The sequence below is a fragment of the Martes martes genome (assembly GCF_963455335.1).
Source record: "Martes martes genome assembly, chromosome: 14".
NCBI lineage: Eukaryota > Metazoa > Chordata > Mammalia > Carnivora > Mustelidae > Martes > Martes martes.
The window spans coordinates 40814139-41102496 of record NC_137902.1 but is presented as its reverse complement, the minus strand read 5'-3'; the positions used below and the strand labels follow the sequence as shown (position 1 = coordinate 41102496).

At 43.2% G+C, this 288358-nt stretch overlaps 3 protein-coding genes across 4 annotated transcripts; 1 reads left to right on the top strand and 2 right to left on the bottom strand.

Moving 5' to 3' along the window:
- Positions 1 to 16925: 16925 nt before the first annotated feature.
- Positions 16926 to 102954, bottom strand: FRMPD2 (FERM and PDZ domain containing 2; the record flags this gene model as incomplete). The annotated part of the gene is made up of 28 exons (XM_080822929.1): positions 16926 to 17232; positions 23120 to 23463; positions 29270 to 29368; positions 31747 to 31961; positions 33712 to 33859; positions 35892 to 35977; positions 36859 to 36952; positions 38032 to 38136; positions 41827 to 42032; positions 45167 to 45283; positions 45373 to 45480; positions 46821 to 46913; positions 48230 to 48330; positions 52170 to 52386; positions 57703 to 57850; positions 66689 to 66874; positions 78506 to 78661; positions 85545 to 85683; positions 86337 to 86487; positions 88562 to 88736; positions 90596 to 90667; positions 91974 to 92109; positions 93662 to 93749; positions 94501 to 94633; positions 96386 to 96577; positions 98699 to 98764; positions 101298 to 101455; positions 102831 to 102954. 28 exons carry the CDS (start codon positions 102952 to 102954, stop codon positions 16926 to 16928), a joined length of 4164 nt encoding a protein of 1387 aa, XP_080679055.1.
- A 33679-nt stretch (positions 102955 to 136633) lies between these two features.
- On the top strand, positions 136634 to 237518 carry MAPK8 (mitogen-activated protein kinase 8). Of its 2 annotated transcripts, none has more exons than XM_080822885.1 (12): positions 136634 to 136784; positions 200554 to 200724; positions 204627 to 204756; positions 210223 to 210281; positions 210371 to 210509; positions 221679 to 221844; positions 225485 to 225556; positions 226861 to 227043; positions 227371 to 227495; positions 228021 to 228084; positions 231458 to 231535; positions 235658 to 237518. In XM_080822885.1, exons 2-12 carry the CDS (start codon positions 200603 to 200605, stop codon positions 235672 to 235674), a joined length of 1155 nt encoding a protein of 384 aa, XP_080679011.1. In that variant the 5' UTR covers positions 136634 to 136784; positions 200554 to 200602; the 3' UTR covers positions 235675 to 237518. The 2 variants fall into 2 exon arrangements, with proteins under 2 accessions (XP_080679011.1, XP_080679010.1); XM_080822884.1 differs by having other exon boundaries at positions 136645 to 136784; positions 235663 to 237097.
- An 11700-nt stretch (positions 237519 to 249218) lies between these two features.
- Positions 249219 to 277031, bottom strand: ARHGAP22 (Rho GTPase activating protein 22; the record flags this gene model as incomplete). The annotated part of the gene is made up of 8 exons (XM_080822928.1): positions 249219 to 249791; positions 253541 to 254456; positions 256324 to 256445; positions 257079 to 257152; positions 258041 to 258173; positions 261021 to 261228; positions 275079 to 275207; positions 277019 to 277031. The coding sequence occupies 8 exons, from the start codon at positions 277029 to 277031 to the stop codon at positions 249563 to 249565; spliced, it is 1824 nt and encodes a 607-aa protein (XP_080679054.1). The 3' UTR covers positions 249219 to 249562.
- Between the last annotated feature and the right edge of the window lie 11327 nt (positions 277032 to 288358).

The window sequence follows — 288358 nt, the reverse complement described above, 5'->3', positions numbered from 1 at the left end:
ACAACAGCACATGTGTCTCCTCCAAGTTCTAACACCTCTTCTCTCCTCCCTGTGCCCTTTCAGCCAATGACCACCTCACAAACACATGGTGCCACTACCCCGTCTGCATCCACACCCGTTGTCTTGGCTTCCCCCCAAGTTATAATATGTGTTCCTGTCAATTCAAAGCCACTACCTATGTGCCCTGGGGTCTCCTCCCTTCTCAGATATTCAGGGACTTCCTCCTGCAATGTTCCCCTATCTCATATGCATTTCTCCCTATGAGTTCAATCCCACAACTTATAAACATATTCTAGTTTCTTCTATCATGCAAAAAAAAAAAAAAAATCCACTTGTTTTTAAGACCCCTCTACTCCACTAAAGTCTTTCTTGTTAAAATGATTAAAATCCTAACCCCACCTTCATCTTAGTCGCCACAGTTAACCACCACCTTCTCCCTTTTATGGCCTCCCCTCCTCCTCTTTGTGTACACTCTCAACCTAGGTGTACAACCAATCCCTTCGTTTAAATGCCATCTATATGGTAGTGATTCCAAAGCTCTGACATCACCCAGGACTTCAGACTCAAATTTCCAAAGGCCAATCTAAAAACTCAACTTAAAAGCTACCACATTTATGTTATGTACATTTTACCATAATAAAAATAAATAAATCTGCAAGGTGACAGATGGAGAGCGACAGAGAAATAATATGTGAAAAAAAAACCAAGGGTGGCTAGATGTTCGTGGTAGGACCCAGAAGGCAGATATACAGAGTTCCCTGGAAAATTCTTTCCAGCTATGTTGTTTGTATGTTACACGTTGGGGAAAAACCTAGCAGGCATCTCAAACCTAACATATTCAAAACCTAATTCTTGGTTCCACCCCTTCCAAAAATGAAACCTACCCCCACCTACAGTTTTCCCCTTCTCATTAAACAGAGAGGCAAAAGTAGGCAAGGCGAAAACCCAGGACTCGGTCTTGACTGGCCATCTCCCACCTGAAGCATAAGTCCTTCATGGCAGGGACCCTGACTATCTTGTTCATGTATATTCCTGTGTGCCTGGCACATAGGAGGTGTTCAAAACTGACTGATGAATTAATGCTGCTTAGTCCTCAGCCCTCACTGGCCCTTCAGTGGGAATGGAGTTCTTGGCCTCTGAACTTCCCCAGCTCTGGCCAGCGAAGGCCATGCCTTAGTACCTGATTATGGCTTCTTACCAATCATATCAGCTCCATGCTCCTCAACGAGACTTCAAGGCCTTTCTTTACCACAGAGCCAAAGTGTTTCCTGCCGCAAACCTGCCACACACAGGAACCACAACACATGTCACAGTACAGCTGGGCATCACACTGCCCAGGCTGAGGGTCCTCACCGCCCCCCCGGCTGCAGTGGACTTGGGCCTCACTCTGCCCAGGGCCTGCCCCAAAACCAGCACAGGCAAGCCTCCTGGTGTCTGAGGCCACAGCCGACTCCTTCGGCCCCTGGGCATCAGTGGCATCTCCCTCTGGGACCACAGGGTGAGCCCAAGTCCGCCCTCTCACGCTGCTGCGCAGCGGGGCCTCCTGCATCCTTCCCGGTCCCACCCGGCCCCCCCACCACCCTTCCTCACCTGGCCCTGCCCCGCCCTGCCCCACCTGGCCCAACCGCCCCCGGCCCGCCCCCTAGCCTACCTCGCCAGTTGGGTTCTCGCGGGAGCCCGCCAGCCCTGCGGGGTCAGTGCCGTCCAATCCCATAGGCTCCTGCGAGCCAGCACACTGGAGCGTGGCTGCTGCTGTCACCGGGGCCGACACTGCGCCCCTGCTGGCCGTCCGAGGCACTGCAACGCTAACTGCAGACACTGCCGGAGCTTCCCTGTGGTCATTGGTCCACCACCCTGTTGTATATACCCCTTTCCTAAGCTAAGTTCCTGATGCCAGCAGCATTCTGAGCCATGCCCGCATCTCAAACCACTGACAACTGTGTTCTCTAGGGGCGGTCACTTGGTTCATACCTACCCCTGACCACCTTCCTCGCCCCCACCCTACCCTTGACTGCCAACACTGAGTCGCAGAGGCACGGGGTTGGGGGTGGGTTTGCATTATCAGAGGAATAAAAGAGGAATCAGGAATCAGAGGAATTATCAGAGGAATAACAGATGGAGTGTTTGGGCCCTTTGTACAGGACAGACTATTGCAGAAGTCACTAACCTGTGCTAGACTGTGAAGTCAGTTGGCTACAGGTCAGTTGAGAGTTTCAGTTAGTGTTGTCAGTGTAGAGGGAATTCAGGATGTAAATGTTGCCTCAGTACATGAAGCTAGAATTTTTTATCTTTGTGAGTACATCTTTCTCCAGACCCACTCTGGTAGATCCAGTTCCCTGAAGTCATGACAAGACCTGCCTCTCTTAGCCCACAGCCTTCAATGTTGGTGTAAGGAGACAGCCATATCCTTGGGGGCAGGGGGGAGGGGAGGGGCGGGGGTGTCACTGAGCAAAAACAGCCACCCTCTGTCCAGGCATGGAGGGGTCAGCTTCCTGCTCTGTGTGTCATTGACAATAGGTAGATACCTTCTCTCCATCTGAGCCCTGGTTTTTCCTCGGCAGCCAAGGTGACCTATGCCATTGCCTGGGTAAGATTCCTCTTAAAGATGGTACCCATGGCTGATGTATCTTTTGTTTTTCATAGTCTCTAATATCAGAACCCTGCACATGGTCACCATTTCAAAAGTAGGAGCAGTATGAATGAACTGAGATGTAATGAATATTGTAATGTCCCTGCATAGATGGCTGTCCCGGGGTCACACAGAAGGAAGAATTCCCACCCATGACATCAGGAAATCCCTGAATGGAGACTAAACAAACATTTGATCAAAGTCACCCTGAGGTCTCTATCCCCCAACTTTCTTCTAAACCACACAATCATCTCAGAGGCCACTGACCCAGAAGGCTTTTCTTGGCTTCTGTGAAAAATTCAGAGAACTATGTAGTGTGTTATCGAACTTTCTGCCAGTCTTTGGAGGCCTGTTCAAAAACCCTGTGTCTGACCAGTTGTCAGGAGTGCAAGAGTCTCTTAGGCCTGGACCTCAGTCCATGCTCTGCTACTGAATAGCTGGTGACCTCAGCAGATTACTTCCCAACTTCTGCCTTGGTTTCTTTTCTGTTTTGCTTTTAAGAGGCTATAGGGTTGTAAGTGCTTAATGAGACAAAGTACAAAAGCATCCAGCACTGGGTCTGGCACGAAATGCCGCTTCCCTTTCCCAGGAGGATGGTTTCCCACATTTTGGTAGGGCTATGGCTCTTTGGGGTTGCTGTGCTCACTGTTTCCATCTATTGCTGTCAGCTTCTCTCTAAGCAAAGGACTCACTGCAGGGGGGGCCTCTGTCCTGTTATAGGTAAGGCTGGAGAGCCTTCACAAATTAGACCAGACATATTTGCGCACCCCAGACACTCAAAAGGCAGGTCTAGAAGACCAGGTTGCTAATATTCCCTTTCTTCTGGGCCCCAGGACTCAACCCCACAAGACTCTCCACTACACAACCCCAGGCCCTTGCTCCTTATTGCAGGCCGGTCCTTCAGTCCAGGCTCAGTTCTGTCTCTCCTAGTCCACCCCTCCAGGTCCCCTTTCTAGCCTAGCTGAGGAGTGTCTTGGCTATCCCCGCTCTCCACCGTTGCCCCGCAGACACCACCTTCTCATGTTCTCCTTTGCCCTGGGCTCACTGCAGATCTCTGGGAAAGCTCACACAGGGGGTAGCTGGGGGTAGGGGGGTGGCGGGAGCAGCAGTGACCCGCCCAGAGAGGTAACACTGATTCTGATTCTGCAGTCTCAGTCTGCCTCCCTGCCCCTGGTCTGGGCCACCCTGCTCAGTCTTGGATGGACCTGAGGGCCAGGCAAATGCCTGATCTCTGCTGAGGTGGGGCCCATCTGCTTCTTTCAAATGAAGAATTTACTGTCAAAATGTCCCATAGCCCAAACCATGGGTCTCTGGACACCATCAGAGAGGATCCATGAGGGCCCTCCAGACCCCAGTGGACAGCTTGCACCCAGGACCTTACAACCCAAAGTCATTTTTTCACAGTCCACAAGGTCTGTGCTCAAGTTCGGAGTTTTCTAAACCTGGCTTGAACCAGGGAAGGACACATAACAAAGAATAAGAAACAATGATATTAAAAAAAAGAATCATTTCAGCAACCCTTCCCTTCCCTAAGATCCATCACGTTACAGGCCTCTGCTTTGCAGCCTGATTTATTTTTAGATGATGTTCTTCGCACCCAGCACCACCAAGTGTGAGTCGATGGGGATCGTGAGCTTAGAAGAAGCCGTGGGGCCTTCCTGTGTATTTCTTTCTCTCTGCTTAGCTTTGAGACACTTCACATAAAAGGCTCTATAAAAATAAATTGTGGAAAGTACAATGCCAATAAAAATCCTAGTGGAAAGCCAAAAACTATTTTATTTAAAGAGCAAAAGGACATGCACTTACCTCATTGTGAATTCCCAGCTGCCTAGTCCCTGAGCCTGGCACATGATATATGCCCAATAAATATTAATTGATTGATCTATTAGTCGGCTGCTCATCTGTTTGCAGAGCTCCAACAAGCCCATCACTCTGTGCATACCCCACAAAGAAACAGAATCCTTAGGCTTTGACAGGAGAGCTGCTAAGTTGGCAGGCAAGCCTGCTGCAAACTCTTGTACATAAATGCCCTGCCTTCCTCTTCCAACTCTACTTATTCATGGTAAAAATAATGATGTGGCAGAAAGTGAACTGCAAACACTGCCAGATTCTAACAGAGGAGCTGGATCTGTGCCTTTCAAACCTCACATATTACCCCTTGGTCTGTGCCAAGCCCTGGGTTCTCCAGCAAGAATACAGATGTCATCATCTTATTGCATCCTATTAACTAGACAGAAGAGGGGTGCAAACAGAAGGCAACTTTGTTTCTCTCCAATGCCATTCAAGCTCAAGGTCCGGATGCACTGTTTTCTTGGGCCCTTGCATATCAAATCTTGGGCATGTCCCTAACTTTGAGCACCCAGAACAGTCCCATTTCAGTGTAAGATTCCTTTTACCTTCCTACCTGTTAGGCTCTCTGCCCTTGAGGCCAGGACCACTTTGGGCTGCAAACAGGAATGGGCAAATGGGTGCATCCGTTTCTCCTTCCTCACCAGGCTGCACACCCACTTCCTCCTCTCCAGACCCAGCGCCTGCGACCTCTGCAGCTGGAATCCAGCCCCAGGCCCTCCCGGCTCTGCAGGTACTTTGAGCCGGCTGTTTGTCCTGAGAGGGAATCTTGTGGTTTCCCTATGAATTCCCCTGCGGGGTGTCTCCTCCACTGCCTGGATGATGTTCTCTCTGGCCAGCTGTGGACAATGTCCTCCCTTTGCTCCTGCCTGCTACAGAGTACCGGTGAGTTTATGCAGTCTGTGCTGTGAGCCAAGGTGCCAGACATATGGGTAAGTGGAGGCCAAAATGCAGACTTGGCTTTGTGTCCCAATGAAAGACTTCTCAAAGGGAGAAAAGGCCATTTTTGTATCACTTATCAGCCTTTTTATGATTCTCGCTAATACACCCTCTGTGTGAGCTGAGGTTCTGACTTTCTAGTTGGGGCCATGTCATGCCCACGTATTTTACAAGGGCTTTAAGCTGTTCCCCACCTGTAGGGCAGTGTGGCCTTAAGCAGGGCTACTGCCTTTTTACCCTACCTAGTGTATAACAATTTATTCCTGGGCAGTCCTTTTTCTCTTTGCTCTCCCACCAGGCTTATTGTTTCTGCCATCACCTCTCACCTTTAGATTCCTCAGGCATGGATGAGACACGAGCCCCTTTGTCTGGTATGTGCTGGGTAGGTAGCTAGCTTGTGCAAGCACACCCTGGACAGCCCTGGTAATCACTATCTTGAGAATGTGGAGATCCCATCCTCCTTCCATAGTCTCATCAGGCAGAATATGTAGAAGAACGTGTTGTTCTGCACTCAAGGTCAGGGGCTCTGGGGATAGCCAACCCAGAGCTTCTCCTGTGTAATGAAGAATGTCCAGATAGCAGGCCTTCACCTCCTTGGAATGCTGGCCATGCAAGGAGGGAGAGGCTACAGATAGTTGCAAGGCTAGTTGCTGCATTTTAAAGGCTTGCTACATGTAGATCCCAGCAGCAGTGGCTTTGTCCAATCATTTCTGGACTACCCATGTCTTGACCTCTGTGCCTAACTCTTTTCTTTGACCTCACCAGACCATCACCTACACTTAGAGTCTGCTGGGGTCCAGCTACACACCCTTGTGTCCCTCTCCCCATCATTACCACCAATTGCAGGAAACCCATATCAAGCCTTATAAATTATTCTCCTATGCCAGGTGAAGCACCACTCTCCCTCACAGATATGGAAGTGGAAATATCATAGCATTCCAACATCAGTTTTCAGAGGAATTGTCCATTCCTGGTCTCCTTACTCTTTAAACCCTTACAGGCTATGGGTAGGCGATCACCCAGGATGCCGGCTTCCCAAAGTGACTCTTGCATTGTTAACTGAATGAAGAAGGGAGCATGTACTACATGAGGGTGTCCCTCCTTCTGTTCCCTTTATATGTTAGAGTTTCATAGTGTGGTTATCTTTGGGGTCTGTTCTAGAGACTATCTTGCAGATCAAACCATGTCATAGCATTGCCTTGAGCCCCTCAGTACCTCTTGCAATGAAATTCATGTTGATCCCATCTTAGTGAAACTATCCCTCTGGGGTATCTCAGATCCAGAGATATCTCAAACTCAGAATGTATAAAACCAAACTGATAAAACCAAACTAACTATGATATTCTTTGACCATCCCCCATTTCGGTTGATGGGCCCACCATTCCTTCTGCTCTGGAATCGGCAGTGGTTTTGCAAGTGATTGGGTTACTGTTTGTCTCTCCCACCCAACCCTTCCTCCATCCCACAAACCAGACTATTGTTTCTGATTAGAGTTCTGATTATAACAAACACTGCTGAAAAGCCAACCTTAGTTCACAATCTGTCCACACCCCACCCTCCTGGCTCCTCTCCTACCTCTCAGGCCCCTGTTCACTCTCTGTATGCTGTGTCTCCATGCACTTCAAGGCTTATACCTCTCCTCTTAGAGGAACATCTTGCTACCCCATCCCAGGCCCTCCCCTCAGTCAGGACTGATACTCCCTTCTGGGAAAAATCTCTTTTCTCTATACAACATTCTTTCCCTATACCCTCATTCTAGCATTGTTCCCATTGATTATAGTAATGTGTTTGTATGCTATCTCCTTCACAGGGCACAAGCTCCCAGGGAGTAATCAGCAGCCATGGTCATCTCTATCCCCAACCTCGCCCAGAGCCTTCTATGTAGTAGGTGCTCAGTGACTGTCAACTGAAGATGCGGCAGAAACACAGAGAGCTGTCCCAGTGTTCTTCCTGTTTCTTTTTCTCTAGGATTGCTTGACTCTGAAGCTGAGCCCCTTACTCTGCCGCAGAGATTTCTGTAACTGAAGAATGGGACTATAATTGGTGGGAAAAAAAAAGTATAGTGCAATCGCCACAATGACAGCAGTATATAGATGGGCCGTGGGAGAGTCGCGTGCCCTTTGGACCCAGCTGGCCGCAGAGGCTGAGAGCCCTCACTCTTGCTCAGTGGATCTGTAACTTTCTGTGGAACCCGCCCTGCCGGTATGCAGAGCAGCCATGCCATGGCTAAAGCAGAGTGGGGAAGACCATTTTTTAAAAATTAAACTTGTTTCATTTTGAGGTAATTATAGATTCACATGAAGTTATAAGATATAATACAGATGCTGGGGCGCCTGGGTGGCTCAGTGGGTTAAAGCCTCTGCCTTCGGCTCAGGTCATGATCCCAGGGTCCTGGGATCGAGCCCCGCATCAGGCTCTCTGCTCAGCAGGGAGCCTGCTTCCTCCTCTCTCTCTCTGCCTGCCTCTCTGACTACTTGTGATCTCTCTCTCTGTCAAATAAATAAATAAATAAAAATATAAAAATATATATATATAATATAGATGACCCCTGCACCCTTTACTCAGGTTGCCCTAAGGGTAACATGTTATGAAACTAGTGTAATATCACAGCCAAGATATGGACGTTCATCTCCGTTGTTTTGATTTCTTTCCTTTTACTTGTACTGTGTGTCTGTGTGTCTGTCTGTCTGTCTGTGTTAAATTCTATACAATTTTATCATATGGGTAGGTTCACGTATCCAACACCACAGTCAAGACATAGAACAGACCCATTATCATCGGGGTCCCTCCTGCTGCCCTTCTGTGCTCACACTCACAGACCTGCCCCCTGTTCCCCTCCTCCCTCCTTAACCTAAGGTTAACCACGAATCTGTTCTCCATTTCTAGAACTTTTTCCCTTCAAGAATAGTTATATAGGGGCGCCTGGGTGGCTCAGTGGGTTAAGCCTCTGCCTTCAGCTCAGGTCATGATCTCAGGGTCCTGGGATCGAGCCCCACATCAGGCTCTCTGCTCAGCAGGGAGCCTGCTTCCACCTACCCCACCTCTCTGCCTACTTGTGATCTCTGTCAAATAGATAAATAAAATCTTAAAAAAAAAAAGAGTGATTATATAAATGGAATCATACTGCACACCCTTTTGTCACTGGCTTCTTCTTGGCATAATTCCCCAGAGATCCATCCAAACATGCAGAATTCACTCTTTTTGGCATTCACGTGTCCTGGTCTGTGTAACTCTTCATGTGGTTGGAGGGCATCTGATTGTTTCCAGCTTGGAGCTCTTACAAATAAAGCTGCTGTGAAGATTCATGTACAGATTTGTGTGTGAATATGTTTCCATTTCTCTGAGATAAATGCTTAATATGCAACTGCCAAGTTACGATAACTGTATATTTACTTTTTCATAACAAACTGCCACACTGTTTTCCAGAGTGACTACAGCATTTTACAGGCCCACTGGCAGTGTGTGAGTGACCCAGTTTATCCACATCTTCGCCAGCATGCGGTATTCTCACTGTCTTATTTACCATTCTGATATGTGTACGGAGGTATCTTATTGTGGCTTGATTTTTGCATCTTCCTAATAGCTAATGAGGTTGAACACCTTTTCATGTGCTTACTTGTCATCTGGATATAATCTTCAGGGAAATACCTGTTTGTGTCTTTTGTGTATTTCCTAATTTGATTTTGGGCTTTTTATTGTTGAGTTTTGAGAGTTCTTTATATATTCTACATACTAGTCTTTGTTGAATATGTGGTTGGCAAATACTTCCTCCCACTTTGCAGTTTGTCTTTTTATCCTCGTAATAGAATTTTTCACAGAGCAAAAAGCCAATTTATCCATTTTCCCTTTGATGTGTCATGCTTTTGATGAAAAATCTAAGAATGCTTCACCTAGCTAGCCCTGGATCCCAGTGCTCTCCTGGATTGTTGGGTTTTTTTCCTTTTTTTCCCCCTAAGAGTCCCATAGTTTTACATTTACAGTTAAGTCTGTGATGTTGAGTTCATTTTTGTATGAGGTGTATAGGTTAGGGTCAGTTCTGTCTCTGTGTCTTTCTCTTACCGTCTGTGGACAGCCAATTGTTTCAGCACCATTTATTGAAAGGCTATTATTTTCTCCATTAAATTTCTTCCGCGCCTTTGTCAAAAATCAGTTGGAACTCTCGGTGTGGGTTTATTTCTGGGTTCTTTATTCTATCCCATTGATCTGTATGTCTACCGCTCTGCCATACCACACTCTCTCAATTACGGCAGCTGCATAGTAAGCCTTAATGTTGGACACAGTGATTCCTTCTACTTCATTCTACTTTTTCAAGATGATTTTAGTTATTCTAGGGCCTGTGCCTTTTCAGAACATATTTTTTATTTATATAATACAAATTATATTTAAAACATAAAACAAAATTTACAAAGTAAAGTTTAGAATAAGCATGTCTGTGTCTACAAAATACCTTGGCGGGCGTTTGATAGGAATCACACTACATCTCTAAATTAAACTTTGTGGAGGAACATTCACATCTTCACAACGTTGAAGCCCACGGTAGCTCTACAATTGAGTGGTGAGCGCGTATATTTGAGCTAACCTTACACAAATGGTGTGCTAGCACATACTAGAAGCCTAATAAATATTTACTGAAGACTTTGCATCAGTAGTTTCCAAATCTGGCCACACATACAACCCTCTGCTGAACTTGAAAGAAGGACAGATTTCTGGGTTTTACCCCAGCCTTGTTGATTCAGAGTCTCCAGGGATGAAGCCCATGAAGCTGAATTTTTAACACCTTCTCTAGTTGATTCTTAAGTACAGCCAGGTTTGAGGATGTATAATGCAGAAGCCAGACTCGGAAGCAGTTTGCGGGCAATGGGCTGAGTCCCTTAGGGCTGCACTGCCCTTTCTGACTTTTGCCCTGCAACTGAGCAAGCAACAGCTACAGTCAAGCCCGCCTAAGGCAAATGACCAGGTTCTTCATGAGATAATGGCTCCAAATGAGTAAATAAGTCTGTGGGTGGGGGGGGAAGGGAGGAGTTCCTTTCCTATAGGAAGGAGGACAAGATTTATTGTGAACCTGTAGGCATCCATTTCTTTTCCAAAGAGAATATAAGCACCCAGGGTTCAGCAGAGTGTGAGCAGTTCCAAAATTGTAAATACTGTTATTTATTCACTTTGTTGCATATGTAATTAATTCCCTGAACTTGAGAGCTATGAAACTGTAATAGTGCACCAAGGGAGCTGGCTCCAGTCCTGAGTGCATTTGAAACAAGACTGTTCAGATGCCTGGATATTTCTTTTTCATTAATAGCAAAACAAGCCCAATGACCTATAAAACTTCTCTCATAAAGAGAACAAGAAATTAGAAATAAAAGCACATAGAGAAGAATTCATAAATTAAATTTTAGAGCGTGGGCTTTTTTAAACCTCTGACTTTGTTTCTTCTGTTGTCTCTCTTTTTTTTTTTTTTCTGTTTTGGTCTCTTTATTTTCAACTTAAAATTCATGATACAGTTAATAAATATAGAAGAGCAAAGGGATTTTTAACAAAATATATTCTCTTAATCTATCATCCAAACTCTGGGTGATTTTTCTTCCATCACTCTACTTGTCTGTGTGTACTCATAGACGCTCCTCTTTTTTATTATTATTATTTTTTTATTGTGTTAGTCACCATACATCATTAGTTTTTGATGTAGTGTTCCAAGATTCATTGTTTACATATAACACCCAGTGCTCCATGCAATACATCCCCTCCCTTAATACCCATCACCAAGGCAATCCATCCCCCCACCCCCTTCCCTTCTAAAACCCTCAGTTTGTTTCTCAGAGTCCACAGACTCTGATGATTTGTCTCCCCTCTGATTTCCCCCCTTCATTCTTCCCTTCCTTCTAACGTCCTCCATGCTATTCCTTATGTTCCACAAGTAAGTGAAACCATACGATAATTGACTTTCTCTGCTTCACTTATTTCACTCAGCATAATCTCCTCCAGTCCTGTCCATGTTGATGCAAAAGTTGGGTATTCATCCTTTCTGATAGCTGAGTAATATTTCACTGTATATGTGGATCACATCTTTATCCATTCATTTGTTGAAGGGCATCTTGTCTCTTTCCACAGTTTGGCTATTGTGGCCATTGCTGCTATGAACATTGGGGTACAGATGGCTCTTCTTTTCACTACATCTGTATCTTTGGGGAAATACCCAGTAGTGCAATTGCTGGGTAGCTCTCTTCTATGGATATCACCAGTGAGACATTCCAATGCCATTTGGAGTTATTATACCAAACAGGTTTTTAAAATATTTATTTATTTATTTATTTGAAAGCGAGTGTGAGTGGGGTGGGGGGGCGGCAGAGGGAGAGAGAGATTCTCCAACAGACTCTCTGCTGAGCACACAGCCCAACACATGGCTCGATCTCAGCACCCATTAGATCATGACCTGAGCCAAAGTCAAAAGTCAGATGCAGAAACCACTAAGCCACCCAGGCGCTCCCTATATCACTTTTCTAAGTTGTGACCTTTTGTATTTGTTTTATTGTCTTCTTGGCTACATAATATCCCATGATGTTACTATACCATAATTATCCTTTTTATTTTACCATCTGTCTTTAATATTACCATATTTCATTCTGTTGCCATTTCTATGGTATTCTTTTTTTCAGCAGGCTGACATAATTGTCTTCAATATTACCAAATTCTAAGGCATTTTCACCATTTTTAAGTCATTTTTATCGAGAACACTGCAATAAACCTCTTAAAATAACGCATTTTTTTCTTATGCTGAATTATTCCTTTGGGATAAATTCTCAGGACTGGCATTGTTAGGTACTGGGCATTTGTACTTTTATGGCCTTTGATACTTCTGAGTGTATCAATTTCACTCAAATTTTGCCAAAATTGGATAGTATTTTTTTAATTTTGCAAATGTAGTGAACCCAAATTAATCCATTGACATTATTTTGATTAGAATATGTATTTTTCCATCATTTGCATTTTTATTATGTACATCGTCTACTGAAATTAATCTACTATAAACCACCCTGGGCTTTCTAAATATTATAGATATTCATCTTTACTCACAATTAGGTAAATGATTCCCAATCCATTGCTCATATTTTTACGTTAATTTTGGCATTTTTGCTGTATAGAAGTTTTAACTCTTTCAATATTTAATTTTTTATTTCTTTTCAGCGTAACAGTATTCATTGTTTTTGCACCACACCCAGTGCTCCATGCAATCCGTGCCCTCCCTAATACCCACCACCTGGTTCCCCCAACCTCCCACCCCCCGCCCCTTCAAAGCCCTCAGGTTGTTTTTCAGAGTCCATAGTCTCTCATGGTTCACCTCCCCTTCCAATTTCCCTCAACTCCCTTCTCCTCTCCATCTACCCTTGTCCTCCCTGTTATTTGTTATGCTCCACAAATAAGTGAAACCATATGATACTTGACTCTCTCTGCTTGACTTATTTCACTCGGCATAATCTCTTCCAGTCCTGTCCATGTTGCTACAAAAGATGGGTATTCGTCCTTTCTGATGGAGGCACAATACTCCATAGTGTATATGGACCACATCTTCCTTATCCATTCGTCCGTTGAAGGGCATCTTGGTTCTTTCCACAGTTTGGCGACTGTGGCCATGGCTGCTATAAACATTGGGGTACAGATGGCCCTTCTTTTTACTACATCTGTATCTTTGGGGTAAATACCCAGTAGTGCAATTGCAGGGTCATAGGGAAGCTCTATTTTTAATTTCTTGAGGAATCTCCACACTGTTCTCCAAAGTGGCTGCACCAACTTGCATTCCCACCAAGAGTGTAAGAGGGTTCCCCTTTCTCTAACTCTTTCAATATTGTCAACTCTGTAGTTCCTCTTTGTTATGCCTTATTATTGCTATAAGCCAGAAGTGTATTATTCCTCTGTAGATCTGATAAAACTAGAGTCTGTTTTCTACAGCTTTTCTCTGTTTGTTTTTTTCTAAATCAACCCATCTGTAATTTTCATAGAGGAGGTGAGCTTTGAATCTAAACTCTCTTTTCCAGCTACCCCAGTTCTCTCTATGAAGGTGGCTTCCTTCCCCCATGTTGAAATGCTGCCATGTATCCCTCCTCATGTCTTGCCAGGTGTGTTCCTTGGCACAAACTGTGGTCCACCAGCTCTGTTTCTTAGCATTTGCTGAGTCCACATGGTTTTAGTTTCTTGTTATGACCAAGGTTATATATCATAACTTCTGGTAATGCTCAATCTACCAATTCTCTTTTTCTTCTGTATTAGACGTTCCCATCTTATTTTTTCTTCATATCGTCTTTAGGATCAGGTTGCTGAGTTCAAAAAGGAAAATGCTTTTAAAAGAATTCACAACCATATGGAGTTGCATAGAAGAACACAGAAAGATGTCAAAACACATTACTCCCATGGCCTTGAGCCAAGTCTCTCAGCAGATTCCCTCAAGGGAACTGACAGCACTTTGAAATCCATGGAAACTCCTTCAACCAATGGAGAACTAAAAAGTGCAAACTGGAACTTTGCATCTGTCCCAGAAAGTGTGTGCCGGTGCAGCAGCGCGACCTCACCCTGGGCTGGCTTATCTTGATGTAGGTGGTTGGTTCTCAAATCCTTTCACAAAGGGGAAGTCCCCTGCGAGCCACACACACGCACGCACACACGCACGCACGCACACATGCACGCATGCACGCACAGCTTTATTCAACATAAACCCCAGAATGGGAGAGAGGTCATGATTGCTATTCAAAATGAGTCTCAGAAGTGACAGACATGGTCGTTTTAAAGTTAGTTCTTAACTAGGCCAGATCCTCCATTCCCTGCCGCCCCCTCAGGGACCCACAGGTTTCTTTCCTGGTTGTAGAGCTCATATGTACATTCTCTGGACTGAGGACATCTGAGAGTTCTTCCGTGTGATCACTGTCAAAAGGATGTCCATGCAGAAACCTCTGGGTTCTTCCTCGGGTGACTCTCAGACTTTCTCTGTTCACCTAAAACGACAGGCAGCTTTCACTGGCTGTTTGCCATTTGGCCAGCAGCAGCCTTCACCAAAGAGAACAGTTCAATTGCCTTCCTAATCCCAACAGACAACAGGGATTGTTTTAGCCTCCTAAGAGAGAAATATTTTGTGAGAGAAATAGTAGGACTCTTGACATGTGATGGAAAGACATATGGACATATGTGTTACACCAGTCCATATTGAAAACACATTCTAGGGGAAACGCAAAAACGCACCAAAAGTTGAATCAGACAGATGCCCTGTGACTCTGCCCCTCCTAACTTTATGATCTTGGACAATTAAATAAACCTAAGTCCCATTTATAAGAGAGGAACAAAAATACCATTCAAAGTTGATGTGAGGACTAAATGAAATTATTTATGGGAAATGCCTATGTACCATTATTATTGCAATGTCTAAAAGGACCAAAGAAAATAATTTGTTATATAGGTTTAAAGGATGCATGACTCCATCCTTAAGTAAAGTCCTCTTTATACCCCTCAAAATTTCTCCCCATTTCCGGGATAAAAGAGAGAATATATACAACAGGTATCCTTAATCTTTTGGGGATTATAGACCACGTAGAGAATTTAAAGTATGTTAAGAGTTTCTTTTAAAAGGGGGAGGGTTGCTTTTTCCAAAAGAAGCATGGAAGTCAATGTTCTAACCTTAGAAGTGCTTGGATGCCTTGAAGTCCATCTGTGGGTTGCTGCATGGAGCCGAGGCTATGAACTCATGCCTTATGCACTAACCTGCAGGCCTGCGTTCTATCAACCCCACAGAAGAAGTGACTACGGCAGGCCTAGACCTAATTACATTTCAGAGCACTGTCCATAGCTGAGGGCTATTCAGTCCACCCACATCCGGACACCCTTGCCATGAACCAGCATTTCTCCCCACCCCCACTCTACCCCTCACATTATTGCACAGGTCTGACAAAGTTACCTAGATCTTTTGTCTACATGGAAAAAAACTCAACAGGATTGAATGCATTCATAAGCTTGCATCATTTCATGATTTTTTACTAAAATGCGCTAAGTCCTTACTACTCACCAGGCAGTGTGCTAAACCCTTGACATGCATTGTCCTCTCTTCCAGGAACAGTATGAGGCGGCTTCCGCTATCCCCATTTGGTAGTCAACTGAGTCTTCAATGGTTTAAAAGTCATCTGCTGCAGGTCACCCAGTGAGGGGCAGAGGCAGGCTTGGAGCCTGAGCCTCTCCAACTGAAAAGCCCTGTTGTCATTACTCTGCTCTCTGTTCCCATCCCGGGGTAGGGGTGGGGGGAAGGGGGCGGGCACTGCAGATCCCCTGGGACATTTCATGAAACTTGAGGGTCCTTAGTTGCTTCCCTATGGGTCCACAAATTGTTGCTTAGCCCATCTTCTTTTAGCCCCCCAGCCCTGAGGAGCCCACTCTAGAAAGATTGCTCTCCGCACAGAAGCCACTCTCTGCTGGCCCCACACGTCTGTGAATCCATCAGGCATCATTCCCAAAGCCGCCAGGGTCCAACTGCCCCATGCATGGTGGGCATAGTCTTCAAAGCCTCCGCGTCCTGCCCTCTGTGAACCTGTTGCTTCCTATTTCAGATCAGAACCAGTCCTCTTGTCATATTTGAATTTCAAATGTCCACCCACCTTCTCAGCTTGTCTGCCACTGTCCTCTAAGAATCCAGGTCAATCAATTGTGAGGAAAATGTAGCTAGGACACAGTGGGATGAAAGTGAACAAGACTGTTTCACTTACACCCAAAACTTCATGAGCCAAGGCCTCAGTAAATTTCAATGTGCCTTGAAAATGTGTTTGTGTGAAAGTTTCTTGAACATTTACCATTTTAAAAAATACTAGAACAACATATGTTCCAGGCACTTTAACAGAATGTTGGGGGGTTTACCAACCTGTCAAGAGTTTAATCCGCTCTGCTTCCAGTCTGACACATTTTGTTACACTGACTCTTTCCCTATCTCCATCAGTGCCATCTGACCCCAGCTCTCTGACCCAGTCCTGACTTCTGGTGGCATCTTCTGTTAACAGACTGACTTTCTTGATCAAGAAAAAGCTCACTGTGTTGAGACACAGTAGCTGTTGAGAAGGACCACCTTACACGACACCCAGGCTCTTCTCTGAAATATATTGAGCCCGAGGGCCAGCAGGAGCACACAAAATAGGAGTCAGCACTGCACCAGCAGCCCGTCAGGAGAGATGGTTCACTCAGCCACATGCTGGTGGCAGCAGAGGAGAGCACTGAACACGTGGTCTGAGGAGTGGGAGAGCTGGGATGAATTCTGACTCCGTCACTTACCCACTGTTTGACTCGGGGAAAGTCCCAAATGTGTCATCTATAAGATGGAAATGACAATAACCCTATCTTATAGGGTTGTCGTCATGGAACGGGCCATGGGAAGTGCCATGATGAGGTGTTACCCCCCAGAGGGGATGTAAAGGGAATGAGGTGACACCCATGAGCCATTACCCAGCCAAAGGAGACTGAAAGCTGAGCTCCACAAAAAGAACTCGGCCCAGCCTCAGTCTACCCAGAGTGATACCCACCTGAGGGTGCCATCATCTGGGTCCACAGCCTCCTCTAGGTCTTCCCATTCATTCTCACTATCACACGACTCTTCTACAGGCAAAGACTCTGTGATAGCGTGCCAAGAGCAGAACTGTGGCAAGGGAATGGTTCCCGAATCTGCCTCCAGACATTCTTCACAGAGTAGCTGGCTTTCCAATGTAGAGCTGAAGGTAAGATAGGCTTCATTGTCCACAGTGGGAGAAGGGGCTTCTGGTAGATGACCTATGACTCCTTCCTCTTCATCTGTGTCCAATTCAGGACTAGAAAACAAAAACCCATGTGTCTTCCAGCATTGGTAAGAAAGTCCTCTCCCCACCTTTCTTTCTTTCAGGATGTTCATCATGCCGCAGCATAGGACAGCAGCTCCTATCAGAGGCTGCTCTGAACAGTGAACAAGGTGAGGATCTCCCAATTTAACGGGAAGAGCAAGCAATGAACAAATGTTACAATCCAGGGAGAGCATGCTATGATAGAAGTAGCACAGAGCATTATGGGAGCCGGGGAGCTCCTGACTGAGCCCAGGAGGCCACGGAGGACTTGTCGGAGGACATGGCATTGAAAACAGAGATATGACTCTTCTAGAACTGATCCTTCATATGGGGAGTCAGGGAGACCCCAGGCAAGCTTATTAACTTCTCCAGGACCTCAGTTTGCTCAAATGAAAAAGGGAAGATCGAGAAATTTATAAGATTGCTGGGATGTTTAGATTACATAACTCTGATATGTCCAACCACGGCTCTTGGTACAGGGCGAGTCTCAGTAAACAGGAGGGGCTATCATCAAGAGGATTCGGATTAGGATTTCAACAGAGGGATTAGAGGCAAAGGACCAAAGCAGGAGGCTGGAAGCAACTCAAGCAGGTGACCTTCAAAGCACTTCGTGCAAGTGTGGAGTCCTTTTTGGAGTGCTGAGAAAGAGCCTATGTGGAGAGGCAGCCCGCTGGAGTGACATTTAGTCCCCATGTGACACAGGAGGCAGATGAGCGGGGAGGGAGGTGCATTGTCTGCTGGTGAAGATGCAGAGACAACGGTGGTAGAACACTTTTTCCAGGGGCTGCCCCAAAGTCGCCCCACATGCTTTCTGATTAGAAAAAGCAGTGCAGACAGATGGCAGAGCACTTGGTACAGCATCTCAAGCGTGCAGAGAACGTGCTAAGGAAATATCTGTCGAGAGCCCAGTTAGGGAAGACGAGGAGGAAAATCTAAAAGAAATGCACACAGATTTAGCTTTTCATCAAACACACAAATCCCCATTTATCAGCCTCCTTCCCCACACCCGAAGCAATGGCTTGGCTTTGTCACAGGCCGCCTGCTCTCCCCTCTCTTCCCTTTCTCAAAATGTTCCCTCTAAACCCAGCTCTGGTGCCTCCCAAGAGCTCCACCCCCCTAAGCACCCAGAGAGTCCGTCCTCCGCCCCCACAGAACTGTACTGTCTGTCCCCACCTGAGTCTCACTGTCAAAAAGACGTTATTTCTGCTCATGAGACCTACAGGGTGTACATAAATGTGTGTTTCATGTAAATAGATGCACACTCATAGGCATAAAAAGGAGACTGTGTGCTACCAGAACTGAAAAGAACACTCACTTTAAGAAAGTAATATTTTAAAATCACCAAGCACTTTGAGGGAAAATAAGTTTAAAACCTTAAAGTACTTGACCAAAGTGTGTAGAAAATGCATTTTCCTATAAACATGGAAGGGAACACTTTGGAAGATGTGTCAAAGAACAGGAAACCCAGCCTCTTGCACAGGCACTCCACGCCCCGCCCCACCCCATCCCGCCCCCAGCAGCAGCCCACTACCTCCCTCCTTCCCTCCCTCCCTCCGGATGGAGGAGAATCACATGCTGTGGGCCACTACAGTGTCTGACTGTTCACACCTGGCCTCCCACCACCAGACTCCTCCAACCTCTCTAATACGCTCCCTATAGAGGCAAGTGTCAGACTGCCTGGGAGGAAGCTTGGGGGCCCCAAGGGTGAGCTTGCAATGTGTCTAAGACATCAAGGAGGGAAGTCCGGTGGACTGCTGAGTTTGAAGTCCACATGACAATCCTGAGCTGAAGGTCAGTGTTTAGGAGTTACTGGAGACGAGTACCCAGCCATGTGTGGTCGGGCAGTGGGGGTGGGGTGCATCCCTTGGGAACCTGTGAGTGTGCAGAGAGAGCCAGCTGAAGCAGCCCTTGCCCCAGTCCTGCCCCAGTTCTGCTCTTAGACTATTGCAATTTCCGGCCAGGCACCTGCCTCACTCGCTCCCCCCAGGCATGCCTCCGACCTCACAGGGGTTCCCTGTGCCTTCTCTCAGACCGACAGCCCACTTGCCCGGCAGCCTCTGGCCTCAGCCAGCTATGGTGATGTTACAGCGGGCATGGCAGCCACTGCTAAGTTAGACCTGTAGCCTCCTACTCATCCTTCGTTATTCCAAGAACAGTGCCCGTCCCAGAAGGTATACAATAACTTCGGGTTCATCTCAAGGACTCTGGCTTCATTTTGCATTCTTAATTGCCATGAACACTTAACAACCTCACTTTCACTAAATGATGCTTGCTGAAACTACATTCATTTTAATTACATGAATGTAATTACACATGGTAGGCAAGAGAGAGAGGAAGGGAAATAAGCTGATACTGTCCTGCTATGACCAACTTTTCACTCAACAAGCATAAGACCGGGAATGAACATGCATGGAAAACTTGAATCTGCCATTCCCCATTCATTCCTCTGAGTCCAGCACGGAAAGTAAGCGTTTGGCAGACAGCAAGGCCCTTCCCCTGAGGCTCAACCAAAGAAAAAGTGATCTGCTTCCACACCATGGGAGCGAAGAACATTACGCCTTCCAAAGGGATGTTCAAGGGTAATGGGACTTGATGGAATTTTCACTTTAGGCCCTAACTTTAGAACCGAACCTTGCATAAGATACGACCCCAGCCAAGCGCCAAGCCCTCAATCTGGGAGGCATGCAAATCTAACCCTCCCCCAAGAAAATGTACTGGACTGCTTTATGAGCCTGCTTTATAAGCATTTGACATGGTGGAGTCTCCAAATATACAGTTTTAAAAGAGAAGAACAAGGAAGGAAAGTAAAAACTCATCTTCTCTGCGAACACTCTGGGTTTACCAGGATGGCTGGCAGCCAGCTGGCTTTGGGAAGCAGACACCTGGCAGCTGGTAAATTCTGGCAATCTGCTGGGCATTTTAGCTGATGGGACCTGTTTTTTAGCTGGCAAGAAAGCGCCAGACACCCTGTGAGCACTCAGCAGGGGTGTGCTTTCTTTTGACCTGCGCAGTGTCCTGTGGAACTGTTCTGCTCTTTGTTGACATTCGAAAAGCCTCAAGCTCAGAGGAATCAACACTCCAGGCACACTTACTTAGGACAGGTAAAGCTGAAACCAGGGCTATATGCTCAAGAAGTACGTGCTCTTTTGGTTCCAAAATGCAGAAAGAGAGCTTGACTCACAGATGCTAGAAACAAAGAGGTAATTGCCTGGGACAGCCTCAGAACTGGGGTGCAGATACTTCTAGGAGGAGTCTGCAAAGAGCCCCAATCCCAGCAGGAGCTGGGGGAACATGTTCAGGAACTGCTGGGCATGTGCCATGCTTTTCTTCCTATAGGTGACAGTCACTCTGTATGTAGCTAGAGCAAGCTAATGTCTTATTAGAGGAGAAGCTAATATGGTCTGAGTCGTTCCTTCAGAGAGACAGACAAGTTCCTGAGGGGAGGGGGGTGGAAACACAGCAAAAATGAAGCCAGGAAGTGTGAGGAGGCAGAACACTGCCATTACCAGGACCACTACACAGAGGTCAAGTGCAAGGGGGAGGTGTTGGCCGTGGAGGAAGCCAGGACAGGGAAACAAGTCTGCCCGCCTATGGCTCCATGGACCACACCAGCTTGGGTAACAAGCATGGGGCAGCAACCATAACCAACTGAATATCAGAAGCCCCACTGTGATGTTCTGGGAAAGCCCTCAGGATTCTTGTGTAACTCTAGGAGAAGCAATCCCCTCCAAAAATGGCATATTTTGGACATCGGGTATACCCTTTCCAGTAGGAACACTAAGCCAACTTTAATTTGATTCAGAAAAATAATGTGATGTTTCTTGCAAATGTCATGATAAAAAGATAAAAAGAAATAGGCGTTAAAGCAGATTTCACCTTAATGTAAGGAAGCACTTTCTGATCAACAACGCTATGGTGATAAAATGGGCCACTTTGAGATGTAGCAAGTTCTGCATCCCTGGAGGTACTCAGTCAAAAGCAAGCCCTCTGCTTTGGGGATGTTACAAAACAGATGTCAGCATGGGGTATGATTGGATTAGATCATTTTTATATTGAACAACCCTGAGATTCTGTTATTCCAAGAAAAACAGCAACTAAACTAATAATTAGTAAAAGCAAAACAAAACAAAAACTATTGTTTATAACTGATAACTATGTTAGATTGAAGGCACATGGCAAATAAACCTCCAGGCTTGTACCTAAACCCAGAGTCACTTTATAATCCAATAATCCAACGCTCAGGGTTTCTGTCCATCATCCTGAACTGTCTGGCAGTAAAACCTTTAAAAACCCCAAAACCTTTAAAAATCTATAAGCACAGTTCCTTTTATATCTCCTATAAGATCACACTAACAGTTGTCCTTGGGTAAACCCCGGGAGGCTCTTTCCTTTCCCACGTGACCAAATATATCATTTACTGCCTAGAACACAATTGTAAGAAACTAGAAATACACATTTAATTATGCATTTTCAGACAATGAAGCTGAATACCACTGATGAATGTGCTTGCCCACTGTGTTCTACTTTGCATACTAGTTCGTTTTTGTTTGGCGGGTATGGTATTTTTATAAAAGTTGTATCTGAATGCTTTGATTGATTGATTTTGAGAGAGAGAGAGTACGTACAGGAGAAGGGGCAGGGAGAGGGAGAGAGAGAATCTCAAGCAGACTCTCAGCTCAGCACAGAGCTGGACATGGGGTTCCATCTCACGACCCTGACATCATGAGCTGAGCGGAAATCAAGAGTCAAATACTTAAATGACTGAGCCCCACCCCCTCAGGCTTTTAGGGAGCATACACTTGGCTCTTGTTAGTTACAGATCTCACCTGGCCTAATCGCATTACACACGAGGCTTCATCTTTCATGTCACCTACCAGGCCCTATAGATCTCCCCTGCTCAGCCTTCTAGGATGAGCAACAGTGAAGAGCCATTTCATAGCAGTGAGTTTATCCAGCATCACACACAAACCGTCCTTCCTCATTATTTGCCTGCTTGCGTAGGCATCTAGCTAGCACGTGCCCTTTCTCAGTGTTTCCATCCTTCTCTCTGCTCCTAACAGGTTCCCATGCACATCGAGTCTATGTGATAAGTACCGTCCAACTGAATTAAAGAGAACGTTTTCCATCAGAACAGGATGGAAGACAGGAAATACTTGTGGGGGATGGGCACAAAATGAAGGCTAAGTTAAAAATGGCTATTAAAATGAACATCTCAGCCGGGTGTTTAAAGACATAGTTGTTTTTTAAGCTGGTGTTGACTGTCAAGTATTACATTAGCAATAAAAATGGTGATGCATACAAGGGAAATTCTTTCTTACCACAGTGTTTTAAAAGGCCATGGGGAGGGTGTGGGGGGCACCTGGGTGACTCAGTAGATTAAGCTTCCAACTCTTGATTTGGGCTCAGGTCACGGTGTCAGAGTCATGGGATTGAGACACATGTGGGGCTCTGTGCTCAGCGGGGAGTCTGCTCGAGGATTCTCTCTCTCCCTCTCCCTCTGCCCCTCTCTCCCCTGTTCCCTCTCTGACAAATAAATAAATAAATCTTTAAAAAAAAAAAAAAAGTCACGCAGTATGTAGCACAAAGGCTTGTATGCTGGGAGGAACACCTGAAGACTGCCATCTGTAGGTGTCAAGGGTACTGGAGGACCACTGGGTGGGGTTAGCTTCCCCAAAAGCTCACGGACTATGGTTGCAGCGCTCCAGACCTTATGCTTCTCTTTTTTCCTGCCACACCCACCCCCCACATCCCTACTGAATGCCTAGAATAGTGCTGAGCCCAGTAAGCATCTGAACACAGTTATGAACTGCTTGATTGTAATTTCTAGCAATGAAAAGCATACCATTTACAAAGTATCCGCCAACGTGATGATTCTTACCTTTCAAGCCTCCTGATATCACAAACTGAATAGCAGTTTTGCCTCATATCCTTTTCCAAAGAGGTGGCCAATGTTGATGCATCCATTTCTTGCTGAAGTCTGCATAAATGAGGGTGGGAATCCTGAGGATGCATCAAGCAAGTGGTCCAGGGTCTCGCTAGGTCTTGGTCCCCTTGTGCTTCCCCGGGGGCTTTTTGGAAAGACTCTGGCCTAAGACCCAGGCTTTCCCCTGCATCTGGGGAGGCACTGTCCCTCCTGCTGTCCTCTTGATCCAGACTGGGGCTCTGCTCTGAGTCAGTACAAGATGCCTTGGTGAATTCTTTGTCTGATGAGAGCACAGGTGTCTATTAAAAGAAATGCTAAATGTTATTGGATTCATGTTGCACACCGAGCAAAATCTAAAAGTGCTTCTTTAAAAAAAATAATCCTTTTTGTTGTTGTTGTTTTTATTGTTTCTGGTTTTGTGTGTGTGTGTTTGTGATTGTGGGGCAAAGCAGTTAAGAGATGGGCTCTGGGGTCAGTCTCCCTTTGTCAGGACCTTAATTCCCGCTGGGCCCTAGGTGACACAAGTAATCATCTCTGAATCCCGTAGTTCGGGGCATTAGAAAAATAATGTTATATTTTTTAATATTTTCAAAACTTGAGAAAATCAAACTCGACACCCAAAAAAACAAATAATCCAGTCAAGAAATGGACAGAAGACATGAATAGTCACTTTTCCAGAAAAGACATCCAGATGGCTAACAGACATGTGAAAAGATGCTCAACATCACTCATCATCAGGGGAACAGAAATCAAAACTACAATGAGATATCACCTCACAGCTGTCAGAATGGCTAAAATTAACAACACAGGAAACAGCTGGTGTTGGCAAGGATGCAGAGAAAGGGAAAACTTGCACTGCTGGTGGGAATGCAAGCTGGTGCAGCCACTCTGGAGAACAGTATGGAGGTTCCTCAAAATGTTAAAAATAGAGCTACCCTATGACCCAGCAATGGCACCACTTGGTATTTATCCAAAGGATACAAAAATACAGATTCAAGGGGATCATGCACCCCAATGTTTATAGTAACATCAACAATAGTCAAATTATGGAGAAAGCCCAAATAAATGGATAAAGAAGATGTGGTGTATATATATACAATGGAATATTACTCAGCCATTAAGAAGAATGGAATCTTGCCATTTGCCATGACATGGATGGAGCTAGAGAGTATTATGCTAAGTGAAAAAAGTCATCAGAGAAAGACAAATGCCATATGATCTCACTCATATGTGGAATTTAAGGAAGAAAATAGATGAACATATGTGAAGAGGGGAAAAAAATAAAAGAAAAGAGGGAAACAAGCCATAAGAGATTCTTAATGATAGAGAACTGAGGAGGGAGGTGAGTGAGGGAAGGGCTAAATGAGTGATAAGTATTAAGGAAGGCACTTGGGATGAGAATGGGGTGCTGTATGTAAGTGATGAATCACTGAATTCTACTCCAGAAACCAAAATTGTGGTGTATGTTAACTACCTAAAATTTAAATTAAAAAATAATAATAATAAAATAAATAAATGAAATTTTAAAAATTTAAAATTTAAAAATTTTTAAATTTCTTTTAAAAAATTTAAAAATATGGAAACAAAAGTAACAATGAGTCTTTGTCCCACTTTCTGATAAGAAATGAGTTTTGTAAACTCTTGTCTTCATCTGTCCTCATCTGTGCTGGCTCATTCTCACAGCCCCATCCCCCTCCCCATCCTGATTCCCTGCCCTGGGTCTCCTTCTCACTTCTCCAAATATTACTTGATTCCCCACAACTGCTTACATCCCTGTTGGGCCTTTTAGGTTGTGATTTTGATGACACACTGTGGCACACTAACACTGCTCAACTTTCCATAGGGGGAAAAAAAATCTGTACTTCAGTAGAAACTATGCTTTGTTTATAGCACAACCTTCTGGGTTATAAATTTGTGTATTATTTGCTTTGAGGTACATCATCTCTATAAACAAATATGTTGTTCTTTGAAATCTCTTTTGAACCAATTTTAACATCTGCCTGGTTCCCTCATTGAATGGATTAGATAAAATCTTTAACATATATTCACTTCTACAACAATGTGAGAGTCATGCGTTTACTTTTTCCTGAAAATTATCTTTTAGCACTTCCATCCCATGACCTACACGCCTGACATCATAGGAGCACATGGACTTGAGAGCCAGAAAGGGCTGCTCCTCCACCCCGTCAGAAAAGAAGTTGCTACTCTGCCACTCACCCCCGTGGGCTCCTCACCTTGCTGACCGCCCACTCCCCAAAATGAGCAGGGATATGCTTCCAAATATGTACTTTCATTTAGTTATAAATCATAAACTCTTATGACCTTACTGATATACAATGTAAATTACAAAGGACATAACAAAAATTAAAATTTGAAATGGAGTATTATAAAAATAAATAGTCGTATTTTCTCTCATATTCCTAGGGAGACCTCCAAAATCTCATTTTCAACCATTCCTCTCCCTCCACCTCATCACCCCTGGTACTCACTCTACAGTGATCCCTCACCCTCTCCAAGGCTTCGGGTCAACAGTGCCTTGTCACCAACCATGCCCCCCTCCCCCACCCTCTTCCTCTGCTGATTCCATACTCCTGCCCCATAAACATGCCCTTAAAGATAAAGAACACTCTGAGCTCCCATTCTGCATTACATTCCTCCATTCTGTGTGACCTGCCATCTGTGAACTCCAATCCCTAGTGACCCTCTATGTGGACTTCGTGCCTGCTTCTGAGCCACAGACTGATGCCAAGTGTATGAACGCAGGTGTCAAATGGGCACTCAAGTCTTCCAGATAATCTTTCCTTACTTCCTCAGTGAAGTCAATTTCCCATTCTCTCTACCCTCTATATTATCTCTCATCTCTCTCCTCAACCAATCCCCTGACCTTGCCTCTTACTTCACAGTGAAAATGGGTGCATTCGGATGAGAATCCTTCATCTCCCCACAGCACAGTCTACCAACTAGCCTGCATCCCTCCCCAACCTCCTCCAACTACCAGCCACTCATTTCTCAGCTCCTCAAATGCGTGCCTATCCTCACTATTTCTGTCTGTGTCTCCCCACTTCTCCCTGTACCCACTCTACCCAGGCTTCCGTCTCCATCATTCAACTGAAGGAGTTCTGCTCAGTCTCCTACATCTTTCTAAGGCCAAAGGACAATTCCCTGTCCTCATCTCTTTCTACCTCTCAGGAGCATGCAACATGATTGATTTCTTCCTCCTTCTTGAGAGCATCCTTTACTCACTTACTCTCCTTGAATGTGTTCCCTCTGAACTCTGCCCTTCCCTGGTTTTCCCACAACCTCCCAGGCCCCTACTGCTATCTCATTTCTTTGAACTGGACCTTTTGATATCAGGGGCCGCGTGGCTTACGTCTCTACACTCTTTCCCGAGGTTATCTCATCCATTTCATAACTTTAGGTAATGTTATTTGCTGACAATTCCCAAATCCACCTTTTCCAGCCCTGATATCATGCCAATCCTCCACAAACACCTGCTGAATTGACATCTCCACTGGCTGTTCCACAGACATTCCAGTTTTGCATGCTACCAAGAACTATCGCTTCTCTTCCATGTACTTTACACTGCACTCTCCAAGCACTCCCTATCTTGGCAGGTGGTATCACCATTCAACCAGGTGTTCAAGTCAAACTTTGATTTCTCTTCATGTGATCATATCTAAGGCAAAAGTAATCCTTAGGGCTCTATCTCCTACATCTGACGACTTCTTACCAACTATTCAGCTACAACCTGTGTCCAAGCCACAGTGGCTTATTTGAATGACTGCTGGCTTATCTGCTCCAGTCCATCTCCAGCTCACTGGTCTTTCTAAAGTATAGACCAGAGGAGGGTATGCTCTTGTTTAACCCTTAACCCTCCCACCACTTCCAGCCCAGTAGCTTCCCACGGCTGCCAAGATGGAATCAGCACATTGTCAAGACCTACAAGGCCCTACATGATGCGGCCCCTGCCTCCCTCTACAGCTTCTCCCCTTCCACACCTGTTATGTTCTTGTCCCTCAAACATCCAGATTCATTCCTATCTCAGAGCATTCACACTTGCTATTGCTTCTACCTGGAATGACCTTACTCCAGATGTTTGTATGGCTGTCTCCTTTCCATGACTACTTTATTCTAGCTGGGAATTAAAGGCTCCTTTCCTGGGTCCTCTATCTAACCTCTGAAGCCACATGAATGAATGAAAATTCTTCTTCCATGTGGCCCTCAAGTATAAGGAGAGAGAAAGCATGCCCACCATGCCTCACTCCAAGCCCTCCCACTGGACTTTTCTGTGCCCTCCTAAGTGTAGCTATTCTCCAGAACAGAAGGACAGCTTTTTCCTGGCATTTCCTAGAGATCTCAACAAAAGCACAGGGCACAAGCCCTGCAGCCTGATCTGTGCCCTTGTGAAGCTCGACCTTCTCACACCCCAGTCAGTTGCTCAGGTCATGTGATACAGACTTTGGTGAGAAAATTGCCGGGGAAAGGAAATCAGAAAGCTGCCATGTCTACCTTCTTTTCCAAACTGGCAGATTTCTGATTTCCTTTCCCTGGCAATTTTCTCACCAAAGTCTGTATCACATGACCTCTCAGAGTCCAAGCATCAGAAGAACCTGGGTTCCCAAGTCCCCCGTGATGTCTCTAGTGACTGTCACCCTCAGAGATGAGTAATTGGTTCTATCCACATCTTATAAATGAGGAATCACAAGGCCTAGAGAAGTCAAGCCCAAGGTCCATGCAGCCAGCACGTGGCAGAGCAGGTGCAGGTGACTGAAGGGTACCTACACAGACGCCTCCCCAGGATGAAGGCCCTCATCCCCCAGCTGCCGGTAGTGCTGGTTACTGACAGCTCACACCCAGCTCCTCCCCAAGAATCGTGCTCAGCTCAGCTCAAGGGAGCCATCTCAGGCAAAGTCCGGTCCCCTCCCTTGCGGCAGCCCACACCACAGTGCTGGTTGATACAAAGTGTGAAGGTACAGCTCTCTTGTCCCAATTCAGGCCAGCTCTGAGGGGCCATCCCAGCTCCAAAGCTCCCTGTGCCATAAGCAGAGGCCCCTGTTGCAGCTGCACAACGTTAACGTCTCCTTCCACCCAGCCTGGCCTCCCTCGTCCTCCCAGGGGTTGCTCCCAAGAGCAGGGTCCATAAATCTCAGGCACTCAAATCTCTGCTGCAGTGTCTGTGTCCTGGGCCCCCACCGGCAGCATTATGATAGTTAATTTTATCTGTCAACTTGGCTAGGCCACAGTACCCAGATGTGTTGTCAAACACTGGTCTAGATGTTTCTGTGAAGACATTTTCTAGATGAGATTTGCATTGAAATCAGCAGACACTGAGTAAAACAGATGACCCTCCATGATATGCGTGGGTCACGTTCAATCAGTTGAGGGCCTTAAGAGAAAAAGACTGAAATCCCCAAGGAAGAAGGAATTCTGCCTCCAGTCTGCCTTGGGACACACGCTGCAACATGGACCCCTCCTTAGGTTTCCAGCCTGCCTGCCTACTCTGCAGAATTTAGACTGGCCAACCCCCACAACCACATGAGCCCATTCCCTAACCTCCCCTCCCACCCACATCCCTCTACACACATCCACCCTCTTGATTTTATTTCTCTGGACATCCTAAGAGAAATATCAAAGCAAAAATTCTGAATTCTCCCAATCTCATTGCCTCTTCTTTGCACTAGACCATACATGTCTAACTCATGCTTTAAGAAAGTGGACATAAATCCTGTTCTCCATTTCATTCCGCAGAATGGAAATTCTTACCTTTCCTCAGTCTGGTTTTATGTATTATTCTTGCTCCTGGTTTCCCCTCTTGGATGCTTGGGCCACCAGAAGACCTGAGTCTAGAAGTTTCACAGACAAGATCTAAACATATGACTGCTTACAGGAAGACGCAAACATTGGAGATGCAGAGGAAGGAGGGCAAGAAGAAGACAGACAAGACATAGGAGCCCATGAACTTGTCACAGACTAATTGAGGTTTGGAACCTAGCTATCTCCCTGCCCCGTGGAAGAAGATGGCATTGAACCCTACCTGAAACAAAGCAGGGTTTCTCAGGACAAAAAAAGGGGTGCTTGAAGGCACCAGAGGGCACCGTCGCTTACCTGCCATCCCTGGTCTACCTCAGGCAGGACACCTGGAGGGGGTCGGCAAAGTAGGAGCGTGACTTCCTGGGAGGCCCCTCGCAGTAAATGGAGCACCTCCTATGAGAAACCAGAATCTGTGGTTGGACGTGGGGGTGACATGGCTGTGGCATTTCCTCCTATGTGCTCCCCACTAGCTCTCTGGCAGTGTCCCCTTGATCTGTTTCTCGGCTCCAGAGAACTTTGGAAAACACAGGGGCCTGACTTCCTAAAGTGAGAGACACTGAAGTCACCGACCTGGAGCTCCCATGCAGGCAAAGCATCCACGCTGGGCTAGAAGTGGCCAAGGTCTGCCCAGGGCCTTTCCATGGTGGCACTTGCCCAACCTGATGCCTTTTCTTCACTGAGAAAATGACTCAAACAAATAGCTATTCATCATCTCCACCTCTTTCTCCTCTCAGCAGCCCCCCATCTCAGAGGCCAGCACCCCAATCTCTAAAGCTTGACCCCTGGCCCTGAGCTTTCCTCCACTGCTCAGCTCGGGCACACAGAACCTCTCACCTATGAAATTGCAGTGCTCCCTGCTCCCTGCCTCCTCCAGAGTCACCCACCTGCCCTCCTTCATGGCATTCAAGAGCACGCTTTCCACAGTGTGGATATAACCAGGGCCTTCTCCCACGGAACTGCCTCTCTCAGGACCTGTCCTTACCTGCCACTGCCTCTCGGCTCACTCTCTCTCTCTCTCTCCCACCTGCTTCCCCATCCTAAGCTCGGGCTATGCTGAGCCTCTTCCACCAACCGACTCTCTGCTTCCAGGGCTTCAGGGTGCCTTGATAGTTCCCGTTTCCTGTCTGGGCCAGGATGTCTCATCCTCTCCTTCCTACTGCCATTTTAGGCTGGAAGTGGGGGTGGGGACTGTCCTGTTCACGGTAGAAGGTCGAGCAGTATCTCTGGTCTTTGCCCACTTGATGCCTGTGGCATCTGCCAGTTGTGACAACCACAAATGTATCTGAACCTTGCCAAATGTCCCCTGAAAGGCAGCATCATTCCAACTTGAGAACCGCTAATCTGGATGTCATTTAATAACCCCCTTTAGCGGCAATGGAACGTGCTTCCTTCTCGAGTTCCCTGGGGAGAGCACTTTTTTCTCCCCAGTTCCCTGGGGCAGGCATTTTTGTTTCTCACGGCACTTATTTTCCACAGTCGGTTCTGTTTTCTTGCTTGTCCTACTCCACCACAAGCTCTGAGAACATATGAACTGCCTGCTTCTGTGTCGTTATTTCCTCATGGAGCTGCTGACCCAGCACTAGGTCTCAGAAAACAGGTCTTCGCTCACAAACCAGAAAAATGAAGGTACTGCCACCAAGCATATGCTGTCAGGGGACTCTCCGCCCTTCATCACTCAGTCCAGAGCCACTCTCCACCTTGCTCTGTGTTCTGGAGGTGGGCCTGTGTAGACTGCAGAGAGGGTTCCTGCTGGGCTCAGCCAATGGGAGCACAGGTGGGATCAGAGACAGGAGAGGGAGTTGCTTCCTGTTGGGCTCAGCCAATGGGAGCATGGGTAGGGATCAGAGCCGGGAAGACAGGTGGGTATTTGTTTTCCTGCCTTCCTTCCCATGGCATTGCGCAGAATGGCGTGGTCCCTCAGCTGCTATCACTGTTCATGTCATCAGGTCCACTTCACCGGCTCTCTCAGTTTCCCGGATTATATAACTGTTCCTTCCCATGCGCCTTTGGACTTGGGAGGTGTAGATGGATAATTGCACCCACTGTTCCCAGCCCTGGGGCTCTACACTCTCCCTTGAGCTTCCCAACAACCAGCTCGCACCTGTATTAAACTCTACTCAAATGACTCAATTTCCAGCCAGGACCCTGACTGATATTCACAATATCCCATTGAGATATTGTGCTATAAGAAGTGAGAAGTGTCCACTCTTTTATTTTTAAGTAGGCTCCATGCCCAGGGTGGAGCCCCATGCAGGGCTTCAACTCAGGACCCCAAGATCAAGACCTGAGCTGAGATCAAGAGTCAGATGCTTAACCGACTGAGCCACCCAGGCGCCAGGAGAAGTGTCCACTTTTTACTCTCTTTTTTAAATTACATTTTTTAATATACACAGGACAACGGATGCAACACTGCTCATCAACTTCTGTAAATTTCATAGAGAAATGGGAAGAAGAGCAGGAAAGGACCCACTGTAGTCTCTTCAGCCCACACATCCATGCCCTAGAATGTTAAGAGAGCTTCAGCCAGCCCAGAGCCAGGCTTTTATCTTCAGTTTCATTATAAACCTAGTTAGAAACAAGGCTTACTCAAGGTCAGATATTCAAGAACTGAGACAGAAAATTAAATGTAAGAACATTCCACCAATTGCTTTCTTTTTATGATCCAGGTTCCAGGTGTGAATTTCAAGAGCCCAGAATATTCCTTATGGTGGGTGGGCCTAAAAGAAGCATGGTTGGTGTCAGTGTACACACGGGGCTGCATGGTCTCCTACCTGGAACACAAGGCCTTCGATGGGCCTTCCATTTACGGCCAGGATAATGTCACCAGCGGCGATGGCCCCGTTCTCCTCAGCCGGCTGCCCTGGGAAGAGTCTCTTAATTCTCACAAGATCATTCTTGAGATGGCTGCAGCTCTCTCTCTCCATCTGCACGAAGCTGAATCCCAACCCACTGGCATTTTTTTTCAGGGTGACTTCAAACTTAGGACCTGTGTTGTGGGATATGGACAAGATAAATCCCTTAGTAGATTCCCATTGAAGCTGACTAGGTTGTATAATGATGTGAACTGTGAAGTGAATGAGTTATTTCTGTTTTACACAAAAATATTTCATTTTGCTAATTTTTATGATAGAGTCCATTATACTTACATACATTATCTATATAATTACACTATCTATATACATTATCTATAGATCAGTGCTGCCCGATGGAAATATAAGGTGAGCTGCAAATGTGAGCCACATGTGTAATTTCAGTTCTCAAATAGCTGCATTTTAAAAACTAAGAGGAAACGGGTAAAATCAACTTGCTCATATAGTGTCCGTAACCCAATATATTGCAGTAGGACCATTTCAACATGTAATCAATATTAAAAAGTGTTAATGAGATATTTTGCATCCTTCTTAGGAACTAAGTCCTCAAAAGTCAAGTATATATTTTATCAATTTGGATTGGCTATATATCAAGTATTCAATAGCCACATGTGGCAGATAATCACCATATTGAACAAAGCAATTATAGATAATCAACAGGGTTTATATGTAAAGACATAGCTGATAGACATATACAACATACTTATATGATTTAATAAAACTTACATCATATATATTCCTATTTCTCCTTTAGAACCTCAATCATTTTTAGTTTATTTGAACAAAATTTTGCATAATTAGACTCTGAAGAAAATTCTGTAAATTCTAAGGAAATGTGTTAGCCACTGTTTTCTTTAGCCATGTAGACGGACCATAAGACAAAACAGCTGTCTCTGGGCAGCAAAGATGGACACAGCTCCAGGAACCTCACTAGTCTAACAGCCAAAGAAGCCTTTGGGTCTCTCCTAGTCTGCCTCCCACTCACTTGGCAATGAATTAATAGGACAGAGCACTGACTCATAAACCTTAATATAGAATGAGAATGAAAACATCCAAAGATTTGTTTCTGGTGTATCACATGACCGATTTCACCATCACTGCCATGAGACCCCTCACCTCATTTGATAGTGAGTCTGTCAAAGGGCCTCACTGGAATGAGCAGAGGAGCAATGAAAGAGGAAACAGATTCATCGTATGCATGCATGTCCCCCTCCACCCGACCCCATTGCTCGCTAGGGTTACCAAGCTTCCAACCTGACTCACACCTTCAGAAAAGTCTCTGAAAAGGGATTGAAAAGTGGCTAAGCTCCAAATCATGAAATACTAAGGGAGTGCATGTTTTCCTAGCAGGAAACAAAGTCACAGGGCTGTGCAGAGAGGCAGCCCTTTGGTAGATATGCCATGATGTCCCTGCAAACTGATGGACATTTACCATCATGCATGATGCTAATAATGAGGCTAGATTTCTGAGCACCTTCCCCTCCCAGCCTGCCTCATCACACTCCACATCTTTTATTATGAGTGTCTTGGCTGGAAGGTGGAGATCTGGTCAGAAAATGCCTGACCCTTTCATTCCAATTTCATTCCTAAAGATTTATACACAAGCATTCAGGCAACCTGACTGAGAAACCTCAGAAGGCAGAGGGGAGAATTACGCCTGGCCATCATTTTGGAAGAGTGCACTTTTTTTTTCTAGAATCACATTCCATTAGATTGGCTTCCACTGCCTCCGAACACCAGCTGTATCATGTTCACTATCTTTTGAGAACCCAGAGGAAGCCTTCCTACCTTCCCTTTTGAGTTGAGAATTCAAAAGCAGCACGGGCTGACATGACAATAGTAACACTCAATTCTCTCTCCTCTCACCATCTGTCGCGGAGACACAGCCCTCGGGCCTGCCGGGCAAGGCTGTTGCCAAGGAAACAGCCGTGCATTCATCTCCCGTCCTGTCCTTACCAGAAGGACACTGCTGGGCAGTCCTGGGGCCTCTTCTCTCTAAGACCAGTCTTGCAACCTAGAAGACGGTTGGACAAACTCCATTTGCACTTCATATGACAACCAGGAGCCTCTGCCTTCACCCGGCAAATGCTTCTTAATTTTCTCATACTTCCAATAGCTGCTTCATTTGAATTGCAGATTAAAATCTCCAATCTAGCCCACTTATTGGGATCCAGAGCCATATTTTTAACTGCCCGTCGGACAAATGTTTCCGGAGGTAACACATGTACCTCCATTTCAGCACTTTCAAGGCCAAGTTCGCCTTCTTCCTCTCTCTCACCTTCACTACCCTCTCCTCGTTCTGTCTAAAACACTCCTCCCCTTGCGTCTGCTCTCTCAGAACATGGAACCTTCCCTCAACTAACCTCCTAGGGGCCACACCTGCAGGGATCCAGCTTATCCCCTTCTGCCCTCCAAATGCCCATCTGGTTGCTAAGATTTGCCTGTTCACCATCAGAAACATTTCCCCCAGGGCTCCCAATCCTCCATTCCTTCTCCTGCTACGAGTGCCCAGCTGGACTGTGGCAAACTCCAGTGAACTTGGCTTCCTGGACCCTATCTTATCCTCCCCAGGCCACACCCCCCATGGCTACCCATGGGTTGATCTAAGACATAAACTAAGCATGCAACACTCTTGATCAAAAGTCTCTAACATCGGGGCCCCTGGGTGGCTCAGTTGTTAAGCATCTGCTTCGGCTCAGGTCGTGATCCCAGGGTCCTGAGATCAAGCCCCACATCAGACTCCCTGTTCAGCAGGAAGCCTGCTTCTCCCTCTCCCACTCCCCCTGCTTGTGTTCCCTCTCCCACTGTCTCTCTCTGTGAAATAATAAAATATTTTTTTAAGTCTCTATTGTTTCCCATCACCTAGCAGGGTATCCCAGATCTATCCCAATCTGGCCTAGATTTTGGTTTGATTTTCCATCCTTCTTCCCAAAACACTCTATACTCTCATTACACAAAGCATGGTTCAGGAACCAGTGACTAGACATCACCTGGAAGCTTTTTAGAAATGTTGAGCTTCCATTCAGGGGACTTGGGCCAGCTGACATCCTTCTGCTGCCATTGTCATTCAGCAGCACACCCATGATCCCAGTGTGACGATTCCCATCTGTCATCACGGCTAGCAAGCTGCCAGCACCAAGCAAGAAGTACCTTCTCTAACCAGGTTCATTAACAAAAGTCTAAAGAGCAGAGAGTACTAATAAATTATGCCTCTGTTCTCAAGACAGGTCAACCAAGGTGGCCAGCATAAGTCAATTTCACTGCAAACCAGAAGATTGCTTTGGGAAAGGAAGCAAACAGGGGCCTTCCGCTTCCTCTGTTTGGCAGAAGGGCCCACAGGAGTCCCTTCTGTCTCTGCCAACTCCCCAGTTACCTAGAGAGCAATGCCAGCTCTGAGGCTGAGGACATTGAGACACCAAAGGGCTCCCACCCTCAGGCAGAGGACTGGACACAGCATGGTAACATCCAGATGCTGCGTGGGACCATAGAGAATAAAGAGTCCATATGGGTCAGTGCCTTCTGCTCTGGGTGTCTGGAATTTCTACTTCACTGTGATCAGAATCCCAGGATAGTGTGGCCTGAATTTACCCAGGGTGATGGGAATAGCATGAACAGGGGAGAGGGTGTGAGCAGGTGCAAAGGCCAGCTGGTGACAGGGCTGGAGGGCAGATGGAAGCATCTCCCAGTGTGGGCTGGAGCACAGAGTGTAAGGCAGCAGCCAGAGCCAGAGCCAGACTGGAGAAGTCCCTCCACCACATCAGCCCTGTTCAGCTGTCTGATTCCAGAACCGAGGCAACTGAAATGCTAACTTTGCAAGGGTCTTTGCAGGGGTTGAGGTATGCTGCTTAAGAAATCTGTCTGCTTCCTCCTGACTTTCGCATCACCATAGGAAAGTGAAAAAGGGAAGGAGAAAAGAAGACAAAGGAGAAAGACTTGTTTTGTTTCCTGCTGGTCTGCCTCCCACCCAGAGGCCACCGCAGCATCTGATGTTGCCCAGGAAAGCTCTGGAAGACAGAAGGACAGCTCCCCGCTAAAGGAGCACTCACCTGCCCAGAACCCTTGAGGCAACACACAGCCTGTTTGTGGGTGAGGCCGCACAGACTCACTCCATCCACCTGCAGGAGCCGGTCACCTGGGAGGGGGACAGAGGTCATGTCTCTCAGCTCCTGAGGCTGCAGGAGTGACTCTTGCTGGAGGCCCCTGCCCAGCACCCTTCACGCAGCCTCAAGGAGGGTCAGGAAGCTGAGCCGTGAGAAGCCCCAATGGGGCCTGGCTGCCAGCCACCTCTCTGAGCACCTTTATAGATCAATGATACAGAAACCTTTCTATTACTGGCTCCCAGACGGGTTGAGCCAGTTCTGTATAACTGTATAAACTGTTCTTCTGTGAAACCATTTTGAAAGTACATTCAAGTCAATTAGGGGTAATATTTATATCTCCAGGATGTGCTTTTTTTTTTTTTTTTTTTTTTTTTTTTTAAATTTCAAAACAGGGCAGAAAGACCTAGTTGATGCTAGGGACAGACAGGGGAATTCTCAGGAAAATAGAGACAACTAAGATCCTGGGTGCCCTTTCTAGCTCAACTTGCCATTTTGGAGGGCAATAAAAATCCTCCCCCCTCCCCCATTTCAGAGCAGTGGATGTGAGGAAGGGCAGGGAGGAGACCTGTCACTGTCCTCTCTGGATACTAAAGTGGGAGTCAGTGACGCATGCTCTGTCCTCAATGGGAAGTGCTACTTTCTTCCATGTAGGCCAAACAGCAACGAGCTTATTTAAAACCTCCTATTTTAAAATCACCTTGTGCTTCCCAGTGCACCACCACAGACATTTCATCCCCTTGTTAACTTATCATGGAGATAGGCCTGGTTGAATCGGCCCCTTTCCCAGGTGAGGAAACTAGGACCTGGAGAGGGAACCATCTACACGATGTCTAGGGTGAGAACGGGGCAAGGTCTAGAGGTCAGGGCTTATCACAGCCAGGAAGGCAATTCCCCACATGACTCCATCCCTCACCCCGCAGGATCTGCCCTTCCTTGGCAGCTGGCCCTCCAGGAACAATGGCTTTCACGTAGATACCTCCATAGGGCACGCTTGTGTTAATGCCACCCTAGTAAACACAATGAGAAACACAGTGAAAGACTCACCACCTGTCTGCCCCCTCCAACCAGGGCCTCCCTGGCCTCCCGAAGAGATCCCCCATCCCAGATGCCATGCGATCCCCTTACCTCATCTCCATGTGACAACATCTTAGACATTTACTTGTTTGTTCAGACCATACTGTCTACTTTGCGGCAAAGTTAGATGCCCCATAAGGAGTATAACATCACAGCTGGCAGGAGGGAGCCCAGCACTGGCCTGTGGCAGGTGCTCCGAAATTCAAGTCACATCAATGCCCCACATCATCTCCCCAAACACAACAGACAGCATAGGCAGATGCTGCCATGGGCCCAGAGGCTGGCCTGGCACATCCTGTCTGCTTGAGTCTTGGTTTGGAGGTACAAACCGAGAATTCACTACACAGTGCTCTACAACTGACTTTTTCCCTGTAACTTAACACTAGATCATGAGCATCCTTGGGTTCCCAGATAAAGATCTAACTCTCTTTTTACCTCTAATTTCTCCAGGCACATATCTGCATACATGTACAGATTTTACATCAGTGGGGTTATATCATTCTTGTATAGTTTTTTGTCCCCTCCCTCCTCCAGGGTCTACAGCAAGAGCTCAGAAACCAATGCAAAAGGGCCATCCTAAACTCTAGCCTGGCCAAGGTGACTCTGTTCTACCCTTCGAAGTGGGGACACCAGTCTCAACTGTGACCCTCCTCTGGATGGCCATGGATCACCTCATTCCCTTTGGCTCATGTCCCTGCAGCCCCTCTCCGCTGCCCTTCCTTTCTTGTGCGGCATAGCCACAGAGGCAGGACCCATCACCCAATCCTACCCACACTGTCTGGAGAGTCTCATCCTCCCAAGTGTGCCTTGCATCTCCCAGGTGGTGTTTGAGTCCTCCCACCTCCCACCCCGCAGAGGTCCCACTGACTTTCTTAGCTCGCCATTTCCCATGAGCTGCTTGCACACAAGGGGAACATTATCAGAGGTTGCCATCTGAATGGAATTCCCACCAAGGCTCCAGATGGATGTCTTTTCAACCATGTACTTCCCAAGCTTGCCTAATAATTCTTACAGTCACACTGAATCCAAGCGTCCCATCTTCTTTAACCAGTTTCACAAAGTAGATTTCACTGACATTGATTTCTGAAGGTGGTGGAGGACAAGAAGAACCAGCACCCTGTCCCCAAAAAAAACAAATGAAAATAAATAAGGCATGAAGACAGTTGCCTACAGGAGCAGATAGCGCGTCTTAGCTCTTGCCAGCATTGCACACCAAAAGGGGCATGAATTTCAAGGCTCAACAGGGGTCATTCCCAGCTTTATCAGATCCTTCCTCTATGACCTTGGGCCAGTTCCTTGGTCTCTCCAACCTTCCCAATCCACAAAACTGGAATGAGGGATTCCCTTTTCAATGTGACTGTGAATATACACGGCCCATAGCAGGGCTCAATACATGTAGGTTCCCTCCTATTTCCACTCAGGATGCAAATATCATGTGAGAACTAAAGCCATCCAGGCACTTCCTGGTAGCTTCACACATGACACTAGCTAAGTGATGTTGAATTCCAGATACATGGCAGCTTCTTAAGCAGAAGACAACCTCAGGAGGAACTTCAATCATCCCTAGCAAGAGTAGCTGCATGGGGTCTTACTTAACAGTGGGAAGGACAGAAGGCAAGAATTATCTACCACGTGGCAGGAATTTGGCTCAATGCTATGACAAGAACCATGGGTGGTTTGTTTATTCATTCGTCCAACCATACAACATTAATTGAGCACCTGTTACATGTCAAGCATTGTGTAAGTTGAGGGGACAGCACTGATAGGACAGACCTGCCCCTACTGAACTACTAGTTAGTTGGGAAGAAGCTTTTAATGAACTGTGCCCAGAAGATGGAGCCACGGGTACTCCCAGCCTTTGGTCTTATCTGTCTCCTCTGCTTAGCTGCTTCCTGGTTCGCAATATTGGAAAATACCATTAACACAATAGGAAAATAAACAGGCTGAATGAACAGAAAAGTTTCCAAAGTGATGGGTATAGACCAGATAAAACTCTAGTTTTTCCTGAGACACTCCAGACTGTGTGGTCTGGCAAAGAGTTTTGTCCAAACTTTAAAATTCAAAGAATAGGGTGCCTGGGTGGCTCAGTTGGTTAAGTGACTGCCTGCAGCTCAGATCATGATCCTGGAGTCCCAGGATCGAGTCCCACATCGGGCTCCCTGCTCAGCAGGGAGTCTGTTTCTCCCTCTGACTCTCCCTTCTCTTGCACTCTCTCTCTTTCTCATTCTCTCTCTCTCAAATAAATAAATAAAATCTTTAATAAATTTTTCAAAGAGTAAAGGAACAGTGAGGTTGAAGTCCAAAACAAGAGTGTGAACTTAACTATGTCACAGAAAGTTACCTGCCCACAGAGCCAGCCCTGTGACCCAGAAGAACCTGGCTTGTACAGTGTCTACCGACTGTACCACATCATCTGCAGCCTTGGAACACCACTGTTCCCTTCAACCACTCGCCAAAACCAGCCCACAGGTTTGCAGCCTCAGAGGCCCCAACTTGAATCCCTCTTGGCCCTGCTTCCTGTCAAGAGGGGCCTTCTGCAGTGCAGCCCCTCGGTGAAGGCATCTGCTCTGGAGTCCCACTTCTTGGATTCAAATCCCAGCTCTGCCTCTTACTCCCTGAGAGACCTTGGGTACCTTTCTTTCCCCTTTGTGTCTCAGGCACCCCAACTACAAAAAGGGTCAATAATGATCACTATCTCATAGGCCTGTAATGAAGCTTATGTGATACAACACACGTAGGTGCTTGGGGTGCTGCCTGACACATGCTTACTCACTCAATAAATGTCCCCAGGATTCTCTTGCTGACCCCTTAGCCTGCTCTTCGCAGGGTGCAGCATCTAGCTGAGAACCATGGCCAATTAGGAAGGAGATAACATTTCTGGAGCCCTACTGTGAGGCACCTCTGTCTCTATGGCTCTGTGAACCAACATTACCTCTCCTCATAGAGGATAAAAATGAGATGGAGAGAGGTTGAGGTGGACTCGAGCCGAGTCCCAGCAAGCTCAGCTGGGCCACGGAGAAGAGTTCAGACGAGGAGGCCTACTTTGCAGAGATGTTGGCATTTAAAGAAACCAATAAGGAGGGCCAGACACCCTGGGTCTAGAAATGGCAGGTGCTCTTCCCTTCTCGGAGCCTGAGGAGCAAGAGGAGGGAGTGGGCAATGGGACCTACAGAGTGTTTTATGGCAAGGAGCATGTGATAGGACCTGTGCTTTCAGAAGAGGGACATAGCCCACCTGAGCACAGGCAGAGAGTGACAATAGTGTCCTTACTCCCACCCAAATGCTGGCTGCCACCGCAGTGTGAAATAATAGCAAATATATATATGGGCCTCTCCTCGCTTCCTGGCACACAACTCCCTCTACCCTTGTGATTTCCTAAGTCTTAAGAGGCTAGGAGCATCTCTTATTCTAATATCTGGTCTTTGGCTCTAGTTTCCAGTACGGAGCTCTCAAAGCCCTTGAAATCTCTTGGGTGATAGTCTTCAGTTTGAAAGAGGCAGCTCTTGGTGGGTTTCTGGATAGCTTCAGGATGGGGGCTAGTTACCAGAAAGACAAAGTCATGATTCAAAGCTTGGAACTTGCCACCTTACCCCACACCCCATCCACTGGGGAGGAGAATGGAACTGGAGATTGAGTTCATGATCCATCAAGCCTAAGTGATAAAGTCACCATAAAAATACCAAAAGCATGGGGTGCAGAGAGTTTCTGGGCTGGTAAACACATGTATGTGCTGGGAGGATGGCACACGTCAACTCCACAGGAACAGAAGTTCCTGTACTTGGGACCCTTCCAGACCTTGCCCTATGGATCACTCCACTGGCTGTTCACCTGTACCCCTTAAAACATCCTTTCTAATAAATTGGCAGTAACAAGAAAACTGTTTTCCTGAGTTCTATGAGCTGCTCTAGGAAATTATCAAACCCAAGGAGGAGACACGGGAACCTCCAATTTGTAACCAACTTCAGACAAATGTGGGGAACTTGGGGACCTACTACTTGTGATTGTCATGTCAGATGGGGGCAGTCTTGTGGGACTGAGCCCAGTCCTACAAAAACTATGGGGTCTGGTGTTAACTCCACTCAGTTACAGTGAGAATTGCTTCTGGGGTAAAAAAAAAAACAAAAAAAAAAAAAAACAAAAAAAAAAAAACCCTACAACAGTGTCAAAAGTGCTGTGAGTGGGGCCCTAGTGTGAGCGTAAGGAAAGTGGAGAGTTTTTCCTAGACACACCCTCTCAGAAGGCTGACAGGGTCTCTTAACATCAACTTCACAGGGCCTAGAGCAGAAAGGAGAAAGTTCTAGAGGGCAAAAGGAGACCTTTCCACCCAATATCCAAGGAGACACAGCTTGAGGTGGTGGGACTGAAGTACACGGCCCTCTGTATCCCAAAGTTAGCCTTGTCCTCTTCCTCCCTGGCCCTGACAAAAAGCAAAGCCATTGAGTTGCAGTTCGAGGACTAGAGGCCAATATATGGGATGTCTGTCCGTACATTGCCCTCAGTGGCAGCCAACGTTATTACCAGTAACAAATATATTCAGTGACCAAGGACACTGGAGGACCCAACACTGGACCCCATGACCCAGGCACTGCACCTGGAGCTTCGCCTTTCCCCCTTTACCTTCTACGCAATAATCATGCAATGCAGGTACTTATTTTGGAAAGGCTGAGGGTCAGAGAGATTAAGTAAATTTTATCTAGCTGATATGGCAGAAAGAGAGCAAAGAGGGACTTTGGAGCTATGACTGTTGGGCTCCACAGCCTGTTCTTTTTCTTCCAAATTCTAGAGAGGGAACCAAGGGGATGATTACCTTTAATGGCGAAGGGGAAAGCCGAGGCCTCACCCTGGGCAGTAAGCTCTGAGTCTGAGCCACTTCGAGGTCTTCAATATTTTTCTCCTGGTCTTTCTTGTGTGATGAAAAGCTTCCCTGATGCCAGTTGCTTGGGCTGTCTGTAGAGAAGACCCCAGATTTGGCCATGCTATTCTTTTCCTCACTTGGGGTACTTCCACAAAAACCTACAAAAACAAGTCAAGGAGCCAACAGCTTGGAAAGACTGGCATTTCAGTGGAATCATGCTACATGGGGTACAAGATTTTCCTCCAATGACAGAGACCTTTTATAGCTGCTGAGAACGATGTGAGTTTAGCACCTCGGGAAGGAGGATGAATTTAGAATAGAGAAAGGGAGGATTCTGGGTGTGACTTAAAAACCTAAGTAGAGGTTTGTGACTCAACTATGAAAATATAGGAGCAACTGGAGAGTTAATAATTCCAGCTCCGTCTTACTAATTTCTCGCCATGTGATGGCAAATACACACACACATACATGTGTGTGCAAACACACACACAAACACACATATTTGATATGTATATATCTTTCCATATTTTCAACACATCTACCAGGAAGGGGTTATCCCACTTCAAAAATGAGAAAGCAGAGTCAAAAGGATTAAGTAGCTTGCCCAGAATCCCACAGCCAGCATATGGTGATGCCCTTAAACTTGACTTCTTCCGGAATTTCCACTGAGCACACCTGTAATCAACATGTGACCCAAAGACTAGTGTGTTGGGTTTTCTGGGGAGGACTTGGTCACAACAAGATGGTGGACTCCTTGTGGACAAAAGCTGGGACACTTAATCCTACTTACCCCATGTCTGACCCTTAACCTGGCACATAACAGGGAAAAGATTGTGAGGTCAGGAATCAATAAGTAAAACCCTGGGCAAGGTACTTAACATTTCTGGACCTCAACTTCCTTCTAATTAAAGTAGAGATAATGTCAACTACCTTTTAGGGTTGGTGGGGTTTAGAAATTATATACACAGAGAGATTTTACCTATGTAGAGAGAAAGATGAAGAGAAATTAGTTTAGCACATTGTAGGGCCTCAATAAAGGCATTTATTATTATTATGTTAATATTAGCTATTCAACAAATATATGCAGGAGGAAGGCAGAATAGTCTAATTTTCTTTAGATGTGGATATAGAAACATACAAGTAGGTTTACTTTTGATACAGACTCATTGGCACTCAAGGAAGTTCCCAAACTCACACACTGAATGAACTGTAATTTAATGAGTTAGATTGGAAGTTATTCAAACCCAGAGGTATTCAGGAGGGAATGGTGGAGCGACTGTTCTGTAATGCCTTATTCCTCACAACCTCATTCACAGATTCTACTCTCATTGTCCTTCTGGCAATGTTGGGAGCATCTGTTCATTTTCTTCCACGCCCTCCATGAGAGATGAGGATAGAACTTATTACTGAATTAAAAAGTCAAGCTGTACAACATGAGCCTTCCTCATGGAAATACAAGCCAGGAGACTTTCTGTGGGGAATGAAAACTCAGTCTATTCTCGAGAGTGATGGCTATCCATGATGGGAATGTTATCTGTCTTGTCCCTGACCTCAAGTCTAGAGCACCTGCCCCAACAGCAAGCTAATGAGATAGAAATTCACAGCAGTCAAGCCCCTACAGCTGTGTAAAGACCCCCAACTCTGGTAGGCAGAGCTACCAACAGGGGACTGGGGCCCTAGAATGGAAAGACATGTCATCACAGGCATTATGGGAAACCCACTGTCCAAAATTCTAGCATGAAACTGGTTTGAGCCTCACAGACCTTGGGTGCCCAGTTTTGACAGCTCGCATTGCCACAACCAGCCTTGAATGACACTGAATCATTCCCAACTCGGCTACATTGTTTCCTAACAAAAAAGGATAGTTTGATTCCTTCCTTTTCTCCTAGTCCTGTGCAAAATGTGGAGGGAAATGCAAGGAAAGTTAAAATATTGTGGGAAGAACAGTGACAATGTTGGGAAATCCAAAAGAGACTGTGAATTGGGGCTGGTGTTTCTCAGGAGTTGGGGCAAAGTCCCTGGTTCAGCTACAGCCACAGGATGGAAGGCATGTGCTGAGGCTCTTGCTTTGCCACCTCCCATCCCTTGTGGCTTCTGTCCAGGGACAGCTTCAGACACCTGGAAAACCCTCTGGCTGTCGTGTAAACCTGTGCAAGTGTGAGAGAATGCACGTGGTTTACAGAGGGCAAGGCAAACAGGGTACCTACATTTAAGACCTAGAAAATGTTGGCTGGTGTGATGCGAAGCATTTCTGTATGTAAGGGGCAATTGTCCACACACCCCAGAGTGTGAGAAAGAAATCCAGGAGCCCGGATTCACAGGCAGTCTCTGGTTAAATTACAGGCTCATTCAACCAAAACTCAGTGGTGATTCCAGGTCACCAGGAGGGAAGGGAATATTAACATCCCCCATTACTTTATATATATATATATATATATATATATATATATATATATATAATATATTATATATTATAAATATATATATATATTTAAAGATTTATTTATTTGAGAAAAAGAGTGGGGAGGGGGGAGTGCAGAGGGAGATGGAGAGAGAATCCCAAGCAGACTCCATCCTGAGGATGGAGCCCCACGGGGGCTCAATCTCATGACCCTGAGATCACAACCTAAGCAGAAACAAAGAGTCAGACACTCAACTGACCGCGTCATCCAGGTGCCCCGCATCCCCCATTACTTTCACCCTCCTCCCCCAACCCACTCCAAGTAAACATATTAATATTATTCTTTGATATGGGCAATTGTTGCTCTCTCATACTTAAGGATAAATAAAAGCATCTTTTAAAAAACTTTGCTCTTTTGGATAATCTCCAACAGGCCAAGTCTTAACCAGGTAACACAAGCATGCCCACTCTGTGAGATCACTTTCCAGTACAGCTCTCCAGTCTCCTCCCCAGCTGATTGCCACATCCAAGCCCCAACTGTGGAAACTCTGGAGCAGCCACTTTCCTTAAGGACTTGGCTGACAAAGTGACTATCCTCCCTGTCATGCAAGAAAAGTGGGCAGAAAACCACGCAATGGCTGGATGGGCCATATCTGATAAAGAATTGGAGTAGGCCACACCCCTCAGGCAGAACAGGCAACAGCAGAGCCCAGTCTGCCCATAGGTCTGCCAAGCTTATGGATTATGTCACAACAGTGGTACTTTGCAAACAACACTCTGAGAAAAGCAATGTAAGCTTACATAAACTTAAGGACCTAGTACCTCATGGTAATAACTACCTGCTGAAGATAGAGGAGGTTCGCCAGCTTCTGAACACAGGTGAAGACATACCTTTTGACTGAGAAATGATTAATTCTATGCTGTCAGGAGAATTCTGAATCATTCTAACAGCCATGTCAAATGTGAAGCCCTCCAGACTGATGTGATTCAAGGCCAGTATCCGCCCTCCTGGAAAAATAAAACATCTTAATCATACCATCAAGGAAAGAAAGAGAAGTTCCGGAAGGCACCATCCTTGGCAATTTAAAAAGACGTACCTGGCTTGATCTTTTTAGCTTTGTCAGCTGGTCCCCCAGGTATAATAGAAGATATAAAGATGCCAGGGTCAGCTTTGCCAACACCGTCTCCCTCATTAATGACAAAGCCTGTAATGCAATGATATTTAATAAGATGATACTTAATGATTTGGCAGCCCAGAGAGGTTAGGTTATTTACTTGAGATCGCCCAGCTGCCAAGTGGAGCTGCTGATATTTCTAGCTAAGTCTTCGGATTCTCAAACAGCTCTTTCCACTCTGTGAGACACATGGAAAAAAACTGATTGCCCCCTATTAGTAAGCACAGCAAAAGCTAGGAATATGACCCATCCATGTGCACTGGATTTTGCCCCAGTAGATAATCAGAAATAAGAAAGGGATTTTTTTTCCTTGCATATAGCTGACACACGATTTTACATTATTTTCATGTGGACAACAGTGATTCAACAAGTTCATACATTATACTGTGCTCACCACAAGAGTAGCTCCCATCTGTCCTCATACATCTCTGTTACAATACCGTTAACTGTATTCCTTATGCTGTGCTTCTCGTTCCCACGACTTATTCATGCTATAACTAGAAGCCTGTATCTCCCACTCCTCTTCACCCATTTTGCCCAACTCCCCACCTCCCACCACTCTGGAACCATCCGTTTGTTCTCCATCTTTATGGGTCTGATTCTGCTTTCTTTAAATCTTTTTTTTTTTTTTAGAGTCCACATATTAGTGAGATCACATGGTATTTGTTTCTCTGTCTGACTTATTTCACTTAGCATAATACCCTCTAGGTCCATCCACATTGTCTCAAATGGCATGATCTTATCCAGCGAGAGGTGATTTTTAATTGAGTAACTTGTCTCAGTGTTTTGTTTCTTGTGTGGTTTTTCAGGGCCTTTAAAAGTAATAAACAATAAAGACGTGGAAAAGATTGACTATTCCTTCCCATCATTAAGAATCTAAGTATACTGGAGAAGGGTTGCTACATGGTATTAGGATAAAAAATCACTTTCATTTTTTGGGAGAGAGTGTGGGGGAGGGGCAGAGGGAGCGAGAAAGAAAAAATCCTAAGCAGGCTTCACGCCCAGCACAGAGCCCAACGTAGGGCTTGATCTCATGACCTCAAGGTCATCAACTCAACTGGAATCAAGAGTTAGACGCTTAAATGACTGAGCCACCCAGGCACCCCTAAAAAGTCTCTTTTTATCTTGTACTTAAATTCTGAAGATATGAACCCCCAAATCTTATCAGCCTTAAAAGGAAGACTTTGTTCCAAGAGTCCTATTAGTTGTTAGGGACACTTAAAGGGAATAAAAAGAAGTGATCGCTGTAAAAGGCAAGCTGGGAGAGAGGGAGGAGAGGGGAGTAGAAAAGTCAAAAGGAAAAAAATGGCACATGCATCCCTTCTGCCCCAAGGGAGAGACTGGGTCTCACTTGCCAGGAGCCCTCTTACCAAAGCCACGATGCGGATCCCGGGTCAGTGTCACGTGCGAGATTTCTCCTTCTGGTTCAGCTATAAAGCCCTTTCTCTTGTCATTTTGTGGCCCTAGTGGTAGAAACAAAGCCCCACATTGTGCTTTTCCCCAAAATTATCTGAGCCTTGATACAAAAGTGGTAAACAGTGTTTTACACACATGTGTGCTCACACACACACAATACCAGGAATGGATCACAGAACACGCACTTCCGATACCCCTCCCTGGGTCAGTGTGCATCTTCGGAAGCATATATACCCTCACTGGGTCAGCATTGGCTCATTAGGGGCAGAGGCGAGAGCGGGGGCAGGGGACATGGGGCTTATCTTCTACACAACTTACTATAGTTACTTTTTCCTGCATTGGTCTTGGGACCAGACAGAATTGGAGCAGAGATGTACTTGCAGGCAGTGAAGAGTAAAACTAAGGTTACAGCACAGAGATGGGATAGCAAAGCCTTCCCCTCCTGGGTCTCTAATAATCAAGAGGCAACATGGCCCCACCGATCAGTGAGGGCACCCTGCAGCATTTCCCCCAGAGCTTAGGTCTTGGAGAAGACCCAAAGCTGGCCCCGACGTCGTTCTCGGCAAGCTGGAATCCTGGGGTGGAGCACTCCAATGCTGACCACAGAGCATGTGGGCACATCCCCCATTGTGACCCACCACTCCATGCTCTCCACATCCCTCCTCCCGCCTTCCATCCTGGGGACCACAGTAGAGCCTGGTGACAGTTCATGGTAAAGAGTGGCCCAGTGGAGTTCCAGGGTCCATCCCCAGGCTTAAGGCCAGTCAGGTCTAAATATTTTCTCCAGGTCTGGAATCTTTCTGTTTTTCCTTTCCCTAGGGTCTTCCCCAGAGGGTGTATGACAGAGGAGAACGCTGCCTCCCCTGGTTACATTTTCAGGTGAAGGGGCAGAAGTGATATTCCGGGTCCGTGAAGAGTGGAACGGAAGTGGCTGGTGAGTTTGTGACCACACCATTCCACAGCAGGTACTCCTCATGCTGGACCAGGGCGCCGAGGACCTTCACCAGCGCTAACACATTCCAGATCCACCTGCCCAGCCCAAGCCACAGGTGGACTGCAAGGGCTCTTTCTGACCATAAGTAGTTTTAAAATTAATTTTAAAAACAGAAAGATTGTGACATTGGGGAGGGTATGTGCTATGATGAGTGCTGTGAAATGTGTAAACCTGGCGATTCACAGACCTGTACCCCTGGGGATAAAAATACATTATATGTTTATTAAAATAAATAAATAAATAAAAATAAAAACAGAAAGATTGTGACTATAACAGGGAAGGCAACATGAAGTAGCCGCAAAAGTTTTCAAGCAAGCGTCGCATGGAAGGTTTCCTTTCTCCCAAACCTGGCCCAAACCTGGTCCATACCCATGTGCATGCTCTCCACAGGCAGCCCGGAGACAGGGTCACAAGTTGTTGACTTCTGGATCAAAGAGATGGTTTCCAGCTGTTCCCGACGCATGCAAGGGCTGCAGGGAAAGGGCACAAGATGAGAAAAGGTGACTCTAAGGGGCACTTTCCTGCCATATCTGAGTCTGGATGGTGGCCTGGGAAAGGCAGCCACATGCCCCATCAGGCAGGAGACCCATAGACCCCATCACGGGCTGACCTCGTTGTCAGGAGTGCACTGGGAAGAATAGATTTGGGGTCTTTCTGTCTCAGAGGGGACCCTAGAGTCCCCAGGGCCTCCTATGAGCCTCCTTCTGTCTCTCCTTTGAGTTGGATACGTGCCCCTCAAAACCTCCTTTTCCTTAACCAGAAAATTAGAAATATTACTTCCCACGCTTGTGAAATGATAATACACATTTGGCTCCAAAACAAGGTAGTAAGTATGGAGTTAGTGGGTCCCAAGCTGTTGTTGTTTGGTTCTGTTTTGAGTCGGGCAGGGCACGTCCTGCACCACCATAATGATGGGCCCTGAGGCCTCCCCCCTCATCATACCAAGCTAGGAACAAGACCCTTTCATGCAGGCATGCAGCTGGCCTTGGCTTAGCCAGTATTCTAGTAAACAAAGAGTATTCTATGCCCGAGGAGAATAATGAAATCAGGGGTGACACTGCCCCGCCCCCGGGTCACAAGATAAGCTACACGGAAGGATAAGCAAAGTAGAGAGGGAGAAAGAGAAGAGGCACAGCCACCGGGGCTCAGAGCCCTAGAAAAAGCCAGAAGGGAGCCTCCTCTAAAGAGAGAAGGGCAGGAAAGCCACCACCTGACAGATTTGACCTTTCATCGCCCAGACTGACCCCAGGCTCAGTGAGCCCACGCCCGCCCCCCTGCTTCCTGCAGCCAGACGGAGGTGGGGATGCAGGTTTGGGCAGCTTCCCACTGAGCTTCTCCCTCTCCCCTTGGATCTGTGATGCCCCATGTTCTTCGCCGGCAGCCTGGCATGGTTCAGAGGGGACAGAGCTTGAAAGGGAAGAACAATGGCAAAGGTGGGGAGAAGGCGGGTACAGGGGCGATGGGCAAGCACAGAGCCCTTCTTCAGAGATCAGAAATGAGGCCTCAGTTTGCCTCGGCTCCTGTCCATACTGTGCATTTCAGCAAGTTCAACCCTAGCTCACGGAGCACCTACTAGGTGTCAGGCCCTGGCGTGACAGGGCACTGAGGCTGAAGGTGGATCCGACGTGGGCTCTGCCTTCTGGGAGTCCCCGGCCCACCACAGGTTGTGGGGCGGGGCCTTTCCGGCCAGATGGAGCCCGCCAGCATGCCCAGGGAGGGGCACGGCCTTCAGAGAAAGTCCTGAAGAGGCCGAGAGAGGCTATGAGGACAAGGTGGCATTTGGGAGGGCCTTTGGAGAAAGGGAAGGACAGTTATGCCCTATGTTTTCATGGCCTACCTGATCTGGCCACAGGTACCCCCTCTGCTTAAAAAGTCCTGGGACTGGCACTTAGTGCCAGCCACAGAAGGACTAGCTGTGTCATTCCACTCACATGTGGCAGTGGGAGGAGTCAATGTCATGGGGGCAGCAGGTAGAATGGTGGTCCCAGGGACTCAGGGGGGAGGATGGGGATTGTTGTTTAGCACATATAGTTGCAAGATGAAAAGAGTTCTGGTGGTCTCCTCCCCCACTGTCCCCACCTTGCCTTAAAGGGTGAGAGCGTGAATGCCTTCCCCCAGACAACACGCCAGCAGAGGTGGAAGGAGTGACCACCTACCTGTCCATGTGCCTGTCCCTCAGACAGACAGTTCTGGGAGGACTTCTGTACCCTTGTCATCAGAACGAGGCCTGGTTGCCCACACCAGCTACTTTGATGACACTGCCCTCAGTGTCAGAGCGGGAGGGAGAGGGACAAACAGATTCCAGGCTGAGCACGGAGCCCAACGCAGGGATGGATCCCACAACCCTGAGACCACAACCTGAGCTGAAATGGAGGCAGAGACCTAACCAACTGAGACCTATCCTGCCCTCCTTTTTTGGATTTTCCCTCCCTGTCCCTCTCTCCCCGCTTACTCCTGCTTCCTATCACTACCTCCATGAAACCAGCTGCACCCAGTCATCATCTCACGGGGGGGCTTCTAGGGACCTGCCACCTGGCCAAGGACCCAGTTTCCCTTTTCACAGAAAATCCTTCCTTTTCACAGAAGAGCTACCGGTCCCCTCTGAGGTGAGTCACCAAGGGTCCTGAAAATGTGGCCTTTGTGAACTAAATAGCGCAGTGGCAGGGCTTACTGCGGCCTCAGATTCAGCTTTCTCTTGAGAAGGCTGACAGCCGCACAGCGCTGTGAGGGCCCTCCTGGGCAAGCTGGCCGGCCGATCCTCAGGAGCCCACCATCCTGGGGAAGGTTCCTTTGCGGTGAGCACAATCTCAAGGTGGCCGTGAGTCAGTCACAGCCTCTTCAGGCTTTTCGTCTAGAACGCGTGGTCAAGTAAAATCAGTCCGAGGGACAGATTAAAAATGGTCACACACTCTTTGCCACTCACACATCAAGAGGTGGCGTCTCTCTCTGCTACTCTCGAATTTGTCCTGACCTGGCAGTCCTTTGACGGAAGGAGACTGGCAGAAGTGACACTGCGTCAGCTCCAGGCCTACCCAGCCTGTAAAGAAGACAGGCAGCCTCGCCTTGGGCCCGTGGAGCCCTAAGCTGCCCAATTGGATCCTGGTTACCTGGCTGGAGGCACCACGTGGGGAGGGCCGGAGGCCACACAGGGAGTGACAGGTGCGTAGCGGAACTCACTCTCCCTGCCATCCCTACCAAGGGCCCACATGTGTAAGGAAAGCCATCTCAGAGCCTCCAGACCAGTCCTACTGAGCACAGTCAGTGACCCCAGGCCATGCCACATGAAGAAGAAGAGTCACCCAGCTACGGCCTGCCAGAACTTCTTTCCCACAAAACTGTGAAACAGAATAACAGAATGGTTGGTGTTCTAATTAAGCCCCTGCGCTTTTGAGTCCTCTGTGACACAACATTTTGTACACCAACAGTTTGACTCCATCATTACTGATTCCGTTTGCCCTGCACGGTGACACATATTTGCACCAATAGAATCTGGGGCAATGCTCTTCTAAGAATTACTTTGGAGTATATAATATTTATACACAGAAAAGCATTCTAGATAGGAGGCTACAGACAGACATCACAGTTCAGACCGATCACCCGTACCCTCTTGCTGAAGCTAATGTATAACTCATTCCAAAAACCAGCTCCTCCAGCAACCTTCATGGGTCACGTGTTGCCTGCGAGTCTCTGCTATTTCTAGAACTTGCCATGTAAGTGTAATCCAACTTCTAGGCTATTTTTAAGTTTACAGATCCATGTGTTATATTGTAAATTTATGTTTCGAAGCTCATTATTTTCACTTACAAATTAAATGACAAGCCATCCATCCGTAGAGAGAGCAGCATAGCATAGAGGTTAGGAGTCTGCCCTCCAGGGCCAGCTGCATGCGCTCGAATCCTAGACTCTCCATTTCTTCCCTGGCACAACTGGTAGAATGATAGAAACTACTTCCCAGGGAGGTGAGGGCAAAATCAGTTGATGTGTTTGTGAGTGCTTGAACACTCCCTGGTTCATGATAAGACCAAACAGGTTTATTTATTTTGTCCTCCTTGGTTTTGTCTCATCACCTAGTTTTTTCTCCACCAAAACATAGGAACCCCAGGGGGGATGGGATGTCTCCCCTGCAGACATTAGCAGAGACTTTGCCCATAGCCCGCCTTCAGGAAATTTCTATGGAATCAGTTGGCAGTTGAATGGATACTTCCCTTAGACATCTAACATCCTTTAAACAATTTCTTCAGGGAGAGAATGCTCTAGAGTGTCAAGTACAAGATGGTCTGGGCTCAGAGAACAAGAGTGTCAAACCCACCTGCCTTGGTTTCCCCATGCCGCAGTCTCCTTATTGGTTTCCACAGCGAAGTTATCCATCGACGTGGCCAGCAGGCCCCCTGCGGCAGCCTCCAGCCTGGGCGCGGGTGCGAACAGTGTATTTTCTGAGCTTGACAATCTCTGAATCCAAGTGAGAGGCTTGGACTGGGCCAGGTGTGCAAGACTCATACTGGGCATTTGCACACATTTATCACGGTCTGAAATTTGGGAGAAAGACATGAGCAGCATAAACCCACACAGGCGTGGTTCTGGATCTATCACCCTTGGGGCAACACCACATCACAGACCCCGGGGTCCACTATCGCTTTTCTTTCCGCTCAGTCTGTCCATGGGCTGACTCAGGAAGTTCTTGTGGTTAGTCCCGAGGATGCCAAGCCTTCCTAAGTAGCACTCGCTGATGAAAGCAACCTCAGAAACACAGGGAGGGAAAGGAGAGGCTCTCCCTCCCCCTGTAGCTGACGGGCCCCCCACCAAGGTTCTGATGGGTGTTAACATTCACGACAATGTCACAACAAAACTTGTAGAAAGAGCCTGGTATAAAATTTACTGCCACCATCCATTCTGCATGCTGCCTTTACGAAACTGTCCTCACAAACATTGTGACAACTGGGTCTTCAAATCACCTGGCCTCCAAGATTAGACTCTGGCCTGTGGAATATAATCTTTAACCTCTACACAGTTGAGTTTCCCTGGTATTTAAATTTAAGATCCAACATTCTGAAATAGGAATGCATATCAGATGTAGCACATCTCCCAGCCTTGAATTTCCCTTTCTCCTTCATGCAGAAGGATGTAATAAATGACTGTAATGAAGCCCCTAACTCGAGACCATGCATGTAAGTGACTCTCACCGCTATTCATGTCATTTAGGAGAAACTGAGATTTGATTGATAGAGTCCTTAAATTAACTAGGCTTTATAAAGCCCAGTTTGTATTGTGAAAAAGGAAAATGATGACTAAATTCTGGCCATCTGCTCCCTGCTAAAACAGAAGGAAAAAACGCTCAGGCACATGGCGCCTCTGAGGCTCTGGTTTTGTGTGTGTGCGTGTGTGTGTGCATGCGCATGTGCTTGTGCAAAGCATGGTGAAGTGCTTCCACAACCAGGGGGTCTGTGAGCATGTATTTCCTCAAGCAGAACTGCCCCCCTGCTCTATAATGGTGTCTGGTCCATGATCAGGGGTGTGCCCCTGTAAAAAGTTTGCCTTTCTGAAATGCTTTTTGAGAACTTTCTGTGTCTCTGAAACATTTGATACTATCACTCACACACAGCGGGCAAGAGAGAACAAAGACTGTAAGCGATTTGAATATGACCTGCAGCTTTTGCCCGAGTTGTATAGTATCTTACACCAGAGCCTGGGCCCGTTCAGACACAAAGCAACAACAGTAACATCAACACCTACGACACATGTCTGCTGCACGCTTAGTACATGCTCAGCACAGTGGTAAGCACACCGTCTATAAGCCTCACAATGACCCTGTAGGGGTAGATATTGTTATACCCATTTTATAGAGGAGAAACTGGAGGCTAAAAGAGCTAACAATTTGCTTAAGGTCCCAGGGCTTGTAAGTGGTAGAGTAGAACCCACACTCAAGTCGGCAGTCCACAGTCCACACTAGAAAAGGAAGAGCCCAGAACACAGAGACAAAAACAGCAGCACCGGAGATTCATCCGAGACATGCCTACAAGACAGCACGCAGTGTAGCTGGAGCTCAAAATGGAGGACTCAGGGCAAGACATAACTTAAGGTTCAGGCCAGATTGGGGAGAGTCTGACATGCCTCTCACAAGGACAATGGGATTATCCCTACAGACAGCAGAAATCCCCTGCAAATTTTTAGTGTGGAAGAGCATGATCATATCAGTGTTTTTGAAAGGTTGCTTTGAAGCCTGCGAGCAAAACAATTTGAGGGACATGACTGAGTAGCAGGTCAGTCTGAGGGCACTCAGTGAGAGGCGGGAGATGAAAAAGGGATGCAGGTTGGGAACCGCCCCCCGCCCCCGCTCCCCACCCAGTTTCTTACAGAGTGGGTGGGAGGGTGGTCTCACTTGAACAAGACAAAGATCATAGTGGAAAGCGTTGTATGGAAGGATGAGATCACTTGTAGCCTTACTGAGTTTGAGGACCACACGGGGTCATCCGATGACTCAGCCAGTTCTTAGCTGAATGTAATCACTGAAAATGGGGTCTGCTGAAAGAGTTTCTCATACGAAGACATTTTTTTAAAGGCAAAGAAAAATTGTCTAATTTTGCCGAAGAAGACATACAAACAGCCAACAGGCCAATGAAAAGCTGCTCAATATCACTAATCATCAGAGAAATGCAAATCAAAACCACAATAAGTTGTCACACCTGTCCAAAGGTTTACTATCAAGAAGACGAGAGACAACGACTGTTGGTGAGGATGTGCGCTGTTAGCCAGAATGTAAACTGGTGCAACCACTATGGAAAACAGTAGAGAGGTTTCTCAAAAAATTAAAAATAGAACTACCGTATGATCCAGGAATCCTACTTCTGGGTATAGATCTGAAGGAAAGCAAAACACTACATTGAAGAGATCTCTGCACTCCCATAAGCAACTGAAGCACTATTTATGATAGCCACGACACGGAAACAACCTAAGTGTCCATCAGCACAGGAGCGGAAGAAGAAATGCGTGGATGTATACAACAAACACATGATATTTTTGGGCCATAAAAAAGAAGGAAATCCTGCCATTTGAGACAACATGGATGGACTCCGAGGGTATTCTTCTAAGTGAAATAAGTCAGGCAAACAAATATTGCATATTCTCACTATAGGCAGAATCTAAAAAGGTGAACTCATAAAAGCAGAGGGGAGAATGGTAGTTGTCACAAGCTGGGGGTGAGGGAAATGGGGTCAGAGTACAAACTCCAAGCTGTAGGATGAATAAGTTCTGGAGATCTGATAGGCAGCATGGTGAGTATAGTTAACAATATTGTGCTATATCCTTGCAAGTTGTCAAGGGAGTAGTTCTTGAATGTTATTACCACAAAAAAAAAAATTGTAATTTTGGAAGGGAATGGAGGTGATAACTGTCTTACTGTGGTAATCATTTTGCAATAGATAGGCACATCAAACCATCACCTTGTATACCTTAAGCTTACATATTTACATCACTAATAATTCAATAAATCTAGAAAAAAAAAACAGAAGAAAGTAACATCACATTGACCCAGCCCGAAAAAAGAAAAATTGTCTGAAATAATCCTTTTAGTGCAAAGGTTAAATTCCAGAAAACTCTTATGATGGTAGAATTTGGAGTTAAGAGAACAATATATTATGAGCAAGCAGGCTTAGAAGGACTAGTGTCACAAGTCAGCATTTATAAATATTTTACATTCACTGGTATCAGGCAATAAAATCAATATTGATTATGTTTCAAGTTGTCTCTCAGCAAAAGCAGATAATATACAGTTAATTTACATTCATTATTTCCACATCCTTGCAAATACCCTAAAACTGCCACTCCGCGATTTCAATGAAATATTTATAATTTATTTGGGTTTGCTGCTAATCATATGTCCCCTTTATTTTCTGTGTTTGGTTCTGCATCCAAATGCTCAGGAATTTTGCTTCCCGATTGATCCTATTCCCAGGCCCCCAGAGCCCAGTGCTCACCATCCCCCTGTGCACGAGCTGTCATGGAACCAAACCCCCGCAAGCTGAAGCTGCTGTAACTACTCACACGGAGAAATGAACGCGGGACATCGAGCTAGAAACGTCACACATACTGTCCCTCTAAAGCCTACCAGACACCAGTGTGCTCATCTGAGGACACTGAGGCTCAGAGAAGGGAAGTGAATTGCCCCAAGTCACACCGCTAGTAAGTGCCCCTACCCTGAGTCCAACGGGCTCCAGGGGCCACATTCCAAGCTGGGGGTTCTCAAACTTTTATGTGCATCCAAGTCCCCTGGGCTTCTTTTCAAACGCAGACATGTTCAGCGGGTCTGTATGGAGTCTGAGATTTTCCCATCCCTAGAAAGCTCTGGGATGATTGGCTCAAAGAGACCCCTGTATGAATACGAAGGCTGAAACCACTCTACCAGATGGTCCTCTTTTCTAACTAAGGAAGAAATAATGCTTAGAGATCAACAGCAAATGAGATCCATCCAATGTTCCACTCCAAACCTCTCTAGTCCTAAAGTCCCTATTCTGGGAGGCTATGGAAGGCTGTACTGGCCAAGTGAAGTGCCTGGGCACGAGGCTTCAAGGAGCCACAGGTTCAAACCTCAGCCCCAGCACCACCCAGCTGGCCCATTCCTTCCCTTCTCTGAGCTTCGGTCTGCTCCTGTCAGTAACCCTAGTGCCGGCCTCCTTAGGCTGTCTGACAATTACAATTTAAGGTAACAGTGTATTATGAGCATAAATGAGATAATTCATGGAAGGGCTTAGCATACTTCCTGGAAAAGTACTCATAACAATAATAAATAGTTCTTCAGCACTTCCTAAATATTCGATAAGAATTAACTAGCCTTCTGTGATGTGTGGCCTCATTTCACCTAATAGTCTCTTCCCTAATTAAAGCCATTCTACATGTACATTGTTGAAAGCTTGGAAACAATCACGGAAACAATCATGCCTGCGTGCTGTGTGCCTGGGCCACAAAGGCAATAATATAACCCATGAAGGTACTCTGGTGCAGTTCATTTCCATATTCTTCCTTCCTTGTGTCAGAACATGTTAAAACCAACAGAGATACTATCCTGGTGTTGAGGCCGGTGCTTTCCAGGGCAGGAGGCACAGGTGGCCATTTACATTTAAATATATCAGTTAAAATTAAATAAAATTAAATAAAGTAAAAAATGTAGTTCCTCAATTCTATCTCTCACCTACCGAGTGCTCAATAGGTACACACTGGTAGTGACCTCGTACCCACTGGTAGTGACCCCAGAACGAACAGTGTGCATATTTCTATCATGGCAGAAAGTTCTATCGGCGCAAGACACGACTTCATATTTCACGTTTCCTCACTTAGCACCATATCACGTGTATTTTCACATGTCATCATCCTCCAAAAACTGACTTTAATGTCTAAATTATAGAGCTGCCTTGTGATTTACTTCACTAGTCTTCTGTCTTTGGAAACTTAGGTTGGGTTGCTTCCAAATGGTCACTGTTACAGATAACATTCTAGTGAACACCCATGAGCATAAACTTCTGTGTAAGTTTATGCTTTGGATAAGTATCTGTCTACAAGTGAAATTTCAGTGCTAATGGACATGGGCTTTTTAAAGGCTTTTGATATATACTCCCCATTCCACTTCAGAATGATGGTATCCATTTACCCCCTCTCCCCATGTCATTTATTTTACCATTTACCAGTCAAAGAAAAAAAAATGTATTTCTCCTTGATGGTACTTCTTGAGTCATTAGAGAGATCTAAAACTTTTTAGGTTTCTGGGTCAACTGTTTATATTTATACAAATTGTTTTATGAAATAACAATCTTTCCAAACTGGAGGTTGATAGATATAATATAATGTCTACTCACCAACTGCAACGGGCAAGGAGCTCATCTGAGCATTAAACCCATGCTGGGCAGAGCAGAGTCTTAGTAAATATTTACAGGTCTTGGCTGAATCAGTGACAAACGTGTGCTTTTTCCCAGTGATGCTGTTCGTGATGGTGAACTTCTTCCGCTGGAGGAAGCAAACACAGGTTTTCATATGTTGGTTGTGTTTACTGTCCATTGAAGCATGACAGTCCAGTTATCAAATGCTGGAGCCCCCAGTTTGGGATCAGTATACTAGGCATCCAGAAGTGTATGACAGATGTATGACTGTGGCCCAATATTGTTTCTTAGATTTAAAAAAATTCTTTTTTTTTTTAAAGATTTTTATTTTATTTGACAGACAGAGATCACAAGCAGGCAGAGAGGCAGGCAGAGAGAGAGGAAGGGAAGCAGGCTTCCCGCTGAGCAGAGAGCCCCATGCGGGGCTCGATCCCAGGACCCCGAGACCATGACCCGAGCTGAAGGCAGAGGCCCCAACCCACTGAGCCACTCAGGTGCCCCCCCAAAATTCTTCATTTTATTTTTTTTCTTCATTTACAAAGCCAATGTTTATTAATTGGGTAATGGCTAACTGCTGAGAAATATGCAAGGTGAAAAGCATTGGAAATGACCCAGGCACACACTTGACCCTCAGCAAGGAGTGAACATAATCCTCAGTGTGCATTTTGAAAGGCCATAAAATATACCTATAGTTTTCATTGCACAAACTCCCAGAAGTTGCAGACAAAATTTCAGCTAGCGGGGTTATAGAAAAGATAAGATCACTGTATGCACTTTCATATTTCTTGCTGTTATGGGCAAGGCTCTGTTCTAAATGCTTTCTGGATATTAATTCATTTCATCCTCAAAGCTACAGAATGAGGGAGGTCATACAATTGTCTTTATCCTACAGAGATGGAAATATACCAAGAATTCTCAGACTACAGCAGAATTCAGGTCACATCACCAAGAAATGCTTCCCCACATTTATATGTTAACTTCAGGGCCCACATACAAAATGATAATACTGTACAGCTCAGTGGGATAAACTGGAGAGGATTATCTATATGGAATTGTCTATAAGGAGCTTTGGAGGAAAAAAAATCTGTGACATTTTCAATACAAAATGTTAATAAGAACAATAAAATGCAAAATAATAGAGATGATAGTAAATACAAATTTATATATAACTTCTAAATAAAATCTCTAGTCTAGATATTCTAGATATTTCAATAAGAACCTTGAACTTACTCTTAGAAAGATAATTTTTATAAATACAGGGCTTATGCTTGAAAGGATTCCTCTCCTGAGCCTTGTTAATGCTAATCCCTTTTAATTCATAATAGTCACCATTTTCAGAAGGTCCATCTACGGGGTCAAATATTAACAAAAGACAAATAATTATTCATTACTTTTCCTCTGAGAAAATTTTTCTACCCATAACCTAATTTTACTTTTTTTTAAAAGATTTTACTTATTCATTTGAGAGAGAGAGCATGCAAGCTGGGAGAGAGGCCGAGGGAGAAGGAGAAGGAGAAGCAGACTCCCCGCTGAGCCAGGAAGCCAATCCGATCCGGGACTCAATCCCAGGACCCAGGGGTCATGATCTGAACCAAAGGCAGACACTTAACCATCTGAGCCACCCAGGTGCCCCTGCCTATAACCCAGTTTAAATAACTTGAGCATTTTCTAAATATTCATTCACTTTATTGACAAATGTAACGTTGAACCTCCTTCTACTAATGTGAGTGGATTTGGAGTCCAATTGAACTATACTGTATCTAGCATTTTTTTTTTAGTAATGTATTTTCTCAAACACTCATAGATGTTGCCCTGCTGGCCTTAGTAATTTTTTCTTAATATTCTAATTATAATGATGTCTGAACTCCACCAACTGAGTATTTGATTTTCCAAACTTGAATATTTGCTTGGAAGCCAACCCCTTTGTCAGTGCACTTTGATATGCTCTCATATAGTCTTGACAATTTTATATTAAGTGCACCCAGGTACTAAAAAATTTTAGATGAGCATGTCATTTTTAATATATCTAATAACTATTCTTTAACAAGTCTGAGAAGAGAGAATCACTCACACATACACGCGCGCACACACACACACACCAATCTTTCTTTCAACTCATAAACTCTAGGCAAGACTCTCCTTTATAGACACCAATGTTTTACGGTACTAAGCACCACAATAAGTGGAATTTCCAGACATAAAGCAGAAAACAGTCTCGACTGTGGTCATGCGGATTTCTTCTCCATTTTGATAACATCATTTAATGAGAAATGCATATCTGCCAGCAAACTTTCACAGAGATGAGCTGCTCTGTGAACAAGATGATGTCAAACTTGAATCTCAGAGTTTTCAGTACACACACAAAAATCTTATTTATGCCTCTGTTGCTGCAGTACAAACACACTTGGTGCTTCCATAACCGCACTTAGTTTCAAAGCATTGTTTTACCATTTTGAATATTTCATCCCCTCAAGTAATATTGTTATTGCTGTTTGTTTGCTTGCTAGTTGGTGTGTCTGGTCTGATATCTCTTTGCAGAATGATGATGCTCTTCCAGACGGAGGCAGATCTTCTGTGGAGCTAATGAAGTTGAGGGGGCCGGGAGGGGCTCTGGGCAAGTCTTCCTTTGTTCCTGTAATGTGTGCAAAGCGAGCTCGGAAATGTTCAGAGCTAGAGGCCAGTCTGGCAGAAATCTCTTTCAGTTGTCAGAAATGAAAAACCGACTTAATTCTCAAAAACACCCTGATCAAGAGGCACTTCTGTCCTATCGGGGATACAATTTAGAAACGTAGATACCGCATTCTCAACACATCACACCATGTTTTTCCTTTCTTGATGGAGAATCACGCAGAATAGAATATTTGATTCCCTGCACTCGTAGCCCAGAAACCTTTGGCGGCACAACAAACAGCAGGTGTGTCTCTGGGCAAAACTGCAGGCTTTGTGCTGCTTCTCAATAAGAAAAACAACTTTCAGTCAGCCATGCTGGAAGAAAGTCTAAATTATACTTCTATTGCCTCTGGAGAAAATATTACAAAAGTTCCATAATATGGAAACATTATCAGAGTGTACGCCACCAACATTTGAAAGAAAAAAGGAATCACAGTTTATCAGGGAGTGACTTAATGACAATAATTGTTTTTGACTTGATGGTTTTGCAGTAGTTGTTCCCATTTTTAAATTCACAAGTTGTGGCAATTTCTTTTCTCATTCTAAAGGAATATCCATTTTTATTTCATGGCTTGCATTCAGAACTTTGTATTCTTTTTCTTAAAGGGAACCCTACCAAGCCCATCTCCTCCCCTGCCCTCTGCATTTCCCTTCAGGCTTCCAAACATCTGCAAATAACCAGGATTGGCTACCAACACGAGTAGGTTCACCATGCCATAACGAACCCTTCCTCAATTGGATAATCTTTGGAATGAACCTTGTCTCTGCTACAGACAGGCTACTAACGCACCAAGTCAGTCTTTCAAAATGGCATTTTTCTCAAACTCTATTGATATTTCCCTGCAGGCTGGCGAGATGAATGGTCTCCAATTGTCTGAAACATCTTGGCATCTGCTATTAATTAGGCAAGTTTCAAATCAACTTCCTGAGCTCATTCTTGTGTTGAGTTCTGCATTTTGTGCTTGTAGAAGCATGAAAAGTGACAGTCATTTTCAGTGCAAGATGCCTGATTTGTGGCAAGCAATTGGTGACATCATTTCATGGGATGACTTTTCCATAAAAAAGATATTCAACCTGAGGAAATAGTCATCAACGCATAGGAATCCTTAATTGGTAGCAGAGTTGTTTTTGTTTTTGTTTTTAAGCTACTAAGTTTGTCTTGTGAACCTGATGACTTCCAGTTTTAGTTAAGGAATTGTCCCTGGTCATGGGAAAATAAATATCTATAAACATTAAACCAACTTAAATACGAAGGATTTACTTAAGGGGATTGTTAAATTTTATATCTTCAAAAACTCTATTTTTCAAAATTACATTTTAGGTTATCTGCATTTTTACAAATGTCCTAAAACAAATTAGATTGAAAAATTTAAACAGTTAACCATGACATAAAGAAAATAGGAAGCAACGCAACAGTATTGAATTAATTCAGTAATTTAAATTCCTCAAATAATCTCTCAATTGAATTAAAATCGAGTCATTAAAATTATAAAAATCTTATAAATATAAATATTGTTTACTTTCAGAGTTAGTCAAAAATATTTGGGAAAAATTTTCCGATAGTGTATTATAAGCCATTTTAATGAACTCAATTAAATTCTGTTCAGTTATTTACTTTTACATATAAGCTTTTTTTTCCAAAGACAAACAATAATTTATAATGAAACACTATCAAGGAGGTCCTGGGTGGCTCAGTTGGTAAAGTCTCTGCCTTTGGCTCAGATCACGATCTTGGGGTCCTTGGATGGAATTCCACATTGGGCTCTGCTTCTCCTTCTCCCTCTGCCCTTCCCCCCTTTGTCTTCTCATGCTCTCTCTCTCTCTCTCTCTCTCAAATAAATAAATAAAGTCTTTAAAAAACAGAAAAAGAAACACTATTAAGAACATGCTGGAGGGACTCTTTTTATGAAGCCAGCATTACCCTGATCCCCAAACCAGGCAAAGACCCCACCAAAAAGGAGAATTTCAGACTAATATCCCTGATGAATATGGATGCTAAGATTCTCAACAAGATCCTAGCAAACAGGATCCAAGAACACATTAAAAAGATTATCCACCATGACCAGGTGGGATTCATCCCTGGGTTACAAGGATGGTTCAACATTTGCAAATCAATCAATGTGATAGAACAAATCAATAAGAGAAGAGAGAAGAACCGCACGGTCCTCTCAATTGATGCAGAAAAAGCATTTGACAAAATCCAGCATCCATTCCTGATTAAAACGCTTCAAAGTATAGGGATAGAGGGAACATTCCTGAATTTCATAAAATCTATCTATGAAAGACCCACAGCAAATATCATCCTCAATGGGAATAAGCTTGCAGCCTTCCTGCTGAGATCAGGAACACGACAAGGATAGCCACTCTCACCACTCTTGTTCAACATAGTACTAGAAGTCCTAGCAACAGCAATCAGACAACAAAGAGAAATAAAAGGTGTTCAAATTGGCAATGAAGAAGTCAAACTCTCTCTCTTCGCAGATGACATGATTCTTTATATGGAAAACCCAAAAGACTCCACCCCCAAACTACTAGAACTCATACAGCAATTCAGTAATGTGACAGAATACAAAGTCAATGTACAGAAATCAGTGGCTTTCTTATACACTAACAATGAAAATACAGAAAGGGAAATTGGAAAATCGATTCCATTTACTATAGCACCAAGAACCATAAGATACCTGGGAATAAACCTAACCAAAGAGGTAAAGGGTCTGTACTCAAGGAACTACAGAACACTCATGAAAGAAATTGAAGAAGACACAAAAAAATGGAAGACCATTCCATGCTCTTGGATCAGAAGAATAAACAATGTCTATACTGCCTAGAGCAATCTTATACTTTTAATGCCATTCCGATCAAAATTCCACCGGTATTTTTCAAAGAGCTGGAGCAAATAATCCTAAAATTTGTGTGGAATCAGAAGGGACCCCGAATTGCTAAGGAAATGTTGAAAAACAAAAATAAAACTGGTGGCATCACGTTACCTGATTTCAAGCTTTACTACAAAGCTGTGATCACCAAGACAGCATAGTACTGGCACAAAAACAGACACATAGACCAGTGGAACAGAGTAGAGAGTCCAGATATGGACCCTCAACTCTACAGTCAAATAATCTTCGACAAAGCAGGAAAAAATATACAGTGGAAAAAAGACAGTCTCTTCAATAAATGGTGCTGGGAAAATTGGACAGCTATATGTAGAAGAATGAAACTCGACCATTCTCTGACACCGTACACAAAGATAAACTCAAAATGGATAAAAGACCTCAACATGAGATAGGAATCCATCAGAATCCTAGAGGAGAACATAGGCAGTAACCTCTCTGATATCAGCCACAACAATTTCTTTCAAGATATGTCTCCAAAAGCAAAGGAAACAAAAGAGAAAATGAACTCTTGGGACTTCATCAAGATCAAAACCTTCTGCACAGCAAAGGAAACAGTCAACAAAACAGAGAGACAACCCACGGAATGGGAGAAGATATTTGCAAATGACAGTACAGACAAAAGGTTGATATCCAGGATCTATAAAGAACTCCTCAAACTCAACACACACAAAACAGACAATCATATTAAAAAATGGGCAGAAGACATGAATAGACACTTCTCCAATGAAGACATACAAATGGCTATCAGACACATGAAAAAATGTTCATCATCACTAGCCATCAGGGAGATTCAAATTAAAACCACATTGAGATACCACCTTACACCAGTTAGAATGGCCAAAATTAGCAAGACAGGAAACATGTTGGAGAGAATGTGGAGAAAGGGGAACCCTCTTACACTGTTGGTGGGAATGCAAGTTGGTGCAGCCACTTTGGAGAACAGTGTGGAGATTCCTCAAGAAATTAAAAATAGAGCTTCCCTATGACCCTGCAATTGCACTACTGGGTATTTACCCCAAAGATACAGATGTAGTGAAAAGAAGGGCCATCTGTACCCCAATGTTTATAGCAGCCATGGCCACGGTCGCCAAACTGTGGAAAGAACCAAGATGCCCTTCAACAGACGAATGGATAAGGAAGATATGGTCCATATACACTATGGAGTATTATGCCTCCATCAGAAAGGACGAATACCCAACTTTTGTAGCAACATGGACGGGACTGGAAGAGATTATGCTGAGTGAAATAAGTCAAGCAGAGAGAGTCAATTATCATATGGTTTCACTTATTTGTGGAGCATAACAAATAACATGGAGGACAAGGGTAGATGGAGAGGAGAAGGGAGTTGAGGGAAATTGGAAGGGGAGGTGAACCATGAGAGACTATGGACTCTGTAAAACAACCTGAGGGTTTTGAAGGGGCGGGGGGGGGGTGGGAGGTCGGAGGAACCAGGTGGTGGGTATTAGGGAGGGCACGGATTGCATGGAGCACTGGGTGTGGCGAAAAAACAATGAATACTGTTACGCTGAAAAGAAATAAAAATTTAAAAAAAAAGATTATCAAATTGGGCATGAAAACATACTTTATTATACAAAATGATTAAATAAACTCCCACTATCATCTAACTAAAAAAAAAAAAAGAAACAAATTAAAAATAGAGCTTCCCTATGATCCTGCAATTGCACTACTGGGTATTTACCCCAAAGATACAGATGTAGTGAAAAGAAGGGCCATCTGTACCCCAATGTTTATAGCAGCCATGGCCACGGTCGCCAAACTGTGGAAAGAACCAAGATGCCCTTCAACAGATGAATGGATAAGGGAGATGTGGTCCATATACACTATGGAGTATTATGCCTCCATCAGAAAGGACGAATACCCAACTTTTGTAGCAACATGGACGGGACTGGAAGAGATTATGCTGAGTGAAATAAGTCAAGCAGAGAGAGTCAATTATCATATGGTTTCACTTATTTGTGGAGCATAACAAATAACATGGAGGACAAGGGTAGATGGAGAGAAGGAAGTTGAGGGAAATTGGAAGGGGAGGTGAACCATGAGAGACTATGGACTCTGAAAAACAACCTGAGGGTTTTGAAGGGGCGGGGGGTGGGAGGGTGGGGGAACCAGGTGGTGGGTATTGGGGAGAGCATGTATTGCATGGAGCACTGGGTGTGGTGCAAAAACAATGAATACCGTTACGCTGAAATGAAATTAAAAAAAAAAAAAAAAAAAAGAACATGCTGGAGGGGTTCCTGGGTGGCTCAGTGGGTTAAGCCTCTGCCTTCGGCTCAGGTCATGATCTCAGGGTCCTGGGCTCGAGACCCGCATCGGACTTTCCGCTCAGCGGGGAGCCTGCTTCCCCCTCTCTCTCTGCCTGCCTTTCTGCCTACTTGTGATCTCTCTCTGTGTCAAATAAATAAATAAAATCTTTTTAAAAAATCATGCTGAAACAATATGTTAACCTCAACAACCAAGATGGAAAAAATAAAGGAAACATTAAGAAAATGAATTAAACCATTTACACTCTACTTAGGAAACTCTAACATCAGATAATGATTGTAAAAACAACAATGTAGCCACGAGGAAAACTTTTAAAACCCTAAGAGAAAATTAAATAGAAAAAGCTGATTTTTTCCCCATGGGCCAAAAGACAAAGACCTTCATGATTGATGAGGAAATCATCACTAAAGGAAATGGCACACTAGCTGGGGTGGCCCATGGGACAAGAAGGAAGATTATGTACTGGAGCAATCTGCTGTGGGGACAGGCGTAATGCTTTTGGTGGCAAATGTATTGTAACTAAATTCAGGAAGTATAGAAATTTGCTCATGCAAATGGCATTGAAATACAATTTCAAATGCAATACGTTTAATAGGGTTTTTTGTTTCTAAAAAATGTCTTCTAAATTTTCAATGGGCATCAAATGTGTGTAGTCCCCAGCATCCTGTAGCACACCTCTAGTTCATGGGAGACAAGCGGGATGCCTCAGGACACTGTGTACACACTGAAAATTGAAAACACAAGGGAAATGTTTCAAAACCGAGCAGATTCCACCCCACCTACAGTGGGTTCTCCTCTCCCATCTCCCAAAACCAACCTTGATCTCAGCATCGGTGGCTTCCCTGAATTAAGAGAACTCTATCCAGAGGGAAGGTGTAGCCAGCTGATGGGCTGGCTATCCATGGGGGTGCAGAGGATCCAGGCAAGAGATGGTGGGGAGGAAACAGCCACCTGGGGACTTTCCAGTCTCCAGGTAGGCTTCTTCCAAATACATCACAGTGCCCCAGAGTAACAGGTGTGAACTTATCTGGTCAGGGAAAGATCACACGACCCCCCCTGCTCCTTTAAGGGGGCATCAGAACAAAGGGAAATGAAGCAGTTATCCACTGAGGTGCACTCACACAAGTCGAAATCTTCCTGATTTCTCTCCACTGAAACCGCAAAGTTGCAATTCTGCTGTTGTTTGTCACTTCGTATACAATGACACCCTTGGTACAGATCCCCAAGGCCATCTCCCCTTCCCCTCTGGCCTTCTCTGGGAGAACTCGATGAACCAGCACACCATATTCTGGGAGCTGCTGAGTGACCTGGAGCAAGAAAAAGGCCAATTTAGAAGAGACACTCCCACTAATCTAAAATAATGGGCTTCATAGATGTCCATTGACAGATGAATGGATATAGAAGGTGTGGTATTTATATACACAATGGAATATTACGCAGCATCAGAAAAATGATATCTTGCCATTTGCAATGACGTAGATGGAACTAGAGGCTATTATGCTGAGCTAAATAAGTCAATCAGAGAAAGACAATTATCATATGATCTCACTGATATGAGGGATTTTAGAAACAAGACAGAGGATCATAGGGGAAGGAAGGGAAAAATGAAACAAGGTGAAACCAGAGAGGGAGACAAACCATGAGACTCTTAATCTCAGGAAACAAACTGAGGGTTGCCAGAAGGGAGGAGAGTGGGGGGAATACAGTGGCTGGGTGATGGACACTGGGGAAGGTATGTGCAATGGTGAGTGCTGTGAACTGTGTAAGACTGATGAATCACAGACCTGTACCCCTGAAACAAATAATACATTATATGTTAACAAAAAAATAAATTAAATAAATAAATAAATAATAAAATAATGGGCTTCAAACCAGTTCATAAGAAGCATTTCAACAGACATTCCAAAAACAAAAAGAGTAGGACTGCTGAATAAGCTTAGGAAAATCCTGAGCTAACCCAATCTCCTTGCTACGGGATTTCTCCTCATCTCTAACATGATAGCATTTCCTATTTTATTAACCCCAGGATTCCTTTTTCATGGAGTACCTAAAACAACACCTGGAAAGCAGATACTCTGAAAATGACAGAACAGAGTAAGAATATTCTGAACGGGGGAGGAGTCAAGATGGCGGAGAAGTAGCAGGCTGAGATGACATCGGGTAGCAGGAGATCAGCTAGATAGCTTATCTAACCATTGTGAACACCTATAAATCCAACGGGAAATCGAAGAGAAGAAGAGCAACAATCCCAGAAACAGAAAATCGATCACTTTCTGAAAGGTAGGACCTGCGGAGAAGTGAATCCAAAGCGACGGGAAGATAGACCCCGGGGGGAGGGACCGGCACCCGGCAAGCGGCGGAGCGACGGAGCACAAAATCGGGACTTTTAAAAGTCGGCTCCACTGGGAGACATCGCTCCAGAGGCTAAACTGGGGGGAAACCCAGGCGGGGTCAGCATAATCCCAGGACCCGCAGGGTCACAGAAGGACTGGGGATGTCTGAGTGCCGCAGAGCTCGCAGGTATTAGAGCGGGGAAGCCGGCTATAGCGACAAAGCCGAGGAGTGAGCTCTAAGCCCGGGGTTACCTTGTGCCGGTCGCAGGCTGGGTGGGCTCGGAGCGCGGCCGGAGGCCACGGAGACAAAAGCGACCCGGCGCTTTTCTCCAGCTCCAACAATTGACTGCTTTCCTCGAGGCGCGACCGCAAGCCAGGGAGGCGGGGCTATTGGGCGCTTTGCTCTGAGAGTGCACTGAGGAGCGGAACCCCAAGCTCTCGGCTCCTCCGGGCCGAGAGATTGGGAGGCCGCCATCTTCATTCCCGTCCTCCGGAACTCTACGGAAAGCGCTCAGGGAACAAAAGCTCCCGAAAGCGAACCCGAGCGGATTACTTAGCCTGGCCCCTGGCAAGGGCGGTGCAATTCCGCCTGCGGCAAAGACACTTGAGAATCACTACAACAGGCCCCTCCCCCAGAAGATCAACAAGAAACCATCCAAAACCAACTTCAGTCACCAAGAACAGCGGAATTCCACAGCAGGAGAAAGCAAATCCTACCTGGACAAAATGACAAGGCGGAAAAACTCACCTCAAAAAAAAGAACAAGAGGCCGTACCGAAGGCTGGAGACCTAATCAATACAGACATAGGTAGCATGACAGATCTAGAGTTCAGAATGACAATTCTCAAGGTTCTAGCCGGGCTCGAAAAAGGCATAGAAGATATTAGAGAAACCCTCTCCGGAGAGATAAAAGCCCTTTCTGGAGAAATAAAAGAACTAAAATCTAACCAAGTTGAAATCAAAAAAGCTATTCATGAGGTGCAATCAAAAATGGAAGCTCTCACTGCCAGGATAAATGAGGCAGAAGAAAGAATTAGTGACATAGAAGACCAAATGACAGAGAATAAAGAAGCTGAGCAAAAGAGAGACAAACAACTACTGGAACACGAGGAGAGGATTCGAGAGATAAGTGACACCATAAGACGACACAACATTAGAATAATTGGGATTCCAGAAGAAGAAGAAAGAGAGAGGGGAGCAGAAGGTATATTGGAGACAATTATTGGAGAGAATTTCCCTAATATGGCAAAGGGAACAAACATCAAAATCCAGGAGATGCTAAGAACGCCCCTCAAAATCAATAAAAATAGGTCCACACCTCGTCACCTGATAGTAAAATTTACAAGTCTTAGCGACAAAGAGAAAATCCTGAAAGCAGCCCGGGAAAAGAAGTCTGTAACATACAAGGGTAAAAACATTAGATTGGCAGCGGACCTATCCACAGAGACCTGGCAGGCCAGAAAGAACTGGCATGATATATTCAGAGCACTAAACGAGAAAAACATGCAGCCAAGAATACTATATCCGGCTAGGCTATCATTGAAAATAGAAGGAGAGATAAAGAGCTTCCAGGACAAACAAAAGCTGAAAGAATTTGCAAACACCAAACCAGCTCTACAGGAAATATTGAAAGGGGTCCTCTAAGCAAAGAGAGACCCTAAAAGTAGTAGATCAGAAAGAAACAGAAACAATATACAGTAACAATCATCTTACAGGCAATACAATGGCACTAAATTCATATCTCTCAATAGTTACCCTGAATGTTAATGGGCTCAATGCCCCAATCAAAAGACACAGGGTATCAGAATGGATAAAAAAACAAAACCCATCCATATGCTGCCTACAAGAAACTCATTTTAGACCCGAAGACACCTCCAGATTTAAAGTGAGGGGGTGGAAAACAATGTACCATGCTAATGGACATCAGAAGAAAGCTGGGGTGGCAATCCTTATATCAGATCAATTAGATTTTAAGCCAAAGACTATAATAAGAGATGAGGAAGGACACTATATCATACTCAAAGGGTCTGTCCAACAAGAAGATCTAACAATCTTAAATATCTATGCCCCTAACATGGGAGCAGCCAACTATATAAACCAATTAATAACAAAATCAAAGAAATACATCAACAGTAATACAATAATAGCAGGGGACTTTAACACTCCCCTCACTGAAATGGACAGATCATCTAAGCAAAAGATCAACAAGGAAATAAAGGCCTTAAATGACACACTGGACCAGATGGACATCACAGATATATTCAGAACATTCCATCCCAAAGCAACAGAATATACATTCTTCTCTAGTGCACATGGAACATTCTCCAGAATAGACCACATCCTGGGTCATAACTCAGGTCTCAATCGGTACCAAAAGATCGAGATCATTCCCTGCATATTTTCAGACCACAATGCTCTGAAGCTCGAACTCAATCACAAGAGGAAATTTGGAAAGAACGCAAATACATGGAGACTAAACAGCATCCTTCTAAAAAATGAATGGGTCAACCAGGAAATTAAAGAAGAATTGAAAAAATTCATGGAAACAAATGATAATGAAAACACAACAGTTCAAAATCTGTGGGACACAACAAAGGCAGTCCTGAGAGGAAAATATATAGCAGTGCAAGCCTTTCTCAAGAAACAAGAAAGGTCTCAAATACACAACCTAACCCTACACCTAAAGGAGCTGGAGAGAGAACAACAAAGAAAGCCTAAACCCAGCAGGAGAAGAGAAATCATAAAGATCAGAGCAGAAATCAATGAAATAGAAACTAAAAAAACAATAGAACAAATCAACAAAACTAGGAGCTGGTTCTTTGAAAGAATTAATAAGATTGATAAGCCCCTGGCCAGACTTATCAAAAAGAAAAGAGAAAGGACGCAAATAAATAAAATCATGAATGAAAGAGGAGAGATCACAACCAACACCAAAGAAATACAAACAATTATAAGAACATACTACGAGCAACTCTATGGCAACAAATTTGACAACCTGGAAGAAATGGATACATTTCTAGAGATGTATAAACTACCACAACTGAACCAGGAAGAAATAGATAACCTGAACAGACCCATAACCAGTAAGGAGATTGAAACAGTCATCAAAAATCTCCAAACAAACAAAAGTCCAGGACCAGACGGCTTCCCAGGGGAATTCTACCAAACATTTAAAGAAGAATTAATTCCTATTCTCCTGAAACTGTTCCAAAAATTAGAAATGGAAGGAAAACTTCCAAACTCATTCTATGAGGCCAGCATCACCTTGATCCCAAAACCAGACAAGGATCCCACCAAAAAAGAGAATTACAGACCAATATCCTTGATGAACACAGATGCGAAAATTCTCACCAAAATACTGGCCAATAGGATCCAACAGTACATTAAAAGGATTATTCACCACGACCAAGTGGGATTTATTCCAGGGCTGCAAGGTTGGTTCAACATCCGCAAATCCATCAATGTGATACAATACATTAATAAAAGAAAGAGTAAGAACCATATGATACTCTCAATAGATGCTGAAAAAGCATTTGACAAAGTGCAGCATCCCTTCCTGATTAAAACTCTTCAAAGTGTAGGGATAGAAGGCACATACCTCAATATTATCAAAGCCATCTATGAAAAACCCACTGCAAATATCATTCTCAATGGAGAAAAACTGAAAGCTTTTCCGCTAAGGTCAGGAACACGGCAGGGATGTCCGTTATCACCACTGCTGTTCAACATAGTACTAGAAGTCCTAGCCTCAGCAATCAGACAACAAAAAGAAATTAAAGGCATCCAAATCGGCAAAGAAGAAGTCAAACTATCACTCTTTGCAGATGATATAATACTATATGTGGAAAACCCAAAAGGCTCCACTCCAAAACTGCTAGAACTTGTACAGGAATTCAGTAAAGTGTCAGGATATAAAGTCAATGCACAGAAATCAGTCGCATTTCTTTACACTAACAACAAGACAGAAGAAAGAGAAATTGAGGAGTCAGTCCCATTTACAATCGTACCCAAAACCATAAGATACCTAGGAATAAATCTAACCAAAGAGGCAAAGAATCTATACTCAGAAAACTATAAAGTACTCATGAAAGAAATTGAGGAAGACACAAAGAAATGGAAAAATATTCCATGCTCATGGATTGGAAGAACAAATATTGTGAAAATGTCTATTTTACCTAAAGCAATCTACACATTTAATGCAATCCCTATCAAAATCCCATCCATTTTTTTTTAAAGAAATAGAACAAATAATCCTAAAATTTATATGGAACCAGAAAAGACCTCGAATAGCCAAAGGAATATTGAAAAAGAAAGCCAAAGTCGGTGGTATCACAATTCCAGACTTCAAGCTCTATTACAAAGCTGTCATCATCAAGACAGTATGGTACTGGCACAAAAACAGACATATAGACCAATGGAACAGAATAGAGAGCCCAGAAATAGACCCTCAACTCTATGGTCAACTAATCTTCGACAAAGCAGGAAAGAATATCCAATGGAAAAAAGACAGCCTCTTCAACAAATGGTGCTGGGAAAATTGGACAGCCACATGCAGAAAAATGAAATTGGACTATTTCCTTACACCACACACGAAAATAGACTCAGAGTGGATGAAGGACCTCAATGTGCGAAAGGAATCTATCAAAATCCTTGAGGAGAATGCAGGCAGCAACCTCTTTGACCTCCACCGCAGCAATTTCTTCCTAGGAACATCGCCAAAGGCAACAGAAGCAAGGGCAAAAATGAACTATTGGGATTTCATCAAGATCAAAAGCTTTTGCACAGCAAAGGAAACAGTTAACAAAACCAAAAGACAACTGACAGAATGGGAGAAGATATTTGCAAACGACATATCAGATAAAGGGCTCGTATCCAAAATCTATAAAGAGCTTATCAAACTCAATACCCAAAGAACAAATAATCCAGTCAAGAAATGGGCAGAGGACATGAACAGACATTTCTGCAAGGAAGACATCCAGATGGCCAACAGACACATGAAAAAATGCTCCACATCACTCGGCATCAGGGAAATACAAATCAAAACCACAATGAGATACCACCTCACACCAGTCAGAATGGCTAAAATTAACAAGTCAAGAAATGACAGATGCTGGCGAGGATGCGGAGAGAGGGGAACCCTCCTACACTGCTGGTGGGAATGCAAGCTGGTGCAACCACTCTGGAAAACAGTGTGGAGGTTCCTCAAAAAACTGAAAATAGAGCTACCCTACGACCCAGCAATTGCACTCCTGGGTATATATCCTAAAGATACAAACGTGGTGCTCCGAAGGGGCACGTGCACCCGAATGTTTATAGCAGCAATGTCCACAATAGCCAAACTGTGGAAAGCGCCTAGATGTCCATCAACAGATGAATGGATAAAGAAGATGTGGTATATATACACAATGGAATACTATGCAGCCATCAAAAGACATGAAATCTTGCCATTTGCAACGACGTGGATGGAACTAGAGGGTATCATGCTTAGCGAAATAAGTCAATCGGAGAAATATAACTATCATATGATCTCTTTGATATGAGGAAGTGGAGATGCAAGGTGGGGGGGTTTGGGGGGAGGTAGGAAAAGAAAAAATGAAAAGATGGGATTGGGAGGGAGACAAACCATAAAAGACTCAATCTCAAGAAACAGACTGAGGGTTGCGGGGGGAAAGGGGGATGGGAGAGGGTGGTGGGGAAATGGACATTGGGGAGGGTATGTGCTATGATGAGTGCTGTGAAATGTGTAAACCAGACGATTCACAGACCTGTACCCCTGGGGATAAAAATACATTATATGTTTATTAAAATAAAAAAATTAAAAAAAAAATACATGGAAGGCAGAACATCTAGGAACCCCCCATAACTCTAATAAGCTGAAGTATAATAACACTTCTATTATGTGATGTCTTGCTATAAACTGAAGAAATCTGACTCCTGAAAAAAAAAAAAAAAAAGAATATTCTGAACGAGTTTTTAGAATTCAGACTGTTCTGAGTCATTTCAAGGTAAGGGATTCCTTTTCCCAGTTGTGTCTAACAAGGTCTATTGAAATATTATCTGCTATAACCCCTTCATTTTATGAAAAACTGAGGCCCAGGCATAGAAAGCAATCTTCCAGATGGTTAGCATTACTACAAAAGCAAGATAAGCCATAAACATCCTGCAGAGCAAAGGAGCCGACCACTGGCATCACTTCCCATGTCACAGGGCATTGGTCAGGTCCCTACAGCCCAGGGGAGGTCCTCAGTTTACCAGGTCAGGAGACTGAATTTTTTCAGAGCCCTGAGGGTCCATCAGGTATGGGGACTGCATCAGGCTCATCAAATTCTTAAGAGATTGGGGTATAAGCCTGGGGCGAATGGTTTTCCATCCGAATGGTAATCAGGACTCTATCCTGGTGTGTCTACCAGCTGCCCCTTCCCCTGCAAGATCCCAGGCCGCATCAGGAGGCTGATGCACTTGGACTCATAGCGGCAACTTCCTGCTCCAGAAACTGGAAACCCTCTCAGAAGGGTTCCGTTGGTGAGATCTGGTTTCCCATCTCCACCCATCAACAGAGAGCACTCTGTCCAGGCCTATTTCTCCCATGCCCCGACAAGGGAATAACAATACGGACAAATTATGACTTTCGAGGGCTGCTCTCTCAAGATCCTTGCTGTACTTTTTTTTTCTGTTAAAATCTGTGCAGAGAGGTTATGCTGCCTGCAGAGCCTACAATGCTTCCCACGATGTTGATGAAGTTTCTGGGCCTCGAGCCTGCTTGTTTTAACTCTGCAGACTGTTCGTCACCATCGTTGTCATCAGCAGTAGCATCCAAAACACTATTTATGGAGCACTCGGTGCTGAAATATGTAATGGCCAGATTTGGCGTGTGCTTACGGTATTAATTAGGGCCATCGCAAAACAGTAAGGTCAATCCTTGTAAATAATTGGATATGATTATTCCCTCCCCCCGAATTTAAAGCCTTATAATGTCTTCAGTACTAAAGATGACTTTGCTAGACTTGTCTACATGTTTTAATCATTTAGTATTTAATTTTAGTCTTTATTTTTTAAGTCTTTAGAGAAGCATGTGATCCTGGAAGTACTTGGAGTGATGAAATTTTTAAATGGAAAAGCGCCAGAATGCCTGGGGGGCTCAGTCAGTCAAGTGCCTGACTCTTGATTTCTACTCAGGTCATGATCTCAGGATCCTGAAATTGAGCCCCACATTGGGCTCTGCCCTGGGCGTGGAGCCTACTTAAGAATCTCTGCCCCTCCCCCACCTCTCTCTTAAAAAAAATTTTAAAAATAAAATGGCAAAGCACCATTGTAAACATTCCGCATGCATCATGCTATTTAATCTTCACAGCCATCCCAACAGAGAGGTGTAGTTATCTCTTTTCAAATGAGAAAGCAGAGGTACACTTAAAAGCTGGAAACGGAAGTGTAAGTTTGTCTGTTTCTGAGTCCTCACTCTTAGCAAAATACAGAGTTCCTATAACATTTGGAAACATGGGTGAATATACATAAGATCCTCAGGGGCATTTGCGATCTGTAAAAAAATAAATAATATTACTCTCTCTCTGTGCTCTACTAGGGAATCTTCGGAGCACCTCTCCTGGTCATTCTGTGTTGCAGTTGCTAATTGTCCTCTTAGAGGGGCACTTTATCTCTATGTGTTTAGGGGCATCTCACTATTTTCTCCTTCTCCCTACAGTGGCAGCCAGGTTTAGACTGGACCCAGGCTCTCCAGGCTCCCAGCCTACGTAGCATCCTTGCTGTATTGAAAACTGTTGGAACAAACGGATAGTTTCATCGAGAGTCATAACAACTCATATCCTTTGACCCCATAATTTCATTCCTGGGAATCTGTCCTAAGAAAATGTGCAGAATAATCCAGACAAAGCCTTCTCATAGTGAGGTTTGGTGGAGACTAGCAGGCTTGGGTTGGGGAACCAGCTCCCAGAAATAAGTATTCCCTAAAGTACTGCCTTAAAAGGGATCACTGAGTAGCCTTTAGGAAGGATATTTACAAAGCATTTGTAACTATCTGAGGCATGCATATGCTGTATGCTAATTGGGGTAAGACACAGGATATGTTCAGTATGATTTCAACAGCTGGAAAAAAAAAGAAAATGTTTTAATAGTATATAAAAACCTTCATTTATGTAAAAAAAAATGGTTCCCTGGTTAAAGAAGTTTGGAAAACATTGAGTTAACCTTGAACAGGTTGTTCTGGGATTAATATGCTAATGTAGTTGTGAATCTTCCAGACAGAGTATGTTATTCAGCATGACCCACACTGGATTTCCGCCAAATCTTCTTCCAGTGTGGGATGATGAACTAGCAGAATTAGTCATTGGTGAACCGGAGGCCAAGAGGCACCATCTGATAATGAAAGAGAGGAGCCACAAGGAACTGTAATTAAATAATCCAGTGGCTGTTTATGGAGTGACTGAGCTCTGAGGATTCAGGGCCCTGACATTTACAACCTAGTAGGGAAGACAAGAAATCTTGCCTTCCCTACTAGGTTGTAAATGAAATGTATAGAAAGGACTGAAATGTAGAACGTCTTAGCAACATATATCAACAATGTTTCAAATGTTCATAACCTGAGACCCTGTAATTCAACTCATGAGATTCTATCCCCGAGGAATTAAGCACAAATGCAGCTAAAGACTTATGTAGCAGAAGTGCTAATCTCAGTATTGTTTAAAATAGTCCCATATTTAAAACAATGTATGTGCCAAACAACAGAGTATTGAGAAAAAATTTAGGGTATACCATGTGTTAATTTAAAATAAAGATTCAAAATGTTGGTGAGATAGGATTATAAAAATACACAAATCTGCATATATAATATAAACCCAATTTTAAATGTGTATGTGTATACACATGTGAATGTATAGAACAGAGAGAGAAAAATGAATACAACAAAATATAATTATGTTGTTTCCAGAGGGCAGAATCATGAGCAAATTGTTACTTTTATAATTATGGGAGGAAAGATTTGGCTTAACTAACACTCACCCTAACGAGAAGGGTTCCGATATGCAATGGGCGCCACAAAGACCCCTGGGGACTCACGCAGCAGGGGCAGTACACAGCCCTCGCATGCCCAACCAGCCAGCACGGGGACCTAAAACCCAGCATTCCTTGAAACTGATAAGATGGCATGCAAATCAAGTCAAATCTATTTGCTGTTTTCCATCAAAGACTGAAACAAAGTCTCCCTGTATTTCTGATTAGGAGAAGCTGGCTTCCTTCACAATCAGTGTTCATCATTCAACCAGGAGAGGGAGGGACACAGAGAGCAGGACAAACAAAGCTGGAGCCTGGGGAGGAGTGAGCACGTGGGCATTCTTGGTCCTACAGAGGTTTCCCCAGGCCCAAGTCCTCAGCCTGCCCACTGGTTCTGTGGTTCTTCCTCCATCTTCCGTCGGATGTGTGCTGATGGCTTTGAGGTGCCCACTTGTGCCTCATCAAAGGAAGGCTTGACAAGGTTCCTCTTGACAAGGAACGTGCAGGAAGGCTGGATGACAGAAAGCACTGAGCACCTTTCCATCAGGGCTTCTGACATGAAGTGCCAATGGGTCTGCACGTGTGAGGCCTTACATATGGGCTGCTCCATGACAGACCAAAAAGAAAGGGCCAGATCTCACCTGGGCAGTTCTGCTTTCAAATGCCCATCTCTATTAAAGGCAAACAACATGGACATGTTTCCTATCCATCTTGGGAGACTTTTGTACAGAGAAATGTACAAATCTGGAGTTTCTTTTGAAACTCCTCCTCAGTTCTAAATGCCAGCCAGTTATCCTCCCCTGGGGAAGCCAAGGTTGGGGGTGGGTGGTGTCCCTCTTACAAGTACCCCCCACCCAGCTCCATCTGCACAGGCAGAGTGGCCACTCTCTAACTTACCGTTATTTTTCTCATCACACAGCACCCTGTGCCTGTCTCTGGGTACCTGCCTATCCGCCCCATGAGACTTGGGATTCCCTGAGGGCAAAGATCATGTTCTTTCAGTCTCCATCCCACACAGTGCCCAGCCCAGAGCTGGTAAGTGATGGAGTGTGCAAAGGCTCTTCATCCTAGGCTCCGAGTATACCCACAGACATGGGGGACTCAAATGCCACTGTTTTTGCTTGAGGAGTGACAAGAGTGTGGACCAGGGCTGTGCCCATATGCGTGGACCACACCATCTGTGCAATGCTGAGGACTGTTGCCTGGAAGCCTGGAAACATAAGGTCTTCCAATGGCTTTGCTTTTGGCCCATACCCCAATTTTGCACTTGAGTTGTTCTATGTGTCTCTGTGAGAGATGTGGTCTCCTCACTCATAGAAAAGTGACTGTGAGCTCTATGGTTAAAGAAAGGTCTTGCCCTATCCACACAGCCCACTAACTTCTACCCACTTGGGGGGATCATTCCCAATGCCAGCTGTCTCCAGAAGCCTCTCCTTTTCCTGCAGCATGTTAGAACGTCATCCCTCCCAATGCCTCAAGTCCCTTGCTCATACCTCCATGTGGGTCTGAGCTCATCTGGCCCCCCAGAGAAAGCTCCAGAGGGAAAGGCTGGCTGCATGCCCTTGAACACCAGCACCCCCTCCAGAGGTACAGAGGCCTTACCCTCAAGAATTCTAGCTCAGCATCCTCTCCCCAGAGCACAGGACTGAGACGGTGCATCTCTGAGACTTCAGCTTGGACCCGGAGAGCAGTCATCCTCTCAAGCAGACTTGCTGGGATGTAATCTTCAACCCGAAAATAGGTTTTACTCTCCATCTGCTGGAAAGATGCAGAAGAAAAGGGGCATAACCAAGATGCCTTGTATGGGACTCTGAGCACAACAGAAGTCTGTCTGTGAGCCCAACCCCAGGTAGGGCTCCAAGCCAAGGATGCCCCCTTGAAGGGCCCACCTAAGGTAGAATTTTCTACTGTATTAGAAGTTGGCTTAGGGGCGCCTGGGTGGCTCAATCATTAAGCGTCATATACCTTCAGCTCAGGTCATGATCCCAGGGTTCTGGGATCGAGGCCCTCTTCGGGCTCCCTTCTCTGCGGGAAGCCTGCGTCTCCCTCTCACACTCCCCCTGCTTATGTTCCCTCTCTAGCTGTCTTTCTCTCTCTATGAGAGAAAGAAAGAAAGGAAGAAAGGAAGAAAGGAAGAAAGAAAGAAAGAAAGAAAGAAAGAAAGAAAGAAAGAGAAAGAAAGAAAGAAGAGGTTGGCCTAACTCATACAACATGTATAGAAGGGAAAGAAGAAAGGAGTCGCCTGTCTTTGAGACCCTTCTGTCTGCCAGGTGGTCCTCAGAACACAGAAGCTCCTTCGACCCCACAGTAATCCTATGAGGATTGTATTACTAGTGCCACTGGCAAGATGAACAAAATGAACAGGGAAGGAAGTCATTCAACAGGGCCGAGATCACATCAGTTAGTGACAGAAGCAAGATCCCATCACTCGAAGTCCTCACACATTCCATGATGACATGCCACTTCCTGAGAGGCACAGCAAAATCCTGGCCCTAAAACTTTGTTTCTTTTTTATCCATTTAGTGTTTCTGTCTGCTTGTGCTCCTAGTATACTGCCCCCTCTTGCAAGGGAGGTCTTGGCTGTGTCACCATCTCTCCACAGGAAGGGGATCAAGAAGCTGTCCTTTGAACAAGAGAAGACCTGACAACCCCACCTCACCCCCAGCGCGAACCTCTATCCAGTCTGCTCTTTAGGGAACCTGAGCCTGCCACCCTCTCCCCTCCGCCCCACCACCATGAGCATCTAGAAGATCAGCCTCACTCACCAGCTGATGCAGGGCTCCCTGATACAGACCCTGGGGCAGAAAGGTATGCAGAAGTTTTGGAGGGGTGGTCTTGGGTCCACTCTAAGGAATGAGGAATGCAGAACTTGGCAGAGGAAGCTGACCCTGTCCTTGTCTTCCTGAATTAGTTTGTCCTGGTTTCAGGCTACTCCTCCCAGCTTAAACTTTGCCAAGGCATTTCCCCATAGCTGTGGGCAGCTCCCCATGAGAAAGGCAGCTGTGAGCTGGGAGTTCTTGCCTTTTCAGGGATGGGGATGGGCAAGTCAGTCTGAGGAGGGGATCTGAAGGGAAGAGCATAGCATCCACTACATCCCCATCTCCTGGGGTGGCACAGACCTGTCCCCACAAGGCTATGGACTAAGAATCCTCAGCTGAGAGCTAGTCCATGCCAGTTCTGGGCTCAGCTCAGAGACACAAATGGAAAGAAATTGACCAGCAACCTGCTGCCTAAAAAAAGCCTTTGGAATGCTATTAACATGACCCAGATCCAGAACAGTGACAGCAGCATGGGCTGGTATAGACGTGGAACCACAGGAACTCTCCTGTGCAGCCTGTGGAATGCAAACTGAGATGGCCACTTTAGAAGACAATTTGTCTTGCAAACATAGTCTTACCATAGGATCCAGCAATCATGCTTCTCGGTGTTTACCCAAAGGAGTTGAAAACGTATGTCCACACAGAAGCCTTCACATGGATGTTTATAGCAACTGTATTCATAATTGCCAAAACTTGGAAGCAGAAGATATCTTTCAGTAGGTGAGTGGATAAAGACACTGTAGTTTATCCTGACAACAGAATATTATTCAGCACTAAAAGAAAATGAGCTATCAAGCCACGAAAAGACAAAAGACATGGGGGAAACTTAAGTACCTATTAAGTGAAAGAAGTCAATCTGAAAAGACCATGTACCGTATGACTCCAACCACATGACATTCTAGAAAATGTGAAACTACGGAGAAGGTAAAAAGAACAGTAATTACCAGCAGATGGTTGGGGGAATGGAGAAGGAGGGACACGTATATGGAACAGAGAGGAGTTTGAGGGCAGTGAAACTACTGTATGATACTCTACTAATGAATATATGTCATTATAAATTTGTTCAAACCCATAGAATATGCAACACCAAAAGGGAACATGAATGTCAATGATGGATTCTGGGGGACAGTGATGTGTCAATGTAGGTTTATCAGCTGGAACACAGGTACCATTTTGGTGGCTGGTGCTGATGATGGGGCAGGCCATGCACGTGTGGGGGCAAAGGAGTACATGAGATATTTCCCCATCTTACACTCAATTTCACTGCAAACCTAAAAGTACTGAGGATCTTTGACCCAGCTAGGACTATGTCCAAGAGAAGAAGTCAATATGGAACTAAGAAAAACCCTAATGCAAGCATTGGTTTCTATGTCATTCATTAAAAAGGAAGATCAGAAACAATGGGGACAAGAATGATGGTATTACCCCTTCCACGGCCCTTCCAGGTGCTGCCCAACAGTGAGAGGATGGAGAGATGAGCAAAGGTCCACCCCTGTGAGGTGTACCACGTAACCACCCAAGGGTCATTAGGTCATTAGGAAGGCCATGGGAAGACATCTGCCATCAAGTGGAGAAGCAGAATGCAACTCAGACGTGGCTCTGTTTGCACCTGTGTGAAGGTCCCCACAGGTCGTGGGGACTACACCCCGAGGAAAGCTGTTGTGCCATGATGATGTGATTAAGAAGATTTATTTTTATACCAAAATGTCTTTGTCTCCCTTTTTAAAATGCAAATGTAATCATGTCACTTCCCTGCTTAGAATTCTTCAGTGGCTCCCAGTCTTTCACTGCAGTGGTTTCCAAATTAATTTTTTTTTTCCCCAGCACTAGAACCATTTATCAGACAAAATATAAGTCTCTTCAGAGGGCACAGGAGGTTCATCCCTGATCTGGCTGGTGGTGCTGCCCAGCCTCCCAGCTGCATTAGCTAGCGCCACATGGCGGGAACCCTCCCCTCTAGCTCCCTCAACGACACAGACACAGGGACAGGCCCTCCTGTCTGAGTCTCCCTGACACCCTCTGATACACCCAGCCCAGTGCCTGACACACAGCAAAGCAAGCCCCCAGAAGTGAGTCCTGGCTGGGATCTCACTAGCTTCCCCAGACTCACGGGGGTGCGATCTTTCTCACCCAGGGGTGGAAATAACATGGGCTTTGCAGGGTTAGAGGGCTTAAATGATACCAAGCATGGAGCTGGCCCTCTGTACATGAGGACTGAGGGAGTGGGGGCCCAAATGAGTGGGTTTGGCTTATCTGCTGCCTTTACACATACACGTAAAAGGGAAAGGTCTGCCTTTGGGGGCCATATGAGGACAGCAGAGAGCACCTGGGAACCGCTCTGGTCCACAGCAGTGAAAGAGGTTGAGGCTCCCCAGGATCTGGGGAAGGAGCTGCAGTGGAGGATGGCTGATCAATGAGAACATATTCCATGGCAGACAGTGGTAAATGCTACGAAGAAAAATGCAGCAGAGTGTGGGCACAATGAGGGCCTTGGAAGATTCTGGACATGGCAGTACTTTCAGAAGATGTACTGGAGGAAAACAACATGGTTCTGGGATAGTCTAAAAGCTGCTTTTCAAACTGCAGCTTCTAACACACTAGTGGGGTAATGATTAATAGTTCAACCATTAATAGCCAGCATTTGTAAAATGAACTAGAAGAGAATAGCAAATCCCTGTGTGTATCGCATATAGAAAGGGTGCATCTTGTTTCTTAAACTTTTGCATCAATTCTGTTCTCTGTACGTGTGCGGGGGGTGTAACAGAACAAAACATAAGATAACATTGGGCTACAACATCTACCTTTTTTGTTGTTGTTTTATCATGGGTCATGGCACAGAACACTTGAAAGCCACTGTTCTCAAGAACCATTTTAACTTGTGAGCTTGTCCTTGCTCTTAAACCCAGTTACTGAGGCGAAGCAGGCAGGCTGAGACATCACGCACCCTTGCCCTCTGCACCCCACACTGTGTGAGGGCTAAGACCACAGATCTCTGCACGGTGTCCACACTCGGTGGTGGCTGCAGCTTTCCCTTCTCAGACTCCAGGTGTGTCCATTTGACAAATACCACAGGCTGGGTGTCTTAAATGACAGAAATTTATTCTCTCGCAGTTCCGGAAGCTAGAAACCCAAGATCCAGGTGTCGGCAGGTTGGTTCCTTCTGAAGCCTCTCCCCTTGGCTTGCAGATGGCCGCCGTCTCCCTGTTTCTCCACATGGCCCCTCCCCTGTGCTCCCGCAACGTGGTGTCTCTCTGTGTGTCGTAATCCCTTCTTACACGGACTCCAGGCAGATTGGACTAAGACCCAACCAGAAAGCCTCATTTTGACATAACCACCTCTTTAAAGACCCCATCTCCAAATACAGTCGAATTCTGAGTACTAGGGGCTACAGCATCAACAAAGAAATTTTGAAGGAACATACTTCAGCCCATAACATGAAGCCAGACCCGAGTGATACCAGCAGACTCAGAACTCCAGCCAAACACAGCTCTTTTGGTCACTAGGGATGTAGCATGGCTGACCACTAAGTGCTCACTGGTGGCAGACATATATTTTTAGCCATGTACCACCACTTCCTCTTTCCGGAAATGGAAGCCATCACTCCTCCCTCTCAGTACACACATTTGCATAGCGTGAACTCTACCCTGGTTCTCACAGTGACCATGTAACTCAGGTCTAACTAATCAGAGCATGGCGTCTCCCGCCACAGCGATTGGCTTCAGTAGACACATGACATCCTATCAGAAATAATGAGATAGAAATACAGGATTTCCATGAGAGAGGTAGAGAGAGGAAGAGAGAGGGAGGAAGAGAGGGAGAGAGAGGAAGTTCCTCCCTTTGTGCAAGGAGGGTAGAATCCAGAGGCCACTGAAGGCAAACAGTAGAGAAGAGCACAGCCCAGAGATGCAGGAAACCCAAGGCCTGCTGATGTCCTTTGAGTCCATACGCCCAGCAAGCCATACACATGGCTGGGACCCCAGCCCTGGAGGCTAAAAGGAGAGAGGAAGAAGCTACCAAGTAAGCAGTAAAAGGGCTAGAAGCCATCAGAAGGGTAGGGAGGACCTGGACACTTCATTCTTGCAAGACAATAAATTACATGTTGTATTCAAGCCAATCTGAGCTTGATTTTCTGTCACTTATTATCAAGACATCACTGAATCATCACTTCTCCTGGTCAAGAGGTGGGAAGGAGATGTCAAAAAGCACCAGAGGGTGGGGGTGGGGGTGGGGGGTTCCTTCTACTTGTAGAGAGACCAGGAAAGTTGTGGGGTTGGGATTGGCCTTGGAAGCTGGGTAGGGTGGGGATGGCTGTAGACACTGCTGGGAAATATGCAAAGGCCCAGGGGTATAAGGATTAGACCTTGTATGTTTTTCCTTTTGAGCAGTGGATTCCTCCTTCACACAGTCCTCAGGGCCTCTCTTGAGTATATCTTCTTCAAGTTAAGCTCTTCCTAGAGTCACACAGCTCTTGTCATGTGACAATGACAATATCCGCCAAGAGAAAGCCTGGTGGGCTGGTGGGGAGCCCACCTTCCTCACTTTTCCCTCTCCATTTTTACTGATGCAGATTCTATGTTTGGATGGCATGTTACATATCTGGCTCATATGACTTAGTCTCAGCTGAGGTCTGTTGCCAAGCCCCTTTCCCCTCAAGTGGAACATGCGTGGGGTGTTTGGGAACCCAGAGCAATGATGCCCAGCCCTCTGTCACAGCTCACCTGGCTGCTCCCTCTTTCCTGTCTGGTTCATCCCCCATTTTGAAATTTAAATAAGTAAGTGAATATATTAATATTATCCCTCCCAATTTTGATGTATCTGCAAATTAATAACCAGTAGACTCTACTAAGACCCTGAGGACAGTAACACAAGACCATCGCAGGCAAATTCTATAAAAGAAATGTATGTGTGATTTTGCTGCAAGGACAAGGGCTTGGCCAAGAAGATTAGAGACTTTGGTGGGAACTCAACAAATTAGTAAATTATTGTTTTAGGAGAATCCTTAGATTAGAACTATATTCCAATGTATACACTTGACTGTTCATCTTTGTATCCCCCAGAGCCTAGTGAAGAACACTCAATGAAAGATGGATGGAGGGGTGCCTGGGTGGCTCAGTGGGTTAAAGCCTCTGCCTTCGGCTCGGGTCATGATCCCAGGGTCCTGGGATCGAGCCCCGCATCGGGCTCTCTGCTTGGCGGGGATCCTGCTTCCTCCCCTCTCTGCCTGCCTCTCTGCCTACTTGTGATCTCTGTCTGTCAAATAAATAAATAAAATCTTTAAAAAAATTAAAAAATTAAAAAATTAAATCTTAAAAAAAAAAAAAAAAAGATGGCTGGAGAGGCTCCCGGGTGGCTCAGTGGGTTAAGCCTCTGCCTTCAGCTCAGGTCATGATCCCGGGGTCCTGGGATCGAGCCCCATATCAGGCTCTCAGCTCAGCAGGGATCCTGCTTCCTCTCTCTCTCTCTGCCTGCCTCTCCGCCTACTTGTGATCTCTGTCAAATAAATAAATAAAATCCTTAAAAAAAAAAAAAAAGAAAGATGGATCGATGGATGGATCGATGGATGGATGTGTATTTGGGTGGATGGATATACAGCTAGATAGGTGGTTAGATGGGTAGATGGGTGGGTGGATGGATAGGTGGGTGGATGGATGGGTGGATGGGTAGATAGATGGTAGGATACCATTTACCTCAATCTTAGTGGTAGATGCTAAAACACTTCTCAAAGTCCCAGTATCCGTGTTTCTAATAGTTCCCCCTTTTCCCATAATTGCTTCTTCAGTGACTCCACCACGGTTTCTACCCCATCAGGTTTCCACCCCTACCTCCTCAGGGTAATTGCCAAACTCAGCCTGCAAGGCAAGGACCGCCAGCTGCAGCAGGGTCTCATCATTGCTGTAGAGCTTCTCCTCCAGGATGTCTTTCCGAAGCTGCAGATAAAATTGATGTCTTGTCTGGCTGTGCCTGGGAAAGAGATGCAGGAATAAGGGCCACTGAAATGCTGAGGGGGGAAAGAGAACACTAAAACCAGAGGGTTTTCTCAGTCTGGGAAGCAGGGAAAGGACAAGAGATGGGATACAAGCCAACAGAACCTAGAGGGCAATGTCAGTAAGATAAGTGTGGTCTCCTTTATCCGCATCATGCCCCCTGCCACGAGTTGAGGACCACTATGTGACAGGCACTTGACACAATGCCCACAGAGACGTTAGTTGCTATGGTTCAAGTGAGAAAACTGATATTCAGGTGATATTTTTTGTAAGCAAAGGACCAAAGAGGCAATGACCCAACTCCATAGTCATACATTACCCTTTCCTCCAACCCTGATCCCTGGGCTGCTGAGGGAGGGTCATGTTGGGGACAAGGGAGAACTTTGACTTTGAGTGGACCATGTTTGAAACAAAGGGGCAAGTGCTCATTTTGACCAGGGCCCAAACACTGACTTCCCCCTCTTCTGTCATACTGGAATCTAATCAACAAGATCAATCACAATGACTCTTGTTATTTACATGCAATTTACAACTCTCCAAGCACTTGCTATCCATTATCTCTAACTCTGACATCAGCCAGCACAGACCCAGGTCCCTGAAGGAACAAATGAAGAATTTTGGAGCACTCACTGGAGTTGCACACAGCAACTGACAAAGAACTTTATCCTCAGAAAGAGAGTGAAGGTATTCGAGAAGGTTTTCTTCTGGGGCTGCTCACTCCAGCCTTCAGGGGCTATTTTGCACAACCTGGTTTCATTGTCCAAGAAAAAGAACTCTTTCCCTGAAATAAAGGTCAAGAGGTAAAAACAGTCAGGCAGGTACCACCCCTTTGGACCTTCAGCTTTGAGCTCTGCCCGGAAGGGTCAGACAGGAGACACCTGAGGGCAGGAGAGAGCAGGACACCTGTCCTGGTCACCTGTCACCACAGGACCCTTGCTGAGTCTATGAGGGGCCAGGAGTCAGAAACAAAAAGGAGAGAGTCAAGGAAGAGGAACTCAACTCCACGAGCAGAAATATGATTATTTATCTCAGAGAAGATATCACTTGAAAGCTGCCTTCCAGCTACCGCCTGTGCAGATAAAATAAAAAACAAAGGAATGAGTATTTATTCTATTCCTGCCATGGGCCAGGCCCTCTGTCTCAACTGGACCAACACCAAGCTCCCCCAGCCATGGACATGATTAGACTGAATGTATGTATCTCCCCAAAGTTCTTACCCCCAGTGTAACGGGGGTAAGGTAGAGCTTCTGGAAGGTAATTAGGTTTATCTTGGAATTAGTGTAGTAAAAGGAAGAGACCAGGGCTCACTCTCTTTTCCATGTAAAAGGACACCATGAGAAGGTGGGCCATCTGGAAGCCAGGAGCAGAACCCCAAATCTGGCCATGCTCCAACTCCAACCTTTGACTTTCCAGTCTCCAGAACTGTGAGATATAAAGACCTGTTGTTTAAGCCACCTAGTCTATGGTATTTCATTCAGCAGCCCCAGCAAACTAAGACAGGGCATGAGTGGAGTCATCTTTACCTTCTGACCTGAAAGTGGCCAGCTTGGAAACTCCAATCCATGTTCAGGCCTTGAGCTCCTACTGAGTCTGTCCTCCAGTGCCTCCCGAGCTCCTCCCATCGGGGATGGGAGAATAGAAGAACATGAAGATGAGGACTCCTAAGCAAGATAGGCTGGCAGAGCCAGAGTTGAACCTGAAAGCCCAAATGATCCCCACCCCGCCTCCTTCCCCTTATCCCACACAGTAGTTAAAGAGCTTCGACAACAGCAAATGTATATTTGCGTAGACGCAAATAGGAGCCCCTTAATGGAAGAGCAGCGATGGGAAGAAGGGAAGAAGGCTTTCCTTCAGGATCTTCATAATGGACTCTTAACTTGGGCTCCTGGGTGGGGTGGTGACTTCCCATCAGTCTTGTATGATTGTTTGGAAATTTAAAAAAATTTTTTTATTGTGGCCAAATACACACGATAACAAATTTACCATCTTAGCCCTAGTTAAATGTACAGCTCAGTACTATTAAGTATATCCACGGTTCTGGGAAGCCGTCACCACCTTCCAGCATGCTTCATCCTGTGGAATTGCAACTCTAAACCCATCAAACCATATCTCCCGGTCCCCACCGCTCAGCCCCTGGCAACCACCATTCTACTTTTTGTTCCTACGATTTTGACTATCCTTGGTACTCACACAGGTGGAGTCATGCAATATTTGTCTCTTTGCAACTGCTTTATTTCACTTAGCCCAACATCCTCCAGGTTCACCCATATTGTTGCATATGCCGGAATGTCCTTCCTTTTCAAGGTGAAATAGCATTCCATTATATGTAGAGACCACAGTTGGCTCGCACATTCATCTGTCAAAGGACACATGGGTGGCTCCCACATTTTAGCTGCTGTGAACAATGTTCCTACAAACATGGGTGTAAAAATCTCTCTTGAAGACCCTGCTTTCGACTATCCGGGGCATGTGTGCAAAAGTGGAATTGTCGGGTCACGTGGTAAATCGATTTTTAATTTTTTGAGGAACCACCATACAGTTTTGCACAGTGGCTGCACCACATCATATTCCCACCTACGTGGAAATGCTTTCAATGTTCACTTGTCTGACACCAGAGCTTTGGGACGGACCAGCCACACCCAGCCCCTCACGGAAACCTGCACTATCTTTCACACACAATTTCATTATCATCTTCTTTGCTTCCTTGACACTTTGCAATGAGTCCTTGAAGCCTTCCCCATGCTAACGGATGTCTAGATGTGCAAGGTGATGCGTCCCAGCCTCAAGCAATTTTTTTCAGTATCTGGGTCACCTGAGGCAGCAGGTCCACTGTGGGCTGCCCAGGAGCCACTCACCTTTCATGTAAGCCAAGCCAAAGTAGGTGAGCTCCCCAAGGTGGACAAAGGACATGACAGCGCTGAAGACGGCTCCCGCTGTTGACATAATGTCACATTTCACCTCCAGACGCTGCCCACTCAACAGCACCACGCAGAGGTCCCTGAGAGCCAAATAGGATTTCCCTTTTTTGGTCTGAAAACAATAGATAGTGTCAACTGTAGCAATAAGTACATGACACGGAGTCTTTGCTGTGGCTGGCTACTGTGCTAAGCACTTGGCATGCATTGTCTCACATCGTGACAAATAGCCCTAAGAAATAAGAAGTTAGGGTTCCTACCCAGCAGAGGAGAGATGAGTTTCAGAGACAGTAAGGGACCTGCTTAGTAGGAAGGGATGGTAAGAACAGCAAGGGATGGTGCCAGAGTTAGTAAGAGCCAAAACTGGACTCAAATCCACACTCTGCCAGGCTCCTCAGGGGCCATGAAGGCTGGGAGGCCAGTCTACATGCCTCTGCTTGCCTGAAATCCCAGCCGCCCCCTGGGCTCCACTTCCTGGGAGGACTTAGGCTGCTCAGGGCCCTCCTGCATGGATCAGATGTTGCAGGGGTGTTGATCACCCTGAATCTGTTCCTCCAAGGATAGCCCAGAAGGAAGAAGAGGGGTGGGCACAGATTGCTGAAGAGGTTAAAGACTAAGAGGATTGCTCCGAATCCAGACATCAGTCACCAAAATCACATCCAAAGATGAGCAGTCATCCGCTGTCTCGCTTCACCCTGTTCCAATTAACTCCAGATTCATCTGCCACCACAGCCCCATGCTGACCGCAGTCACCATCGCTCAGGCCCCCAGAATGCCCCATTATTCCACCATCATAGCCCACAGCCCAGCCAGAAGCCTGGCCCAGATCTCCCCCAACAAAGCCCTCATTAGAGGACAGTCAAGGATGGACACTGGCATGCGTGACTTTATGGCGACACCTTATCCCTTGTGGTACCCAGGGGCAGGCCCCACACTCCAGGGTCCAGTACGGACCTGACGACCCTATGGGAGATTGTTCCCATATGACCCGGGGCAGGGCTGATCACACTCCAAGGCTCCCCAGTGCATCAGCTGAGAGAGATGTGGGGGCCACCCCATGCGCTCGAAGGGCCCTCTGTTTGGGTTTAATGCTCTACAAGTGCTCTCTTGAAATTCTTAATAGTTGTGTCCTTGAACATGTGTTTTTCTAAGTGAGGTCCAATGGGGCAATGGAGCTACACATGAGGCTTCCATGGCCCCACTTGCCAGAATGGTTCTAGTAGCTAAATGGTGCTCCAGCCCACCTCAACCTGGCCCTCCCACTCCCCCTTTCTACTGTCCACCCAGGGCAGCCTATCACTCCCTTCCTCTGCAGAGGGCTGGCTCAGGAAGGGTCCTAGGAAAGAACACATGCCCCCAAGACATCTCAGAGTAGGGCGTGGCAGTGACTGTCCCCACTCTGGGCTGTGATCACCAAAGCTCTTTCAGTGGGTCTTAGCAGGACCAAGCCTCTCACCCACCCCCAATCCAGGCACCGAGTGCCTCTCCATACAGAGGCTGAATCTCTTGGGGGTCCACGGTCTTCCCAGGACTGGGAAAGCAGGGCTAAGGGAAGGGAGACTGACTTTTCCACCTGACACTAGACAAATGCAGATATGCTAAGATGAAAGCTGCACGTGGAAAGGACCCTCTTGTGTTCACATTAACAATCTGGGGTCTGGAGTAGTGCCTGGCACATGCTAGATGCTTCAACAATATTTGCTGACCCATTAAGGTAACAAAGTTGAGCTGAGTCTGGAAAGACAAGCAAGGCTGAGCCAGAAGTAGCAGAGGGCTCCTTTTCAAGGAGAAGAGGGAGTGCTGAAGGACAGGAAGCAGGAGTGTGACTTAGCCCAGAGCTCCGGCAGGAGTCTGGAGGAGAGAGCGAGCACCCCAGCCTGAAACTGCAGTTAGAAGTCAGTCAACCTCCAGGACTGCCCAGCAGGGTGGTTCCCTCACCACCCCCCACCCCTGCCCATTTATCCCAGAAATTACCACAATTGAGCCGGGTAGATGCAAAGTCACCGGGGCCTCTCCAGCCAGCAAGATGAACTCGGGCCTAGAGAACTGGGAAAAACTCTCAAGAGTCACTCATGGTACAGAAGAGAAGTCACATCCCAGGGGGTCTGGCCCCCCAGCTCTTGGACTGGGCTGTCCCAATGCACTCACCTCCCTTCACCCTCTACCAGCACTCCCTTCCTGGAAGCCAGCAGGAAACAGTCTTCAGGGAAACGGGGCTTAATGGGCCGGGGTGGGGGGGGTGGGGGGGGAGGCTCAACAGGGCTCAACTCAGTGAAGCTGTGCATCTCAAAGCAGACGTCTTAACAGTGGGTACAGTGCTCTTGGTGCTGTCCTAGCTCCTAAGCTGGGTGTCTGCTTCATTGTGTGTTTCATAATTCACGCATCATTACATAATCTTTTGTATGCATCAAAATTATAAAACACGTTATATAATACAAATATATATTATATGCTAGAGATTTTCTAAAGCAAAAATACCTCTAGATTTCGATTGGATGAATGTTTTTCTAGCTCTGTATGTTGAATCGATAACGTGCACGGGCAGCTCTTTCCAATTTCACATTGTTTGTATCACGCTTGTGATGGGGAGATACTTTCATACCTATCATTAGTTACACATCCTGTGGGGTGCATAATCTCAACCCATTTGTCAGAAAATTGGGGCTCCAAGAGGTTAAGAAGCTCACCCAAATCTAAGAGTGATAGGATTGTGTACGCCTACTAATGTGCCCCCCAAGGAAACCAACCAGACTCCTGCTCAAAAGGCCAAAAGGCCAGTTAGTAAATGACATGTGTCCTTAGAGAGTCTCGTAGAAGTGTCCTTAGTGAGTGATCATGGCAAAAAGCCAAAGAAGAGGAAGGCGTCCCGGACCCTGTCTACCTTAGAACGTGGGAGAGTGGTCTCTGAGGGCAGCAGGAGCATGGGGAGTGTGGGAGCCCAGAGCCGCAAAGGATAGGATGTCCTGAAGCTACTCTAGGCTCAATTCCTCTCAAATTGGCTAAGGAGCTTTAAGCAAATCTCTCGGCAACAGATAGGCCAACAAGCGAAGGCTTTCTGGGGGCATCTGGGTCTGATGTTCCCAAAGGGCTGCAGGTGCCCAGGCCAAACACCTGGCAAAGGCAGCCTCCTCAGTGAACAGCCAGGCAGTGGCTTGTCTCTGTGATTAAGCCACAGAACTTATGTGGTTATTAAAACAATTTTCAGCTATTGGCAGTGTTGTTCAAGGAAGGGGTGATGCCAGGGCTGAGAATCTCAGCCCGGGGAGCCTGCCCATTTTCAATGATGGTGTCAGCCACACAGCTCTCCACTCAAACCTCTTTGGAGAAGGTCCTTTGGTCCTCTTTTGCTCACCTTTCCTTTTCTTTGCAGAAAAGCCCTTTGAGGAGGAGCTGCTGACTGTGAGGTTTCTGCAGACACTGGGAGCATGGAGCCGGAGCTGAGCCGCTGTTCGTCCTCAAGCTCTGGGGGAGCTTCCAATGGCAAAGCACTGGCCAGCAGTCAAGAAGGGGAAAGATGACACACAATGGAAACAGCCGCCAGCAATGAAAGCCCACGGTGCGCAGGTGCTCTACTGGACAGGGCACGTCCCCTACTTTCCCTTCGCCCCACGCCTGGGGGAGAGTTACCATGTGTACTTTTCCAAGGTGGTCGCTGAGGCTGCAGAGCCACAGGAACAGGGTGGGGTGTGAGGGGCCAGGTCCCAGTCCATTTCTTCCCCACCCCACAACCCTGCTTCAGCTCACTGTGCTCAGGACAGGCAGGTCCTATGATCCCAGCTCCTGAAGAACTTGAAGCTGGTGATGGGGTCACAGGGGATGCTGACCTTCCTACTTAGAATTTTATATAGTGTTTGAAATGTTTTGGTAAAAAAAAAAATACATTGTTTATGGAATCAGGAAAAAAATAAAAGCTCTTTTCATTGGGGAAAAAAAAAAAACAGAGTTTTAAATAGCAGGAAAAAAAATTACTATGAGATGAACCCTACAGCATCCAGTCAAGGCCCCAGCTGTGTATGTGATGTCAAGTATTGCCACAGCCCTTGGCTGATGATAGAAGGACAACAAATCAACATGTAAAGAAATAAATACCCAAACTTCAAAATTCCTAGTGTTCCAGATGCAGGAAGATATGGCCCCATGTGGTTTTGGAGCAGACTTGAGCATCTATGTCAGATTGATTCCAAAACCAGCCACTTTTTCTCCATGACCCATGCCCTGTGCCTCTCTCTCCCTCCATCCCTTCCTTCTCTCTCTCTCTCAACTCTGCCATTATCATAAGGACAATCCCAGGCTAGCCTGCTGGTGGAGAGCCAGGGCTCCCCCAGATAACAGCCAGCAACCCCCCAAGAGTGAAGCTGCCTAGCCAGGCTGCAACTGATCACAGAGCACAAGGGCCTCCAGAAGGGTCCAGAAGAACCTCCCAGCTGAGCACAGCCTGAATTGTCCAGCTCGCATAAGCAAGAGCTAAATAAACCATTACTTTTTTAAAAACATATTTATATATGTTAAAATATATTTTAAAAAAATATTTATATATTTGAAAGAGAGAGAGAGAGAGATGTTGAGAGCATTAGCTGGGGTGGAAGGGAGGGGCAGAGGGCATGAGAGAGAGCCTGACGTGGGACTCAATCCCAGGACCCTGAGATCATGGCCTGAGCCAAACGCAGACACTTCACATACTGAGCCACCCAGGTGCCCTGAAACTATTATTTTTAAACTTTGTGTTTTGTGGTCATTTGTTATGCCGCCTCGTGGAGCAACAGATAATCACAACCTGGAAGCATGTGTTTGTCCCAGAACAGAGCCTGAACTGGATTCCCAGAGGACACAGAATGCCTGACAGCACAGCTGCCATCTGGCCCCTCATCACCTTGGCTGCACATCAGCTTGAATGTGGGGTTTGCTTTTTTTTTTCACCTGCCGATGGAGTAGGGTCAGCTTTTTCTGGAGCAGCAAAAGCTCTCACATTAGTAATCAGCCAAGAAGCAAGATACAGCAGTCCCCACAAGTGGCCCACACACTGTACACCTTGCTACTTACCTACTAGCCGAGAGACTGCAGTGACTGGGGACTGAGGTGCTCGGACCCGGCTCCAGGGAGCTCTGGGTCTCTGTGCTTCTCTCTGAAACTAAGCAAACAGCATGATGGAGGGCACGGGAAGATGCAAAGAGCATGGATCTCTTAAATTGAGCACCCTGGGGTGTGGATATCAGCATCGTGATTTACTAGCTGTGTGACTTTGGCAAAATTACTTACCCTCTCTGAGTCTATTTGCTCATGTGAAAAATGGAAATGACAGTTCCAGAGAATCAGGGGAACTTATTTTTTTGAGAGGGAGAGACAAAACCTAGGGGCAAAGAGCACCTTGTTTTAGGGACAGCAAACAATAACATTATTTTTTTTCATTCTCTCTTTAAGTTCAATTTAGTTAGCATATACTGTATTATTAGTTTCAGAGATAGAGTTTCGTGATTCACTGGTTGCATGTAACACCCAGTGCCCCATCCATCAGGTGCCCTCCTTAATGCCTGTTACCCACTGCCCCTTAGATTCAGTTGAGGAGTAGAGAACAGTAGAAGATTTGAAGATTGTTCAAAAAACAGTTCCTCAAACACGACTAGAGCAACAACTAAAACAACCTTTAAAAGATTGCTTTAATTTGCTCTTATGTCATTTGTTGAAATTTGTTTTATCAAGATGGACAGTTCAAACTCAATTTTAAAAAAGGGTTTATGTTTGATATAAATAATTATCTCCAGATGATGCTTTCCTGAGGACACACCATCTGCTCCTGGAAGAGGGGAGCCTGCCCGGGTGAACGTCTGGCCCACTAGCCACAGGAAACAATAGCATGGGAATGCTTGGGGTGCTGTACCCACCTCTGCAGGGGTGCAGTTGCTCCAGGGCGCCTGCTGCTGGGTTCTCGCAGCTCACCTGATGCAGCCTACTCCTGAGCAGGCAGCTTCGGTCCCGCTGCACAGAGTAGCTTCCTTCCACAGCTCCCCTCTCCACCTGAAGGTCAAGTGCACCACACATCCACAACCCAAAGTCAAGAGGGGACATTTGTATAGACACATACAGACTGGCTGTCAGATTAAGTCAGTTCGGAAATGTCTGCTGTACACAGTGGGAGCCCAACAATACACTTTGGCAACCAGAACAGGCTCCAGACTCCACCACCCACAGGCACCCTAGAGGTAATTCACTCCCCTCCCCACTACCAGTGGGCCCCTCCACAACTGTGCCTTTGCTCATGCATTCCCCCCACTGCCTAGGGTCTCCCTATTAAACGCCTCTGTGCCTCTAAGACCCAGAGTGGTGTTCTCTCTACTTCCAAACCTGTCCACTTCTTCCCTCAAGGCAGAGGGAAGTGTCCCTTTTGTCACCTTCCCTCGTCACCTTACATCTACTTCTACATCATATCACGTTTTCTTGTTTGTCCATCTCCCTGACCTCACCGTGTGATTTGTGCTTCACTGTAGCTCTTCTGACTCTTTGAATAGGAGCAACATGTTCAGATGCCAAGACAGAGGGATCCAAGAAGGAGGACAAGATGGAAGAGACATTTTCTAAATGACTGGGGGCAGCATGCACCCCAGCTGTCCCCTGCTCTCCATCCACATGGCCCCTGCATTACTCTTGGTCTCAGTTCTCCAGCCTGACCCCTGGACAAGTGCACAGCTACCCAACCAGTCTCCAGCCCTGCCCCCCTCTGGTTCCTCTGAGATGCAGACCTCCTTGTATTTATATCCCAGTCTCCTCACTGGCCTCTCTCCCACACTTTCCCTGCCTCACGGGGGCCAACGCTGACACAATTCCTGCTCCAGAAACCACAACCCACCTTCTGTGGGGCCACGCTGAGGCTATCTCCACCTGAGATCACCTCCAGGCTGGGCTTGTCAGCCATCCTGTCCTCCTTCCAGCATTCTCCCTCTCCTAGAGGCACTTCCATAATAAGTAGCAAGCATGGGGGTGCCTGGGAGGCACAATCGGTTAAGCATCTGGCCTTGGTTTCTGCTCAGGTTGTGATCTTAGGGCCGTGAGATCAAACCCTGCATCAGGCTCTGCGTTCAGCATGGGGTCTGCCTGAGATTCTCTCGCCTCTCCCTCTGCCCCTCCCACCCATGCTCTCTCTCTCTTTCTCTAAAATAAATAGATAAATCTTTAAAATAAATAACATGCATAAACATCTCCATTTCTGGCTTCATTTCAAGGGAACCCAACTTAAGCCAAATGCCTACTATGTGTCAGCCTCTTGCTAGATGGTGGGGAATGCATACGACAGCAAGCAACACGGTGTGACACATGCAACACGGGGAATCTTGGCAGACACAGGACAGCAGAGGGAGGGAGGAGCTACGGACTGAGGACACCGTCAGGGAAGGCTTCTTGCAGGAGATCTAGTCAAATTTTGATAGGGGAGCTGACTCATGGGTTATAAACACAATTGCTTTTTTTACATAAAGGGCTCTTTGAAAGATCCCGAGAGTCTCGGCCACATTAGAAATCTGGGCTTGCCCGAAAGTCTTCACCAGTGCTGCCCAACAGAACCACCACAATGAGATTGTTTTGTATCTGCCCTGTCCAGCAGGCTCATCAGCAGCCACATGTGGCAACTGAGCTCTTGAAATGTGGTCGGTGGGATGGAGGCATTGAATATTTTATTTTATTTCATTTCAATGAACTATAATTTAGCTAATTTAAATGTTAACAGCTACCTATAGCTAGTGTTCCCTGGATTGGGAAGCACAGATCTCCACTGACCTCAGAGATGGTGCCCAGAACTAAGCCGGCCAGCCGTTGGACATGGAGATTGGCAGAAGCTGGGTATACAGCCACCTCTTCCCGATGAACCCGACAGGCTTCCAGAACTGACTGCAGGGGCAGGCGCCTGCGAGGCTGGTCTTCACACATAGTCAGCAGAATGGAGTGCAAGGGCTCATGGAGCCGCAGAGGCTGGAGAGGAAAGGGGCTGTGTAAGAAGTCTGGAGAGCTGCTGCCGCTGAGCCCAGCGCCTTCTTGGGTGTGCAGTGGGGACTTCCGGACACGGAGGATCTCATCACCACTAGACAGATGCCTGCCCCTTCTGGAGAGCTTAGGGACAGACACAAGCTCTGTCACTGGGGGCACAAAATGCAGAGCAATTATCTCTGTGCCAGTTGTGTGAAGTCGGCTACTTTCTAGTCTGGAATGTCCTTTGGTGCACAGAGAGCACAGACATGTGCCTGGAATATTTATGAAGAATAGGTGCTTGACAGAATGAATTTCCACCAATGCCAAGCACTCAGCTCAAACCAGGGATCAGCCTTCAACTCACACCCACCTGGGAAACCTGTCAAATTATTTCTCCATTACGTCTCCAATGTAATTACTTCTCAAATTACTTCCTCAATTACTTTCTACCGAATTACTTCTCAGATTATTTAGGTGGGTCTCACTGGGATCCATCCCCTAGAATATGAGCTCTGGGAATGTAAGGACTGTGCTTTTTTCCCCTTTGGAATCTCCAGTGGTCAGCACAAGGTCAAAAATCATTGGAAGAACTTTATGTCACAAGTACCCATCAAGCAAAAGAAAAAACATTTTATTAGGCACTTTCCTCATGCATTTCAGTGACCACCGTTTATATGCAGAAGTCCTCAAAACCAGACTCAACATCAGGCTTTTTCTCACACTCCCCGTACTGCGAGTCATTTTCAGTATAAAGGCTGCACTACCATTTCCAGCCATCCAGCACCAGTTGGGAATCCCCATCTCCAAGTGTAAGAGAGATACTGTGTCCTGGGCTGGCAGCCAATCCGAGCACCTCGGATGGGCCCAGAGCCCCAGGCTACTGGAACTACAAAGTGGCAGACACTCCCTGCTTTCAAGGACTTCACAGTCTGATGAGAAAGATGGTCAACTCAAGGGCCAAGGACTTTGGTCTTGGAAAGTACAAGATACGGTAATAACACAGCGGAAAAGATCTAAACCAGCCTGGGAAGGGAGTCTGGAGCTGGAAGAAAGAACTTGAACTAAACCTCAGAAAGCACACTGGGGTTAACCAGGAGAAAAGTGGGGGAGTGAACCATGATAGAGGGAGCAGTATACTCTAAGGGGGGCATGTCTGAGAAGAAGGAGGCTATAGACAGGACAGAGCCCAGGGAAACAAAGGGATAATGCAGGGCCCCTTGTTCAAAACTTTTCAGGGTTTTAAGCCGGTGACATCAGAGCATTAAATCAAGTATGAGCCCTTGTAAGTGCAGGGCAATCTACAATTACACGTGCCACACACCCAGGAAGCCAGCCCGGATGACAGCAGAGCTCTAGAGAAGAACCTGATCCACAGGTAAGAACCCCAATTGGGGCTCCAGGTACGCCCTGCTGAGAAGTAGAACCTAATACCATGGGTAGTAGGAAGCTAAGAGAGATTTCCCATGAAGAGGGACGAGAACAAAAAACACCAGGAAACATTGGGATGTTGAATTAGAGAGGACAAAGGTGAGAGGAAAGAAGGAAGAGAGGGAGGGAGACAGGACAGGATTCTCTAGCTCACTGGTCTCTTAGGAATTCTTATAGTGTCAGATGAGAATTTGCACACACACATACATTCTGTAGTCAAAAATTTTATACAGTACTGTGATAGAGTTTAAAATTTCCTTTGCTTTAGGCTTTCTCAGAGTCTTTAATAAATTACTCTGCCAAATCTCTGAGAGGAAGCTATCGTAGCCAGCATTCTCCCAAATTCGTTGAGCACAGAACCGTTTCTCAGGGAAGCATTTCACCTCAGGAAGGGCTGCTTTCTACATCGGTATCTTCATTATCTGTAAAACCCTCTAGACTTGCAACTTCCTCTGAGCTTGTAAGTCTCGCCAGTTCTAGATCGTGGCTGGTTGCATTGCCATGCTGAGCAGCATTCTGAGGTGCTTTCTGAGCTCAGCAGGAGGCCCTCTGTGATGGGCCGGCAGTGCTTTCCTAGAACCTAGGAGGACAGAGTGGTGGCACGTGGCTCAAGAGATGCGATCCCCGTCCTGAAGAAAACCGCTAACGAAATCCAAAGAATGACCTGGCAAGACTTGGCATTTCTCGTTTACAGACCTGATCTTGTGGGACGTGAAAGCCTGCTGACCAGTAGAGGGTCATGCCCAAAGAATACACGTGCATCTGCCCAAGACAAAAAAACACCAGGTTAGATTGCCATCACCTCCATTATTTCGTGGTCCTGCAAACAAAGCACCATTCCACTTGCATGCACGGCTGACTAGCCCCACAAGCATCTGCGACTCCCATGAACTTTCCTGTCTCCCTCCTACTCTTGTGGTCTAAAGCCCCAGGGACCATAACACCATGCTTTGGCAAACGATGCAGGAGAAGTCTGTTAAGGGGCGTTTGAGAGCACCTTTGCTTTACTGACAATAAGAACGCAGGTAGCTCGCCCCATCTTTCCTCCTTTTTGCCTTGCCCACTGATGGGATACGTGGAATCACCAAGTATCCTGGTTCCTGAGACAACAGGTGTGAGAGCAAAACGCCAGCAGCTGAGAAGGGTGGGATGGAAAGACACAGCCAGAATCCTTGATGACGTTTACTGAGCTGGTGGCCAATCCTCAGACTTCCTGTGAAGCAAATCCTAACTGTATCTGTGGTTTCAGCCTCTGTATTTTAGGCTTTCTGGTCCGTGTGGCCAAAGCCCTCTGTTGGTGACACCCAATGGGGAGGCCTGATTTAAAAGCACCATGTGCTGTCAGAGAATGACATGGTGAAATGGAAGGCAGTATCTGATTTCTCCGAGCCTCACTTGCCTCATCTTTACCGTGGGGGTTCTGCCTGACTACTCATGAGCATTGAGTAAAAAACACCTGGAAATGGTAATGATAATTATTGTTACGATTACCAGATGCAGAGCAGTTACATGGCAAGCTGGTCTCTAAGACTCTTACTTATATTAACTCATTTCATCCTCACCCCTGTCCTGGGAGGTCAGTATTTTACTTGTCTCCATTTTACAGAAGAGACAAACCAAAGGCAAATTAGAGAACTTTCACAAAGAAGACCTAAAGCCTAAACTTGAACCAGAGCCCCTGCCCGGGGCCTTGGCTATGTTGCCTCTAGTTCATACTAAGTTCTCAATAAATGTTTATTTATTATTGTGGTGGGACTTCTGCTGTAACTGATATCAGAAAGTCAGATCCCACGACTCCGGCTGTGGCATCTCAGCTGAGGCCAGAGAGGAGGGGGCACCACCAGAGATACCCAAACAGAGGGACTGAGACCTACCCACATCTGTGTCTAACACAGGAGTCCGGGGATTCAGCCCTGGGATTCTGTCAGTGTAGGAAAGGGTGTTGGGGCCTGGAGGGCTGGGAGACTGCCTGTGCGGGGACAGTCAGGGCCATCGCAATGGGGGATGTGCTGCTTTCACTGTTGGGATCTGACTTGGAGATGTGAGGCCACCGAGGCCCTGTTCTCCAAACCCAAAAGAAAAGCAGGTCCAGTTCCAGGTGCCTCCTGAGAGGGACGGGACCTCCGTGCTGTACTCTTCCCAGGAAAGGACTGGAAGAAACAGAACTCACTGAGGAAGTGCCTGCTGTGCCCTGAGTGTTGTGTGCCTGCCTTACATCGCTCTCTCCCTAGAATTTCTTCTTTTTAAAATTGAAAATAATGGGGGCCACCTGGGTGGCTCAGTTGGTTAAGCGACTGCCTTTGGCTCAGGTCATGATCCCAGAGTCCGGGGATCGAGTCCCACATCGGGCTCCCAGCTCCATGGGGAGTCTGCTTCTCCCTCTGACCTTCTCCCCTCTCATTCTCTCTCTCACTCTCTCTCTCTCTCTCTCAAATAAATAAATAAAATCTTTTTAAAAAATAAATAAAATTGAAAATAACGTTTACTAGACTTGGTGCTATTCAGAAGCAAAACACATCCATGGAAAAACTGAAATCATCACTGATCATGCTATCCAGAAATGATCACTGCAGACACCTTGGTATATATATTTTTAGAACTCACCCTCTCTCATCTCTGTCTCTATCTCCATGTGTGTGCTTGTGTGTGTGTGTGCGTGTGTGTGTGTGTATTCAATGAGCATCACATTGTACATGCATATATTTAAGTTCTTTTCAAGCCATTCTATAAGCCCCTACAGCCTCACCTTAATGCTCTCTTACTTACTGGACATGGAGTTTGCTTCTAATTTACCACTAATGTCAACAATACAACAGTAGACATTGCTGCAGCGAACTCACTCTTCACTCATGCCTTAGGACAAATTCCTAGTTGAGGACATTTTAGGGTTTTGTCACATGCTGTCAAGGGTACCAATGTCCCAGACCATTTACCTACAATTTTTCTAATGCTTTTTTTTTTAATATTTATAGTAAGCTGATGGATTTGGTCAAATGAATGAACCCCATTTTACAGATGCAGAAACTGGAGCTCAGAGAGAAGTTGACCTGTCATCATCTAAGAGCTGATACATTGCTGGCCAAAAAAAAAAAAAGAGAGAGAGAGAGAGAGAGAAAGAAAGACAGACAGACAGACAGACCTGGGAATAAAATTCTTTCAACCTATTCTGTCTCAGTGTTTCTTGGGGCTAAGCCAAGAGCTGGGAACACCACCCCCAGGACAGGTCCAATGTCCTAGAATGAGGCCTTTCTCCCGGACAGGCCCAGAGGTGTTGCAGAGCTGCTAAACACCTTACCTGAGATGCATCAGACGGCTCTTCGTCACTCTGTCCCTGTAGCAGTTCAGGGGCCTTGAAAGGAGCAGCCGCTATGTGAAAAATATGGTCCTGGAAAGAAAGACTTCCGGCTGCAGACAGCAGGGCTGACCAGGGACAGACCACATAGTCCGAAGAATCTGAAACCAAGGCCGTGATGGGAGTATAGAGATGGGACCACTGTCCGGAGGGGCAGTTTTGAGACTGTGACCAGCGGGTGCCCCTGGGATGGACTAAGAGCAAGACCCAAGGAAACATAAAGTGGAATAAATTCAACCCTCCCCCAGTTTCACACCCCCCCTCCTCCGCCCTGGCCAGGGAACAAGGAGTGAGGAATCACAGGGAAAATGAAACTGAAGGTTACAGGTGCACAGCCTCCTAATCTCCCACACTGGGACTTGCTACTCGTGAGATCTCGCGCCTGGGGCGCCTCCACTGAGGTCCTGCGGCCCCCAGGCACGTGTGACTTCAGAGCTGATATCTGAGTGTGGGTACTTGGTGTTTGTTCCAGTGACCCACGAAATGTCTAGCCGCTCCAAACTCATCTCTCCATACCTGCTCTCTCCAGCATCTGTCCTTTACAGCGAGTGCGACCTGCAGCTTTCTCAGTAGAGGGCGCTGGAGAGTCACTGCGGGAGGCGGGGACCTCCTGCTGTTCCCGGGGCGCGGAGCGCGCGCGAGGACGCCCCAGTGACGCGCTGCACCGAGACACCACGCGCAGGAGCCTCGGCCTGGCGGCCACCTCCCGGCCCAGCCTGGCCAAGTGATCCTTTGGTCTCCACACATCCCGCGGGCTCCAGACCATGTGCACGCACGGACTCCCGAAGGTGTGGCTCCCCGGTACCCGCGTCCACCCAGGGGGTCACCCGGCCCGTGTGGGCGATTCCTGTGCCTCGGTTGTCCAGTAACTGCTGGCCACTTCTAGCCGGGCAGAGCAGCGGAGTGAGCCGTCATTGCGGGCTCCAAGCACAGCAACTCCAGCAGATCTGAACCCCAAGCTGAGTAAGGGGCTTCCCTTCAAAGTCTGTGCCTCACTGGTGCAGCCCTCAGCCCTGGGGACCATGTAAAATTTTCTCCTATCTTACAATTAGTCCTCTGTCGGAATTTAATAATTCTTTGTATTAACCTCCTTTCTCCTCTTTAGACCAACTAGTATGTGGGTTCTCTATCCCCTGCGGGGACACAAGGTGACACACCACCAGGCAGGGGTCAGCCTGGGGTTGTCAGCTGTCCAGGTAGCTGCTCCCTGCCTCCTGTCTCCTTATGCTGCGACGGTCCCAGTGTGGGGAGAGGCCCCGATTGCTGCAGCCCCTGTCTCCCTAGAAGCAAGGCCTTTCTTTCAGCTCTGCTGCGCACCGGGGTCCAAGAGCCAAGCCTGCCTTCCCAGTGCAGCTCCAAAGGTAGGTGTCCTTTGTCCACCTGGTAACACATCAGAGAAGCAGCAGCCAGAAATGTGTTTGGGAAGCTTTGCACTGAACTCACTGTGATTTACCTGCCCCAGACACTCTCTCTTACCTTCTCGGAGGTCTTCCAGGAGCCGCTCAGCAGCTAGGGACAAGAGGGACCAGATTTCCTCCTCTGACAGAGCTTCGCCCCTGACCTGCAGGGCACTGGCCAGGGTCACAGAGGCTGGGCTCATGCCTGCAATGACACGTATGTGGCAGAGTCTCCGCAATGTCCCCAAGCACATTGGGGCCACACTCACCACGTCAGCCCAGGCACCATCCAGGCCCCTTGGCAGCTTGAAGCACCATGCTTGCATCTCCTACATCTCTGGGGCTGGGCACACAGGAGAAACTACAGAAATGCTTATGGGGGGAGCTGGCTAGGCAGGCCGCTGATTCAGTGAATGAGCAAATAAACTCCCAAGTGAAGGCTTAAGGGAATAAATGAATGAACAAATGAACCCCGAGAAGGGCCCCTTCCTCTGAGCAGGGCCTGTGCTGTTCAAGACAGTTAGCCATGCCCAGGGAGCATCCTTTGCCCGGGCTCCGCTCTATCTGGGAAAGTAGGTTAACAACATTGTTTTATCTCCGATGCATGATTCATGTCTTTTCCTCTGCCACATGCAGAGCTGGATTTGGTGCCAGTGGCGGCTCTGTCTATAATGATCCCCAACACCTGCATGAAGAGCGAAAATCACTAGACGGAGGAGCAAGGCCTGTGTTTTGAAAAGGAGCAGACTCGCAAGAAAGCACGGGGCTGCTTGGCTGGAGGAGGGATCAAGAAGGCTGGTCCTCTCCTTCCTCTCTTCTTAGAAGGGCTCCTTTAAACCAAAGCTGACATTTACTTGTCTGTCCCCCACACACCCCCACCCCCGAAAAAGCTGCCACCCACTAATCGCCAGCCCCAGGTTGGGTGGCAGCAGGAAGAGGACAGGCAGGCTTTTACTAATCCATTTACGTCACTGATCTTTTCTACAGCCTCAGGGCAGGCGGGAGAGCTGTGTGGGGAGCAGGGTGGAGAGCACATTATGGCCCCCTCATCTCTCCATCCAACATGGCTAATCCAGGCTCTCCGCTGGCCAGCTGCTCAGCTCCCTGTGTACCCAGGAAGTCTCACCTCCTCCAGCCTCAGGAAGAGAAATGGATTCCTGAGAGCAAAAGCCTCGCACTTCCTTCTCTCCCTCGGGGGCCAGAAGTGTGCTGCAGCCAAACCTGGGCAGGAAGCTTTATGTGGGAGAGGTTGCTTACAACAAGGGGTCTGCCAAGAAAGTCTGTGGTTCCCACTGACAGACTGGAAGACAGTCTGAGGTCACCCAGGTAAAAAGTAATAGATTCCAAGCTAAAGGGCAGGCCCTCTCTTGTCTTTCTTTTTTCTTCCTCCTACGTCTTTATCTAAACTTCGCTCAAGACGTAATAGGGACTAGGCACTCCCATTCCACCATATGTTTCTAGCTCTCTGCAGCCACAATGAAAGGCTACTTATTAGAGAAAAAACAAACGGACAAGATTATGATTCTCAAATAGGAAATTTCTGAATCTCAAAACATCTCATGAAATACTGAATGTGTTTTCTTTCGTTTTCCTAATCACTTTATGACTAGGAAAAAATTGCATTAGAAGTATTTTAGGCTGGTGTGGTATATGGTGAGTGAAGACCATCATTTCAATATAGTAACTCGATAAAGGAAGGACACCTTTTCAACAAATAGTGCTGGATCCATCATGAAAAAGAAAACTTGTATCTTTTATAAAAAGTAACTCAAAAGGAATCGTAGATCTAATATAGAACATTAAACTTTAAGTTGTTTTTTTAGAAAATAACACATCAAAGGAAATATTCAGGATCTAGGACCAGGCAATAAGTTCTTAGGTTTGCAACCAACATCATAGCTTAGCCTTACGGACCTGACCTGTGCTCAGAACACTTAGATTAGCCTATAGTTGGGCAAAATCATCTAATAGAAAACCTACTTTATAACAAAGTGTTGACTATCTCATGGAATTTATTGAATAGTGTCTGAAAGCGATAACCAGAATGGATGTAAGTGTTATCAGTTGTTTACCCTCGTGACCCTGTGCCTGACAGGAAGCTTCTCCTGCTCTTGTCATGAGAGAGGAATGTAGGGCATATCACTAGCTCAGAAAAAGATCAGAATTCAAAGTTGAAGTATGTTTTCTACTGAATGTGTGTGGCTTTTGCACCGTGGTCAAATCAAACGTAAGAACTCTTTGCCTAGTTCTAGAACCTGAATAAGTTCAAACCATTACAAGTCGGGGATCATCTCTATAGAAAGAACTCCCACAACTCAATGTAAAAAAGACAACCCAATTTAAAAATGATCAGAGGTGTCAGCTATACCTCAATAATAAATAAGTTAAAAGTACAATTAAAAAATAACTACAGTAGGCAAAACTGAGAGTGTCACAGGCAATCTGGAATGTATGGTCACCCAATTTTTTTTTTAATGGGCAAAGACTGTGAATGGATTATTCCAATGATGTGCAAATAACCAGTAAGCACGTGAAAAGATGCTCAACATAGTCATTAGGTAAATGCAAATCCAGACCACAATGTGATATCATTTCAGATCTATAAGGATGGCCATAACCAAAAAGACGAACAATAGTAAGTGTTGACAGAAATGTGGAGCAGTTGGAACCGTCGTATACTGCTGATGGAAATGTTAAATAATGTAGCCACTCGGGAAAACAGTTCAGCAGTTCTTCAAGGAGTTCATCATGGAGTTCCCAGAGGACTCAGTGATTCCACTCTTAGGTGTATACCCAAGACAAATGAAAACATGTCACACCAAAACATGAATATCCATAGCTGCATCCTTGGTAATATCCAAAAAGTGGAAACAACCCAAACATTTAACTAATGAGTGAATATACAAAATGGCATACACATACGATGGATTACTATTTCACCATAACAAGGAACAAGGTACGGTTATATGCTACAAGATGGGTGAATCTTTTTCTTAAACCCCTTTATTAAGGTATAATTGACATACAAAATACTGTATATATTTATTTATTTATTTTAAAGATTTTATTTATTTTATTTAAATAAAATTTAAAGATTTTATTTGACAGACAGAGATCACAAGTAGGCAGAGAGGCAGGCAGAGAGAGAGGGGGAAGAAGGCTCCCCACCAAGCAGAGAGCCCGATGCAGGGCTTGATCCCAGGGCCCTGGGATCATGACCTGAGACGAAGGCAGAGGTTTTAACCCACTGAGCCACCCAGGTTCCCCCAAAATACTGTATATATTTAATGTATACAACTTGATGGGCTTGGAGATGAGTGTATAGCCATGAAACAATCACTACTCTCTATGCCAAACAAGACTGATGAATCTTGAAAACAATATGCTACGTAAAGGAAGGCAGTCACTAAAGGTCACATATCATATGATTTCCTTCATATGAAATGCCCAGAATGAACATAGAAAGAGAAAAGAAGGAGATTAGTGCTTGGCAGGGGTTTGGGGGAAGAGGAAATGGGGAGTGCCTGCAAGTGGGTATTGATTTCTTAAGGAAACGATGACAATATTCTGGAATTCATTGTGTTGGTTACACAACTTTGTGAATATACCAAAAACTTCTGAATTGTACACATTGCAAAGGTGAATTTCATGGTATGTGAATTATATCTCAATAACTTTTTAAGAGAAAAGAAAGGGATGGAAAGGAACCTACAATTAAAAGATTTATCAATTTGATTTAAATGAGTAAAACAGGATCTAGGAATGCACATGAGAGGGATAAAACTATAAAGAAACAGAAGGACATGGTGACTATAGAAGTCTGGATAATGGTTGCCTTTGGGGGAGTAAGGGGACTATGACTGAGATGGAGAATATTGAAAGCTTTCTGGAATGGGTGACAACGTTCTATGTCTTAGCCCTCAGTGGTGGTTAAAAGGTGTTCACCTTAGAATGACCCATTAAGGGGCACCTGGGTGGCTCAGTCATTAAGCATCTGACTTGGGCTCAGGTCATGATCCCAGGGTCCTGGAATTGAGGCCCACATCAGGCTCCCTGTTCAGCAGGAAGCCTACTTCTCCCTCTCCCGCTCCCCCTGCTCATGTTCCCTCTCTCGCTGTATCTCCCTCTGTCACATAAATAAATAAAATCTTTAAAAAAAGAAAGAAAGAAAAAAAGGATGACCCTTTAAGCTACACATTTGTTGTAATGGTTCTCTGTGTCTGTTCTCCTACAATAAAGGTTTAAAACAATTTCGAGCATTGCCCTGCTGAAAATATTTTCAGACAAATCCCCCAAAAAGCACTCTCTTTCCACCTCCTTTCTTAAAATATAAATCCAACAATGTTCATCAGTTATGTTAAACTTGTCTGAAGGGAATTATCCTGAAATCCTGCCAACAAATGCTAACCAGCTAAAAGGCCCAATCATTCTTTCCATCTAAGAGAACATCCACCATCTAGAAGGGCACATAACTGATCAGGTGGGCCAGCCAGACACCCTCTCGGTTGTTAGAGATAAGAGTTCCCTGAGGCTTGAACTTGCCATTCTCATGGCTGGAAGCGTCAGGATTTACAGCTTCCACATCAAAGGCAACCCCAAACACAGGAGGTAATGCCAGCAAACTAGTCATCGTCCTCTCTGTTAAAACAAAACAAAAGACAACTGTTCCCCGTGTTCCAGTGCATACACGTAATCCCATTGCAGAAAAAAAATGTCTGCATTCCACTTCTCTGTACAAGCTCTATACAACCCGTGTCACGGGTGACCTTTACATTCTGTCCACTGGAGTAAAGGGATGCCTAGAGGCAGGGCCAACAGTTGGGAACCATTGGTGGCTCTGGGTTTCCATGGCAGCCCTGACCGCACTCCCCGACTCTGATAGGTAGCAACCTGTTTGGGGACACTTTGACTCCATTCCAGTCTGCTAGCCCTCAAGGAGTCACCCAAATTTATATGAACGTTGTAATCTCTGTCCGATTGCCAGTTCCGTTTCAGAGCCAGCTGGTACTGACAACACAAGGATACAGTTGGTGGGGTTGAACTGTACGCCAGGCACTGTTTCCATTGCTTGGTGCCCATCAGTCCCGGCCTCTGAGGCAGCCGCCATCAGCCTTGTTCCAGCATGCTGGGGTGCCTCTGGGCTTGCCTCCAAGTGTTTCTACACAGTCTGCTACACCGTGAACTAAAAGGGGACCATTAACTATCTAAAGGATGGAGAGATCCCACCCCCCAAATAAACCCTGTCTTCCTGCCAGTGAGGAAGCTCGGGGAAAGCATCCAGCCCATGGGCGTGCTTTTGGGAGGCAGCTCTGTTGTCAACCCTCGTGTCGTATTCCCTTCCCAGGCTCCCCTCCATGGGCCAAGGCCTCCGCATTGACTCGATTCTCTGAAGGCTTCTGCAGTCATCTGCTAGCCCCAACGTCTCCTCCATCTGAAGCCTCGTTGCCATTCAGGGATCTCCTTGGTCTCCCTTCTGTAAGTTCCCACACTAGGGTGCGTCCTGGCTCTGGGGACTCTCCTGCAGGGGCTTCTGGCTTCCAGCAGCCCCTCCTGTCTACTCTGGCTCAGCCTAGAAGCTCTGCCCATGCACTTGACCTCCTTGCCTCCGCCATCTGTTTATTTAACAAGTACTTACCAAGGAGTTAGTATACTTTAAGCTACAAACAGAAAGGTAAAAATATGACATCCTACCCTCACAGTTCTATGTTCTGGTGAGGATGGGCGGAGGGGGACAGATACTGAATGCAGAAACAGATAAACAAAATACGTTCAAAGAGAGACAGCCTATGAAGAACAAGGAGACAAGGGGACTAGGACACACTTGAACATGCCCTTCGAGCTGAGGCCTGAAGGCTGAGAAGGTGCTGGCTGCAGGAAAAACTTTCCAGACAGAGAGAACAAAGGGCACAACATGTCGGGGTTCGATAGATTCTAAGAGCAGAGAGAAGCAGCCTGGGCGGGAGTGTGGTGAGGGAAGTGATCAAGGAGACCCACAGGTGTGAGGGGGAGTCGCACAGCTGGCCAGGTGCCCCCCCCCACCTCACTTCTCAGGCTAAGGAAGGAGTTGGCACGATTGACTAGGAGCAATAGGAAACTTGGCCTGCCCACTAGCTTGCAGAAGTGCAAGGCACAGCAGAAGACTTTCTGAGACAGTCACGCCACTGACTATTGACTAGGGCTGAGAGGGAAGAATTGGTTGCATCTCCAGCTCCCTAAATGCCTGGCTATGCGAGCATGGGCGCAGAGCATATATATACTTAACCTTTCTGAGCCTCAGTCTTGTCATCTGGGAAATAGGATTAATCATAGCAGCTACCTCATGTAAATGTTAGGAGATTATATTAATAGGTTCGGTATGTAAAAGGTAATGAATATATCTTATTTCCCTTCTCTTTCCATCTCTGCTCCAACCACCCAGAGAGGGATTTTAAGCATCAGAGCTGCTGAGAAGTTTCCAAGTATGAGATTCTCAAGATATGGTGCTAATTGTTTCCATCTGTCTGCCAGGATTGAGGTGCTATAAACATCCCATTTTAAGCCTTAGCAAAATGCCTAAAATATCTCAATGTCCCCAAAATAGACACCCCAGAGAGGAACCAGGAAAGGATGTGGAGCTCCCAGGGAATCAAAGCTCTCAGAATGATCCCTTTTCCCCTCCTCCTTTTGGTCCTCGTGTCTCCTTTCATTCCTTCTCCCTTTGGACACTCATTAAAAACCATCTGCCAGCACTCAGACCAAAACCTAAGCAAAACTTTCCAGAAAGCAAATGGCATCCTCCCCCCAAGAGGAAAAGACAGCTTCTGCCTCATCTGGGCTCTGTTTGAAGGACTAAAGGTGTCAGGGCTCTAAGTTCCAGAAATCTCCTACAGGGTTCTCCTCGCAACTTGATCTAAAGTGGGTAATGGATGAAATTGTGCCAGTACTGTACTCTTCACACAGACCCTGCCCTACTCTCCAATATAAATACTGTCGCACCAACCTGGTATGACCTTGAACAAGTAACCTCTCAAAATCTCTTTCCTCCACTCTGAAATGGAGATGATACTTCTTACCTTTCAAGGTGGTGGTGAGAAACAGACAAACTAATGAAAAAATGGCAACTAGCAGATGTCTTACCTTCCTTCAGTCTTCTGAGAGGGAACCTTGCATTTCCAGATAAGAGAATAGATACTGAGGTACAAGAAAACATTCAGAGTATAGAGTAGTGTTTCTCCCATCATCCGTCTTTTATGCAACATTTTCCCAATATTTGCTGTATTACCTGTGCTCATAAGGCAAGTTTTTTAAAGTGCATTCATTTTAAGGGGAAACTGCATGTTGTTATAGGAAATGGAATATTAGTATAATTAGATATAAATAGAAGGTAATTATAACTGTTTTTTAAAATCATTGAATTCTTGCCAGATAATATTGTCCTCCAGTGAGCCCAGAGCTTGGTCTTTCATTGTAAAAGGAGCAATTAGTTTGAGAAATGGGAGGGCCCACGTTTCTGGACAGACTTTTCTTCTTGACATAATCCGAAGAATTTAAGTAAAATGTCAAACACATAACTCAATGTGATCAATGCAGTTCCTGTTCCACCTGTGTTCTCTGGTCCAGCCTGTCCCTTGGGAAGCCCTGTGCCATCCTTTGTGTAAGGTCTCAGGGCCAGTTTTAATGTAATCTGTACTCAGAGTGGATTGATTGAGTCCTCACCAATTTTACTTAAAGATAATGCCTTCTAAGGAGAATGGCTCTTTGCAGCTTATGAAGTTTCCAGACATTTTTGTGATTCCCACAAAAATCCTTCAAAGGATTCCTTCAAAGGCAAGGCAATATGATCTTCATATCCAAATGAAGAAACTGAGACATTAATTGATTTAAGATCCCAAAACTCAGGCTAGTAAGTACGATTTAAGTTTCTAAACTAGGAGATGGTGGGGTTGTAAGCTAACAAGACTAATTAAAGCTACATATGTTTAAATCATTATTCAATTTATTAAAGTTGTGTATTCTAGATGAGAATCAATCTTGCGAGGTTGATGAGAATGGTCTGGTATTTCAGGGTGGGTGTTTTGAACTCTAAGCGGGACAGAAAAATAACAATAAAAAAATAAAATAAATTTGTGATTTTTAATAGCTACTGTCTTTTCTTGAGCCTTTAAATTCAGCTTAAAAGTATTTTTTAAAAGATTTATTTACTTATTTGACATATATATATGTAGAGAGAGAGAGAGTGCACAAGCAGGGGTAGCGGCAGAGGGAGAGGGAAAATCTACTCCCCACAGAGCAGGGAACCTGATGTGGGGCTCAATCCTGGGATCCTGGGATTATGACTTGAGCTGAAGGCAGATGCTTAACTGCGCCACCCAGGCGCCCCCAGCATTAAAATACTAAGATCCATTCATCTGGGGACGCCTGAGTGGCTCAGCCAGTTAAGTGTCTGACTCTTGATTTCTGCTCAGGTCATGATCTGAAAGTCATGAGCTCAAGCCCCGCATCAGGCTCCTCACTGAGCACAGAGTCTGCTTAAGATTCTCCCTCTCTCCCACTGTCCCTCATTCTCCTCACACACTTTCTCTCTAGAGAAAAAAAAAATCCATTCATCTGAGATTTATGTATAAAAAGAACCACTTTACATATTTTATTAAGGTTCCACTAATTTATAATGTAACTGTGCAGTTCTGCAAAGAACCAGTTTTTTATATATATATAAATTTGAATATATTTATGTATTCGTTTCTTTAAATTGGCTTACGTGACAGTGGGGCTGGCAAGGCTGAAATCCATAGGACAGACTAGCAGGCTAGAAACTTGGGAAGGAGTTGATGCTGTAGTCTTGAGGCAGAATTTATTTTCCACTGCGGGAGCTTCAGTTTTTAAGGTCCTTCAACTGTTTGGCTGAGGGCCACCCACATTATCAAGGATATGGCCCTTAATTTAATGTTGACTGATTATAGATGTTAATCCCATCTATAAAATACCTTTATGGCAAGAGTCTTACCACTGCCTCAACCCAGTCTCCATCCTCCAGAGCTCTCTTCCTGAAACACATTTGCCCATGTTACTCCTCCACATTAAAACCTTCACTGGCTATTTCCCATGGAATAATTTCTGTTTCCTACCTCCTGAACGAGGCTTACGGGATCTCCAGTCCACACCTCCAGACTGAGCTCCAGCCCCTTCCCCCTGCCTCCGAAGCCTCTCCAGCTCCAGATGAATCACAGCTCTCTCAACTCCTGTCCGTCCCAGTGCCCAGTGCCAGGTGGGGACACTCCTGCCTGGAGTCCTTTCTTCCCTGTAGGCTGAATGACTGAGAAAGTCAATGAATAAGCAGGGAGAGGCCTGTATTCTGAGAACCAGCATCATACAGAAAATACACCGATACAAGAAATAAATGGGGTACTTTTATGACACTTTCTCTGCGTGTCTAACAACATTTCCTGCCTCGGCAGACACTTTGCCACACTTCTTTAACCTATGGAGAAGTAAATTCTTAATTTTTAAAAATATTTTATTTATTTATTTGAAAGAGAGAGAGTACGAGTGCACAAGCAGGCGGCAGGGCAGAGGGAGAAGGAGAAGCAGATTCCCCCATGAGCACAGAGCCTGACTCGGGGCTAGATCTCAGGACCCCAAGATCATGACCTGAGCAGAAAGCAGACGCTTAATGGATTGAGCCACCCAGGCATGTGTGGAGGAGTAAGTTCTGACAGCTTAGTCTCAAAATCTACCACTTGACTCATACCAGCCCACCCCAAACTGGTCCTTTTCCACCATTCTGTAGCTCTCCTCCCTCCCTTCCTTCACTCCCTACTCTATTTCCAATGATATTGGGCTAGTATAACTGTTTTACATCAAGAAATTACAGAGGAAAATTAGGTAGAGCAGTAGAACTAAGGCAAGGGGGAAAAAAAAGGTGATTAGACATAGAGCTGCCAGTGACCAAGAATGAGACAAAGACCAAGACTGGAGAAGGTGAGTTAGCCAGATGGTCCCAGGCATGAGAGGTCAGGGAGGAAAACAGCTAAAAACATTGACCTCAGGGCCAGTAAACACTGAGAGGAAAATGGAAATAGCGAAGCACAGTGGCTGCAAGGGCAGGTTCCGAGGTCAGAGTTGGCCTGACCTCTGTCTACCTTGGGTAACTTACTTTTTTCCCCTTCACTCATCTATAACCTGAGTTATTGCATCTGACACACGGTAGGTAGCTTCTCAATAAACTATAAACTATTCATAGGATTAATGTTGAATATGAAGAGAGGGCAGGGGATAGTGTGGGGACAAACCCACAGAACTGGGGCTTTTGAAAGCAGAAATGGCTTCATCCCTGGGGCTGCAGGTGGCACTGATCCCAGTCACAGTGTGACTCAGACCAGCCGTAAGGCCATCACCTGGGAACTTGTTAGGAAAGGCAGACTCGGGCCTTTCCTGGGTCCTCTGGGTCAGAATCTATATTTTGGCAGGATCACCAGATGGTTCATCTGCCCATTATAAGTTACGGATAGCACTGCCTGAGGTCCCATTGCTTATTTGGAAGAACCAGGTACAGGTGGGCAATGGCCTCAGCCAGCTAAAAATTGGAGGTAGAATTACAGTGTTAGGGCTTGTCAGTGCTCTGGGTACTTGGGTAATGACGCTCTTAGATTGATGGGGAGGCATTTGGTGGAGGACTTATGAAGTGAGGCCATGAACCTGGGCCAGCTACATAGTATCAGGTGGGCTTGGGTGGCCTGAACACGGAAGCTATGAGTGGAGAGGACCTGTAAAAGGGGACAATACGTGAAAGAAGGTGACTACCGGGGCCAGAGATTAGAGAGACTGAGGGGGGAGAGGTGGTCATCAGGACTGTTCTCATATGTGGTCCTGTGTGCCCGCCCCATATTCCCTGCCCCACCAAGAGCACTCCCTTGGTACAGCCAGACCCTCTGAGCATGGCCTGTTCTTCCTCTATAACCTCAAGTCCATGGAGCATGACTGATACAGAGGCAGCATGGGCAAGAGGCAGCACCCAAGAAGATTTGCATCACTTTCCAGATATTCCCGAAGGCTTAAAACACAGTTTGAAGAGAGTAGTATTACATTCACTTTCTAGAAAAGCAAAGTAAACATTGCCTTCAAAATAAAAGGATTAATGCAGACAAACTCAGTCAATATCAAGCACTGATATGCCAGACCTGAGGATTTAAATACTGGGAATTCAAAGTATAGGACCCTCTCCTCCTCCATTGGGGCTCACCAGTAGGGGAATGAGCACAGATTCTGTAGGTATCTGAAAAAATCCAGTGACTTCTCTTCAAGACTGCAAATAGTGGGCACCTATGTGGCTCAGTCAGTTGAACATCTGCCTTTGGCTCAGGTCATGATCTCAGGGTCTGCTTCTCCCTCTCTCTCTGCCCCTCCCCGCCCAACTTGTGCTCTCTTCCTCTCTCTCTCAAATAAGTGAATAAAATCTTGAAAAAAAGAAAAAGAGACTGCAAATAGCTCTCAACCTTCTCCACTCTGTATTTAAATCCAAGGTTATCTCTCTATGTTGGTCTTTTCAAAGACTCTAACATTGCTTTGTACCTCTGGATCCACTCCTGTATTTCTTATTTTGGTGAGTGGTATGTTGGTCCATAGAGAAAAGCATATATTCTTTTTAATTCATTTCTTGGTCCTTACTTCTCCCATCCTTGATAATCATATTCCCATCCCTGTGGATTCTGCCTCTTTAAAACTCTCTAGGATCCTGTGCTGTGCTGAAGAAGGTTCCTACCCACCAATGAGAGTCCATAATTAAATCTCCAGGAGTTTTGCAAGATGGTTGTTAAACATAGCCATTGTTAAAAAAAAAAAAAAAAACTCATATAAACTTCCAATTAAATAAATTATGTTCATAATATACTCAAAACCCCTGATTTTCCTAATTATTTGACTATATTTCATTATTGTCTATGCTCTTCAGCTCCTTTAAATCAACTGCATTTGTGTGGCAGAAATACTATATAATGATGTGGTAGTATATATCTTTTCAAACTTTGTATTTACTGTTGCATCTTGGGAACTTGGAATTGACCACAGAGAAAGTATTTACACCACAGAAATTGGCAGAAGCTACACATCAGGGCTTGGTTTATGGTTTTGTTTACTATCTAGACTTAAGAAAATGATGGAGAAAATGTTAATTCAGATTAAACCTAAAAGTGTTTCATGTCTAGAGCTGTTGTATTGTGAATAGCACAAAAATTGAGGAAATGTTCTTCCAGAATTCAAAAACTATTATCCAATTCAGCAGTCACTCATGTCATTGACAAATGAGTGGAGTTAAAACATTCACCTTCATTGCTTAGCTTTCTTCTTACTCATCAGTGTAAACAGAATAGCAGCCAACATTCATGTTGCGTCTATACTCATTGGTCAGTCGCAACCATAGGCTGACTGAGGATGTCAGAGTTCAGCAAAATCAATGTATGCAGTCTGTGTGAACTGACTGGCTATATGAAATTTGGAATAAAGAGTCATATATTTTACTACTTATCAATTACACAACATACACATCCTTCATATAAATACAATTTATAATAAACTTATACATGTGTAGATGTATGCATGTTTGTTTACCTTTCTTTTTGCAGTGTTGGCAGCCTTTGCTTGGAGGGTCTGTACATCCCCACTGCTGTTTCCTTAAGTTAATCTGGCTGTCATCATCCCAAGGCTTCATCCCTTCCAACCCCACATGTATATTACTACCAGAATAATCTTTCTAATACTTAAATGCAATCATGACATCCCCTCATTAAAATGATCGATGGCTTTCTAGAAATTTCTGAATGGAATGCAAGACATGGAAGGCTTTCCTTGCTCTGCCCTGTTCACCTCTGCAGCCTCCTTTCTACTCAGATGCCCACATTCACATTTCACTACAGTCACGCCACGCTGCCTGTTTTTCCCAGAATACGCTCAACTTATTCATACCACTGGGCGCATGCTTTCCTCTGCCCGGGACAGCTTGCCCCAACTCCTCTCCTCTCACCTCCTGCAAGCTCCCACCCAGCATTCAAACTGAGCTCACACACCATCTCTTCCAGGACCCTGTACCACTCCGACCCTTGCTACTGCCACCCCTTGTCATGCAGGCTCACCTCGTGGGCTCCCACACTCACCTGGAAGATCCCCCGAGCAGAGATGGGTGTCCCCAGCACTTAGCCCTTGGCTGGACAGCCAGGATATACCTTACTGAACTGATTAATTCATTGGCTTCAGCTCTAACCTACAGCAAACAACAGCATGTAGCCAGGAGAAATATTCACACCTCATCTCTGAATTCAGTTGCTCCTTAAAAAACAAAAGTCAAAGGTTGCCTGGGTGGTTTGGTCATTAGGTGTCTGCCTTTGGCCCAGGTCATGATCCTGGGGTCCTGGGATCAAGCCTCACGTCGGGCTCCCTGTTCAGTGGGGAGCCTGCTTCTCCCTCTCCCACTCTCCCAGCTTGTGTTCCCTGTCTCACTCTCTCTCTGTCGAATAAAAAAATAAAATCTTTAAAAAAAGAAAAAGAAAAAAAAACAGAAGTTAGATGAACCATTCATACTTTTTCCCATTGTTTTCTGAAAGTCGATTAGAGAAAGCCTGAGACTTTAAAGCGCTGACCTTCTTTAAACGTAACCAAAATACCCATTTCTGGAAGATGGTGATAGTTATCCTTTATTGGGCTACTCCTCTGCTTCAAGCTTTGTGCTAAGTGCCTGAAATATGTCACCTCATGTATCCCCAGCAACATTACAATGTAGGTACCATTACCCCCATTTTACAGATGAGGAAACTGAGCCTCAGGAAAATTAAAATATTTGCTTTGAATTTGAATTTGCTAACAGAGGCTGAGTCGCAAAGAAATGACTGACACAAGTGCTGGTCTGCCTCTAAACCCTGCGTTTTCTCTGCTGAGCCCATTCTTTACTGCTTTAAAGCAAATTCATCATTTGAATCAGGCCCCACCAGTAGCCTAGACCATATAATACTCCAAATAATACGGCAGAGTCACTCACACAGGCCTCAGTCCAGTTGTGTCATCTTTGTTCCCAACACCCAAAGCTAGTAAAAAGATTTGCCCTTCACCTGACCCAGCTTTATAGAAGAAAAGTGAACACCGAGAAGTACCTGTGTCCTGAGGCAGAGGCTGCATCCAAAAGTCTCTGCGACCACGATCAGATCTAGGCCTTCATCAGGGACAATCTTCCAACACGAAGCAGGGATCTCTTGCTCCTCTCTGCTGAGCTGCCGTGGCCACTGGCACTGCTGCCTCTGTTTACTGTTTGTTACTAAGCACTTGGCTGCCCAGGGAGGGAGTCAGCAAAGGGCCTTCCCTTTCCTGCCACTTGCTTTCTTGCCCTGAGACCCAGGCAGTCTCTGACCTGTTCACAGACAGAGCCACCCCCAAGGCGGGTGACCTAAGGGAGAGTTTGTAAGAGCTCAAATGGATTAGGTGCCACTGAAGACAATAGGATTGTGGCTCAGCAGGGGTTTTGCATGGATGTTGCTTTATTTCCTGGTCCAATCAAAAGAAAGGGCCCTGCGAGGAACCAGATGGCCTCCAAGAACAGAGCCTTAGTCTCATTTATTCCACGGCCCTCGGCCTTCCGTGCGTTTCACTGGGGCCAGGCTTTTGGACCCGCACCCGACAGGGTAGAGTAAGGGGCAAGATCCTGGTGAGGAATGATGACTTGGAGCTGCCAGGGGGAACGCAAGAGGAATGTGGTGTGTGGTTACTATACACACACAAAATTAATAATAACAATAATATAAGTAACTCCACAAACAAAGAGGGCAAGAGGAAACTTTTGGAGGTGATGGATATGTCTATGGCATAGATCGTAGTGTTGCTTTCATAGGTGGATACTTACCTTCAAACTCATCACCTTAAATAAATATATTAAATATACACAGCTCTTTGGACATCAATCATACCTCAATAAAATGTTCTGTTTTGTGTTGTTTTTAAAAGTGGAATGTGGGGGTGCCTGGGTGGCTCAGTCATTACACGTCTGCCTTCAGTTCAGGTCATGATCCCAGGGTTCTGGGATCGAGTCCTACACTGGGCTCCCAGCCCAGCGGGAAACCTGCTTCTCCCTCTTCCACTCCCCTTGCTTTTGTTGCCTCTCTCGCTGTCTCTCTCTGTTAAAAAATAAATAAATAAATAAAGATAAAATCTTTAGAAAAAATAAAAATTTAAAAAAAAACAGGAATGTGGTTGGAGAAGGAGGAAAAGGAATTCTCACATTCTTTGGTACTTGGACGCAGAAAGGAACCAGCAGAGGAGAAGAAGAGCAACAATTAGACCCAAGCTCTGCAGAGATAGGGGTGAAAGAACAGGTCTTTAGAGCTCCCTAAATCAACAGAAATTTCAAAACTGGCTTTCAAAAGAAAATAAGCATTTTACTTCATATATTGACCAAAAAAATAAAATAATGACATTTGATGAAATCCAGTGCTTAAGGGCATGGTGGATGAACCGTCCTGTGTTAGTGGTGAGAATGTAGATTAGCACACGCTCTCAGTGGGGCATTTGGTGATATTCATTAAAACTGTAAATGTACAGATGATTTACAAGCCCAGTTGTGGGGAACTGACCCTATGGGCATTCTTAAAAATGGTCACTCAGACATATAAAAAAGGACACTTATCGCAGTATTTTTTTTGTTGTTATGGTGAAAAACTAGAAGCCACCAAAATGTCCATCAGCGGTAGACAGAAAAGTAAATTGTTGTTCACACAGTGAACAACAACGACGTAGCTGTGTAGAGGAGAGTAGCAGATCTGCGTGTGCTGGCATTCAACACCTGCCCAGAAAATCTTTTAAAAAACCAAAAGTGTGGATTTACCTTGTATGATTCCTCTTAGTGTGAATAGATATATAAATATATATAATACATTCTTTATGTATAATCTACATCATATTATATGTATGAGATATTCATATATATTCTTTATCTAGCAGTAATCACTAGAAACTTAATGATTATTTTGTGAAGAGAGTTTTAAATGTTGTTAATTAGTCATTAGTTATTATTTAATCAGGAAAATTATTGTCCATTTTTGGGCTTTCCCCCTGGAGCCTTGTGCTATATAGTTGTGTGTGTTTTTTTTTTCAAAGCAATAAATGTTATAAAATATCTTACAAAGTTTATTTTTTCCTGCTTAAAGCTACTTGCTTTCCACACTAGCTAGTAAAGGATTTTACAATAATTGCAACCATCTTGTACTGTTTCTCCCAGATTTGTCTGTTTATCAGATTCAGAATGGACCTTAGGGGAATGTAAATTCCCAGTGGCACTCCAGGGCTGTTGAAACTGACTTTCTGGGAGAGAGGAGGGGATCTGCATTTTAATAAGTACCCAGGTTGGTTTTATTTAGTAAGTTGTTCAGGCCAACCGCGTACAACTGAAGAAACTGAGTCCCAGAGGGAGAAAGTGAACACTTCCCAGCATGGGCCTGACTCCTATGAAAACAGAAGCAACATCTAAGTCATTGATACCCAGGGACATGCTGGTCTGCTTAAAGTCACCACTGCCTTCACATTTTTTGTTAAAAATATGAGCACTCAGCAGCAATATTCTTCTGTACTTATCTCTGCTAAGATTTTATTCATTCAAATTAAAGCAAGGAAAAACCCTAATTCAGTACTGAGATTTTTGAATTTGCATATTTTTAGAAAATCCAATTGCTACACTTTCAAGAATCATATTGATTCATATTTAAATACAGTTCTTTAAAGTAGGATATAGAATCAAGTAGAATTTAGTACTAAAGCCAATTCCCAGTTATGCCCCTTACTTTAGGCTTGCTACCAGAGATATGTCCAATATCTATACTGTCATGTATTGCAAATTAGTTACATCTAAAATAATAAATTTTATTACTCTAAACAGAATCCAAGGCCTCTCAGACATTGCTGATGAGATATAAAAATGCCACAGTTATCCTGGAAAATAGTTTGGCAGTGTCTTAAAAAACGAAACATGTTCTTGCCGATAACTGAATGCCTGACATTTTTCCTAAAGAAATGAAAGCTTCTGTCCACCCAAAAATGTGTACATGACTGTTCATCAGCTTTATTTACAACAGTCAAAAACCGTTAACACTCAAAATGTAGGTGAATGGTTAAACAAACTGGAGAACCTTCATATGACGGAATCCTACTCAGCAATAAAATGAATGAACCATTGGTACATTCAACACTTAGGTGAATCTCAAGGGCATTAAGCTGAGTGGAAAAGCCAATTTCAATTTGTCACATACACTATGACTCTATTTATATGACATCTTTGCAATGACAAAATTATAGAGATGGAGAACAGACTGGTGGTAGCCAGAGGTTAGAGATGGTGGAGGGAGGAGTGATTGTAAGGGGCTAGCACAGGGCAACCTTTGTGGTGATGGGAGAGTTGTGCATCTTGCTTGAGGTGGTGGCGATGCAGAGGGTATGAGGCTCTGTCCATCCCCGAACCCCTGACCTTACTCTCTCCCATAACCTTGGCTCAGCTGGCTGCCTCTGTAGGGTCCAGGTGTCTTCCTTGCTCCTCTAATCACTTCTCTGACATCCTGCCTCTTCCCTGAGACACATGATCCTACACCCTGCTATCCCTTCTGCCATCACCTACTGACTTCTAAGAAGTCCACCACTGAGACCACGCAAGAAGACTTGCTTTGCCCTTGTCTGAAGGCACCCCTTCCAAGTGGGTGAGAAGTCTATGGGCCAAGGGTTGCCCCCATTCCTGTGTCCATTTCCTGGGCTTTGTTCAAGGTGTCTTGCCCAACCAGCACTGAGCCTGCTTTCAGGGCTTGGCCAGGTCTCTCCCAGTGTCCTCTCACAGTGTGTGGCAGAACCTGGGACTAGAAGTCCAAGGCAGCTGTTCTCATAAAACACAGAGGCCCAGAACTTTCATTTCAAATATAGTCTTGCAGGGAATTATAAAGGTCTACTTCTCAGGTTAAGAGGACAGACATATTTTATTTAAAGTCTGGTGGCTTGCCCTATAGCTTTTAAATATTTAGACCTAAGGTCTAAATATTTAGGGCCTCCATTTAACACTTTTCTTGGACCCTGCAACATTTAGAGAGGGGCTGCCCCTAGTCATTGACATGTCAAGTCTGGGCTTTCCGTGGTCACTCCTGCCAACTTTTTTATGATCTCAACAAGTCCTTAACCATGTTAAGTACTTCACCTTAACTTCACCTTCCTCACCCCACCTCAGCCATCCACTCCTGTGTTCACACGTAGCCTTTGTCATCACAAGTAACTGCATTGCCTTCAAAACTTACATTTCCAATATCTTAGGCCCGGATAACCCACTGACACTTATTTTCCAGCTTATTTACCTTAAGTTATCTCCACTTTGACAAATTTTTGTGCTCATAAAGACCTGCCAAACATGGGCCTTACCACTGATCATCACTTCCACTCTGTACTCTCTTCCCTCATTATCGAGTTTCAAGTCCATGGTTCATGTGGCAGAAATTCCTGCTAGCCATCCACCAAAATTTGTTCTCCTCTTCCTCCTGGGCACACACATCCAGACTACACTTCCCAGCCTCCTCTGTGGCTAGCTAGAGCCACGTGACAGAGTCCCAGCCAATGGTGAGTGGACAGGATGTACACACCCCCCAACACACAACAGGGGTGCTAGAATGGCAGTGAAGATGACCTCAAAGACCTTGGAAGTCAAGGATCATAGCTGGCAGAGGCCCCTTCAGCCTGGGACCCCAACTTCTACCCACCTAGAAGATTTTCCCTGAAGTGTAAAGAAAGAAAAAACGTGTTGTCTAAGCCATTGGGTTTTGTTCCATCCGTTTACATTTGCATAGCCTATCACTAAAATCATTCACCTGCAGGTAAGTGGGAGCATGAGCTACAAAACGGCATAATGATTAAGAGTAGGATTGTTGAGCTAAGACTGCCTGGGTTCAAATCCTGACTCTGCCACCTACTGACTTGGCTACCTGAGCAAGTTACTGACTCTTGTCTGTGCTGTCTCCTCATCTGTGAAGTCAGGGTGGAGAGGAGGTGGACACAGGTCAAGAGTGCAGAGCAATGAGACCAGTGGGGGACATGGTAAGCACGCTGTGTCTGCTGCTATTGCATACAGCCCTCTGCAGCTCTGCTTCTCCCTACTGCACCCTTACGTCTATGCAGCCCAGCCAGGTTAAAGAACAACACAAGCCCGTGCTAACTGGTCTCACTGTACACCCATGACCACATGTGTCACCCACACTGCCCAAGAATCTCACCACATTTCCCTAGCCCGGTTGTCTTCAACTTTTCTAGGCCACAGTCACCCTCTCCTCCCTTCCCATGCTCAGCAGATAACCTCAAGCTGCCCTGAGGAGGGAGAATCCGTCCGAGGGGAGCCCCTGCATGGTCCCAGCATTGAGTCTACAGGCTCTTGCTCTGCTGATCTGTTTGCTCACCTCATCTCTCCTCACTCTTCTCAAATCAGGCTCTCCCCACAAAAGCCATGGAAGGGGCTATTTTTCAGGCTGCTGAGTCCAGGGGTCAGGTCTCAGTGCTCATTTGACTTGACCTGCAGCAACATTGGATTAGTCTCCCTTCCTTGAAATGCTTTATTCCCCTGGGTTCTGGAATGAATTCCTCTGACTTGCTTCATACCTTGCCAGCCACTTCTTCAATTCCTGTGTCTACTTCCCTCCTTCTGTTGACCTCTACATGCTGGAATGCCTGACAATTTCTTCCACAGTTGTTTTCTCTTCTCTTTCTACTCTCACTCACCACATAAGATCTCAACTCCCATGGCTTTACCAGCCACCTACCCACTGATGAATTCCAACTTCATATTTATAAGAAGCACTTACTCCTCTAATAAACTGGCTTCTTTTATACCACTACGCACATATCTTCATTTTTGAGGTCAAATAAGAAACTCAAATTTCAGTTTATCTGCAAGAAGATTGATGATTTCTCAAATCTCCTTCCCCCCAAAATAAACCCTTTCTCCCTTCTCAGTCTAATTGGCTCAATAAATGCCACCACCCTCCATCCACTGGCCCAGGAGAAAAAAACTAACAGTCACTTGCAATTCTCCTAGGTCTTTCACATCTCATGTCTTACCTCCTGGCAAGCTATTTATTTATTTATTTATTTTACTTGACAGAGAGAGAGATCACAAGTAGGCAGAGAGGCAGGCAGAGAGAGGGGGGGAAGCAGGTTCCCTGCTGAGCAGAGAGCTCAATGCGGGGCTCGATCCCAGGACCCTGAGATCATGACCTGAGCCGAAGGCAGAAGCTTAACCGACTGAGCCACCCAGGTGCCCCCTGGCAAGCTATTTAAACACATGCTGGATCTAACAGTCCTTATCATCACCAGCCCCTACCTTCCATCAGAACCACCATCCCCTCCAAACTGAAACAGCAAAGTAGCTTCCTTGCTGGTCCTGCTTGAACAATTGGCCCTTCTCTCAAAAGAACGGTCACAGTTGTCCTTTCCAAACCAAAGGTAGATCATGTCATCACCTCATTCAACATCAACCCATGAGTGCCCATCACCCTAAAGGCATAAAAGCTGAACGTCTTACCATGGCTCATGAGGTGCCATCTAACCCGGCCACCTCACTCTCCTCTTGACTTCCTGTGCTCCGGTGACAGTGGTATTTGGACCACTTTTCAAACAGGCTCAGTTTGTTCCTGATCCCAGGATTTTCACCCGCTATTTTCCCCTCCTGGAATGTTCTTCCCCCAGATCTTCATATACTTACTTCATCACTTCATTCAGGTCTCTGTTTAAGTGTAGCCTTCATAGAAAGGGTGTCCCTTAAGTAGTGTGCCTTCATCATTCTGAATCCCTTTGCTTTCTTCACTTCTCTCTACACTAATTACCACTTTTACCTTAATAGTATGTGTTTATATGTTGATTTGTTTATTTTCAAACTTTATGAGGGCAAGGACTTTCTCCATCTTGCTTACTGCTTGCAGGATGTTTTCAGCTGTGTGGGGAAAGTGAAACAATGGAAAGTGACTCAGACAGTCAAGGATATCTGTGTTTTCACATAAATGTGTATTTGGCAATTCAACAGCCTCAGAGTCCTGGGCTGACATTTCTGTTCTGCTCCTTCTGAAGAGTGGCTGGGGCAGCTCCAGCCTTCGTGTCCTGACCCAGCCATGTTATAAGGGAGAGAACGGATTTCATCTCCTAGCATTTCTTTAGAATCTTTTTCAGAATCCTAGCAAACTTCCTCTTCTATAGTGTTGTCCATACGAGGTCACGGCCCACCCATGGCTCCGATCAATCCTGGTTTCTCCCTGGAGAAGGGACAAAACCATCTTTCCACAGCGCCTGCTGCCTGATGTCTGCACAAACTGGGGGCCTGACACCAACGCAAATGAGGGGTGAAGGGTGTGATTACTGGATGAGAAACCAAGAATATCTGCCACTTCCAAACACCAGGAATGGGATCCAAGTCAGAACAGATGCTCGATGAACACATGCTGATTGGATAATGGACTATTTGTGCCTTGATAGTCTGAAACTGACCCAGACAGCACCCATGATGACATGGTAGAGATGGCTTTCTTTGGTGCAGTTTTACTCATCTCCCATAGCAGCCCTGTGAAGTCAATGTCTGTTCACTGCTTTTCAAAGAAGTTTAGAGCTTGGAGAGGTTGACTGAGCTAGTCAAGGGCTCCCAACCAGGAGCCAGGAAGTGGGTAAAGTGCTCAAACCCATGGAAAACTTTCAAAAATGGCAGAAATTGCACTCACCAATGATGGAATGATGGACAATGACTGGTCTTACAAGAAAAGGACCAGGGGCCACCTGGGTGGCTTAGTCATTAAGCGTCTGCCTTCGGCTCAGGTCATGATCCCAGGGTCCTGGGATTGAGCCCCGCATCAGGCTCCTTGCTCAGTAGGAAGCCTGCTTCTCCCTCTCCCACTAACCCAGCTTATGTTCTTTCTCTGTCTCCCTCTCTTGTTGTAAATATACATATATATTTAATATAATAAATATATATTTTAATTATGTATTTTAATTTAATAGTTATATATATGTGTATATATATGTGTGTGTGTATATATATATATGTGTGTGTGTGTGTGTGTATATATATATATATATATATATATATATATATATATATAACAGGACCAGGAATCACTTGCTTAAATGAGGGTCTACTATCTGTCAAGGATTTTGCCATATAGTGTATGATTCCATATGCACACATACTAGAAAGTAGGGAGTATTACCTCCATTTTACAGATGAGGAAACTGAGGTTCACAGAAGTCAAATGATTTGCCCAAGCCCACATAGCTATAACAGATGGTAAAGTTAGGATTTGAAATCCAGTCACACTTCAATCCCTGTATTTCTTCCATTAGAAGACTCAATGCAAAGGAAACTCTTGGAGAGGTGGAGAAGTAGTTCTCTTTTTGAAGTAGAAGAAAGGGAAACAGCTGAGTGAAAGGACACAGAAATTTTGAGGTTGATGGGGGAGAATTTGAGAAATTTCATGTTAGATGGCCTCAATCTTTTCAGGAAACTAGCTCACAAAGTCAGTTAAAGTTCAGACTTAAAAATGGAAACAATGGGGGGGGGTCTGGGTGGCTTAGTGGGTAAAAGCCTCTGCCTTTGGCTCAGGTCATGATCCTGGGGTCCTGGGATTGAGCCCCACATTGGGCTCCCTGCTCAGCAGGGAGCCTGCTTCCACCTCTCTCTCTCTGTGCCTGCCTCTCTGTCTACATGGGATCTCTCTCTGTCTGTCAAATAAATAAATAAAATCTTTTAAAAAAAAAATGGGAACAATGTGTGGTGGATACTGGGAACACCGAGATGGTGATCCATTCGAGGGGAATAGCAAAGATGATGAGCAGCAGGTGGGCCCACGGGGGTGAGAGCTGAGTGGAGGGTCAGAGAATCAGAAAGGCCAGAGGGAGGCCCGGGGAGGGGAGAAGATAACTGCGACAAGGCAAGGACAAGTGTCAAAGACTGGCTCAGTTTCTGACATCGCATGTCCTGTCAGTGGGGGGAGGGCAGAGATTTCTAAAGACCAGACACCCAGGTTACGAATCTGGAACAGACGAATTTGAAGAAGACTGGCAGAAAGAGGGCTTTGGATACAAAAGAAGGAGGAGCCTGGTAAATATCACAGAAGGGCTGTCCTCGGGCTGGGTAGTGCTGACCAGGACAGGGCTAAGCTATGTGGGATCTGTATGTGATCAGAAAGGACAGGGAAATTAGGAAGACAGGGGAGGGGAACAGAACCAACTGAGACTGGCAGACCAGACAGAAAGGTTGGGGCAGGGCCTGGGACCTGCCACTTTACTTAACTGCCCGGGGGCTTAACTTTCAACTTCTGCTAAAGCTTACCCAGTCTGGTGCAGGGAACTCTGACCATTGTGTGGGATTTGGAATGACTGACCTCAGTTAGTATGCTACTATTCACTGAGATAAAATTTGGACATTGGTTTTCTGCAAATCATAATTGAAAAGAAGGTGCATACTTCAATAAGATTTGCATGGCAAAGTTCTGCGGTCCAACTCTGTAAGTCACGAGAAGGCAGAAGGAGGGTCCTCACAGCCTAAGCAGAGTGATGCACCTCAGGGTCAGACACTGAGCATGCAGACACCTTTTCCCTTTTCATGTCACCTTGTGTGGCTCTCCTTTCAGGAGCAATGATCTCAATGGAATGTTCTGGCCCAGGCAGAAAAGAAGGCAAGTCTGCAGCTCAGAGACAAAGCAGGAGTGCACTGGGGCCAGAATCCACTGAAGCCAGCTCTGCAGACAGAGGAGGAACAGACAAAGGCCCTTGGAGTGCAGAGCAGGTGGAGACAAATACAGGTCAAGGCCACTAAGGTGAAGCTTGAAGATACCAAGCTCCCGTGTACTTTCTTCCCATGGCAACATATTCCAGCTGCTGGCAAGGTGCTAGGAAGAGACAAATAACCTCTTGCGTGCCCAACTGAGAAAGGAAGCACAAAATTTAGAAAAGGGGCCCATTCTTTGATGGTTTCTCTCCCACTGAGAAGGTGAGCTTGGCCAGGGCAGATCCTTTGTCATTGCTCCTTCTGCATTACAGGCAGACTCCATGGATTTGCTCTGTAATAAAGGCGCCAGGCACACTATATTACCACCATTTCTTGCCCAAAAGTTTTCCTTGATGAATGAGGCAGCCGTCATGCATAAAGGGCCCACACTGGCTTTGGCTCATACTCACTCATGATGGAAGTGCTGCTGTTGGGCCTTGAGATGGGAAGGTGGTACTTTATAACTTTGTCCTGCTGCCCCTGCTCTCAGCTGAAGTCACAGCTATGCACCCCCATGCTGTGCTCCTTCCCCCTCCCTCAACAGTCCACCCACCTGGGGAAGAGAGGTCTGCCTCTCCAGGTCTTTCCCCAGCTCCTGAGGCCAGGCTTGGAAACGCATAAGAACAATGAAGCTTCCCCACCCTTCCATCGCTGACTCATTCATCAACCCCACCACTCGGTGACCATGGGAATTTGGATGAATTACTTTACCTCTCTGTTAAAATAGAATGATTGTGAGAATTAAATGAGCACAGACACAGATACAAGTTAATCATCATCATTTACTGAAATCAATCCTGTGGAAGGCACACTTCACAGCCTGCAAAGGAGAATGGTAAATGAGGTCTGTGTATAAACAGCTTAGTACTGGGGAGGCCTGCAACACTGCCACTCTGTGCCTCTATAGTCTATTATTTGTAGAAATAAATATTTTTAAATAAAACAGTTCTTTTAGAAATCTAGGAATTCTTTATATTCTCTTGGGTCATGAGCTCAATGTCAATATGATTTTTTCCCATGGACTGAAGCGTTCATCCAAATGTTGGCAGGTGTTCATAGAGTAAGAAGGACTGGTATGCATTGTCCGGGATGTTTTTCTTTGCTCTTGTCAAGTTGCTGAAAAGAAAGGCTTTCAAAGAACAATGACAGAATAGTCCTATGTCCAACAATGCAGACTCAGCACACTGCAAGGGACCAGTGACCATGACACCTGCTGGCCACCCCTGGAACCACAGCCAATCTCCTAGATCAGGAAAAGCTAGGGTTCTTTGTCAGGATGACCTTGAGGATCCCTGGGTGAGCAGCACTGCCTAATTAAGGCAACCATTCCTTCAAAATTAAAGAAAAAAACAACACATTCCTTGGGAGGCAGCAGTGGCAGGGACTAGAGCCAGCCCTGAGTTTTCAGACTCCAGACACTGCAGGTGAGGACCTTGACGACATTAGGCAAATGACCTAGCCTCTCTAAACTGATTTCCTTATCTGAACAAAAGTCTTGATACTACTTCTCATAGAGTCGTAGGAGGATGATATGAAATTCTGGACTTCGATTCACCTCCAAGGGGAACTTTGGCCTTGTGCCAGATCATCTTCTCCAGGCACAAGGTCAAGATCCAAGGGCACAGTGTGAGTGGTTCCAAGACAATTAGGATATGCGTCATTGGTACCAACACACCCAAACTGGGACAAAAACCTTTCTCAGAGGCTGTATACTTCCATAGGCCTGCTAACTTTATTCCAATGTTCTCTTTCTGATCCGTGCTCCTAAGATCCAAAGGATTCCAAGCCTGGAAGAAGGGAGAGCCGTACATCCTAGATACATTGGACAGGTATGGAAAACTGACCACCTCTAGCTGCTGAAGCCTAGTTCAGTCCACCAGCGGGAAGACGGAAGGGACTAGCTCAGCCACTCATCCAAACTATCTCTCACTCCACTTTCCTGGGATACCTTTCTCATGCTTTCTCCATCTCTTGACTCTGTAACAAGCCTGGAGAACAGAGAGGTTAGCTAACCCCAAAGCTGAGTACTTAGCATGGAAGTCCTCTATCCAAAACCATGACATTAGAAGCTGGACTGTGGGTAGCTTCTGTCTTTGTGTTCAGGCTGAAGAGTTCCTATTTGTGAAGATGCCCAAGGGAGGGTCTTTGGGGACCCATGGGAAGATGTCTCCTCCTGGAGTCTCAGCATGGCCCTCATGTAACTCCCCTCCCCTGTCCTGGGTCATGGGCACCACTGCTGGCTTCTATTACTGCCACTGCTGATAAATGCAATCATTCAAACCTGGGTACATTTGAAAGTCTGGGAAACACTATTAATCATTACACAGACGCAAAAGATATAATGTGGGCCCATTCTAGACAAGCTGGGACATCTGGTCAAACTACCTGCCAAACACAAAAGGCTCACAGTTTCTCTATCACTCAGTTTGAGAGATCTGTACTTCTGCTTCAGACCAAGCATTCACAGTTATAAACATGCCTAGGGGCTGCTCCACATTGAAAACTTAAACTGCGTAGCTCATCCAAGTCCTATCTACCTCCCTCTTGCACTCCCTTATAAGCATTGACAACCATTCTCAGTCCTAAAGAACAGAAGCCCCTTGTTCCTTGTGTGAATTTGGCCCCAGTCTATGTGTCCTCTACAGACCTCCCTGATCCCCCTGCTCAGCCTGGGTTCCAGGGTCCTTATTTGGACCTCCTTGCCCTTCCTCTTTCCATTCAACAAGCCCAGGACCACCACCCCCCCCCCCACCAGCTGCTGGATACACCTCTTCAAGGGCTGTCTCTGTTTCTCCACCCAGGGTGACAAGGATTCTAGAGAAATGCCTACAGTTATGTCATTTTGAATCCCTGGCTTTTGATCCCTATTGAGTACTATTCAAAACTCCTTGACTTCACGGTTTAATCAGCATTCTGAAGCATCTTCTCTCCAATCTATAAGCTGTAGGACCTGTTGGAGTAGGAGGAAATCTAGTGTGTTGGCTAGGCTTTTGGGGGGATTTCTTTCCTGTGTGTCTGTGTAGTTTTGTTTTTATGATTACTATCTCGCCCCTGAGGCCAGCTCTTTGTATTTGGTTTTCTCTTTGGCTTGCCTCTTTCAGTCCTGTCTCATCTCCCTCCTGGGGCTGTTGACCTCTGAAACAATGGGAAAATTCTGCCTCCTGAAGTCCCAACCTGCTGTGAGGGCAGACTGAACCAAGTACTTGAATCTGATGTCCTTTTGTGTGCTTCTGTCTTCTCCAAGTACATGGGTATGTGCCCTCACAAGATAATCCAAACAGCATGGTCCCTGTCTCTACACAGACATTCCTTCACGTGGTAGACCTTGCTTGATTGCTTGGTGGTAGACAGAACCACATGTCAAGGTCATACCTTTGAGAAGGTATTAGTGACATCCCATTTTTCCTGCCAATTCTGAGGAAAGTCCTGCTCTCTGCTTGTCATAGGCTGACAGTTACCAACCACACCTTGACTCTACAAGGAAATAGAATACTGTGGGTGGTGTTGGGGGACGGTGAGTAAGCTGGGGTCTGGGTTTGAGACCTTATCCAGTCATCATGACTTGGCATCCCCAGAAATAAATTTCTCCACTATTTACCTTGGACTGCTCATCCCTCAAGCATCAGTCAGAGCATAGACTGCCTCAGATTCAGGAGAAATGTTTGCTTTCTCCTTTACATAACTGGTGTTCATTTCAAACCTCATACCTTAAAGGATTATGGCCCTGGCCCCTGCCTTTTCTCCAGTATAGAATGTCCCCTCTCCTCTGCCTTCTTAGTCCCACAACAAGCTCAGAGCTGGCCAGCCTGATACAGCTATGTCAACCCACAGCTGAGAGTTAATCCTGCTGGTTTTGACACAAGGAGCCCTGGAACCTACCCTCAGATGCAAAATGGCAAAATTCCACCAGCTTAGAAGAAATTCTAGGCTAAATAATTGTAAATAAAGAAGAGCATCTTTGTCCAGAGGTCTGGTGGAAAGCTTTCTTCCTAAATATATGCTTATTTAAAATAATAAGGATTTTATTAGTTATAGAATTTCAACAATATATTCTTTTCCTCTCATTCATTTCCCTTTCTCTCTTTCTCCAGGGAATAAGTACTCAGTATCTTCAATATTTGGATGTGGATGGAAAGAGGAAAATATAGCAGAGGTACATCTAAGTTGTGGGAGGTGGGCGGCAGAACCTTCGAAAAAAGAGCCAATAATGAAAGTAAAGATTAAGAGAAAAATTGAAACACAAGCTAATGTAGAGGGCAGGTTGTCCTGAGATTTTTTTAAAGTATTTTTATTTATTTATTTGACAGAGAAAGAGTATAAGCAGGGGGAGCAACAGGCAAAGGGAGAAACAAGCTCCCCTCTGAGCCCTGGACCCAGGATCCTGGGACCATGACCTGAGCTGAAGCAGAGGCCCAACTGACTGAGCCACCCAGGTGCCCCTGCTCTGAGATTTTAAAGAACAGAAAATATGTTAAATTAAAGCACTCACTCTCAATCTTGGCTGCATATCAGAATTACTGAGAGTGAGTTGGGGGAAATTGGAGGGAGAGACGAACCATGAGAGACTGTGGACTCTGAGAAACAAACTAAGGGTTTTGGAGGGGAAAGGGGTGAGAGGTTGGGTGAGCCTGGTGGTGGGTATTAAGGAGGGCACAGACTGCATGGAGCACAGGGTGTGGTGCATAAACAATGAATTCTGGAACACTGGAAAGAAATTTTTTAAAAAATTAAAATTAAAAAAAAAATTACCTGAGGGGTTTTGAAAAACTACAAAAGCGTGATAGGTCTTTGAAGACGAATCTCCAGAAATGGAGTCTAGGCACAGGTAGTTTTGAAATTTCTCAAGGTGATCTGAACGAGCTGGCTGACTTGAGAGCAAGTGTCCTAGAGCAATGGTTCTCAAACTTGAGTGGGCACCAGAAATACTTGGAAGGCCCATTAAAACACAGATGGGCCCTCCCTTAAGGCTTCTAATTCAGCTTGTCTTGAGTCTGAGAATCTGCATTTCTAATGAGCCTCTAGGTGATGCTGATATTGCTGGTTGGGGACCACAGTTTGAGAATCTGCATCTTAGAGGAATAAAGGCGCATCATTTTTGCTATGAGAACGTGTGCGTATGCTCAGTCTAGAGGCTGGAGTAACTGGGTTGTCTCTTGTGTGCACTATAAACCATGTATGCCTATGGAAGTGAAGGGAAAGGGGAAAACCAAGTGAAGAAGGGGGACTCTTATAAGTTCAAGTCAGAGAACTGACCATTTTCTATCTCCACTGGGTTTTGTTCAAGTTGTGACTGAGGAGCTCTGTTCATTTTGGTCCTGTCTTACCCCTGAGGAAATAAGCCATAGTTCTCAAAGTCGAAGATACCAGTTTTCCAGAACAACATTCATCTTTCCTTTCCTCATACAGCTAGAGCCTGAATTGTCCCCTCTGGAGCCAGCAGGCTCTACCTTGAAAGAGCCTCAAAGAGCATCCCAGAGCCCAGGGTGACTGACCAAGGTGCTAAACTTCTTCCTCTTGCAGAGGGAGTAGATATGACTGGGGGCATGATTAGAAAACCAGACTGCCTGGGTAGCTCGGTTGTTTGAGTGTCAGACCTTGGTTTGGGCTCAGGTCATGGTCTTAGGGGTTTGGGATCGATCCCTGCCTTGGCAAAGGGAGAGGTCCATGCTTAGTGGGGAGTCTGCTTGGATTTGCTCTCTCTCCCTCTGCCCCTCTCCCAGTGCACTCGTGCTTGCGCTCATGAGAGCTAAGAACCGGCTGTCACCAAGACAACTCCCCTGGGACAAAAGTCAAAAAGCCTGAATTCCTTAGCTCTTCCTCATTTTCTAAGTTACTCCCCAATAGATGAACAAGGGAGCATTAGAGGTTAACAAAGAACAATGTCATGAGAAGGAAAGAGGCCCAGAGTCACATCTGGGTACAAAAAGCATTCTGATTTTGCAGAATATCAGAGAAGATGACATTCAACCATAAGTAGTGAAACGCTTTCTGAAATTACACAGATGAACATTTATATAAACACACAGGATATCCTTTTCAGATATAGATAATTGGAAGCTGACCCTGGTAGGCTGATGCTAACTTAGAAGTGCTCCCTACTGAAGGAAAGATAGACTCTTAATTGCATCATAGAAATGAACATGAAACTCACAGGAACTCTGCTCTGGCGGGCACCTCTTACTCCATAACCTCTCTGATTGTATGGTTTCTTGTTTCCTGGAGGTCTAGTGAGGAGGAGGAGGTACCTGCCAATACTTCCATCTGTTTGTCCAGTTATGCCCCTGCTCTCCCAGTAAACTCACGCTCCTGCTTATGTCCTCTAGAAGTCTCCCTACCAGATGTAAAATGTTTGTCTTTGTTCACTGCCTGACCCATTGGTATTCACTGCCTTCCTTTTTCCATCTCCCATCATTCCTCAGCACATTCTAATCCACTCCTGGTTCTAAGTACTCTGGGATTTCAAGTCTCCTCTTGTACTGATACTAATAAACACTCCGTTCTTCTTGAATCCCTTTTTCCTTCTACCTTCCTGACAGCTCCTTTCCAGACTTGTCTTCTTCGTGGTCATTCAATGCTGAATTTCTTCAGGCCTGGCTCCTGGCCTACTTCCCTTGCTTCCTGCTCCCTGTACCATGGGCCTGGGCTAACTCTTCCACACTGGAGGCTTCAAGTTATCACTCTCAGTCAATGATTCATCTCTTCCCCACTCCCACCCCCGGGTTTATTGAGAAGTAATTGATATACATCACTGTATAAGTTTCACGCATACAGTATATGATTTGGTTTATGTATATTGTGAAATGATTACCACGATATGTTCAGCGGACATCCATTTTCTCATACATATGCAATGAAAAGACAAGAAGGAAAATTTTTTTTCCTTGTGATGAGAACTCTTCGGATTTACTCTCTCAGTAGCTTTCCCACATATCCTACATCAATGTTAGCTCTAGACATCATGTTGTACATGATATACCTAGTACTTATTTATCTCACAACTGGAAATTTATATGTTTTGAACTTCACCAATTCCCCCTTCCTCAACACTCCGCCAACCGCAAATTTCATCTCTTTTTCTATGTGTTTGGTTTTGCTGTTGTTGTTGATTTTAGATTCCACATATAGGTGAGATCATATAGTATTTGTCTTTCTCTGTTTCCATGATTTCACTTAGCATTTGCCTTTGAGGTCGATCCATGTTGTTGCAAATAACAGGATTCCTCCTTTCTTATGACTGAATAATATTTCGTTGTACATATTTATACCACAACTTCCTTATCCATTCATCTATCAGTGGATACTTAGGTTGTTTCCATGTCTTGGCTATTGTAAATAGTGAACACAGGAGTGCAGATATCTTTTCAACTTACTGGTTTTTTTCTTTTTTAGATTTTTTTTTTTAATTTATTTGACAGAGAGAGATCACAAGCAGGCAGAGAGGCAGGCGGTGGGGGGGGTGGGAGCAGGCTCCCCACGGAGCAGAGAGCCCGATGCAGGGCTCGATCCCAGGACCCTGGGATCATGACCTGAGCCACTTTAACTCACTGAGCGACCCAGGCGCCCTTCAAGTTACTTTTTATTTCTTTTTCTTGCCTGATTGCTCTCATAGGACTTCTAGTACTATGTTGAATAAGAGTAGGGAGAGTGAATACCCTTGTCTTATTCCTGATCCTAGAGGAAGAGCTTTCAGTCTTTAACCATTGAGTATCATGTTAGCTGTGAGCTTGTCATATACAGATTATATTGTACTGAGATATGTTCTTTCTATGCTTAATTTTTAAAGAATTTTTATCATGAATGTATATTGAATGTTCAACATTTCTCTCTTCTCTGTCTGAGTCCTGGTCTGTATATCCAGCTGCAACATGGTATCTCTTTTGGGCAGATCAGAAACTACCTGCTCTCACAGTCTTTCTAGTCAAACTTCATTTTCTGCTAGGACGGCCATCTCAGTGAACCAGCACCAATATCTACCTTCGGCCACAAGCCAGAACCTATGAGTTTTTCTTGTTGACTCCCTTTTCTTCATTACACACCTAACTCATCACCAAAATCTGTGCTTTGGATCTCCTAAATGGTCCTCAGATCCTTCCTCTAACTTTTTTTTTTTTTTTCTTCCTCTAACTTGTTTTCGTTACCATCACCCTAGACCAAGCTTCTATCATCTAGTATCTAGACTACTGCTATATCTACCTGACCTCCTTGCAATAAGGGATCTTTTTAAGATGCCATTCTGACTATGCCACACCTTTTGCTGAAGCATGTCAGGGTTTCCCATCGAACTTAGGGTAAAGACATGGGTAGTGTGATTGCAATATGTCAGTTGTCTTCCCAACTTCATCTCATAGCTCCTTCTTGTTCTTTCAGCAGTGCTGACCTTTCCTCAATTTCTCCAACTCACTCTGCTCCTTCTCGTCACAGGACCCTTGCACACCAAGTTACCTCCATCTGAAACATTTTCTGCCTAGTTAAATCTATTCTTAGCTTAAAAGGCAGTTCCTCCAGGAAGACTTTCCTAGCTTTACTAACTTTATCAGTAAGTTTCAAGATATTTTGTTTCCATATCAGTTTGCATTATAATGCAGTAATCATTTTGCGTTTCTTTACCATTGTTAATTCCCCATTATGTTGATTACATCTGTAAGCTCCATTGTGTTACCAGGGCTAGCACAGTGCCTGGCACAGAGTGGGCATGAAATAGATATTTATTGGAGAAATAAAGGAAGGAAGGAAATAAAGAAGCCTGAGAGGGAGCAAGGAAATGGGGAGAGAATGTATAAAAGATTGCTCATATATATATTTCATTTCAGAATCACTGGGAACAGGCCAGCCCAACAGGACATGGGGAGATAGTGTACCTGAATTTACTCATTTATTCAACAAATATTTATGTATTCATTATTAAAGTAATGTACTTTTTTCTGATTATGAACATAATTGTTTCATTTGGAAACCATGGGGAAAAAATTCCCAAATATAAAAGAGAACCAATTCGCCTTTCATTCCAGAGTCCAATGATGAAGTACTGTTAAAATAATTTGGCAAACTTCTTTTCAGTTTTTTTTTTTCCATGTATACATAATATGTAGGTAGGATCATTATATACAGACCTGCTTCTTTCTCTTAATGATATACTGTGAGCATTTTCCTGTATTGTTAAGAATTCCTTGGGTCACCTGGGTGGCTCAGTGGGTTAAGCATCTGCCTTCCGCTCAGGTCATGATCTCAGGGTCCTGGGATGGAGACCCACATTGGGCTCTCTGCTCAGCAGGGAGCCTGCTACCTCCCCCCAACCCCACCCCCGCCTGCCTCTCTGCCTACTTGTGATCTCTCTCTGTCAAATAAATAAATAAAATCTTAAAAAAAAAAAAAGAATTCCTTGAACACATGACATTTAAATTGCTAAGACATATTCTATTGCATGGATGCATGTAATTTAGACACCCATTATTGGATATTTAAGGGCATGCCAATTTGTCACTTCTATAATAAAAACATGCTTTGTGGGGCTCAGAGATAAATAAGGCAATACATTCAATCTGGCATGAGGTGGATTTTGGGAAAAGAGGAGACTGCTTTTTCCAGGTGGCTGAAAAGAAAAATTACTTGCTGTAGGTTGCTGGGCTCTGGACAGGTGTCCTCAGAACGTAATATGCTGTCGGTCAAGGTAAGGAGCATTTTGTCTTTCCGGTGTGTGCTCAGACCTGGGTGCCTGCTCCCCGGGAGAGGGGGTGGGGAGGGTCTGGCCTAAGTGCACCTCACTTTCAAACCCTGAGGCGAGGAGCCCCTGAGGCTTTGGCTCCCACTAGTGGAATGCCCCCGGGCAGAAGCTTGGAGTTCTAGCCACACGCCGCCACGTGCGGGAGCAGGGCCCCGCCCCGCGCGGCTCCCTGACACGCCCCTCACACTTGGCTATCAGAAACTCTCCCAGCAGCTCCGCCTCCAGGCGACCTCCGCCAGTCCTCCCGGCCCCTAGAGTAGCCCCGCCCCCGGACTGCGGGCCCCGCCCCCGCAATCCGGGCCCCGGGGCTGCCCCGCCCCGCGGACCATTTCCGAGGCGCGGGGGCGGGGCCCTGCGCGATGACGTGGGCGGGCGTGCGTGGTGACGGCCCGCGTCCCTGTTACTCAGCGGAGCGGCGGAGGCCGGACGACGCGGCCAGAAGCGGGGAGCAGCGAGCAGCCCTGGGTAACGGCCGTGGCGACCGCCCGAACGGCGCCAGTCCCGCCGGCGGGCTTTCCTGTCGCCGTTCTCTGCGTTGTGGGGTGAGTGCGGCGGGCGTCGCAGGGCGGGGGCGGCCGGCGGCCCCGCCGTGTTTATGTTATTGTGCCGCCGCCGCCGCCGCCTTCTCCTCAGCCTCGACCCGCTCCCGGGAGTGGGGGCGGGAGCGCGCAGCGGCGGGGGGCGCGCGGCGGCGGGGGCGGCGCGGGAACAATAGCGGCCCGGGAGGCGGGGGCCGGTCAGGGGGCGTGGGGCTGCGGGACCCTGGTGCTCCCGGTCCGTCAGCCCCCGGCCCGCCGCCCAGCTCCACCCGTCTGTCCTCGCGCGCCCTTCTCACGGGGGTCTCGCATCCTCGTCCAGAGGGGAAAATGGAGCGGAGGGTGGGTGGCAAGTTCTGAAACACTTCGGGGAAGGTCCGGACGGAGGCGCCTGAGCGGCCCGCCGCGCCCTGGCTGCCTCTCCCGGTAATGGGGAGCCGAGAGCGCTCCTCCGGTCGCCGGGTCCGGACGCCCACTGGCGCCCACGGGGTCTGTGTTTTGTTTCTCGGTGGTTTCTTTGTGCTAAGGTTCTGGGCGAACGCAGGCAGCGGCGCCGAAAAAGGCTGGGGTGGCCTTCAGCTTTGGGCTGCGAGGGGGAGCCTGGGCCCTCGACTTGGCGCAGAAGGTGTCCATCAAGCTGTGAGCGAGCTTTAGTGGTCATCGGGCTTTTCTGTTGAGGGTCACTCCGTGGTGACCTTTTGACTTTTTCACCCCACCCTCTCCTCTCTTTGTCTTGCACTTGTGTTCCCAATCCTTAGATGGTAGAACCAAGTCCATTTTAGAGTATTGTGATGAACGCTTTTCATTTTAATTTCTGAGAGTTCGCCGTCAGATGTTTACTGTGAACTTAATAACATGTTGACTGCACAGTATCAATGTTCAGTGGTTACTATTTTTACCTCTGAAATTCAGTAGTCTTTTCAATAGAATTCTGGTCTGTCAGTCCATTGTGTTTTGAGATAAGCATTCAGCAAATATCTTTGGCAATTAGAACATCTGTTTATTTCATTCATTCATTCAGTAACTGTTCAGTACTGTATTTAGATGGAGAGTTTGAAGGTAAAGAGAAGTATCTTTTAATGGAAGAGGATGCTTTGACGAAACTATAATAAATGTCCCTTTAAATGAGACAGTTATGTAAGTGGTGTGTGTTAAAAAAGGTATAGTTGTACTCTGGGTCATTTTACTGTTTTGTTTTCGTTTTAGTACAATCTGGAACTTAACAGTGTATTGGGAAGTAGAATTAGGAGATTGGTCTAAATGTACAATGGCTTTCTTTATTTACAAATTTAACTTTTAAGTTTTAATAGCCTTACAGTCTTATAGTCATTGGTAATGTTTATCTCAGATTACCCTGCTGTGGGTTAAACCTAGGTGGTCATATGCTGTCCGTGAACATGTTTAGTGCTGTGCCTGACAAAAGCAAGCAATCAAAGTGGGACTTCCTTGAGGACAGGCCTGTCTTGGATCTGTCTCTGATACCTATCCTGAAATAGAGTAAGTGTTCAAAAAGAGTCAGATTGATGAAAAGCTCTTTACAATTAATGATGTTTAAAATCCAGGCTTAAATCCAGTCTTTGCAGTTCTCTGTAAAGCCTCTTGCAGACTGTCACTTTCGGATGTCTAAATGATTGGTTCATATGTATTATCTGGTACCACAGTAGGGGCTCTTGAATATTTTATTTATTCATTTATTTTTAAAGATTTTATTTATTTGAGAGAGACAGCTTATAGGTGGGGGGCAGGGAGGAGCAGAGGGAGAGGGAGAAGCAGGCTCTGCACTGAACAGGGAGCCTGACAGATCTATGGTCATGACCTGAGCAGAAGGCAGACGCTTAACTGACTGAACCACCCAGGCGCCCCGTGAATATTTTCTTATCTTTTTTTTCCCATCACTTCTATTTCATTATCTTACAACATTATCTAATTCATTATCTTACAACAAAACCTTGTCTAAAAGTCTGTGTATCACACACAGGTGTGTAATGTCATTACAATAGGGGTCTAAAATGCCTGAGTTTGTGTTTTTTCGAACATTGCTTGAAAAGTTTCTGATGACATTTATAAGTGGAAAAGCTAGACTATAGGAAATAACCTACATAAAAAGTTTTATTAGAGGTATTTAATTTCTAATTGCATTTTTAGAAATGTTTAATTTAAAATTTTACCTTGGTGAAGCATTTGGGCCTAACTTAATTTAATATTCTGCTATTGGTGAAGCATATGTGCCTAAAAACCCAAAAAATACTTATTTATCCAAGTTCTATCTTTTTTCCACTCATTACTTAATAAATTTTAGCATTTGTTTTGGATATGAGAGAATTTGAGGTGAGCTCATTATTGCCTGATACAGAATACAAGTAAAAAGGAAATGGTACTTTATTAAGGTAAGGAATGAAAATCTTGAGATATCAAAGTTTTAGTACTTTACCTAGTTACAGTATGTCATTTCAGGAAGGGTTACTAATACAGATCCTTTGGCAGTAGCTCACTGTCAGGCTACATGTTAAACCAGTTTTTTGTCTTGTTTTGTTTTTTAATTTCTTTTGGTTTAAAAAAACATAACAGCTTTATTGAGATATAATTCACATATCATAAAATTTACTCTTTTAGAGTGTGCATCAGTGGTTTTTAATATATTCACAAAGTTCTACATTGATCGTTACTATCTAATTCCAGAACATTTTCATCACCCAAGAAAAACTCTACCCATGAGCAGTTATTCCCCTTTCCACTCTAAATTATGTTTAAAGGAAGAGATAGCACTGATTCTTTCGGTGAGTATATTCCATTAATAAGTTTGAAATGGGCTGTCTTTTTGTCCTGGCAGAGTGGGAAACTATATCCCTGTACTCCTTTAGGTCCTCGGAGAAAGGCCACTTGGAGAGGGAGTTAATTTAATAATAAATTCTACCCAAATTAATGAGGTTAGAATTTTAACTCAATGCCTAATGTTATGGAAATGACCTTGTGAAGATACTCAGTGCTCAGTGAAGCAACTTGAAGTAATTTAAGTGACCAGTCAGTCACAAACTATGCTAGAGACAGTCGAGGAAGTTATTGAATAAAAGTCTGATTCAAGTTAGTCTGCTTTGTCTGTGACTTGAGTTTGGACATACTCGAATCATCTAGATAGTCCAGCTACTGTGTGGCACATGTAGAAGTATGAAATAATATTGACATTAAGATGGCAGCTCTATAGAGGTCTCTAGTCAAATCAGTGGTATGGCGAATAAGTCTTTTGGATTCATGTAGTGCAAGGAAGTCATTATAGCCACATAGTTCTAGAAATGAATCATTTGCCTATTTCAGAGCTGTGATGCTTATTGTCTTAGTCATGAGCTCTTTACATGAACATTTAGAAAATTAGTTTTCTTACTCTAATGCAGATTAACTTGAACTTTGATTTCAGAAATGAGTTCTGAGTCAACAGACTTTATTACCTAAAAAGAGACAGGAGTACTCAAAGAAGAGCTGTCCTATCAGGGCAATAGGTGAAACTAGACCTGTCCAGTAATCAGACCTAGGTTCACTTTTCAGTTCTGTCTTCTAGACTTTGTCATCAACAAGTTTCTGAGCCATAGAAAAGTTGCTTAACCTTTTTCAATTTAGAACTGTAAGGTGAGGCTGTTGGAACTATTTTTTATAGAAATGTTCTTGGGATAGGTTTTTCTTCAGAAAACATACTGGGATATGTATAAGTTTTTGGGTGATAATCAGAATCTTGTGTCAAGAACAACAATGAAACTTAGGCTTTTGTAATTTTCAGAAGCAGAAAAAATTAAGTATTTTCTGTAATCCATTCTTTTTTTTTTCTCCTTTTTTCTGTAATCCATTCTTATAAGACAAATGAAAATTTCACTGTAAGCTTGAGTTTTTTGAATGATAGATTTTATTCATTCCACAGCACCATTCTTTACTAATGAGACTCTTTACTCTCAGAGAGTTGGTGGAAGATGTGAAAATCAAGAGTTGCCTTAAGAAGCTTCTGATCAAGGATTGGAATAAAGTCATATCTAAATGGTGAATTTATATTCTCTTAAAAGATTTATGAGAGAGCTTCCCCCAAACAAACAAAAGCCTGCCCCCAAATATCTGGGCAGGCTAAATTTCATTGAAATCCATTTTTTAAATTACCTGTGAATATGTATGTGTATAAGATCTTTTAGAACACTTATTAGCTGCCATTCTTCTTCAAGGTGGCGCGTTATATCAGAGATACAGCTAATATGGTACACGTATATGTCTGTCTCCTGTTACCCTTTGGAAGTATGTCAGTTTTGGTTAAAATCTGCCAGTCCTTTGGGAAGTTAAGGAGCCCAAATGTAATAGTGGTTGTTACCATAAGTTTTAAGGTCAGCTCTGAGTTCAAATTCATGATCCAGATCTAACTAACTATATGGCCGGGTTGGTTAGTTCAGGTTATATACTGTCTTTGGACCTGTTTTATTATTTGTCATCTGAGAATAATAATAGCACATAATCTCATAGGGCTGTAAGGTTTAAGTAAGGCATTGCATGTAAAGTGCTTGGCACTAATACAGTATGTGGACCCCTAGATGTAAGTATTCAGGAAATTTTAGCTGTTACTATCACTTATTATTTTTAACTTGGAACAAATGGAAAATGCCTGGTAAATTAAAAACAAATTTCATGTATACATCTGAGTTCTCCAGAAAATGCCAGTTATTTCCCTCTGCATCTTTGGGGGTTTATTTAAAATTGGATTGTCTCATCTAATCTGAATTGACTGGAATGATTTAACATTTGGACCAGTAATCCTCTCTGCTTTGAATTTAATTTAAAAGCATATATTAAAAGAAAATTACTTGCCACATTCTCTGATACAAAGTTATTTTGCCATGTTTACCTTTCCCACTGTGGAGAATTGTCTAAGCTTTCCTAGGTTGATTTTGACAGATTTCTAAAAGAATGGTAGTCTAGGAGCTGGGAGTAGCTGTATCCTGTTTCTGTATTTGAAGAAAATGGAATGATTTTCCATCTTTAGTCTTACTGGAATTTGTGACTTTGTGAAGATTGCAAACTTGTCAGAGACTGGGTAACCACAACAGTTCATTAAGCATTTTCTAGAGGCCTCTAGAAAAATGAGGGAAGTTATTTATAAGTAGTATCTGGAAATATTTTTCCTGTTTTTCTGAGTTTTCTGTGTAGTGTTTCTGTGGTTATATTGGCACATCACTCCTTGAGGACAGGAACTAAGAAATGACGCTGGTTTTACATAGGTGGTGTTCATTAAGTGATGTGGGGGCAACAGGAAGTAGAAATTAGTCTCTACTTTTCATGAGTATAACCTGATGGGAAATAAGGACAAATGTAAGTGCATTTATGTCCTAATGCAAGAAATCAGATATTGATAGGCATTTCATTTGGAATTTCTTTAATCTTGAAACCTGAGTGCTGGATGTTAGAGCATTTGGGGACTTCAAAACCCTGCATCTGTCACACTGCCTTTTAAAATATACTCACTAGATAAACCGCAAAAGGAAGATGTCTTCTTTCCTAATTTCTGGTTAAAGTTGAGAGTGTGGTACAGATAAGTCAAAATCTGTATGCTAAAAAAAGATAAACCTTTTATCTTCAAATCCATTTTGGAACACAATAAAGTATTAAAGGAAGTATATGAAAAGCAGATAGAAAAGATGCTACTCAAATACTAATCAGAGTCCTCAAACTCCTGTATTGAAGCTTTGATGACTTACAGCTAGATTTATGGTAGGAGCGTTTCTTAAGTTTTTCTAATATTGAGAAGTATGGGCTTCAGTGCTTCCTGTTGCTGAGGGTCCCAAATCCCCCCAACATATTTTTGGGGTCACTAGAAAAAAACATTTTTGGGGTCACTAGAAAAGAAAAACCTTTGGTTGGCATGAAGCTTCAAAACATCAGCTAAAAACTGTTAGGAGAGATGGATACTCACCCTTCCCTGACTTGGTCCTTAGAGGATGACTCTCTAACTCTCAGCTGCCATATGGGTCAACCAAAAATGAAATAAAGGAAAGCCATCACAGATTTCTCTGTGACTCAAGAAAGGGTTACTTTCTAGTCAAACGAAAACCAAAGCATGTAGCTGAGAATTAAAAAGTTTTAGTAATTTTATTTACATCTTAGGTAATGTATTTACTTGATTCAGAATTTCAAAGATTTAAAAAGATGTACAGTATAGTCTCCTTCCCATTCTGCACAGCCACACAGTTCCTCCACATGGAAACACTGTTAAGTTTCCTGTGAATCCCTTCAAAGACAGTTTATGTATGTGTAAGTAAATAGAGATACATAATACCTTGTCCAAAACCCTTGATCCAGTTGTGTTTCAGAATTAAGTTTTGTTTGGGGGGGGGGTGCTGTGGAAAGGTTATATAGTGCATTTACTGCATTATTCAAAATCCCTATTTGGAGGGGAATGTTGTAGCATCTTCTAATTAAATACATTAATATTTCTGCAACAAAAGCATAAATAGTATGATAAAGATAAAAATTAAAAAGCCTTATGGAAATTATTGTCAGATTTTGACACCAAATAGGTTTGTACTAAACTTACAAGGAAATATATTTTCTGAACTTTAAAGATTTTAGAATGACCAGTGATGGATTGCATGTCTTGTATGTATAATGTATGTTCTCTGCCTTCACCTTTTTCATTTAAGTTGTTACATACTATGCACAGTATCTTTTAGCTTTTATTTTTAACTTAACAGTATAGCTTAGGATGGTTTCCTGTTAGTCATATCAGGACATAAATGTCATGCTTATTCTTTTTTTTTTTTTTTTTTTTTAACACATTTCACTAAGACTATTTGTCTTAGTCAGCTTGGGCTGCTATAGCAAAATACCATAGACTGGGTGGTTTAAACAATAAACATTCCAGTTTTGGAGGCTGGAAAGTGCAAGATCAAGGTGCTCAGAGATTTGGTTCCTGTGAGGACGCTTCCTGGCTTGACATGTCCCCTCACTGTGTCCTCACATGGAGAGAGGGAGTATCTGCTCTCTCTTCTTCTTTTTATGACACTAATCCCATCATGGGGTTCCATCTTCATGAGTTCCTGTAGTCCTAATTACCTCCAGAATTCCCAAAGGGGACATACAAGTTCAGTCCGTAACACCATTATACAGGTATAATATTGATTTAAGTACCCCCTTTTTGATGTACATTTAGATGGTTTTCAGCCTTTTGCTATGAAAAGATATGATACAGTGGATTCCTTATATATACATTTTTTTAACACTTGTATAGAAACGTGTAGTATACATATCCAGAAGTGGAATTCCTAGAATGTATGTGCTTTCTAAGTTTGATAGATATTGCCAAAATAACATTTGAAGAAACTGTTCCAACTTAAATTCCATCAGCCCTGCTATTATGAGTAACATTAAACATCGTTTGTCTTTTAAGGGCTATTTATATTTTCTTCATTGTGAACTGTCCGTATTCTTGCCTATTTTTATGTCACTTTTGTTACTTCTCGGATTTGTAGAATCTATTTTTATATTAGGGAATTTATTTTTATATTAGGGAAAATAGCTGTATGCTATTTTTTGGAAGTATTTTTCTTAATTTGTTCTTTACTTTGTAGTTTGTTTATGGTGGTTTTATCACGCTGAATTTTTTTCCCCAGCAGTTAAAGTGCTTACCAATCTTCTAAATTATATGTCATTGTTTGAAAGTCTTTTCCTGACTCAGCGTTATCCAGCAATTATCAAATGTTATCTTTCTAGTACTTTTATGGTTTTTTTGTTCATCTCTCTCTGCCCTTTGGTATTTTTAATTTTTTTTTTTACCTATTTGGAGTTTATTCTGGGGTAAGCTATTATGTATAGGTTCAACTTTATTTTTGTCACCGCATGACCATCCAGTTGTCCCAACATCATTTATTAAATAATCCATTTTTGTCTTAGAGATTTGAAATGCTGCCTTAATAATTTACTGGATTGCTAAGTGTATTTGGGACCCTTTCTGGTCCACTGATCTGTCTGCCTACTTGGGAATCAAACCGTTATGTTTTTATATTGTATTTTCTCTTAGGACTAATTACGTATCATTTCTTTTCCAGAATTTCTTCTGGCTTTCATCTTGTTTATTTTTCATTTTTACTTTTTTAAGAATTTATTTGAGAGAGAGAGAGAGAGAGCGAGCGAGCGCGCGCATGCGCATGTTCCGTCAAGCATAAGCAGGGATCCAGACATGGGACTTGATCACAGGACCCCAAGATCTTAACTTGAGTTGAAGGCAGATGCTTAACCAACAGAGCCACCCAGGTGCTTTGCATCTTGTTTATTTTATATGAAATTTTACAGTCAGTCCATTTAGTCTAGTCTCCATTTCTGTTGGGATGACTTAATTAATTATTTTATGGAGGTAAAGTTTGCATATAGTAAGATGCACAGCCTAATGAATTTTGCCTGTATATTGTGCAATACCCAGATCAAAATATAGACCATTACCATCACCCAGAAAATTTACTCATGCCCTTTTCAAGTTAATATGTCCTTCTTTCCACCACCTTTCCCACCTTGATTAACCTCTATCACATACATTTAGTTTGTGTTTAGGATTTTTTTTTTTTATTGGCAGTTTTATGGTGTTCTTTTTATCCAAGAATATGGGAAAACTTAATCTTTTCATTTTTTTCAAGTCCCTTTTTGGATTCCTAATAGCATTTTTAGGTTTTGCGCTATTCTTTCTTTCTTTTGCTATTAGAAATGGCATCTTTTCTTCCATTTAATCTACCTGGTTATATATCAGAAAGCTGATTTTTTTGCTTATTGACTAATTATATTAAATAATTTCCTTTTTAGAAATTCTGTTACTATTTGTAATAATTCTGTAGTTGAGTTTTTCTTTCTTTCTTTTTTTTCTTTTTTAAGATTTTATTTATCTGAGAGAGACAGATCGTGACAGAGAGCACAGGCAGTGTGGGAAGGGAGAAACAGGCTCCCTGCTGAGCCAGTAGCCAAAGATGGAGCTCTGTCCCAGGATGCTGGGATCATGACCTGAGCCAGAGGCACTCAACTGACTGAGCCACCCAGGCACCCCAAATTTTTTATTTTCAAGTATAAATCATACATCCTTTTTTTACTTCCTCCAATTTTTTATCTCCCCTCTCCCAACTTTTATACCCCTAGTTTTTTCTTTTATTGCATTGGTAGCAATGATTTTTAAAACAGTTTTCCTCCACAATGTATACAATGAGGATCAAAATAATTGTACTTGCTGCATATTTAAAGGATATGAATAGTAATTGAAATTGAGGGATTATGAGAGTAACTACAGCAATGTAAAGTTTTTCAATATTAATATAAGAAAACTTGAATTGTGGTTTTTTAAATGTCAAAAAGACAAGGTAGTGATTATATGACAGTGAATGCAGAGTTGGTAATTAACTTTTTTGTCTGTTATTTGATAATACAAATAGATTGTTTTCTATGTGCGTGGCACCCAGAGGCAATTTCCAGTAGTGTAACTTAGTCTGCTGGAAATTGCCTCTGGGTGCTATGCACATAGAAAACAATCTATTATATAGATTCTTCTATATAATAGATTATATAACTTCTATATAGCTTGACCCTTTAAAAGTGAGCAGCGAATAAGTGTGGACAGGAAGGATTTAGGCTTAGAAAAATGATACTGGCAAAAGTCTGCAAGTCTAGAAAGCATGAAGGTAGGGGAGGGAGTTGAGGGAGTGACTTTGATTTGACTGTTGTGTTTGGGGTAGCTATGTTGTGGATGAAGATACTTGGCTGAAATTCAGTAGGGATCTAATTGTTTAATGGATATTTCATAGTTTATTTTGTATCTTGCCACTTCTCCCCCACAAAATTCGGAGGTGGTTTACTCCTCCAGGACACACACACTGTTGAATAAGCTAGAAATAAAAAATCAAAACCAAGGGAAAACAAGAATCCAGAATATTCTAATAATGTAATAGCTGATAGGTATTTAGTACTTACCATTTCTCATGCACTATTTTGGGAATTTACCTGTGTTAGTGTTTAAACATAACATAGCAGCTCTGTGAGATAGTCTCTGCTTACTGTTATTCCTATTTTATGGATGAGGAAGCAGGCAGAGAGAGATTACTGGGTAATTGTGATGTTGATGAATTTTATTAAAATGAAGAGAAAGAAAGCAAATTGAAGTCACTTAAAAGACACTGAGTAAAGATTTTTTTGAGTGAATGAGAAATGAACAAATGCAGGTAAGGTATATGTAGACAACTTTTTAAAGATTAGCCATGAAGTGAAACAGAGATGGTATATAAAGGGAAATGTAGGGCTTAGCGATGAAAAGGAGAATACTCAGGGAAGGGGGAAATGGAGAGCATGGGTAAAGAGATTGGCTGTTGTTAGAGAGAGGTTGTCTGTCAAATGGGAGGGAATGCAGAAAAATGATGTGCCCTTCCCTGCAAGGAAGTTTGGTGGCTGGAAGAAGAAGGCTTATCTTTCTGGCATTCATTTTTTTGTCCTAGTTTCTGTTTTCTCAGTGAAGTAGGAGATTGGTATGGGCATGGGTGGGTGGGGGGTGGGGGATGGGGGGTGGGGGAGGGAGTGTGGGAAGTTTGAAGCAGTTTGCCAAGAAGTGTTGATTATTCTTCCAAGGTTTGAAATCTTGAACTTAAAGTGATTCTCCATCCATCCCCCACCACAGCATTATTTAACTGGTTAAATACAAACACAGGCATATCAACTTCTGGGGTGAGGTTTTGCTAGGTGTATCAGAGTTCTCAGAGAACAGCGTCAGTAACAGGTATGTATGTATGTATGTATGTATGTATACACTAAGAGAGTACAGGGCATTTGCTTATACAGTTATAGGGGCTGGCAAGTTGGAAATCTGTAGGGCAGGCGCTGATGCTGCAGACTTGAATTTCCTCTTCCTCAGGGAGACCTCAATTTTACTCTTAAGATATTTCAGCTGAAAAAAAAAAGATATTTCAGCTGATTGAATGAGAAGCACCCACATTATTGAGGACTGTCTCCTTTACTTAAAGTCAAATGAGTGTGGATGTTAGCCACATCTGCAGAATATCTTCATAGCAACACTTAGATCTGTGTTTGATTGAATGGTAGGACCGTCACCCTGCCAAAGTGATACATAAAACTAGGTCAGTATAAAATAAGGAAAAGGGGAGGGACAAGGGAAATGAGGGGTGTGTGTGTGTGTGTGTGTGTGTGTGTGTGTGGTTTTTGTTTTGTTTTGTTTTTTAGGAGTGCTTTCAGGAGTGGAATTAATCATAAAATCTTAACTGGTTAAGAAAGGTGGTGGAGTCAGCGTGGGTAGTAAGGGAGTGTATTGGGAATTGTTAGAATTGTTAGAGGTGAGTGGGATGGGATAAAGTAATGCTCTAGAAGGCTTGAATGTGTTGGTCAGAGTGGGATGCTTGAAATAGAGATTTAACAGGTATGGTAGTTTCTAGCAATGATAATAACCCAGGATGGACTTTGGGAGTGGGCTGCTAAGGTGGAATTGAATGAAAAGTCTGTGGAAATGAGGAGGCCAGTGAATAAGAGAGGCTGAGCTGTCAAAGGGGTCAGTCAGTGGTGAAGACAAGCAAGTGGTAAGGAAATAAGGATACTTCACTGTGAACTAACTATTTGACAACATCCTCGGTCAGTGGGGAAGAATTGGAAGGAGGGTAGATGATAATAAAGAATGGTAAAGGTAGTATAATCAGCTAAATTTGGCTATCACAGATTAGGAATTTCAGAAGGCCAGTGAAGGGCCTAGGAGGATTGAAAGATTGGGTAAAGTGGAGAATGTACTCAATACCATGGCAGTAAGAACTTGGGGAAGATGACCAGGAAGAGTTGGGCTTTTTCTGGGATGTGAGGTGTGATGGGGTTAGTACTGATAATAGAAGTGGGCATCCGTTCTACTGTTGGACGACTCCGGCAGTGTTTTTCAAATAGCCAGTGATGAATTCAGGAGGTTACTACTAATGTATTTTTAAATGAAATGAAACAGAGTATCACCGTGTAATATCACAAGTATGTATCACAGTAAAATATCACAAGTAATAAAGTAAGGGACTAAGAATTTTTTAACAGCTTTGTTGAGATTTAAGCCACATACCTTACAGTTCACCTATTTGAAATCAAGTTATTTTTTGTGTGTTCTCATCGAGTAGTGCTCCCATTACCACAGCCTACTTTTAGAACATAGTTGTCACTCTAAAAATTCCATACTTATTAGCAGTCACTCTCCCCATTCCTGTGCAACCCCCCACTTTTCCCCAGCGCCAAGCAACCACTTATCTTCTACTTTTTGTCTCTGTAGATTTATTTTAGGCATTGTATGTAAATATAATCATGTAGCATATGGTCTTGTGGCTGGTTTATTTTACTTAGCATAATGTTTTCAGGGTTCATCTTGTAGCATGTATCAGTACTTCATTCCTTTTTATGGCCTAGTAATACTCTATTCTACAGGGGCACCACATTTTATTTATCCACTCTTCAGTTGGTGGGCATTTAGCTGGCTCTAAGTCATGCTGTCCCAGACATTCATGTACAGATTTCTGTGTGACAGGTTTTCGGTTCCTTTGGATATATAACCACATTGGATTGGAATTGCTGGTTGTATGGATAATTCTATATTTAACATTTTGAGGAACTGCCATACTGGCTTTTCAAGGTGGCTGCACCATTTTACATTACCACCAGCAAGGTACAAAGGTTTCAGTTTCTCTGCATCTTGTCAATGCCTGTGACTGTCTTTTGATATAGCCTTCCTAATGGATGGGAAGTGGTATTTCATTGTGTTTTTGATTTACACTTCTCTCATGGCTAATGATGTTGATCATCTTTACATATGCTTATTGGTCATTTGTCTATCTTGGGAGAAATGTTTATTTAGATTCTATGCCTGTTTTTAAGTTGGGTTACCTTTTTATTATTAAGCTGGGATTTTTAGGTAGTGTAGATACAATTCCTTCATCAGACATGTGATTTGCAGATATTTTCTCCTGTTTTCAGTTTCTTCATAGTATTGTTTCAAGCACAAAAGATGTAGTTTTAATGAAATCCAGTTTCTGTTTCTTTTGTTGTTGCTTGTGCTTTTGGTGTTTTATGTATGAAACCATCACCCAGCTCAAGGTTATGAAGATAACTCTTGTGTTTTCTTCTAAAAATTTTATAGTTTGAGCTCTTACATTTAGTCCTGTGATCTGTTTTGAGTAAAATTTTTTGTGTATGGTGTGCAGAAGGGATTTGACTCCATTCTTTGGCATATGGACATGCAATTGTCCTAGCACTATTTGTTGCAAATGCTCTGCTTTCTTACCGAACTGTCTTATCATCCTTGTTTTAAAAAAATTTTTTTTCCTGGACTATCAGTTCTATTCTATTAATCTATAATATGTCAGTCATTATATCAGCCACCTGGTCTTGATTATTTTAGCTAAGAATGGTTTTTCTGAAATTTGTGTTTCAATGAAGTTGAGTGTGCTTATATACAGATAGACCCAGAGGTTGTCTATAATGGGTTATAATGTAAAATGCTTGGAAATCTCCAATTTGAGCTGTGTTGGTTCTCTATAACAGTTCATGCTCTTATGGCAAATGAATGGACTATATTCCCTCTCAAGGACTGGACCAATAAGGCAGGTTAAAGGGCCTTTTTGTGTAGAATTCCTTATACTGAATGATACATTTTTCTTTAGTAGATACTCTTTTGGGGTGTGTGTGGACCTGAATAAGGAAGGTTTAGAACAGCTGTGGGAATTTTTAATCAGAGATGAATCTTAAGGAATAGGAAATGAGGTATGGTTTGAAATTTCAAAGTTAGCAGACTTTTGTCCTGGACTGGTTTTTCATGACTCTGTTGTTGTTTTTTGTCTTTTTAAAATTTTTATTTATTTGAGAGAGAGAAAGAGAGCGAGAAGGAGCCAGGCGGTGGGGGGGTGGGGGGGGGATGTGTGTGTGTGGAAGGTAAGGGGAGGGGAAGCACACTGCCAGCTGAGCAGGGTGCCTAACTCCGGGGCTGGATCCCAGGCCCCTGAGATCATGACCTGAACCAAAGGCAGACCTTTAACCAACTGAGCCACTCAGGTACCTTCTCAGTTAAAAAAAAAAAATCTTTTGAAAATGTTAAGCATGTCTGTATAGGGTAACTTTATTATTTTGATCCTTTGTAGATATTTTCCTGTAGGCTTTTGTATTACTCAATTTTTCATCATGTTGTCTTCGTCTTTTCTACCTGGATGTTTCTTATTAAGGCATTACATATGCAAAAACCTAGGGATAGTTTGAGGTTTAGGGATGATATTACCTCCTTCCATGAAAGAGTTGTGTTTGCTCTCAGTAGGAGGTTATCTAGTGGAACCAGATAGGACAGTGAACTATCCTATATCATCTTAATCCAGTCAGAGACTAAAATGTTTCAAAGATGGGCTCCACACTTTGCAAGGGCTGGTCTATTTTATGTTTTGTTTACTTTTAGGATATGATTCTTTGGGGTCCTAACATAAAACCAGGGGTGTTATAAGTCCCCCCCACCCCCCATTTCTCTACTCCCATATTGCATGGGCCCTTACCTCCCATATTTAACTCCTCCAGCCTTGTAGATCTGTGAGAAGTTTAGCTCAGCTTCTCAGTTACCTTATGGAATTGACAGATGTAACCTAGGAAAAATAGCCCCAGATGCTTGGCCCACCTCTGAGAATTTCCTTACTGTCTCAAATCTTAGCCTCCTTACCTTTTTTACTGCATTGTTAGCATTCTGATACCTTCAAAGAGGTGTGGGGGTTTCTGTTTTTCTGATTTTGCGGGGTGGGGGGGAGGTATCCAGTTTTTCTTGTTCTCAGTAGGAGATTGGTCTGAATTACCTGGTTCACCAAAGTAATTTGTTAGCTTGATGAAGGTCTATCTCATAAGGTTTCCAGTATATGTAGTTTTAGTTTTTCTCAAGGTGAGATTTTGGGTACTAGTGTTATTATATATGTATTATGAATTATGTAGCCATATTATATATATTATAGCAATTATTAGAAAAGGCAAAAACAGGGTGCCTGGGTGGCTCAGTGGGTTAAGCCGCTGCCTTCGGCTCAGGTCATGATCTCAGGGTCCTGGGATCGAGTCCCGCATCGCGCTCTCTGCTCAGCAGGGAGCCTGCTTCCCTCTCTCTCCCTCTGCCTCCCTGTCTACTGTGATCTCTCTCTGTCAAATAAATAAATAAAATCTTTAAAAAAAAGGGGGGGGGAAACAGACTTAGGATTAGAAAAGGGAGGAAGCAAATGGCAGAGAGAACGATATTTTTGCAAAGTTCGGGAGAGATAAAGCTAAGGTAACATTTTCATGTCTATTAGGACTATCAGAGGACAGTTATGTGTAAAAAGAGCTGACATCTATCAGCATGAGATTGTCATAGTTATGCGGCTGTAGAATCTCAGCTATAGTGGAACAGGCACAGGGAAGTATCTATTCCGTTATCTTAAGTAAAATTTTTAAATTTGTTCCACAAATTTAATTTTAATTTGTTCTAAGTCATTAAGGAGGGTTTGACTTTGGGGCCAATGGTTATGCTTTGTAGCAGTATGTATCTACAGCACAGCCTCTATTAAGGGATTAAGAAGAACGAACTTCTGTGAAATCCATTATTAATATAAGATATAGGAAATCATATAGCTTTTAATTTTAGTTAACTTACGCTCTTCTTGAGTTCATTTATATTCTTGAGCCTCCAACTCATGTCCTGTATTACTGAAATTTCTAAGTTATAAAATTCTCTGTTACTCTTCAACTATTGTAATTGAACAGTGAAAATGATATCTCTTTTGTAGTCACCTTTCTTCTGAAAAAATGAGAGATATTGGAGGTGTCCTGTCTGAGGTGATTTTATCAGCAGTGTTTTGGTTGATATTTTAAACTTTCGGAAGGTGGGAAGTGTTTCTTAAACTGATTCCCTCCTTCATGCTCCACCTTCCTAATGTTTATGCAGTGTATGTGTTATACGATGCTAGTTTAAAATCTGAAAGTTTGTTAAATTTGTCTGTAGAATCTGCTATTACTATATTTTGGTGCTTTACAGTTCATTCGGGCAGCCTTTTTTTTCCCCCCATTCCCCCTCACCACCCCCAAACTACTTTAAGAATATTCAGGGGTGCCTGGGTGGCTCAGTTGGTTAAGCATCTGTCTTTGGCTCAGGTCCATGATCTCAGGGTCCAAGATCAAGCCCTGTGTTGGGCTCCCTACTCAGTGGCTTGTCCCTCTGCCCCCCCCCCCCCCCGTTGATGCATGTGCTCCATTTCTCTCTCTCCCTCTCAAATAAAATCTTTAAAAAAAATGTTCAAACATGCATATTTAAAGAATCGTACAGTGAGCACCCCAGACTACCATTTGGATATGGTTGTTAACATTTTGTAGTATTTGTTTACGTTTCTCTTAATAGAGACTTCTTGTGCATGCATTTGACCCCTAAATGCTGCAGTGGATCTCCAAAAATTAAACACATTTTCCTACAGATGTCATTCTTTTAAAAAGAAGCTATAAGTTTTAGTCTATATTCGGTTTTCTTCAGTTGTCCATTTGCAGATGGTTTTCTCAAACTAGGGTTCAATCAGAGTTCATGCATAGTATTTGTTATTGCTTTAGACACTTAATATGCCTCCCCATCTGCGGAATATATGTTCCAGGACTCCCAGTGGATGCCTGAAACTGCAGGTACCAAACCCTGTTCTTTTTTTTCAATATATGTATGTTTATAATAGAGTTTAATTTCTAAATTAGGCAGAATAAGAGATTAATAAGGATATAAGATGATCGTAATTATATAAAAGCTATGTGAATGTGGTCTATAAATATCTTATTGTACTGTACTTCTACCTTTCTTGTGATGATGTGAGGTAATAAAATGCTTAAGTGATGAGAGGAAGTGAGATGAATGACATAGGTATTGTGAATAGCATTAGGCTAGTATTGATAGGCTGATGGTAGATCAGAAGGAGCTTCATCTGCCTGTGGAAAGATAAGGGGAGGCTGCTGTACTACAAGTCTCCCTACCTCCATTCCCCTCCCCCCCCCACCAGTATTGCCTTCTTTTTTCTTTTTTTTTTTTTTTAAGATTTTATTTATTTATTTGACAGACAGAGATCACAAGTAGGCAGAGAGGCGGGGCGGGGGGGGGGAAGCAGGCTCCCTGCTGAGCAGAGAGCCCAATGTGGGGCTTGATCCCAGGGATCATGACCCGAGCCGAAGGCAGAGGTTTTAACTCACTGAGCCACCCAGGTGCCCCCCAATATTGCCTTCTTAAGATAAGACCAGTTGTCTGGCAGAACTTTCCACGTTCTGGATTTGTATGATTGTTTCCTTGTGGTATTTAACTTGTATCTGCAGCTACTGTGTTTCCTAAAAAATAGGAAGTTTGATCTAGAGGCTGGATTATATTTAGGTTTTTGGCTTAGATGCTCCTGTGTACATTATATTCATTCATAACTCAAGACATGTAACACCAGGTTGTCTGCCCAAATTATAGCCATTTGGTTAGGTGGTATTCATTAGATCTATCCATTATAAAGATGGGATTTTTCCCCCCTCCTTCTTTGTAATTAGCACCTGATCAGTGAGGCAATGATTTGGTTCCCTGACAATATTCTGTTTCCCAGCAGCCTTTGCCTAATGTTTCTTAGCCTTTATTGATGAGCCTTGTCTAAACCAGTTATTTCATTTGAGCTCATGGAATGTTCTTTTCTAACCCTGTCATCCTTCAGGATCTATTAGCCAACTATCGACCATTAAAAAGACCTTTCCCTTGTCACGTAGGATTGAACTACAGTTTTTCCTAAAAAGGTGAGGTAAATGCTTATTTTCTTTTGATAAATCAACTTTTTAACTCTGAAAACTGAATTCTGAAACTCTGAACGTGATGTCTGCTCTGAAAATTAGTTAGCAGTCATCTCCGATGGTGGCAAACAACTTTATTTCTCTCTTCTCTCTCTTTCAGTATGACAGAAATTTGCGGGGTTTTTTAAGTGTTTTTATAATCATTCCAGTCACTATTCCTTTTTTTTTTTTTTAAATTAAAATTCCATTTGCCATCACTAGTTTCAGATGTGGTGTTAAGTAATTCATCAGTTGCATATAATACCCAGTGTTCATCACATCACATGCCCTCGTTAATGTGCATTACCCAGTTACCCCATTCCCCCCCCCCACCTCCCCTCCAGCAACCCTCAGTTTGTTTTCTATAATTAAGAGTCTCTCATGGTTTGTTCCCCTTTCTGATGACTTCCCATTCAGTTTTCCGTTCCTTCACCTATGGTCCTCTGCTGTTTCTTATATTCCATATATGAGTGAAACCATATGATAATTGCCTTTCTCTGATTGACTTACTTCACTCAGCATAATACTCTCCAGCACCCATGTCAGTGTAAGTGGTAATATTTCATTCTTTCTGATGGCTGAGTAATATTCCATTGTGTATTTCTAGCATCTTTACCCATTCATCTGGTGGTGGACATCTGGGCTCTTTCCAGAGTTTGTCTGTTGTGGACATTGCTGCTATGAACATTGGGGTGCAGGTGCCCTTTCGGATCAGTACATTTGTATCTTTGGATAAGTAGTAGTGCAATTTCTGGGTCATAGGGTAGCTCTATTTTTAACTTATTGAGGAACCTCCATACTGTTTTCCGGAGTGGCTGTACCAGCTTGCATTCCCACCAACGGTGGAAGAGGATTCCCCTTTCTCCCCATCTTCACCATTTGTTGTTTCCTCTCTTGTTAATTTTAGCCATTCTGACTGGTGTGAGGTAATATCTCCTTATGGTTTTGTTGTATTTCCCTGATGCCCAGTGATGTGGAGCATTTTTTCCATGTGTCTGTTGGTCGTTTGAATGTCTTCTTTGGAGAAATGTCCGTTCATGTCCTCTGCCCATTTCTTGACTGGATTATTTGTTTTTGGTGTATTGAGTTTGATAAGTTCTTTATAGATCTTGGATACTAGCCCTTTATCTGATATGTCATTTGCAAATATCTTCTCCCATTCTGTAGATTGCCTTTTAGTTTTGTTGACTGTTTCCTTTGCTGTGTGAAAGCTTTTTAACTTGATGTCAAGTCCTTAACAGTCCATTTTTGCTTTTGTTTCCCTTGCCTTTGGAGGTATGTTTAACAAGAAGTTACTGCAGCTGAGGTCAAAGAGGTTGCTGTCTGTGTTCTTCTTAAATCTAGAGGTGACTTTAGGTCTCAAATGAGTCTCTTGTAAACGGCATATATGGATGTGTCTTGCTTTTTTTTATCCAATCTGATACCCTGTGTGTTTTGATTGGAGCATTTAGCCCATTTACATTCAAGTAACTATTGAAAGATATGAATTTAGTGCCATTGTATTACCTCTAAAGTCCCTGTTTTTGTAGATTGCCTCTTTCTTTCTGGTCTGTTACTTTTGGGCTCCCTTTGCTTACAGGATTCCCTTTAATGTTTCTTGCAGGCTGGTTTAGTGATCACAAATTCTTTTAGTTTCTGTTTGTCCTGGATACCCTTTATCTCTCCTTCCATTCTGAATGACAGCCTGGCTGGATATTCTTGGCTGCATGTTTTCTCATTTAGTACCCTGAATATATCATGTCAGCCTTTTCTGGCCTGCCAGGTCTCTGGATAGGTCTGCTTGCCAGTGATATGTTCCTACCCCTGTAGGTTAAGGACTTCTTATCTTGAGCTGCTTTCAGGATTTTCTCTTTATCTCTGAAATTTGCAGGCTTCACTATTGTATGCTAGTGTGTTGATCTAGTTTTACTGATTTTGGGTGGGGGGTGCACTCTCTGCCTGCTGGACTTGAATGTCTGTTTTCTTTGCCATATTAGGAAAGTTCTCAGCTATGATTTGCTCAAATATACCTTCTGCTCCTCTCTCTTTCTTCTTCCTCTAGCACCCTAATAATTCTAATACTGTCTTGCTTTATGGTGTCACTGATTTCTCATAGCCTCCTCTCATGATCCATTTGTTTTTCTCTCTTTTCCTTAGCTTCCTTCCTCTCATCTTGTTTTGTGTCAACTCTTCTGCCTCATTTACCCTAGATGTTAGAGCATTCATTTTAGACCACATCTCAGTTAAAATATTTTTTATTTCGGCCTGATTAGATTTTATTTTTGCACTGAGATTCTCTAGTGTCTTTAATGTTTTTTTTCCAAGCCCAGCTAGTAACTTTATATTCACTATCCTGAATTCCAGCTCTGACATTTTGCGGATATCCATATAGATTAGGCCTGTGACAGTATTACCCCAGTTATTTCCTTTGTTGTAAATTCTTCCTTCTAGTTATTTTGCCTAGAGGAGAACGGATGAACAAGAGAACAAAATAAAAAATATTACCCATGACCCAAGTAAAATACACACTAGAAAAATCCAAAGAGGTTGGAAACTTAAAAAAGAGAGAGAGACAGACAGAGAGAGGAAAGGGGAGCGGGGAGAGAATATAATCTTCCCAGGTGGCAAAACAGGGTGATCCACTTGGTCCTAGCTGTTTTTTGGTCTGTTTGTTAGAAGATATTAAGTCCCAAAATTGTAAAAGAAGCAAAACTTGCATATGTACAAAAATGAAGTTGAATACAGTGAAAAGTAAAAAATGAAATGAAAATATATTTACAAAGTATAAATGTAAAAATAAAGGTTAAAAAAAGACTTAAAAATAGTTGATAAAATAAGAAACTCATTGGAAAAGGAAAAATTGAGGGGCACCTGGGTGGCTCAGTGGGTTGGGCCATTGCCTTCGGCTCAGGTCATGATCTCAGGGTCCTGGGATCGAGTCCCGCATTGGGCTCTCTGCTCTCTCTCTTGCTCTGTCTGCCTCTCTGCCTACTTGTGCTGTCAAATAAATAAAATCTTTAAAAAAAAAAAAAAAGGGAAAAATTGAAAAAAAGAAAAGGAAAATTTGAAACCGAAATATAAAAGAATCATGAGAAAAAAAATCTCAAATTCTATATACTGTTTTCTGCAATACTGGAGTTTTGCAGTTCTGTGTGCTCAGTAAACTTAGTGTTTTCCTGATTTTTTCCAGCTGGGCTTCTGGGGGAGGGTGCTGCTGTACTCATTCTCTGATGTCTTTGCCTGGGCAGAGTTACACTGCCCCTTGCCTGGGACTGGGCTCAGTGTAAGCTGCTTGGGGTGATTCTGTGTGGCTTTTTGTTCCCTGAAGGTTTTCCACAGCTATATCACTTTCCAGTAGTCAGCTTATGGAGTTTCCCCCTCCCCCCCATACACACCATTTATATTCTGATATATCCCCTCAGATTCACTTCTCCACACCCCCTACCTTGCAAAAAGTGATCGATTTTCTATTTGTGGAATTCTAGCAATTCTTTTTTTACATCTCAGATTGAATTTATAGGTGCTCAGAATGATTTGATAGTTACATAGCTAAATTCAAGGGACCAGATGAAATAAAGTCCCCTACTTTAATGCCATCTTGCCTCCTTCCCTTCCTTCCCCTCATGATTCCTTTTTTTAGTAGACTTTATTTTTTAGAAATTTTGGCTTTTCAGAAAAAATGAGAACATATTACAGAGATTTCCCTTACACCCTCACCCAGATTCTCTTATTATCAACAGCTTCCTATATTAGTATTGTACATTTATGACAATTAGTAGACTAATATCAATACATATTTTTTTAAAAGATTGTATTTGAGAGAGAGTGTGTATGTGTGTGTGTGTGCGTGCACACGAGTGGAGGGGAGGGGCAGAGGGAGAGGGAGAAGCAGGCTCCCCACTGAGCAGGGAGCCCAACACTGGGCTTAATCCCAGGACTGACCCACCCAGGCACCCCAATACATTATTATTAACCAAAGGACATAGTTTATTCAGTTTTCCATAGTTTTTACCTAATGTCCTTTTCTGTTATTTTCTGTTCCAGGTATCCTATCCAGGATACCACATTATATTTAGTTGGCCTTTCTTCTTAGAATCTTCTTGTCATTGAGTTCTCAGACATTCCTTCATTGTTTTTGATGACCTTGACAGTTTTGAGGAGCACTGGTCAGGTATTTTGTAGGATTCCCCTTTGTTGGAATTTGTCTGAAGTTTTTCTAAGTTTTAGACTGGGATTATGAGTTTAGAGGAGACAGATCGTAGAGCTAAAGTGCCATTTTTATCACATCATATCAGAGGTACATGTTAACATAGTTTACAACTACTCATGTTGACCTTGATCACCTGGCTGAAATAGTGTTTGTCATATTTCTCCACTATAAAGTGACTCCCTTTCTACTCCCCATTGTACTGTTTGGCAGAAGTCACTATGTGCAAGAAGTTACTATATGCACCACACTTAAAGAGTGAGGAGTTACGTTTGTCTCCTTAAGAGTACAATGCATAAATTAGTGGGATCCTTCTGCAGAGAGTTGTAACTCTTCTCCCATTTATTAATTCAGTAATTTGTATCAGTTATAAGTTCATGATTATTTTATACTTTGAGTTGTAACCCAGCTCTACTTTATTTTCTTGCTCAAATTATTCCAGCTTTGGCCAGAGAGAGGTCTTCCAGTTGGTCCCTGTGCTCCTTTGACATACCTCTATCAAAGTGGGTAATTTTTTCTTTCTTTTTTTTTTTTTTTTTAAGGATTTCCTTACTTTCTGCCACTACAAGGTGTTTCCAGCCTATCTTATATATTTTCTGCCCCACTCTTAGAATCAACCACTTTTCCAAGGAACTCTATTTCCTTATATTGGAGAATGGTATTAGAGAATTAGAAACCAAGATCTAGGTGCTAGGTGTGCTTATTGCTACTGGGATGTGGCTTTTCTTAGTCACTCTCAGCAGACAGAGCTAAGAAATGAATGTGTGTATGTATTAATAACACACATAAATTTGTGTTTATACACATATCTATAAATATTTTATATAACCATCTGTGTCTATATTAAGCTAAACATGAGTGCTTTCTGTCTTCAGTTCTAATCCATTACCACATGGATTTTTCTGGCATTCTGTCCTTAGTGATAGTCATTTCCTCCAACAGTGAGAAACCTGCCTCCTACCATACAGGATCCATTTACTTGTTTAATTCCAGTATGTATATGTTTAGAGCAGTATCATAATTAACTTATACCCAAAAGGAAACAACTTTATCAACTAGGAGTTTTTTGTATGTGAATTCTTTAGGAATTACTACATATGTAATCACATTGACAAACAAGAACAGCTTTATTTTTTTCTTTCACAATCTATATACTTCTTATTTTCTTTTGTTGTTTTACTGCAGTAGTCACAAATTTTTGTATGATACTAAATACGAGTGATGAGAGGGGACATCCTTGTCTTGTTCCCGAACCTAGAGGGAAAGTATCCAGTTTCTCACCATTGAATTTATGTTAATTATAGGGTTTTGTTTTGCTAGAGAATTTCTTTATCAAATTGAGGAGAATGGTTTCTAGTCCTAATTTTCTGAGAGTTTTTATTATGAATGGGTGTTAGATTTTGTCAATTGAGAAAAAAAAGATTTTGTCAAATGGCTTTTCCTCTTCCAGTGATATGATCATATGACTTTTTTTCTTTAGTTATGAATGTGATGGGTTACATTAGATTTTAGGACCAACTTTGCATACCTGGAATAAATACCCTTTGGTTGTGGTATAGAATTCTTTTTATATATTTTTGGATTTTGTTGCTGATATTTTGTTGAGGATTTTTGTATCTATGTTTGTAAGAGATACTGTTCTGTAATTTTCTTTTTCTGTATTGTCTTTATCTGAATTTGGTATTAGGATAATGCTGTTGTCATTGAGTTAGAGGATGTTTCTTTTGCTTCTATTTCTGGAAGAGATTGTAGAGAATTCATAATTAATGTCATTTCCCCCCCTAAATATTTGGTAGAATTCATCAGTGAAACCAGTTGGACTTGGTGCTGACAGTTTGGGAAGGTTAATATTGATTCAGCTTCTTTAATTGATAAAGTCCTGTTCTGATTATCTGTTTCTGTTTGTGTGAACTTTGGTAGGTTTTATCTTTCACAGAATTGGCCTATTTCATCTCAGTTAACACATTTGTGAGTATAGAATTTTTCATAATATTCTTTTACTGTCCTAATGTACTTGCAATTGGTAGTGTTGACCCCCTTTCATGTTTTACATTAGTAATTTGTGTCTCTCCCTCTTTTTTTCTTTTTTTCTTAGTCTGGCTAGGAGTTTATCAATTTTATTTATATTTTCAACAAACAGCCTTTGTTTTTGTTGTTTTATTTTTCTGTTTTCAGTTCCGTTGATTTCTACTCTGTTCCCCCTCCCCCTTTTGCTTGTTTTACGTGTCTTTATTCTTTTTCATACTCACATGGCTCTAGATTTGGCCAGTGGGAATTTCTTGAAGTGATGGCTCTATCATTTTGATCTGACCTTGTTGGTCATTGAGTACTTCCTGGCAGAACAAGATGTCTGTGTTTCAACTTGTACTTACCCTGCTTTAGCCTGGAACACTCCATTTTTGAGGAAATTAGTTTTAGTCTCAGTTTTACAAAATTATTCATTTCTTTCACTTAGACTTTGAACATATTTGCCACAAGGGATTATGCTTTTTGCTTTTCTTCAGCAGTCTGCAGAGCAACAGAGGTATCCTGTCCATGCTTTTATTTTTTGCATCCTTCCTTATTTCAAAAACAGAATGTTCTTTTGTTTAGTATGTGTAGGCATAAAGGTATTTCAAATATAGTCAGATTCTTTTATTAAGTCCCTGAAGGTGACTTGAACTGTAGCAGTTTGGGCTTGTGCTATGTTAAGAGATAATTGCATACCACATTGCATACCTTTTTAAGAAGTTTGAAAATTGTGTATGCAGTGTTCTGAATTATTTCATTTGGCTTTTTTGCATCTCTAAAATTATTTCATCATTTATATTTAAAGCATTTGAGCTTTAAGGGTTTTGGTTTTGGTTTTTGTTTCTTGTTTTTTGAACAAATACTATCTGCTTAACAATGAACACATTTAGTCTTTCTAACAATCTCCATTACTCTACTCTCTCCTCCATTTTATAGGTGGGAAAACTCAGGCAGTGATGTTAAATGCTCCGGGTGGTGGGGCCAGAATCTGAATCCAGATAATCTGCTCCAGAGTCTGAGCTTTAATCACTGCTATGTGTGGCCTCTCCTGTGATGGTTAAGTGGAAGAGTGTATGTGATTTTGCATCAAGTTCTGCCTTTTCTTTCATCTTAATTATGGTGCAGTGGGTGACACCATATTCCTGTAATGCTTTGGTGTGGCATTGTGGGCATTAGTTATTTAAGCAATAGAATTTTGAGATCCCTAATTGGAAGAATTCAGAGCCTTGTATTTCATTGTTTTGCTCTGTTGGCCCTTTGCTGCAATTCTTTTTGTCAAGAGACAAATATTTCCTTAAATAGTGATCTCCAAAAAGATCTCCTTAATAAAAACGTTCAGTAAACCAAATTAGAGTGTGAATTTTGAAGTGTGATGATATAAAAGGAGAGTAAGTGAAAAGACTTCATATAAGGTACAGAGAGAGCTGAATAGTTGTAACAAGTTTACTGGTGTACATAGTTCTGCTGGTACTGTATAGGAAGGATTTTTATTTTAAGAGAATAATTTGCTGGAAATTAAAGATTCTTAGAATTCTAATTTCAGTGTTTTGGTATGTTAACATGGGGTTTACTGCATTCTATTTCCTGGTGTAATATTCTCTTTTTTCTCTGCCTCCCTTTGATTATTAAGGTCTGCTGATGATTCTTTAAAGTTAGGGAACTTTTCTTTTGGAAAAAAAAAAAAAAAGTTATCTAGTGCTAATGAGAGGAAGAGAGTAGGGAAAGCTTGGAAAAATAGATTTTGCTCTAAAAGAAATGTGTCCGTAGTGAAGTAAGAAGTTTTGTAAAGTAAGAGATTTGCAGTGTTGGTCTCCATACCTCAGTCTGCTAAGGTTTGTTAACATCTCTGAACTTTAACAGTAGAAAATATAGGAAGGGGTTTCAAGGGTTCCATGAAGTCAGACTGTTTTTATAGTAATATTTAGTTGTTATTTGCCCTTTCTGTGCTTGTTCTCAAGTTTTCCAGAGGCCACATGACCTGAACTGTGATGTGGCAACAGAGCTCAGAAGGACATAAGAGAATCCAGCTGTCTGAAATTAAGCCAACAGGGAAAGGAATATGTAAAAATGTAAAACAGTGGCACTCTTCTCAAAAGTGTTTTTAAAAAAGTATTTTCTACCAAAATACTAGTTATAGTAACATGTAATAGGTCTGTTATTATTTTAAGTATAACTGAAGTTTTAAACATTCAGGTTTTAATGTCTAACATAGTACATATTGATAGATATAATCAGTATAAATTATAAGTAAAAGTTCTTTGGGATCCTCAATAATTTTAAAGAGTATATGGGAGGGGCACCTGGGTGGCTCTGTCATTAAGCGTCTGCCTTCTGCTCAGGGTCATGATCTCAGGGTCCTGGGATCAAATCCCTGCTTGGCCGGAGGCCTGCTTCTCCCTCTTCCACTCCCCCTGCTTATGTTCCCTCTCTCGCTGTGTCCCTCTCTGTCAAATAAATAAATAAAACTTTTTTTTTTTTTTTTTAAGAATATATGGGATCCTGAGACCCAGAAATTTAGAGCGGCTGCATTATAGGATATCAAGAAATTATTTGTTCATATTACTGCTTATCTTATTAGAAATATCTTAGGAAGCTGCCAGGATTCACAAGGACAGGTTTAAATTTTCCAGAATTTTAATTTTCACTTGAAAGTTTGAATTTTATCCTTAGCAGTAAATTTTGTCATTTGTTTCCCTTGACCTAATAGGCTTACTTTGTTCATTTTCAAGAAAATATCTTCCAGATACCCTACTCCAAATTAATAGTTTGTGTGTCAGTCATTCTTTCAAGTAAAAATGGTATTCCATGAAAAAGTAGCTCACAACTCTATTAGTTGCACAGGTGCCTTACCTTTGAGACAGCCATTATTTTTCAGTATACAGTTGCAGTGCTAATGTGAGCTTCCCATTTCATCATACAGATTATTTTAATATTCCTCTTTTATACTACATTAAAATTTGACAATATAACAGCCGTGTGAAATCTGAAATTATATAAATAATTTTTTCATATTCAATTATGTTAAAATCCACTGGTCTGTCTTGCATTTAAATGAATCCTACCCCAGTGCATTGATCATTTGGAAAATAGTGGTTTAGTGAGGTCTGCAGATCTTCTGAATGTTGAAATATTTCATTATATCATTATTGACATAGTATCTTATGAGGACTCACAGGGCCATCACCAAAAACCCTGTCTGTGTCAAGTACTTGAGGGCCACGATTTATACAGTTAATAATTTCTGAGAAAAAAATTACCAAAATTGGTATCTGAAGCCAGACTGGTTAGTTTAAGAAAAGAGAGTCCCCAAATTACCAATACCTAGAGTAAAAAAGGGACATGGCAACATATCCTGCAGATGAAGGGAAATTTATAGACAAGTATATACTAATAACTAAACAATTTAGATGGAATGGAAAAACTCTTTTTAAAGATATGCATTACCCAGATTGACACCACAAGAAAGCTTTGTATTAGAAAAGTTGATTTTGTAATGAAAAAGTTTAGCATAGTCTCTTTGGCACCACAAGGGAATGACCAGTAATGTGATTTGTCCACTGCTTCTAAAGCTATGATTCCCACATTTTTTAGTCTTGAAATATTTTTATGTTGTTAAAAATAAGTGAGGATTTCAAAGGCATTTTCTATATATGGGCTATAGCTCTCAAAGTTTACCTTATTAGAAACTAAAATTAAGAACTTTAAGAAATACTTATCAGTTTTTTGTAAAATAATAAGCCAATTACAAGTTAACATGGGTAACTTTTTTTCTTAACATGAACAACTTTTTTTGTGAAAAATAGCTTTTCCAAAAGAAAAAGTAATATCTGTTATGAAATAACAGATCACTTAGGCTCTGGAAAGTTCTTGTACATTTGTGAATGAGAATGAAAAAGGCAAATGGTATGTATTTCTGGATTGACATTTTGTTTTTCAGTACTTTAAAGTTGTAGTTTCCTTGTCTGAAGTCTGGTCATTTTTATCCTTGTTTCTGAATGAGTTCTGGAAATTGTTCATCTTTGTAGCTCCCTGGCAGTTGTCCTGTTCCTCAGTCCTGGGGAATTTTGCCTTACTTATGTGTAGATTAGTATTCAGCCAAAGGTACAAGAGGACCCTGTGCTGATTTCTGGAGCTCTTTCTCCTCTGAGCAGCTCTCTTCTCTCTCCTCTGCCCTCAAGATTCCAGACACCTTTTTCTTCCTGGTACGGCTTCTCAACTCTTTGAAGCTGCCATGCTGTTAAGTGTGGCAGTGTTCTCCACAGTGGTCTGGAGAGGGCCCCCAGGCAGAACTGCAGGTCAGTTACAGAGTTTACCTACTTTTTTTTCCTTTTTTCAGAGGTTGCAGACCTAATCTCTCTGTTGTCCAGTGTCTGATAACAGTGTTGTATTGTTGTCCAGTGTCTGATAATAGTGTTGAATTTTCTCTGCTTTCTAGTTACTGAAAGAGGGTAAATCTGATCCTTGTCCTCCAACATGCCAGACAGAAAAATCAGCTTTATTAATTTTTATTTTTAGAGATGCTTCAAGAACTATTCTTTTAAAGGAACTGAACCATATTTAATATATAATGGATAATATGGACAATGGAATTTTTTTTTTTTTTTTTTTTACTTTAGGAAAATCTTAATGTCTGCATTAGGATTAAAACATATTACAGGTCCACCTTCCCCCATCTGAAAGTAGAGCATTCCTGTGACACCTTTATATGCTAAAATGGCATAAAGCAAAGAAGCAGTCACCATTAATATATTTAAAAAGTTTTTGAGCATTCGCAGACCTAAAATAACCTTAGGCTTTTCTGATACCTTTGTGACCTGAGCTGAAGGCAGTTGCTTAGCCAACTAAACCACCCACTTTGTGTGTTCACAAAGAACACACTTTGCTAACAAATGCACAAAATAAATTGAGATAATGCACAGATGCTCACAGATACAGTTCAAAGCTATTGTCTTTTGATGCTTAGATGCTGAGTGTAGTTGCTGGGAAGGAGCTTGGTGGTATATTGTTGCTTGGGGTGTGTCCTGCCTTTAAATGCTAACTGCTATTTTTATTCTTTGCCTTTTTTTAAAAAAATAAAAATAGAAATTCTCTTTGAATTTCTTTTGATTAGCGAAAACAGGTACTTCACAAGTCTTTCCTAAACGTGAACTGGCATAATGTAAACTTTCAAAAAGCAGTAGATAACGTAATAACCCCAGTAATTAAATGTAAAGGGTATAGGTGACTTCCAAGCCACTCATATCTAAAGCAATATATTTCAGTTTTCATTTGTTTACTTATCAAATATTATTTGGTGTTTCCCATATGCTAGGCATTATGCTTAGGCTTTCAGGATATAGAGTGAAGAAAGCAAGCATTCCCTGCCATCTTGGAGTTTATAGTTTAGTGGAGAAGAGAATTAATCACAAAAATAAGCGAGCAGTTAGAACTCTGGTAAATGATCATGAAGGTGTATAAGGACACTCAATTTAGATTGCAGAGTGAGGGAGAGCTTTCCTGAGAAGTTGTCAGCTGAGCTGAAATTGGAGATTTAAAGAATGAGCAGGAGCTCCACCTTAGTAAGGAGAGGAAGTAGGTTAAGTAGAACTTGGAGAGAGTAATCTAGGCTGAGAGAATGCATATGCAGAAGCTATCAGGAGAGAGTCTTAACATATTCCAAGGAATGAGGGAAGGTTAATATGGTGACTGGGGGGCAGAATACTATTTGCTAAGACAAGGAACACTGGAAGAAGGACCAGGTTTGGTTTTTAGAGGTGTTGAATTAGAGGTGCTTTTGAAACATCTAAATGGAATTATCAAGTAGGCAAGTTGAATTTGAAATCAGAGGAGAAGTCAGAGTTGAAAATATACATTTGGATATGTTGTTTTGGTGGTAACTGCTGTGGATGTGGGTGAAATGTGTCAGTAAGGGAATAGAAGTCATAGCCTTTGTAGAATTAATTTCTTTCTTTTTTTTCAATGTCTAGGTGGAGAATGATTAATTATTAAAAGCCCAAGAAGAACTGATTTCAGCATACTGGGACAGTGAGTTAGTAAAGAAGCCCCAGGGTATTGGTTTTCTCTGACTGCTTTAACAAATTATCACAAATTTAGTGCTTTGAACCAACAGAAATTCATATTCTGTCATAGTTCTGGAAGTAACAAGTCTGAAATCAGTATTATTGGGTCAAAATCAAGGTGTTGGCATGGCCAGCTCCCTCTCGAGAGTCTTTCAGCTTCTGGTGGCTGCCAGTATTCCTTGAATTGTGGCCCCACCACTCTACTCATTGCCTCTGTGGTCACATAGCTTCCCCTTTTCTGTCTAATCATTCTCTGCCTTGTAAGGATATTTACGATGGCATTCAGGGTCCATCTGGATAATCTTATCTCAAGATCCTTAATGTAATCATATCTGCCAAAGTTTTACCCTGAGCTGTTTTTAGCTACCCAATACTTCTGACACCAAATGTGTGGGTTTTTTTCTCATAGCAACCAACTCTCCAATTTTCTGGACACTAGATGGGTGTTCTGCAATTCAGGACTGACGCTATTAAAAGACCCCACAGGTTAAAGGCCTAGTACCACAAGATTGCCCCAACTTCAGATGTCAGTTGTAAGTCTGGCTTCTTCTGACTAAATGGCTATAAAGTCAAGGTTTGGGGATTCCCACAACCCCTCACTTCAGTTTGATAATATGCAAGAAATGACTCACAGAGGCCAGAGAAGCACTTTTACCTATTGTTGCTAGTTTACTGTAAAGGGTACAACTCAGGAATTGCCAGATGGAAGAAAAATCCATAGGACAAGGCATGGGGGAGGAGTTTGAAGAGTTTCATGCCCTTTCTAAGCATGCCACTGTTCTAGCACCTTGAGGTGTATACCAACCTGGAAGCTCTCCAAATCTCACTGTTTAGGAGTTTTTATAAAGAGTTTTACTGTGTAGGCAAGATTGATTAAATCAGGGGTGTCTAGGTGGTTCAGTCAGGCTCAGTCGGTTAGGCCCAGTCTGTTAAAGGTCTGCCTTTGGCTCAGGTCATAATCCCAGGGTTCTGGGATTGAGCCCCACATTCCTCCCCCTCCTTGTGCTGTCTCTCTCTCTCTCTCTGTGTCAAATAAATAAATACAGTCTTAAAAAAAAAAAAAAAGGTTGAGTAAATCACCAGTGTCTAGTGATGTAATCAATTTTCAGCCATTCTCCCCTCCTTGGAGGTCAGAGGATAGGGCTGGAGGTGCCAACCCTCTAATCATGCTTTGGACTAGTACATATCCTGAAGCTACCTATGACCCCCAGCCCCCAGCCATCTAATTAGCATACAAAAGACACTCTCACCACTGCAGAAATTGCAAAGATTTTCTCTTAGGTGCTGTGTGGCAAGACGCAGGGACTAAATCACATACACATTTCTTAGGACCTACTATTTTGGGGGAAGCATTTTTCAACTTACAACACAAGGGAAGAGAATGCTTCAAAGATTCAATTGCTCAGCTATCCTCAGGTACTTTTGAAAGATCAAGTTAAATGTGGATTGACAAAGTATTTCATTGGTAATCTTCGAGACCTCTGATGGAAGCAGAAGCCAGATTAGAGGGTGTTAACAGTGTATATAGGCTACTTAGTAGCCAAAAGTTGCAAGACTTCTTGTTTGAGAGCTGCTCTTCTGTAAAGAGAAAGAAATGGGAATTGGGAGTTTGAAGAGATGGGAGAAAATTTTAAATAAATTTTGTAGAGAATGGAAAGTAATTTTAACAGAGAAAAGACATTATTATTGTGCACTCATTGAGGTTGATCATGAAGTGAAAGTTGTATCTGTCCTTTTTTTTATTATAATTTTTTTTTAAATTTTTTATTTCTTTTCAGCATAACAGTATTCATTGTTTTTTTCACCACACCCAGTGCTCCATGTATCTGTCCTTTTGTGTTACTTTTTCTACCTCCACTTGGGCGTGAGCATCACAAAAACAGGTATCTGAGTTCATCTGGACTTGGGATTTTGCAAAACAGGAATTTAAGGAGTTTAAGATATTCCTAAGAGTATTTTTAACAGGATGAACATGGAATTTAAATTGGCCAAAAAAATATATATATATGTTTTATATATATATATATACATATATATATATATATAGTAAAAGGAAGATAGATAGGGAGAAGGTAGAAAGTTCAGGTACTAGAAGACTATCTGAGTTCAAAGAATGTTTATTGTGAGGGTGGTTATAAGTAGGCTACCTGGAGAAGAGTTTGTAGTTAGAATGGCATATCTGAACTGTTTTCTGTAAGTGGGTCAGTTTCAAATGATGACTCAATCCCAGATAGTGGGCAGGGGAAGAGGTAGCTAGGGTTAGATGGAGAGGTGACTGTTGTAGATGAGGATATTAAAAACTGAAAGATTATAGTTTTGGACAGTTTGATCTCAAGGATGTTGATAATGTCTGCGGATGATAGGGTTTAGGGTAAAGGGAAAGACTTTAAGCAGGAAAGTCCTTAGTGAATGAGGGAGGTAACAGGGAGACTGGTAGATCATAGCAGCAAAGAGGGTGATGAGTGTTATAGCTGAGTACCATGAGCTTTAAAGCAGCAAGTTTTTGTGTATATGTCTCATTAGAGAGTATGGGAATAACAGTAGTAATGGGGAGTAAGCAAGATATGTATACCACCATTTGAGGAGGCAGCATAAGCGGTGTTTTGAGATGACAAGGTTTTAGTCAAAGCAAATAAGCAAAGCAAATGTCTGGAGAAAAAGATTGGAATTGGGAGCCGCAGATTTAGTGGCTCTATGTAAAGACTGGGAAGGTTGAGGACGTGTGGAAGCCTTGGTCACAGGTCAGAGAGGTATAGAATTCCATGGGGATGATGATGGGCATTTGGTTGGGCATTAAAAGTAATGTTTTGATGAAATGGTAGCCATTATGAATTGTATCACCCTTTTCTCTGAGGTGGTGGGTGCTAGGCCCAGTTCTCAAAATAGTTGACTTCACTTGACTTGAAGTGAAGGCTTCAGTTGATTGCAGTCTTGCTTCACAAGGCAAGTGCTGCAGCTTTTGTAGGTTTTTATTACTACTGTTTTCTTTTTTAAGATTTTATTTATTTATTCAGGAGAGAAGGAGAGAGACAGAGCGCTCACACACAAGCTGGGGGAGAGGCAGAAAGAGAGGGAAAAGCAGACTCCCTGCTGAGCAGACAGCTGGACATGGGGCTCAATCCCAGGACCCTGAGATCATGACCTGAGCCGAAGGCAGGCACCTAACGGATGGAGCCACCCACGTGCCCTATTTCTACTGTTTTCAAAAGAAGGCAATAAAGGTCAGGGAGCCAGAAGTGATGGAGACAAAGAAAAGAAGGTGGTGACATATGTAAAAAAAATATATGGAAATATGTGCTATAAATTTATCAGTTATAAACCTGCATTATTTGATATGTGGTTTTCTAGTATTTTAATTCTAAACAGATTACCCGTTGAACATAGCATGTATGTATGTGCTGGTATGCTTCCAGTCTCTCTCATTTAGCCAGGATACACTTAAGGGAATGCAGGTTGAGTAGTTGGTAAAATAGAATAGTATCAGGGTAAACAAAGACCAGATGATATTTTGACTCTAATTATGGGTTTCCTCAGTGGCCACAGATAATTTAAAGGCAACTATGGTTGGTCACCTTTGAAAATTATAAGGGAATATGGTCCAGATGAATTATAGAAAGTTTAGGGTAACAGATTTGCTTCTGTATATTCATTTTTTTATACTGCACACATTTTTGTGAGCCACTTTTGCGTTTACAGATTCTGGTTCTATTTATAACTTCCTCTTCATTCCTAAAGAGCTACCCCCATTTAATGTTGTTGCCAGATTGGCCATCTGCTGTTGTTTCCCAGTAGTCATTAGTTTTTCATCATGTACTTAACCAAAGCAGTTCTTCTGTTCATTCCTGCTTTGGGGAGTTTCACATCAGGCCACTGTATAGAAGGTGACAGAGTATCTTGTTGGTGGCCATCCTCAGCATACATATCTAAACTGGCAGACTGCTTATTAGGATCCCATTGTTGATAGATTTTTCTAGCATCTTAGTGCTGTAAGACTAATCTTCCTGTCTAATATAAATTCAAAATATATCTTTTAAATATCTTATATAAATAAGGCAACATGTTACATACTTTGGGAAATTATTTAAAAAGTAATAAAAAAATTTTTATCCTCCAAATGTCTCTGGTCCATGGAGAGATAGTATGTATGTAAATATGCCCAAATCGTATAGTTACAATTGCTATGAGACAAAGTTAAAATACTGTAGAAGTTCAGGAATTTTAGGTGATTTTAATATGATTATGCATCTTTCTCATTCTTTTTTCCTCTCTGCCCACTGAAATCCTGGTAGAGTCAGAAAAAAGGTAGGTAGATGCTTTCTAAAAGAAAATCATTTAAAAACCAAGTGATTCAGGATGGTTAAATGTTAAAAATAAATTCATGAACTTTAAAAAAAAAGATTATGAAATTGTAAAGGATACTAAGAATACTACTAATATCAGATGTGTTGGAATTAAAGGGATAAAACATTAACAGAACAGAAAGTGTCTTTTTTTATTGATAAATCATAGTGGGAGATTTTAACATTTTACTCTGAAATTAAAGTATGCAGAGAATAAATAAGACCATAGGAAATATTAAAGATTTAGATAAACTTGTCAAGAATTCCCAGTTTTATGACTTGATCCAATATTCCTGTGAGTTCCCCACTTTATTCCCCACTTTATTTCCTTGTGTTTGACTTAACTCCCTTCACTACTCAATTTGGCTTCTGAATCAGCAAGTGTATAAGCCTTGGGTTCTTTTGTTATTTTCTGCTAGAAAGCCAATTCTAAATATTTTGTAATAAGTAAAATTGCCAGGTATTTGTAGTGGCACAGGGAGGGGTATGAATGAAATAGGACCATCTCTTTGAGTCAAAGATCTGATTTTTTTTAACACACATATACACCCCATACTCTAGCATACACACACACACACACACACACACACACAAACACACACACACAGCCTACCCCTCTTAACCAATCTTAATGCTGAAGAAAATATAAATGTAAACTTTAAAGTGAGGCTTCCAAAGAGATGGCATAGATATACTTTCCCCTATTTCTCAAGTATAGCTAAAAACCCTGGACATTGTGGATAAAACAAATATAAGGGTCTGAAAAGTGGAGAAAAGGTAGGTGTGCTTGGGACCTTAGGACTCAACATGATGGTAAAAATTCTGGGTTTTCTTGTTGCCTCATATATTGGAGAGTGGGTGTGGAGAAGTTGGCAACCCTGAAATGTTGGGCTCAGATAAAATTCTGTGAAAGTCTATCCTCTTTTTGGCCAAGGACCAAGAAGGGAATAGCCTAGTGGGAGAGAAAACTTTTAGGCAACAACCACTCTGCTCCAGCCAAATACATAGAAAAAATCACCTTGATTAGCAAAGGCTGTGTAGGGACCCAGACTTCCACTCTCCTAAGGCATGACAAGGCACCCCTTCCCCACATGGTGTCAGTGGAGGTGATGTGGGGAGTAGTCACTAGTACTATTTTCAGCCAGGGCAGTACTGATGAGGATCCTGAACTCCCGCCTTAACCAAGAATAGCAGAGAGCTCCAACTTCTCTCCCAGCCCACTGTGGTCAGCAAAAACCTGGTGAAGAATCTGTACTACCACCCATGCTAGACAGTAATGAGGCTGTGTACTTTCCTCACCAGAGCGGTGGTAGAGGAAGCCTGCTATAACAGAATATTTAAATAAGATGCAGGGTCTTATAATACCTCAGATATCCAGGTTTCAATTGAAAATATATCAAGAATCAGAAGTGTCTCAACTAAAATTAGAAAAGATAGTTAATACATGCCAGCATCAAGATAACACATATGTCATAGTTAACTGACAGGATTTTTAAGCAGTATCAAGAAAATGTTTCAAACAAGCGATTGCAAACATAATTGAAATAAAGGAAAAAATAGAAATTCTCAACAAAGAACAAGTCTCAGCTGCTTTGATGAACCGATTTCTCAGAAAGCACAAGCTGCCACAACTCACACAGTATGATTTAATTTGAATAGCTCTGTAACTATTAAGAAAATAAAATTTGTAATTTTAAAATTAAAACTAAACCCAGATGGTTTCACTGGAGAATTCTACCAAATGCTTGCAGAATTCACACTTTTTCTACATAATCTCTGCCAGGAAGTACAAGATGAAGGAACTCTTCCTAATTCATTTTATGAAACTAGTATTAACCATGTCACAAAATCAGACAAAGACATTACAAAAAAAGAAAGCTACAGACCAGTTTTATCCCTCTTATAAATATAGATGCAAAAATTTTTTAACAAAATATAAATAAATATAATTTAGCAATATATAATAAAATATACACTGTGACCAGGTGGACATTATTCCATGGATGCAATGTTGGTTCAATATTTGAAAATCAGCCAGTGTAATCACCCATGTTAACAGAAAAATCTCATGGTCATATAAATTAGTGTAGAAGAAGCATTTGACAAAATTGAAAACCATTCATGACTAAAGCTTTCAGAAAACTAAGAATAGAGGGGAACTTCTTCAACTTGATAAAGATCATGTACAGAAAACATACAGTTGATGTTATACTTGATGAAAGAATGAATATTTTGCCTTTATGATTGGGAACAAGGTGTCAAGGATGTCCATTTTCACTACTCTTATACAGCATAGTGTTGGAAGTCCCAGCCAGCACAAGAGGGGAAAAAAGGGCATACATACAGATTGGAAAAGGAGAAATGAGACTGTTCCTATTTTCCTAAGATATGATCATATGTATAGAAAATTCCAGATAATCTACAAAAAAAGTGTAGAACTAACAAGTGAGTTCATCAAGATCACAAGATACAAGACCAACGTACAAAAAGCATTTTCTATACTCTAGCAATGAACATGTAGAAACTCCGATTAAAAATACCAGTACCGTTTGTAATTGCTTTAAAAAAATGAGATACTTAGGTATGAAACTAGAAAAGCATGTATAGGACTTGTATAGTGAAAAATATAACATGCTGAGGAAAGAAATCTAAGATCTGAATAAGTGGAGAGAAATATTTTGTTCATAGGTTGGAAGGCTCAATGAAGTGCAGAAGTCTTTTCCCAAAATGGATAAACAAGTTTAACAAAATCCCTATCGGAATCTCAGCAAGATATTTTTGTAGGTGTAGACAAAATCATCCTAAAATTTATGTGAAAAGACAAAGGAAGTCATAGAATAGCTAAAATAATTTTGAAAAAGGAAGAAAAAGGGAGAAGAATTACTCTACATGATTTCAAGGCTTATTATGTAACTAGAATAATTATGACCGTATGTTACTGGTAGACGGACCTGTAGGTCACTGGGACAGACTGGAAACCCAGAAATGACTCCACATAAGTAAGGCCAGTTTATTTTTGGTAGAGGTGCAAAAGAGAATGGAGGAAGGATATGATCTTTACAACAGATGATGCTGGCATCGTGGGGTATATATAGACAGTCAAATGAACTGCAACCTGAGCCTCATACATTACACAAAAATTAATTCAAAATAGATCACAGATTTAAATGTAAATCCTACAACCATAAAACTTAAAAGGAAACACAGGGGGAAAATCTCTGAGATTTAGGACTTGGTGAAGAGTTCCTAGACATGACCCAGAAGCACAATTCATGTAAGAAAAAAAAAAAAAATCAAATTGTCCTTCACCAAAACTAAAAACATTTGCTCCATTAAAGACCTATTAATAGGATGAAAAGACAAACTACATACTGGGAGAAAATGTTAGAGAACCACATATCTGAGAGAGCAGTCATAACTGAAATATGTAAAGAATTCTTAAAACCTAATTGTAGTACAGCAGTCTAATTAGAAAATGGGCAAAAGATGTGAAGAAATGTTTTACTGAAGAGAGTATAGGGATGACAAACATATAAAAAGTTGCTCAGTATCATCAGCCATCAGGGAAGTGTAAATTAAGATTATGAGATATATCTACCCAAGTATCAGAACCATTAAAGTAAAAAAGTGCCAATACCAAATGCTAGCAAGGATGGCAGAGAAACTGGGTCTCTCATACATTGCTGGTAAGAATGTAAAATGGTACAGCTACTCTGGAAAATAATTTGGCAGTCTTTTAAAGGCTAGACATAGTCTTACCATATGGCCCAGTAATCGCACTCCTAGGCATTTATCCCAGAAAAAGGAAAATTGTCCATACAAAAACCTGTATTTGATTTTTCATAGCAGCTTTATTTGTAACAGCCAGAAACAGTTAACTAAAATGTCCTACCATAGGTGAATGGTTTCTCTGTGGTGCATCCACACTGTAGAATGCTGTCTAGCAGTAAAAAAGGAATGTGATATATGCAACAACCTGAATAGATCTTAAAGACATTTCTGCAAGTGAAAAAAGTCAATCTCGAAGAATAGCTAATATGATTCCATTTATAGAACACTCTTGAAAGGACAAAACTATAGAAATGGAGAAGAGGTAAGAGGTTAGTTGTTGCCAGACATTAGGGAGTGGAGGGTGAGGAAAGAGAGGGAGGTGGATGTGACTATAAAGTCTTTGTGATGATAGAATAGTTCTGTATTCTGATTGTGTTGGTGGTAGTTACACAGATCTACAAATGTGATAAGATGATGTAGAACTATACGCACATGTTATACCAATGTCCGTTCCTAGTTTTGATTTTATATGGTAGTCCAATAAGATACAACCTTTGGGAAAACTGGATGCAGGGTACATGGACCTCTTTGTACTACCTTTGCAACTTTCTATGAATCTATAGTTACTTCAAAATAAAAAGTTAAGAATTCTAGCTAAACCATCAAAAATTATCCAAAAAAAAAAACAAAACAAAAAACTAGGTGAAGGCATGGGATCTATGAAAAGTTAAGTATGTGGCACTTAAACTGATTTTCATTCAGAGGACATTTGTGATACTTGGTAAAATTGAATTTCCTCAGCCCCAGGAGGCATTGAGGAATTTGAAGAAATAATAAGGTCTTTGAGATGTGGAGTCTAGTAACTCATCCTTTTCCCCTTAAAGCTGAGTCTCAGTGGGCTAAACTGGAAACCTCCACCAACCCCATCAGCTGTCAAGACTGCAAGGAAAATTGATTTTCTCTGTGCTTCTCAGTTTTTAATATATATCAGAATCACCTAGAGGGCTTATTCAAACACAGATTGCTAGGTGATACTGCCAGAGTTTATGATTCAGTAGATATGTGATAAGGCCCGAGAATTTACATTTCTAGTAAGTTTCCAGGTGATGCTGACTTTGCTGGTTGGGGATCACTCTCTGAGAACCATTAATCTAGGTATGTTGGGGCAAGATCATTGCTGAGAATTTTGAGGAACCCAGCTGATGTTCATGTGATTCATGATTTGAATTTAACACCACCTAAGTAGTCTAAAAAACGTTTTCCTAAGATAATTTGATTTGGAGTTATTACCAGATTGTAGTGTTCAAGCAGTGGTTGTGAGTATCTCTAGGCTCTTGGTAGAAGCAAATACAAATTCTCACTGGAGAAACTCATCTCTATCCCAGGGTGAAAGTTTTCCCAGAAATAAAATTCCAAATAAGTAGAACAACTGACAGTCAAAAATAAAAACATAAAGAAGCTAAAAACTATAAACAGGAGTCAGCAGCAGACCTGCTGGAAAACAGGAATGGTCAGACACAGAATATAAAATAACTGTTTAATAAGTAAAAGATGTTGAAAATATATTCCAACGTTAAGATACTTTTTCTTTTTTAAGATTTTATTTATTCGTTAGAGGGAGAGAGCACAAGCAAGGGGAGCAGCAGGCAGATCAGGCAGAGAGAGAAGCAGGCTCCCCACAGAGGAAGGATCCTGATGTGGAACTTGATCCTAGGACCGTGGGATCATGACCTGAGCCAAAGGCAGATGCTTAATTGACTGAGCCACCCAAGCATCCCAAGGTTAAGATACTTTAAAGAATATCCAAAAAGATTTTTTTTTCCGAACCAGCTAGAATTTATAGAATTGAAAATTTTGCTAATTTAAATGTATTAAAAGCATCCTCAGCTAATGGATTTTGCCACAAGTTATTTAAACTTAAAGAAGGAAATAATGAACTGAAAGATACATCTGAGGAAATCACCCAGCATATATTCAAAAGAAACAGATGAAAACTATATGTTTGTTTGGGGTGGGGGGCAGAGGGAAAAGGAGAGAGAGAATCCCAAGCAGTCTCCATGCTCAGCATGGTTGGGCTAGAGATCATGACCTGAACCAAAACCAAGACTCAGACACTCAACCAGCTGAGCCACCCAGGCACCCCAGAAACAGATGAAAACTGTGAAAGAGCAGTCAGGAGACCTAAGGATGGGGGCACCTGGGTGGCTCAGTGGGTTAAAGCCTCTGCCTTCAGCTCAGGTCATGATCCCAGAGTCCTGGGATCGAGCCCCCCATCGGGCTCTCTGCTCTGCGGGGAGCCTGCTTCCTCCTCTCTCTCTGCCTGCCTCTGCCTACTTGTGATCTCTGTCTGTCAAATAAACAAATAAGATTTTAAAAAAAATTTTTTTTTTAAATAAAAAAAAAAAGGAGACCTAAGGATGTCTAAACATTGACTTAAATGGCCTTCCAGAAGAGAGGCTGGGGAATAGACTGCAATTGGAAAGATAATGGTTATGAATTTTCTGTGGCTTATGAACAACTCTAACCTATGCATTCAACAATTATAGGACCCTAATAAGATGGTTAAATAAAAGGAAATCCTCACTTAGCTTCGTTACAGTCAAATAGCAGAACACCAAAGACAAAGAAAAGGTCTTAAAATTACCTCAAAAGGGAGTGATTCCACAAACTTAAGGATAAATGGTTCCCTTTTGGTGATGACAGAGCATTGGAAGGAAATTTCAAGGGACTGGCAATAGATGATAATCCATTGATGTTAATTTCATTCTTTAAGTATGTATATATGTAATACACTTTTGATATATGCCGAATTTTACAAGATGAATTCTTTCTACATTTATGCACCAGTAAATCTGTAATATTGATGAAATGGTTGGTTTTTTTTCAAGAACATATAAATAACCAAAATAGGATCAAAAGAAGTGAAAGACTTGATCAATATTATGAAAATGATATTGGGTAGCTGCTCTTATGTGTAAAGTGGGAACCTGACCTACTTTTTAGAGCTCTGCTTTTGTATTTCCATAACTCTCAGACACCACCACCTGATCACATTACTAAGATCAAAATTGTCATTTCTAAAAACAGTTTTTTTATCTTTCTGCTTTTCTAGTGTTGCCAGTCTCATTATTCTGGTTGACTCCCCTTTTTGACTTCTGATCACCACTGCACTTAATTTATAATGGTTTCATTTTCTTCATGTTCCCGGGTTCTCCTCCTCTACTTCCTATCTATTCTTATGCTCCCCAGGACCTTGTGTTGTTTTCAGTGCCAAAACAGAAGCCACTGAACGTGAATCCTTTCAGCTTACCTTTCCTAGGCTTAAATGTTTCCATATCGCATTTGGAATAATGCTTACCCTTTTCAAAAAGGAAATGTATTGTAGGTATCACCACTTGCCTTTTTATCTCCTTTTCAGTTTTCAAGCCACTCCACACTATTGGCATTGCTCTCTCTTAAAATATACGTCTCCACGTATTCCCTCTTACCCTGAGTGCTGTTGTTATTTTTTTTTTCTTACTCCTTTCCTCTTTCCCATTCTTTTACTTTCTTCCTTAACTTTTTCTTAAAAACAAAAACAAACAAACAGCAACAACCAGCAACTTAAATATAGGTCTTTCTTAAGGTGTACTCCTTAGCTTTCACCTTTAGCTTATCAATTCATACATAAAATGATAATTTACATGGCATAATTGTGTTTTCTACTTGGGTTAATAATACCCCTACATTTCCTGGCACACACATTAGATTGCCTTCAATTCTAGTAGCTTCTTCCTCATTGCCTATATATTCAGCTGGTTAGCAAATCCTGTTGATTCTCTTTCTAGTACTGAGAGTCTTCCCTCATTTCCATTGACCTGGCCAGGTTCATTTGCCTTACTTAGAGTTCTCAGGTGATTCCGTGTGGTCTACAGTGCAAAAATAAATTCATCCCACCTTCCTACTCCTATTTCCAGGAATATAGATCCTTCATGAGGCTTGTATGCCCAGCAAAATGGGCTATTTTTTACTCTTTCTTGACAGTTGCTAGTTTTGCCTCCTTTCAAGGGTAGGGGGGTTTGTGTCTTTCTACCATTTATTCTTTTCACCCATATACCCATCCGTTCCACCTCCTTTCCCGTCCCTAAGTAAATCTCAGAAAGAATGATACATACTGTTATTTAAGCAAAAGTTGGCTTTTTTTCAGGCTAAATTCTTAGCTTCAAAGATTTCTATAGTATTGTATTAGAATCTTTAGACCCTTGTTTTTCTGTCTTGCATATTAATATGAACTTGAGTTAGTGTCCTATTTCTGCTCACTGGTGTTTCTGCATTTTAGGGCCAGGCAGTCATCTTTATTTTCTCTTTGGAGGGGCGCCTGAATGGCTCAGGGGGTTAAGCCTCTCCCTTTGGCTCAGGTCATGATCTCAAGGTTCTGAGATTGAGCCCTGCATTGGGCTCTCTGCTCAGCGGGGTGCTCCCCGTCCCCCTCCGCCCACCCCCTGCCTGCCTCTCTCTGTTAAATAAATAAATACAATGGAATCTTATTTCCTCTTTGGAGCTTGAGACACAGTTTCTATTGATAATGTGAGTTAATGGGAAAAAATTCAAACCAAAAAAAACACATTTTCTTTTCGTTAACTTCTTTATTGGGGGAGGGCACTAAAAACCATTAAATTTTAGAATTAAAAGTGATCTTGCCTCTTATTTATTCCAAGAGCATAATTCTATGGATAAGAAAAAAGTGTCCCTCAGATTTAAGTGAATTGCCCATATCACACTGTTCAATTAATTTGTGGCTTCTGAAACTTTTAAATTTCATATTTGACTTTGAGAAGCAGTGCTGTTGATTTGAGTACCTGGAAAAGTACTCATCCTTCCTGGGGCCTGGAGTTTAAATTTTCTCCATTTTCCTAAGGCTTCCTGCTCTGTTGGAAGTTATGGGGGAGTTTTGGAGAAAAGGACGATATCCTAAGTGAGCTAGGGTCTCTTAACCCTAATAGCGTGGGAGTCCTCAGGCAGAAACATGTCATCATCTATCACTCTATTCCCAGTTCCCTTTTCTTCTTTTTATCCAGAGGCTGCCACCTTGTTTCTACTGCCTGTAGCCCTTCCTCAGACCTTTGCCTCTGGAGTAAATCTTCCTTATTTTCTGTAATGTCTTTTACATAGTTACATGTATTTTGGTTATATGGTTTTAAGAAAAATATAAAAATGAGTATTTTTATTATTCATCTTTAATTATCCGTAAAATCTGAATTCCATCCAGATAAATTTGTCACCACTTTAATCTTCATTTTCCCCCAATACCTATTCTTAGTTCTCTACTATCTTTTATAGATTATAATTTACTATTACCCAACACATACACACTTTTTTCACAGAACAGAATTGGGACAATAGGCATTTTCTTACAGAATTGAACTTTTTTTTCTCATATCCACTAGATGGCTCAGGTGTACCACTTTAGCAGCACTTATTGCTATTTGCCTGCTATGAATGTGATTTTGTTTTCTGAGTACTGCTTGCTTTTAAGGTGCCTGGATGAGCTCTTATCTGGACCAGTTATTCCAGTGTTTTATGTATTTGTGAATGCAAATCCCCCACATTTTCTGATTATTTACAAACATCTGAAAAGTAGCTGAAGTATTCTTCATATAAAAGTAAAGAAGGTAAAATGTATTACAATGCTTAGAAGACTTTGTATTTTGCTTGTAAGAGCTGTTTTGGGCCTGGGTTCAGTTGCCAATAATCTATATATAGATTCCCTCAAACTGGTCACAAGGTTAATAACTCATCCTTTTCTTCCTGACTCATAGTCTCTTGGGTCATTTTGCAGAATGTGGTACTTCATGAGTTTTTGAGGCACATCAGGACTATTTGCTGCAGTTCGGTAGTAATATTTATTGAGTGTTCAAGTATTTGGCCTTGTACTAGGCAGTGGGGGAAAACACCAGAAGAATAAACAGGACATGTTTATCAGTGAGGAGCCCACTCCATTAATTTTTTTCCTTGAGTTTTTGAAGCCAAGTGATAGGTAGAATGGAATGACTGATGGAGGTTAGATTTGTAAACAATCATGTGTATATCATGAGGAGAGTTTTATCTTGTTTTGACATTGTCCCTGTTGATATTGTATGAAAAAAAGATTTTTTAAAGCTGTATTTTTTAGGGTGCCTGGGTGGCTCAGTTGGTTAAGCGACTGCCTTCAGCTCAGTTCATGAGTCCTGGGATCGAGTCCTGCATCAGGCTCCCTGCTCTGCAGGGAGTCTGCTTCTCCCACTGACCTCTCTCCTCTCATACTCTTGTCTCTCTCATTCTCTTTCTCTCTCAAATAAATAAATAAAAACTTTTTTAAAGCTGTATTTTTTAGAAATATTTTATGTTTATGGTTAGTTCTGAGTTTTTTAAGTGGAAAGGAAAGGGAAATAAGATTGGTCGAATGCTTGATCATGTTCCATTTTCTTAAGTGACGTACAGTATTTAATAGATTCTCCCAGGAGCCTGGAAGATAAATACAGGTATCTCCGTTTTACAGATGTAGAAACTGAGGAATCAACTGGGTTAAGTAAATTGCCCAGAATCAAACAGCTAGTAAGTGGAGAAGCAAAATTTGGATCCATGGTAAGACCTGCTTCAAGGCTTTTATTCTTTCTAGGCATCAGTGTTGTTTCCTGGGAAGATGGTCCTTGTGCCTCCAAAAAGGGAAAAAGGGATATCCTCTGGGATATCAAGGGTTGCTCTTATTGTTTTGACCAAGAGGAAATGATTATTTTCTGAAGCGTCAGAACCATTTTAAATGTTTATTTTAACTGGTTGAATGCTTCCGTATTTTGGCAGAAAAGGCAGATAATCCAAACAGTGAATTGATTGCCTCTGATAACTGATCTTTTAAACAGCTTTGATATTATAAAGAAGTGTTAGGAAACTAGAGTAGTCAGTCATACTGTCTTTGACATAACTTTAGAATGATAGTAATCTTTGTGTAAAAGTTGATTTATCCAGAGAAATTGTACCTAACCTTAATTTTTTAAGTATTGTATATGTATGTATTTAATACCCATGGTGATAAAGACTAATTACTTCCATCAGTTTGACAATGTATTATATGGTTTAAAGTAAAAAGGCAAGTCATTGACATAAAAATATACAAAATATTAACAGTATTATACTAGATAACAACAATTTATTTCTTTTCATAAAACTCCCTTTATTCGCTATTGTTTAAGGATCATGTAGCTAAACTGTGTAAAACAGGATATGCACTTGTTATCCAAGGTTCTTAAGTAAACAGGACTGATACAAAGGAAAACAAATGTGTGTGTGTGTGTGTGTGTATATTCATACAAATATAAATATTTATATATCAGGTATTTAATTTCTCTATAGTTATAGTATCATTTTTCTTGGCTCTGTAGTCTTCTTCCTTTTCCATTGTATTACTAAAGAGTCTTTAGGTACATAGCCTTTTAGGTTTTCAAAGTTGTTATTATACCTTCACAACTGTGAAAACAAAAATAATCAGTACTGCTGACTTGAACACATGGATGTCATTTTGTGTCATCAAATTGCTATTAAACAATGTCATCTTCCCATGACCATGCATGAGTAATTTATACCTCTCCTGTCACCTTGTAAGTTATCCTACATACTGCCTGGATATACTGAGATTTTTATTCCTTTTTATGTATTATTGGGCATTGACAGTATTATTACCGTATTCATAAAATGTTACATTGTATGGAAACTCCAAAGCTTTGCCAACTCTTGATAACCAAGATAATGATAAACTAGGGAGATTCTTATTCCATTTTTTGAGGGAAATGTAAAATTATCTGTCTATAAAGAAACTTTGGCAAAGGTGTTTTAAAAAGTATGTGGGGCAGGGTTCTGGGTGGTTTTGAGCGTTTGACTCTTGGTCTCGGTTCGGGTTTGACCTCAGGGTTGAGTTCAGACCCCACAAAAAAAAAATATATATATGGAATTCCTAGCCATTTGTTATTGAAATGCTGTGTATCTGAATGATTTTTTTAGACATAGGGGAAGAACTGTTAAGTGGTCAAGAAATGAGCATGTTCAGTGAATTACAATGGCGGTATGACAATTGAATACCAATTGTATCTTGCTGAATCAACTTAATCTAACTCTTAATTGCGTATTTTATTGTTTAGTCACTTCCTGATTCAAGGAGAAGTCACAATAGATAATAATTTAATAACTAGCATGTTCTACTTCATAGCTTGTAGAATGTTCTTGGCAAGTGAAGTCCATAAAAAATAAAAAATAAATGAGAATTCTTATAGAATACAATTTATTTAATCTGTTTTCCATAATTTGAAGCAGCTATGAATGAATGTCCTATGTAATAAGAGAACCCTAGGTATATTCATATATTTAACCCACTGTAACTTACTGTTAGTTGGAAATGGAGGTTTTTAAAAAAATGAATATTTCTTTAAATGAATATTTTTATTACATATTTTGTGCACCTGTGTCTTATAAATAAGATTTTATTTTATTTAATTGATGTGCATGAGCAGGGTTTGGGGGAGGGCCAGTAACAAACCAATGATAGTTATAAGACACATGGGCAAAAAGATTTTATTTTATTTATTTGAGGGCATGTGCATGAGCAGGGTTTGGGGGAGGGGCAGAGGAAGAGAATCTCAAGCAGACTCTGCACTGACCATGGAGCCAGAGGTGGGGCTCGATCTCATGACCCCAAGATCATGACCTGAATCAAAATCAAGAGTTGGACATTAACCGACTAGACCACCCACGCACCCGTATTTTGACTTTTATGATTGTGGTCCATAAGAAATATCTGGTCTACAAAAATATCACAAAAACACTGTTCTACAGTACACACTGTGTGTGTGTGTGAAAGTAAAAGTTTCACAAATACTTATAAAGACATGAGCTGCTCTCTTTGATCTTCTTTATTCTTTTCTGTTTCATTAAAAAAATTTCTAATCCACTGAATTGAGTTCATCATCCATCAGTGGGTTGGGATCATAGTTTGGAAAACAGTGTCATATAGGATTGAAAACTGTTCACCCTAAGTACTGGCAACCAACTATTCTGAAGCAGTTGGATATTTGGAAAGATTTATTATTGCACTGTAATAGCTGCCTTCAAAAAAAAAAATCTTACTTTCTTGAATCTTCTCTGCTGCGTAATCACAAACGTTATTTCACTTTGTCTTTTGGACTTGAATATTTAACTGAACAATTAGAAGGCTTTTTTTTTTTTAAATTAATTATTTATTTATTTATTTATTTATTTGACAGACAGAGATCACAAGTAGGCAGAGAGGCCGGCAGAGAGAGAGGAAAGGAAGCAGGCTCCCTGCTAAGCAGAGAGCCTGATGCGGGGCTCGATCCCAGGACCCTGGGATCATGACCTGAGCTGAAGGCAGAGGCTTTAACCCACTGAGCCACCCAGGCACCCCAATTAGAAGGTGTTAAACCAAGAGCCATCTCAGATACGAAGGCCACAAATGAAAATTTTAATATTCATTGAGATACATTGGTTATTTCTTCACTTTTACAATTAAGACATTTTAGTTAATACAAAGTAAGTTTCAAGTTAATTGTTTAGGAATGCTGTTAACCAGCACAAAACAGCAACCCTTGGTTATGAGAACATTCTAAAGAGAAGTCTGTGTTGTAGACAAATGTAGTTTTATTACTGTAATATAGTAGTCTTGATTATTATCATGTTTGGGTACATTAATAACTCAGTTACATCATTTACACTGAATTGTGTTACATGTTTTGTCTTTGCATAAAGAAGAAACTTGACATATTTTGGTTGACATAAAATTTTACATTTATATATATAGGTAACTTTTAGTACAGTATAAAAAATACTAAGTTTTCATAAACAGTATAGATAAAATTCAGAGGAAAAGTACCATTTTTTGGCGTAATATGATGGCTTATATTTGAACACTTGGAAAAGATGGAGAGGGGCATTTCACAGAAGAGAACAGAGACTTAAAGGCAGAAAAGTTTGATATGTGTCAAGAAATAAAGGTAGTTCACTTGGATGGGCTTTATGCTCGAGTCAGTTTTTAAGCAGAGGAGAGAATTAACATCTCTTTCAGTATCTGCTTGTTAGAGGAAATAGGATGGATTTGAATGGGTTGAAATTAGGCAGAGAGATTAGTTAAAAATTCGTTGAAAGAATTTAGGTAAGAAGAAATAAGATTGAATAGGATAGTATCTATAGAAATTTATCAAGATCAGAGTGAAATCAACACAGTTTGGCAACTGATTCTGTTCATTCATTCATAAGTATTTGGGTATTTGCTGTGCATTTCTATGAGCACAACTGTGAACAAAACAGTCACTGTTTGCCATAACAGAGTTTTTACTAGTCCAATGGGAAATTCAGACATTTACAATTAGAGTAGTGCATATGCTGCCATAGAGGAAAGCTAGTGTGCCCTGGGAGTGACTGCACAGACCACTAAATTCAAAGCCTTGCTGATGAGTAGATCTTAATTAAGGAAAGGGAGTGGGGAGAAGTATGTTGCAGATAAAAAGAAACTGTGTCACCTTGGAGGTGAGAGAGATTGTGGTCGTAACCTGGATGAAGAGGAGGCCAGGGACAAATCATCCATAGCCCTGGAAACCCTGATGAAATATTTGGGCTTTGTCCTATGAGCCAAAGGGTACCCTGGTATGATTTTAAGCAAGGGAGAGTCAGGATCAAATTTGCATGTTAGAAGGATTATTTTTGTTAAGGATCTTTTAGTTTTAAGTAAGAAACTAAAGCAAAACACAAAGAAAGTGATCCAAAGAAGTTCAGCATATGCAAGGATAGGAAGTGCAGCTGGACCTCACAAGGGTCTGGGACCAAAAATGGGTCCTGAATTAGTATCAAGGCTCTCTCTGTCTCCATATTCCTCACCTTCCCCACAAGGTATCTTGTCTCTAGCTTCTACTTCATTGTTTTTTCTCTACTGGCCTCTCTGTTTCCTTTGACTGCAAAGCTAACCCACAGCCTCTTGGTTTTTCTCCCAATTCCACATCCCCTGGAGAAAGTCTAATTGACTCATTAAGTCAGTCATCTCCCCTAAGTCTAATCAGCCCATGGCCAGGAGAGCATATAGCAGAAACAACGGCTTCAGAGCCCGCCCCTCTCATAATTAAGGGGGTGCAGTGAGTTGTGGGCTGGGTAAATTTCTGAGAATTAATCAGTTTCAGAAGATCAGTCTGACATCAAAGTGAAGAATTGAGGGCAGGGGACTAGAGGCCTTTATAGGACAATACAGTGATTGAGGCAATAAATAATGTTGGTCAGAGTTAGAGTGGTGAATTAGAGAATGAATTTGTGATAGATTAAAAATTGGATCTCCAGAATTGTATGGTAAATTGGATATGGGAGGATAGAGAATCAAGGATAATGTCTGTTTCTGGCTTGAATAACTGAGTTCATGATGATAGTACCCAGAGCTGGAAAGAACATAGAAGAAGGTTCAGTGGGGATTGGAAGAGATGGAATGAATTCTTCATTTTAACACATGCAGAGTTTGAGGTAGCTTTGAGACGTTTAAATGGAGATGCCTAATAGTCCATTGAATGTATGCATCTAGGGCAGAGGGAAAAGCTCAATAGTAGATAAATGTTCAGAAGCTAGTTTTAAGTGGTAACTGAAGTCATGAGAGTGGTAAGATGGCCCTGGAAGAGATAACAAGAGAAGAGAGCCAGGAGAGCCCTGGAGACAGTCCTGTTTGAGGGCTGGCAGGCAGGGAAAAGGAGCCTGCAGAGGAAGACTAAGAAAGAATGGAAGGTGAGAAAAATCAGAACATGCAGTGCTTTTGGGAACTCAGAGAGGGAGAATGTGGTGAACAGGGCCAGATTCTGCTGATCAGTGATAAGAAGTACAGTTCTGTTGACTTTCAGAGCAAGGCATTTGTTGAGCACCTTGGCAAATGAGTTTAATGGAAGTGAAAATGGAAGCAGAGGATTGAGGACTCTGTGAGGGGTAAAGAGGCCGGAATAACATATGAGAATTCAAGAGGAAGGAGAGAGAGGGGCCAATGGCTAGAGATTGCTGTTGATAGTGAAATAGGGTTTTTAAGTGTGTATATGTATTTTTTTTTTTTAATAGCAGAGCCTTAGTCATTTTTGAGTGCTAGGAGAAAGAGTGATGATTATTTGAGCAACAGGAGAGTTATTCAGAGCACTGTTACAGTGTAATAGTGAAGCAAAAATAAATACATGGATATTGGTTTGGCAAGAGAAACTAAAGTATTTCCTGACTTTGGTTTTCTCTAGGAAGGGATTGCTTTTATCTCTAAGTAAGGTAGGGTTGAGATTTAAGAAACAGGGTGACTATTTGAGATAGATTCAGTTGACCCTTGAACAATGTGGGGGTAGGGGCATCAGGCCTTGCACAGCAGAAAATCTGCACCTAACTTTTGATTTCCCCAAACTTCACTACTTATAGTCCTCTGTTCATTATAACCTTTACTGATAATATAGTTGATTAACTATATCATATATATATATCATATATATCCTATATCATATATAACTATATCACATATATATCATTATATATGTATTATATACTGTATACTTACAGTAAAGTAAGCTAGAGAAAAGAAAATGTTCCCTAGAAAATCATAAGGAAGAGAAAGTATATTTATAGTAGTGTATTGTATTTATTGAAAAAAAAATCATGTATGAAATGACCTGCACAGTTCAAATCCTGTGCCATTCCTTGGTCAACTGTATTGTAGAAATTAGGGAAGATAGCTGACTAGGGAAATCTAGGGTTTTCTAGATTCAAGAGCAGGCCCGGATTTGGGAACTTGTAAATGGCTCTTCAGAGGATTCAATAGATACTGGAGCATGAAGAGTGATTGTAAGGATTTGAGGAGTAAGTGTGACTTTTTGTAACATGTTTACTGCCAATTTATGATGTGTATTATGTGTGATTTTTGTCTCCCTATATACTAACATTTAAAAAATAATGGGCTTAGACTATGGGCCTTGAAAAGCAATACCAGTATGCACCATTGTGTTTTTTGTTCAGCAGCTTCTGTGTAGGCTCAAGAGGAGGAGCAGCCAGTTTGGTCCATACTGTGCTATTTCAGGTTGGTATATCAAGGAAAGAGCAGGGTTGTTGATAAAGCAGACATCCCTGGAAAGACGTTGGAAAGAACAGAGCAGGGATGTTGGCTTAGTGGTGGTCTAACTAATACCACTGGAATGTAAGATGAAGGAAAAAAGTAAAAGCATGAGAGGACTAATGGGAAAGTAGAGTTGTTAAAAGCCTGGAGGTCTTTTTCTGCAAAGAATAAATGAGAGTAACTGTAAGAGATTGATCCTAAGGTGAAGGTGACTCTAAAGGAAAATGAACCAGTAGTTTCTTTAGAGATTTCCAACCTTTGTTACTAGAAGAATGGTACTGCTGACAAAGGAAATAGACACGGAAGTAAGAACAAGTTTTAGAAAAAAGGTTTGATTTTAACTAGAGTTTGAATACCTATGGAACATACTCACATGACCAAGAGACAGTTGAATATATAGGAGAGAGGTCCGGGCCAGAAACAAAATTCAGAGATCATAATTGAAGTCGTGAATTTACCAAGGAAGAGAAATTTATAGAAAGGTACAGTCTTCTTAGGTATGGTATGCATTTAAGGAGTGAGAAAAAGAAGTAGAGAAAAGTTGCTTGCAAGGTTTGAGCAGTTTGCAGAGAGGTTCGGGAGGAGTTGATTGAACAGGCCTGGATTTAGGAACTTGTAAGTGGCTTTTCAGAGGATTCAAGAGATAGTGGAGCATGAAGGGTGTTTGTAAGGACTTGAGGAGTAAGTGTGACTTTTTGTAACATGTTTACTGCCAATTTATGATGTGTATTATGTGTGATTTTTGTCTCCTTATATACTAACATTTAAAAAATAAAACTTTGATTAGCTTCTTTATAAAAATTCATTAACCAGGTTCTGGCTTTCTGAAATGCAGTACACTGGTCATTTAATTTCTTAATGCCTCAGGAGTATCATAATTATTGATTATTCAGGGTTATAGTCCTGCTGGGGCTTTTTGATCCTAAGATCACTTATTCTTGTACTTAGTGAGTCTAGCATACTTTTTAAGTTTTCTTCCTGTGTGCCTTTTGTTGCATCTTATCATTAGACATTATTATTCAAGGATCTTTTTCCTTCAAAGTACTTCGTTGTTTTATAGGTTAAAATTGTTAGCGTCCCCTTTAAGAACAAGTAAATACAGTAAGTTGGTTAGCACTGTTGTCTTTCATGAATCAAAAAATCCAAACCAAGGAAAAAGCCATTTTATCACTTCTGCCATTTAACATGTGGGACACCCATGTTATGTTTAAATTGCCTTCTCAGTGATTTCATGAGCTTTTTCTATATCTAGGTTATTGAATTATAACAGCAAGTCATAAATCTTCTTGGAAAGTGTGAGGGGAGGAGGATTAGAAGAGAAATACTTAGTATCTGCTATAAATTTATGCAGGAAAAAAATCTGTGTTTTTAGTCTCTAGCTTTTGTTGCTGTTATTGTGTTGGTAGTGAAAAAAGAGATTTTTATGGTACAAAGTATAGGTCTTACTCAGTGAAGAGCAACCTGAAGATGAGTTAGAGGTTAAAATTAAAGGTATTTTTGAGTGATTGATTATAGGTTTGTAACTAGACAATTAAACCTTTTTATTAATCTTGTAAATCTTCAGCTTAAGATTTGTTAAATCTGGTTATCACAGTTAGATGGAAATGCTGTTTTTCTTCCCCATCTTGCTGAGCTTTCAGATTTTGAAACAAAGTGTGATTTACTCTGAAATTCAGTGATTATTTTTTTTCTCCTGGGAGCAGCATATTTAATTACAGAAAGTTCTTTGTAATGGAATCACTTTCTTCCAACACCTACCTAGCACTTTTTTTTCAAAATTCTGATCATAATTACACTGCTGGCAAGATAAACTAGTGGTAATTATATGCGGAATTAACTAATATGAATAAAATTCCCTGTAAAATGCATCTGGGACACTTCTCATTGCTATTCCTAATTTGTGGTTTTAGGAAGTGTCTCTTGTGGTGGTTAAATGTGATCAACATTTTCTTCTCTTGTGAGCCTGAGAATCTTATTACTAGAAGACTTGGCAAAAGTTATAATTAGAAAACGTCAGGCATTTGAATCTTTCTCAAGGAATGAGTTCTTTTGTATGATCAGTTTTTTCAATAGCAGAAGAGTTAACCCAAGGTACCACAGTGTGCAAAAAATGCCTTAAAGCTATAGGTATTCTTTCTTGCCTAAGAACTCAAAAAAATGTTATAGGAATCTACAGGTAGACATTTTTCTTAGCTTTAAAATGGAAGTATCTTTTGAGTACCTTGAGATATAGTATATTCTTACAAATTAGGTTACTTTTTCTTTTTTTTAAGGTTTTTATTTATTTGCCAGAGAGAGAGAAAGCAAGCACAGGCAGAGGGAGAAGCAGGCTCCCCGCTGAGCAATGAGCCTGATGCAGGAAACGGTCCCAGGATCCTGGGATCATGACCTGAGCTGAATGCAGACACTTAACCGACTGAGCCACGCACGCGTCCCTAGGTTACTTATTTTTATTAAATTGAATGTCACTGAGAAAATTCCCACTGCATTTTAACCTCTAAATTAACAATCTAAATATAATTGAGCAGCCCAGAGCTAGCTTTCTAATATTTTGAGATTTTTGCCATTTTCAGGACAAAGTAATTTTAGAATCTTGGATACCAGCTAAGAAAAACGTGAATGGTAATAGAATACACATATTGGGTTGTTACTGTTGTTTCAAAAGTAGTCAGAAGCATGCCATTTTACTGCTGAGGACACTGCTATAAAGTCCCAAGATCTTTAATAAATAATTTGAATGTCTGAAGTCTTAGAAACTAGTTCTGAAGCTTAGGGATTTCATGTGGCTGCTGCTATTTTAATTAAAGGGATCCACTTCAAAATACAGAAATTGTGAAGGGACACTGGTGTGTTAGCATTATTTTGTGGTTGTGATATAATAAACCTACTCAGGTAAGCTCAATTAAGAGATAAATCTATTTTATAAATAGATCTTATAAAAACCAGTTGCTGAAGTACAAACTGTGGCTTACTTCCTCCACTCCCTTTGTGGTGGGGGTTGAATTGTCCTAGAAAAGAGGGCATACTAGATATGATTGCTACATAGTAGAAAGAATTGGTAGTGGCTCAGGCATCAGGTTATCTTTTGGCTGGAATACTTTCTCTCTGCACTCAGTGGATAACTAAAAAAGCATACTAATTATTCTAATGCTTAAAGGATTTGCCCTCTACCTTTTTTTTTTTTTACAGAGGATCTGTGGGAATAGATTCTAACCTCCTCTTTGTAAGTGAGTAGTGCACAAAAGGAAGGAGAATAAGGAAGAGTCTCAAATTTAGAAGGGCATTATTTCAGCCCTCATATAGGTTCATTTAGCTTCTTACTTTCATAAAGTCAGAATCTGGTGAATTAATTCTTATAAGATTCTGACCTCTTGGGGCTCCTGGGTGGCTCAGTGGGTTGATGCCTTTGCCTTCGGCTCCGGTCATGATCCGAGAGTCCTGGGATTGAGCCCCACGTTGGGCTCTCTGCTCGGTGGGGAGCCTGCTTCCCTTTCTCTCTCTCTGCCTGCTTCTCTGCCTGCTTGTGATCGCTATCAAATAAATAAATAAATAAATAAATCTTTAAAAAAAAAAAAGATTCTGTCCTCTTCTTAGAAACTTCATTATTTTAATGCTTCTGGTAGTGACATTTCATCTTACATGAGTTGAACTATAAATATCCAGCCATGCCTGTCTTAATGGACAGATAAAATGAAAGAAGTGACAGGAATCTGCTTGTGCCCTTCATATAGGAATCTGCTGTTCTGTTTAAATTAGTTCCTGTGTTTCCCATTGGGTGAACATCTCATATTTAGTGTGGCCTTAAGAAGTTATTGTATATGATGATTTAAATAATTTTTAGGGTTAATTTTGACTGTGCAAGTTTTATGGATTATTTAGATTTGACTCTTATACACTGGAGTTAGAGTCTAAAGTCAGTATATAAAGCCAAAGTCAGAACCACTCTTGGAAGTTCTCTAATTCATAAAAGACAATATAAAAGTCTTTTGTGTACACACACACATTCCTGAAAACTAATTTTTATGAACACTTAAATTGGAAAAATCACTAAGCTAGAGTGTAAAATATACTCTAGGAAAAAGAAAAGTTTAGTAGTGTCTGTATGTTCACACCATTCAGCTTTAGAGATGGTGGACAGAGAATTCTGTTTCTTCCTTGTTGGTTTTACTTCATTCTGTTTTAATAATAAGCTTCTTAAGTCTTAATATTTACTAATAGGTTATTTGTTGCAAGGATTATAGGAGCTTGTTGAGTTTCACTTTTCTGTAGGGTAACTTCTGAAGTTAGTTGGCTAAATTCTAACCTTAGCCATTAAATATATTTATGATGCAACCCAAGTTATTTTCTGTTGTCTGTAAGGCCTTTTGGTGTGGCTGCATTGAACTCACTCTTTTTTCCCCTAAATACTTTTAATATAACTGTTTTATTTAACTTGCTTGTCTCCACATTCAGGCTTACCAAACCAGCCATTTTATAGGTGGGCCAACCTGATAGTGGTGGAGTTTTGTTCCTTGTGTAGATATCACAGAAATAAACCTTGAGTCATAAAAAACTAATTCAGTCTTTTTTTTTTCCTTCTAATGAAGGAAAACACTGATGAAAATAGAACAATTTATTATGCAATTTGTGACTTTAAAAAGATTCATATTCTTGGCAAACTTCTTTAAGCAGTTAGTATTAAATTATAACTGTTACAAAGAGCTGATATGTTGGAAATCTGAAGATGTAGGGAACAGTCCTTACCCTCAAAAAGATCACAGGCTGGGGTTGCCTGGGTGGCTCAGTTGGTTAAGTGTCTGACTCTTGGTTGCAGCTCACATCATGATCTCAGTGTTGTTGGATTGAGCCCTGCTTCGAATCCTTGTGGGCTCTGAGCTCAGCATGGAGTCTGCTTGGGATTTCTCTCTCTCCCCCTCTCCTTGCATGCTCTCTCTCTCAAATAAATAAAGTCTTAAAAAAAGAGAGAGAGATTGCTGTCTGGCAGTAAAATCTGCATATTTAAATATACAGAGTAATTTGAATGAGAAATTAGGTTCAAGCTGGTTTGAGTAGAAAAAGCTTCATGAGTATCATACTTAAGCTAGTCTCAGGTAGATAGAATTGGGATAGAAAAAAAAACGGTGAAAATATTTCACAAAAAGGAAAGGGAAATGAGGAAATTTTAGGTGCATGAGAGTTTTGGGGGATGATAATTTAGCCATGTTGACATTGAGTTTAGTTTTTGCTAAAAGAGAACTAATAAAAGGTAAAATTTGAAGACTAGAGCTGAATCTCAACATTTCCGCAACATTTGATTGTATGTTAGCCTTTTTGAGACTCAGTTTAGTCATCTGTTGAATGGGATAATAATGCTTATCTTTTCTCTTATTGCTGTGAGCTCCCTAACCAGTCACATCTAAATTCTACAACTATAGTTCCTTTGTTTTTAATCCAAGAAGAGGCCTTCCTGAATAGGGGCCATGAGAGTCATCAGTGACCAATACCATTTATTCCTCACACTCTTTGCTGTTCCAGTATCATCATGGAGAGAACAGGAGAACAAATGCATCCTCCGTAATGTCACTAGTATCCTTCATGTCCTCGTCTTGGAAGTTGATCCTTCCATCTCAGTCTTGATGGTATTTTCTGATGGCACAGCTACACCAGTATCTCCGTCTGTATGGCCATGCATGTGTTCTGGATCCCATTCCTTTCTGCCTTTTCAGAGAGATGGTGCTATCTGAAACTTCCTTTTTCTTTTTCATTCCCCTATTCTCACCCTCTCTATATTGGATCCTTACTATAGTAGGTAAATATGTTTATGTTGTCTTTGTGTTATATATGCTATGCTATACTATGATATGTATAATATATAATTATTCTCCCTTGACCATTTACTTTTCTCTATCAGTTTCCTCTCTTTTTTGCTAAATGTCTCTTAAGAAATACTGATACCACTTAACCTGTTTCTAAAATCATATCCTACCTGTACCTCAGCTCATTCCAATCTAGGTTCTATGAACCCCATTACTCTACTTGTGGTTTCTTTGATATTTCTGCAGCATTCACTGCTATTGGCCACTGTTCTTTAAAACACCTCCTTCGGCTTCTCCAGTATGTTCTCATTTTCTGTGTCCGGCTATCTCTTCTCTGACTTCTTTGTTGGCTTATCTTTTTTTTTTTTCTTTTTAAAGATTTTATTTATTTATTTGACGGACAGAGATCACAAGTAGGCAGGGAGACATGCAGAGAGAGAGGAGGAAACAGGCTCCCCACCGAGCAGAGAGCCCGATGCGGGGCTCGATCCCAGGACCCTGAGATCATGACCTGAGCCGAAGGCAGAGACTTTAACCCACTGAGCCACACAGGCTCCCCTGTTGGCATATCTTTTTTTAGTTGCCCATTAAATGTGGCTGTTCACAAAGCTGAATCTTGGGTCTCTCTCCTTTCCTCCTTCACTCTTGTTGAGTAACGTCATTCTCATTGGTTCAACAACAACTCTTAAGTTCGTATCTTTTACCCACATTCCCCTCTGAGGTCCAGTTCTGTATCTGGCTACAGATACTTGATACGTACATCTGGATGTCTTAGAGATATCTCAGACTCAACGTATTTATAACTGTTCCTCTCCCGTCAAACCCTTTTTCACCACCAAGAATTTTTTTTTAATTTTGGGCTCAATATAGTGTGTTGGTGAAGGACTCAAATCTTCACTCTACCCCTTACTAACTCTGTAACCATAAGCAATTAACCTTTCTAAGACTTAATTTCATCATGTGAAAGATAGAAAAGGAGCAATTCCTATCTTAACATAAGGAAACATCACACAAAATGAGTACTTGGGATTTATGCTGCCAGCCAAGTAGTAGTAACAAGAACTGAATTTACCCTTTAGCCATAAACAACTGGAAAACCTTCATAGGCCTTTGTGAGGATTAAAGAAAATTTATAAGGCACTTGAAATAAGAAAGACCTGGTATAAAGTAAGACCTATATAAGTGTTTGTATTTATTTTACTATATGGATATGATAACAAATTGTGGGAAGAAGCTAAAATGGTGAGTAAATTTTAGTATTAAATGGTTATATAAAAAGTTTTCCAGCCAACACTTAAGCTTCCATTTTAAGAAACTAGAAGAGAATGGCAATCCCAAAACAAGCAAAAAGAAGGAAATAAAGACAAAAGCAGGAACCAGTGAAACAGAAAAGTGCAAAACAATAGAGAAAGTCAGAAATAAAATCTAACTTTTTAAAATGCTCAAAAACAGTACTAAAGTTCTAGCCAGACGATCAGGGGGAAAAAAAAAACAAAGGAAGAAAAGACAGGTTATAGTATAGGGTTGAAAGAGGATACATGATTACAGATCCTATAGACATTATATTGGACAACTTATATGGAATTAGAAAATTCCTTGAAAAACACAAAACTGCTAAACCTTATTTAAGAAGAAATAGATAACCTTGAATAGTCCTATGTATATCTATGTATATATAAAATTTTGATTTGCAGTGAAGACCTTACCTCAAAAAGACACTTCTCCTAGAAGTCTTCATGGAGACATTTTATCAAATATTCAAGATGAGGTAATATCACTTCTACACAAAGTCTTCCAGAAAATAAAGGAGGGAATACTTCCCAACTCATTTTATGAGGTTAACATGCTACCATGAAAGAAAACTGCAGACCAGCATTCCCCATAAAAATAAATGGAAAAGCCTTCAACAGAATTTTAGCCAAATGAATCAGTAATATAAAAAGGATACTTTTGACCAAGTGGGATTCATTATAGGAATACAAGGGTGGTTCAACATTTGAAAATCAGGGTACTTCATATGAACCAACTAAGAAAACAAAATTATATGATTGTCTCAGTAGATTCAGAAAAATCATTTGACGAAATTCATTGCTTATTAATACAAAAAACTGTTAGTGAAATAGGACTTAAAGGGAACTTTCTCATCTTGTTAATGGCCATTTAGTAAATGTTTGTTAAACGTTGTTTAACAATGTTTAACAGAAGATTGTTAAAGACCATTTAGTAAAATCTTGTCATTTATATACTTAGTGGTGAAAGACTGAATGGCCTTCCCCTCGGATCAGGAATCAAGGGAACGATATTTGCTCTTACCACTTCTATTCAGGATTGTATGGAAATGGTAGTTAAGAAAAGTAATGCAGAGGCATCCAAATTGAAAATGAAGAAATGAAACTGATTGTATATGTGGAAAATCTTCAAAGAATCCACAAAAAAAGGCTACTAAGACTAATAAATGAGCTTAGTACAAAGTTTTTATACAAAAAACTTTTTTTATATGTACTAGCAATGAACAATTGAAAATTTAAAAATAAGTTAACATTAAAACATTTACAGTAGTGCCCAGAATATTAATACTAAGGAGAAATTGAACAAAATTTTGTAAGGCCGATATATTGGAAACTGTGAAGGGTTATATATTATGTGATTTCACTTACATAACATTATTTAAATGAAAAAAAAATTGTAGTGGTGGAAGCATCCTAGTTGCCAGGGGTAGGGTTGGCAAGAGTGTGTAATTATATAAAGGGCTAGCACAAAGGATTTTCTTTGATGAGATGAAACACTTCTGTATTCTGATTATTACACTAATAGATGTATGTGATAAATTTACATACAAAGTACATGTAAAAACTGGTAACATCTGAATAAAGTCTGTAGTTTATTTAATAGTGTTGTACCAGTGTCAGGTTTTCTTTTTGTAGTAGTATGTACCAACGTCAACTTTCTCATTTTGATAATTGTGCTGTGGTTATGTCAGATGCTCTTATTTGAGTAAAGCTGGGTGAAGGGTAGCCAGGATCTTTGTGCTATTTTTGTAACTTCTGTGTGGTTCTAAAATTATTTCAAGTAAAATGTTAAAAAAAAAAAAAACACTTAAGAGAATGAAAATGGAAAGGCAGGCCACAGACTGGGAAAAAATACTTGCACAACATCTGATAAAGGATGTATCTCCAGAATATATAAGTAAGTATTAAAGCAATCCTATTTTTAAATGGGCAAAAGTGTTAATTAGCTACTTCACCAAAAAAAGATGTTGCATATAAGCCTGTAAAAAAATGCTCAACACCATTAATCATTAGGAAACATAAATGTAAACTAAATTCCACTGTATACTACTAGCATACTTAAAGTTAAATGGCGATCATAAGAATGTGGAGCAGGTAAAACTCTTACTTTGCTGCTGGGAATGAAGAATGGTATGGCCACTTTGGAAAACTGTTTGGCAGTTTCTTATAAAAGTTGAACATAGGACTCAGAATTCCACCCCTAAATATTTACTCAAGATGAATGGCAAAAAAAAAAAAAAATGTGTGAATGTTTCTATTAGCATTGTTTGTAAACCTCCAGACTGGCAACAATCCAGATGTCCCAGTGGTATATCCACATGATGAAATACCATTTGGTAGTAAAAAGGGAAGCAGCACAGGTGAATAGTAGATGCATTAGGGCAGAGGCACCTGGCTGGCTCTTTCGGTGGAGCATGGAACTCCTGATCTTGGGTTTGTGAGTTTGAGCCCCATGTTGGGTGTAGAGATAACTTTAAAACAAAATCTTAAAAAAAAAAAATCTGTCAAGTTAAAGAGCCAGACACACAAATTACATAATGCTGTGTGATTTAACTTACATGAAGATCTAGGAAAGATACAACTAAGCAGTTCATCAGTTGCCAGAGGTTTGTGGGAAATAGAGGGCAGGGATTGACTCACACAGGGAACATTTTCTAGTAATGGAAATAATCTATATCGTGGTTTGGGTTGTGGTTATAGGATTGTATACATTCATCAAACCTTGCATGTGCTGTTTGTTCTGCCTAGAAAGCTCCCTTCTCTCTATGCCTGGTTAACTCATATTCAGTGTTCAGATCTTGCTCAAACATCACAGCATCAAGAGAATTTTTTCCTGAGCCCAGACTAGTATAGTTTTGCTTTTGTTAGCATCCTGTCCTTCCCTTCATACTCTCTTCGGAGCCATATTGATACACAGGCAGATACTAAGCAACATAAGGTCTATTTATCTTAACTGCAAGCTCCATTAAGGGACAGACAGTTGCTGATTACTGTTGTGTTTATTGTACCCAGCATAGAATTTGACTCAGGTATTAAATATTGTGCAACTGAGAGCATAAGTGAGTAGTTTCCTATTTCTCGTTTGTGGGAATGGCAGCTGTGGCATTTGTGGAGGGTACCACTGACTGGCCTACCTACTTAACCTGGGGTACTCTGCTGTGCCTGTTCCTGGGGAGTTGTATTACCTATCGTTGCTCAGCTGCTGCCACAGCTTAGTCTAGACTTCTGTTTATTTATCATGGGTACTCCTGCTCCCAGGCCATTCTGTTCTGGGAATAGAGAGAAGCCTTTCCTTGCTATTATGGAGGTTCTGTGCTCCACTTCTGACCGTATGTGCACATTACCAAAGACCATTATTACTGTCTCCAGGCCCTGGGCAGACCCGAGTTTCCAGGATCAATATGTAGAATATTTGATGAGGGGCCTTACACCCAACATTTCCCTCTCTTCCTAAGTCTTTTCACTTTTCTTTCTCCCTATTTCCCTATGGTGGTAGACAGGAGGGAATTCAGGTTACATTAGGAAATTGGTCTGGGTACCTAATACCTGTATTTGATCATCGTATGAGCATATTTAAATGTTTAAATCGTTACCAAACATTTTCTATAAGCTTCTGGTCTTTCTTCTTAGGCACAATTAATGACATTTGTCCTTTCAGGCACTTCTCTCTGGAGCGTTACATAACTAGTTTAGTTACTGATTTTGGAAATAGTTCTCTGGCCCCTCTTCAATGTATCCAAATCATTTATCTGACTTCTCAATTGCTTTTGATTTATTTACCTTCTCTTTTAAAGCTTACACTGTTTGGACTTTTTTGTTTAGTTTCATCACATCTGAGAATCCTCATTAATTTTATCTCTTATCTGGATTAGTACAATATCCAGATTAGTACAGTAGTTTACTAGTTTTTCCTCTTCCAGCTTTTGTTCCCCTCCTCTTGCAATATAATCTCCTAGCAGTAGCTAGGATGCTGGTCAAGGTACTCTCACTCTTCACTTCCCAGTGCCTTCCATCCTACTGTGAGAATTCAGTTGTGTTAAAATCCGGTTCATGAGCTTCTATGTAATCTGGCCTTAGGGCCCAATATAGTGTCTGGCACAGGTTAGGCATTTAGTATTTGTTAAATTGATTCTTTGCATTGTAAGTCTTATCAGGATTTTGTTTTTGTTAGCATTGTCTTAAAACCATACAAATACACACAACACACAAACACAGTAATACTTTAGACCTAATTGGTTTATTACTGGATGTGCGGAGCATTTTGGAATAGGGCACTTTCATTTAATAAGAATGGATAATCGGTTTGTAAATAAATGCAACTCAAATAGGTGGAAAAAGACTTCCTTGGCTTGTAGTTGGGCATGTGGTAAAGAGCTGTGGTCAGAACTTAGGTCATGCTTTTGAGGCCCACACAATTCAAACAATATTATTTTATTTCACATCCTAATATACTAAACGCTTTTCTCTATATATTTTTTCTTATATTTTCTTATTTTTAACTTTATTTTATATCTTATTTTATCTTAAATTTTCTACCCTTCTTCTCATCCTTTCCACCATTATAACCTCACATCTGCATGACACTTAATTGTTGGAAATCAGGGGGTCTGTTATGGTGACAGCACTATCCTGCTCTGTATTTGTTACGTAGGGATCATACATGCTAACCAGCTTACTAGCCTGCAGTTGGTTGTTCTTCCCTGTCACACTAAATGAGATTGTGAATTATTTTTGAATGAAAGTTTATCAGTTTCTCATAAAAATTAAGGTTTCCATATTTTATAATAAATACATAAAAAGGCCTGGTTTTAAATTTTAAGCTATGGAAGTGACCTTAAAAGCATGTTTAGTTTAATTATTTGTTTTTTTTTCATTTTACAGTTTTCCAGTAAATTAACACACATATGCATATTAATACTAGTGACCTATAATAGAGAAGCTGTTAACCCTTGTAAACATTTTGTTGTAACTATCAATCATCTCCTTAAGTATAGCAGAGGCTAACCAAGCTCTGTGGTATTTTTTTCTAGTTGTGGTATGTTTTTTTTTAACCATTATTTTTCTGTGTGTGTATGTTTATGTTATGTTAGTCACCACAGAGTACATCGATTTTGAAGTAGTGTTCCATGATTCATTGTTTGCATATAATACCTAGTGCTCCTTGCTATACTTGCCCTCCTTAATAGCAATCACCAGGTGAACCTATCCTCCCACTCCCCTCCCCTCTAAAACCTTCAGTTTGTTTTAATGAAGCAGCTCTTTTAATATGGTATAGCAATCTGTGTTACTATCAGTGAAAAGGGTGAGGACTTGAATTTTAAGATTAAATAAATTCGTTTTGTTAACATCACATTTTATTCCATTTTGCAGCTTCTCGGTGAATATTTGGATGAAGCCATTAAATTAATTGTTTGCCATCATGAGCAGAAGCAAGCGTGACAGCAATTTTTATAGTGTAGAGATTGGAGATTCTACATTTACAGTCTTGAAACGATATCAGAATTTAAAACCTATAGGCTCAGGAGCTCAAGGAATAGTATGGTAAGTTTTTACTTCCAAAAATTAGGCAAAGAATCACTAACTGCCATCTTTTCTTAGATATACCTTGGTAAATATTTAACTTGCCTCAAAAAATTAAAATAAAAATATGAAGTTTAAATTAAAGCTGTAACATGGCAAACTTTTTTATTCTTGGGTTGGTGGTCTTTATTATTCATTAAATGCAACTTTATAAATCAGCACTGCCATCTTTTAAGTATAAAGTATGATTAAATACTTGATCAAAAGCCATGTAAAGACAAATACCCATATCAGGGAACAGTAAGTGGCATGCTTGTCAATTCCATATATACATCTATTCCCATAGCTAGTTGTTTAATAAGAAACTTCACTTAATCCTCACTTTCATACTATAATGAAACTCTAGAATTTCAAAAATCTTACTTTGCACTGGGGAATGAAGTGAGTTAATATCATCTCTTTGTATGTGTTTCAAAACTCATATGTATCTTTAAAATTGATTTATTGGCTAATTTCTATGAAAGGCCTAGGGTTTATAGATCAACATGATTCTTTTTTTTTTAGATTTGTTTATTTGTTTTAGAGAAAGAGCACGCATGGGGGTGGGAGCGGGGGAGTGCAGAGGGATAGAATCTCAAGTCCACTTCCAGATGAGCGCAAGCCCAATGCAGCCTGATTTCATGACCCTGAGATCATGACCTGAGCTTAAACCAAAGTCGGGCTCTCAACTAAGTAAGTCACCCAGGTGCCCCAACATAATTCTTTATAAAATGAAGGGTAGAACACTTTTGGGGACAGTTCTGCTAATGATTTTAGGTCACTGAGTTAGCATAATAAGCTAATGTTTGGGGGAATTCTAAGCCTCACTCCAACGTAATTGTGTATTACCTCTTTTTGAACCAGATACATTTCAGAGTATAAAAAAAAAATCAGAAGTGTTTATGACCCTGCAGGTCTCCCAGGTTCTAGAAAAACTCTTGCACATGTACATAAAGAGACATAGATAGGGTTGTTCTTTGCAACACCATTTATAATAGCAAAAATTTGTAAGAGCAGCAAGTCTATCCATGAGAATAAAAAATTGTGATATAGTCATATAGTGAAATACTGTACAACATTTAAAATGAACTAGAGCTATGTTTCAACAGGGACAATCTCAGAAATGAAGTGTTGAGTTTAAAAGGAAAATGCCGAATATATATGCATTATTGTACCATTTATATACAGTTTTAAAGTATGCAAAATAGGACCATAAATTTATGGATGCATACATAGGTAGGAAAGTATAAAAATCATTAATAAACACCAAACTCAGAATAATGCTTACCTCTGAACATAGAGTCAAGGGAGGGGACTTTACCTGTGATAATATATTACTTTTTAAAAAATTCAGCCCTTGGGGTGCCTGGGTGGCTCAGTCAGTTAAGTGTCCAATTCTTGATCTCATCCCAGGTCTTGATCTCAGGGTCCTGAGTTTGAGTCCCATGCTGGGCTCCACGCTGGGTATAGAGCCTACTTAAAAAAAAAAAAAAAACAGCAATTATGATAAAATACTAAAATCTAACAGATTTCTCTAATGGGAACAGTAGCATTTATTCTCTTTCTTTACTCTTGAAGTAATTTATAATACCAGAAATTTCAGAATTTGGGTAATTTTATAAACTATTATTGGCTGGTTGGTTGTCATTTTAACCAGCCACATTTAGCAAACCACAAATTAAATTTAAAGAAAATAGTGTGCTACAGTCAATACAGGAAGGATTCTGAAAACCAGCTCGTGGTTCAGATTCTAGCTTTATGATGTATTTGTGACTCATAGCAAATTAACACTTCTAAGCCAGTTTTCTCACCAAATTTACATAGTTGTTGTAAGGAATGTAGTAGTGTTTATAAGCTTCTTAATAGTGTTTAAAATGGGTTTTTTTTGGTCCCTGGGTGGCTCAGTTGGTTAAGTCTCTGCCTTCAGCTCAGATTGTGATCTCAGGATCCTAGCTATTGGGCTCCCTGCTCAGTGGGGAGTCTGCTTCACCGTCTCCTTCTGCCTGGTCTCATGCTCGTGTGCACACACACACACACACACACACTCTCTCTCTCTCAAATAAATTAAAAAAATAAATAAAAATACGTTTTCTGGGGGCACTTGGGTGGCACAGTGGTTAAGTATCTGACTCTGTTTCAGCTCAGGTTGTGATCTCCAGGTCATAAATTCGAGCCCCACATGGGGTTCCACACTCTATGTGGAGTCAGCTTAAATTTCTCTTTCCCTCTGCCTCTCCCTCCCCACTGTGTGCTGTCTCTCTCTCTCTCTCTCTCTCTCTCTCTCTTTCTCACTCTCTCTCTAAAATAAGTAAATAAATCTTTTTAAAAAGTTTTTTTTTTTAACTCATTCTGTTACCATCAGAATCAATTAAAGAACTTAAATTTTTTTTAAAGGTATTATTTTGGGCCCATTGATAGATAGTAAGATTCATAGGGGCCTAGTGTGTGCACATTTAAGTATCAACAATTAGAAATCTAACTCTAAATCTAAATATTACTTTGATTTAACAGACTAAAATGTTAATAGGAATAAATTTAATGTTTAAAAATAAAACATACTTGATCAGAAACAGTCAAAACTTCTATTTTTTTATGACCCCTAATGTTTGTTTGTTTTTAAATTGGGGAGAACATATCTGTAAATATGACATTTTCTAACTTAAGGTTATAATATTTATGTCTGTTTTGCTATGTGTATCTGTTTTATGTATGCCATGTGTGTATATATATATACACACACACACTATAGTTAAGGCATATATATTATGTGTAGATGTGTCCATTTATGCCGGAGTACCAATGTCTTAATACATATTTCTTCACTACGTTTTCAATAGTGAGATAGCTAGAGAACAGACTCAAGTTTTCAGTTAGATGAGAGAATAATTTTAATTAGTAGTGTGCAAACTTTCCAAATATCACATAAACAGAAGTCCTACAGTATTTTATGTAGTCTAGTATGAAAAGTAATAACCTCATGTCTTCGTCTTTTGGTCTCAGCTTTGCTTTTAACTTTCTGATTAAACCTTGGGCAATTTAACCTCTAGCTGTGGTGAATTCAAATGATTTTTAAAGTCTCTTTCAATCATAATATTCTATAATTTTAAGATAGTTCTCCTTATTTGTGCTTTACTTTCTCTGCTCTGTTATTTGCAAAACATGCTTTTTAGGCAGCATCACATGGTAGGAGATAGGAAGAGTAATGAGCATGGTGTTATGTCACAGAATTATAGGTGTTTCATTAACAGTTATGAAGCAGCTTCCAATGTCCTGAGATCCAGCATTTATATTTGTAAACTTGATTTTTTAATTCTTCCTTTAAAACAAATCTTAAGTACTTTTTATGTTGTAAAATAACCTTTTATATACCTTTATATGTGTATTCTTTTCTCTTTCTGCATTCATTTTGTTGTGTCCATGGGAGATGTAAGTGATCTACTTATGTAGAATTCTTCAGCAAGTATTTGGGTAGAATTTATGACCATATGTATTCTTTAATCCTGTCTTTCCTGGATGTAGGTACAGGGTGAGGGTTCCCTTAGGCTTGAAGCTACCTATTGGACCTGAATACTCATTAAAAATTTTGTGCATTGAGTGCCCATTGTATGCTAGGTGGATCTTGGAAGACACCCAATGAACAAGCACTGTGTCTGTCTTCACAGTCCATTGAATATATTAGCATTTTAAGAAATAGTTAACAATGCTATACATTGTTGGAATATGCTATAATAGGTATAGAAGAAACATGTTGAATATCAAAGATTGGAAATTGATACAATTGCATTTTATCTTTGAAGAAAGTAAGGAATCTGCATGAATGTTTCATAAATTCAGTTTTGCACATTTTAAAGGTTTTTTTGTTGGTTTTGAATTTCTTGTTACAGTGCAGCTTATGATGCCATTCTTGAAAGAAATGTTGCAATCAAGAAGCTAAGCCGGCCATTTCAGAACCAGACTCATGCTAAACGGGCTTACAGAGAGCTAGTTCTTATGAAATGTGTTAATCACAAAAATGTAAGTGAACATTTTAGAAAATTTCTTAAGTATAGAAATCAAGATTTGTTCATGAATACATAACAAAAACTTTAAAAAATATTAGGTGCTTTAAATTCTTCTGGATTGAAACATTATTTAAAAGGGGTGTATATCTACACTGTAAATTTTTTCTCAAATTATATCAAAAGAAGACAGCTTCTGAAATTTAGATTGTATAGTTTTCTGACATTTTGCAAAGGGGGTTTTAAAAGAAGTAGGTGTTTTAGAAGAACTTTATTTGGGCTTGATCTCATTTTCTACTTTTTGTTTTCTGTCAGGCTGACATTTCAGAAAACTCCAGCCTTAGCAAAATTGTTCCCATTTTAGTTTGACAGTGGAATTTTATTCAGTAATACTAGATACAAAATTCAAATCGTTTCTCCCTACCCTACTCACACTTCTTAAAGTGATACTGATACTCACTGGTCACTTTAGGTTGAAGATAGTCTGTGATTTTGTAAAGCAGTTTAGCAGAAACTTCAAAAAATATTTAAATGAAATTAGGGAAATATCCTTAATTCCTTTTCCCTAATGATTATAATGACTTAAACATATAACTTTCACTTTGAGAAGACATAGTTACACTTTTTTAAACTTAATTAAGCATGCTTTTGTGATTATTTTAATGGAATGATCTCTCTCAGCCGAGAGGAAATAAACTAGGAGTGAATTATACAAGGGAGAGTTTTATGAAGTACTAAACCAAAAGCATCTGACTGGAGAGGTCTTGTGGTATTTGTCCAAAGGAGTTTGTAAAATAAAATAATCTCAGTGCTTTCTGATTACAGATAACACAGTTTACAACATTTTGAGAGCTAACTGTGCAAGCCTCTATGTGCTCGAGTTACTAGATTAGTCACTGAGGGGGAAAATTCATGGAAGTTAAGGATGAGGCTTCTTATTTGGGATAACGTATAGTGTTATTTTGAAGACAAATACATAGTGAAATATCAAATATTATAAGGCAGTGGAAGTTTGTCAAATTGTGGTAGATGGAAAATAAATGCTGAGATTTCAGGAGAGAGAAGATTGCCTGAGCTTTCATGAAATGGGAAAGCTTTGAGAAAACATGGCTTTAGACTAATTTCTTAAAATGGGGTAAAAATTGGATTGTTGAAGGAAAAGGGCCTCCCAAGAGAAAGAACAGCATTTAAAAAGAGGTATAGATTAAAGTCAGTGATAGGGAACAAGTCGTGTTAGCCATTCTTGTTCTAGATGGGAGCCAGCCGTGTTGCTTTTCAGGGTTTTGCTGGTGGCCTCCTGCCCTCACATAGAGCTAGCTGCTCATGCCCCCTTGTAGTCTGTTTCATGGCGATGATGGTGGTGATATTCCTTAGTTTTGCATTGAGTACATGGCCAATGACTTCTATTTCCTGAGCCTGGGTGACTGCAAAAAAACTTGGTTCTATCGACTAGATGGAGGGCATGGAAAGCCTTTTTCACATAGTTAACACTCTGATGGGGATGGCAGGGACCATGCAAGCAGTACCCTTGGCACCTACAAGAGTACTGATATAGAGTAGGTGTTCAAAACATATTTGTTCAGAGAACGAATATAAAACTAAATATAGTTGACCCGTGAACAATGTGGGAGTTAGTAATGTCAACCCCCGTGCAGTTGAAATCTGCATATAACTTTTGACAACCCCAAACTTAATAACTGATAGCTTACTATTGACTGGAAGCCTTACTGATAACATAAATAGTTGATTAACACATATTTTGTATATTATATGTGTTCTTAAAGTAAGCTAGATGAAAATGTTACTAAAATCACAAGGAAAATTCTCGCACAGTACTGTACTATATTTACCCAAAAAAGTCCGTGTATAAGTGAACCTACACAGTTTGAACCCATGTTGTTCAAGGGTCAGCTATATAGAGAAACCAGAAATAATAATGGAATTTTTATACTCCTAATGGATAGACATTTTTGTAATGTTTTGCCTTTTCAGCAGTTTCATGTTCCACACAAATAATCTCTTCGCTGGTCTAAACATCTCTGTTTTTTCCCACCTCTTTTTTTTTTTCTAATTGTGGTAAAATAATATAAATATAATATATTATATATATATGTGTTATATATATAATATAAAATTCACTATTCTTAGCCATTTTAAGCATATACTTCAGTGGTACTAGATATATTCAAATTGTTGCGCATTTCCTACTGTTTTCATAGATGCTTTTGAGTTTGTCTTTCAGCTTGGTCACTTATCTCCAAACATACTTTGGTATGTCACCTAGCACACAGTACTTCATGTCTGATTGAATTCTCCAAGATAACTGAGGCATGTCATTTCCTCTTAACCATGGACATTATAATCCTGTTTAGAAATCAGATCGCCATTTGATTCACATTGTCTTAGCAAGTAATTCTTTGTCACGAGCCTGCTAATAGATCACATCTTTCCCGTCTTTTACTAAGATTTTATTTTTAAGTAAGCTCCACACCTGACTTGGGGGCTTGAACTTATAACCTCAAAATCAGGAGTCACGTGCTCTACTGACTGAGCAAGCCAGGTGCCCCCCATCTTTTACTTTTTGTCTTTTGGTTTTGGAAGTTAAGTATAGTATTTCCTATTCCTCCCTAGAATTTCACATGTGAAATCTGGTTCCTCTTCCTAGACTGTTGGGGATTGCTTTTTTCCTTTGTTCTGACTTTTCACTTGCTAGTTTCACATCCCAGTTTTGCTCAGGATGCCTTCATAATTGCTGGATTAGTTCATTAGTGACCCTTGGGTATACCACAAAAATGACATGTGTAACTATAAAAATTACCCATCTCTCCTGAATTCTTCATCTTATTCACATGGATACCTTGATGCCTTTTTGAGATCTTCATATACTTATCTGGTCATGTTTCTGATCTATTGCTGCTGTTCTTTGTTGTCATCATCGTTTTATTCACAGAGGAAGTACAGTTTGTCAGTGAATTTTTACCTTCTCCTAGTAAGTGTTACTTCTCTCAGAGTACTTACATATCATATAACCACTTAATCAGTCCTTGACTTTTGACTGTCCAGTCTTTGATTGATATAATTTCCTTTACTTTCCTTTTGGAAAAGTAAGACAGGTGTCTTAATTTTTTATTTTATAACTGCTTTATTGAGATGCAATTCACATACTGTACAGTTTATTCGTTTAATGTGTACAATTCAATGGTTTTAGTATATTCACTGGTATATGTGACTTTCCATAGTTCTGGAACATTTTTGTCACCTCAGAAAGACTCCATATTGTTTAGCTCACATTTTCTTATCTCCCACCCCTCTTGGCTCTAAGCAACCACTAATCTCTTGTCTTTATACGCTTTTCATCTTTAACACTTCTCTTCTACTATAGGATTTCTCAGATATGAAGAGTTTTACTATTTCTCCGAGTCTCTAGATGTGCGTTCATCTATCTAGGAGTCAGGAATTAATTCATTTAGAGCAGCTAGATGCATTTTTATTATCACTTTCCCTATCTTAAACAAATTTGTTCGATCTTTTCTGATCTGGAAATTATTTTTCCGAGTTTATTCACTGAACAAATATTTGAATGCCTTCTATAAGCAAAGCTTTATGCTTAGATGAATGACATAGATTCTGTCCCATGAAGTTGGTCTAGAAAAACTTTCCTATCCCTAATTGTCAACAAATGTTTTAAAAATGTGTGTCAGGTATCTCCCTATGGTGCCAGGACTGAAAAAGTGAATAATTCTTTCTAACAAAGATCCTGGTATGATAAGGATGAGGCTTGAAAACGACTACACGACACTGTGTTAAATGCCATGATAACATGTAAGATATTGTGGGGACTAAGTAAAGAAAATATTCAGCAACCTGTCAAGGACTAGAGGTCAGACTACATAATCAATTTTGAAGGTAACTGGATTCAGTAGGTAAATTTGACAAGGACAGGGAGGAGTATGTTTAAAGTCATTGAAAATTTTTAAAGGTAACATTGTTTAAACTTATTTAGGATGGCTAAAGTATCAAGCTTAATAGAGAGTTTAACAGGAGATGAACTGGGTTGATGTTCTGTCCTGGAAGGAAGGCTTTGAATGTTTTGCAAGGGAGTTTTGGATTTTTTTTTTTTTTCTGGCATTAAGTTTTTGAAGAGGTCAGTAATATGATCTGGTCTTTTTTTTTTTTTTACCATATTGTAGGCAATGCAGTGGAAACCATTGTTTAGGGAACCTTAATGTTAGAAGTAATTATAGCATGAACAATCTAGATGAGATGTTAAAATCCACTATCTATATAGTAGCACAGGGAATGGGAAGAAGAGGTTAAAGTTCAGCTGACAGGAGAATGGGATAGTATTCTTTTCAACATTTATTATGGTGCAAATACTGAAAAAGTAAAAAATCACTGTGAGCCTTCTCTTTTACTGAACCTTCTCTTATAAAAGAGGAGTCACTCTGGAAAAGTAAAGGGTTTGGATAGGAATGATAATGAGTTCAATTTTATATTTTTGAGATTTTCATATGAAGTGACAATATATAGACAATATATATTTGAGACTTACAAACTAAGCAAGGACTTTTAATGTATATTTGGAAATTATCCACATAGAGATGTTTAGACAAAAAAAAACCCCAACAACAACATATATTGCCTATGTAATATAGGTAATAAGGTACAGGTAGAGAAAAGAAAAGGATTAGAAAGACAGAATGGTGGGAAAGAGGGCATGTCTCTGGATGAACCAGTGAATAGTTTGGGAATGAAGAAAACTGGGAAAGTTCAGTATTATGAAAAACTGAGGGTGTTGCAGGGAGGGTTGAGATTATATACAGGTATTAAATTAGATAAGAGCTGGTAGAAGGTATTTAAAATTTGCTTACAAATTTTATAGAGAATTGTATAATATAGATCCTTGATAATTGAGTGTTCGTAAATGGAATAGGTATGTGGAGCTCTTCTGTTGATAGTTTTTTTTTTTTTTTTTTTTTTAGAGCATTTTTAGGTTCACAGCAAAAAGGAGAGGAAGGTACAGAGATCTCCCATATACCCCCTGCCCCCACACATGCATAGCCTCTCTCATTATCTGTACCCCCCCACCAGACTGGTACATTCATTATAATCACTTGATGCATCCTTATTATTCAGAGTCAATAGTTTACATTAGGGTTCACTCTTGATGTTATACATTCTTTGGGTGTGACCTATGTGTAATGACATAATATCTACTGTTATAGTACCATATAATACCATACAGAGTATTTTCACCTCCCTAAAGATCGTGTGTGCTTTGGTTCCCTCCCTACCCCCAATCCCTGGACATAAAGTTTTAATATGTAAAGTAAGAGAGAGTACTTGGGCTTTAGAACATAGGATTTAAAGATTTTTATACTGACGACGGATTTTTTTTAACCCATGTGTTTGCTGTTCCTAAATGAAAGTATTATTATTAGTAGTGCTGTCTAATTTTTCTGTCTCTTTGCTTTTGCCACAGATAATTGGCCTTTTGAATGTTTTCACACCACAGAAATCCCTAGAAGAATTTCAAGATGTGTAAGTGTGATAATTAAAATTTTATATTTATACGTTATTCTTAGACTGTTGCTGTACACTTTAGCTGTCATCTTTTTTCACCCATTAAGTTACATAGTCATGGAGCTCATGGATGCAAATCTTTGCCAAGTGATTCAGATGGAACTAGATCATGAGAGAATGTCCTACCTTCTCTATCAGATGCTGTGTGGAATCAAGCACCTTCACTCTGCTGGAATTATTCATCGGGTTAGTAGAAAAAACTATCATCATATTCTTTTTTTAAATTATTGAGGTGAAATTCACCTAACATAAAATTAACCATCTTAAAGGGTTCAATTCGTTGACATCTACTATATCCACAACATTGTTCATCTACCACCGATAGAAAATTTCAAAATATTTTCATTGCCCCCCAAATCCTCATACCCATTAAGCAGTCAGTCCCCATCTCTCTCTCCCTAGCCCTTGGCCTCATCCCAGTTGGCTTTCTGTGTCTGTGGATTTATCTCTTCTGGATATTTCATATAAATGGAATCATATGTAACCTTTTGTGTTTAGTTTCTTTAACTTAGCATAATGTTGCCAGTCTCATTCATGTTGTAGCAGGTATCAATAGTTCATTCCTTTTTATGACTGAATGATATAATAGTGTATATATGTACGGCATTTTGTTTATCCATTCATCCACTGATAGACATTGGCATTATTTCTATCTTTTAGCTTTTGTGGATAGTGCTGCTGTAACATTCATATACAAGTATTTGTCTGAGTTCCTGTTTTCAGTTCTTTTGAGTATCTTCCCAGGATTGGGGCCTGTGGTAATTATATATTGAACTTTCAGAACAACTACCAAACTGTACTCAACAGTGGCTATACCGTTTTGCATTCCCCATAGCAATGTGTGAAGGTTCTGATTTCTCCAAATCTTTGCCAATACTTGCTGGCTTTTATTCTAACCATCCTAGTGAGTACAAAGTGGTATCTCCTTGTGATTTGCATTTCCCTAATGACTAAAGATGTTGAATGTTTTCATATGCTCGTTGGTCATTTGTATATCTTTTTGGGAGAAGTGTCTGTTCAAGCCCTTTGGCCATTTTTTTAAATTGGGTTGTTTTGTCTTTTCAGTGTCGAGTTATGGAAGTTCTTTATATATTATATATGTAAGTTCTTTATATATATACATATATATAAGTTGAATTATAGAAACTCTTTATATATTATATAAGTATAATATATATAAGATACTGGACCCTGATCAGATATGTGATTTGTAAATATTTTCTCTCATTTTGTATATTGTCTTTTCACTTTCTTGATATCCTTTGTTGCACAAAAGTTTTTAGTTTTCATGAAATTCAAGTATCAGAATTATGTGGAACTGCTGTGAGGACACAGACATAGACCGGTGGAATAGAGAACTTACAAGAGTCCAGAAATAAAATCACCTACCTATGTAATTTTCAACAAGGGTGTCAAAGACCATTCAGTTGGGAAAAAATAAGTCTCTTTAATAAGTGGGGCCAGGACAATTGGATTTCCACAAGCAAAAGAATGAATTTGGATCCTTACTTCACACCATACACAAAAATTAACTTAGAATGGGTCAATGACCTAAACGTAAAAAGCTAAAGCTATAAAACTCTTAAAATATAAGGGTAAACCTTAATGACTTGACAATAAATTCTTACAAATGGTACCAAAAGCACAATCAATGAAAGAAAAAAATAGATAAAGTGATACTGTAGCCATCTAGTAAGTTTTGAAAAATGGGAAAGTGTGAACCCTCCAACTTTATTCTTCTTTTTAAACATTTTTTTGACTATTCAGGGCTCCTTGTGACTCATATGGATTTGAATATCAGCTTTTCCATTTCTGCAGAAAGGTCACTGGAATTTTAATAAAGATTTCATTTATTGACTCTGTAGATTGCTTGGGTTGTTTTGTCTTCTTAACCTATATTTAGTATTCCAATTCACAGACACCCATGAATGTCTTTCAATTTACTTACGTTGTATTAGTTTTCTTGAGCCACCATAACAAAATAACACAGACTTAGCAGTTTAAACACAGCTATGAAATTGCCCTCTGAGCTTGCTTTTTCTGTATTCCCTTAATTTTTGTGTATTGTGTTTTCATTTTCATTCATCTCAAAGTATTTTCTCGTTTTCCTTATGAATTGTTCTTTGTCCCTTTGGTTGTTTGAGAGTATGTTGTTTAATTTCCACAAATTTGTTAATTTTCCAGTATACCTTATTTCTTGATTTCTAGCTTCATTCCATTGGGTCAGAGAAGATACACTGTGTAATTTCCATCTTTTAAAATTTGTTGAGACTTGTTCAGTCACCTAACACGTGGTCTGTTCTGGAGAATATTCTGTGTGTGCTTAGAAAATACATATTCTCCTATCTTTGGAGGGGAGTATTTCTTAAAGGCTACCATTGGGGTTGTGATTAGTATCTTTAACTTATAACAATTTATTTTGAATTATTACCACCTTATCGTCACAAAAACTCTACTCCTGTATACGATCTGTTCTTCCCCCATTGTGTTGTAGCTTACATATTTATACACTGTGTGCCCAATAAGATAGAAATGTAATTATTGTTTAATGCATTTGTCTTTTAAATCATACTGGAAAAAAATAGGAGTTAGAAACCCTAAACACAGTAATATTGACCTTTGTGTATAACTATGTAATTACCTTTACTAGTATTTTTTATTTCTTCTTACAGCTTCAGTTTACTGTTGAGTGTCCTTTTGACAGAGATAATAGAATTTTTGTTTGGCATTTTTTTTTTCTTTTAGCAGTTTAAATGTGTCTTTTCACTGCCTTTTGGCCTGTATGATTTCTTTTGAGAAATCACTTGTTAATTTCATTGAGGATCTCTTATAAGTAACAAGTTGCTTCTCTTGATTCTTAAGATTTTCTTTTTGTGTTTGGTTTTCAGCAGTTTAAAGTGTGTCTCAGTGCAGATCTCTTTTGCTTTTATCCTTGGCGTTCACTGAATAGCTTGAATGTGTAGATTTATGTCTTTCATACATTTTAAGTTTTCAGTCATTTTTTTCTGCTTTTTATTTTTTTTTCCTCTTATTTGGGACTTCCATCATGCATATTTTGCACACTTGATGGGATGCTATGTCATGTTTTCTTCAACTTTAATTTTTGTCACAGGCATAATGGGTTATTCATTTGCCTCGCAGTGTTTTTGAAAAACACCCTCGGTCTAGCCCAGTCTAGAGTCCCACGGTGAGAATGCAGGCTGCTTTCTTCAAGACCCTCCCACCCAACCAGGAAGATGGGTGGGACAAGGGCTAGTGAAAACACCACACATCTTTCCTCTTGTTTTTAAGTTGCCTTTTTCTTGATTCTGCATTTACTTGGTTGTTGTGAACATTTGACTGTTTTCCAGATTTCTGAAAAAGTTTCTTCTGATCCATTTTGCTCTGCTTTTTGGTGTTTCTGTGGAGCAGTCTACTCTTCTATTTTCCATTTTCCTTTAATTATATATTGGGAAGGTTGTATTTCACTGATTTACGTGGAGTGGTATAAGCTTAGTTTTACTCTGAAATGAAGTAGTATATAAAATATCCTGCTGTCATTACCAATTACATAAAATTGAGTATCAGAGTTGTATTTCTCATATATACAGAAATAGTTTATATTTTTATAATCTGTTTTTTAACTGCTTTATTGACATGTAGTTCACATACCATATAGTTCATAAAGTGTGTAATTATATTCAAAGGTTGTACAACCATCACCACAATATAATTTTAGAACATTTTCACCAACCTTAAAGAAATCATGTGCTTGTTAGCCTTCAGTTCCTGTTACTCCCTTCACCCCTGCCCCTACACAACTACTAACCTACTTTCTATCTCCGTATATTTGTCTATTCTGGATATTTCATATAAATGGAATTATTTATATATAATGTGGTCTTTTGTGTCTGACTTCTTTTCCCTAGCATAGTGTTCTCAAGGTTTGTCCATCTATTTATCATGTATCAGTACTTCATTTCTTTTTATTGTCAAATAATAGTTTGCTTTATGGATGTATACCACATTTTGTATATCCATTCATCACTTGAGAGACATTTGGCTTGCTAACCATTTTTTGGCTATCATTAACAATGCTGACATGAACGTGTGTGTGCAGGTTTTTGTGTGGACGTGTATTTTTGTATTTTAGTTTTAGTTCTAGCTTATTCTTTGAAAAGAATAGCATCTAATTTGAGAAAAATTTCTCGAAAAATATTTAATTCAGTGGAATTGTATCTTTGAGCTATCTTGTGTCAAATAACCTAACTCAAAATGAATACAGAGATTTGTGCTCAAGTTATCTATTTTACAACAATTATGTATGTGAGATATTTAGGCTTATTCTTAGTTATCATTCTAACTGAATTGCTATATTGCCTATGCAACTGCTATAATGTTATGTTTAATGCCATCTTTAGGCAACATAAGAGAAATATATATACTCTCTTTACATGGGGAAGTATATTATCTTCCTCATCCCATTATATATTGTATGAGGCAAATGAGTTTCTTTTGCCCTGTGGGCCAGAACAATAATCTGCCTCCATGGAAGTTAATTTGATTTTAGTAAAGTAAAACCTTCCAAATAGTAAATTTTCAGATTAATGGGGCTAGCAGGTGGGTAAACAGAAATCACAGACTACATGATAGGAGAGGAAACAAAGGAAATAGAAAGAAACTTAAAAAGGAAACATTAAATTACAGAAGACCAATATATAACATAATGGATAAAGGGGATTAATCCCTTAATGAACAGAGTTCAAATTTGACACACAGTACCAACAACAACTGTGTGCTTCTGTAATGCAAACAATTGCAGCTAGCTTCCAAAGACTGAAAGCAAAGTTACTGGCAAAGACGTACTGGGAAAATAAAACATGAGAACAAGGATGACTCTATTTAATCAACTGCACTGAATATGGTGGGGCCAGGGACAAAGCATTTTTCAGTGACTTTATGAGGAAAAAGGATGTAATCTACAGGATAAGTAACTGTCAAGAACTTTATATATGCAGTGAAGTTGTAATACACAAACTTTAAACTGTGGAAAATAGAAGAATTATACAAACTTGATAAAATTGGGATATTTTAACATACTCCCTTAGTGTGGATGGATAAAGTGGTAAAAATACAGTACAACTGTAGAAAACTTACATAATAAATTTGAGCTAGTAAGATATACGAGGATCTGTTACCTATGAAGAGGAATGTGCCTTTATCTTAGGTCAGGATATCTGGGAAACAATCTCTAGGATGGAGAAGATAGACATGTAAGAAGTTTGTTGGGGAGTCCCCTCAGCATCAACATCTTTAAGGGAGTAAAGGAAGTAATACTGGACAGAGGGAAAAATTGAATTGGATACAGTCATTCCAGAGTCCTCAGATGGTGACTCAGTTGGACTTTGAGGAGCAGCATGACCTTGGAAAAGGTGGCTCTCTGTACCTGAAGACAATTCCAGGAGAGAGATTTGCTGAAAACTCAGCAACCAGTACTGCTAGCAGCTGGAAGGGATCCTGAACCGGGGATCAGAACAGGCACCACAGGACTCACTGTAGGACATCTCTGGTGCCATTTGTTCCTATTTCCTTCATACAGTAAGTTCTGGAGACTGCTCCTCCAGGGTTTTATTTGGTGTTTGTTCCTTGAGTAACTTACAAGAAGTTTAATGGGTCAAACCCACTCCTATAGGTGGTCTTGAGGCCACAGCTGATACTCATCTCTCTGGTCTACTACTAAGTCTAAATACCCTTCGCCCCAGCCTAATACCTCTGTGGTCTAAGATGGTTTGCCTGGTAAAATATCCCTTAGGGTTTTAGTACAAGTCAGGACTGGGAATGGGGTTCCACACAGTAACTCAGAGACCCAGTCTCCACCATATGCATAGTTCCTGGTCATTGTGTCAGGGAAGGAGAAAGCCAGGTGTACTGCCTCTTCTATGCTTTGGCCTGGAAGTGACACATCACTTCTGCTCTGAGCCCATTGGCAGAACATGAGGATCTGCCTAATTATAAGGGACAGGGAAATGTGAAAGGCAGACTTCAGAATGGTGGTGAGCATTAGTCTCTGTCACAGTCTACCCTTCTGGTCATCAAACATTTCTTTGCTCCCTTGATTCTACACCTAGTACACTCACCCCCTGGTTAGGGGAGATAACCCTAAGTCCTAGTCTGTCAAGGTATTTATTTCCCAAGTGATGGAACATAATCTCTACTTCAGATCCAGTAAACAGTCCCATTTGGGAAATTGAAAAGTTTAGTCATTGGTCATTTGTAATTTGAAATTTTGTTGGACAGAGGTTCCTGCATGGTAGGTACAGTCAGGTAAGCATCTGACTCCTAATTTTGGCTCAGGTCATGATCTCAGCATCATGGGATTAAGCCCTGTATTGGGATCCATGCTTGGCATAGACTCCCTGTCCCACCACACATGTTCTCTCTCAAATAAATAAACACACCTTTAAAATTATTTTAAAAAAGACATTCTGTTGGGAAGACACTGTGTCACTTCCCTTGGGGAAACTGGGGGTGAGGGTTGGTTAGTCCCTAAATCTCATTTCTGCAAGTAATGCTCTGTCCACTGTTCTCTGTAGTACCTGGCTCCACTCTGTGAAGAGTCTTTCTTTTCTACTGTCCTTTTGAGTACATCTGAAGTGGTTATTGGAAAATGTGTTCTCCTTGGGGTCTGCTCAGCTTTCTCAGCTTACTATCTGTACAGGATTGGGGGCCCAAGTGTCCTTTTAAGGCAGTCCTTTTCAATCTCGACACTTGATGATTTGGATGAAGAGTTGTTTCTTTTGAGGAGCTGTCCTGTGTATTGTAGAATGTTTAGCACATTCCTGGCCTCTACTCACTAGATGCCACCAGTACCCCTCAATTGTGACAACTGAAAATGTCTCCAGACCCTGTGAACTATCCCCTGGGGGCAGAATTGCCCTGAATTGAAAACCATTGTTTTCAGGCTAGAAAAGTCACAGCCTAATGGAGTTTTTTGATAGTACAGCTCTCTCAGAAACTTAGAAGCCTTCTTCTTTTTAATTACAGTTATTTTCATAGCATATTTGTTAGTCCCTGGCTGTATATCTTCGACTTAATGTCTGCCTTTAAGCTTTCAGGCTTTTCTGTTGGCAAGTCTGAGACATTTTCATCAACTGAAATAATGTAGTTCTTTTTCCCTCAAGGGTTTTCAGATTTATTATGTGCAAATAATGCATGAAAAACAAATCCAAAGTATTGGTGGCTTGACATAACATTGCTTGTTCAGGGCTCTGCAGGTTGGTTGTGTGGCACTGCTCCAGATCATGGGGTCAGACAGGGTTTGTCCTTGTTCAGCTTTCAGCATCCAGGCTGAACGAGTGGCTGGCTCCCTGAGGCACATGATTTTCTCACGGTGAAAGATAGCAGAGGAGAAACCAAGCTAAATCAAGTGTATTTAATCAAGTATATTTAATCAAATCGAGTGTATTTTTCAGATTTGGTGAACATCATATTCCCTCACATTCCATTGCCTCAACAAATAATCTCTCAAGTCTCATTAATAAAATGGAAGAGTACAGATGGTCATTTATGGTGATTCAACCTAATTTTTTGACTTTACAATGGTGTGAAAAGTGATATGCATTTCATACTTTGAATTTTGATTTTTTTTCCTGGGTTAGCAGTATGTAGTACACTAATCTCTCTTGATGTTGGGCAGCAACAGTGAGCCACAGCTCCTTGTTAGCTATGCAGTCCCAGGGGTAAACAACCGCTACACCTACAAGTATTCTGTACCCGTAGAGTCATTCTGATTTTCACTTTGAGTACACTACTCAATAAATTACATGAGATATTCCAATACTTTGTTATAAAATAGGGTTTGAATCAGATGATTTTGCCTAACAGTAGGCTAAGATAAGTGTTCAGAGCATGTTTAAGGTAGACTAGCCTAAGCTATGATGTTTGATAGGTTAGGTGTATTAAATGCATTTTTAACTTACGATATTTTCAACTTATGAGGGTTTATTGGGACATAACCCCATTATGAAGTCAAGGAGTATCTATATCTTGAGTTTGGTGGGGAAGAGATTTACTGGACAGTCTGCCCTTTTTTTTTTAAAGGATTTAGTAACATTTAATTTTTCTAGAATGGCAAGGTCCTAAAATTCTAGATTCTGATGCCCTTTCATTTCTGTTTTTAAACTGGCCAATTCTTTCAAATGCTGCCAGTAGCCACCAACACACGACTAAAATTTTGCTTTCCAATCTCTTCTAGAGCAGGGGTCAGCTACCTTTTTCTATAAAGGCTTGATAGTAAATATTTTGGGCTTTGCAGGTCATAGAGTCTCACAGCTATTCAACTCTTGCCATTGTAGCACAGAAGCAGCTGTATACAGTAGGTGGTTAAATGGGCAGGACTGTGTTATAAAATTTTCTTCACAAAAACAGACAGGCCTTAATTTGTCAACCCTTGTTCTAGAGTTTCAAGTTAATTATGCAAGTGCTGTGCTTTCCAAGTTATTGCAAGGGGCAGTATCATGAAATGTATTGCTATTACATAACCTGAATCACCTGTCCAACCTCTGGTATTAGTTTCCCTGCTGCCTGCTGCTAAAGCTGCTAAGCTATGATCCTGTGTTCATAATAGTAACACCCCATTTCTGACACTAATTTCAGTGTTGGAACAGACAGGTATAAAGGAGAAACATTTCTAGGTGTCTCCTTTACATTATTACTTCTAATACCAAATGTGTGGTAGTTTTTCCCACACAAGCAAGTCCAGGTTCTCTGGACACAAGCTGAGTGTCTTGTATTTTAACTCAATCCTGATATTACCTACCTGGAAATAGCATCAGATCCAACAGGTTAAGGGATCAGTCCTACAAGTGCTGGCTGTTCAGATGCCAATCTCAAACCCAGGTTGTTACCTGTGGTTCTGACCTACTGGCTGGAATTCAGAGGTTTGCAAAAACCCCCCTCCTCAGGCTCAATTAATTTACTAGAGTGGTTCACAGAAATCAGGAAAACATTTTACTTACTAGATTACCAGTTTATTACAAAGGACATAAGTATATGTCCTTTGTATATACAAAGGACATAACAGCCAGATGGAGAGAGGTATTGGGCAAGGTAAATGGGAAGGGGAACTGCTTCCAAGCCCTCTCTGGGTGTACCAGTCTCCCAGCACTTCTACATGTTCAGCAACCTACAAGTTCTCCTTACCAGTCCTTTGGTTTTTTTTATGGAGACTTTATTACCTGACATGATTGATTAAATCATTGGCCTTTGATGATGGAACTCAGGCTTTAGCCCTCTTCCCTCCTTGGAGGTGTGGGCTAAGAAAAGCTAGAAGTTCCAACCCTTTAATTACTTTGTTGTCTGTCCCACCCCCGCAACCAGCCCCCATCCTTTGGAACTTTCCAAAAGACCTTGTTATCATAAACTCCTGTATGGTCAAAAGGGACTTTATATATTTATTTATTTATTTATTTTAAGAGCCGGAGTACAGGGATGAGAGAAGGAGTGATGCAGAGGGAGAGGGAGTGAGAGAGAATCTTTTGGAGCTAGACATGTGGGGCTCAGTCTCAACTCTGAGATCATCCATAACCTGAGCCAAAATCAGGAGTCCTGTACTCAACTAACTGAGCCACCCAGGTGCCCAGAAAGGGACTTCTTATGAATAACAAAAGGCCCTCCTTTTCATCTTTTTTGCTCTTCACTTGATCTTAGCCAAAAGGCCGAGAAGCGATCATCATCTTTTTTGCTCTTACCTTTTAGATAATTCTAAGGGTTTTAGGAGCTCTGTGCCAGTAGTTGGGACAAAGACGAAATATGTATTTCTTATTATAAATTACAGTGTTACCACTAGGCTATGTCAGGGTGACAAACCCTAAATTCACAGTAGCTTAACACAACTAAGGTTTATTTTCCATACTGTGTGTCCAGGGCAGATCATGGTGGGGAAAGGATTCTGCCTTACTTAGGTGCTCAACAACCTCAGCTGACGGAATGGTCCACCTGGTCCACCTGGAATGGTACTAATCAATAAAGCAGGGGAAGAGATGACAGGATGTTGTACATGGCCCTTCTATTCTTTGCTCCCACTCCATCCTTTTGACTAGAACTAATCACGGTTAGGCCTTGCATGTAAAGGAAGCTGTATGTATGTATGTATGTATGTATGGGGGAGAAGTTGGAATATTAAGTTAGTTCTACTTCCTCTGCCACAAATTTATACAAATTCACTTCTTATTCTCATATATAATTAGCAATGTTAGTAACATTGTAGAAAGGTATAGATTGTTATACAAAGATGATTTTCAGGCAGTATTTTTGAAGCATTTTTTTTAAATGTTTTTTTCTTGATAAAAAATATTTCTAAAAAAAAAAATTGTATTGTGCTCTTAACCTTTCCAAAATAAAGTATTTAAGGTTGGAATCTTATTTCTAGGCTAGAATGCAGTAGTATAAAGAGCCATTAATCTTTATCCATCACAGTAGACACTGAAGTGGTATCAAAGCTTGGAATATGTAATTCTTGAACAGGCTGTGTTACTTTGCTGAGATAATGTATTTTGTAAAAAATCTCATTTTTTTAAAGATTTTATTTATTTATTTGAGAGAGAGAGAACATGCTAGCAGAGGGAAGGCAGAGGGAGAGGGAGAATCTCAAGCAGACTCCCTGCTGAGTGCTGAGCCCGCAGGCTGGGAACCCATGACCCTGAGATCATGACCTGAGCCAAAATTAATAAGAGTTGGGCACTCAACCAACTGAGCCACCTGGGCTGCCCTAAAAATGAGATTTTTAAAAAATCTGGTAATTTAGTATGCAAGTGAGCATAAATGCTAGCTTAATAATTCTCTTTTTACTATAATAACTTTGAAATGCCTTACAAATTGCTTTTATTGCACTTCATTGATAATTGCTAATCACAATTCCTAGAAAATAAAACATGACAAATTCTCTAATATGTATGTATGTATTCATAAGTGAAAAATGCCATGAAGCTAGTTTTTCAGAATTGCCTGTTATGAATCTGAATAGTAATGTTGATTATAATGAGAGAAATTACAGTAGTTATCAGGAATTGTTTTACAAGTGATCTAATAATGGGATACCTGGGTGACTCAGTGGGTTAAGCATCCGAGTCTTGATTTCAGTTCAGGTCATGATCTCAGGGTCATGATATGGAGCTCCATGTCAGGCTCCCCGCTCAGTAAGAAGTCTGCTTGAGATTCTCTCTCTCCCTCTGGCCCATCCCGTGCTCACTCACTCACTCCCTGTCTGTCAAATAAATAAATAAAATCTTTTTTTTTGAAAAGTGATCTAATAACTTGTGAACTGTAAAATGTTTATATATATCATAGCAGTCACTTTCTGTCTTTAATATTTTGAAGGACTTAAAGCCCAGTAATATCGTGGTAAAATCAGACTGCACTTTGAAGATTCTTGACTTTGGACTGGCCAGGACTGCAGGAACTAGTTTTATGATGACACCTTACGTAGTGACTCGCTACTACAGAGCACCTGAGGTCATCCTAGGGATGGGCTACAAAGAAAACGGTCAGCAAACACTATTTACTTGAAATACCGTTTTTTGCTTTTGTTTATCAGATTTCTTGTGTAAACATTTAAGCTGAAGTGCATAGAAGTTAATTGTATCACTGAAATGTTTATCAAAAGTTTGAAAGTAACTATAAATTTTGTTATAAATGTTTGGAAAAAGTTGGGGCCCCTGTTTATTTAAATATAAGTACATAACTATCAACACTACAGCTGGATAAAGGATTTATTGCTATGGCTCCTAAAACAATATATGCCGTTCACTTGCCTATAACTTGAAAATGAGTATTTCTAACAGGGGCTCAAGGAAGTATATGGTGTACTGACAGTTTATCTTTAGTATAATCCTACTTTGTATTAGGATATTTGAACATACTTCCAACCTTACGAAACTAAAGTTATAATACTTAGTGTAAACTTTAAGAGCTACAGTGAGGCCATTCTGCAGAGCTGATGAGATAATTAAGGTGATCTTTCAGAAGAAACAGTATTTTATCAAAGCCTTGTGTCCCACCTTACAGAGATGGCATTATTTTATGTGGGTATATTCAATTAAATATTTCAGCATTAGAATCAAGGTTGAAGAAAATTATCAGGCATGTAGTCACGTATTCTTTAAAATGTTTTATATATGTGTGTGTACATACATGTAATTTAAGGAGTTTTGTTGAATCTCAGATATTTAGGATATAAATAAATCTACACAGGATTATTATGGACTTAAACTATAACTTTTGAAATGTGGTAATTTCATCCAGAGTACTCCCTAGAATAGGACCTTAGGTGTGTTTTTTAGCAAGCAATCTGAAACAGCGGTTCACTTTGAATCAAGAAACTATTACTTCAGTCTTCAAGATGTGTTTTTTAAAAAACAACATTGAACTGAGGATTTTAGCTTAATTTCCTTTGCTTTTCTGAATTAATTAAAAACAAATACTTTAAATATTTATAATTATTCTTCTCTTTAACATGCTGTTATTTTTTTTACTCTCTAAAATTGTTTTATACCGTAGAATTCAGTGAGTCGGATTTAGTATTAGACTCTTTTCTTTTGAGAAATGAGATTTCCAGTCACCATCATGAAGATTGCTTTTGCATTTGCTGTATAGTCACAGATACTGTGTCACTCAGTGTCCTATAAATGTGATCTTGGAGATAGCTTCCTACCAGAAATTAGCACCAAGACAAACTATCATATAAAGAAGTGACATGCTTTCCTGTCTTAGATAGGAATTGTATAGATCACTTTATTGCCCTTTTTTGCCTCAGGAAACAAAGTCAAACATAATGCTTAATCATGATAGCATTAGCAGTAAGGTTAAACATTAGAACGTCCTTCTTTCAGTAACATCCCACCCCCACTTGTTTTAACAACTTTGTTTTGTCTTTTATTGCAAGCTACCATAAAGCTTTTTGCAAACTGTAATACAATGGAATATATTTAAACTAATAGAGTAAGCAGTTAGGCCATTTAAAGCTAGTTTTGTGTTTGAATCAGTTACACCATATTTTGAGAAAGTTTTCACTAACCCAGACAATATCTTCTCATGCTTGCAGCTTTTGAAATTTGTTTAAAAAAATGTTTTTCTTAAGGTTACCTACATAAATTTTGTCCTGGATATTTAAAGTTTGTCATTCTCTGAAATCTATAGGGAAAATTTACTGTGGTAGATTTATTCCAAAAATCAAAACCCTGGAAGAGAATTGTTCTCTGAACTGGTTTATGAGTATTACCTTTTCCTCTAAAATTTTATTCTTAAAAGTTGCATCATGTAGATTCATATGAATTTTAATAAATTTTAAAGAAACTTTAGTTCTACAGGATTTCCAAAATTTATTCCCACCTTTGTTACTAAGATTGTTTAATGGGCTGGCAGTCTCTTTATGATAACTTTATTAGAAAGTACAGACTTCTGATTTCGTAAGTCCACCAGCATGGGCACCTCTCCCTAACACTTACTTCTTCCCCTTTCTTCTTTTGCTCTTAAAAAGGACCTTGAAACTTCAAAAACAAATGCAAGTTTCTAAGGCTTTCTTTTTAAATTGCTTATTCTTCCCCTCTTCTATTAAACTGCAACCACCTACTCTTTTTTTAAAATTGAAGTATATAATAAGCATATATTATTGTTTCAAGTGTACATCATAGTGATTCAAGTTATCATATACATTATGAAGTGATCACCACAATGAATCTAGCTATCTCCTCCTCTTTTTTTTTTTTTAACCAAATTTTCAAACCAGAGATAGAAAATGTCAGGGTGTATTAATGAACCAGGTGGAGATCTCCAAATTGCCTTTTTTTTGGTCTAGCAGATTCTTTTCAGCATTGATTAGAGCTCCCATTAAAAGTTGATGAGGGTCAGTAGGTCAATGAGGAGACCTTTTTAGGTAATAAATCTGTGGAAAATATTAAATCCAACGAAAACTAACTTCTTAAACCAAAACAGTTTGGTTTTATGGGTTGAAAAACATTTAGGTGGAAAACATAAAATAATACTTCTTTTACGAAGTTTTCTTCATTGATTATTTGTTCATTCTTTATGCACTTGTTCCTTTTGGGATAATACGGTAAAAGTAGCATGACATTGCCAAGAAAACAATAACTTTTAATTCAGAATAAACATAGGACTTTTCAAATAAAATTACCCAGTTTGAAATCCAGTTTGAAAATTTCTGAAGAGCTTTTTAATTAACTTTTTAACTGTAATGACTCATAGAAACACATTTTTCTGTTAAATATTTTAATATACTAGATTATTTTTGCTCATGCTTTTTTTAATTTGGCTTAAAGAGAGAGTATAATGCACAGTTGAACTTCAAAATAGTATTTAAATAACTTTAAATTTTGCCACCTCATGTTCATTTTCAGCCTTATTTGCAAAGATGTATTCAGTTCTGTTTCGTATTTTATAAACAATTTTTAGAGACAAAATATATAGGTTTATCAATTATGTGATTTCTGTGCATAGCTCTCACTTTAAAATTAGATATGTAGTTAAAAGGCTATACTTCACATTTGCTTTTGTGAGTCAAAGCCTTTTGAGAAATATTTTGTGTTTTAAATTATTCCATTAGCTAAAATTAAAATCACTTTTTTCTTTTTGTGATGTTTTGCAATTTTTATATATGTAGTCATATTATGCTTCTTTGATTTTAACGACGTTTTGCTTTGCTTTTCCTTCTTTTGTGCTGCAAACATATAGTGGATTTATGGTCTGTGGGGTGCATTATGGGAGAAATGGTTTGCCACAAAATCCTCTTTCCAGGAAGGGACTGTATCCTTGTGCTGCTGCAGCAGTTAAATTAGTTAGGTGATGAACTTCCTTATGTTTTCTAATGAAAATAAATATAGTGCATTCATATATATGGGTTTCTTTAAACAAATATAAAGTTTGTGGCTGTTATAGTTCAAAAATTGTTGAGACAAGAAGCCGAACTATCTGTAGGCTGCATCTGGCAGTAGGACATACAGTCTCTGCTGGTAGTTAGAGCACATTCTCTGTCATTCATTTTTATTTTATACTGCTTTCTATAATTTTAAAGTATACATGGTGTATGTGATTTTTTTTTAATGTTTAAATTTTTTTTTTTTAATTTTAACCAAAATCTTTATGTTAATGTCATTGCATTTTGTTTTCAGTTGACATTTGGTCAGTTGGGTGCATCATGGGAGAAATGATCAAAGGTGGTGTTTTGTTCCCAGGTACAGATCGTATCCTTATCTTTGGCCTAAAATGTAGTTTCTAAAGGTCAAATGTATGATAGCACTTCAGCTTGGTCAGGTATAATGTTTTGTCACTCCCTAATAATAAAATATTGTTAAATTACTCTTTCAAAATACCACCTGCTATTTGACATAGACTTTCCTTTCCCTCATTTATTGTTTTATATGTTAATTCTGACAACTGCTCAAGTTAATTATCTACAATTACTTGCTGGCTTTGAGTTGATTATTTAACCTAAATCAAAAATCATGGCTTGCATTAAAATTTCTAATAATTATATACTTGAGTAAGTCTAGAAGTACTTAGGATTTAATATGAATTTTAGACTTGTCTTTTGCTTCTGTTCATCCTTTTGTTCCCCCAGCCTCCACCTCTTTTGTTAATGTCCTGTGTGTTTTGTGGCTTTTGGTTGTTGTCTCATTGCTCAACATAACATACTGATTTTTTTCATCTGAGAATTTTAGCAATAATAGTTTTATATTGTGGTGAGTAGATTTGGATCCATTCTTTTTGTTCATCAGACTAGTTTTAGTATTTCTATTAACAGTGATCTGTTATGTGTTTATCAGTTAGTAACACTTAGAATTGTTGGAGGAGGAGGAATGGGAAAAGCCATACTTACGGGTTATAATAAAGTTTGAGTTGGTCTGCACGAAGGACTTGGACTAGGATGAAAAAGACCAGAGAATCTTAACCTCACGACTTACCAAAATGCAGTCTCATTGTCTTAAGTTTAGAGCTTTAAAAACATTTTAATTAACATAAGCTAAACAAAGAATGGTAAAAGAAAATGCCACTTTTGTTAAAGCCATCATTTTTATTGCTACTGGTTATTTTCTGTTAGTGCAGAAAACAAAAAAATGTAGGACAGATTATAACTTCTTATCCTCCAGGAAATGCATTCACATTTTCTGATAAGCTGGAAAAAAAGATAGATTTGGTATTCTAGAATTGTGTACAGTTGAAATTTAGAGTCCTGTGGGTAGTAATTATCTTTATTCCTTGAGTCATTTATCATTTGTATTTAGAATTTGTGTGTTTAAGCTTCTCTTTTAATGGAAATCAGTATTAGTAGTTATACACATACAGTAAGGTTAAGAAAGCTTATTTATTGATCCTTGCTATCTACAGTCATTGCCTTTTACAAAGTGGCTATAAGACAGAAGATTTATAACTGCCACATTCTTTCTTAGGATTTTTTAAATTGCCATTTTCTTGTTATTTTAATATAACTATGGCTAATGTGTTGAACATTAGATACAGAATATTTTTCTTAGCTACTTGATATTAGATATTGATCAGTGGAATAAAGTTATTGAACAGCTTGGAACGCCATGCCCTGAATTCATGAAGAAACTACAGCCAACAGTAAGGACTTATGTTGAAAACAGACCTAAATATGCTGGATATAGCTTTGAGAAACTCTTCCCCGATGTACTTTTCCCAGCTGACTCGGAACACAACAAACTTAAAGGTACTTTTTATAAATATGTATATTTAGTCCCGTTTGAGGTGTGTGTGTTTGTCATATGTTTTTGTGTGTGTGTATATATGTGTATGTGTATTTATGTTCTTAAGGGATATAACCCAGTGCTCTCTCTGGGTGGGGGAACAAAGTGGAAGGTTTTAGTTCATTTTTTCTGTTGTTTTATTTTTATTTTTTTGATCATATGCACGATTTTATAGTAAAATCTATTCTTTTTAAACCATACACTTTTTGATAAATGATAGTTTCAAGTTTCTAAAATTTATTTAAAAACTTTTATGAAATACATGTACATTAACATCATTATTTTTACAGCCAGTCAGGCAAGGGATTTGTTATCCAAAATGCTGGTAATTGATGCATCTAAAAGGATTTCTGTAGATGAAGCTCTCCAGCACCCATATATCAATGTCTGGTATGATCCTTCTGAAGCAGAAGCTGTAAGTTCTTTTCTTAATGTTTGAAGAATATATTGAATTAAAGATAGGTTTGGAGGAGACTTTTTAATTTTAAAAATATACATAAATGGTTGTGTTTTTCTGTTTTTTGCATGAATAGCATCTTAAGTTAATGAGCATATCCAAGCACCCCACACACAAAATAAAGTTAGATCCTACTGTTTCTTGCCTTTTTGCTTTAGTACGTGATGCGCTAGAATGTTGAGCGCTTTGGGAAAACTAGTTACAAAACAAACTATTGTGTCCAAAGCATAACACAATTCTGTGATATAAATGTGACAATTTCAAAAACCAGAAGAAAAGAAAAAGACAGTTAAACATCTTTTTTCCTGCCATGAAATGTCATCCAAAACTAGTCTCTATGTAAGAAGGTTGTTGATGATTGGTCAGTGTTGGTCTAATGATGTATTTTTTAAAGTCTCTGTCTGGCTAATAATTCAAATAATTATAAAGAATTTATATACTCCCAATAAACTGACTCAGTTATCATTGCCTTGTGTTTTTCAGCCACCACCAAAGATACCTGACAAGCAGTTAGATGAAAGGGAACATACAATTGAAGAATGGAAAGGTAACATTCACCAGATTCTCAGAGATGAAACTGAAAGAGCTTATGGATCTTTATGTTGATTTATTCATGTTAAGGAAATTAAAAATACTTTCTATTATTCATAACTGGTATTTGGTAAAAAGATTGTTAACATTTTTACAGAAGTAGAAAGTAAGTCTCCTCTGTCCCTGACTTAATCTGAATCTCTCAGGTTTCCCACCACGGCACATTTGATGCTTTCTAGTATATTTACATTCTTCCATAGTGTACAGATATACAAACTTGTGTTTGGTTTCTCCCTCTTTTCCTCTCCCACCCTGTGTTAATCACAAATGGCTGTATACTATGCACACTTAGTTGATATAATCATTTATCTTTGAGATTATTCCATCTTGCCCCACATATCTGACTCATTTGGTCTAATAGCTGGTTAGTATTCTGTTGATGGCTGTGTCATAATTTCTGTATTCATTCCCTCTTGAAGAGCTTTAAGTTCTGTCCAGTCTGTTGTTGTTACAGACAACTCTGCAGTCTTCTTGTGCACGTTGTAATAACATGCCTGTAAGAAAAATCCTACAAGGAGATTTGCTAAACCAAAGGATTTTTTTCAAGTATTTCCAGATTACTCTCCAAAGAAATTACAGCAGTTTATATTTCTATCAGCATTGTGTAGGAATGTCTGTTTTACCCCCACCCTCACCAGCAGAATGAGTTAATTTTTAATCTTTGTGGATCTAATATAGTAGTTCTACTTTGAGAATGTGGGTAAACGTTAATAATGCACTGTCATAGAAATGTTAAAATATTTCTTCCTTTAGAAGATTCACTGGATCATTGAGGCAGACAATTTTTAGATCCTGTTTACTTCCTTTTGATTTGTTGTCATTTAGTAATTTGACCACTTTTAGCTACGTGACTTTGGGCAGGTCACTTGGTCCCTTCTTTACCTGGTCTTAAAATGGAGACATGTTATTAAGAGCTTAAGTACCTAAATAGTTGGAAAGGCTAAAGGTTGTGGGGAGGTATAAACCTGAACAAGTGTTCAATCTGTGAATCTGTTTGGGAAGAAGGACTTTGATTCTTTTTTCTTAGAAATAACCAAGATTAGTTTTCTCTGAGTTAACTTTTGGGAAACATATAGTTAGACTCTACAGACCTCACCAGAATGATAGAATTGAGTAGAACCTAGTACATCTGTATATGTAATAAGTAATGTACAAGGATATAATTGTGGACCAAAGTATGTATTAAAATAGCTTACCTGATGTTTTTATATACATCATTATATTTACAATTGACGTTTATGTGTTTCTTGTAATCTTAATAGGCCACCAATTGTAAAACACATAATTATACCTCTAAGAGAAAACACTGGCAGTTGCACTGCATCATTGATTATAAGATGCAACTCCATTTCATAGCTATTAAACTGGAAAAAGTGCATCTTAAAATTAGTGAAACAGGGGCGCCTGGGTTGCTCAGTGGGTTAAGCCTCTGCCTTCAGCTCGGGTCGTTATCCCAGGGTCCTGGGCTCATTGAGCCCGCATGGGGCTCTCAGTGGGGAGTCTGCTTCCCCCTCTCTCAATGCCTGCTGCTCCCTCTACTTGTGATCTTTTCTCTGTCAAATAAATAAATGAAAAATCTTAAAAAAAATAATGTCTTAATATTAAAAAAAAAATTAGTGAAACATAGTACAGTTGACCCATCAGCACAGGGATTGGGGTGCTGACTCACACACAGTTGAAAATTCACATACAACTTTTGACTAACCCCGAAACAACTGCTAATCTGCTGTTTTCTGGAAGCTTTACTAATAACATAGTTGATTAACACATATTTTTTACATTATTTATATTATATACTGCATTCTTACAATAAAGTAAGCTAGGGGAAAAAATTAAGAAAGTCAGAAGACAAAATACATTTACGGTACTGTATGTGTATTTATTGAAAAAATAAATGGACCCATGCATTTCAAACCTGTGTTGCTCAGCAGTCAGCTGTATTTTTGTTCGTGTGTAAAGATGTATCTGTGATTTTTGATTACTCTAAACATGTTTACCTTTATTTTGTATCTTTTTCTCCTAGTCCAAGTGAAGCTCTCAATTATCCACAAACTGCCTTTTGTTTAAGATCTGCTTAAGAGTTTTAGCATTATAACAAAAAGAAAAGCCCATTACCAGAACCATTAACTTATGCTTTGCCTAGTTAGTACTCCTGATTAGCTTGGTTCCTGTGCCCTAATACCTTTTCACAAACAGGTATTGTTTTCTCTTTAAAAAAATAAAAATAAAAAAACCCTCCTATTTGAAATATTTATCATTCCTTTTTGTTTCTTTCAAGAAAAGCATCTTCCATTCTTTCCTCTATCCTGACTTCCTATTTTTCTCCTTCTAAGACCAAAAAGATTACAATAGCAAGTAAACTGAGCTGTCTTTAGCTCCTTTTCATACCTATATGTCCACTTATTTTACTTTATAATTAGATTCTTTATCAGTTTAATTTAAGAAATTAAATGCCTTCAAATTCTTTGAACATGTTCTGCTTGTACATTTTTCTTAGAAGAGGGTTCATTGCTCTTATGCACTTCTCACAGGATTCCATGACCCAAAGAAGATGAATAATGGTGATATAGCATCCACTAGAAGGTTCTTCTGAAGTAGACATTCAGAGACTCACAAGGTGCATTATACTTGACATAGAAGAACACAGGGCAGGAGGCACATACGGCCTCAGGACAGCATCTGCTGTCTCTTCAGTTGGAGCAGTAAGAAGTACAGAAGTCTAGTTTAAAAAAACACAAGATTTCCATGGAGAAATCTTCTTGACTGTGATAGCATGTCATGCTTCAAATCAAAAGGATTTGGAGGGTAGCTATCTGCTTTTTTAAAAAATAAAAATGTATTTATATTCCATTCTGATTGAAGAAACTTCCATACATGCTTACATTTAAATCTTTTAACAGATATCTGAATAAGCACCTAATGTACTATGCCACAGCTCAGGAAGTAGATGTGAATAAGACAAACATGATTCAAGGCCTCACTGAGACAGAATTGAGCATTTGTAGTATGATGTGTAGGATGATATGGTATAGTACAAAATGCTGATGGAGTAAAAAAAGATAAGGCTTCTAACCCCAGTACTATCCTTATTCCAACTTTAGAAACATTAGTCATAGCAGAGATTTTGTTTCTTTTAGTATAGTTCATGGTTCTGGATCAGGGAATTATTACTAATACCTTTGAATCTTACACTGACACTTAAGGGACTCTTTGCCACTGAAAGAACACTGTTATAGTTAATGTGTATAAAAATGTTTTACTTAAAACATAGGTATCTGAGGTTGGCTCTCAGACTTTGAAAAGTTTGTCTTTGTTCACTTCTTTTTCAGAGTTGATATACAAAGAGGTTATGGACTTGGAGGAGAGAACCAAGAATGGAGTTATAAGGGGACAGCCCTCTCCTTTAGGTTGGTTACAATATAAGCTTGGTTAAGGTTGTAGTTTACTTCTTCTGTTGTAATCTTCAGTTGCATGAATCCTTCAGTTTTCCCCATTTTTACCACCGTTCTTGTTCAAACTTTAAGAAGTATAGGGAATACAATTTGGGTAGTTAAATTTGAAAGCACTGGTACTTAATACCAAGCACTGGTATATTATACCAATACATCATACTAACATATTGGTAACTGATTTCATAAAATGTACATCTTTTTCTGTAATACTGACATTCCACTGAAGAAAAGAAATTTAAAACCTTTTTCTATTGGCATTGTTCTCTTTAAAGAAGAATTTTTTCACAATTCAGTATACTTACCAGGATTTTAATAGTCTTTACTTTGGATGAACTAAGGTTTCGTTGAAGAATCTGGTACATGTGATACTAAGTTACCATCTTTCTCATTTTGGTGTTTTTGATTTGCTAAATTAAGGCAATAACAGTAAAACTGCCATTAGAAATCATTCCATAGGGTGCCTTGGTGGCTCAGTTGGTAAAGCCACTGCCTTTGGCTCAGATAGTGATCCTGGAATCCCAGGTGGAGTACCCTGCTGTTGGCTCCCGGCTCAGCAGGGAGTCTGCTTCTCCCTCTGACCTTCCCTCTCTGATGCTCTCTCTCTCTCTCATTCTCTCTCTCTCTCAAATAAAATCTTAAAAAAAAAAGTAAGAAAGAAATTGTTCCATATCTAAGAAGAAAACTGGTTTGCAGGAGTTAAATATTCTCTTTTATCATAAGCTGTCTTATTTTAGCACTTAGGAAAGCATAAAGCATTGGGGGAAAGTTAAATGGCAGAAAACTTGTATCTATTAAGTGCATACTACACGACAGGCACTGGTGGTTTATGTACTTTATTTCATTAAAACCTTACCTAAGGCCTCGGGAAGGGATTATTGTGCACATTTTACAGATGAGGAAATTAAAGTTCAGAAAAAGTAAATGAATATAAAATTACCAATATGTAAAAAAGCTACTACTTGAAGCCATGTTTACCAGTAACTTCAGAAGGCATGGTTTTTCCAGCATCTCATATGGTCTTTGGCTGACAGCAGACCCTTGGCTACAGACGTTAGGGCAGCTTTAGAAAGAGATGAAATTTGAATTGAACCTTGAAGGCCAAGTAGTATTTGACAGATAGGTCTTGAATTTGAGTAAAACAATAACATTTTAATCATCCCTCTAAAACTCTTCTTCATTTAAAAAAAAAAAAAAAGGAGATCCTGGGGGTACAGTTTTTAACTATAATTTCAAATGCCCATTCTGCTATACTATAAACATATATTTGCTTAAATAATTTCTGTGGCTTTTTATAACATTTTTTGTTTTATTTATGGGTTTTTTAATTATTTTTTTAAATCCTTGATCAGGAATGAGTTTTCCAAATTATAGTATAGATTCTATTGAAAATATAAGTTGATTTTGACAGCTTTTACCTACAGTATAGTTGTAACAAAAGCTATATTATAAATGCTTTAATAGAAAAATTAATTGGCATTGTATTGATGTATAGTAGTAGCATAAGTAAATTATTCATGTTGGAGATTCAAGTGGGATTTGAAAAGTCCATTATTTGGAGACTTTTATACTTCAGAATCCTATCCCAATGAGTGGTATATCTGAAGTGTTGAATGTTTGAATAAACTTAATTTCATGAGATAGAGCAGTTGTATCTGTTCTTAATTTATTTAAAGAAATTGGTTCTTAAAGGACACTTGATTGTGGTTATAAAATAAGTGGAAAGGACAGGACTATAGGTTTGGACAGGACTATAGGTTTCTAGACATTTTCTGTATTCTCAGTTATAGGGTGCAGAGAAAACTGTTAGTGAATCAACCTGTAATAAAAATATTCAGTTGATTATATGTAAAAACAGAAGAAAGTGTTTGACAAATTAGAATATCAGAGAATCACAATACCATTTCAACTTGATTTTTAAAAATGAGCAGTGCCTGGGTGGCTCAGTGGTTAAACGTCTGCCTTTGGCTCAGGTCAGGATCCCAGGGTCCTGCCTGCGTTGGGCTCCCTGCTCATCAGGAAGCCTGCTTCTCTCTCTCCCACTCCCCCTGCTTCTGATCCCTGTTTTGCTGTCTCTCTCTGTCAAATAAATAAAATCTTTGAAAATCAAATAAATAAATAAAATGAAATATATTGTTTTTCCCACTTTACTGTTTTTATTTTGGTTTGGGTAATATTACAGTGAGTTTGCTTGCCTTTGAGGGTGTAGAGACTTACTTGAGAGGGAAATGACCCAGCTACCTGAAATTAACCATTTTTCCTATTATTGCCATTCAAATATTTGAGAATTTACTTGATGGCTTTAAAGTTCGGGAAAAAAAGAACAAGTACTTTTCTTTTCATAGATATTTGATTTTCAGATTAAAAATTAACTACTTAATACATTTAGAAGTTAGTTTTTGGGGTGCCTAGCTGGCTCACTTTGGTGTAGGGCATGCATCTTTTGATCTCAGGGTTGTAAATTTAAGCCCCACATTGGGGATAGAAATTACTTTAAAAATAATTTTAAAAATAAAATAAATAAAAGTTAATTTTTATCAGATTAAGAAGTTTGCATAAAATGGAATTTGGATTAAAAATAGAGGCATGAAAATGTATATTTGGTGGAACCTTTTTATGATTTGAATATTTCACTACCAGTCTTTGAAGCTAGCCGTTGTATTGTGTACTCTACAGTCAGAACAGGCACATTCTCTAGTGTCCCATGGATGGAATTTGAAGTAGAGGGTCACGCCTGAAGTGTACTCAGTGTGCTTTTTAGTTCATTTTACCTTGTGTTACCTGCTCTGTCCCTAATGTTTCCATTTTCTGTTTCCCAGCCCCCTCCCCAGCATCCTAAAGATTTGCCTATTCCCAAGCCCCTGGCTATTTCCTTGTTGCATTTGAAGACAAACTCTCAGAGGACCTTTTGTATTCTAAAGTATTCTGTTGTTCATCATTAGAATAGTAGTGTAATTTCAAACACTGAAATGCTGGGTTCTGGAGCAGTGGTTTTCAACTGGCTTTGTTTTTAGCATCTTTGAGTGCCTCAAATGCAGCCCCAGAAATTCTGACCTCTTAATTTGGAAACATTGCTTTTATTCCCTAAACATGTTCTTTAGAACTACTGTATAACTTTCATTATTTAATAAATCAAATTTGCACTGACCCTTATTTAGTGATCCCATAGTTCAGAAGTACTTACAAAAAAAAAAAAGGAAAGTACTCACTTAGAACATAAATCGCTTTTAACATACTCCCCCTGCCCCACATTCCCTCCCATTCCTAACCCAGCCCCCTTGAAAGGATTTCTCTATTGGTTATATATTCCTGTTACTTTTTTTTTTTTTTTAAATTCAGGAGATGCGTGTTAGATATACTTTCAGTAAAGGAAACAGTCTTCTCCTACTTTATCTGTTTAATAAATCCATATTTGCTCTTGTCAAGTACGTATTGGAGTAAAAGTAACAAGACTTGAGTTTACCTAAGGCATTTTAGTGATCCTACCAAGTCATGTAACCTCACAGAAAATGGGACAGTTAAACTAAGGGGCTCTTTCTTTTAAAATGATTTTAGCCTTCCTCTTGGCTTTTGCTTCAAAACAAGATGACCAGGGGGCACCTGGTGATTCAGTAGGATTAGTGTCTTGACTTTGACTTCAGCTTGGGTTTTGACCTCAGGGTCCTGGGGTGGAGCCCCAAGTTGGGCTCCCTGCTCAGCAGGGAGTCTATTTGTTCCTCTCCCTCTGGCCCTTCTCCCTCTAATGTTCCCTCTTACTCTCTCTCTCAAATAAATAAAATCTTAAAAAAAAAAAAAAGTACCAGAATACTGTTTGAAGTTTACAGTGAGAAGATAACATAAGTCATTTTTATTAGGGCAGTAGTTTTTAACTTTTTGGGTCATGTATCTCTTTGAGATCTCTCTGACAAAATGCAGTACAGACACTTTTGCATTATTATCAGTATTATTCACGCACAACCTTATGAGCCTTTTCAAAGCCAAGAGAAAAAAAGGTATTGACCACTAGAGGTAGCCAGTACAGTATAGGTAGCTCAGTGTACAACTCTGTCTGCAACTGATTTGCTGTTTTGTTTCTCATAGCACAGGTGCAGCAGTGATCAATGGCTCTCAGCATCCATCGTCATCATCGTCTGTCAATGATGTGTCTTCAATGTCAACAGATCCGACTTTGGCCTCAGATACAGACAGCAGTCTAGAAGCATCAGCTGGACCTCTGGGCTGCTGTAGATGACTACTTGGGCCTTTGGGGGGTGGGGGGATGGGGAGTCATTTAGTCATTGATAGAACTACTTTGAAAACAATTCAGTGGTCTTATTTTTGAGTGATTTTTCAAAAATGTAGAATTCATTTTGTAGTAAAGTAGTTTATTTTTTTTAATTTCAAGTGATGTAATTTAAAACTTAAGTTGTGTTTTAAAACAGCAACAAAACTGTATTGTATTTTTGCTGTAATTAACTGTATAATGTAAACCTAATTATTTTATCATGGTTTAAAATTTTTGCATATTTGCTTTATCTTATGCTGCTGATTTTTTTTTTACTGAATTTGTAAAATTTTGTTTATCAAAACAACTATTATGTGGTGACTTGCCTATATCATGAATTATTTAAGATTTTTATAGTTTTTTTAATTAGAATTTTATTTCAAATGTTTTGTTCATGATGCTATCCTTCAGGGTTATGTGCTTATCAATGAAATAACCCCAGAGGAGTGAGGGAAAATAACCTGTAGCCAGTTGTATTCAGGAATAACTACTGTAAATGATGAACGCGTTAAAAAAACCTCCAATATTTGCTACTTGCCAATCCTAATTTAATTACAACAATTGGTAGGTACCCTACATTGTTTTTCAGCAAAGGCCCCATCATCTAAATGGCAGTATAACTCAGAGCATGTCTTTGAAGATGCTGGGCGTCTGCTACCACCGTCTTATTCCCCAACCCCACACAACAAAAGTAAAGTTAAAAGAATATGGTATTTTCCGCAAATTTGTGGCATGCTCAAAGCTTATGATCACATAAAGTCAAGAGGATACTTCATGAATAATACATTTCAATGCAAATAAACAGATGGTTCACTTCTACTAGCTATGAGCCTGTTTTTGTATACACTGAGTTAATCTACTCAGGCTGTAGGTCCCAGCAGTGGTCTAGAGTCTGGTCTTTCCCTTTCCTGCAGCCTCAGGCCCTCAGACCTTGGACCTTTCTGGTTTCCTATCACAGTGTCAGTCAGTTGAGCACCAGTTCTCAAGGTGTTTTCTGGCCATTTGATTCTACCTGTAGCATAATCATATTTATACTAACTGTTGGGAGGTTCCAAAGCCTACTTCAATTCTGTAGGTGATGTATCAAATGAGCAATATACCTACCGTTCATCTGAAAATAGTAGCACACAGCCATATATAGGATATCATTTTCTAAGGACTGTTTCTTCACATTGAGCAGAGCAGGCATAAGTGGTGGTTATTTAGTCTGAGTCTTTGTTTTTTTATACCTGATTTTCAATAAAACATGCAATGTGGATGTTGAGTAGTGTAAGAATGGCGCTGCTCCTGACAAGTGTATGTTAACTGTTTACATTTTATACCTGCAGAATTCTTTCTCCACAACTGAATTTTTCTTAAGAAAATGTCACTGAAGTTTCATTATCTCTGAAATACAAATTCTCTGTATTGCCCCCAGGCACCTTTTGTTATTTTTGAAACAAGAAGGATTTCATGTAATGAACTGGGAAATGGATACTTAAGTGTCAAGGTTCTAGGCAGAAAGCCCATGGGAATTCATGACCAACAGGAGCCACAACTGGTACATCTCAATATGCAGTGTCTGAAAGTTCTCTTCGCATGTTGTTTGTATATGTAGTGCAAAATTCCTTTTGAGTTAGGTATTTTAGGTTATTGTTAATGTGCAATATTTAGGATTAAAATACATTAGCCTTTTTCTATGCTTTGAAATAACAGGTCTGGTTTTGATGGTTTCAAGTCATGATTTCTAGCTTCTTGAAGTTGTCAGCCTTTTTATCAATCCCTTTTCTACTCATACAACATGGTGCATTAATTTTATTAAGCAAATTAGAATTTTGAGACTATAACACCTCTTGAATTATAGAAACAGAATTGGATTTACGATTTTAGCAGAAATTTGAGCATGAGTGTGTTCTTACTTTGTATTTGGCAGTTAATCAGCTTTATTTTCCCTAGGATAGATTATTTCACTGTTGCACTTTAACAACTGACATGCTTTCAGAAGTTTCCCATGTTTTCTGTTTGATAGTAGTAAGCCATCTCTATTGTTAGAGAACTTGATTAAGAAAGGAAAACCAGGTGTTCTTCTTGTATCATTTGTTGTAAATGCCAGCTCCTCCTTGCCAACCAGCATGTTTCAGTTGATTCAGAGAAAAGGAATTCTTAATGTAGAATTAATTCTTAATGTAAACTAAAATACTTAACAAATTCTATCCTGAAAAGAAAGTCTGTTAAGTGTTGCGTGCCCTAGGTTTTTAAAATGCAGTATCTAAATGCATCTTTCCCTTGTTTCTTAAATCTGTTAAGCTAAAGATGTACTGGTTCTTTTTATTTCACAAGCTTTTTGAACCTTTAAAACATCTTAAACATTTGTGTGTGATTTTTTTTTTTTAGGGAAATTACAAGATTTCTGTCAAGCAGTACTTATGTAAAGCCACCTGGCTTCTCTTATAACTTTGGTTTTTCAACTTTATATATTTAATATACCCATCATCTTACTGTCAGAAAATTATTTTGACTAAGATTTATTATTCAACTTTATATTATTTTATTATTCAGCTTTGTAGGAAAGAGACACTAATTCTTTCTACACAGTTCTTCCTGGTTACTACTCTGTTACTCTCTAATGTATACTGACCATTTGTAAAATGATTGTGTTGTTGGGATTGCTTAATTATAATATACATAAATAGAGCATCTCAACTCTTTTCATACTGTTTGCTGAACAGTTCTCATTTTGTCACACACCCTTGGCTGCTGATCGTTCCTGGTATGCACTCTTCCAGGTTGGTTCAAGGCACAGTGCTTTACACCAGACTTCCTAAGAGAAATGCCAGCCTTTCAAATGAGGGGGCTACCACACAGCCCCCTTCATAGTACAGGGAAGCTTGATGGTATGCAAAGCAACAAACTTTCCTGTAAGCCCTTTCATTATTCTCTTCCATGTTAATCCTGCTGTTTTGTCTAAAAAATGAGGCTGAAGAGGACATCAGTGTCTGATCAGCAGTGGGCAAGTGAAACTGTTTTGGGGTTACAGATAAGACTTGGTTTATACTGTGGGCCAGTATGTGCTATACATATGAAGACATACCTGCTCAGTGTTGCCTAGGCAGAAGCCTGCACAACATTTTGAGGTAAAACATAGTCTATTTTCAAAAATACTGTTGTAGTTTGTGAGTGTTCATTAGTCACACATTAGCTGTAGAGTGAATGCATGAAGCCCCATGACCCCAATAAACTTCTCTTCTCAGTAGAAAAACCAAACACCACTGTTCTGTCATTAGCAGCCCTCTGAAATGTTGCCTCCGTATCCTTTACATGTTAGTGTACATTGTGTTTCTATGATCTCTCTTAGGTTTTTCCTGAATCAGAGGAAACTGATTTTTCCTTAATAGCAAGAAAGATGAAGAGGTAAAGGGCATTGAAGCAGAAATGTATAGTTTGGGGTACGATTAGAAAACTCACAAGGAAAACAAAAGTCCTAATTAATTTCAAACTAACTGCTCTTAGTTAAGTGCTCCTAAGGAGAGTCTTGTAAGAGTAGCAATTTCTGGTCATTTCTAGTTTAGATTCTCTTCGTTCCTGAAACTTCTGAGAAATATTACCTGTGGATTAGTTTTGCACAATGTTCTATTCTCACAATAACTTACAAATTAAACTAGGTTTTTATTGAACTACCTCACACTAATTTTCTATGCTTTCCCAAGTAAGCTATTGCCCTTATTGTAAGCTCTTTACTGAGTGTGAATTATAAATGTGTGTTAAATACTTTATAGCCAATGTCGACACAATACCAATAAGTGTGTAAAATATATACCTTGCATCAGTAAGAGAGACTCACGTAGAAAATCTTTCACTGTATATCTTGGAAAATTGTGTTAGATGTGTTTGTTGGACATTATTACTGTCTGTTTTTATAAGTAGAAACCTGCTCGTGATACCAGTCCATTCTTTACATTTTACAAAAGGAATAAATCTTAGTAAATTTTACGAAGAAATAAATTACTTTTGTAGGCCCGATATTTGGTATATTTTTGAGAAGCTCTTAATCTTTTAGCTGAATGATGAAGTTAAACTGAACTAGCTGTCTACCTGGACTGTGACATCTATTTTCTCATTACAGTTTATCCTGTTCAACGGGTTTTAAAACCTGGAAACTTAAATATGATAATTGACATTTGCTTTTCTCCCTCTAGGATACCATTCCTTCCTCATTCCTGTTCCTTCCCTGTTTTCCATTCCCTCTCCTTCTCCTCTAGACAAAACAAAATGGGGCACTTTGTAGGGAATGCTGAGATAATTATTGTGGTTTTTAATCATTCATGCCCTAGTCATTAAACATGCACCACTGGAATGTAAACATTGTTACCTAGTATGTTAATTGGTTATAATATTTTAAATAAAAAAGAAAAAAGTGGTATGAAAAATATGAAATTAAGAGTTTTTTCATTGAAAACAAAACTAAATTTGTGATAAATTTTCTGGGTAATTTCAAGATTTCCTGTGGACTGGGATTAAGAGGTAGTAGTAGTACTAAGGCTCCTTAGATTTGGATTTATATAGAATGGAAGAGCCTAAAATATCACCCTGGTTTTCTGGTTTGTCTGGTCTTGGTTTTCTTTGTGTTTAAAATCTCCAGAGAAACTTTACCTAAAAGGAATTTTGTTCAGTGCCCTTAACCTACTAGTTCTTGGTAACCGTGTGGGAGAACAGTCATCATGGCCACTTGGTAAAAAGTTTAAAGAGGGTCTATTTCAAAATAAACTGGGATTTCAGCTTTGAGTGTGTGTTCACCTTTGTCAAGTGTATATTTATATTCTCTTTGCTTGTGCTGGCCACACTGCTCTGTGAGTATCAAGATCACTCATTATATACATCTAGGATGTCTCTACAGGACTACACCCCTTTATCTTGCTCCACATGCTCCAGAAAACCATCTTATACATGCTGTCCCCACCCTCACCTGCACTCAGACTCCCCTGCTCTGAGGAAAGGACGGGACCGGAGGTAGGTCTTTACCTGATCACTGCTTCTCCATCAGCTGATGTGGTTGCCAGCCTCGTGCGTGCACTCACTCTGTTTTATCACAGTCATTGGAGAGGCCTCCAGGGAGAGACTGGGTGGCAAAAGCAGACATCGGAATGTTGAGGCAATATCCACCCAGTTGTAATACCCTAGTGATGCTAAATAAGATGGGAGTAGTTTATCCTTTCTAGGCTAGGTACTCCATTTATTTTAGTATTGTACCTTCAAAGGTCCATTGACTTCATGTAAATAGTCGATTTGTACTGATTTTAGGGTTTAAAAATTTTTTTAGCTTTACCCTTAATGCACCAGGATGTCTTTGAACTTTGAAACTAAAACACTTCAGATGTGCTTTGTTAATGTTAGAATTCTAACATTTAATTTTATCAGTTGATGAATGCATAAATGTCTAAGTTCCTCTGTTGGAAGCTGGGTTACAGTAATGAAAGATAGAAAAGTGGATGACAGTTTGGTCAGCCTAATTGAAATAGTGTTGTGTGGAGGAACAAGAACCATGCTGAAGGAACACAGGGAGAGATTTGTCAGAGGAAATGAGGGTTTTACAGAGGAGGCATTTTTTGAGCCTTGGTATAAGGAAGGGTATTCCCAAGTTAAGGGAAAAGCAAGGAGGTTTAAAAGTGGGTTCATGGGCAGGGAATGTGGAATGGCCAGCATGAATGAAGAGAATATATTGAGAGAGAAGTCTGAGAAGTTGGGGATCAGAATTGAAACATTTGGAGAAATTGTCTTCATTTTAAATGCAGTAGGAACTTGTAGTTTGTGAGAATAATGTGACCAGACCTTTGTTTTAGGAGGGACATGTATCATGGGAGCAAGCTGGTTAGACTGGAGGTGTGGTGACTGGGAGGCCAAAGATACTCAGCTGAGGGAACTGAGGTCCTTTTTGCACAATGAGAATAGAAGAGGACTCAGGTTGCCATTAGCTAGGTGAAATGGCAAAGATTAGCATTTGGGGCTGAGCTCTAAGGATTTGGCAGCACACAAATGTGCAGGGAAAGTAACATCCAATAATGTATTTTCCAGTTTGTACGTCATAGTTTGAAGAAACTTGCCACTTAGATGTTTCAGAGTGGGGAGAAAAGGAGTATCTCCCTTATTGCTCTCTCCAGTCTCTTCCATTGTGAGGTCTATGTCATCTTCTTGTAAGGCTCATAAACCATTTCCATTAGTGTTATTTTGTGGACAGAAGGAAAAAGGGAGTTCCTTTCACGTATAACGTATGTAAGGCTTAGGGTTACCTGGATAGGTGGGGGGCATAGATCTGATTGCTAAACATTGAGTGGTGAAGCAGCCGTAAAGAGGACTCTTGTAAAGTTGGCAGGAAATAGAATCATGACATGTGTTGAGAAAAATAGACTGAGGAGCCAGAACAGATAAAAAAGGAGGAGCTAAAAGCACATGTGTCTTGAAGAGACAGGGTTCCAGAGACCTCCCGGAGAGTGTGGGACCTACTGAATCCTGTGAATTCAGGTTAGCCTGAGCCCCAGATGGAGAGTTTGGGCCATCTTGGACAAGTCTCAGTTTTGTTGAGCCTGGTGCTGCTTTGTTTGTCACATGAGGATGGGAGATGGTCTCACAGGGCTACTATAATGATGACTTTGTGTACTTTTATAAAAAATAATTAGTGTAGGGGCACCTGGGTGGCTTAGTGGGTTAAGCCTCTGCCTTCAGCTCAGGTCATGATTCCAGGGTCCTGGGATCAAGCCTCACATTGGGCTCTGCTCAGCAGGGAGCCTGCTTCCCCCTCTGTCTCTGTGTGCCTCTCTGCCTACTTGTGTTCTCTCTCTCTCTGTCAAATAAAATCTTTAAAAAAAATAATTAGTGAAAGCAAGTGCAATTGCTGACTTTAATCTTAGAAAGGAATAGAAATGGTTTAATGTAAAATAAATAGATCTTTTTAAAAAATGGTTTAATGTAGAGAAATGTCGAAGAGCAAAGGAGAACTTTTGTACACTCTGACCTTCAAGTCATTTTTCCATCCCAAGTAGTCCCAGTCTTTGTGTGGTTGGTAAGAATAATTCCTGAGAGAAATGCTTCAAAATCAATAGGGGTTTTTTTTGTTGTTTTTGTTTTTGTTTTTGTTTTTTAGAATTAGAACAGTTAAACATTTTGTTTTGGTTCTGTCTCATGTACCGTTCCTGCTGTTCCTCTGTTCCAGCTGAGCCCCCTCCGTGGCATATACCGTATATCCTCTGTGCACAGGCTTTTGCTTACTCCTGTATTTGCCTATTTTAAATCCTCATTGCTTAAGAATAAGCTCAGATAATTCTCTGATGAATCTTCCCTGCCATGACATTTTCTTTCACATACCCAGTGCATGCTTGTTAACTCATTTATTCATTTGTTCACTCATTCCCCAATTTTTTTCCATAGGATATAAGACAGCAATATATTGTGGGCCTTTTAATGTTCTGTGTGGGCACCCTGTGTGCTTCTCTTCTAGATGCTTCACTCTGGAAGTCCTTGGGTGGAAGAACCTGTCTTGACTCCTAGATAATGCCTGCGAGGTAGGCGTTCAATAAATGTGGGGCTGGGTAAGCCAATGACTAGGACCTATTGTCATCTATGCTATTTCTGTCCTCTGAAATGCAATATTCATGGCCCTCAAAATGTGTCATAAGGAAACTATATACAGCACTCTGAAATTACTGTAGTAGTATGAGCATGGGCTCTAATGCCAGATACTGAAGTAGAATCCTGACTTCACTAGTTGCCTTACCTGTAGCAAGTTCCCTAACCTGTAGCAAGTTCCCTAAACTCTCTGAGGCTCTTGTTTTCTCAGAAGAGGTTAGAGGGAGGTGACTCTCATACAGAATTAGAACGATGAGGGAGGTGGTTTTCTTACAAGTTCCCAAGATGATTCTGATATGCTCCCCCAATCTGTATGTTATCAGCTGCCTTAGAAACCTAAATAAAGGGGCTCCTGGGTTGCTCAGTGGGTTAAGGCCTCTGCCTTCTGCTCAGGTCATGATCCCAGGACCCTGGGATCGAGCCCCGCATCGGGCTCTCTGCTCCTCAGCAGGGAGCCTGCTTCCATGTCTCTGCCTGCCTCTCTGCCTACTTGTGATCTCTGTCTGCCAAATAAAATCTTAAAAAAAAAAAAAAAACAACTAAATAAATATCCAACTTTCCACCAAGAGCAATCACAGATGGGGTGCAGGGCACATCAAGAAAGAGGCATGCCAAGCCCCAAGTGGTTACTATGAAAGAAGGGAACCTCAAAGACATCAGGAGACTGCTAAGGGAAGACAGAGATGTGGAAGTGGAGGAGGGGCAGGTGGTGCAGCCAAAGTAATGATCAGGCACCCTTCCTAAAACCCTTCAAAGACTCAATACCTACTACCAAATCTAGGGGGTTCTGTGTTGACTTAGTAACAAGATTCACTGAGTCCTTACTCTCTACCAGGCACTAAGTGCTTTGTATGAGCTCACAGAGTTTCTACAACTTTATTTGGTAAAAAACTGTTCTCCCCTCTTGTGATCAAATGGAGGCACAGAGATGCTGAGTAACTTGCTCGGGGCTATTCGACCAGCCTGTGGTGAGGCCAGGACCTGAATCTGGGCAGTCTGGCTCCAATCTTCAGTTTGGAACCACTCTCCTCTACAGGGATTACAAAGTGAAGACTGAGAAGTTAAGTGAATAAAGGCTTTTGTGTTCAAGTAAGTTATGGGGCTGCTGCTTTAAAGGTGAGCATGTTCATCATTTTTCAGAACTTCTTAGAAACTTTAGTGTATACTTCTATACACCTGTCTGCAACCATGTTCGTGTCCTTTGTCTTCCTAGTTCTTGTCTCGGAAGCCAATCTTTCCACTTTCTTGCATCTTTTCTCAGACTTCTCTCCTCATTATCACCCTCATTTGTTCATCATCATATTTCCCTCTCTACTGAATCATTTCTAGCAGCAAACATGCTCTAGTAATTCCCATCTTTAAAAGACTCACTCTCACTCCCTTTCACTCTGTTACCCTATTTTTCTGCTCCTGTTTACATCAGGACGAATACAAAGATTAATCTGGACATGGTGTCTTCCCTTCACCCTTCATTCAGTCTTCAGACCATTCCTGTCTAGTTGCTGGCCTGTCACTCTACTACATTTGGCCTGGACCACAGTTCCTGGGCTAGTTTCCCTGCAGCCACTCCCTGTCGCCTCTACCAAATTTCTCCACTACCCACCAGTGGCCAAAAGAATCTTGTTGGAATACAAGCCAATTCACGTCCATTGATTCAAAGCCTTCAAGTGCTTTTCGGTGTCCCTTAAAATAACTCCGCCTTGGGTGACAAGGCCCTACAGAGTCTGCCCTTGTCTGGCTCCTGCCCCTTCTGTCACCCACCGTGTCGACAGTGGTACCAGCACTTGTGCAAACTTCTACAACTCTTTTTCTTCTGCTTGCACCTGTCTAGTTGCATGGCGACCCTGTCTGTTCAGTCTCTGTTCAGATTCACCTCCTCAGAGAGGACTTCCAGGCCAATTTATCTAAAATATGCCACTGGGATCACCTTTTTCAGAGCAGTTATCAAAATCTGAATGTATCTTATGTACTTCTATTAAAAAACACAATTCGACTGAGTAAATTTAGATCTTAATGGCTTTGTTCAATGATTCATAAAAATTGGGCAGTATCCAACCTAAAAGAGAGGATCTCTGAGGAGCTATACAAAATGAAAAACTTTGACAGGCAGAGGGAGCAGGAAATTACACTACACAAAAAAGCAGGTTGGTTATTGTGAGGTTGCTTTCTTGCAGGGGATAGTTGGGGTCTGTCCAGCAGATGACCTACCTAGTACTGACCAGATGATTACTGATGGACTGATTTAAGATTCCATTTCTGGAAAAGCCCAAACCATAAGTCCTGGTTCCATGATGATGTGGCTGAGTGTAAGTGACTCCATTTGGGACCTGTTGTCTTCTTTTAATACTTCTTTATGGCTTATCTTACCCCACTAGAATGTAAGCTCTATGAAAGCCATGACCTAGGTCTTGTTCCTTCTATCCCCACAATAATGAAAAGCCTTTTGGATTTCTATAGTGGATATAAATGCAGTGGGGAAATCCTCTCCTAAAGCATGAAGTCTGAGAGGCTATCCCACCCTCTGTGACCAGATCCTTGCTGCCTCCTCTAGCCCTGCATCCTCCCCTGCTCCTCTCCTTTCTGTCTCTGTCTGTCTGTCTGTCTCTCTTTCTCTCTTTCTCTCTCTCACACTCACCCCTTTTGCTCTGGGTACACACATCAACATACAAAACAGTGGAGGTGTCCCATCAGTCAGGAGTACTCCCTGCCCTCTGCCCTCTGTCTGACTTAGAGGCACTACTTTTGCATCCTGTGCACAGACCTCCTTAAAACATGATAGGGGTGAGGTAAAACTATCAAACCAGCATCTTTTCAGTTTGGATGCATAATTAAGGAGCCAGTCTCTTAATTAAGATTCCCTGGGATGGAAGCCTGACTCCTTCACTGACTTGTGTATGATTGTGGTCCAGGTCCTTAACCTCTCTGTGCTTCCAAAGCACTCAGCTCTAAAGTACAGAAAACAACATCGCTTAATCACATGGGAGACGCTTAGGCCTGCGGGTGCAGCCACAACTCTCTGAGGTTATCCTCATTGTAGACAGGAGGGAACAGAGACCCACAGAGCTTAACTTCCCCAAGGTCTTCAGTGGCACAGAACCAGCCCAAGCCCTTTGCTCTATGCAGAAAGCTTTCTGTAGCTGTATCTCTCTTTTCTCACCAACCACCACACGGTTTGGGCACCTCATAGGTCCACCTGTCACAGGGCTTGGTGGAGCATGGAAGTAGTAGCCATGGGCTTGGTAGGAAGGGTAGCGGTTTCTGGGAAAGGTGGGGGCTCTTGGCGGAGACAAGGGTATAAGAGGCAGCAGCGTTGTCGTATCTACCTAGCTGTGGGCTCATATAAATGAGAAACCGTCCCTTTGTGACAGAACCAGAGGATATTGGGAGAACTCTCCAGAGGGCTGGGGCCCTGCATCAAATGTAGGGGAATCTGTGAAACATGTTGTTATTACTCCATTTACTGCCTGCAGGCCTGGGAACATGGATACATGGACTGCATTCCGAAGCCCTTTTACAGTGTGGCGTGTACAGTGGTCATGACTGGTCCGTTATTCAACAGCCAGGTACAACAAGGAGTCTTTCTCTCTCTCTCTCTCACACACATACATACATACCCTAAAAACTGTACTCTTTTTTTAAAAAAAATGGACATTTTTCAGTCTTAATTAAGCCAATTCCTTTTTTTTAGTATGACACTTATCATTTCCAGTTTTTGCTTTAAAGTCAAACAAATTTTAAAGCACTTTTGAAGTAATCTAAGAGCAGAATCCTAGATTTTTGCCAATTTTCTGCTATTGCATGGTTGATGTATCCCCAATTTAACAATTTTTTAGCAACTTGCCCTTGCTCTTTCTAAAGCATTCCAAAAAATCAAGGGTCTTCCAAACACTAATTTTCTATGTTTTCACATTCATAATTCATCAGTTTACTTAATTTGAAATGTCATTACACTAATAGGTACAACTTGAATCCACAGTTTGGGAATAGGTTGTTGAAATGCACCTCAATTAGGGAAAACCTAAGTGGATTAGAGACAGGGTACTAGGCCAAAGCCCATTGGCTCTGGTACTGAGTGTGCTTTATAGGCAAAAGTCCATATGTTTTACAGATAGAATGGAAAGTGCTGGTTAAATGGAAACTGGAGGACAGAATTTTTACTGAATATTGCTGACTGATTTTCAGAGAAAAATTGCATTTGCAGATCCTAGTTTTGCCAGCAGGTGGCAGATGTGGTTCACGAGCTGGTTTTGGCCAGGCCTTGGCTGGAAGCTGAGCCTTTGTTTGCTACTATGAATGGCTAAGAGAAGACAGACAGCTTTCCTTTTCATCTTGTGAAACACTTTTTTGTCTTTCCTGCTCCTTTAATAGCCTGGTAGCATCTTCTCGCCAAGTTAAAGTTGGCAGAATTCCAGGACTGCAGTAAGAGAACCTAGGACCATAAGAATACACTGGTGTTCCCACCTGTCTTCTCCTAGCCAAAGTTTCTCCTCTGAGCATGGGACCAGTTCCTATCTTGTTGAAGAATCGGCCGCTTCAATTTCTTTTCTCTTTCTCCTTGAATAGAGGGGAGAGCAATATTTTACCTCCTGGGGAAGCTGGTCACCCAGATCATCTGCTATAGATTGCCTGAGAGTAGATCTGGGTGTTGCTCTCCACTGACCCCCTCCCTCACAGTTCCTCAAGAGAACTCTTGACTGCTGATGCTGCTGGGTGGACTTGGCAGGCATCTGGCTTCCTGGTTGGTAAGACCATGGGTGGTCCAGCAGATGGCCCGTGGTCAGCCTGCCTCACCGCTGTGGGAGTTAGCAGCCAGCTTGGGCCTGTGGGCTTGTACCTCATGGTATGAAGCCAGCTCTTCTTGGGAGCACCGAGGCACTGGCATTTAAACCTCAGTGCGGTAGTTTATACCGAACTCCAGTTGGATGGGGGTTGGGCCTGAGAGACTTTTCCAGAGATAGTGATCAGAAATTGGGGCACTTTGGTGCTCGGGATAGCAAGGGGTGGTATGTAAGGACACTGAGCAGGAGCAAGTGAAATGATACTAGTGCTCTCCGCTCAGAGGCCACTTCTTTGTTGCTCCTCAAGTCCCATCCCTAAGAGCTCTGACCCAGGCCTCCACGTGTGTGGTGGTGGCCAGCTTTCTTGAAAGCTTTGCCCTGATGGAGCTTTGAAGTCTGAGGATGAACTGGAGAAGGAAGGTAAAATGGGCATGGAAGGGAGAGGGACTAGCACTAGGTCGAGGGGAGTCTGCAGGGAAATAGGGCATGTAGCCTGAGGCGCACCTGGAAGACCAAGGATGGGCACTTCCCATCACTGTGGCTCTCTTTTCCTTTAAACACAGGCCCTATTCCACCCCCCCCCACACACACACACCCTGGGTGTAGAAGTGTGGTGTAGAGTGCCCATGCTAAGCTCTCACTCATAGGCTCTGGCCCTAGAGATCTGGGGCCAAGCAAAGGCAAGCAGGTTATCGTGAAAGGCTTGAGAGGAATTCTAGGACAAATGCCAACTGCAGAGGCCCTGGTGGCTCAGAGGGGGAAGGAAGGACTGAGGAAAATCGTCTTGCCTTGGGCACAGAGAACATGGAGCAAAACATAGATTTGCATAAATCCAGCTTCGGTGACTGTGACAACCCTGGGTGTTCCTCAGGGAGGTTCATAACCCACTTCTGAACCCCAGGCCATTCCACCCATCCGACACCTTGGGGACTTCCAAATCTGCAAACAATTTGGTAACCTTCATTCTACATGACCATAAAGAAGGAGTCAGGAATCCAGACATCATGCTATGTCAGCAAATTTAATAAAGAATGCAAAAAAAGTAACCCAGTGGGCTACTCAGATCCCAGGAGTCATCTGTTTTAATGGTCACGGGACTGTCCCCTCTGACAACTGCCAGGCCCTGCATGGTCAGAGCAGCATCCAGATCCCACATGGCGCTTGGGCTGCTCCCAAGAGTCCCTCCTGGGGGTGTCGGGGACTCCTCCCTCCGGCTAGCTCCAGAGCTCCTGGCACCACAGAAGCCCAGGTCCAAGCTGCAGGGCCTCATGGTTCCTCATGAGGCGGACGGCCATCTCTGCTCAGAGGCGGCGAGCACCGTTGTTAACGGGAGTTCTTTCCACTCCTTCACTTTGGGGCTTTGTCACCTCTTGCTCCTACAGTCAGGCTTCCGAGGGTTGAAAAAAACTCCTCCATTTCCTTCTGCAGCAGCTGGTTCCTCTTCTCTGCGTCTTCCCGCGCCCGCTCTGAGTTCCTCAGCTTTATTTCCAGCATTGTGTACTTTTTCTTTTCCTGGTCTAGTTCTTCTTCTAGCCGTGACATTTGTTTCCTCAGGTTGGCACTACCTTCTTCAAGTCTTTAAAATCAAGAAGAAAGACACTGTTTTAGCTTTTGGCCAGCTGGGTTTCAGCAAACTCATGCCTACATGCACGCCTTCCAAAGGAGCTGGACAGACGGCCCGTGGAGGGGAAGGATGCGTGCAGGCTCAGACCTGGCTCTGGGACAGGCCTCACAGGCCTCTCAGGTCCTCACCAGACCTGGGCACTCATCCCCAGGGCACCTCCCCTTGGCCTGTGATCCAGAAACGCCAGCATCAGCATTTGGCCCTTGGGCACTGGAGGCCAGGGGTCTCCCTGAGTCCTCACTAAAATATAAAGTCCACTGAGGAAGGGACCGCTGGCTGGCAGAAAACAGGCCTGGTTCCCAAATGGAGAGGGAAGTAAGAAACTGTCCCCTTGCCTTTGTTCGTCTGTGGGGCCCCTATACTCCAGCCTCCCTCTGGCTACCCCACCTCCCATGGCTCCCCAGACCCCAGCCAGACACTACGCGACTCGGGGAAACCCCCGTTTGCGTTGTCACCTCCACTACCCCTTATCCTTCACGCCCCAGCTCAAACGTCTCACCCTCCATGATACTTCTCTGGATCCCCCCCCACCCCCAGACATGCTTCTCTGGATGTTGACACCACACTTTACAAAGGCCAGCACGTCCGTCCTCTCAACCAGATGACTACTTCCTAGAAGGCCTCTGGGGTATGCTGAGCCCAGCCCCTGGGAACCAACACGCTGGAGTTTGAGCCCCAGCCTGGCTGTTTATGAAGAAACACAGATGGCCCTGAGTCCTGGTATCCTTTCTGAAAAAATTGCAGGGGCCAGCCCTTCCCCCCAAGAGCTACAGCTACAACGGACAAAGAAGACCACGTACAGCGCACCGCCTGTCACGTGGCATACTGGAGTAAGTATCCATTCCCCATCCCGTCCGGGACGAGGCCCAGGCCTCCACCCTGTCACTGAACACTAAGCATGAAGGAGGCAGGAAAGCTGCCTGCGCCTCGGCCCTCCATCTGGGGAGCACGGGACATGCTGTGACACAGAAGAACCGCCAAGGTGAGTGGCAGCAGACACCCCAGAGACCCCCCATTGCTTCTCCTCAGGCTCCAGCCCCCCTCTTTGCTCCTCCTTCTCTGTCCTGGCCCTCTCAAGCTCAGGCCTGGGCCCCTTGTCTTCCTCTCTCTGTGGTTCTTCGTGTGACATCATCCAGTCTCCAGACCCAAAGCATCACCTCCACGCTGACGACCCCTCAGCCTCTATCTCCCTCAACTCCACTCAGAAACTCCATAAGCACTGCACCTTAACAGGCCCACAAATGGCTCCTGACCCTGCCTCTCCAAACCACTGCAGCAGCCCTGGTGTCCCACTCAGTGAACACCTTCTTCCAATTACTTCAAAACAAAAAGTTCTCTTTAGTCAGTTTTCTTTCACCCCCATGTCTGGCCAATTAGCAACACCTTCCAAATATGTTCAGAATCTGGCTCTTCTCTCTACCTTGACTGCTGCCTCTGAGGTCGATGCTACTCACATGTCTAGCCTGGAGCTCCACACTCTGCCCTCCACCCCCTTTCTCACACTCCCCTCATCCCCACTTTCTTCTACATGCCTCTCCCACCACAGCCTCTGGGCTTCTGCCCCAGCCTTCCTTCTGTCTCAGCCCAGCCCTCCAACCCTCTCCCCACCATGCTCCCCTTCCCTTCACCCTGCTTTGTTCTCCTTTATCTAACCTTCTCACATACCACAGATTTTTAAAATCTGTCTCGTTTCTGGTCTCTCTCCGCCTCCAACCCCCAAACACCACCAAATAAGAATGAGAGTAGAAGTTTTGATCAGCTTTGGTCTTAGCTGTGTCCCTAGCATCTCATACAGTGTCTGCACATCATAGACACTCAGTGCATTCTCTTTTGGGAATACAGGAATTGGCACAGGGGAGGGGTTCTGAATCCTGGGAGGCAGGGCAGAAAGCTGGTTTCCCTCCAACCCCCCAGACCAGACCCAGTGCTGACTGACTGCTGTGTGCAGTTGTATTCCCCAAAGACCCACTGGACGGGGCTTCATTCTTTCTTGTGCTCCAACAGACCCTTCTCTCCTTAGACCACCCTGCCAGTGAGGGGACTACCGGGGCTGCCACTGCTGTCCCTTGCCTCTGTGAGCTTTGTCTTACCTCCAGCCCCCCAAGCAAGAGGGAGTGTGAGCAGTGAAAGTTTCCTGAGCTCTCTGGATGCACCAGGCCCTGAGCTCAGCACTGCCACCCACTGTGGCACTCAATCCTCAGGACAAATGGGTGCGGTCCCCCGAGCCCAGAGAGCCTGGCCACACAGACATTCGGCCAGTACACACTGGAATCAGAGAGCCTGCCTGGGATGCTCAGCCAGTGCACAGGGGGCAGGGACTCGACCCCAGGCAGTCTTATCCAGAGCCCCCCATGGAACAACACTGCATTTTCCCCTGAGAGACCAAGCTTCTGAGAAGATGAGAGAACTACAAGCTCAAGTTGGCTCCACAAACAGCTAAAGAAGTGAGAAGCTGGTTCTGACCTCTTCTGAGGCTGTATGAGGACAGCCTTCGCCTGGTAGTACCTCCCACATATTCTGTAGTTTTTGTCTGTGAGCTCATCTTCAGCTGTAATCATCTTTCTCTGTTATCTGCAGGGTGTTCCACTGTTCCTCTGGCTGGTAAATTCCAACCCAGTGCTCACATTTGTGGGGTTTCCCCCCAGTTGTGTACCTCACGGTTTTACTCATGCTGCGTCCTTTCTTCTCCTTGCTCAGTCCAGTTCTGTTGGTCCTTCAATTCCTGGCTCAGACCCTACCGTGACCCTCCCTGACCTCCTGCAGAGCAAAAGAGCCAAACACTGCCCCTCCAGCTCCCTGTAGAAACCCCAGTCTCCGAGTGAGAAGCAGGAACCCCCTCCACCTCCACTATCTCTGATGAGGAAAGGAGGATGTCAGAGCCCACAAACACCTTCTGCTAGTGGGTGGGGCCTGATCTATAGGTCAGACAGCTGGGGCCAGGGGCTGAGAAGCCTGAGAAGCTGGTAGAAGCACTGCACACTGGCCATTCAGGCGCTGCTGGTGACCTTGGTTGGAGAACCTGGTGCCTCAGAGCTGGAAAACACCCTCCTCCCAGGGAGGCTGGAAGGATCAAACCAGGACCATCTGTGAGCAAAAAGGATATGGCACAAAGCATCCCTCTGTGACCAGGGAAGGCAGGAGGGCAGAGCTCAGCACAGCCAGCTCCCTCCTCCTAGGAAATAGGATTACAATCCTGGAAGAAGTCCTTGTTCCCTTATCAGGCCCAACCATGGTCCACCAGCCAGGCTGGCCTGGGGTCTGCACTGCATGTGGGCACTTCCTCGGGTCCCTGCACACCTCAGGGGGCCTGTCTCCTCCCTGAGGGCCACACAGGGACCTCCATGCTGAGCCCCTCCATTAAAGGTGCTCAGAGCAGCGCAGGCTGGGATTTTCTCTCACTCACTCAGCAGGCATTTATGGAGCTCCGACAGCAAGCCATGCCCTGTAGCTCCCGAGCTTTTACAGACACAGGACCCCACCCCTCCATTCCCAGCCCTGTTCTGGGGGCATTGTCTCAGAAAAGTGGCTTCCTGGGACTGGCTGCTCTGAGCCTGGCCTCAGAGAGGCTTTCTATCAGAGCCAGAGGCCATGACCAGACACAGACTACCAGGGCCAGTGCCCCATGAGCTGCTGGCCACAAGGGTTCTGCCCGGCCCCAGGGGTGCCAGCCTCGCACGTGCCCCGTGGCTGCAGCCCTTTACCTTTTTATACTGGTCTCGTACTCAGTCCTCTGCCGGCACAGCTCCGCCCTGAGCTCCGTGACCAGGCCCTGGAGAGCCTCGGAGCAGCGGGCATAGTCCTGGGTGGGGCTGCCTGGGTCGCTGGGCTCGCTGCTGCTGATGCAGGTGCCCACTTCGTCCAGGCCGCGGCCCAGGTCCGGGGATCTGCGGTCCTCACTGCTACTGGGGAAAGGGGAAGGCTCAAGGGCCCCCTCGGTGTGCAGGGAGCTGCAGGCGGACGAGTCGCTGGCCCGGCAGGCTGTGCAGCTGCTGACTGAGCCCCTGGCCGATGCCTCGCAAGAGGAGGCCCCCGACCATACCGTGCTGGCCACACTGGGGGTGCTGGGGAAGAGGCCGCTGGGCGGGGGCACGTTGTCGTAAGTGGAGAGTCTCTGCGAAGAGCCTGAGTCCTTGAGCCGTTCTCCCGAGGAGGCCCGGCGGTGGCCACGCAGGGAGGACAGTCCGTTCATGAGCCAGTTCCCTCCAGAGGATATGATGGGCACCTCCAGGGATGAGCTGCCCGCCTTTGGGCTCCCCGAACGGGACCCTGACTGCCACAAGGAAGACTTCCAGTTGGGCAGAGTCTGCACTTTCTTCCCAGGGCTGGGGGCAGCAGGGCCGCCTCGGGTACCCAGGCCCATGGGGGAGGTTCTAGACAGCGCTGCCACAGTGGCCCCATCCAGAGACGAGGTCCTGTGTGATGGCAGGCCAGGGCTGCTAGGGCTGCTGGGGCTGCTGGGTTCCGGCTGGCCGTCCCTCGGGCCCTCCTCAGAGCCCCATCCCACGGTGCATGGTGGGCCCCCACGCGGGGAGGTCGGCCCTTCCTCGGCCCTCGCAGTGAAGAGTTGGCTGTGTTTGCGGATCAGGACGGTCATCAGGTGCTGGACCAGAGAAGTGCCTGCCAGGGAGACGGAGTGAGAAAACCTGGCTGTGGATGTCTCCAGTCCAGGCTCTCTAGACCAGACCCAACCCAGGGTGGCCGCAGTCTGGAACCAGGCTGCACCTCAGGAGAGGACTCAGCAAGAGCTTGACATCTGCCTCCAAAGGAAAGGACAGCCACCACACCCTCCAAATCTAGTGCAGACAAAAAATCCCACATCCCCTTCCTTGGACACAGAGGGGGCACTGTGCCTGCATCCCATTGGATCCCACTGGGTGTGGGGAAGAAGCAGGCACTATGCCCACAGGGGACGCAGAGCGAGCCCGTGGCAGTCTGGCCCTGGAAACCGGGACCTAGACGTCACAGCCTTCTCAGCTGCCCCAGGTCACTCCCCTGTACTGCCAAAGGGGTCTGTGTGTGACTGTCCACACAGTGGGCGGCACAAGGCTCTGGGTCAGGGACAGAGATGGCTTACAGGTGCAAATGGACACACACACACACACACACACACACACACACACACAATCCCACGTACATATGTTCACAACACACGAATGTACACAGTCCCCAACATGTACAACCCGCTCTCCCCTGACCCTACTCTCTCACACGTACACACACACACACACACACACACACAGTGACACACAGAATACCTCTTCTCCAGGCTGCGGCCCCCTGAGATGCAGCCTGTGGTTCCTGCCTGAGGGGGTTGGGGGTCAGCGATGAAAGGCAGGGAAGATACAATGGGAGCACAGTACCTATCCGCTTGCTTTTTCCCTCCTGCTACCCTCCACCAAAGACCAGAGCCTGGGAAGTTTTCCAGGGGATAAGGAAGGAGGGGTGGCTGGGTAGACCCTCCCACTGGAGGTAACTAAGAATCCTGGAAAAAATAAGGAATCCTTAGCCAGAAAACTGGGTGAAGCAGGAACTCAGTGTTTGCTGTTGGGCATTTGTTCAACCAGGCAGGCTGAGAACCTGGGGGGTCTGGGATAAGACCGAGCTGGGCAGGCCAAGGGGCGGATCTGAAGGAGAGTGCCACCCCAAGAGCCACACCCCAGGCGGACACAGAGCTCCATAGCCCATCCCCACACTCCTCTCTCCCAGGTCACGCTCAGCAAGGAATGGCAACTCCGGCCTCAGCTCGCCCCGCGGCAGCTCCAGCGCTCCATGCTGTGTGAGTGCCGGCCAGCCTCTGCATACCTCAGCTGGCATTGGCTGCGGGGCTCCCATCCGTGGGAAGCAGGACTCCCCAACTAACCACGCCGGGACAGTCTTCCACAGGCCCTCTGAGCGCAGACTCTAGCTTCTGGGCCAGCCTGGACCTTTGGCCTTTGATAAACCTGGCTGACAGAGTCACCTTACCTCTCCTGACCTCAGTTTCCCCATCTGCGAAGTGGGTGTAATAACCGCATCATGAGCCCGTGAACCTGACAGTGAGGTGATGCAGGGAAGGCCCTCCTACAGGCCCTTGCCTATCGCACACAGCTGCTCCTGCTGTTTATTATCATTATTATTTATACCCCAGGGTACAGCTCAGACATCCAGGAGACTGTGACAACTACTTAACATTTACTTACGGAAAGCAAAAATATCAGTGTGTATTCAAGAGCAAGGGCACTGACCTCTTCCATCCCCCAGCCTCTCCCACCATTCTAATTGCTCTCAGTGACCCCATCCACAGGGCAAAGTTCCTTTTCTTTTCATGCTGGACCCCATGGGGTCAGTGGGGGGAAAGGGAGGGTCCCCTGAAATAGAGCCCCTTCCCACTGGCCCGGCCCTTGGCTGGACTGATGCAGGGTGATGCTTCTGAGGACCCTTCCAGGACCAAGGGGAGGCCAGACTGGGCAGCACCCAGCACCGCCATGCACCCCTCCACCATTACCTTCCATGATGGTTACCGGGTCTTCTATCTGTGGCCGAAGTATGTTGGGTCCAAAAACGGTTGCTAGGTTCTGGACACTCATCTTGTTGACATTTGAGTGCGACTGGACTTCATCCAGAAACCTGTACAGTAAGGAAGAAGCAGCTGTCGGAAAAGCAAAAGCTGAAGCCAGATCTGCTGGGAGATGCCTGGCCTTCATGCCCAGCCATGTCCATATGTGTCCACGGCTGCTAGGCATAGCCAGCTGCCCCTAGCAAACTCTGAAGAGGGCAGAGCTAACCCCTCTGAGGGCTAGGAGACGGCCATCAGAAGCAGAGGCCAGTGGGACAAGGGCCCATTGTCAGTGAGGCAGCAGGACACACAGCCCTCCCACCCGCAGTGGGGGCAGATGCCCAAGAAGGCCAAGATGCCTCAGACGTGGGGCAAGGTGAAGGCTACACTGCAGGCCCTCTCCTGGACGTTCCAGGCACCTGGGTCGAGGCCACTGTGCTCGGGACACAGACCCCTGGGGGATGGGACGGCGAGAGGCACCCAGAGAAGGCTGAAGGGACACATGGTATGTCTCTTCTCTTCAGGAATATACACTAGGGACTATAACACTGCCTGCTCCCATGGGGACCGTAAGCCCCAGGAGTGCAGGGGCTGTGTTCTTTCCTGCCCCTCGCTGGCTCCATCAACACAGGGAGAGGAGTGTGGGGTGGGAGAATGACAGAGAATCCCTCTGGGAAGGGAAGCTCCCACCCCTAGTCACTTACTTGCAGATATATCTGAGCAGGTTGTAATTGGCCAGGGGAAGGCTGCTCACTTGCTTAGCCAACTCCAGTGTCCCCTTAGGATTGAAAGAGAAAAATAGCATTTCAAAGGCCAGCAGTGAGACTCCAGGCCCTTCTGCTGGAGGAAGGACTGAGAGCAGGGACAGGAATCTGAGTCCAGACCTCCAGCCAAGGCCCCTGCCACCAGGCCCCAGGTGGCCAGAAGGTGCCACCACCTCCACCACCCTCTGAGGAGCGGTGACACCAGCCTTGGGGAAGCAGGTTTACTTTTGCGGAACTGATGTGAAGGGTATGCCTCTGCAGGGTCAAGGAGGAATGTCAGGGCCACAGCTCAGCACTTACAAAAGCACAAATATTTGCCAGGTAAAGACCCCTCATCTCCCACAAGGCTGAAGGTCGGCAAAGAGTCCTCCAGCCAAAGCTGGCTTAGGGCTGCAGGCAGGCACCTACAGGAGAGGGTGAGGGTAGGCGTGGGAGCCCTCTGTCCTGGAAGCAGTCTCAAATTCTTTTGGGAGGAGGCAGGATATAAATAGATGAGAGGTCTGGTGGTTTCTGAACCCTGTGGCTTGCCTGGGTAGCCCAAGGTTGAGCTGGGTAGTTTAGCAGGAGTCCCTACTATGTGGGGATCCACACCTGGGCCCCAGGCCCCCAACCACGACTAGAACTTGGCCTGCTTTAGGAGGTAGCTGCTCCTCCCAGGGACTGAGGCCTGCACACAGAGTGGACCATACAGAGACAGGGGACGTTCCAAGCACCCACGCATATACAGAGCAGGCTGCTCCGGGCCCCCTTCAGAGCGGGAGGGTCAAGGCCTCCCATCTTACAAAGCAGGCTATAGGCCAGGATCTATGGGCCATGAAAGTCACTAAACGTCCGTACCCTGCTCCATACACCCACCTCCCAGTAGGCCCGCTTCCCAGGATGGGTCCCCAGGAGCCACTAACCTCCCCCTCGTCCTTGGTGAGCAGCTGGGCACAGCTGAGGAAGTCCTCGTACCTGGCGAAGGGGACCACAGGCTCGGGGAGCTCCCGCAGGTAGAGCTTCAACAGAGAGGCCACCGTGTGCACGTCTGTTGTGCTGTGGGCAGGGGGATGTGCATGAGGCCTGGGACACCAGAAAACCCCAGAAGTGGCCAGTACCTCGTGCCCCTCCCCCAGGGGCAGCCTCCGTGCTCATGTCCACGTGCGTGCTCAATGTGTCCAGTCAGCCAGGGAGCTGAATGAGTGAAGGGTCCCCTTCTTCTGGCCTGGTGGTTGCCCCGGGGTCCAGTGCAGGACAACATGAGAAGAGCTCTGCTCCCAGCAGGGGTGGATGATGGGGAGACTGAGCTTGCTCCCCGCTCTCCACCCCCCAGAATGGCTCACCGATGGCAGGCGTGGGGCTATGTCAAAGGAACCTGCCATGCTGGCCTGCTGAGCTCCTGGAAAGAGCGGGCATCACTGGGCACTGGCCGCTGGGGGCCAGGCAGGTCAGAGGTCAGGCCCCTTCCCTCAGCCTCCGGGTTCCTATTTACATTATGGACGCCTGGGCTTCTATGTTCATCAAACTATTTCTAGTGCCCCAGTGCCCTGCGTGTCCCCTCTGAGGCCTCAGTCTCCTGTGCCCCAGCTTGGAGCTGCCCAGGCTGGTTTGCCCCCAGTGGAGGGCAGCAACCCTGGGCCTCCTGGCCTCTGGGTCCAGATCCTGGACTGCGGTCTTGGCACCTCCTCTAAGCTCACCTTCCTGGATTGGCCTGGGCCCTGGGTATTTCATCTGCTTTCCTAGGGCCCTGAATTTAGACCCTGAGCCTGCGTCTCCCTCACAGCAGGCGCTCAGGAAAGGTGAGCCTGGGGCCAGGAGAACGTGATCTTGCTGTCCACAGCTGGTCTCGCTGAGTTAAGCCCTAGGGTCTCTTCTGGCTACAGCATTTGGGATTCTGCAGATCAATACACCATATATACTTCAGACCACATATCTCGGGCCCCTCCATGCCTCAGGTCTGGTGGCTCTCAGTCTGGCCTGGCCACACGGCCCCTGGCTCTGCTCCTACTAACCTTCTCCAGCCAGCCGTGCTGCTGCCCATGCCCTCCACTGCCTTCCCCCAGGCCTCCTCACCTCCTTCACCAACACCCCCCACTTCCTGGGTGCTCACAGCCCCTGGGGGTACCCAGGCTTGAACCCAGTCCCCATCCCCCACCCACCATTGGAACACTGTGGGTTCAGTGCTGGCCACTGCCGGAGCTAGAGCCCCAGGAGGCTGGGGGAAGGGGCCAGAAGCAGGGAAGATCTGCAGGCTTATGCCCGGGGAAGACACAGGCAGTGAGAAAAGCGTGGCCTAGGCCCTACTGATATGTCTCCCTTTGGCAGGGAGGTGAAAGCTTTTCTGTCCTGGGCAAGCGGACTCAGAGCAGCCCTCCCACCCTTCCATTCTGCCAGCCTCGCTGGCTGGAGCACCACTGTGGCTCCTCCAGGCCCGCAGCTTTCAGTGCTCTTGGCCCCTAGCCTGTAGGGCAGCCCCAGTTCATAAGCCCCTGGCCCACAGGTCCCTGCAGCCAGTCATGTCCAGATCCTCTGACCCACCCTGGTTTAGGGAGCCTGGCCCAGCACCCTGACTGCCTTGCCTTCTTTCCTCCCTGCCTAGAAACCCACTTCCTCAACCTCTCCTTCCTTCCCTACTCACTGCAGAACCTCTCCCTTTAAATGGTGGTTTAAGGCTTTCTTGGTGGTACTTGAACCCCACCCCCACCCCTCCTACACACACTTATCCTGAATCCAGGCACCCTACCCTAGCACCTAAGGAAAACGTTCTGCAGCCCACAGCTCTGTGATGCCCACCAGCTTGTAAGCCCCTCTAGGGCAGGTGCCGTCACCTGTCCCACTCCTTCCCCCAGGATCAGGCTCAATGCATGTGGTGAAAGGAGACAAGATGCACAGGCAAGGAGGGCAGCCCAGGGGCCCAAATCAGCTTCTGCCCTTACGGTAGGTGTGACTTGGAGAGAGGTGGCTAATCCGAGAGCCCCAGTTTCTCTGCCTGCAAGGTAACACTTCCATTCCTAGATAGCTCTTCTTTCCTAAGTGTGGACCTCCCCTGGGAATGGGGTCAGTCCCAGGCTCCACATCTACCGACAGACCCTCCAAGCTGTAGTGATGTGTCCTGGCAGAAGCTGGAGACACGAGGGTGCTCTGCACCAAAAGAAGAGCTGGGAAGGCTGGGGATGCCAGCAGGAGCCCCTGGGTTTATCCTGGGGGCAGAGGGGGGCCTTGACTATGAGGGCAGATCTGAGAAGAAAGGGTAGCTCCATGGAGGCCAAGGTGGGCTTGACGCAGGAAGAACTTCCTATGAAGCCTGCTTTAATGGGTGAGGTCCCGTCAGGGAGAAGAGGCCCAAAGTAGCCCCACCTCCAGGGTCATGGTCCTTGGGCTCTTCAGTGAAGTGGACTCTACCCACACAGTATAGCCCTGGACCCGGGAAGCCCCAGGGATAGGTTAGGACGGGCACTGGGCCAGGACAGGTGGAGGAGACTGGGGAGCTGCCGCTCCATGCTGCCACTGAAGGGGTCCGGGGATGGGTCACCCCAGGGAGGCAGAGCCAAGAGGGAGGCCCTGCAGGAGGCCAAGAGTCCCAAAGGTTTACACACATCCCCTGGGGCAACATTCCTGCGTGGACATGAGTGCGCCTTGCTAGTGACAGTGTCCAGCCCTGAGAGGAGGCCCTGGGCTGCTGCCAAGATTCCATGTCCCGTGCTCTGTCCATGGGGACTGGGGGCGGGGGGAGCTGGCTGAGCACGTGTGCTGCTGTGGGGAGCCATGCCACCCACCATCCTGCCGCCAGGCTTCCTGGATGCCAGCCCACCTCTGCTCCCTGGAGACTGTGTCCTGGGACGAGTCCCCACAGCGGGGGATGGACGGGGATCCCGTCTCTGCCGCTCTCCCCCAGGAGCTCACCTGTCAAACAGTGGCTTCTCCCCACAGTCGAAGGAATCCTGCAGGTCCCTCACCAGGTTGGCCTGGCCGGGCATGCGGAAGAGGCCCTCCTCGGTGAGCCCGCGCTCCCGGATGAAGTCCACGCACTGCTCCACCAGCAGGGGGGCCAGACGGGGGCCATACTTCCGCTCATGGTGGACAGTGTCCTCCAGGCGCTGCCCAAAGATCCCTGGGCACAGAGGGGAGCTGGTCAGGCCCTTAGCGAGCCAGCTCAGCAGTGGGGGGAAAGGGCACCTGGGACAATGGGGGACAGAGGGCGTGGTCAGGGCCCAAAGTGGCTCTTTCCTGAGGGAGTGAATCAGAATCTGGGAGGGCACACACCAGGCAGCTGGACCCTGGGTCAACTGCAACAGGGAACCCGAGGGCACAGCGGGCAGGGGGCCTGTCCTGTGCTACAGAATTTAAGTCTGAGAAACTTTTACACGGCCCTGAGGAAACAGGAATTATGCATTTTATTGATTGGTTTGTTTATGCAACACTAACCTCCAAAGAGGAAGGGCTTACATTTAAAAACCCAGGACCATGTCCCCCCAAAAGATGCACCCTAGAATGTTATTAGCAGCACTCTTCGCAATCCCTCCAAATGAGGAACCAGCTGATAATGCCCATCAGCAGTAGAATGAGCGGGTGTGCCACGGTCTACTCCTACTGTGCAGAACCAGATGGTGATAAGAACAGACGGCGCGCAGCTCACACAACCAGACAGATGACACGCCGATGGGCAAACATGGCTCAGCACCCTGGATCATTAGGACAATGCAAGTCAAGCCACGGCGAGGCACCACCTCGCACCCCGTTAGGATGGCTGCTATCAAAAAAAGCAAAAACAGCAAGTGTTGGCAAGAATGTGGAAAGATTGGAACCCTTGTGCAGTGTTGAAGGGAATGAAAACGGTGCAGTCACTATGGAAAATAGGCAGGTGCCTTCGAAAATGTAAAACAGAATTACCCTATGACCCAGCAAGTCCACATCCTGGTACAGAACCAAAGGAACCCAACGCAAAGACTTGAACAGACGTTTGTACGCCCATGTTCACGGTATATTATGGATTATATTCAAAAGGTAAGGAGCACCTGGCTGGCTCAGTTGGTAGGACATGTGACTCCTTATCTCAGGATCGTGAGTTCAAAGCCCCATGTTGGGCATAGGGTTTGCTTTAAAAAAGCAAAGCAAAACAAAACAAAAACCAAAGACAGAAACAACCCAAATGTCCATCAGCAGATACATGGATAAACAAAATGTGGTACATACGTGCAATGGAATATTCTTCAGCCTTAAAAACAAAAAGGAAACAGACACTCTACATTGGATAAACCTCAAGGACCTTGTGACAGTGAAATAAGCCAGCCACAAAAACACAAATACTGTATGATTTCACTTATGTGAGGTACTTAGAATAACAAATTCCTAAAGACAGGAAGGAGAACGGTGGTTGCCAGGGGCTGGAGGATGGAGCTGGAGTTTCAGTTTTACAAGATGAAGGAGTTCTGGAGCTGGATGGTGGGACAGCGAATGTGCTTCACGCCACTGAGCTATACACTTAAAAATGGCTAAGATGGTCAACGTTATCTTAGTTCTTTTTTACCAACAATTTTTCAAAAGTTTTTTTTAAGAAAAGGATGCCTGGGTGGCACAGTCAGTTAAGCATCTGACTTTTGGTTTCAGCTCAGGTCCTGATTTCAGGACTGCAGGATCGAGCCCTGGTGTCTGGCACTGTCCTCAGTGGGGAGGCTGCCTCAGATTCTCTCTCCCTCTCCCTCTGCCCCTCCCGCTCTTGTGTGCACGCCCTCTCTCAAATAATAATAATTTTTTTTAAAAAGCTAAAAAAAAAAAAATGAACAGAAGCCAGACCTAGAGTACCCACTGCATGACTCTAGCCATGTAATGTGCAACACAAGAGCAGGACACGGTCACCCTGAGGGTCAGTGACTAAAAGGGACACTGGACCTGGGCACTGCTTACCCAGCTATGTTCACTTTGAGAGAAATCATTAAACTGTACACTTGTGGTTTATACACTTTCCTGTATGCTGCATTTCAAAAACATTTGAAAAAAAAAATCAGGAAGCAAGAGATCCAAAGCATTTAATACAGGACAGGAAAGCAAATGAGGGTTGGAGGGAGAGAGTAAGAAGTAGAGGCACTCTGGACTGAGAAGGCCTACGACAACTAAATATTCAGCCGGCTGAGAGGTTCCTGGCAGTCCAGGCAAAAAGCAGAAGCAGCTGAGATCCATAAAGCAAGCGTGCATGCACTCTCCCCACTCCCCTCCGTGACGGTCACAGGATAAACATACTTCTCCCAGCCCTAAGCTCTATGAGGACTTTCAACTGCCCAACGTCTTCCATAGGCATGGGTGATGCAGAGACCTTCCCCACAGGGTGGCTTTGGGGGTACGACAGGGGCATGATGCCAGAACCCCACTCTATCCAGGCATGTGGCTACCGAGCCATGTGGCTACCAAGCCCGGGATGGGGAACCAGTCAGGTGAGGGTTCAATCCCTCCCTTGCCACTGAGCACTGGCAGGACTCTGGGCACCTGCTCAGCTCCCCACACAGTGGCTAGCTTGAAATAAAATCCATCCGTCCCTAATGCAGGGCCTGGCATAGAGCAGGACTCAGTCAAGGTTCCTTCTCCTCCTGCCTGGCCCAAGGACAAAGCATACAGACTCTGGGGGTGAGACTTCTTCCTTCTAGAAGACATGCCCATGTGGAGTGCACCCAGGGATGCCATCAACGCTGTAGGGAGCACTGTGTGCATGTGTGTGCCTGTAGGTGGACTTGGGCGTGCAAGGCCGTGCATGTGCATGCGTGCAGAGAGGACACTGACACAGCTAACAGGGAGACTCACGGTGCCAGGTGCTGCCCTAAGTGCCTCCCCTCCCCATTTTTCAGACGGACACCTGGGAGGCCGACGACTTTAAGAGCACACCCAGAGTCACTCAGCATGTGACAGGGTCAAGGTTAAAACCCACGCAGGCTGCCTCCAGGCCTAGAGAATGTTCTAGGCCACATGCTGCTCCCTGCCCACGCTGGTGCCTGGATACTATCCCCCACCCCAGTCCTGCGTCCTGTTTCCCCAGTCTTGACCAGCAGTTCCCAAGGATATGGTTACTGGGCAGCAGGCAGAGGTAAGCAGAGACTACAATAGGACAGGAGAGGACAAGCTGTCTGCCTCCTGGGACTGGGGGCGGGAAGGGGGGCAGTGACCCTGGCCACAGGCGTGAGGCCTGATGGGCCAGTCAACAGCATTGAGTGCAGGGCCTGAGGCTGCCATCAGACTGGCATGTGAGCTGCCTAGGGCAGCTCAGGTAAGCCTCTCTGAGGCCACCCCAGGGCCCGTCACTAACAGTGTCCTGGCCTCTCTGCCCAGCCTGAGAGCGGCCTGAGCTGGTCCCAGGGACACAGAGTCCCTGTTCCCTCTCCCTACACTCAGGGCTCAATCACCTACACTCAACAGGCCACATAGGCCCAAATGCTCTTGTTCAGCTAAGGAGAAGTATGCACCATTTTAATAGTAGTTATTTAAAATCAGATTAACAATGAATCTTGGAACACTGCATCAAAAACTAATGATATATTTCATGGTGACTAACATAACACGATAAAAAAAATGTTTTAATATTAAAAAAAAATAAAATCAAGAGATCTCACATGAAAATCTGGATTTCCAGCTTCTCTTGAAAAAATTCCAAAGATCTGGAGGCACTAGGCTTGAATTCTGAAACAACAACATTGACGGAGTCCAGTGGCATCTGTGCCCACAATCGTCCAGTACCTGCCACCTCTCCCCAGTCCTCACTGTGCCCTGCTGCCTCACACGTAGCCTAAACTTTACCCATGGGGCTCTGACAGGTGTTCACCCCTTTTGCTTTGACCTTCATGGCACAGATGCCCTCCAGGGTACTGTGGTAGGGATGAAGTAGGAGAGGGGTCCTGATTCACAGGAGGTAGAAATGGGGAACCATGCCTGTCATGACCAGAGACATTTGCTAGAACCTCAAATGAGTAAGCAGCGGACATACAGGGGGAACAGGCCAGGAGCGGGGGTGGGGAGGGGGGACGTTGGCTGCCATTGCACACTCATTGCCTGCCTCCCTCCCCACTTGCGCACACGCCCCTCTCTTGTCAGCTCTACCCACTACTCAAGCGCCCTCAATGTGTCTGCTGTCCTGCTATCCGGCCGGTGCACAGACTTCTGCCTGGACGTCTTCCTCTTTAGTCTGCGCAAATTTCCTATGAGCCCTCGACAACAGCTTACATGTTCTCTTCTATGTGAGCTGTGAGTGCGGGAACATTCACCTCTGCCCACATCCTCGCTGGGAGCCACCCACAGTCCTGAGCTAGTGCCGGCCTGGGAGCAGAGGTCAAAGGAGCACCCAGTGAAGCCGGGTGACTGATCTAGGGCTCCTGCACTCAGCTCCCGATGCTGGGCTCACAGGTGACTGAAGGCCACAGTCAGGAAGATAGACACCGAGGAGAGGAATTCTAAAACTCCCTCCTGAGATCCACAAAATGGGTAAACCGGTCCAGCCTCCTCTAGGCTCTAGCCCTTCTTGCTCTCCCAGCTCCTGTCCCCTGACATCCTTCTATCTGTCCATCTGTCCATCCACCCTCATCCCCCTCGCACTCACGCCTCACCCTGCTCCCCCCAGGGCTGGAAACGGGCACATCCTATCAGGGCCTACTCAGCTGAACACTCCTCGCTGCCTCCCTCCTCCCCACCCAGGAGCAAATGCAACAGAGCTGGGAGGCCATGTCCTGCCCCACCTTCCTCTAGGGTGCAGACCTGGGCCAGACAGAGAGCAGCTACTTCAGGGCTGGCCCCCATCTCTGAGAGCCCCCTCCCAAACTCAGAACAGACAGGGCCTCCCTGTGAACCCCTCCTTACCACTCACCTGCCCTCCTAGATGGGGCTGGGAGCCAGCAAAGGGAAGTCTGTAGGGCCCCGGGGCACTTCCAGATAGATAGAGGGGATCTGGCGGGGAGGAGGGGACACGGACACTGGGGTGCAAGGATGAGTAGGAGATAAGCAGGCAGGCTGGAGTCAGGCATGGGAGCAGAGGCCCCAGGGCAGATCTTTGTGGGAGTCTGATGTGGACCACAGGGCTTGGAGGGTGGCCTTGAGGGAGTGTAGTTGTAGAGCCAAGGACCGGCCGCTGTGGTGAGCACTGACCTCCCATGTTGCTCAGGGGCTTTGGGAAATGGCAACACTGCCCCACAGGGTCTCCGAGTGCTGAGGCTGGTGACAGGACTGGGCTGGGGTGGGGGTGGAGACAGAGGCAGCAGGCGACAGTCACCACTGAAGGCCATGAAGACTAAGATTCTGAGTCTACATGTGCACTGGTCTGGGTGTACGTCCCACCGGAGCTGCTGAGGGGAGGAATGGCCTCCTTTCCTGGGCCTCAATTTCTCCATCTAGAAAATGGGATGACCGTATGGTCTCTAAGAGATTGCCCTGAGGCCCTGCGCGAGGCACCAGCAGGCTTCGGACTGGAGCCCATATCCCCAGCATGGCCTTCGGGTACAAGCTGCCCCTTCACGTCCCTCCAGGAGAGAGGATCTGTGGAGCACCGAGGGAAAGCTCACTCCAGCTCAGCGTCCTCGGGCTGCCTTCCCAGCCGTCCACCACCTGGAGGCCACCTGCACTCAGGGCCTGGCCTCCTTCCGCCAGGGGGCCTTGCCCACCCCTCCCCTGGCAGGGGCCCTCTGGCAGAGCCTGGTAGGGCTGGGAGCAGCCGCCCTGAACTCCCTTAGCCCTCCTGGCACGTCTCGGAGGGGAGCCATGCCAAGAACCAGTTCCAGTAGGTTTGGCAGATCCCTGGAAACCCAGCCAGCGTGCCGGTTCCTCGAGGTCCCAGCCCACGCTCTTCACAAAGCTCCGGCGTTGCCACCAGAGAGGAAACTGGCAGAGGCGGCCTTTCCTGTGGATGAACCTGCTGATGGGCTCAGAGCTGGGCTTTCTCGCCTGCCAGCTCTCCCCCGGCAAACCCCTGCTCTCACTCCCCTTGCCCCAGAAGCCCACACCAGAGCAGGAAGTTGCAGGCCACAGGCAGGGCAGCCTGCTGGTGCAGATCCCTGTCCCCGAGGGCCTTGGGCACAGCGAGCAGCCATGGGAGAGCGCATCACCGCAGGCACACGGAAGCAGGTGGGTTTACAGGTGGCCTTCTCCTGACCCAGGAGGGCCGGCCCAGGGCCATGGCTCTATGGGCTCCCAAGGGCCCAGCAGGAAAGGGAGGCAGGTGGCATTCCCTCTCAGGCGGATTCCTGAGCAGGGACTTAAGGCCTCTCCGGCCAAGCTGGGGCTCTCTCTAGTTGGGGGACTGCAGGACACGGCGGTGGCGGGGGGGGGGGGGGCAGGCCACATCAGGGAAAAGACACAAGGAGGAAAAACATTCTTAAACTCTCCAGACCTGCAGACTTTGGGAAGCCCCTTCCTGCTCTCAGCTCCCCTGCCAACGTTTGTCAACCCACCCTTCCTGCACGGTGTCTGTCCAGGCGCCTGACCCTGCTCCAGGAAACCAACACACGGGGCTGTGACCCTGCCTCACCCACCGACAGGCTGACACCAGCCAGGAGGGAGGAGTACAGCGAGAGGCAAACCTCACCCAGCCGCTGCCGGCGGGTCCTGGCCAGGGCGGGCCAGCCCCGGGGCGGAGGATCCCTCTCCCGCTGGTGGTAGCCAGCCCCGCGCCCCGCCACAGTGGCCCCCCTGAGGCCCGGGGGGCGAGGGGGGGGGAACGTGGGACGAGCACTGGGCTTGGAGTCCGGAGCCCGGGGCTCCCATTCCGCTCGGTCCCCGCTCCGCTCCTCCGGACCGCCACCCTGGACCCCAGATAGGAGGAGCGAGCGGCCTCCGCCTCTCTCGCCGCGAACACGCAAGCGCCCGGGGCACCCCGACCCTCGCGCGCTCCCCGCCGCGCCCCGGCGAGACGCATGCGCCGCGCCCTCCTCGCCCGCGGCCCCGCTCCCGGTCCCGCGCTACCTGGGGCGGCGGGCGCGCAGCAGGCGGGCAGGCGGCAGGGCGGCCGCGGGCAGGCGCAGCACCGGGAGAAGGCCCGCGCGGCCGGCATCAGGCCCATGGCGCGCCCGGTGCGGCGGCGCAGGAATGCCCGGCACGCGCGCAGGTAGCGTCTTGCCCGCCGCCCGCCCGCCCCGGGCCCCCGGACCCTGCAGGGAGGGCGGGAGGGAGGGCCTGCGCTCGCGGAGTTCCCGAGATGCCACGCCTGGAGTTGGCCCTCGGGAGAGCTCCCCGTTCAGACGTCTCACCCCCTTCTCCCGAATGCTCGATGGGACCAGGCTCCGCAGGAATGAATGCCAGCAGCAGCTCCCAACGAGGGTCCCTTCCCGAGGCGCCGAGGACTCACTCTAGCAGCTCCCGTTCCCCGCAGGCTGGGAGGCAGGTGTTCCCGGTGGAGCAGCGGAGGCCCAGGAAGGTCAGGTAATTCGTCCGGCTCACCCAGCCTGGGGAGTGCCGAGCTCGGATCTAAAGCTGGGCTCCTGCCTTTGGAGCTGGGGCTTGGGACTTAAAAGTCGGGTATCTTGAGGAGCCCTGAGAGCTAGTATTCATGTTCCCATTTTACAGACGTAGCGGCTAAAGCCTAGAGCGGTTGTGTAATTTTCCTAAGGTCACACAGCTAGTAATTGGACAGACCGTCTGTCCAAACTTAAAATATCCTTCTGCAGAGATGCGTTCTGTCAAAGGCAAGATGGTGTCCCAGGGAAATGAGCCCACAGCCCTGTACTTCCAAAGTTTGAAGAGTGGACAGATAGCCGGCCTTAGGGATATATATACCAGGAGGGCAAATAAACCAGCAAAGCTGTTGCAAAGCTTGCAACACCAGGCAGGAGGAACAGAGGTCCACAGGGGTCTGTGGGCAGAATTCTGTAAGGGGGAGCTTGGGGGAACCCTGGGGCTGGAAGGGGTGGTGGCTGGAAGCGGAGTGTGTGGGGCAGGGCCCCCTCTTCTTACTCTACCAAGCGGGGCTGGGGCTAGGATGAGGCAATATAAGGCACTCAGCACAGGCGCAGAATTTAAGGCATTCACCACATTCTAAAACACAGGTTCACAGAACGTGGGCCCCAGACCAGCAGCACTAGCCGCACCTGCGAGCCTGTTGGAAATACAAATTCCAGGGCAACAAGTGAGCAGGAAGCCTGCGGGTGGAGCCAGTAGCCTACTTTCTCAGGCCTTCCTCTGGGTGACTCTGATGCTGGCCAACACTTGAGAACACTGCTGTGTGCCTCCAGATTTACTTTCCTGGTTAGCGGCCATCTGGGGAGTGGGGTAGAAGCTCCCTCTCATCTCTCTTTTGCCCTCCCTGCAGAGGGCAGATGTGCTGTGTTTGCTGATGTGTCAGGGCTACCTAGTACTGTGAGCGTACCTGGGAGGCTCAGTCCCTTAAGCATCTGCCTTGGGCTCAGGTCATGATCTCAGGGTCCTGGGATCGAGCCCTGCATCAGGATCCCTGCTCAGTGGAGAGCCTGCTTCCCCCTCTCTCTCTGCCTGCCGCTCCCCTTGCTTGTGCGTTCTCTCTCTTTCTGTCAAATAAAGATATAAAATCTTAAAAAGAAAAGAAATCCACTGTTATTAAAAAAAAGAGAGAGAGAGAGTGCTGAGTACTTTGCATCGATCTTCTCTCCTGATTCCCCTGACAATCCTGCAAAGAAGACACTCTTATTCCCATTTTGCAGAAAAAGACAGAGAGGGTAACTGGCATACCCAGGGTCACACAAGTGAAGGGCAGAGCCAGATCACATGAGACCACAGCCCAGTGCTGAAATCTGTGCTCACTCTGCCTCCTCTCAGGCATCAGTGCAACATCAGACCCACCCTGAGGGCTTGTAGTCCTCTCCAAATACCTAGGCAAGTGCCCACCAGATAGATGCCAGGCAGCGCTGGCTACTCTGTGGGTCCCTCCTCTCCCGTCACAGTGAGCTGGCTAGGAGGCACTGCCCCTGTTCCCAGAACTGGGCACAGAAGTCCAGACATGCACAGGAGAGTGCTGCCCTCTTCACGAGAGCAAGTCTTCTGATCCATGAACATGGGATGTCTTCCTTTTTACTTCGGTATGTTTCAGTTTTTTCAACAATCTTTTATCACTTTCAGAGCAGTAAGTTTTATACTTCTTTTGTTACATTGATTCCTAACTATTCTCTTCTTTGGGATGCTACTGTAAACAAAGTTGTCTTAATTTCATTTTCAGTTTGCTCTTTGCCCCTGAACAGAAATACAACAGATTTGTGTATGCTGACCTTATATCCTGCAGTCTTGCTGTATTTTTTTGTGACGTCTAATTGTTTTCTAATGGATTTCTTAAGATTTTCTGTACATGGGATCATGTTATCTGCAAATAAGAGATAGATTCACTTCTTTCTTCCTTTCTAATCTGGATGTATTATATGTCATTCTTTTGCCTAACTGCTCTGGCTAGAACCTCCAGAACAGTGCTGATTAAAGTGAGAAAAGTGAGAATGCATGTCTTCTTCCTGATCTCCGAGAAGGTTCCAGTCTTTTTCCATAAGTATGATGTTGCCTGTGAGTTTTTTGTAGGGCCTTTGTCAAGTTGAGGAAATTCCTTTCTATCCCTATCCGTAGACCCTGGCAAGTTTTTATCATGGGAGGGTACCAGACTCTATTAAGTGCTTTTTCTGAGTCTACTGAGATGATCATGTGGTTTTTGTCTTTTCTTCTCTTGATGTATTATACTTGTTTCTTTTCAGGTGTTAAACCACCCTTGCATTCCTGGGGTAAATCTCATTCGGTCATGGTGTACTGTCCTTTCATATATTGCTGGATTCATTTTGTAGGCATTTTGTTGAGGATTTTTACATCCATGAGAGCTGTGGTGCCCTAGCCCTTCTTCTCTCCCTCTGCTGTACCATCAACCTTTCGAATTGCTGTTTTATCTCCCAGCTCAAACAAAGCAAAACAGTCCTCTCTTTACCTGACTTTGCCTCCAGCTACTGTCCCATTCTTGAAACCCTTGGTTATTCTCACACTCTAATTCCCCTCCTGTTGTCCTTTCTTATGGACCCCCTGTTCTCAGGCTTTATCTCCACCACTCCACTAGAACCATAGGTGCCCAAGGCAGCAGGGAGCTGAGCTCAACCCTAGTCCTCTGCTGTCCCTACACTTTGGTCCAAGGGGTCTCGCCCAGCCTCATGGCTTCAAACCCCTTCTATGTGTCAACAGCCCCCAAATACTTTCTCCAACCCAGTACTCTCTCCAAGTCTCTAGACTTAAATGTTTAATTGCTTGCTGGACATTTAAACTTAAGTCTCTAACAGGTATCTCAGACTAGGCTCCAGTGTGATCTCTCTATTTGCATTGCCAACACTGCACTTCCTCTGGTCTTTCTCATTTCAGTTAATGACTAATCCATCTCTCCAGCTGCCTGGACCAAAACATCTTGGGATTACCCTTGACTTTACTCATTCCCTTATACCTTTCTTCCATTCCAACAGGGAAGTACTAATGCCTTTATCTTAAAATATATCAAGAATTCGATTACTTCTCATCACCAGTACCATCTGGGACCAAGCTGTCATCATCTCTCACTGGCATTATTGAATAATGAGCCCCTAACTGATCTCCCTGTTTCTGTCCTTGCCTTCTTTGATCCAGTCTCAACACATGGCCAAAGGGATCCTGTCAGAACCCAAGTCAGGCTCTGCCATTCTTTGTTCAAAACCCGCCCATGGCACCAAGGTGCTCAGGAAAAGCAAGAGTCACCATAACCACAAGGCCCCACCAATTTCCATCCCCACTGCCTCTCTGACCCGTTTCCCGCTCTCTCTCTCTTCGCAGACTCTGCTCCAGGCACACTGGCTTCCTTGCTGCTCTTCCCACATGGACACTGCTGCCTCTGCCTCCAGAATTCTCTGCTCAGATATGTGTGTAATTCACCCTTTCATCTACTTTACTCAAAGGTCATGAAACGCTGACCCCATCATTCTTGCTTGCTCTCCCCACCTTATCTTTCTCCACTGAACTCCTCTTCAACTAAACTGCAGTGGGTTTCCTTATCTGACTCCTTCCCTGGTTTCTCCACAACGAGGGCAGGGACCTTGTCTGTCCTGCACACTGCTGTATCCCCAGCCCCTAGAACACATTCCCAAGTGAACAAATGACTGGTGGAATGAATGAGTGAATGCCCAGACAAGAGGTACCGCAGTCAGGGCCACCTGTGAGCAGGCCATCCGTGGTCATAGGCTCCACTGACCCCATGTGTCTGCCCACCCCCATCCGCCCTGCTTGCTCTGTGGGGACAGCCGGGCGCTCCCATGACTGCAGCAGGCACACTGCCCGTTCCCGCCTGTCAGAGGAGGCCCGCTCTGCGCCAGAGCAAACAGGCTTGAAAGGGCTCACAGACTCCATGATTAACAGCGAAAGAAGGACTGATCCTCTAAGCCTCCTTTCCAGGGGAACCCAGGCTAGTAACGGCTTTGCCAGGAAAGTGGCAGAGGCTGACTGGCCCACCTGGGAGTGCCCACGGCTTGCCCAGACCTGTTGGCCATCGCTAAGCCCTGGGATTTCTGCGTTTCCTCCATGCTTCGGGTAGAAAGGAGATTAGCGCCTTTGATGGCAGTTCCTGTTTTAATTCTTACAGGCTCTTCAGCTCACAGCTTGAGGAATTTGATAAACGCTGAGGGGCAGAGGGAGGGATGGATCTGGACCGTTAACCAACCGCACCCGGCAAGTGCTCCCGTGGGCACAGATTTCCACCAGGGACGTGTGTAGAAATGGAGCTGCTGGGGCCTGGGTGTGTGTGGCGTCCACTGTCACAGATGCCGCAGGCTTCCCCAGCGAGACACGCAGGTGCCTGGAGCACTCAGTCCTGGTTACCACTTGGAACCACCCAGTTTCCCTTTAGCCTTTCTGGTGGGTGGAGCGCTTTCCCACGCACCTCCCTGCTCACCAGTGCGGTGGAACGCTGCTGCCTGGGTTCACTGGTCCCGAGCAGTTCTACTTTGGTGAAGAGCCTGTTCGAGTCTCCTGCCCAGGCTTCTGCCATCTTGCCAGTCTTTGCAGGAGTTTGAGGACTAAATCATCTGACGGCTGCACGTGCAGCAGACACCTCCCACCCTGTAAGCTTGTCTTTTCATTTTCTTAATCTGCCTTTTGAGAACAGATGCCCTTCATTCTTTGGAGGACAATTGATCACATTTTTCCTACGAGATTGAGGACTTTTTGAACTCCTGCAAAAAATCTCTCCCTACCCCAAGGTCACGATGATGTTCTTTCTCCGGTTCCAAGCTGGCACTGTCATAATCAAAGTCCAGCTGCAGGGAGGTCTGCCTCTGGGCTCTACTTCATTCTGTGGGTTCAATTTCAACCATCCTGCACTGAAGGAAGTCTGGGAAGGCTGCAGAAATCCCTGAGTGGGCTTGGGTCTGGGGTCAAAGCCGCTGCAGACGTCAGAGGCAGGGAGGCCAAGCCTAACAGTGTGAGGCCATTTATGCCGCAAAGGAGAGCACCTGACTTTGACATTCTATTGACTCTCCTCCATGAGGATTCGTGGCTCTAGGAAAGGCGGTCGGGGAGGCTGCAGCCAGCAACGCCAGAGGAGAGATGGCGAGGGGAGGCGTGAGGAAGGGGCTCAGCCTGTAGCGCACCCAGGGTCTGGAGATGGGCTCCGAGCCCCATAGGCGAGCTTCAGCCCCTGCCTGACTCTCCACCACTCAGACACTGTGTGGGGGAGAGAGGACGTCCACAGCTTGCACGGTCACAGGCCAGCAGCCCCCAGTCTCCACATCAGCAGGGAGTGGAGCCCCAGCCCAGGCACCATGGCGACCCCTTCTGAAAGCTCTTTCATGATGACTGTGGAGGGACACCAACCTATAGAAACAGCAGCTGCACAACAAGGGCCACACTTCCTTGCTCTCGCACCTCACGTCCCTCAGCAAAGCTCAGCAGCAACAACTTCATCTGTGGCTGACCTCTCCTCACCGTCTCCTCCACTCCCACACCAGCCCGGGTCCCTGTCATCCGTGTCTGAGGGCTGTCTCAGCATGCTGCATCGGCTCTTGTCTCTCGATGCTCCACCCTCATGCGGCGGCCAGGCAGCCCTTTATAAATCTGAGTAAGGGCATGTCTATCTCCGCTCAGAGCCCTCCTGGTGCCCCATCAATTTAGAACAAAATCTGAGATCCCCAGCATGTCCCCAAGGCCTCGGTGACCTGTCCTGCCCTCTATCTTCCACTCTCCCGTCCTCACTCCCTCAGACCCACTCACCTTCCTGAGATTCCCTGTGCTCACATCACTCATGACCACCTCAGGGCCTTTGCACTTGCTGACTGCTCTGCCTGAATACTCCTCATCCAGCATTCGGCTGGCTCTCCTGGCTACTTCACTGAGATGGCTGAGCAACAGCGTCTAACACAGAGTCCCCTCTCATCCTACTGAGCTTTACTTCATTACGCTTCTCCCTACCAAACATCATGTGACACCTTTACTTGAGAGGAGAGGGAGGGTGGAGGAATTCTCTATGTTGTTTATCACTGAATTCCTAGCACCTGGGATAAGTCCAGGTACACTTCAGGCATCCAATAAGTGCTCTTAATCAAGGCGGAAGGGAGTAGACCGCAGCCACTGCTGTCAAATGGGGACCCGGGAGCAGGCTGTGTGGGCAGCCCTACGTGGCTGCAGGGAGCACGGCAGGGGGAAGGGCCCCAGGCCTAGTGCACACCACCGCATGAGCACCTGCTGTCCAGCAGGGCCCTGGGCGCAGGAGGCAGGTACGCACCCGCCACAGGATTCTCGGGGGAGGAGGGCATGTTTTGAAACGTTGCCCTGATGTCCCCTGCTGCTGCCCCCCCCAAGTGCACGGGAGGTATGACTCCTGGCGGCTGGCAGCAGAAGACCACACTGGCCTGCCTGCTGGAGGCCGCTCAGAACAGAGCCGGCAAGCCCTGGGCAAGAGGTGTCTTTGCAGGCTCAGTGCAGAGCGGGGGAGGGGACCAAGATTACCTGAAGGCAAGGGTTCTAGAGGGTGAGCATGCGATCTACGGGCAGTACCTCCGCCAAGTGGGGCCCAGATGACCCGGCGGATGGCCTGCACCCAGTCTTCCATGTCACGCTGGGAGCTGGCCATGAGCAGGAGCGCCTCGGGGTTGGCCGGCACCTTCTCCCGCTCCCCGGCACCACCTGCAAGACAGGAGACACAGGCTTACTACAAGGACTCTTGCATGACCAAGACCCCGGAATGCAGGCTCCCACCGCACCCTCCACCCCCTGGGCAGGGTGGGAGAAGGCCGCCTCTCCCAGAGCTGCTCAAGCTTTCTGGTTCTGGTTTGTCAGCCCCCGTGTCCCACCCCGCCTACCCCTTTCACACTTTTTGAAGCCTTTCCAGGTTTCAGTGTTCTCCTTTGGTTTTTGTTACATTTCTACATCAAAACGGAAATCATTAGAGCACCCTGGGCACTGTTAGGGAAAAAGCACTCCAATCTGAGGCCAGCTGGGAGAAGTGCAGAACCCAGAGCGCCCTGGCTATGTATTTTGTTTTGAATCGCTTTCCACCTCCTAGTCTGCAGGGCAACACCGCTCTCTGTTTTTTGTTTGTTTGTTTAAGATTTTATTTATTTATTTGACAGAGAGAGACAGAACACAAGCATGGTCAGTGGGAGAGGGAGAAGCAGGATTTCCACTGAGCAGGGAGCCCAATGTGGGACTCGATCCCAGCATTCTGGGATCATGACCTGAGCCGGAGGCAAACGCTTAACGACTGAGCCTTAACTTAGGATCTGACATCGCAGCCGCTCTCCTTCCCCAGCCTGATCATGAGACCTGACTCTCCAGAAGTAACATTGCAGAGGCTCGATATTAAACCAGCGTGGAACAAAACACTCCAGCATCCTCCACCTATCCCCCCTACTCACGGCTGGATATTGGGTTGTTTAATCTAAAGGCAGAGGGTGGCAAATCTCTTGATAGATGTTCATTAAGTGAATTTGTCCCTAATTGTTGCTCCAGTGGTTCTTACATTTTCATGTGTAAATGACCTAATTTTGGGATGTACCCACAACCCAGTTATACTGAACTTTATAGGTGACTTAAGGGATGTTCTAGAATAATCTTGTTTTTGTTCATCTCCAACATCCCGCAATATGTAACTCCCCCGTGTACTGGCTTGTGGCCCCAGAGCCTCAGACCCTAAACAGGACTGACTGCAGGGGTCGGCAGGGAGAGTGTGAATCCCAGAGACCTGGATTCTTGAGGGGCTGAGACAGCAGTTAGGGAGAACAGTGAGACCCAGGACACCCATCGCTAGAGCCCGCAGCCCTGGGATGGAGACCAGACAGGAGCAAGTGCTTTCTGAGCACTTGGTACCTGCTTGGGACTCTTCTAGAAGCTGCAGACACTTAAGTGGACAAAACTGACAGACACACCAGCCCTCCTAGGATACCTGCATCTTCACAAAGACTGTGGAAGGAGGTATTATTAATTTCTGCATTTTTAGACGGGAAAAGGAAGACACCGAGTGATTCTGGAACTGGCTTGACAGCCTGCAACGGCCTATCTGACAGCGGTCACGGCAAAGCCCCCAAGGACCAGTAAGCAGAGGAGAGTGCTCTGAGAGCTAGAGCATGGGCAGGGTGTGTCCTCGCTGTCTAGAGAGGCCTGTGTGGCCCAAAGCTCAGGAGAGTGGCAAGCAAGGAGACAAGCTTGCCTTGCCGGGGTCCCAGGATGCCTTCTGCACACTCAAGCCCTGTCCCTGCTGGGCAGCAGGGCTGTGGAGGTGGAGGGGAGGGGAGCCAGGGACAGAGAGAGGGGAGCCCGAAGCCAGACAGGCGGTACCCAAGGCTCAGTGGGCTGCCACTGAGGCAGGGAAGGCGGGGAGGGGAAGCCAGATGCCACCAGGAAGCTTCTCTGAACCTGCATCTCAAGATGACTCAGAAGAAAAGGATCTAGGACTCCCAAGAATTTGTTGTAGTTACTTGCTTGTCCTCAATACGCACTTTTGTACTTCATCTTGACTTCTTGTTTTAAATTCTTTTTCTTTAAGGGAGCCACTCATGTCACATAAGCTTCATTTGCGTTCCCATCAAACTTGTCTCCATCCTGCCCAGAGGTCGGCAGGCGCTTTCCCACCCAGCTGGGCCCCTGCCTCGAGTCCTGCCCTCCTGCCACTCTGAGCCTGCACGTCTTCATGAATGTTTACGTATGCATATTTTTATATACCCACGTTCAACTTTTAATGGCCACGACCGACTTCCCCAGTGAGGGCACCATTCCGCTGCCGGCCAGCAGAGGACGAGAGCTCCAGACTTCACTGGCTGGCACCCGGGCTTGTCGGTCTTCCTACTCCTGGCGCTCTGATGTGTGTGCAGAGGACAGCGCCATGTTTAAATTTCCAGCTCCCAAATGACGAATGATTTTGGACACCTTTTTTTATGTACTTCACTGCCATCTGTGTCTCTCCTTAAGTGAAATCTCTGTTGAAATCATTTGTCCATTTTTTGAAATGGATTGTTCATTTTTGCCTTATTGAGTTTGGAGAGTTCTTTACATATTCCAGATACAAGAGCAGAATTTTTAATTTTAGTGAAGCCCAATGTATCCACTGTTCTTCTTTTAGTGAGTGTGCTTCTGGTGTTGTAGCTAAGAAATCTTAGCTTAACCCCACATCCTAAAGTTTTTTTTTTCTCCTAGAAGTTTCATGGTTTTAGCATTTACATTTAGGTCCATGAGTTCATTTAAAAAAAATATTTATTTATTTGACAGACAGAGATCACAAGTAAGCAGAGAGGCAGGCAGAGAGAAAGAAGGAAGCAGGCTCCCTGCCGAGCAGAGAGCCCGACGCGGGGCTCGATCCCAGGACCCTGGGACCATGACCTGAGCCAAAGGCAGAGGCTTTTAACCCACTGAGCCACCCAGGCGCCCCCATGAGTTCATTTTTGTATTTGGCACAAGGCATGGATTGAACTTCATTCTTTGGCATACAGATGTCTAGTCTTTCCAGCACCACTGGAAGAACAGACTATCAGTTCTCTGTTGACTTGCCAGTGCACCCACTTGCAATTGGTACCAGGGTCATACTGGCCTCACAGAATTACCTGGAAGCTCTTCCCACCTTTTCATTTTTGGGGAAGGGTTTGTGTACAGTTGCTATTATTTTCTGCTATTATTTTATACTTTTAATATTTGGTGAAATGCAATGGTGAAGCCACCTAGACCTCGAGTTTCTTTGTGGGAAGGTCTTTAATAACAGATCTAATTTCTTTAATACATACTTGTATTTCTTCTCGAGTGAGCTTTGGTAGTTTGTGTTTTGCAAGGAATTTCTTTCATCTAAGTTGTCAGATGTACTGGTGGAAAGATGTCCGTAATATACCCTTATTATCTTTTTAATATTTGGGGAATCGGTAGTAATGTCATCTCTCTCATTTCTGATGTTGACAGTTTATAGCTTCTTTTTTCCCTCCGATCAGTATTGCTACAGGTTTACCGATTTTTTGATCTCAAAAACCTAGCTTTCTCTTTTATAGATTTTGTTTATTGTGTTTCTGGTTAACAAACTTTTTTTTAAAGGGCTAGATAGTAAATATTTTAGGTTGTTGGGCCATATTGTCTCTGCTCGGCTCCACCTGCTCCGCGGTTAGAGCTAAAAAGCAGCCGCAGACAATACATAAACAAAAGGGCACACTTGTGTTTGTGTAAAACTTTATTTCCAAAAAGAAGGAGCCAGCCGCAGGCTGTAGTCTGCAAATGTATACTCCATGCAGTTCACCGACTGTATCTCTGATCTTTAGAACTTCTTTTCATCTGTCTCCTTTGGGTCTCATTGGGTCTTCCTCTTCTAGTTGCTTACGGTGTTGAGTGCTATGCTTGTCCTAAGTACCACTTACGGGCTCTCCCCAAATTTTGGTATGTTGTGTCGTGTTCATTTTAATTCAGCTCAAAATACTTTCAATTCAAAATAACTTCCCTTTGGATTTCTTCTTTGACCTATGAGTTATTTGGAAATGTGTCAGTCTCCATTTGGGGGAATTTGCCAGAAATCCTTCTCTTATTGATTCCTCATTTAACTCCATTTGGTCAGATAACACATGTTGTACGATTTGAATCCCTTTACCACTTGGTTTTGCCTCAGAATACGGTCTGGCCTGGTCAGTGTTTTCTGAGCACTGTTTCTCATGAGAACTTGGCTGCCACCTTCATTTGGGCTCCTCTGCATGTAATGTGTCTTTCTTCTTTTTCAGCTTCTGAGCAATTTGATTGTGACGTGCCTCAGTATAGTTTTCTTCATGTTTCTAGTACTTAGGACTCATTGAGCTTCTCAGATTTCTTGATTTATAGTTTTCATAAAATTTGGGAAACATGGGGCTTAAGATATACTTTTCTGTCCCCTCTCCCCATTTTGAAATTCCAAGTACATGAATATTAGCAACCTAAAAGTTATCCTACAGCTCACTGATGCTCTGTCTATTCTTGTTAAATTCTCTTTTCTCTGTGTTTTATTCTTGGATAGTGTGCTAGGTAGTACAACAGTCCCCAAAGACACTTGCTTCCTAGGCCCTGGGACCTGGGACTTAGGTGACAGGGCAAAAAGGAATCAGGGTTGCAAGTGGAATTAAGGTTGCTCATCAGTTGGGCCCTAAGGTAGGCACATGCCCCTGGATTATACAGATGGGTCCACTGTAACCACAAGCCTCTCTAAAAGTAGAGGAAGGAGAGTCAGAACTATGACCACATACAGGAGACAGTGAAGCAACGTGAGGGCTGGATTGGCCATTTTTAGTCACAAAGATGGAGGAAGGGGACCAGCAGCTGAGGGAGACTGGCAGTTTCTGGAAGCTGGAAAAGTCAAGAAAATGGATTCTCCCCTAGAGCCTCCCAAAGGGAACTCAGCCCTACCAACACCATGACTTAAGCCCAAGGAGACCTGTGACCGACTTCTGATCTACAGAGCAAGAAGATAATACATTTGTGTTGTTCAAGCTATAGAGTTTGTCGTAATTTGTTACAGCAGCAACAGAGAACTAATACACACAATTTGGATTGCTACCTTCAGTTTACTGATCTTTTTATCATCTTCTCTAACCTGCCATTAATACTATCCAGTATATTTTTATCTCATATGTTGTAGGTTTGATCTCTAGAAGTTTGACTTGGGTTTTTTTAAAAAATAGCTTTCATGTCTCTACTTCACTTTTTGAACCTGTGAAATACAGTGATAAAAACTGTTTAAATGTCTTTGTCTGCTAATTCTAAGAGTATCATTTCTAGGTTGTTGTCAGAGGGTTGATTTTTCTCATTGTGGGTCCTATTTTCTTGTTGCTTTGCAGGCCTGATATTTTTTATTCAGTGCCAGACATTGTGATTCTTTTTTTTTTTTTTTTAATTTTTTATTTATTCGACTGACAGAGATCACAAGTAGGCAGAGAGGCAGGCAGAGAGAGAGAGAGAGGAGGAAGCAGGCTCCCTGCAAGCAGAGAGCCCGATGCGGGGCTCAATCCCGGGACCTGGAATCATGACCCGAGCCGCAGGCAGAGGCTTTAACCCACTGAGCCACCCAGGCGCCCCCAGACATTGTGATTCTTAAATGGTTAAGTACTGAACATATTTGTATCCCTCTAAATATTCTTGAGTCCTGTTCTGGGATGAAGTTAGGTTACATGGAAAGGGTTTGATCCTTATAGACTTTGCTTCTAAGGGTTCTTAGGTGGGTCTAGAACACTCAGGAGACAGCTAATTATTCCCCACTGCAAAGGGAAAACCCTTTGTGTTTTCTGTGCAGCCCCATGAGTCATGAGGGTTTCCAGGAGGGCAGATGGGACAGGCACTATTCCTTGCCCTGCGTGACAGGGCACACTGCTGCCTGGAATCCTTTCTAGTGGTTCTTTCCTCGGGCTCAGGTCATTTCCTCACACGTACATGGTGATGAGTTCTCGAGCAGTTTTCTCTCTGTGAGCTTTTTTCCCTCTCTTTTTCAGGATTCCATCCTGAAAACTCTAGATGCTTTGGTCTCTCCGTTTCTAAGCTCTGGGTCTTTTATACATGGAGTCTAATGGGCTCCACCTGGATTTCCCCTTTCTGCATCACAGCCTGGAACTTTCTCAAGGCAGTGAGCTGGGGCATGTGTAGGGCTTACGTTGTTTCCTTCCCATCTTTTGGGGATCACAGCCCTTCACTGCCTAATGTTTAGAATCTTAAAAATTGTTTCATATAATTTGTCCTTTTTGGGGGAGGGCTGTTTTAGGTGAGAGAACAAATTGGTCCCTGTTGCTCCTTCCTAATGAGAAGTGAAAGTCCTGCTACCACTTTTAAAGACCTATGACTGGGGTGCCTGGGTGGCTCAGTGGGTTAAGCCTCTGCCTTTGGCTCAGGCCGTGATCTCAGGGTCCTAGGATTGAGCCCCACATCGGGCCCTCTGCTCAGCAGGGAGCCTGCTTCCCCCTCTCTCTCTGCCTGCTTCTCTGCCTTCTTGTGATCTCTCTCTCTGTGTCAAATAAATAAATAAAATCTTGAAAAAAAAATAAAGACCTATGACATGTAAAACACTATACAAGCTGCTTAATACAAATGGCCACACTTAGTTCTCATGAACTCCATAGGAAGGAGTGTTACTGGCCCCATTTTACAGATGAATAAACTGAACCTCTGAGAAGTTACACATTTAGCTCACAAGCAAACCAGCAGAAAGGCCAGGATTCAAACCTTGGTTTGGTCACCTACACACTCATTCTCCTCTGGCAGTGGAAAGCAATGCACGGAAGAGAAAACCGGTCATTAAGGCAAACTCTGGGGTTTTTTTTTTATAGCTTTTGATTATTTATGTGGACTTTTTACTCTGCTGCTTAGGAAAGACGTGTATTAGCTTTAAAGAAAAAAAGTCTCAATAGCCAATTATTTCAGGAAGAAGTGCATCATGAAAGGGCAGGGTCTCTTGCTACTATTTTTGGTTTTCCCCCATCCTTTCCTAAACCAGTCTGTGTGGCCACTGTGTTTCCAGCCCAACCCGACAGGTGTGTGGGCCTCTGAGCCCAGCCTGGGGCCCACCCTCGATTCCACCAGGGGCAGCACGGTCCCCAAGCACATCCCCAAGTGTCAGTCACACCCCACACCCCGGAAGATGAAGAAAATGTATGTTGGCTGCTACCTTTTCGGGGGAATAAAGGGGGATACTCCTCTCACTTAGTACCTGGCCTCTAAGAAGCACTCTTTCAATGTGAGCTTTTACTGTCACATTCAATTAATGACAACAGAGAGCAGAATTTTCCTGCCTCAGCACTACTGATATTTTCTTCCTGGGGTCACAGCCAGTGGTCTCGTGCACAGGAGAACATTTAGCAGCATCGGCCTCTTCCCGCTAGACGCCCCTAGCAGCCTGTCCCTCTCTCCCAGGCTGGCCACCAATGCAGTCTCCATATGTTGCCCAATGTCCCTTGGGGGGCAAAATTGCCCCTGGTAAGCATCAGATAGAGAGCAACCGAATGCATGCTTCCTCCAAATCTTAATGTCTTCTACGATTCTACAGTGTGTGATGTCCCACAGGCATAGCTGGTCTGATAATCGTCATAGCTGGTCTGATAATCGTCATGACTTGTCTCACGCCAGCCTCCTCTTGTGTTCCCACCTCAGTGCCGGGCAATCAGGTACCTCGGGCAGAAAGTTGGGGTCACCCGGCCTTTTCCCTCCCCTTGTCCCCACATTGACCCACACTATCCTCTGGTGGGCTCACACAGTCTCGGGACTTTCTGTGATGACCATGCCATCTCTATGGTGATGATTTCTGAGTTCACTGTCCCCTCCCTGCCCTCCAGACCCACTACCTACTGCCCGGGATGTCTCCAGGCACCTCCCACCCACCCAGTATGAAATCCACTCTGGATCTGCCCCACCCTCCCCTGTCTGGTCGGAGCGACTCCCTCTTCTAGCTACTCAAGTGGAAACCAGACGCATCCTCAGCTCTGCTCTCTCACCTTTCACATCCATTTCTACCAGTAAGTTCCATTCTTTCCTCCATCAAAAGATATTCAAAATCTGACCACTTTTCACTGTGCTACCTGTTCTGGCCACCTCCTTTCACATCTGGATCACTGGTGTCATCTTCAGGCCCTCCCTTGCCCCTACAGCCTGTTCCCAATATGGCGGCCACAGTGGCCCAGTAAGACCCAAAACAGCTCACAGGCCTCTGCTCAAAGCCAAAAGTGCCCCTCACAGCAGGGTCCCTCTAATGATCTTCCAGACCTCTCCCTCCCACCCCCACCGCCGCCCTGCCCCAGCCCCCCTAGCCCTCCTACTGCTCCTCTGACTCCATGGGGGCTCTCTCCTTAGCTCTCATTAGTCCCATTATTCAAATCACTGGGCACGTCCTTGCCTGAAGGTCTCTGCACCTGCCCTTGCCGTTGTCACTGCCCCTGCCCTTACTGTTGCCCCTGGAAGCTGTTCTCCCAGAAACAACCTTGCCTCTTTCAGGTCTGTCCTCAAATGTCACCTTCTTGGGGCATCTGTCCTGATCACCCTATTTAAACGTCTTCACCCACTATAACCCATGCCCCTTCCCGGCCTTGATTATTCCACAGCACTTGGCACAATCCAGTACACATATAGTTCATGTGTTCACGTGATATGCTTATGTATACTGTTTATTTTTGGCCCACCCCCACTCTGTCTATCTCAGCAGCAACGCCAGCACACCCAGCAGTGCCTGGCCGGGGAGGGCCGGCAGAGTCTGTGATGAATGGAAGGTTAATTGCAGCAGAACCAAGGTGAAGGGCACACAAAGCACTCGCTCGAAGGTGGGTGTGATGTCAACGAATGGGTGAGCATCACATCTGAACACTCACAAAGGAAGCGGTGCCGTTATCCCATCTTACAGGAAAGGAAACTGAGGCCCAGAGATGTTAGAAGCATGTCCAAGCTGTGACATCAGTGAACTAGGACGCTGGGCAGACTGGTTCCTGATCCTGTCCCCACTCTGTTCAAGGGACCCACCCCAGGTGACCCCTCCAGGACCTCAGCCTTGCTTTTCTTGTTCCCAGCTGGCCTTTCTTCCCCTCTGAGCTCCTCAATTCAAGAAACCCCTTTTGTGGTTGAGTCTCTCTTTCCACCCATGCAAGGGGCTTTGGGGCACACGCGGTGACTCCAAAATGCAGAAGATCCCGGCAGGGGTTCCAGGACAGGAACCCCCATATCTCAACCTTTCCATTTATTATTAAAAGTAAAAAAGAGTAAATGATATTTATGAAAGCCTTTTTTAAACCACCATAGCGTAGGGGACACATTCTATGACATTCAGGTGAAAACAATAGTCATGCTGATGTAATTAATCAAACACTCCTATATTAGGCCAGGAGTTATGGAAAATTGTTTAAAAAATAAATCACTATTTAAAGGTGACAGTAATTGGAACAGATGACCTGCCACTGGGCCCTCCATCTCTCTACTGGGAGCCTAGGAGAGTGGAGAGCCCCAGGGAAGGCCCCCCGATGGACTCTGAGGGGTGAAGGCCAAGTGTGGGAACACAGCTGCCTGAGGCAGTGTGGGCCAGTGGAAACATAATGCAAACTGCATGTAATTTTTTAAAAGTTTTCGAAGCTACATTTAAAAAGTATAAAGAGACAGGTGAAATTATTTTGAATAATGTATTTATCCCAACACATCCAAAATGGTACCATTCATTTCAACCTGTAATCAACAATTTTAATCCCTTTTCTATATGAGGTCTTCAAAATCTAGCGTGTATTTTGTATGAACAGCACACCCTCACTAGCCACATTTCAAGTGTTTGGTAGCCATATGGGCTGGTGGCTCCAGGACAGCCTCAAAGTTGGGGTTGCAGGGCAGGGGAGAACCTCCACCCTCAGACTGGCTGAGACTGTGTGTGTGGGTGGGGTGAGAGTTACAGCTCAGAGCAAAGCCTTGGAGCCAGCTGAGCTTGTCTGCAGTCTCCAGGGCTGCCTCACAGCCCATCCCTGCCGGCCCATACCAGGCTGACCCCAACCTGGGTCCAAGCTGCCCCTCGGGTTCCTGTCCTCTGTCTCCACTCTTTCTTTTGACCTGACTGGAGTCACCCAACACTACTTGCCCTTCAAGGGTTAATCACCCCTGGCCTTGTGACCCCACAGCCTGCTCTCTACTGGGCTGCCCACTTACCCCTGGGCTGTCGCTTGCTCCTCCTCAGATGCCTGGCGGGGCAGAAAGGCATGGTGTGGCCGCTGGGGGCTGTGGCCACAGGAGCAACCGCTGGGCACAGCCGAGCCAGGGACCAAGGCCAGGTGTGCGGTCAGGCGGGGGCCGGACTGCCGGGGCTGTGGCCGCCTGTGCGCTCTGCTCTGCCGAGGGCACTGGGCCAAGACCTTTTTCTCTCCTTTGGGGAACTTCTGCACTTCTCAGCGCCCCACAGCCAGGACTGTCTGGGGCGGGGCCTGGGTGAGGAGGCCGGGCAAGCCAGATCCTCTGCACCCCCTGCTGGGGGTCCTCCCACTGCTGCAAGGTCCATGGGGTTTCACACTGCTGAAATCCCTAGGCAGGTGCCCTGCGCCAGCCTCCTTGCACTCCCTCCCCTGTGTTTCTGCCCAGAGCTCAGCAACGGCCTCTGCCAGCAGGCCTGCCACTGAGTCTATCTGGTCCTCCCAGCGAGCTAAGGCCCGAGAGCACAGGGCTGGACCCCCAGCCCCACGAACTCTGTGCTTCAGGGTCCCCTCCAACTGGAGACTCGGAGAGCCCACCTCGGTGGGCTGGTGGGGACTCAGTGAATACACACGGAATAAGCCTGAGAAATTTCAGTGCTTACTGGCCACAGAATCTTTTGGTTTCTATTTCTTCATCGGGAAAAGGAGGCCCCTAACCGGATCTCCCTGGTGAGGTTCTGGTGGGGACTGAATGAGACAAGGAAGCTGTGAGCTGGGCATGCCACCTGCACAGGCTTTGTAAGCCACCACCATCCCTGCTGAGACAGGAAAGCCGGGGCCCCGGGAGCTTCCAGTGGCCCAGGGCCACCCGGCTGACACAGTCAGGACTTGAATTTAGCTGTCCGGGGCTCTTTCCATGACATCAGCTGCCATCCCTATGGTGTCTCTACCATCCTTGAGACAAAGAGAGTTGGAAACAGCACCCTTGCCCAGCCTGGCTGTCTCTCCTACATCACTCATTCCCTCCAGGACATGGTGTCAGAACCTGGACCATGGGACGCTTTGAAGTTATTTCCTAAAGGGCTGGGGCAGGCAGCAGACACAAAACTCTGGTGAGGCTATGCTGGTGTTGATGCCATCTGTCCATGTGCCTATCGCCCCCATTTGTCCATCTGTCTGTCCATCTATCCGCCCACCCATCCACTCATCCATCCATCCATCCATCCACCCACCCATCCATCTGTCCAACCAGTGTGGACATCTGTACAACCAGGGTGGACACCCATTCTTCCCTTCAACAAAGAAAAGCAGCCAAATAAGCACAAAGCACATCTGCCTAAAGCTTTTCAGAATGCCTACCGTTCTTAGAATAAAATCCAACTCTCCTGTGACCTTGGGGGTCCAGGTTCCCTGACCACATGTCTCCCCACTTGTCCACCTTTACTGCCATCAGCCATTTGGACTCTCTCTTCCTCAGACTCCCTGTGGGGCCAGCTCCCTTGCACCTTCATACCCCAACTCAGATTATTGTATTACAGAATAGTCATTACAGAAACCCACCCCTTGCCTGGGCGAGAACCTCTGTCAAGTAACTGTCCATCCTGCCCAATTAATCTCACATTCTTTTCTCTGTAGAGCTTATCACACTGGGATATTAGCTTATTTCTCTGTCTACTTGTTTACTGTGTCTCTGCGAGAGGAGGCAAGTTTCATGGGAGCGGATCATGCCTCCCTTGGTCTGGCCGGTATCTCCAGGGACTGGTCCCGTGTCTGGAAAAGGGTGGGAGCACACTGAATGGCAGTGGTCACTGTGGGGACACATAGAAAGTTCTGTGGAAATGATAGACAATCTCACTTCAGACAACATCCAAGTTTTATTGGGTCTATACAATATTCTGGGCCTGGTTTCTGTTTACAAACTGCATATTTTAGCTCAGTATTTTAGCTTCACATTGACCCTATAAGGTGCTACAGCAATGATAGCTACTTTGCAGATGAGAAAACAGGGGCTGAGTAAGTTGTCTGAGGTCATACGCCTGAGTGCATCTTGCAGTGGCCCTGGTCAGCAAGGGGAAACTGCACCCCAACTGGTCCCCTGAAATGTTGGCGACTCACACCCTACTCTTGCGGGCTGAGGACCTGTCCTCCTGCTTCCATCCCTGTGGTGGGCAGCGTCCTGAGAGAGAGCCCCCAGTGAACCCTACTTCCTGTCATCACACCCTCTGGAATGTGGGCTGAACTGAGTAACTTGCTTTCAATGAGTAGAAATGGCAAAAGGTGACAGATGTCACCTTTGAGATAACGTTCCAAAGAGACAGTCTTGTGCCTTGTGTGCCCTCAGTGGCAGCAGCCCTCAGCCAGGGGATGAGAAACAACTAACAACCCACCTCTGCCTTTCTAGAAAGCCCTTTCATGGTCATAAACGTGAGAGAAAAAGGAGACTGGGGAGGTAGAGGGCAGAACCTCAGAGATGCCCCAGTGACTGGAGGAAAGACTCAGGTCCCCGTGGTACCTTTTGGCCTCTCTTAAATCTGTTTCTCCAAGAAAAAACCTTAGAAGGCACTTGACAACGTTTAACATCCATTTTGATGGAAATTTTACATTAAATAAAAACAAATGGAGCCTTCTTCAACATGGATATAGCAAAGCCAGCCCTGTGTTGCATGGAGAGACACCAGCAGCGTTGCCATCAAGGCCAGAGACAATAGGAACATGCCCACCATTGTCACTGTCACTTCACATTTTCCTGAAAGTCTTCAGCAGAGCAATCAGATTGGATTAAGAGCATCAAACAATAAAAGCTGGGGGGAAGGTACAGTGTTATTATTATCATTGCTATTGTTATCTAAAGTCAAGGACCTGAAAGCGATTGCAAGCAATAAGAGAATGCAGCAAGGTGTCCAGACACAGAATTAATATACAGAGACCACAGGCTATTTATAAATGAGAAGAAACAGAAATTCCATCACGTAAGTAGGAAAACCCACATAACAGAATACCGATTCACCCTGGTTTCATCTATACATCAACATGTTTAATTTAAAAGGAAGTGCTAAGAGCCTGGTTCTCCCCTCCCTCTTGCCAACACAAGAAAACACTCGTAGCATTTCCTTTTAAATTAAACAAGGTGATTCTAAAAGTTCGTAACAAAAACAGCAAATGCATTTTGGAAGAAAAAAAAAAGAAGTGAGACCAGTTTATTAAAACGGAGTCAAGGAT

What these genes read in the sequence shown, in the direction of transcription:
- MAPK8 (XM_080822884.1), top strand. Translation starts at nt 200,603, where the DNA reads ATGAGCAGAAGCAAGCGTGACAGCAATTTTTATAGTGTAGAGATTGGA. An exon ending in AATGTGTTAATCACAAAAAT is followed by an intron (nt 204,757 to 210,222) that starts GTAAGTGAACAT and finishes CTTTTGCCACAG; the next exon opens with ATAATTGGCCTTTTGAATGT. An exon ending in CTGCTGGAATTATTCATCGG is followed by an intron (nt 210,510 to 221,678) that starts GTTAGTAGAAAA and finishes AATATTTTGAAG; the next exon opens with GACTTAAAGCCCAGTAATAT.